Source organism: Notamacropus eugenii, chromosome 3 (assembly GCF_028372415.1).
Source record: "Notamacropus eugenii isolate mMacEug1 chromosome 3, mMacEug1.pri_v2, whole genome shotgun sequence".
Taxonomy (NCBI): domain Eukaryota; kingdom Metazoa; phylum Chordata; class Mammalia; order Diprotodontia; family Macropodidae; genus Notamacropus; species Notamacropus eugenii.
Genome location: NC_092874.1, coordinates 319,273,401 through 319,557,626, shown reverse-complemented (window position 1 = coordinate 319,557,626; position 284,226 = coordinate 319,273,401). Strand labels below are relative to the sequence as shown.

The 284,226-nt window shown below is 41.5% G+C and overlaps 11 protein-coding genes and 4 pseudogenes across 27 annotated transcripts; 5 read left to right on the top strand and 10 right to left on the bottom strand.

Moving 5' to 3' along the window:
* Window positions 1-5,285: 5,285 nt before the first annotated feature.
* LOC140532129 (elongation factor 2-like) lies at window positions 5,286-6,777 on the bottom strand (annotated as a pseudogene).
* A 30,507-nt stretch (window positions 6,778-37,284) lies between these two features.
* On the top strand, window positions 37,285-46,707 carry LOC140496721 (RING finger protein 112-like). Of its 3 annotated transcripts, none has more exons than XM_072596839.1 (14): window positions 37,285-37,388; window positions 38,428-38,469; window positions 39,145-39,451; window positions 39,717-39,923; window positions 40,140-40,274; window positions 40,527-40,631; window positions 41,342-41,392; window positions 41,723-41,779; window positions 41,874-41,960; window positions 42,660-42,777; window positions 42,912-43,042; window positions 43,133-43,189; window positions 43,396-43,470; window positions 44,672-46,707. In XM_072596839.1, exons 2-14 carry the CDS (start codon window positions 38,447-38,449, stop codon window positions 45,131-45,133), a joined length of 1,815 nt encoding a protein of 604 aa, XP_072452940.1. In that variant the 5' UTR covers window positions 37,285-37,388; window positions 38,428-38,446; the 3' UTR covers window positions 45,134-46,707. The 3 variants fall into 3 exon arrangements, with proteins under 3 accessions (XP_072452940.1, XP_072452942.1, XP_072452941.1); XM_072596840.1 differs by lacking the exon at window positions 37,285-37,388 and adding an exon at window positions 37,395-37,559; XM_072596841.1 differs by lacking the exon at window positions 39,145-39,451 and having other exon boundaries at window positions 37,309-37,388.
* Window positions 46,708-52,128: 5,421 nt separating this feature from the next.
* On the bottom strand, window positions 52,129-53,070 carry AHSP (alpha hemoglobin stabilizing protein). The gene is made up of 3 exons (XM_072596837.1): window positions 52,963-53,070; window positions 52,683-52,765; window positions 52,129-52,490 (listed from the first exon to the last, which is right to left on the bottom strand). Exons 2-3 carry the CDS (start codon window positions 52,755-52,757, stop codon window positions 52,287-52,289), a joined length of 279 nt encoding a protein of 92 aa, XP_072452938.1. The 5' UTR covers window positions 52,758-52,765; window positions 52,963-53,070; the 3' UTR covers window positions 52,129-52,286.
* A 6,490-nt stretch (window positions 53,071-59,560) lies between these two features.
* On the top strand, window positions 59,561-81,923 carry RUSF1 (RUS family member 1). Of its 6 annotated transcripts, none has more exons than XR_011964374.1 (14): window positions 59,598-59,870; window positions 60,665-60,779; window positions 61,813-61,858; window positions 62,605-62,637; window positions 62,747-62,852; window positions 63,834-63,935; window positions 64,796-64,866; window positions 64,947-65,131; window positions 65,413-65,470; window positions 65,679-65,749; window positions 67,725-67,868; window positions 67,984-68,061; window positions 80,456-80,614; window positions 81,501-81,923. XR_011964374.1 is itself a non-coding variant. In XM_072596834.1 (14 exons), exons 1-14 carry the CDS (start codon window positions 59,724-59,726, stop codon window positions 68,374-68,376), a joined length of 1,329 nt encoding a protein of 442 aa, XP_072452935.1. In that variant the 5' UTR covers window positions 59,598-59,723; the 3' UTR covers window positions 68,377-68,721. The 6 variants fall into 6 exon arrangements, 3 of the variants coding, with proteins under 3 accessions (XP_072452937.1, XP_072452935.1, XP_072452936.1); XR_011964375.1 differs by lacking the exon at window positions 67,725-67,868 and adding an exon at window positions 60,341-60,418; XM_072596834.1 differs by lacking the exons at window positions 80,456-80,614; window positions 81,501-81,923 and adding exons at window positions 60,341-60,418; window positions 68,282-68,721.
* SLC5A2 (solute carrier family 5 member 2) lies at window positions 68,582-75,724 on the bottom strand. Of its 3 annotated transcripts, XM_072596826.1 has the most exons (14): window positions 75,553-75,724; window positions 74,669-74,740; window positions 74,436-74,540; window positions 73,502-73,666; window positions 72,987-73,092; window positions 71,511-71,591; window positions 71,074-71,303; window positions 70,852-70,987; window positions 70,594-70,701; window positions 70,196-70,346; window positions 69,909-70,077; window positions 69,562-69,777; window positions 69,256-69,388; window positions 68,729-69,122 (listed from the first exon to the last, which is right to left on the bottom strand). In XM_072596826.1, exons 1-14 carry the CDS (start codon window positions 75,652-75,654, stop codon window positions 68,902-68,904), a joined length of 1,995 nt encoding a protein of 664 aa, XP_072452927.1. In that variant the 5' UTR covers window positions 75,655-75,724; the 3' UTR covers window positions 68,729-68,901. The 3 variants fall into 3 exon arrangements, with proteins under 3 accessions (XP_072452929.1, XP_072452927.1, XP_072452928.1); XM_072596828.1 differs by lacking the exon at window positions 69,562-69,777 and having other exon boundaries at window positions 68,582-69,122; XM_072596827.1 differs by lacking the exon at window positions 73,502-73,666.
* A 2,343-nt stretch (window positions 81,924-84,266) lies between the features above and the next one.
* Window positions 84,267-92,487, bottom strand: TGFB1I1 (transforming growth factor beta 1 induced transcript 1). 3 transcript variants are annotated; one of them, XM_072596831.1, is made up of 12 exons: window positions 92,332-92,487; window positions 91,611-91,665; window positions 89,946-90,058; window positions 89,801-89,853; window positions 89,518-89,648; window positions 89,342-89,429; window positions 89,020-89,125; window positions 88,628-88,825; window positions 86,404-86,577; window positions 86,052-86,133; window positions 85,699-85,847; window positions 84,267-85,592 (listed from the first exon to the last, which is right to left on the bottom strand). In XM_072596831.1, exons 1-12 carry the CDS (start codon window positions 92,470-92,472, stop codon window positions 85,326-85,328), a joined length of 1,557 nt encoding a protein of 518 aa, XP_072452932.1. In that variant the 5' UTR covers window positions 92,473-92,487; the 3' UTR covers window positions 84,267-85,325. The 3 variants fall into 3 exon arrangements, with proteins under 3 accessions (XP_072452932.1, XP_072452933.1, XP_072452934.1); XM_072596832.1 differs by having other exon boundaries at window positions 91,615-91,665; window positions 92,332-92,359; XM_072596833.1 differs by lacking the exon at window positions 91,611-91,665 and having other exon boundaries at window positions 92,332-92,478.
* Window positions 92,488-93,365: 878 nt separating this feature from the next.
* On the bottom strand, window positions 93,366-99,146 carry ARMC5 (armadillo repeat containing 5). 2 transcript variants are annotated; one of them, XM_072596824.1, is made up of 6 exons: window positions 98,675-99,146; window positions 97,217-97,324; window positions 96,301-97,087; window positions 95,282-95,904; window positions 94,882-95,014; window positions 93,366-94,559 (listed from the first exon to the last, which is right to left on the bottom strand). In XM_072596824.1, the coding sequence occupies exons 1-6, from the start codon at window positions 99,144-99,146 to the stop codon at window positions 93,770-93,772; spliced, it is 2,913 nt and encodes a 970-aa protein (XP_072452925.1). In that variant the 3' UTR covers window positions 93,366-93,769. The 2 variants fall into 2 exon arrangements, with proteins under 2 accessions (XP_072452925.1, XP_072452926.1); XM_072596825.1 differs by lacking the exon at window positions 98,675-99,146 and adding an exon at window positions 98,114-98,305.
* Window positions 99,147-99,919: 773 nt separating this feature from the next.
* LOC140496717 (uncharacterized) lies at window positions 99,920-102,986 on the top strand. The gene has a single exon (XM_072596829.1). The coding sequence runs from the start codon at window positions 100,061-100,063 to the stop codon at window positions 101,660-101,662; it is 1,602 nt and encodes a 533-aa protein (XP_072452930.1). The 5' UTR covers window positions 99,920-100,060; the 3' UTR covers window positions 101,663-102,986.
* A 19,147-nt stretch (window positions 102,987-122,133) lies between these two features.
* On the bottom strand, window positions 122,134-123,541 carry LOC140496711 (tubulin alpha chain, testis-specific-like; annotated as a pseudogene).
* A 4,096-nt stretch (window positions 123,542-127,637) lies between these two features.
* On the top strand, window positions 127,638-128,587 carry COX6A2 (cytochrome c oxidase subunit 6A2). The gene is made up of 3 exons (XM_072596823.1): window positions 127,638-127,816; window positions 128,051-128,187; window positions 128,444-128,587. The coding sequence occupies exons 1-3, from the start codon at window positions 127,741-127,743 to the stop codon at window positions 128,525-128,527; spliced, it is 297 nt and encodes a 98-aa protein (XP_072452924.1). The 5' UTR covers window positions 127,638-127,740; the 3' UTR covers window positions 128,528-128,587.
* A 2,145-nt stretch (window positions 128,588-130,732) lies between these two features.
* ITGAD (integrin subunit alpha D) lies at window positions 130,733-160,823 on the bottom strand. Of its 3 annotated transcripts, none has more exons than XM_072596819.1 (31): window positions 160,241-160,820; window positions 158,520-158,606; window positions 150,341-150,446; window positions 149,694-149,797; window positions 147,427-147,497; window positions 146,843-146,957; window positions 145,923-146,053; window positions 145,583-145,728; window positions 144,487-144,640; window positions 144,127-144,277; window positions 143,400-143,473; window positions 143,096-143,219; window positions 142,785-142,927; window positions 142,386-142,526; window positions 142,060-142,269; window positions 141,155-141,285; window positions 140,875-141,032; window positions 140,576-140,730; window positions 140,133-140,264; window positions 138,890-138,963; window positions 137,215-137,356; window positions 136,974-137,090; window positions 135,255-135,334; window positions 134,748-134,831; window positions 132,888-132,966; window positions 132,594-132,701; window positions 132,395-132,472; window positions 132,040-132,153; window positions 131,812-131,913; window positions 131,452-131,503; window positions 130,733-131,232 (listed from the first exon to the last, which is right to left on the bottom strand). In XM_072596819.1, exons 1-31 carry the CDS (start codon window positions 160,395-160,397, stop codon window positions 131,162-131,164), a joined length of 3,591 nt encoding a protein of 1,196 aa, XP_072452920.1. In that variant the 5' UTR covers window positions 160,398-160,820; the 3' UTR covers window positions 130,733-131,161. The 3 variants fall into 3 exon arrangements, with proteins under 3 accessions (XP_072452920.1, XP_072452918.1, XP_072452919.1); XM_072596817.1 differs by having other exon boundaries at window positions 131,452-131,562; window positions 160,241-160,818; XM_072596818.1 differs by having other exon boundaries at window positions 131,141-131,503; window positions 160,241-160,823.
* Window positions 160,824-161,644: 821 nt separating this feature from the next.
* LOC140496713 (integrin alpha-X-like) lies at window positions 161,645-204,425 on the bottom strand. Of its 2 annotated transcripts, XM_072596820.1 has the most exons (30): window positions 204,228-204,425; window positions 200,356-200,461; window positions 199,648-199,751; window positions 198,296-198,366; window positions 198,026-198,140; window positions 194,429-194,559; window positions 192,615-192,760; window positions 191,981-192,134; window positions 191,554-191,704; window positions 190,966-191,039; window positions 190,665-190,794; window positions 190,352-190,494; window positions 190,015-190,155; window positions 186,626-186,835; window positions 181,693-181,823; window positions 181,423-181,580; window positions 181,098-181,252; window positions 180,684-180,815; window positions 180,504-180,577; window positions 180,096-180,237; window positions 174,246-174,365; window positions 174,083-174,162; window positions 173,600-173,683; window positions 166,793-166,871; window positions 166,206-166,313; window positions 165,978-166,061; window positions 165,656-165,769; window positions 165,023-165,124; window positions 164,418-164,528; window positions 161,645-164,313 (listed from the first exon to the last, which is right to left on the bottom strand). In XM_072596820.1, exons 1-30 carry the CDS (start codon window positions 204,256-204,258, stop codon window positions 164,218-164,220), a joined length of 3,477 nt encoding a protein of 1,158 aa, XP_072452921.1. In that variant the 5' UTR covers window positions 204,259-204,425; the 3' UTR covers window positions 161,645-164,217. The 2 variants fall into 2 exon arrangements, with proteins under 2 accessions (XP_072452921.1, XP_072452923.1); XM_072596822.1 differs by lacking the exon at window positions 200,356-200,461 and having other exon boundaries at window positions 204,228-204,424.
* Window positions 166,944-173,470, bottom strand: LOC140531123 (retinitis pigmentosa 9 protein homolog pseudogene; annotated as a pseudogene).
* Window positions 204,426-225,598: 21,173 nt separating the features above from the next.
* Window positions 225,599-283,917, bottom strand: LOC140496709 (integrin alpha-M-like). Of its 2 annotated transcripts, XM_072596815.1 has the most exons (31): window positions 283,823-283,917; window positions 278,000-278,087; window positions 276,364-276,469; window positions 275,532-275,635; window positions 275,062-275,132; window positions 274,813-274,927; window positions 269,709-269,839; window positions 269,314-269,459; window positions 261,359-261,512; window positions 260,959-261,109; window positions 260,576-260,649; window positions 260,200-260,329; window positions 259,939-260,081; window positions 258,709-258,849; window positions 258,383-258,592; window positions 244,746-244,876; window positions 244,453-244,610; window positions 241,420-241,574; window positions 239,441-239,572; window positions 239,255-239,328; window positions 235,907-236,048; window positions 235,687-235,803; window positions 235,512-235,591; window positions 235,291-235,374; window positions 234,595-234,673; window positions 233,332-233,439; window positions 233,063-233,140; window positions 232,571-232,684; window positions 232,326-232,424; window positions 231,654-231,764; window positions 225,599-226,195 (listed from the first exon to the last, which is right to left on the bottom strand). In XM_072596815.1, the coding sequence occupies exons 2-31, from the start codon at window positions 278,046-278,048 to the stop codon at window positions 226,115-226,117; spliced, it is 3,468 nt and encodes a 1,155-aa protein (XP_072452916.1). In that variant the 5' UTR covers window positions 278,049-278,087; window positions 283,823-283,917; the 3' UTR covers window positions 225,599-226,114. The 2 variants fall into 2 exon arrangements, with proteins under 2 accessions (XP_072452916.1, XP_072452917.1); XM_072596816.1 differs by lacking the exons at window positions 276,364-276,469; window positions 283,823-283,917 and having other exon boundaries at window positions 278,000-278,070.
* Window positions 263,669-265,853, top strand: LOC140496710 (60 kDa heat shock protein, mitochondrial-like; annotated as a pseudogene).
* Window positions 283,918-284,226: the final 309 nt, after the last annotated feature.

The following is a 284,226-nucleotide window of genomic DNA, read 5'->3' as shown; positions in this document are numbered from 1 at the left end:
ATAAGGAAAGGTGTTAGGTGATAGGTTTAATGTATAGGCTTAGGGATGTTCACGTAATTAACACTATATATGCATGTGAGCTAGCTGGAATAAACGGAGTTCTCACCACCTTGTCTCCTGCCTCATTCATTACTCACTAGATCAAGGCCTCTTGCCAGACAAGAGCCTTGGCTCAGGTTTAGCGATCCCCGTAATGGTCTAGGGGACCCCAAAAGATTGGGGTTTTAAAAAGATGTGATGGAAATTTGATAATTTGAAACTTACATTTGGTTATAAAAAAAGAGCTGAATAGGTTAATGGCTTCTCTTAAGTTTTAAGTAAACTTAAATAAGTTTAAATTCTTAGGTAATTCATCTAAATATTGTATTAGGAATTGCATTGTTAAACTAATTAATGAATTGTTTAAAAAGAGTTATTATGAATTTTTTTTGTAAGAGTTTCCTTGTAGCATGCTTATTGAGAAAATGAGAACGCTTTAAAAATGTACATATATATAGGTGTGATTGTCAGACCTGTTCCATCTGAGGATGTATTATGTTAAAAGTTTATTTCTGCTGTTGAAAAGGAAATTTTAGCAAAAATTGTTTTTGCCATGAATCAAGCATTTACTCTAAAGTTATGTTTGTAAAAGAAAGCTTATGGGCAAATGTGAAAAGGCTTTGAGTTTAGGTCTTTTCTTGTGTCAATTAGTTTCAAGGGGATTGTGATAAATTGTAAACTGTTCGTAAGAGAGGAAATATTTGCTGTATTAAGAAATACTTTGTAAAATCTTTCGTATGGGTTTTTGGAAGGCCTACCTATCCAATTTGTATTTGTAAGTTACAAAAGTGGGAAGAATTTAGTTTCTCTAATAGGGTATGAAAATGCAATTGATGTCATCTGAAATTTATTGTTCGGGTTCACAGCTAAAACAATTTGTTATCACTTATGAAAATTATGTTTGCCATTTGTAATTCTAATGTTAAAACCTAAAGCTGGTACACTGTGTGTATATGTGGGGAAAGAAGCAGTCCTCAGGCTAGTAACAAGTACAGCCCCAGCAGCTGAGGAGATTGTATATAGAACCTGGTGTTGAGAATTTGAAAATGTATAAGAAATGATCTTCAGTGATTGGCTTTTTAGGGCAAATTTAAGATCTAAGATGTAAATAAAATCCCAGGAACATTCTTTCTAAATCTAATGGGAATAAATAGATGTTGTACCATTGTTCCATAGAACAAGATTGGGATTGAAAGTTAACCGTAATTGTATTTTATTTACAGAAGGATTCAGGGAAAGGAATCCCTTACAAAAAAAAAAAGGGCAGGTGGCCCCAGGTGGTCTGGGAGCTCCAGGAATGGTCTTGATGGGAGTGGCCAGTAAACTGGAGATTTGGACTGATAGAATTAAGAGTGGGAAGTAGAATAGACTTGGGCATAGTGATAGAGTGGACCTTAGGAGAGCCAGTCCATGTGGAGAAAAAAAAACAAAAAACAAGGAGTTTTCAAGGTGAGGTTTTCCACGGCCTTTAGACAAATGAGACTAAAACTCTTTTGGGGTAATGGACAAAGGTCCCAACTTGGAATGAGATCTTTATATGTTACAAAATGATGTAAAAGCAATTAGTATTAAAACTATTAACTGAATTAATTACTGAGACTAAATCAGAGACATCTTCAGTTGGAAAAAGAATTTCAGTCTAATTTTCTTAGAGGTAGGTAACCTCTGGTAATATTTGGCATTGAAAGTTAAATGATTGTTTTGATTTGAATTCATTACATGAATACAAAAATTCAAGTTAATGTTTGAACTTATCACTTGTGTAGCTCATTCTTTTAGATTGAGCAGAGTTAGAAAGGGATAAAGTAGTTTGGGAAACAGATATAAATCTATTAAAGCAATGACTTATGATTGTTATTCAATCAGGAACTAGAACATGCATAGAAAGGCATGTAAGCTGCTTAAGACTTGCTTCAAAAGATGTTCCTTGGCCAATGTGAAATTAGTCATGTTTGAAGCTGATTATTGGAGCTTGCTATTTTAAGATTTTTGTGGGACTATTAACTGACTGCTCTTCTGAGTCTAACTCCAGGTGTGGATAGCAAGAGAGGCAGTCAAAGCCACTGATCCATGATGCCAGTAAGCCTGTGAGATGCTGGTATGAACTGCAAAAAGGTGATCTCATGGGAAGGTCGGGAGAGCGGCTGTTCAGCCTGAGCTGAGGTAGGATTCTCCTGACTCAATTTCCCCACTGACACCTGGCAGACTTGAAGCCTGGCTGAATGCCAGTTGACAATCTACTCCTGCCTGGAACTGACATGAAGTAAGGGAGATGTTGTTTCCCTGCAATGTCCCTACTCTTAATGGCAAATTCCTAAAATCAAAAGTTTTGTAAATAATACTACCAGATCTGTTGAATAATAGATTGTTGGTAGGGGAACATCTGAGATTAAGTCTAAAATTGAGCTAACAGGTTTAGGACTTTAGACCAACAACAATAAGTTAGGGTCCTCTAATTCTTAGTAATAGTGTGGAGATGATTAGGTCAAGGGCTTGTGAGACTAGCATGCATAGTTATTATTTTATCTTAGTTGGTTAATGTTAAATGAAAAAAGGTTTGTGGACTATATTGTAAAGGCTTTAAAAGAAGCATCACATGATCAGAAGTTGGAATTGTTTTATGATGTGACATGCACTGTGTTAAAAATGATTATTTATTGTATTTATGTCAGTACTGGAGCCTGGTATTGACTTCTTAGTGAAATCTCATCTTCCTAACGAGGGAATGAATAATGAATTACTGTGAAATGTAGAAGCTGCATTTTAATGTGAATTTTCTTTTCTTTTCTGTCTTTTTTTTAAAAATGACAATTTGTCAAAGTTTCAGTTTTGATTTTTGTAAGGGTGATAGGAATGGTAATCTAAGATGGTATTAAGTTCAGCTCTGTAGGAGAGTGGACATCTGGATTTCTACAAGAAGATAAAGAGAAGAAGATGCTGAGATGCTGTGCTGAAGACTGTTTGAAGGTGCATCCAGATCAGAAAACTGCATAAGATGATACTTCTCCCCAGACTGCTGTATGAGATGGAACCTCTAAATGGACAGTTCATTAATTTACCTTGCCCTTTGAATCTCTGTATGAAGGGAAGGATTTATAAGGGAAAGAATGCAAAGGGGTCATGACTATGACTATTTGTGGAGTTGCATATATATGAATAGTACTAAGAATAACACAGAATATAAAGAATGGGTATGGAAGTGGGAGAATGAGACACATAGGATGATGTTTGATACTTTCTGGAGTGTAATCAATAGAACTGGGGAGAATTATGAACATTGTATATGGAAGAGGAAGCAACAACTATGGAGGTGTAAGTCAGAGATGATGAAAGGAGGAGCATTAGGCTCAGATGATGTGAAGTACTTTCCAGCTGTGGATTGTAGGGTAAGACTGTTTCTAGAGGAAAATCCTGCTTTGAGAGGACATTATTGGATATGTGGACAGACAGCTTATACTCACCTTCCGTTAAACTGGAGGGATGTTTGTTATATTGGATTGGTGAGACCTAAATTCTTTTTCTTGCCTGAATCAGGGAAACGGCATCTGGGGGTTCCTCTATATGATGATCTAGCCAAAAGGAAGAAGAACATTGACACCTCCCTCACTCAAACTGGAAATGCAAATGGGTGGGGTGACACTTGGCCTCCTGAGAGGATAATCAGAGAGTATGGGCCTGCAACTTGGGCTCAAGATGAGAGTTGGGGTTATAGAACCCCTATATACCTATTAAATAGACTAATCAGACTCCATGCGGTAGTTGAAATTATTACCAATCAAACAGCAGAAGATTTGGACTTATTGGCCCATCAAGCCACACAAACTAGTGAAGCAGTACTGCAACATAGGTTGATCTTAGATTATTTACTTGCAGAAGAAGGGGGAGTTTGTGGAAAGCTCAATTTATCCACATGTTGCTTGAAAACTTGATGATAATGGAAGAATAGTGAAAGAGATCACCAAAAATATCAGGAAGGTTGCCCACATTCCGGTATAAATTTGGAACTCCCTTTTCAATACGTCTTGGTGGTCCTGTTTTGAAGGGAGCTGGTGGAAGAGATTACTGTGGTTTGGCATCATAGCAATTAGTGGTATCATGTTACTTCCTATTTGTTTACCTTGTTGGATTTCACTTATTACTAAAATAGTTAGAAATTCTCTACTAAAAGTTGCTAGAGTAGAAGAGAGGACTGAAGGAGCCATTCAGTTGATGATACTAAAGAAGGAAGGATGGGCATCTGTGGAAGCAAAAGACAGGAATGACCCTGATTGGGATGAGGAGATGAATAGACAGTGTGAGATCATGTTACAGAACTGTGGTTGAAATATCTGTGAGAAGTCTTCAGGTTAATAAATAAGAGGAGGGATTGAATGGGATAGGTTGAGTGAAGACTTCTCAGATTGTAATTCTTCTCCCAGGGGTGAGGTAAGACTGAGAGGCTCAAGGTGACTATATTTTTAGAACAGAATAATTCCATATAAGGATATAAAACTGTGTAGTACATTAGGGTCTCAATGATTGGATAAAGTTTACCTAATACTTCATTGTCTTCATTTCAAAAGGGATTGGTTAGATTTCCTGTCTAGAATGTAAGATCATATTCTCAGCTAATGAGGATAATGGTCAGTGGGGGAGGAGGGACTTGCGTTAGGGTCTACATAAATCACTGCCTTTTCTTTGTCTTCGTCTTTCCTACTCCAGGTGAACTGCTGTAGGATTGTCCCGATTCTCGAGAATCTAGTAAATCCACTTTCTGTCATCACTTTGAGAGGCGTCTGAGTAATTGATTTATGTAGGGACCTGAGTCATCCCACACACAAGGAAGTGGCTAAAGAGAAAGTCACTCCCAAAAGTGAAGCTTAGGCCAGACCACAGGAAGGTTGGAGAATAGGAGTGACTGACAGTCATGCTGGTCTGCTCACTACCATCAGAATAATATGGTTGCTATACATATATTTTACAAATAAACAAATATACATACACTGGAAATGCATACTCAAACAATTTCTACTTATAATGATGAAACCGGAGACCACTGGGTTAGACAACAGTTTAGGTAAAAAAATCTGAGGATTTTTTTTTGGAATTATTTGGTTTTCTGATTTTTTTTTTTTAAAGGAGACTGCAGGCTCAGTATGAGCAAACAGGAGGACATAGCATTCAAAAAGGTTAATTCTACCTTGGGCTGCCATGGTAAAAACAAAACATTCAGAAGAGAGGAAAGGACATTCCAATTTAAATTTTCCCTAATCAGACAATATCTGGAGTATTGTGATCAGTTCTTCGTGCCATATTTTAAGAAGGGTAGTGAGCAACTCCACAAAATCCTGCTCTGACCAACAATAAGGCACATTTTCAATGGGTTCAACATATCAGCACATCATTAGAATTGTCCTCTGAATTTGCTTCAGGTAGAGATCTTCCTTCTTCCCAGGCGTATCACTGGGTCCCATGATTTTGACCTTTAAGCCTGTGGAAGCAAGACCAGAAAATAATCGGCCAAAAACTTAGAATCTGTCTTTGTCCCAAGTTGGCACCATTTTGGAGATGTACATCATCAAGGGACCTTTGGGGTCACAGCTTTTAGTACCCATAGCAGCCTCATCATCAGGGGGACCCTCATATAACAGTTCACAGTAGTATTTCTGAGCAGTTACAGGGGAAGGCAGGTGGGTGGTTATCTTTTAGAGAAGTGCATCTCCAGCAGGCAGCCAATGTTTCATCACAACCTTCAGAATTGGTTTTCCCTCTTTGTCTTTATTCTTACTATCCAAGTTTTGATGTCAAGTTTTTCAATCAGTTTTGCAGTCTCCTCCTTCGTAAAGGTCATAATTGCATCAAATACCTTGAAGACTGGATCTAGAATGAGTTGGCAGAAAGTTCTAGGCAATTTCTTTCTATCAGGGCTAAGAGCAGATTTGCTAAATTTCTCATTAGCGGGATCAAAATAGCAGTCACCCCAAAATTTTTTCATCATATCCTCTATTTTCTTGGCCTGTTTGGCTGGTCCCAGCTGACTCTCACCTTTGGCAGAGAATTTAGCTGCATACATCTCTGCAAACTGCTTCAGAGTACAGACCCAACCATGAAGCCCAGAGACAAACCCAACAGTCCCAAGGACTACATCAGTCATGATGTTTCCCATTGGATCACTCTTGCCCTCTAGATAGGTGGAGGTAATAAAATTCATGTTCTCTACAATTTGCTGAAATGTCTGATACAGTTCCTCTGGCTCCAGCTGCAGCTCAGGTAGGGCTTCGTTCATCTTGTTCATCATCAGGACAAGGTTGATTCTCTCAGCAATGGCCTGGCAAAGTACAGTATGAACACACCCACCAGATACACAGTCAACCACAACCAAAGTACCATCAGTAATACGGAGTGCAGTTGTTCCTTCTGATGAGAAGTCAACATGTCCAGGTGAGTCAGTGAGATTGATAAGGAAGTCAGAACCATCTTTACTTGGCTTGATGAAGTTCAAATCATTTTCTGACAGCTCATAGAGTAGGGAGATAGATAGCAGTTGACTTAATAGTGATACAACATTCCTGTTCATTTTCCTGTGTTAGTGAACCACGTCTCACCAGCAGAGGCTGAAGCAATGCTACCAGCTTTGCCAACCAGGGAATCTGTCAAGGTTGACTTGCCATGATCCACATGAACTACTGCAGACATGTTTCTGATGTTGGCCTTTTTGTCCATGATGGCCAGGATCTGGTCTACTGTAAAGTTCAGCATGGTGGTAGATGGTGGATTCTCCCACTTGCAATCAAACTGGGGGGAGTCACTCTGAGAATAGTGGTGGCGAATACGGAAGAGACTCCCAGGCTTTTTAGCTTGATGTTTTCAGCAGTATTATCAGATGCCTTCCAGAAGGACAAAAACAGCATCAAGGTCAGCTACTGCAGTGATGGTAAATTATTTAACTTGAAAAGGCTCCAAACCAAGATGAAAATGGAGGAAAAATTGTTTCATGATTTTTTGTTCCCAGATGATTATGCACTCAATGCAGCCCCTGAGGCTGATTTGCAACAGAGTATGGATTAATTCTTTGTCACTTGTGCTAGTTTTGGCCTGACAATTAATACCAAGAAAATAGAGGTTCTCCACCAGCCACCATCACACCATCCATGTGTGGAACCATTGGTTACAGCAAAGGAAGAAGTTAAGGTCACTTGGTTTGGCAGGATACTTTCCAGGGAAGTACACATAGATGGTGAGGTTGACACATGCATTGCCAAAATTAGCTCAGTGTTTGGGAGGCTCCAGAAGAAAGTGTGGGAAAGAAGTATTAGACTGCCAACCAAAATGTTGGACAGGCCTCATTGTGGTATGCCTTTGAAACCTGGACAGTATACCAACTCTGTGCCAGGAAATTGAATCACTTCCATTTGAATTGTCTTAGGAAGATTTTGAAGATCACCTGGCAGGATAAGGTACCAGACACTGAGGTCCTTTCTCAAGCTGAACTGGCAAGCATTCAAACTCTACTTCAGAGAGCTGGCCATATTATTTGAATGCCAAACCTACATGTGCCTAAAAGACTCCTTTACAGAGAACTCACACAAGGCAAGTATTCATATGGAGGTGAGAAGAAACAATACAAGCACACTCTCAAGGTCTCTCTGAAGAACTTTGCAATCGAATGTGAGAAGTGGGAGACATTGGCCCAGGACTACCCAGCATGGCATGTCCAAATCAAACAAGGCACTGTACTTTAGGAACAAAGCAGAATTGCAGTAGCTCAAAGAAAAATATGTGAGATGCACAAAATTAAAGATAGCTTCACTCCAACTGTCCATATGGACTATTTGTGCCTGACCCATGATGGAGCCTTCCCAGTTCATGTTAGTCCACTCAGTCATAGTCAGACACACCTTACCTTGGCTCTGATACAGTGATGTCATTTTGGTCCTCTTCAAAAAGCAATCACCATGAAAGATTCCACTAGGCTGGAAAGACATTGAGTATGGCTCCTCTACTTAGGATCTGTTATCTACAGATATGAAAATGCTACAAGAAACCCCTACAACACTCCAAAAAAATAAAGCAAAGAAAGTGAGAAAGGAAGGAAGGAAGGAAGAAAAAGAAAAGAAGAAGAAAGAAAGAAAACAAAATAAAACATCTTATTTCTTGTGAGTTGAGCTCAGCACTATCACAATTTTGGAAACAGGAGAGAGATCTTCCCCATACTTTAGAGACATAGGGCCAAATAATGAAATTGGAGTAAACTACACAGCCAATAATTGAATAATCCTAAAGAGTTTTCTTTTTTTTCTAAATACCCTTTTCCTATGCCAAGGGAAATGAGTGTGAAGCATACTCAGTGGCAGAGAACAATGGAGCCTTTGCTTAGAACTTTCCCTTTGAATTCTACATATAAATCCTAATGTAGGTGGAGGGGAAGAGGTGTGGCTTCACCAAGATTTTAATATGAAGGAGAAAAACCCTCAATTTGCCAATATACCTATATAAAGATGTATATGCATATGATATACATTTTCTAACAATTAACACCAATTCATTTAAATTTATTGTTGGTTGACTCACAAAGTCTGACACTTAAAGTTACAAAAGTACTAAATACCAGACGTGCTTATTATATCTTATTAAACAGAGGTACAGAACCATGGAGGCAAGACGTTATGGAAAGCACTGCAGCAATCAAAGTGGCGTTGACCTTAGTAAAAGCTCTTAACCTCCCAGTGCCCTAAACAACTCTCCAAAATGATATATTATAGAACTGCCAATCTGCACCACTGGAGGGAGTTTCCTTACCAGGAGTTCTCCCCATAGTAAAATCATGGATCCAGAAAAAAATGAGAGTAATTTATACATGATAATTTCTTTACTAGGTCAATTTGGTTTGTTCTAAGACTTTAACTGGAAAGAATGAGTTTTCCTTTCTGTAACTTCAGACACTCCTCAATTTTGAGGAGTAAGAAGTTTTTGGTTTTTTTTAAAGGGCTTGTCAAACTGATAAGAGGTTGTAAATCATGGCTTGTATTAACTTCACCCAGTTTCACATTTGTGTATAGTGATTCTGAAATTACCAATGAAGCAGGGAATGTTCCAAACTCCATCTAAATTGTTGACCACCTTTGCAATTTACTAGAGAGCCAGATGTGTGAGCAGAGTGGTAACACTGCTGTGGCTATACACACAAATGATTAAAATGGCCAAACTGAGAAGCATTCATTTCCTCCTGAAGGCATTAGAGAGCCGCTGAAGTGGCACAGTCAGATCTGTGCTTTAAAAAGATTATTTTGTCAGCCCTGTAAAGGGCAGTTTGGAGAGGAAAAAAGGGAGAAAGGAAAGAAGGAAGGAACTGATTAAGTGCCTACTGTGTGCTACACTGAGCTAAGCACTTTGCAGATGTTTTCACATTTTATCCTCACAACAACCCTGAGATAGAGGTGCTACTATTATTATTCCCATTTTAAAAATGAGAAAAGTGAGGCAGAAGGACTTGCCCAGGGTCACACAACTAGAGTCTGAGGCTGGATTTGAGCTCAGGTCTTCCTGGCTCTAGGCCAGTCTCCCTATTGCACTACCTAGCTGCAGAGGACAAACAAAGGAAAAGACAGATACTCTATGAAGTCATTGTAATAGTCCAAGTGAGAAGTACCTGTATTGAGATGGTGGTCAGGCAAGTGGTAAAACGGGGGACTGATGTGAGAGATTCTACTGAGGCAGGATGGATATGATACAGCAAAGGATTAGATGCAAGATGGTGTTGCCCTCAAAGAAATACAGAAGTTTGGAAGAAGGCCAGCTTTAGGGAGAAAGGTAATGTAAAAAAAGAACTGAACTTCTGTTTTCACAAGAAAATATTAAATATACTAGAAGTCCTGTATTTTCTGGGAAGGCTGGGGAACAAATGAATTAGAAATTAGAAATCCACAAGGATGTGGGTGACTGCTTATTAACATATCCAAAGGCCAGCTCTTTAGATAAAATCCACAACTTCAAAGATCAGAGAAGAATTTCCTTACTTTTCTTATGTAAATGGTGAAGGAACCCAAACCAGGTTCGGTTAAGGGAATTCCTTTAAAAGAATTTATAACATGTCATTCTATAAAGAAAATGAGGAATGGGGCCCACATGGGGTGGCGTGAACCCTGGAATGCTGGCCAATGGGAGGGAGATGGGACATTGGAATTGGAAACAGGGCATAAAAAGGCCTGCTTTGGTCTAAAGAAATATATCAGTCCATTAGGAGCATTCATTCAGGAGGCAATGAACATAAAAATTAATAAAAGCTTTCCTGATTTCACAACCAATATTGTCTTTTGTTTAGAGTGAGTATATTTCTCATAGTAATGAATTCTGTTTTGGATATATTTGAAATCTTGTCAGTTGGAGAGGTTCAAAGGGGAGTTGTTAATGTGTGCTTAGAGTTCAGAAAAGCAACTAGAGATTGAGATATACCTCAGGATATTTGCATAGACATGATCATTGAACCTATGAGAACAATGAAATAAGTAGCCAAGACACATCAGTGTGTCCTCCTTACCTTTCACAGCAAGATCCTCAGCTCAGTAACTTGCTCTAGCCTAGCTTTTCAGGCTCATGTCCCATTCCTCTCCCTTATGTGCTCGATGTTTCAGCCCAACTTCCCTGAGTTTGCCTCTGTAGCTCCTACCTCTCCATGCTTTTACATAGGACATATATGTATGTGTTTGTGTGTGTATATGTGTGTACATATATATACATACAAACACACGCATATATGTATATAAAATAACTTATTTTATAGGTGTTCTCCAGAACTGGAATAAATTTCCCCTCACTCTTATTTCTCAGAATCTCTAGTTTTCTTGCAGGCTAAACTGATGTGTCATCTCCTATGGGAAGCCTTTCCTTATCCCTTTACTTGTTAGGGCTCTCTCTCTTTTCAAATTTTCATGTATTTAATTAACTGTTTCTTTGTTGCATCTTCTCCGTAGCATATAAGCTCCTTAAGGACAAGAATTGGCTTTTGTCTTGTTTTGTCCTTATATCCACAGCGTCTAGCATAATGCCTTGCATATAGCAGAACTGGAGTGGAGAAAGAGTGAAAGTGAGAATTCATCCATTAGGAATCTATTCTATAAATGAATAATAAAATTAAAATGTTTCATATGACTTTACATGTATAATGGGAATTATGTTACTTGCCTCCTCAATGGATAAGGAAGGGGCTGGAGGGCCAGAGAGAATTTAAAACTCAAAAAGAAAAGTAAATGTTAAAAAAAAAAAAAAGGAGTCTATTATAATAATGAAGGTGAAAGGTGAAAAGAGACTCTGTACCAGGGCGGTGGTAATGGAAACAGGAGGGATGATTTCAAGAAATGTTGAAGACTTAGACTCAATAAAAACATAGGCAAGTGATTGGATGAGAATATAGTCACTGATATCACAAATATGGGAGACTGAATGAATAATGATGCCACGGGTAGAAAGTGAAGTCAGTCTGGAGAACTTGTTTAGGAGAAAAGATAATATGTTTCCTGTTGTGTTTTGTGAGATATGATTCATTAGCACCCCTACTCTATTCCAATCAGTAGTCAGTTTGATATTTTAAATAAATCATGTAGAGATAATTAGATAATTTTATGCCTTTATAGCAGGCCTCAAACTTCGATTTAATGTTCACTTCTTGTTTATCACTTATGAAGCTCATGTGCATGACCACAAGAATCCTGGCAAAGATATCTCCATCCTGTGTTGCTCAATTTCATGTCCAAACCTAGGGTGGATGCCTTGATTCTTTGGAAAGTCCCCTGACTTATTTTTGTACTTCCAGGTCACTCGCTCTTGGTCAACATGAGCAGCTGACCATCTTATGATCCTTTAGTTAATTTTATTTTACTTTTACTTTTGTGTTTTCTCCTTTCCACTTCCCCTTTCCACACCACTGACAAAAAAAAAAAAAAGAAAAAACTCATTCCAACTGTGTTAAGCAAATCAAATGTCCACATTTTCCATGACTAAAAAGAAAGAAAGAAAAGAAAATATGCTTCAACCTGCACTCTTAGTCCATCAGTTTTCCTTCTGGGGGCAGAAGGAATATTTCATGAGTCTTTTGGAATTGTGACTGGTGATTGTGCTGATCAGAAGTCCTAAGTCTTTCAAAGATGTTTATCTTTACAATAGGGCATCTAGCTGGTCCAGTGGATGGAGTACCGGTGGTCAGGAGGACCTCAGTTACAATCTCACCTCAGACACTTGACACTCACTGGCTGTGTGGCCCCTAGGCAAGTCACTTAGCCCCAATTGCCTCATCCTGGGTCATCTCCAGTCATCCTGATGAATATCTGGTCACAGTATTCAGATGTCTCTGGAGGAGAGGTGAGGCTGGTGACCTGCACAGCCCTCCCTCACTCAAAACAAAATCAAGTGCAAGTCATGTCATCATTTCTCTGCTGGCATGGTCTTCTTCAGCAGTGAAGGACAAACACATCCTTACAATATTACCATTATTGTATAAAATGTTCTCCGAGTTCTGCTCACTTCACTTTGCATCAATTCGTAGAGTCTTTATCTGGCAGTTACCTGTACAAAGGTGTCAGCTGAAACCACAAAAGTTTTTTCTTTTTTTCTTTGTCAGTGGGTGTGGGAAGGGGAAGTGGAAAGGAGAAAATACAAAACTCAAAAAATAAAATAGACTAAGGGTAACTTCCAACCAATATGCTTATATCCAACCACTACCAATCTCTTATTTTCCACTACTTCCTGATGTACTCCACCTGGATACTGGATCCAGTTTTTATCATCAGAGCTGTAGCAAGGGCAGAATGACTGGGGCTTTGCTCCAAGGCACTGAAATGTAGAGTACAGGACTTAATGGTATTCTTTTAAGTAGTACACACAGGGGAGTTAAGTATCTAATTAGCAATAACCATTAGTTAAAAAAGGATGTTAGTTGTAGGGTTCCTCAAAACCTGTACCACAGGGGAGTTCCTTCTCAACCAGTCTCCTCCCACCTTCTCTCTTCTTCCCTCCCCCCCCAACACAAAGTCTGGTGTTTCAAAGTCTCCTCACCAACAGGTCCTTGTTGCAACCTTTGTAGTCTCTCCCCAAGGTTGGTGTCCCTCCTTACCCCAAAGTAATTTGAATTTTACTTCTTTTCTCTTGGTAGTTTTTATGTTACTTGCCTAAGCCCAAGAATTGCTAGGGACAATCATTTATCATGTAAGTTAGTGGGAATCATGTGCACATTTGGGGACTGAGAAGGGACTCAGGCAAGGCTATTCTTTAGGTTATTGCTCTGTGAATTTTCTAATGTGATTCTGTCCTATTTCCCTATCCAATTTCTTGCCTTCATCTCAGAGTTCCTCTCTTCCTCTGAGATTTAGCTTAGGCACCAACTTCTGCATAAAGATATTCCTCATGCCCCAATTACTAGGGATCTTCCTCTCAAACTACTTTGTATGTAACTATATATATTTGCATTTATGAACCTTTTAGTGACACCGTATATCTTTTCACACATACTTATTGTCTCCCTGGTTAAAATGTAAGCTCACAGCAAGTAGGGATGACTTCATTCTTGAACTTGTATCCCCAGAGCAGAGGCATCAAACAAGGGACTGCCAACACTCCCTAATGCAGCCTGAACCAAATTAAACTATATCTGATTTTTATGTGTTGATGTATTAGTAGAGAAAGAAATATCTAAATAAAGGTGGTTCTCTAAATCAATACGTAGCCACAGAGATCTTTATGTGTGATTTAGAGACCTTGTTTCTATTTGATACTATTGCCCCAAAGCTTAGCACAGTGCCCAGAACATAAGAGGGTCTCCAGAACTAATTGTTGATTAATCAATTGTTGATCTCTGAAAGATCTATTTCTATTGTCTGCATTTTCCCACATCATTTCAGTTCTCTACCCTATGGGAATTCAAGAAAAAAAAAATACCAACAGACTATTTGGATACTCTAAGAAGCAACCACCTCCTACCTAGACTCTAGCACCAGAAGAGTGGTGTGGTGGAATGGAGAAAAAGCTGACCTGGGGATTCTCAAGACTTGAGTCCTAGACCCCAGTGTACCACTGATCTCTGAATATGACCTTAATTCCTTTAATTCAAAGACATTTATTGAATTGTGCTAGTGAAGAATTCAGAGATGAATGAGGCATAGTCCCTTCCCTTAAGGAGGTCTGCAGCTTTGTAGTCCTCTATATTTTAATTAATTCACTTAAAAACATAATTCTGAGCAACCCATAGACTTCAAGAGGCATACATGACTCAAAAAAGGTTAAGAATCACTGGATCAAATAATTTCTAAGGTCCCTTTCAGTTCTAAACTTATGGTGCAATGAACTATGTCAGTTCATAAGTTGGATAGATTACTTTTTGTCAGGGATCCTGGGAGGCAGAGTTCCTGGATTGGAGTCAGGAAGACTCTTTGGGTTGAAATCTGACTTTAAACACTTTCTAGCTGTGTGACTGTGGACAAGTCACTTAGCCTTGTTTCCCTCAGTTTCTTCATCTGTAAAATGAACTAGAGAAGAGAATAGCAAACCACTTTAGTATCTTTGCCAAGAAAACTCCAACTTGAGTCACAAAGAGTCAGACATGACCGAAAAGCAACTAAGAGGATCTGGGGAGACTCCATGGCAGAAGTGACATTCATAGAATCATGGAGTGTTAGTAAAGGACATTAGAAATTATTCAGCTCTACTTCTTTATTTTAGAGAAGAGGAAGTGTGTGTGTGTGTGTGTGTGTGTGTGTGTGTGTGTGTCTATCACCTTGGTGATACAATTGGCATCAGGAATAGGATTGTGCCAGGCCTAGAGGCCTGAGGGCTACCCAAGTCTTCTTACCTCACCTCCTGAGGTCTTCGGTTGGCCAAACCGGATGCTCGTATGAGAGAAAGGATGTTCCAGAGTCGAACAAGGGTTGAGCTTTATTTCAGGGTCTAGTTACAAGTGCAGGGGAATTCTTCCTTAGGAGGGAGCGGAGAATCTCCCAAGGAGGCAAAGATCTTACAATAAGAGATTGGAAGTAGAAGTGTAAGTGGGGAGAGAGGGGGAGGAGAGAGAAGAGGAAAAGCGGAGCCTTGTTGTCCTGTCCTCTCCGTGCCCCTCCGCCCAAGAGCACTTTCAGGCTTTCCTGATCCTAGTTAAACTCTTCAGCAGCATAGTTTGCATCTGAATACCGTGCTGTTAGATAACAATAGTGTGCCCAGATCCGGGACAATCTCGAGGGCGGGGAGAGCTCTCTCCCATCACGGTTCTCACGAGAAGAGGCGGAAATACACGAGATAGCTCGGTTCACCTTGATTCCCAGCCGTTTCCTGGGGGGTCTCGTGAGAACTCTAAGATTTAGAAGTTCCCACCTTTACCCACCCAAGACTGTCCACATGGAATTGAGCTTCCAACCCTAGCAGGATTGCAAAGTATAATGCCTCTATTTGGAAATAGAAAGAGTCTAGGGAAAGAAATAAGTATCCCAGGGTGGGAAGATTTGCCTTATTCCTCCCTGGTGAAACAATGGGCTTAAAATACAGGAGTTTGTGAAAATTGGGAACTGGAACTACAGAAGGAAGAACCCATAGACTTAGTACAATGTTTGCAAGAAATATCAGTGGAAAGGGGGAAAGAAATGGCAACAGTATGTAGAAGAGGATGAGTATTGTTGACAGTTTCTGTATTATGTGCAAAAATAGGGACAAATTGCTGGAAGAAAAGGTTCAACTGGAAAAGGAGTTAACTAATTTGCATAGGAAACTTTCTGTGTTAGTGTTGGATAAATCTCACAGTTAAGTGACCTAGGAGAATGGGGAAAAAATAAATTTCCTCAAGAGGAAAAAGAAAATAGCCAGCTGATTCAAAGTCAGATGACCAAGCAGAGAATTGTTTACTGCTTTATTGAGAGCAGGGATAGATAAGGGAAAAATATATAGTGTTCCAACTAATGAATTATACAAAATGTACTGAGAAAAGGGACTTAATACTAGACAGCATAGGGAAGTAAAACTTTTCCCTACAGTTCCTCCTGAAGCATTGCACCCAAATTTGTTATAACTTAAGGGGTAATAGAAAATGGATCACACTTCAGTGCAGATTAAAGAAGTACACAGATGGGATTACAGACTCTATATCAGTTTAACTATATATTGGAAAAATCAATCAACTATTTTAACTAGAGCATTCATACATACTGGGGCAGAGGACTCTCTTACGAATGGAAACCATAATACATTTTAAAATGGGATCCTTGTGACTGTAACAGGACTAGGAAGGGCTGAAATACTAGCAAGGCAAGTTAAATTAACGATGAGAATTGGGAAACTACCTAAAAAGGAATATATTGAGGCAGTAGGTTAATCCCTAAACCACTCCATGGAATAATCCTGTCTGACCAGAATGAAAGTCAGATGCAATGTGGAGAATGACAGTGGACTATAGAGAGTTGAATCAAGTGACTTCCTCCTTGTACACTGCTGTTCCAGATACCATTACATTAATAAGAAGGATGCAGAGATATGGTGGGGCTTGAAATGCAGTTATTGATTTAGCCAATGCTTTCTTTACTATCCCAAGAACTTCTAAACAATGGGACCAGTTTGCTTTTATCTGGCAGGGTGGAAATTACACTTTCACCTGCTTGCCACAAGGATATTTGCATAGCCCTACTATTTGTCATAGAAATGTGGCTGAGCATTTGGGTAAATTAGAACTCTCTGATATATAATTTACTCATGTAGATGATATTATGCTACAAAGAAAAAATGTAGAAAAAGTGGAGAGAAGTTTGATGCTAATTTTAATTCAACATATGAAACATAAAGGGTGGGCTATTAACCCTGCAAAGGTAAAGGACCAGAATAGTAAAATTCTTAGGTATACAATGGAATAAGGGGCTATGAGAGATTTTCCCACAAGCCCAACAAAAGATTTGGGATTTTCCTGTCTCTATTAATAAGAAAGAGGCCCAATAAGTTTATAGGACTATTAGGGTATTGGAGACATCATATACCTCATTTAGGACAGATTCTAAAACCCCTATATAAGGTTATTACAAAGAAATGTGAATTTGATTGGGGATCCTAGCTGAGTAAAGCTTTTGAAGAAGCAAAGGACACTATACAATTGGCCCTAGATTTCTGGCCTATGCAAAGTGGCTGGGTGGAATTAAAAGTGACTGTCCAGGATGAATATGCAAACTGGAGTTTGTGGCAAAAACAGCAAGGCTGAAATGTACCCTTAGGATTCTGGTGTAGGAAACTCCCCTCATCTGGAGTTCAATATACCCCTTTGGAAAAGCAGTTATTAGCTGCCTACTGGGCCTTGGTAGAGACTAAACAGTTAACTCTGAATCATGAAGTAATATTAAGGTCTGGAATCCCAGTTACAACCTAGGGAGTGAGTACTCAGCTTCCCACAAAACTGGACATGCACAAGAGGTTAGTATAATGAAATGGAGAGGATACATTCAAAACTCATCTCAAACAGGTAAAAGTGGAGTTTCTCTTTCACATGAAATTAGAGCATGAATAGATACTGAGGGAAATAACACACCCACCGAACCCAAGCAAGTTGGTGCAATTCTTGGTGAAATGGAATGGGGTGTGACAGATGAACTGAGACCCTCTAAAAGAGACACGTGTGGGTTACTGATGGGACAGCAAAATATCTAGGCCCTAAAAGACATTGGAAAGCTGTAGTCTATGACCTATGTACTAGACAGGCTTTGGAAAGTACTGGGATGGGTGGAAGTAGTCAATATGCTAAACTTATGGCTATTACAACAGCTTTGCTACCATAGGTACCCACCTTCTAGTTTCCTTTTTATGTCTTGCCTTTCCCCACTGGAATTTAAACTCCTTGAGGGCAGAATCGTACTGTTTACTTACATTTATATCTCAGCACTGAGCACAGTGCCTGGCACATAGTAAGTGTTTAATAAAGGCTGTATCTATGTATCTATCTACCTATCCTCTCATCAAACCTCTCTACTCTCCTCACAGGAGAGAGAACCTTTTAGGAGTATAATAATAGTCCTCATTTAGCACATCTAGCACTTCAAGTTTTGCAAAGTACTTGATATACATTACATTATATTCATTTATACACTTTATATACAATTTTACAGAGGAGTAAGTTGAGGCTTAGAGATATTATATCATTTGCCAGGAGAATCACAGCTAATAAGTGTCTAACACAGGTTTTGGAACAAGGTCTGTCTCTCTGTCTGTCTGTCTCTGTCTCTCTCTCCAAGTCCAGTACTGTATCTCAGGTCCTTGAGGAAAGGACTGCTTCATTTTTGCTTCTTTGTTCCCAGAACCTACACCACTGCCTTGCACAGAATGAGTATTTCATTGATGGTTGTTGAATCAAGTTGAATTCTCGCTTTTAACCTGTCTTCTCTAGACCAAGCAACTTTCTCTTAAGAAGAGAGAATCTTTCCCCTCTCTTCCCTCCTATTTATAGTCCTACAAGCAGAAACTCTGCTATTGCCAGGAATGGGCCAAGAAAATAGATGATCCAGGATGGCCAGAAAACGAGACAGAAGAAGGAATGATGTTCTGCTGTACTTCAGGAGCAAGGGTGATGATCCAAGGGGTGAAGGCAGCCACGTTGGCATAGACTCCAGGGTGGTGGGGGGCTCCAGACACCTTCTCCCAGCTTACTATGCCTCCTAGCACCCATCAGTCCTTCAAATGGCAAGACAAAGGGCCTCCAGAATCACTCTGGAAGAGAACACATTGTTGACACGTGGCTGGTTCTGGGGGGAAGGGCAACAACCCCAAGGGGAACCAAGTTGATGGAGGAGGACAAAAAGTGAAGAGATTTTTTACTCACTTGGCAGGAGTCTGCAGTGCCCTCTGCACTGCCAGCACAGATCATGTCATGCTCAATGATAGGGACTTTAAGAGGATGCTGTGTGTCTTGGTGGTAGAGGGTCTCACAGGTTTCCCGGGATAGGAGAGAAACATTGGCCTGCTGAAGGGTTTGAGGAGCTGGGAGAGGAACTTAGAAAAGAATGAACGGTGGGAAGTGATAAGGAGAGAAGTCCTGAGATAGGCCTATGAAGACCATGAAGTTTAGATCATGGGGAGTGTTCAGAGGTAACCTGGAAGGAACTGGAGCATAAATTGCAGATTAGGGCTTGGGGACATCTGAGAGGGAGCTCAGACTGAAGATATGTGTGGAGGCCAGGATAGGGAGGTAGCAAGTATAGTGATCTGAACTTCTCACAGCCTTCCTTACCTCCTTCTTTAATGTTTTCCCAGCTTGTCATCCAACAGGGTGTCCCCAAAGGAACTGGGGAAGAGGCTCTGGGGAGACAAATGGGCAGGATGTTCTCAGAGAAGGGCACAGGCAGGTTAAGCTGACCAGAGCTATGTCACCCCCAGACTCATCCAGGCTGGTGTATGCAGGATGCTGGATGATATGCCTTACTCCTTGCTCCAAGGCATGGGGTCCTGGGGAGTTCAGATGGTGAGAACCCAAGAGGACTGAGAACAGGGAGGCATTCAGGCAGCTGTTGAGAAAGGAGACAGCTAGATAACCAAAGTTAGCCACTTGACTCATGATTCAATCCTAAGAAAGCTGCCTCCAGCCCCAATGTTCTAACTTCCTCATAGGCCCCACTGAACTGCAGGCCCGCTGCACCTACCTAGCCACTCACCTCTGCCCCGCCCCCCATTCAATATCTTCACTTCTCCATATAGGCCTTACTGTTCACTAGAACAATAGGTGTGTCCATGGACTCCTATTTCCCTCAGAACATCAAGCGTGTCCATGTGATGGGATCCCAGCCACTGCTTCTAGCTAGCCACTGCCTCCAGACCCATTCCTTATGTTTCCCACAGAAACAGCAGGTGTGTCCATGCCCTCAACCATGACCAAATCCATCTAGACTCAGAAAGGATCACAATATTCAGCCAATCAGGAAGCAGCATCACCAAGCAGGGCTTGGACCCCAAAACAATAGAAGGGACTTTTCCTAAGTAGGCACCTGCGTAGTAATAGCAAAAACTGTCCTTTAGGTAAACTTGTGACATAGAGAGGCTTATTCTAATATCATTGACCCACATGCAAGCCCCCCCATGGATTTTTCTGTATGCATTATGGGTAATTGCATGCACAGTTCCATTCCCTTATTACCTAATCCCTTAAACCCCTCTTGCCTTTTTAATATCAATTTCTGTTATGTAATTGCATCTTTACTGTATAAAAATCCATCTTGCTTTCTCTGAAGTTGCTGGTTCCTCTTGGAACTTAGCCCGCTTCATGAGAGATGTCAGTCTCAATAAATGCCTATATTTGGATTAGAGGTGGTCTGCCTGAATTCTTTGAAATGGTTCTACCACAACACACCATGAAACCATGATGGTTTTTGTTGTCCTTGGGTGGGCAGAGTTGAAACTTCACAGCCAGGGCTCAGCACATTTTATATTCTGATGAGTGAATTTTTATTCCAAATTGCAATTGCAAATTACAAATAAGACCTCAGCATTTCCTGTTTTTTTTTTTCTTTTAAGAATTTCCCAGAAACTTTAAGTGCAGAAGAGGTTGAAAGTGGCAAAGTTCGAGAAGCCATGCTAAATAATCTGAGACTTCCTGTACCAGCCCTTCCTCTTGCCACATTTTAAAAACCCCTGTCTTCTATTCTTGTTCCTTTGATCCCCAATTTCAATGGATCTCTTTCCCCCTACTTTCCCTATACTATCCCCCATCTCTTTCTATATCATCTTCCCAGAGCAGCTCCTTCTGGGACTTGCCTGGAAATACAATGGGCAACAGTGAGCAGCCAGCTGTGGGAGATTAGGGTGGCACTGCAGTTGTGCTGTTTTAATCATCAGAGACTGGCATTTCAGGGCCATGTGCTCTTCCTGACATCCTCACCCCCAACCACCCAGAGAGAAAGGGGAGGTTAGTCACAGACTAGGGGAGTTGGGAAGAGAGTGGTGGAGAAGAATTGGGACAGGTCTCAAATGTTTCAACATACAGTGACAAATACATATTTGCCCATATTTGAGGGCTCCCCTCCAGCCTCTAAATCATCCCCTTCTTTCCCCTTCTCCTTTAGAGAAATTGTGTCCTATAAAGCTAGGTCCTCCCATCCAAAAACCCAGGCTGTCTGGCTCTCTATTTACCAACTCTTATCTATGGATTCCTAATCCTTTCCCAAATCTAGTCACATTGCTTTACCAGAATTCCAGAGGGACTTCTGTTCTTTGCTGGCTGTGAGGATGAGAGAGCCATTGTGGCGTCTAGTAAGTACCCATATGAGGGGAAGTAGTCACTAAAAGGGCCATGGTCCCTGTAAAGGAGAAAATGTCATGAGAATTATCCCTTTCCCACATTCATTCCATCACCTGCTGCATGGCTCACTCTTTTGGTGGGAGCTGAAACCACTAACTACAATACTGGCTACTGAACCTGAGGAAGACAGCTTCCAAGAAGATAACATTCAAGGTTGGGGAAAATGGTAGGAGAGGGATATGGGAGAAAAGTAAGGGCTCAGGGGCCATGAAAAAGGGAGAGAGGACTTGCTCTGAAGAGACAAGGGCTTCTGGTCCCAAAGAAAAGAGATGGGAGGGAAAACTAGATGGTGCAGTGGATAGCATACCAGCCCTGGAATCAGGAGGACTTGAGTTCAAATCCATCCTCAGACACTTGATATTTACTAGCTGTGTGACCCTGGGCAAATCACCCTGACTACCTCTCATGAAAAGAAAAAGGTGATGGGAGCCATGACACCTACTCAGGACCACTCTCAAAGATGCTCTCCACTGGTGTTCCATTCTTTGCTACTCCCTAAAACCAGCTTGCTAAGATCAGGTCTCTGAAGATGTATCCCAGTTTGGACCCTCCCTAAGAGCACACCTCAGTGAGGCCTCACCTTCTGCCCTTCTTCCTTCCTTCTACTTTGTCTCCTGACCTCCATCATTACCTGGGGCTCAGAGTACTTTTTGTACCTGTAAGATGCTCCACTGATCCCTAGTCTCAACCAGGGACATTTTCCCTGGGGTTGGAAGGAAGAACAAAGATTTTGGAAAGGAAAAGAAATGTCATAGGTGAGGATAAGTGGAGAAATTCAGGACTGGGGAGATCCTATAGCTGGACTTTGGAGAAGGGCTAGGTTTAAAGAGAGTTGGTTAAGGTCTAGGAAGTCTTGGAAAAGTGAGTGCCTGTTGATTTGTCAGTCTATATAATCTGTTCGGCCTAGAGGCCAATAAACTACCTGAGTCTTCTTACCTTTTCACTGGTCTTTGGTGGCCAACCAGATAAGCATATTGAGAGAAGAGACTTTCCAGAGTCAAACAAGGGTTAGGCAAGAGGATGGGAGTGGAAGAGGGGAGGGACCCTCTTCCCTCTAAGGGCCCCGCAGCAAGAAGAGCAGGGAGGGACCCCCAAAGGGGACCCCGCAGCCAGAAGAGGGCCTTCAGGCTTTCCTGTCCCTACTTAAGCTCTCCTGCCACATAGTTTGCATGTGAATACCATGCCTGCTCTCAGCCCCTAGCTAATTAACAACAGGTGTGCTCAGACCAAGGACCAATCTCAAGGGTGGGATGCCCTCCCCAGCAAGTTTCCCACTGAGAAGAGGTGGAAATGCACGAGATAGCCCGTGTTTCACGCCTCAATCCCCAGCTGTTTCCTGGGGGGCCTCGTGAGAACTCTGAAGTTTAGAAGTCCTCACTTTTACCTGCCCGTGACTGTCCACATGAAAACTGAGCTTACACCCCCAACATCTCCCCTTTTTTGTTTTGAGTGGAGCGCACGTGGTCCTAGAGTGAATAGCAGCTACAGGCTAAATGGGTTAGGGAGGCCTTTAACATGTGGATACCCCACAACAAGAACTTCATTTACACAGAAACCTGCAGCTAGCACAACAACTGACAAAGAGAGGCATCCAACAAAACAAAGATGGAATTAAATGGCTGAATTACGCATATTACAACAAGAGGAAGTACAATCACTAATTCCAAAGCTTATTCTAAGAGAGGTAGCGCAGTGCTGGCGCCTAACACTCCACCACCCCCTTTAGTCATGCAGAATGGACTGCACAGCCGAGCCTGTGGAATTCAGGGGAAAAGTGTGTCACCCCCATCTGTCCTGGATTCGTGATGCCAAAGTCCTCCTTCAGCCACTGAAAGGAGTTGCCTTGATGGAGCGGGTGGCAACGTATCCGTCCACTCAACGAGGTCCGACCATGATGGGTTTAGCAGGAGCGCCTGTGCTATGTCAGCGTAGCAGTGGTTGGGATGGGTGCTGCTTCCTCTCTGGTCAGCAAGGTCAAAGCTGTCAGCAGTAGACTCAGGTGGTGCATGGTCCTTTTCCGGGGTCTCTGGGCTCGTTGCTTCCGGCATCTCTGTCATCTCCGATGCTGGTTTCCACCTGTGGGTCCTTTTGATGGGGATCCACGCGTTCCCTTTTCCTGTGGAGACACAAACATACCCTGGACCCCATATTAGTATCTTATACGGACCTTGCCATTTCCCTGAGGCCATATCCTTTACCATGGCCCATGTGTCTTTATTTCCAGCCTGGGTATCACTTTCCTTCCTGGGTTGTCGTGGAATAGTCTCATAGCTGCAGTAGTGTGAGGCACAATATAACCAAAGCTCTAAAGCAACAAGGAAAAATTAAACAATGTTTTAAATCACTTCAATCAGGCTTGAGTTCCAAAGAGGCCTTCACAATTCCTTAAGGCAATTCAAGGCTTTCCTTTGCTCCAGGAAAGCAATTGTTTGACTGGAAAGAGGGTAATACAAAACAGCCACTGTGGTAGAGATCACTTTCTTTCTTTCTTTTTTTTTCTCACTGTCACTCCCTCCTTGCATCTCTCTAGCCCCTGGAATCAAATTTCCTCAGGTGTCCTAATATACAGCTATGTTAAGCTCTGATTGTGTTAGGCAACCTCTTCCCCTTTCTTTTTTAGCGAGGATCACCTTTATGGTGAAGTGATAAGGATGCATACTGGCTGTTTACATTGGTATTGCTGCCTGGGGCTTTCTAATGCTTTAACATACCATTAGCAGATGGTGGGGCTGTAACTCATGCCTTGGGGCAGTACCTTCCATTAATACCTCTTTGTAGGTCCTTATTATTAGGATGAGGTACTGCAAAAGTGAATCGGGGACAATCTACTTTGTTTAAAGGGATGGAAAAAAAGGTCTGCGAGGAACCTGAATTTTCCAGATTTTTTTCTCTGTAACAAACACAGGAGCATTCCAGGGTGACTGTGATGGTTCTATATGCCCCTTTTCTAATTGCTCCTTAATCAGTATTTGTAGTGCCTGGAGTTTTTCTGGAGTCAGGGGCCGTTGCTCTACCCAAATCAGGGTGTCTGACTTCCAATTCAAGGGTGAGGACTCCAGGGCAACTGCAATGGCCCTAACTAAAAATTTGATAGCCTCATCCCCACATGGCTCATGATGTCTCTAAGGTATTTTAGCACCTTCCTACTCCCCACACTGGTCTCTGGCTTTCTCTGAGCTTCCAGTACTGAGTGACCGCTAAGGCAGGTCCTATGCGCTCCAGTATCAAGGAGGCCAGTCATGGGAATTCCATTGAGCCAGTTTGTACACTCAGGTCTATTCCGTCCTATTTCCTTTAGTAATTGGATTTGAACTGAGTGCTTTAAGGGAAGGGCAATAGCTATGGGAAGCTGATTGTCTATATGAGCTGGCTCAGCTACCACATTGGAGCATGGAAGTGCTGTGGTGCTGGTGGGATAAACTCCTGTATACATAACTACAAGTGCATGGGAGGGGTTCTGCAATATCAGGGATTCCTCCTGTACAGGGTCTCTCAGGGGAATCATAGCAAACTGATGAGCTGCAAGCTGGCATTTATCTAAACTGTAAAAGTGTTGTGTTACTTCCTCTGGCCCCATACTGCCCTGTTCCTGTTAATTGCTGATAAGCCTGGGGGGTCTGAGCCCCCAGCCCACTGATGGTATCCTCACCTTCTGAGAAAATTCTGACACCCAAATCACATTCTGCCCAGGGCTAAGGCAGGCTCTGGCTAAGCCCTTCCAATCATTAGGCGTCAAGATGAACTGACCACTTATCTTCCTCGCCAGGATTCTCTCCCCTTTTTGCTTTGCTCTGAACATAATTTAATTGACTGCTTTGTATTTCAGAAACGCAAAATTACCTTATTATCACAATGTAAAAGTTAGTTTGGAGGTTCCATAAAAATGTAAGCTAGCTGAACTGAACTGATCAGCAGCTAGCAGCATAATCCTTATGAAATGTCAAAACCAACTTTCCTTGTGAATAAAATAGGATTCCTCCAACTCCCTGGGGCATTGCTGTTTACAAAACTTTCAGAGGTCAATCAGATGTATAGTGACCCCCGCGTCCCTGCATTCCTTGTAAAGTGTCTTAGCCCAGACCTCCTGATCCTCTGGCTTTATTACTGGCAATTGATTCCTCAACCCTGCCCTTTTCCCATGGGTATGGGAAGCTGCTCACTCTTTCTCTCCTTCCAAATCTAGGATTCAGGACTCGCCGTCTTTCACAGCCCCTTCTGGGTGTCCCACCACCCAGGATTTCCGTGCTTGTCCCTGTTCGGGTGCCAACTGTTCGGCCTAGAGGCCGATGAGCTACCTGAGTCTTCTTACCTTTTCACTGGTCTTCAGTGGCCAACCAGATAAGCATATTGAGAGAAGAGACTTTCCAGAGTCAAACAAGGGTTAGGCAAGAGGATGGGAGTGGAAGAGGGGAGGGACCCTCTTCCCGCTAAGGGCCCCGCAGCAAGAAGAGCAGGGAGGGACCCCCAAAGGGGACCCCACAGCCAGAAGAGGTCCTTCAGGCTTTCCTGTCCCTACTTAAGCTCTCCTGCCACATAGTTTGCACGTGAATACCATGCCTGCTCTCAGCCCCTAGCTAATTAACAACAGGTGTGCTCAGACCAAGGACCAATCTCAAGGGTGGGATGCCCTCCTCAGCAAATTTCCCACTGAGAAGAGGTGGAAATGCACGAGATAGCCCGTGTTTCACGCCTCAATCCCCAGCCGTTTCCTGGGGGGCCTCGTGAGAACTCTGAAGTTTAGAAGTCCTCACTTTTACCTGCCTGTGACTGTCCACATGAAAACTGAGCTTACACCCCCCAACAATAATCTATATAAATGATACGAGGAGGACATCAGTCACCAGAGTCTCAATCTTTTGAGTGAATATTTTTGACGTCTGGGGTCAGTTACTTAAAAAATGAAAATCATCCAAGTAAGGGCCAAAAAAGGGGAGCTATCCAGAAGCCAGATCAGTAAGTGAAGTGAGGTATGGGGAGGAAAGAACTCTTGGCAGCTAGAGCCTGGGAGGGGAAGGTAGTTGACTCAGGGAGACAATAGGCTTGATTGGTGAAGGAAGATCATACAGGGTGGGGTGACTGAGATTTAATCTTTTTAACAGGAACAGGAAATTCTCTCATTAGTATTAAATCCCTAACTACAAATTCTCTGGAGGAATAACATGACTTCCTGGTTTGTGCTGACCATTTGTGGAAGGAAAGAAATGGTGAGTATCACATTATCCTCATCTCCATATCCCTATCAAAATCCAAACATCCTTTTCCTAAATCTCTGCCTTGATGCCCCAAATCTATTCCATCCTCAACCTATGCACATGGGATCTCACAATCATAAATCCAGAGCTGGAAGACTTCAGAAGCCAACTAGCACACTACTTCATTTTTACAGATGAGGAAATTAAGACTCAGAGAGGGTGAGTGGTTTGACTGGATAGTAAGCATCAGAGACTAGATCTCTGTGCCTCAGTTTCTTCATATATGAAGTGAGGATGGACTAGATGACATCTGAAGTCCTTTTTAGCTCTAAATCTGTGAGTCTTCACCACCCCTTTTGGGCTTTTCTTGGAAAAGATACTGGAGTGGTTTGCCATTTTCTTCTCCAATTGATTTTACAGATGAGGAAAATGAGGTAAACAGGGTTAAGTGACTTGCCCAGGGTCACACAGCTACTAAGTGTCTGAGGTCAGATCTGAACTCATCTTTCTGACTCCAGGCCCAGTGCTCTATCCACTGCACCACCTAGCTGCCAATCTATGAGCCTATGGTTCTGTAATTCTATTCTGCACAAGCCAAATTTCCCTCTCCTCCCAGAATCCAGAGGCAATACATTCTCTCTGGCTTCTAGCACTGTACTCCAGATCCTTCCCCACTCAGATTATTGAAAGGTGGGGATTCTCTTCCAGTAATCTCCCATTCTGTCACCCAGCTACCGGGTCTTCAGAACCATGCATCTAGTTATCATTGTTTTACTGTGGACACTGATTTTCTTCCTTGAAGAATAAATTCTGGTGCTGGAACCCCAAAGGTCTCCCTCATCATGAGCCCTGTGAAGTCAGGTCAGCCCTTTGGGGGAATTACTTCCCAGGTATCTACAACCCAGTAAACACACAACTGATCGAGGAGAGCAGACTCTGAGGAAGATTGGACCAGGCCTAGGACCTCTCCTTTTACATCATCTTCCCCATAGTATCTACTCCTCACCTAGCAACCCTACATCCTCTATACTCTAATGCTCTGACTCATTATATTGATCATATAATTTCTCCTAATTTTAGTTGACTTTTCATGTCTATTTTCTGTGACACCATACTTAGGGTACTTGAGGACTGGGGCTATGCCTTGCACATCTTTGTCTCTCCTGACCTGCCTAGGACAGGGTCATGCATATAACAGATTCTTAGTAAAGATTTCCTTTTTCCCCACAGTCAGTATTATTTTTTCAAATATTTTATTTTTTCCAATTACATGTTAAAAATATGTAAAACTTATTTTGACATTCTTTTTTTTAAAATTTTGAATTCCAAATTCTTTCCCTCCCTTTCCTCTTCCTTGAGAAGACAGATAATTTGTTATATGGAGTCAAATAAAACATATTTCCATACGAATCATGTCGTAGAAGAAAACAGAGACTACCTCCCCAAAAAGAAAAAAGGGAAAAAAAAAGAAAGTTTAAAAAAATGTATGCTTCAATCTGCATTCAGACTCTTTCACTTCTTTCTCTGGAGGTGGATCACATTTGTCATATGAGTCCTTTGGAGTTATCTTGGATCATTGTATGGCTGAGAATTAGCTAAGTCATTCATAGAATCACTAAGTATTATTAAGCACTTTCCAGGCCCTGTGCTAGACCCTAGGATAAAGGTACAAAAAAGAAAAAAAAATCTCTCCTAGCAAGGAACTTTTATTTCTTTTTTCAAGTTTTATTCATGTGCTTTCCTCTTACATGATTAGAGTTGAGTGAAAGCCTTGAAATGCAAACACAGTGTCAAAGAGAAACCTAAAAAGACAAATATATTTGAAAAGGGTCTAAATGATGATGAAGTGACTGTATTTTAGTAGCTGGAGAAGAAACAAGGGCCCTTCATCTTGATGAAAGGTCAAAGATGGTACTTAATAAGATGAAGATGGTTTTGTCATGTTTTGTTTGTCTAAGAGAGGAAAGAAAAGTGAATGCAAAAAGGAACTCACTAGGGAAGAAATGAGGAACAAGAGGGAAAATTTTGCAATTATTATCTTCATTTCATGGTTGAGGAAACTGAAGCATAGAGCAGATAAGTGATTTGCCAAGGGTCACATAGCCAAGAGCTAGCTGAGGCTGAATTTGAATTCACGTCCCGTGCTCTATCCTCTATTTCATTTAGTTAGCTGCCTGGTATACAGAGAAATATACAAACTTGGAAGAAGGGGTGGGAGGTGGGAAATGTGGATTTGAATCTCATTTTGTTTCAAGGCTTCTTAACCTGGAGTCCATGAACTTATTGAAAAAATATTTATAGGTATATTTCAATATAAGTGGTTTGCTTGGTAATCCTAGGTATTTTATTTTGTCTATTTAAAATATCATTCTAAGGAGGGTTTCCCCAGACTACCAGACCGGTCTATGATACAAAACTGTTGCTGGGAGGATCAAATGAGATATTCATTGTAAAACACTTAGCACAGTGTCTGGCACTTAGTAAGGTCTATGTAAACGTTAGTTATTATTAATTATTATTATAATCATCTGAACCAGAAAGGGACAGTTGAACATAAGACATAAAGAATCTGAAACAGGGAGAGTGGAGAGAGAAAACGATAGTAATAGTTAAAATTTATACAGTACTTACTATGTGCCGGGCACTCTGCTAAATGCTTTATCACAATGATCTCATTCTATCCTCACAATAATCCTGCATTGTAGGTGCTATTATTAGTCCCCTTTTACCGATGAGAAAACTGAATCAGGCAGCAATTAAAGGATTTGCCCAGGGTCACACAGCTAGGGAGTTTCTGAGGCCAATTTTGAACTCAGATCTTCCTGACTCCAGGCCTAGCACTCTCTCCATTGCACCACCCGCTGCCCCTAGAGAGGTTTATAAGTAAGAATACAGCTGGGGAGACAATAGCCATAGGAAAAACAAATTTCAGCTTTGGAGTGTGCATTGTAAAGTGGTGACTAAAAAGTAAAGAAATCACCATGTGAGAGGCATTGATCAAGGTCTGGGCAAGAGGAAGGTAGGAGGGGCAAAGGAATAGATTCAGAGCACTTCAGTTAAGAATCGTTGTGGAGTCATTTTCATTCATGTCCAACTCTTCATGACCCTTTTTGGGGGCTTTTCTTGGCAAGAGATACTGAAGTGGTTTGCCATTTCCTTCTCCAGCTCATTTTACAGATGAGGAAACTGAGGCAAACAGGGTTAAGTGACTTGTTCAGGGTCATATAGTTACTAAGTATCTGACACCAAATTTGAACTCAGGTCACTTCCTGACTCCAAGGCCAGTGCTCTGTCCACTGCAGCACTTACCTGCCTTCAGTTAAAGATTGCTAGTATTAATTACATCCCTTCTCTTTCACCCTCAGTGCTTTCTTCCATATGTAAAAATGGAGGCCATAGCAAAGAAAGAAAAGAATACAAAATGATGGAAGGAAATACACAATTGTCTATCAAAACCACAAATGTGAACTCATCCAGGAGCAACAGTATAGGGCAGCAAGATGGATTACAAAGCAGAATTCAACAATGTGTTGTTTATAAGTAACATACTTGAAATAGAAAGATTTGCATAGAATTAAAAGTGAGGGGCTGCAGTAGAATCACTTGTGTTTCAGGTAAACTCAAAAGGCAAGAGTCCCAACCATAATCTCAGACAAAGAAACAGTGAAAAAAAAACCACACAATTAAAAGTTATAAACAGGGAAAGCATGTTATACATAAAACAATGAACTAATAGCAATACTTAACATTCAGTATACATTGAATGCACCATAGACAATAAAATATCAATTCTCAAAACATGTACCCAATGGTGCAGCCTTTAAGTATTTAAAAGAAAAGTTAATGAAATTACAGGGAGAAAGATCAAGTAGAACTATAACTAGAAGAGTTTAATGTTTCTTTCTGAGATCTAGACAAATTTAATTAAAAAATAAACAAGAAAGAAGTTAGGGACCTGAATAGAACTATAGAAAAATTAGATATAAAAGATCTCTTTGAATTACCAAATGAGGGGAGAGGCAGAGCCAAGATGGTGGAGTAACAGGAACTCACTGGAACTCTCCCAAATTCCCCTCCCCACAAAATTAAAATAATGCCTCAAATTGAATTTTGGAGTGGTAGAACCAACAAAAGGATGGGGTGAAACACTTTTCCAGCCCAAAACAACTTAGGAGGTTGGCAGAAAAGATCTGTCTCTCCAGAGAGGTGGTGGTTCCCAGCAGCTGTGCAGGCCAGGCCTTGAAAGTGACTGCTTCAATGAGGCAACAGTTTTGGGAACTTTCAGCACACAGACCAAAGTGGGATTGGACCAACTGTCAGAAGGAAATTACTGGGAACCCTTTGCTAGCACTGGGTGCAGGACCCTGTTGCATTGTCCATACACAGTTCAAAGGCATGGTCCCAACTAGCACTGGTACTTGCCTAGGAAAGCAGAAGCCTCTGTCACAGATCCAGGGCAGAGAGGAGTGCTTCTGGTCACTCAAAAGAGATCTAGCACCCTTGTCTCAAGTCTAAGGTGAAGATCGCTTGCCTGAATTGCATTTAGAGGACAGAAGGAGTGAGAGCTCTCATGGTCACAGGGGAGCACCGCCACTGGTTGTGGTTCTGGGTGTGGGAGGATTGCTTGTCGAGGCTCATCAGCCAGAGCACACACCAGGAGAGCGGTGACCACACCCCTCCTTAAATCATACCACCTTGAAAAACTGAAAACTTTTAGATCCCCAGAATTAGCTCTGAAAACATCATTATGAAAATCTTAAAGCTTGGGATAGTTCCCCCTGCACTCCAGGAGCAGAGCTGAAGTTTAACACAAATTACTAAATGGGAAAATAGTAAACACATTTCTCAGCTGTGCATGGAACTATAACAAAAATAGACTATGTGACACAGCGTAAAAACCTCAGAAACAAATGCAGAAAACAGGAAGTAGAAAATATGCAATTTCATGATCACAGTGAAAAAGAAAGTAATAGAGAATTTGAAGAAAGGATTCACATTTAAATGTGGACTTAATAATTTAACCCTAAAGAATGGCTAAGTCAAAGAATACATCGTAGAAACAAAAGATAATTTCTTCAAAGTGATAACAAAGAGGCAAAATGCCCAATTTTTTGGAACTCACAGAAAGGAGTTCTTGAGTGAAAATTTATATCATTGCAATTTAATCAACAAAAGAAAGAACAGAACAATGAACTGGGAACACAACTAAAAAATCCCTAACAAAAGAACTCATTTAAACACAAAAATAGAAATCCTTAAAATCAAAGAGATTAACAAAATTCAAACCAAAAAATAATAATAAAACTAAAATCTGGTTTTTGACCTAATTTGGTTTTGTAAAAAGAGACAGACAAATCAAACTACAAATATCAAAAATGAAAAAGGAGAATTCACAAGTGAAGAGAAATAAAGGAAATCATTAGAAACTGTTTTGCCCAATTATTTGCCAATAATTTTGACATCAAATGACATGTATTTACAAAAATGCAAGATGCCTATATTAAAAAAGAAGAGAGGATTTCCAATATCAGGGAGAAAAACTTGAATAAGTCATAACTGAATTTCCAAATCAGGGGAAGAAAATCCAGTACCAAATGGACTTATAAGTTAATGCTATCAAACATTCAAAAGAATTAATTCAAACTAACTCTTAATTCAGACTAATCGTTCCAAAGCAAGATTGGCCATATCACAATCTCAGAGTGCTAGGGGGTACCCTAAGAATTGGGAATATCTTTTTGTAATGCTATTAACTTGAGCCCCTATGCAAATGTGTTTCCCTCAGATTTTCTGTGGGCTTCCTGGTCATCTAAAGGCTTAAAAAGGCCCAATCACATGATGTCCATCTAAGGGCATCCGAGGGGCCTGATATGAACACATAATCACAGTATGAGAACTTAGACTCAAAATATAAGTTGACAAAAGACATAATATGAGGAGATAGAAGTCCAAGAGAAGAAAGAAGAAGAAAGTAATTTCACAACAATTACGCAAAGAACTCAGAAGAAAAACATCTTGGCCACAAGGCACACAGGATTGACTGGAAGAGATTAAGTGGAAAATTTTAAAAATTAAATTGAAATGAGAAACCAGGAAGAAAAATAATCAAAAGGAAAACAGAAAGCAGAAGACATGACATGATAAATTAAAAGAATGGAACGAACATAATTCAATGGCTAAGTCAAACAAGTGGGAAAAAGACACAAACAACTGTAAGATACTTGCTATCCAAAGCAACTGACCTAGAGAAAAGAATTACCAGGCTAGTTGAAAACCGTGATCATACATTACATTACATAATATTATAAGAAATCACAAAAGAAAATTGCATAAATAAATTCAAACCAGAGGTCAAAAGGAAAATCAAAGGAATCCTCAGGTATTCTCCTTAAAGAATACCTTAACCAAAATTCAGAGTTGATAAAACAAAGAAAGAAATAGTGCAACTAGTATAACTGTGATTAAAGGACAATTAAGTCTAATTTTACATAAATTGTTTGTAATAATAAAACATCTTTCCTCTTTTATGTGAGAAATTTCTTCCTTTTTTATATGAAAATATTTGCCCCATTGTACTTTTCCCTCACCCCTTCTTCCAGTGCATCATTCTTTCTCACTCTTATGTTCTTTTTTGGGAGATCATCCCTGCATAATCGACTTACACCCATGCCCTCTGTCTACGTAGATTCCTTCCAACTGCCCTCATAATGACAAAGTTCTTAGGAGTTACATGTACCATCTTCCCATATAGAATATAAGCAATTTTACTCCACTGAGTCTCTTACGATGACTCACATTTACCTTTTTATGCTTCTCTTGTCTTTTGTTTGAGTGTCAGATTTTCTATTCACCTCTGGTCTTTTCATCAGGAGTGCTTGAAAGTTCTCTGTTTAATTCAATATCCCTTCTTCCCTCAAAGGATTATACTCAATTTTACAGGCAGGTGATTCTTTTTTTTTTTTTTTAACATTTATTTTCACAAAATTTTGGGTTACAAATTTTCTCCCCTTTTGTCCCCTCCCCACCCCAAACCCAAGCATTCTAATTGCCCCTGTGACCAAACTGCTCTCTCTTCTATCCTCCCTCTCTGCCCTTGTCTCCGTCTTCTCTTTTGTCCTGTAGGGCCAGATAGCTTTCTTTACCCCTTAACCTGTATTTCTTATTTCCTAGTGGTAAGAACATTACAGTTGATCCTAACACTTTGAGTTCCAACTTCTTTAGCACCCTCCCTCTCCACCCCTTCCCTTTGGAAGGCAAGCAATTCAATATAGGCCGAATCTGTGTAGTTTTGCAAATGATTTCCATAATAGTTGTGTTGTATAGGACTAACTATATTTCCCTCCATCCTATCCTGTCCCCCATTACTTCTATTCTGTTATGATCCTTTCCTTCCCCATGAGTGTTGACCTCGGATTGCACTCTCCTCCCCATGCCCTCCCCTCTATCCTCCCCCCCACCCTGCTTGTGCAGGCAGGTGATTCTTAATTGTAATTCCAGTTCCTTTGGATTCTGGGATATCATATTCCAACTCTTCCATTCCTTTACTGTGGAAGCTGCTAAATCTTATTGTGATCCTGACTGTGGCTCTGTGACATTTGGATTGCTTCTTTCTAGCTGTTTGCAATATTTACTCCTTAATATGGCAATTTTGGAATTTGACTATAACACTCCTGGGAATTATAATTTTGGGATTTCTCTCAGAAGGTGATCAGTGGATTCTTTCATTTTCTACTTTTCCTTTTGGGCCTAAGATATTGGGGGCAGTTTTCTTTCATAATTTCTTGAAGTTTGATATCTAGGCTCTTTTTTTTAATCATGGCTTTCAGTAGTCCAATAATTCTTAAATTATCACTCCTTGATCCATTGCCGAGGCAAGTTATTTTTTCTGAGATAATTCACATTTTCTTCTGTTTTTTCATTCTTTGGCTTTGTTTTTTGTTTCTTGAAGTCTAATAGAGTCATTAGCTTTCACTCACTCAATTCTAATTTTTAAGGAATTGTCCTCTTAGTGAACTTTCATGTCTCTTTAGCCATTGGGCCAATTCTACTTTTTAATGTGATATTTTTATCAGTATTTTTTTGAGCTTCTACCAAATTGTTAATTCTTCCACCCTCCCCCGCTCCAATTTTCTTGCACTATTTTTTCCCCAATTTTTCCTTTATCACTCTTATCTCTTTCCTTAAGTCTTCCAAGAATTCTTGCTGGCCTGGGGTCCAACGAGCATTTTTCTTTGAGGCTTTGCTTATAGCTGTTCTCACATTGTTGTCTTCTCCTAAGTTAAAGTCTTACTCTTCTCTACCACCACAGTAGTTTTTTATGGTCAAATCATTTTTTTTGTTATTTGTTCATTTTCCCAGTCTATTTCTTGACTTTGAACTTTATGTTAAAGTTGGGTTCTGTTCACTTGGGGATGAGGAGGCACTGTGCCAAGCTTCAGGCTTTTTTTGTGTTGCTAGTTCTGGGGGGGTTCTGCAAGTTGCTTCCAAGATGGTATTATTCTGAGAAAGGCATGGTAACTGCTCTTCTGGTCTTTGCTCTGATCTTTGCACAGAAAGGGCACTGATTCTTTGCACTACTCACACTACTGCTCTTCTTGGGCTTACAACTATAATCTAGAACTGCTTATGTGCAATAGAGTGGCCAATCAGCACAGCTACACCCAGTGCAAGCATAGGGTCCTCTAGAGTTTCTTTCTTACCAGCTATTCAGACCCATCTCTTACCATCTCTTGGTTGAGAGCTATAGAACCCACTGTTACTGCTGTCTTGGCTGTCTCCAAGGCTCACCACTCATTTTGCTGCTGTGCTCTAGGCCTGTGCCCACTGGTGTTGCAGATCTCTCCTGTGGACCTTCTAAGTTGTCTTAGGCTAGAAAAACGTCTCCCCAATCTGTTGTTGGCTCTGCCACTCCACAGTTTGATTGGAGGAATTATTTTAAAGCTGTTTGGAGGTGAATGTTGGGAGACTTCACTTGGGCCTTGACCTGTTCTTCATCATTTCTGTATCTTTTTTTAAAGCAGTTTTAAGACAGCTTCAAATTTCCCTCAGGCTTTTGGGACACCCTGCATAGGTTTCCATGTTAAAATACTAACTTTCTAAAAGTGAAGAATGTGGTTTTTCTAGCCTGTGTAGTGCTTGAAATAGAACCATTAACAAGGAAGAAGTATGCAAATATTTGTCTTCCACAACTTGCATTTGGTCCTGCTATCCCCAGTATTAGGAAGAAATGATAATCATTAACAGAAGGAAGAAGTATTTCTCCAATATACCTTCATCCCCTTACTCAAAGGAAGAACCTGAAAAGGACAGGGTCCCCCACTGCATCCTGGGCCATCTCAAGTCATCCTAATGAATATCTGGTCACTGGTCCCAGATGGTTTTGGAAGAGAAAGTGAGACTGGTGACCTCGAATAGCCCATTCTTACTCAAATCAAAGTCAACTGCAAGTCATGTCATCATCTCCCTGATGGTTTGGTCCTCTCCAAAAATGAAGGACAAAGATAACAACAATTTATTAAATGTCTGCTTTTAAAAAATTAAAGCACAGGCATGCAACAAAAAGAGAGCCCTCTTGCTTATTTCTCTGAGTCTCTTCCAGAGTGGAAAGGGGAGGGGTTCTCTCCCTTGAGCACCTGGGTAATGCAGATCTTTTAGTAGAGCTTCTCATCCAGGAGCACACACCTGGCCCCACAGATAATAGGACCAGAGACTCTATCTATGATTTGGAGTTGAGTTGTTACAAAGAGCAGGCCCAAGGAACTCAGTGGAGAGATCTGCCCATTGGATACAAGGGCTGCATCGGGTGAGGAGAGGATGGGATGTGGGGAAATGTGAGAGAGAAAAGACACAGGGGCTCTGAAGTTCTGGAGCTACAAATTGCCTTGACCATGTTTGTTCTCTTTATTTGTGCCTCTGCTGCTGAACTCTATGTTTGTGCCCAGCCTTTGCTATTGATGATGTGTGCATTTGGGGGAGATAGTGCCCCAGGTTTCTGGAGGGAATATTTTGTTACAACTGTTCATGTTATGTCATTTAATAAATACCTTTGTTTTAAGCTTATTGTGTTCTCTGGCAGATTATTTTGGGTAAACACATTCATGGGGACACATAGGTTATTCTTTTAGGGTGTAGCCCCACAAAGTTCTTTGAACCTGGGGTATCATCCTCTAGGGAACCAAACCACAAACCATGATGGAAATAACTTAGAGAGGAAATTATAAATATTTGTTTTTACTTTCCCAGCTAATTGTGAGCCCTTTTGAGGTTTTATTTATTTCTCTTTCCCCATAGCTCCGAACAAAGAGCCTTGAACATCACAGGTATGAAAGCACAAAGGCATTTGGACATGGAGTCAGGAGAAAGCTGGGTTGGGAACCTACCTTCATATTAACTGTTTAACTATGGTCAAGGCTTTTCTTCTCTCTGATTCTTAGTATCCTCATCTGTAGAGTGGGAACAATATTATTACAAGGATTACATATGTGTGTGAGAATCAAATGAGATAACATGTTAAATGCTTTGCAAATGTTTGCAATTATTTTCTTATGGAAAATTAAATTAATTTCTTCCTGAAAAGGCCTGTCCATTGAATGGATAAGTGAAGTAACTTGCTGTGTTTTCACCTGCTTAACCATGCTTCCCTTTCCATTTTTTCTTTTCTTGTTCAAGGATCGTTTCCTGCATGGCAGAATTCAGTTTCTGCCTGGTCTCCCTGCCTCTTTCCTGGATTTTGAGCCTATAACTTCCTTCTTTCTATTTTCTGGTTAAAGACTCCTCCTCCAATGCAGCCCACAATACTTTCATTTTCCTCCTAGAACCAAAGCTGATTGAAGACTGAAGTGAGAGCCTCCTTCCTTCCCTTTCCCACAGCAGGTATACCCCCGAAGAAGGTAAGTATATTCCCTTAGTGTCTGGTCTTTTCCTTTCTCCCGGCATCCCTGACTCTTTCCTGGCTTTATCCCCACCCTCAGTCTCCTCCCCCAGAAGCTCCCAGGAACAGAACTTGTTTACCCCATTTATTTCACATTTGTTGACCTGACAAACAAGACCTTGTACTTAAAGTAAGAGGAATGGGTCTGGAGGGAGGATAGTGAGAATAGAGTGGGGACAATAGAAAAGGGGGAGAAGGGGGATGAGGGGAGAATTGAAGGATGGGAGGAGAATGGGGCTGAAGGGAGGACAGTGGGATGGGAAGGGAGTGGGAAGGAGGGGATGATTGTGGGATGGGAAGGGAATGGGTAGGGGGGGAGAACAATAGTATAGAAGGAAACTAGTGCTAAGGTGAAGACAGTAGGAAGCATAGGGGCCAAGGGCTGAGCAGGGGGAACACTGGGAGTTGGAAAGAAATAGGACTAAGGAAGATAGTGAGGGAGGAGAGCAAAAGAGTTGAGCAGACCAGAGTGGGAAAGAATGGGACCTAGGGCTGAGGAGAGGACAATGGGATAAGTCTAAGGAGAACAGTGAAGGGGGAAGGAGTAAGCAAACATTTCTTAAGGGCCAGCTACATCCAGACGCTGATCTAAGTACTTCATAACTGGATTCACAACAATCTTGGGAGGTAGATACATTATTCTCTTCATTTTACACTGAGGTAACTGAAGCAGGCAGAAGTTAAATGATTTGCCCAAAGTAACACCCAGTAAGTATCTGAAGCTGGATTTGAACTCAAATCTTCCTGATTCCAGACCCAGCACTCTATCCACTGTATGTATCTACTAGCTGCCTGGTAGAAAGTGGAGGGTAAATAGAGTTGAAGAGAAAAAAGTTAAATGAAATAGCAATAAAAGGAAGATAGAAGAAAGGGGGAAGAACTGAGGCTGAGGGGAGGACAAGCAGATAAGAAGGGAACAGAGATAAGAGGAGTGTGGGGTGCAAAGGTCCAGCACTAACTATTTTCTCTCTGTCGCTTTTTTATTTCATCTTCTCAAGGACATAAAAATCCTTCTTGATGGAAAACAGAAATGACCGTTTGTAAGTAGAAGTGATGGTTAATATCCAAGCATGAGTTCAGGTTAGAAAGATTTAGAGAAGTCTAAGTCTTCTAGAGAAGTCTAGACTTAGAGGGGACATGATAGCTAGCTTCTAATATTTGGAAACTTTCAAAAAAATTAGTGCTATCCACCAAGAGAATATTCTACTTCAGGGGTGGCAAACCAAACTAGGTCTGGATTCAGTCAAAGGGCCACACTTGAGGACCTAGAGGGCCACAGCTTCCCCTCTGCTGGCTCTACTTCAATCTGTAGAAAATTCCTCACCACTGGAAGTATTCATACAGTGATGCTGGAAGACATTCCTGCTCTGGGTGACAAGTTAAACTGGAAAATCTATGATATTCCTTCAAATTCTAAGATTTGATAATAAATAAATCAGTCTGGGATCAAAAGGAATAAAAATCCCCCTCCCCACTTCTTTAGCAATCTCTCCTTCCCACAGTGATCCACAGATAAACTGCTGCACAAAGAGATATTTTTAAAAAGAAATTATATATCAAAATAGCCTACTTACATTTGGTCCCCACTACTGCACCCTTCTCCTCTCTTAAATAAAGCATCCTGGCCACCAGATCCCAATTCCTCCCATTAACTCCTTGCTGCCCTTCTCAGATCTAGACATCTTTCTCTCCAACACCTTGTTCTGCATCTTTAGATCCAGCTCCTTTCCAAGAAGCTCCTCATCGAGTGCTTCAATTCGCAAATTGGATTTGCTGAAGTCTGACCTTACCTGCTCCATCTGCTTGGAGTTGCTTCAGAGTCCTGTCTCCCTTGAGTGTGGCCATAATTTCTGTGCTCAATGCATCACCTGCCATTGGGACTCAGGTGTTCCAAGTTCCCAACCCCCTTGCTGCCCTGAGTGCCGGAGGAGGTGTGATAGGAGGCAGCTAGTTCCAGACACCCGGCTCCAAAGTCTGCTGGAGAATATGAATTCTCTTCGGCAGAACACAAACTCAAACCAGGTCAGGGACTGAGGCTTCACAGTCTCATGGAGAGTAGGAAAAAATGGTTTTCTGGGTCTAACTAGCCTCGTGCCTAGTATATAGGAAGCATTTAGTACATTGTGTTTTGCCTGATTCAGGAGGAGATTGGGAACTTTGGGTTAAATCTAGAAAGATTACACAGAAAGATGGGGAATTCCTTCTTTATACTTCATAGAGGCGGGTACTCCAAAGTCAGATCCAAGATTGGGAAGTTTACAGTATCTTTCCTTCTTCTCCTCAAAAGCCCCACGATGTTTGCAAGGCAATGGCAAAGCAACTGGTTCAAACTGACTCCAGAAGGAATTTGACCCTCTTTCCAGAGGTTCTAACTGAGTGTCTGAATCACCCTCAAGCTCAGAACAATCCAGTCTGTCTCATCTCTGTCCAGGGGGAGCAGAGAACAGGGAAGTCTTTCCTTCTCAACTATCTAATCCGTGGAATGCAGGGTCTGGTAAGGCCTGGGGCTGGGATTCTATGGTGGAGGGGAGGGAAGGACAGGAACCCTGGGAGAAAAGAAATGAGTTGGGGCCAAAAGCTTCTGATGGGATCTCAAAGCTGGAGGCTCAGACTTGGATTTTGAGAAGGGAGTAAATAAATTCTAAAGGAAAGATTTTGTATAGATGATATCTGGATCCTGGGGAGAAATAATTAATTCTACCTCCTTTAGGGGTCCAAGGATTCCCAGTGGATGAGAGGAGGAAGATGTCTTTCAGGGTTCAAGTGTGAACCAGGAGCCACAAGCATCACCAAGGGACTGTGGCTATGGAGTCAGCCATTTATTCTGGAGAAGGATGGGAAGAAGGTAAGAGTCCAGAGCAGGGTAGATAGCTAGGGAGACTAGAAAGTGGGAGGCAAAAGGCAGGGAGGAAAGGGGTGGACAATGGAAAAGAGAAAGAAGGGTTCATATAGGGGATAAGGAAAATAAAAGAGAGAAGGTAGGTGAAAGATTAGGTTAGAAGAATTGAGGAAGTTCTGAGGAAAGAGGGGGCAGAACGATGAGAGGACCAAGGGGAAGCTCTGACCTCATGCTCTGGCTTTTTCCTCTCTCCTCCAGGTGGCTGTGTTTCTTATGGACACAGAAGGGACCTTATGTATAGGACAGGACAAGGAAGTGAATGCCAAGCTTGTGGCCTTCAGCTTGCTACTCAGCTCTCATCAGGTGATAGCCGAGGCCCAGGTGTTTTGTTCTTCAGTCTGTGGGTTCTTTCTCTGAGACAGCTTCCCTTCCAGCTTACTGTAGGATTTCTAAGGCCAGATTTTAATTTTCACTCAGGAGTTGAACCAAAGAGGAATGGTGAAAATCCTTTGCACCTTCTACAAAAGGGCATCTCAATGCAGTGCCTCAATAGCATAGGACTGCTATTGATATTATTGTACTTGGGAAGGAATGATGAGTAGTTGTTGAAAAAAATCTATAAGGTCATAGGATTTAAAGTGGATGTGATTTGTATTTCTGAACCACTGTATTGATGGAATATGTGCTGTGTAAATCTACCCCTCCCCCCCAAAAAGAATGAGATTTCTAGACCAATGAAAATGAATCTGGATCAGCTACTATTGTAGCCCTAAGTAGTCCCTGAGGCAATATTTTAAAAGTAGGTTATAGAAAATTTGCTCCACCTTCACCCCAACTCCTGATTGTACTAGGTTTGATTTCTGCACAGAAGCCTAGAGAGACAAGCCATAAGGTTCTTGAAACTACTTTGCAAATTATGTCCTCTTCCTCTCATGAAATGTACTAATCCTATTCTGAGACTGTGCCTCTACTCAAAAGGAAGGTTCACACTTTCTGAGATGCTCAATGATCAAGTTTCCTAGGCTCTCCTACCCTGTTCCCCTTCCCAGTTCCCTGTCTTTCTTGTTCCCTAGATTCTCAATGTCTCTCGGATACTGAAGGAAACGGATCTGGAGCTTCTGGAGGTGAGCAGATACTTGAATTGGGGGACCTGGGAATTGGGGGGAAGAGAAGTGGTATGAGAAAAAGAAATAAGTTTGAGATGGAAAATGTTTGATTTCAGAGTGTGGCCATGAGAACCAGTAGCTATGGAAGAAAAAGATCTCTGGTTTCTCTAGGGGAGTCTAAGGAACCTGCAGAGTGTGTGTGTGTGTGTGTGTGTGTGTGTGTGTGTGTGTGTGTGTGTGTGTGTGTGTGACAGAGAGAGAGAGAGAGAGAGAGAGAGAGAGAGAGAGAGAATGTATTAAACATATCTTGGTCCTGTGACAAGAGTCTTACTTATATCTTCTTATCAGATGTTCCTGCACATTGCTGAAGAGATAGGAGAATATTTTAAGATGGAACCAATACAGGTGAGGCACTATTTGCCCAATACATTTGCCCTGAGCCTCTGACCCCTTCCAGAATCCAGTTGTTGAGGTTTTTTACCCTTTCCTTCTTGTACAGCATCTGGATCTCTTAGTTCGTGACTGGTCTTCTCCAGCTATCTTTGGAAAGCAAGCAGGCCAAAAATACATGATGGATGTGATTCAGGCAAGTGGGAACAATGATTTGATTCATTCATTCATTCATTCATTCATTCAATAAACATTAATTCAATACGTACTCCTGAGCAGAGATTGTGTTAGGCCCTGGGAATGCTGAGTCTAAAGCAAGACAGTCTGCCCTCAAAGAACTTACACTTTTTTGGTGGTGGAGGTGACAATGTGTATGAGTATAAGCACATATAAAATCATTTGTGAGGAAGACACTAGCAATTGGGGAGAATTAGAAAAGGCTTCATTTAGCAGGAGTCATTTGAGGTGAGCTTTGAGTTGGGGGTAAAAAGGGAAAGACATGGCCGATTCAGGGAGGAGGAAGCAGTAGGTCAGTTTGGCTAGGTCGTAGAGTGCATGAAGAGAGCAGTGTAATGAACTTGGCAAGGTAGGCTGGAGAGTGTGATGAGGGGCTGTAGAAACCAAACAAGTTCATATTTAATTCCAGAGGCAATAAAAAGCCCTTTAAACTTCTTGAGCAGAGGACTGACTTATAGAACTTGTGCTTTAAGAATATCGATTTGCAACTGTTTGGTGGGTGGCAGGAAAGAAGGACATGAGGCCTGGGCTCAGGGAGGAAAGAAAGGTAGTCCTGGAGTGTGGACGTTCAAAGTGGGAGAGGGCCACGGAAACATTGGGTGGGAGAAAGAAACTACCACCAGAAGTAGTCCATCCTGAGGTCTTGCTCTCCCCTCAGAAAATGTCTGATAGATATCCCAGGATTCAGAAGACTGTCAAGAATAAGCAGACCTGTTGCTACCTCTTGCCTTTTCCTGGGAAAAAAGTGACAATGAGCAGCGATGGAAATCCAGAAGGTGACAGTCCCTCTGTCCATAAATCCCTACATTCCCTTCTCAACTTTCCTACCATCCCATTTCCCTTCTATACTACAGCCACCCTATCCCCCACTACTCAGATCTCCCAGGATCATGGATTTTCTCTTTCTCAGACATGGATGAAGATTTCTGTCAATATCTACATGACTACATCACTGATGTTTGCAATTCAGCCACCCAGCGTGTGAAAAGCTACTCAGATGGACATATTCTCACGGGGAAGGAATTAGCTGAGAAGATCACGGTATAGGAAACTTCCCTAACTTCCATGAATCTTATACCTAACTGTCTATTATCCTATGACCTCTAATTATGCCTTTAAATTTATCTGCAGAAACTCTTTGACGTGTTAAAGAAGAAAGAATTTGGATTTTCATTCTCATTTGATTCGGTATAGTCCTGGCTAATAGTTCGGGGAAAGAACTTGGTCCTGGGTAGAGAACTAGGTCCAGAGAATCAAAACATCTATCTTCAAGGGAACTTGTGGTTAGATTAGGATTAAGTATGAAGAGAAGATAGGTGGGTGGCTTAGGACAGAATTCCCAAATGAAGAGGGTGAAGGACAACATGATAAGGGGTCTTTTTCTCCTGGAACAGATGGCTACTGAACTCCACGACCTGAGGTTGATTGACGATGCTAGAAAAGAGTTGCGAGACTTTGTGAAGGAAAAGGTGAGCCCTCAGACTTTTCATTTTCCTTCTCATGGATGAGATACCCAGAAGAACTACCCTAGGTTCAAGATACTCTGTGGGTTCACATCCACTCACAACAACTCATAAATTCCCACTGATTTTCCTACTTTTTCTCTAGTCATCCAGAGGATAGAATTAGTTCAAAGCAAAGGTGCTTAATAAATAGCAGAGTTATAAGATTTGTAGTAGAACTGAATGTTCTGAACATGCATGTAGAGTATTTTATTCTACAAATATATATTCCACCATATGCTCACAGCTATTATTATTATACATGAACTCACCAGGGGATATCAGAGGTCCTAAAGCATCAGAGGCAGTTAATCGCCTTTCCATACTTATTCCAAAGTGATCACTGATGTCCACTGACGAGTTCCACTGGGTTCACTGAGACAGGGTTCTTTCCTATGGGCACTCCTTCACTAGGTTCTAGTCTCCACTGGTAACCTCATTTCTTCAGAGCCAGCTCAGCTACTTCAAGTTAAGTCTACTAGGGTGTAGTGGTCCAATCTTCTGCCTCCTAAAGCCTGACCAGTAGCTCTTTAATCATGATTGTAGACTAGCCACCACAAACGGGTGACAAAAGCCAAGAAGACTGTTAAAGCTAAAATTTTAAAAACTAAGCCTTTATTTTTCGACCTCATGGACTGGGAACCAAAGCTTTCTGTTAATTATAATTAATATGTAGATTAATCATTAGATGGTTCTCTAGCTTCAGGTTCAGACAATTGACCACATCCTCTCTGGCTTAGCTTCAAATGAATTTGAAGCAAAGGCAGGCTAAGGACATAAAGTCAGTGGTTTCCATCCACCCAGGATGAATTCTTGTCCACAGTTGTAATGACCAAACTTGGCTTCCACCTTTCACTGAAGACATTGGGGAGTACAGGGGTAGAATATTACAAATACTGTCAGATGACATTGTGTGTTGGGTGCCAGGGGAGGGGCATATTTGTAAAAAGGAATGATAGGTAGATACAGATGTATATATACATACACATACATACATAAGAAACAATAAAACGTAAAAAAAACATGCTTGAGTTCATCTGGACTGGCAGCAGGTACTAGGGTGAAGGATACCTGAATCAAAGCGACCTGAATAGCAAAGGCTTAGGCTCAGGGAGAGAGTACCTAGGTGCTCAGCCAGCAGTCATAGCTTCCTTTTCCACACTGTCAGGATTCTTCCACAAAGTCCATGAAAGCTACTCTGAAGATTCTTCCTTCAAAGATGCAGAAATTTCTCTCAATGAAGAAAGATGAAATCTTAAATAAACTGAAAGAGACTTTGAAGAGCCCAGGGAAGAATCAGGCCATGAAAACTTTTGAGGAAGAGATGCAGAAGATAATTAAGGACTTCCAGGATTCCTATAAAATACGTTTCTGCAAATATGCTGCTGTCCTGGGTGGAAGTGTTGGGGCTGGAATCCTGGCAGTGGCTGGTAGTGCAGTGGGAGTGGGTTTGATGGCCACTGTTTTGGCTGGGGAGGCCATAGCTGCAGTCACAGGGGCCACTTTGGGTGCCACAGTGGCTGGGGGTGCTGTTGGGGCTGGCATTGGGGCTGCTGTGGGTAATGCCAAAGGTAGGAAAAATGTTCCTAAACAGGAAGAGAAAGAACCCCTTCTCAAGGATGATGAATGAACCCTAGAAATCAAGTAGAAGGAAAGAGGGAGGGAGAAAGAGCAATGAAGTTTTAACCCTTTGGACTACCAGATCTGACTTGTTTAATGAGGCTAGGGGACTGGGGTGGTGTCTAGGATATTTGACCTAGCAAGTAAGAGATGGACTTAGATTCACTGACCTAGTTGGAGGAAAAAGAGCTGAGGCCCCATAGGATATGGTGGCTTTAGGACCTATTTCATGGGCCTGTGTAGTAGGTTACTGATTTTATGTCCTTTCTAAATTAGGTCTCCCCTAGACTCCACAACTACACTCTTCATTCCCAACTCAGGAGGCAACGATTTCACCTGTCCTCAGAGACTGGCCACAGAACAGTGTCCTGTATCAGCCCCACTCCCTTAGGCCAGATAGGTCTTGGCCCTGACTAGGAATGTATGGATTGTCCACCTGGCATCTAGCCAGCACTTGGTCTGATCTAAATGATTCCTGAAAGGACAAGATAGAGCCCCCAAATCCCAGTCTAAAGCAAACAGGATACTATTTTGCACCCCAGGGAAATTTAGTGATCATAGCTAACCTAGACCAGATAAAACCCCAGGCTAAATTTCATTACTGAGAGAGCAGTGAGCGTTTAGCTCACTGTAGTATGAATGAAATCCACAATGGATGAAAGCACAATGGCCATTGAAGAGAGAGAAAAGACAAAGATGATGGACCAAATTACAGGGAGAACAATGCCTAGGTAGAAGTGAGGAGTGTTACTGCCAGAGAACCCTCCCAGTGCCTTCTCTCTGGCACTAAAGGAGAATATAGGGAGGCAAAATGTGCCAGAAGAGACACTGGTTTGCCTTTAAGAAGTCCCCCTCCCTACCCCCCCTCCCCCCACCATGCACGCCACACATCCCCCCTGCTTTGAAAACCCAAATGTTGGTGCTTCTCTCTCTTGTAACTGTAGGTATGTAATGGTCAGATGGATGGATCTCTGTGCTGATCTGTATATTATATCTCTATGTATCGCTTATGATCAGACAGTTAGAGGCCCTGTCAGTCTTTAGTTCTCTGCTTATATTTTCTCTGCTGGGGAATGTAATTAAAGAAGGTTGTTGACCCCTCAAAAACTGCTTCCCTTTTAGAAAAGCACATCTAAGAACCTGTGCTCGCAGCCCGTTCTGGATGTCAGGATGCTTGCTGTTACAACCCTAGTGGGTGGATTTTTCAGGAGAGGGTGAATTCAGCTAGGGGCAACAGCTATTGGACAGTAATAGGGAGCAGGGATAACAGGCTGGGCTTTTGATCTAAAAGGAATTGATAGGTAATTTTTTGTGCTAAATATAATATAAATGGAAGCAATGTGGTACAGTAGGGGTAAATGACTTTGGATTCAAAAGCTCCGAGTTCAAATACCACCTCTGTTACTTATCTGTGTGACTTTGACCATTTGACTATTTCTCCCTGAGCCCAAATTTTCTTATAAATAAAATTAAGAGATTGGATTAAATGGCCTTCTAAGATTTCTTCCAGCTCTAGATCTGTGATTTTATGTTTGACGTTAAGTTGGATGTCCATGATATGAATAAATGAATTTAGAAACTTTATTGAATACTTACTGTATGCAAAATACTGTGCTAAGTGCCAGGGTGACAAGCAGAAAACCAAGAAAGGCTTGCATTTTTTGAAATAGGCTATAGTCTAAATAAGGCCAGTGAATTAGTGCTATTTCTTTAGGTTCTCGCTGTAATGGCACCCACACTCTCTGTGGTTGCTCACTCATCCCAATATACTTTCATACTGGCAGACTTGAGTTTTGTTTTGTTTATTATTTATTTTTTTTTAATTTAATTTAATTTATTTTTTTTAATGTTCTACAATCACTACCAAAAAATTAAGATTTTAACCCCCCCACACCTACCCCTTACTACCCCCCTCCCTCCCCAAGATGGCATACAATTCTGTATAGGTTCTACATACACTTTCCTATTGAATACATTTTCATTACAGTCATGCTATGCAGAAGAACTAAAATAAATGGAAGAAATCATATAACATATCAAAACATAATACACACACATACACACACACACAAACATGATCTGCTACATTCTGCGATTGAGTTCCATAGTTCTTTCTCTGAGTGTGGAAGGCATTTTGCCTTAGAAAACCATTGGGATGTTTTTTTTTAAGTTCTTGCGTTATTATGAAGTTCCAAGTCTACCAGAAAAAACTCTCACACGTTGTGGTCATTGCTGTGCACCAAGTTTTCCTGATTCTGCTCCTTTTGCTCATCATCAGATCATGTAAATCCTTCCAGGCCTCCCTGAAGTCTTCTTGATCATCATTTCTTATGGCACAATAGTACTCCATTACATTCATATACCATAATTTATTCAGCTGTTCCCCAATTGATGGGCATCCCCTTGATTTCCAGTTCTTGGCAACTACAAAGAGTGCTGCTATAAATATTTTTGTACATATGGGACCCTTTCCCATTTTTATGATCTCTTGGGGATACAGTCCAAGTACCGATATTGCTGGATCAAAGGGTATGTACATTTTTGTAGCCCTTTGGGCATAGTTCCAACAGCTCTCCAGAATGGCTGGATGAGCTCACAGCTCCACCGACAATTAACTGAGTTTTGTTTTGTTTTGTTTTCCCAGAGTTAGGAATCTCTATTGTTTTAATGGAATTAAATCAAATTAAAGTTAGCCATGGCCTCCACTGCACTGCTACACTCATTTTCAGCGGCAGGGGACTAAGGTTTGTGGAGAGCTTCTTACTACTCATCATGATAGTTGCTTAGCCCTCACTAGTCTTCTTTCCATTTGCATAAAATAAATCTTAATAACACCATTGGCTCTTAAATAGGAGATGCTTACTAAACGAGAAAATTACAGTAACAATAATCATAACATTTACTTAATAAAACCCAACAGTGAGGATAATTCCAACATAATAGTCTACCCACAAACCTGGATCACATCCTCCCACCAATGCACAGAATGTCCATAGGGGAGAATTTTCACATATGTATATAGGTGAACTCATGTGTCTGGGGCAACTCATGACTTTGGGCAGTACTCCTTGACAACCTGTATCCCTTTAGGGAGCAGTGCATTAACACAACATCTACTAAGCAAAACTGTTTCTCTGCTGGCTGTTGAAACTATTGTCCTGGGCAAAGTCATTTCTTTGCTACTCTTGGGTCACTAAAGCAGTGTCAAATTCTTTTTAGCAAATGATCAGATTTGACAGGATGCTCAGAAAATATGCTTGTTTAGCAAAAATATTTGCACAGTTCCCTGCAAAACAATTGCAAAACTGTTGGTGGGGTTGTGAACTGATCCAACAATTCTGGAATGTAATTTGGCACTGTTCCTAAAGGGCAATCAAACTGTGCATACATACCTTTTGATCTGGCAATTCTGCTACCAGGTCTATTCCAAAGAGGTCATAAAACAGGGAAAAGGTCCTACATCTACAAAAATATTTATAGCAGCTCTTTTTGTAGTGGCAAATTTGAAATTGAGGGGATGTCCATCAATTGGGGAATGACTGAACAAGTTTTGGTATATGAACATAATGGAATACTATTGTGCTATAAGGAATGATGAGCAAGTGGATTTCAGAAAAACTTGGAAAGACTTACACAAACTGAGTCAAAGTGAAATGAGCAGAACCAGCATTACATCGTACACAGTAACAGCAACATTATACAGTGGTCAACTGTGAATAGTTAGCTCTTCTCAGCAATACAATGATCCACAATAATTTCAAAAAATTCATGATAGAAAATGCTATCCATATCCAGAGAAAAAACTGATGGAGTCTGATTGGAGATGGGAGCATACTATTTTCATTCTTTTTATTTTTTTCTTGGATTTGAATTTGGGTCACCTAAATACCCTATAATTATAATTAATATTCAAAACAGATGGACCACAATGCTCAGCTTTATGTCTATCTCAGTAAATGCTCTGCTTTCAAACAAGTTCTAACTTAGTGTATTTGGGCAGCTAGGGAGTAAAGTGGATAGAGCACCAGTGCAGGAGTCAAGAGGACCTGAGTTCAAATCTCACCTCAGACACTTGACACTCACTAACTGTGTGACCTTGGGCAAGTCACTTATCCGCAATTGCCTCATCCTGGGTCATCTCCAGACAACTTGATGAATATCTGGTCACTGGATTCAGATGACTCTGGAGGAGACGTGAGGCTGGTAACCTGCACAGCCCTCCCTCACTCAAAGTCAAGTGCAAGTCATGTCATTATTTCTCTGATGGCATCGTCTTCTTCAGCAATGAAGGACGAACACACACAACTTAGTGCATTTATGGGAGGAATGTCTCTCTCAGGTTCTCAGACCAGTCTGACCTCCACTTATAGATACTTGGGAAAAAGGAGGCATAGAAATAAACTGAAAATGATGCTCCAACCTACCAACCTACCTCTCTGGTCTTATTTTATACCATTTTCCTCCATACACTCTACATGATCTTGTCTCACATTCTGACATGTTCGAATCCTTCTTGTCCTTGAAAGTCCAGCTCAACTACCTCCTCTTCATTGATACCTTCACCATCACCCTAGCTATAGGGCTTTGCTGTGCCAAAGTTGTCTTACAGCACTTTGTATAGATCTCTCCCTTGCTCTTATCATGGTCTATTTTGCATTACTTTATTTGTGCATTCCACAAGACCCTAGGATCTGGAAGGGACTTTCGAAATCACTTAGCACAATGCATCCATTTTACATACGAGGAAATTGAGGCCTGGACAGGGCTATGATTAAAGCTTAGTCTTCTGGCTCCAAACCCAGCGCTCATCATATTATATACTACATTGTCTCTCCTATTTTATCCCCAAGAATTCATTTTACAGAGAACACAATCAAAGTCTCTGTTACTAATTGGGTGTATGATCTTGGGCAAGTTAATGACCTCAGTACTCTCACCTTATAAAATGAGAAAGTTGTATTACATGACCTTTAAATTTCCTGTTAGCACTAATGTCCTAAATTTCTATGAAGTTTCATACCATCCCCCCCCTTTCTAGTGGCTGTCTGAGAGTTCAGCCGTGGTCTTGCTTCACCATCTGGTGGTTGTGTGGAACATGACACCCTCTGATCTTAGGGGACCCTACAATGACTAATAAGATTCCCCACTTCTTCCTGTGTAACACCACCCCTTCTTTTTCATTTCCATTATTAAGTTCCTTCTTGGTCATTTCCCATCTAAACCAATTTTTTCCTCCTCTTTTACGTGCTACTCCAGTCTCTTGGACCTCCTTCCACAATGTCTAAATGCCAAATGATCCTCTTCTGGACTTTGGCCCTAGCCCCTTAATTAGCCAGTAGACTCAATTCTTTGCATTTTCTCAAGAGGCCATATCAAACACAGTAGTTATAAAGCTTTTCCCTTAAAGGACACAACTCTCCCACTAACACACCTAGAGACCAGTGTCTGCTCTCAAGAAATTCACCTTTGATCCAAGAAGGAAGGTCTTCATAGACCTGGATCCCAAGGACAGCAGCATTTTGGACTTAGAGGGATGGTAGACATTCAATACATCAAGGAGTAGAGGGAGGGCAATCCCACTCTATGCAAACAAAGGAAACACTCAGACCAAAGCAGAGAAGTACCTTCAGCCCAAGGGGCAGAGAATACTCCATTGTCATTGGAATATGGAATATCTGAAGAAAAATAGGGTTAAATAAGGATGGAAAGGTAAAAGTGAAGTCAGGATACAAGAGGTCAAGCAAATGAATTTGAATATTCCTTAATCTGTAATATTACTGGAGAATTTTCAGCAGAAGAACAAAAGAACCAGGTCTGTTCATATGCAAAATCATTCTGACAACCAGAATTTGGGGGTGAGTTGAGGAGGTGGGTAGAGGGACACAGTGACTTGCGCAAGGGCACACTGCTGTCTAGTGGCAGATTCTGGACTGGAGCTCAGTTCTCTCAACACCTCAGCTTTCCACTATGGTACATAGTCTTTAAAGTATCTGTAATTTAACATGGTAACTGCTAGATTCCATATGTCTGTTTCAGATTAAAAAAAAAAGACCGAGGCTGAAATAGGGGGTAACACGCATTACCAGGCACCCTAGGCTTCTAAGACCATCCGATAAGAACCCTTTGGGAAGCCCTTTCACTGGCAGCCACAAATGTCTTTTAGGGGAAACAACATTCCTTCCTGTTTGTTAATCATTGCCCCTATGCCCAATTATATTTCTGAGCAAGTCAGTCCCTCTCTCTGGGATTCAATTTCCTTATCCTTAAAAGGGTGGGGTAAATGGGAACAGATAATCTCTAAGCCTCCTTACAGCTCTGACATTCTATGATCTATGAATAGGGGCATCCAGGTAAAAAGTGTTGAGGGAGCAGGACCTCCTGGGCTTAGCATGGGCATTGGCAGAAAAGAGCCTGTCTTTGCTCAGCCTGAGTGGAATGTCACCAGTTACAAAATGAACTCTTAGTTCCATTGTAAAGAAGATAAGCTAACTGAGGCAGTTCAAGGCCAGCTGGAGTGGGACTCTTCCTGGATGTACAAACTACCACCTCTTCTCCTATTCCCACCTACCCACCCTAGACATCTTCCCTCTCCTTTTCTTTCTCTCTCCCTTCTGATCACCCTCATTCCTCCTTGGTCTTCCATTTCCTGTCTGCCTGATGCCTGCTGTTATGATCACAGAATATGGCTGACTCTGACCTAGGTAGATGCCAGAAGAAGAAAAATCCAAGATGTGAACCAGGAAATCCAACAGAAGAAAAGGGGAAAGGATGGAGGCATGGTCCTGGGGAGACCTAGGTGAGGGGAGTAATAAGAAAAGACAGAAGGGCTGAAAGTACTGAAGACATTGTCTCATTCTGGGAAAAATGAACCCATGGAAGTCCATTAGACTTCCCAGAAGACATACGAATGAGACTAATCTTTGTACTGCCCTTCCCTCCTAAATCCCATCCATAGATCTATGCATAGATCTAGGGGACAGACTTGTTGAAAGAAGAATGCTAATGTCAGATGTTCCCATGTGTATATTTATTGAGGTATAAATTTTAGGGTCAGGGGAAATCAAGATACAGAAGGTTGCCAGAGGAAAATATTAGCAGAGGTGCTCAGCTTAGGGGATATACTAGAAATGAAAGCCTAGAACAGGGATGGGAGACATGGGAACTCAAAGGGCTTTTAGGAAGGCTCTGTACTTGTCCAGAAAGGGGATGGAAGAAGTCTGAAGCTCCTCTTGCAGTTTTTGCATGGCTCTCTCCTGTTCCTGTTGATCCCCCATCATCTTTTTAGAGAAATATGAAAGGTAGAACTTTATCCAGTCATCCACGATGGTGATCATGTTTTCTTCAGAGATTACAGGTTCTGTGAAAACCTGGCAAGGAGGGGAAAATGAAGTTACTATTCCAATGTCCTGACCTCCAGGCACTCAACCTTCCCATCAGTCACTGCATACCTCCCAGAAGCTACATTTTCTATCCCTTAATTTTTCCATCAAACCCCCGCTTTTCCTCCAAAAGTCAAGTTGTCTTGTATCCCTTGGTCCTTAAGATAGGATCTCTCTCACCTGTTGATCCAGCAATTTCCTATACTCCTGCAATGCTGAGGAAATGACATCCTGATTTGACTGGAGAAGAGCCATCTCCCTGCCTGAAGAAAGAGGGAAAGCTAAGGTCACTTTTCCCCTTGACCTCTGCTCCCCACCCCTAACATCTCCACTACCTTGTCTTTTCTTCAAATCCCACAAATGTATTGCCCTCCACCTCTCATCAATTCCTGTCTATTTCTCTCTAAGGGTAGCCTCTCCACTAGTACTTCAGGCTTTGGCTGTATTCTGGGTGTCTCACCTTGCTTTCTCCAGTTCAGTCTGTGTGTCTGAGCAAAAATAGGAAGGGCAAAGAAAGAATTTGAAGGGAGGAGGCATCCAAAGTGGGGTGGCAGTCTGAATTCAACCCCTGAACTATAATGATAAGTGAAGAAAGAGGGAGGAGAAAAAGGGTGGGTCTTTCCTGAGCCAGGAGAGATAGAAGATTGTACAGAAACAACCCAATGGGGCAGACAAGGCAACTGGGTGAAATTAAGGCAGCCCCCTACCATCTTCCTCAAATTCAGCTGTAATTTTCCCCATAATCTTTGCTTTCTTCCTTTCAATGATGACTCCCCTCTAAGAGTTGAGCATCTGTACTTTCCAAAGCTCAAGGGTTTATTTCCCAGACCCTTATGTAATCTCTCCAAGGACCTGGTTCCCAACTTTCCTTCTAGCCTCTTGCTAACTTCTGGAGTAGATTCTAGAGGATCTGCCCTGTATTCCAGGAATCCTGTTGTAGTCTGTTTATGTTAAGAAAACAGTAAAAGAATGAGGAAATGCTTTGATGAGGAAATGCTTTGAGCTACAAATAGGATCACAGGATTCTGAATTCGGAGACATAAGAGACCTCTGTGGTCGTGTAGTCCAATAATCCTCTTGTGTTACAGCTGAGGAAACTGAGGCATTATTTGGTCAGACAGGTTGTAAGAATTTGAACTCAAGTCCTTAGACTCTAAATCTAGAACATTTTCTTCTGTACAACATTGACAAAGTGAGGATTTGGGGCAGGGGCAAAGGGAGAGGGAAAGATATAGAGAGAGATCAAGTTGTATCCTCATCTTCTTATGTCTTTGATCACTGCAGAACTGGCAACATTATACCCAGGTATTAATATTTCTCTCCCCAGAGCCAAGAGCATTTTATTTAATATGCATCACCAATACCAAGACTAATAATTCAAGAGAGGAAATACCAGTGGTCAAGCATAATGCTGACACATTCATCATGGAAAGGAAAAATGAGTAATTACATGTGATTAATACTCTGCTCATTTAACTATTGGCTTTCTGTAGTATCCTCCTGCAGAGAGTTCTTGATGGTTACAATAAATGTACTACTATGGTTGGGATCTGTATGTGCTATAAGCACATTCTTGTTGCTCATCAGTAAATTGCCTTATGCTGAGATGGCCATCACACAGATTTTGGTGCCAAAATATTGTTATCCTTGATAACAAATAGACATTGAAGATCTGTTGTGGGGAAGATAGTGGACTAGACCCAGGGAAACAAAGAGCTGTTAAGTCCCTGGCCTCAAAGGTTCTCTGCTCTCTGAGGTTCTTTCTTACTCTAAAATCCTATAGTATTAATCTATTTGGAGATGCAGGGTCACAGGATTCAATTATCATCTCTATGAAGATGATTCTTAGGTCTATATATCCAGCTCTAGTCTCTCTACTGAGCTCCAGTCCTGCATCACTAACTGCCTTTTTGGCATTTCATCCTGGATAATTATCTCAAAATCCACACATACCAAACAATATTCATTACCTTCTTCCCTCAAACCCCTCCTTCTTCCAAACTCCCTTATTATTGTAGGGAATACCACCAACCTTTCTGTTAGTCAGGTTACTGACCTCAGTGTCATCCTCAACTCCATACTCTCTCTTATCCTATGCATCCAATCTATTGTCAAATCTTGTGACTTCTACAGTGACATCTCTCATATATGACAGCTTATTTCCATTCACAAAGCTACCACCCAAGTTCAGGTGTTCACCAATCATCTGGAATACTGCAATACCTTCTAACTGGCCTCCCTGCCTCAAGTCTCTCCATGCTCCAATCTTTCTTCCACTTAGCTACCCAAGTGATTTTTCTAAAGCACAGATGTGATAATGTCACACACATGCCTACCACTAATAAACTCTAGTGCAGGGTTGGGGAAGCCTGTGACCTCAATGTCACATGTCCTCTAGTCCTCAAGGGTGATCCTTTGACTGAATCCAAACTTCACAGAACAAAACAAATTTGTTCTCTGTCACTTGAAGTTCTTTACAACCTGGTTCCTTCCTATTTTCTCAATCTTTTTACACTTTACTCTTTTCTACCATATTCCCAAAATCTTGACTGAGTAGGCTGGAGCTAGGATTTTCTTAGGGTTGATTTCCACCCCATGTCCTTCATATGAGCCACCAACTGATCTAGGGCCTTTGTCAACATGTTGTCATCTGGTCCAGTATAATAAGTAAGGTGAATTTTTGTGTGTATGTAAGGTGGATTTTTGTTATTCCTTTTTAGGGTTTAGTTCCCAGGCTCCATGGCCATAACAGCCTCTAGTTCACAGGTGTTAGATAATATTTCTGAGGCTCATGAATTATAAACATCTCTACCACTTTGACTGTGCAGTGAGAGATGGGAATGACATAATGTGATACTTACTATGCTTGCACTGAATGACAATATTGCTAAAGTTAATCTGTGAGGCTGTTGCTGGCAATATACCTTCTTTGTCCATTGCCCTATAAAGCAAGTGGGCACTGGTCAGTAAGTGGGAATTTGTGATTTGGGTAATGCATAGACGAATGCATGTACCTGCCTCAGCAGGCCCCTACTGAGGCTTGGAGGATTTAGGGGAGTGCACAAGCTGGAATGCTGTGCCTGTCTCGACTGATCCCATCAAAACATATGGCAAGCCATCTCCCCTTCTTGCCAACCCCTGTGAGAAGGGTGATTAGGGAATGCTATAGGAGATGGTGCTCCCATTATCAGCAAACTCCCTTTGAGAAGAGTAAACTGGAACAAAGTAAGCTTATTCAACTCTTTATTATGACTCCATTCCTGTCTTCCTGTCTGCCTGGATCAAGAGTGAACCTGTGCCAGAATACCTGCTATCAGCCCTACTGTGTCATCTGACACCTGGCTTAATTGGTGTTACCTGTGTATTTACCAGTGAAACACCCAGTCAACATTATGTCATCATTGTAGTGGTGTAAACTAATGCCTTCATGAAAGGACAGTCTCTGCCTACCCTAATGTGGCAGCAGGAGGAAGATTTCAGGTAGGCCTGTGTGGGGAAGGATGATGAAGGTATACTGGGTGCCTTCCCAGGTCAAAACAGACTATTCCTGACTAGTCTCAGCCACAGGAACAGAGAAACCAGCACTAATGAAGTCAATAACCCCACCTCACTCACTCTAGGTCTAGGCTGCCTGGGTTTCCTGATCTACAACATTGATGAGGTCAGGATCAGCTGTATTGGTGGTTATGATGACTTGGTTTAGCTCTGTGCAGTCCACCATGAACTGCCAGGTGCTATCAGTCTTCCTCAAGAGACAGGATTGCTGTAGGGGATATTTGTATAATGAAGTACTCCAGCTTCCTTCATCTCCATCATTAGAGAAGAAATACCTTTCACCCCTTCTGAGGATTTGAAATTGGTTGGTGCTAACTAAATGGGAGAGTTTGGGTAACTAACAGTTTCAATTTAGCCATACCTACAATAGAATATATAGAGGATAATGAAAGAGCCTGTACAAATACTTATTCCCAAGAGACTATGATACCTTTCCCTCCATGATTTGTCCTCTGTAGCCTTCCCTGAATGACCCAAATGGACCTTTAGAGGAGAGTTTAGGCTTGGGTGTGGCTGAAAGGCTTTTAGTGTCCTGGTGATGAATTTTTTTGTACAATCTTATAAGCACCATGATGGCCAGGGCCCATATTTTAGGAACCACACCCAAAGATCCCTCTGAGAGAGAAAGACAGAGAGAGAGAGAGAGAGAGAGAGAGAGAAAGAGAGAGAGAGAGAGAGAGAGAGAGAGAGAGAGAGAGAGAGAGTCAGAGAGTCAGAGAGTCCTTGCCCTCTGCCCACCTAGCAGGGCTCTGTGACTCCTTCCTACATTCTCAGAGTGCCTATTCCCATTAACGGCAGCATTTGCAAAATCATAGCTGTCCCAATATCTTGTTCAAATTTCAGTTGATCAGCTCACACCTGTGTAATTCTACGATTAGAGACAAATAGCTAAAGTCTGAATACATTCTGCTGAGCCTTTACCCAGAAGTCAGAATCTAATTTTCCCAGAGGAGGGCTAGTCATAGGGTGTGGCAGGTCAAGCGGAGGGGGGGTCAGGGAAGCAACATGAATAAATCCAATCTATCAAACCCATTTCCTTTAGGAACTTCATCTTTTCCCTGGCAGATTCCCATCTGTGCTAGCTGTGCTGAAGATTAACATTTATGGGACCATGTGCAAATAACTCCCCACTACAGCCACTTAAAAAGGGACAAAGGGCAATCCCCATCTGGATGCTTTAATACATTTATCTAACTCCATACAAGTCCTGTAAACCTATGATACTCAGCTTGACTCTACTAGACCACACAGGAACCATCCCTGCAATGACCCAGCAGGTGTCTGTTTGAACTTCTGAAACAGTTTTGTTGCCTTTTAGGGAAAACCAACTCCTACCATTTTGAAGTGAAGGAATCCTGGTGCTATCACAGGGACTTTCCTTAAAACTGGGCCTAGTTTAGCTAAACAAGGGATAGAGGAAATTACAAAAGGTAAAATAGATAATTTTTATTATGTGAAATTTGAAAAATTCTGCACAAACAAAATCCACGACTTAGAATAAGAACGGAAGCAAACAACTGGGGTAAAATCTTTGTATCAAATTTATCAGATGAGGGTTGGGTATCCAAGATACACACACACACACGCACATACACACACATACATATATGTATATATGCAAAACCATGTCCATATATATATGTAGATATGAACTGTTCTCAAAAGAATAGCAAGATATTAACAACCATATGAAAGAATGCTCCAGAACATTAAGAGAAATAAGAAAAAAGCAAATCAAAACAATCCTGAGTTTTCAAAATCTGAAAAGTTGGCAAAGTTGACAAAAGAAAGGAATGGTCCATGGTGGATAGGTTATGGGAAGATATACATTAGGCCTGCACAACGTCACAGATTGCTTATGGCTAGAGCGCTGCCCTCCAAAGGATGTTGGGCAGTTTGGGATAAATGAAGAGGATGTAAACAGGCCTGCACAACTTGGGCTGCTTACAGCCAGCAGCGGCTTGTGGTTGCCAAAGGATTGCCCAAGAAAAATATAGATTATGTAAAACAGGTCTGCATAACATCCTGCCTTCTGGCTGCTTTGGCAGGCTTCAAGAAGCCTTTGGCCTGTACATTGTGCAGGCCTGATATTCACACTAGTGCATTGTTGATCGAGCTGTGATTTAGTTCAATCATCTTAGAAAACAATTCGGAATTATGCAAATAAAGTGACTAAAATGTCCATACTCTTTCCTTTGACCCAGAGATTTCACTTCTAGTTATGTATAATGAGGTCATTGATAATAAGAAAGTCCCATATATACCAAAATATGGTAGTACTTTGGGGGTAGCAAAGAGCTAGAAACAAAGTAGATGTCCATTCATTGGGGGATGACTTAATAAATGACAAGAATATTTCTATGCTGCAAGAAATGATGAATGTGATGAATACAGAGAAACATGAGAAGATACACATAAACCGATGCAGGGAGAAGCAGAGCCGGCAAAACAATATACTTAGTAACCATAATAAGATAAATGGAAAGAACCACAAAACAATCAAAAGTAAATGTTGCAAAATTACAAAGAACAAGCCTGACTTTAAAGAAGAAACGTGAGAGATCACCTGCTACTATGTTGCATAAGTGGAAGGTGTGGAACATTGTATATATTTTCAGATTTTTTTCAATGTATCCATAAGTTTTGTTGATTGCCTTTGCTTCCTCTTTTTGTCTAAAAATATTCTTTGTTACAGGAGGTGGGGGAAGGAGGGAGAGGAGAAATTTTAGGTGATAACAAAAGCTATCAATTTTTTTAAACTAGGTCTAAAAGAAAGATGAAGAGGTAAGATACTGAGGATGGAGAGCGGTGGAAAACTTAGGTCGATGGGGACAACCCTGAAAAACTTAAGTGATGGGTTTTCTGCATTCAGCCAATCACCCTCCACTATATCCCAAAGCCTCGCTTAAATCGAAGTTGAAAGTCAGAAGACACTAAAGCTCTCGCCCATTCTCTGTAAGTCGGCAGCACCCTTTATTAAGTTATATATTGTGCTTTAAAGTCTACACCAAAAGCTCCCAAACATGACCTCGTCTGAGTGTCCTAAGGATACTGCGAAGCGGGTCTTAGAATCTTTATTTTAGAAACAGGTAAAATGAAACCGGAGGAGGTGAAGGGATTTGCTCATAGAGAATAGTTTGTTAGAAGTAGAATTTGAACACGGGTCCTCGTGACTTAACAATCTAATGTAAACGCACTAAGGTTTGCAAAGAGCTTTCCTCCTCGGAGCCCGGCGAGGAAGGGCTGCCGTTATCCGCATTTTATAGAGGGGAGGAAACTGCGGGCGAACCGGGCTTAGGAAGCGTCTGAGATCGGATCGGAACCCATTTTCCTGAGGAGAGGTCCCGTGCTCTATCACTGCTCCCGCCCTTTACGCCGCTGCGCTGGATCCCTGGGAGCTCTGAAAGCAGACGAGAGGCAGAACACGCTGGGGTTCGGGGAGGGAGCTCTCGGGCTTCGCCTTCCAGTACAATGTGTCCTGCGGGAGTCGCCGTAGTTTCTATCCCCGACCAGCCCCCGGCTCAGAGGGTCCACGCCGGAACCACGCCAGCGGACCGGGCGGATGTACGGGGTTAGAGGTCATCGGTGCCAACAGCTCCTCCGGAATCCCCCCGATTTTACCGCTGCTCCCAGCGGGAGCTCAGACGCAGGCGTCTGCGAGCCAAGATGTCGGGCAACAAGGGGCCCGTGGTCCCGCAGTGCTGGGAGCGCTTCGGCTCCGGGAGGCCCCGCCGCTGCACCGCGGCCCCCGACGGGAGCCTGAGCTGGGAGGCTGGGGGCGGGCCCGGGCGAGGCCTGCGAGCCGCTCTCACGGTGACTGCCGCGGGGGAGACCCCCGGGAGGGGGAGACCCCCGGGAGGAGGCGACCCCCGGGAAGAGGCGACCCCCGGGAGGGGGAGAGCCCCGGAAGGGGGAGACCCCCGGGAAGAGGCGACCCCCGGGAGGGGGAAAGTGGGAAGGGCCCCTGCTCCAGGAGGGAGTGCCCGTGGAGGGGGTGTAGAGAACCCCACCCCCCCAAAGAAGTAGACCCGGAGAGAGGAGAGAGACCTCTCCTCCCACAAGGGGCGCGGTGGGGAGGGGGAGGGGATAGATCTTTACGTCATAGTACCCCCGAATAGAGAGAGACAGTCCCCTCCCAAGAAGAGAGCTGGAGACCCCCACGGAGACTTAGGCACAAAGTCTACCAAATAAAGCTATAACTATCCTCTGAGGGGTCCGTCCATGGGGGGCAGAGAAGTGAGATCTGGGCCCCCTTCAACTCCCTCTCCTTCGCCCCCTCCCAGGCGGTGTTCCTGCCTCACGGCTTCCCTGACAGCGTCAGCCCAGACTACCTGCCCTACCAGCTGTGGGACACCGTGCAGGTCATTACGAAGCCCCTCAAGGGGGAGGGAGGAAGGGGAGCTCTGGAGGTCATCTAGGTCAGGCTTCTCTTTTTACAGAGGAGGAATTTGAACCCCAAACTGGCCCACTTGAATCCAGGTCTCTTTCTTTCCCCAGTGTTCTTTCCATTCTTTACTTTGGGGCGTTATGACAGGACTCGCAGCCTGATGTAGTGGAGCAAGCCCTGGGCTGACATTTCTCTTACCAAATATCCTTTCATCATCCAGGCTTTTGCCTCCAGCCTCACCGGCTCCTTGGCAACTCAAGCAGTCCTTCAAGGGGTTGGGGTGGGGAATGCAGCTGCTTCTGTCTCAGCTGCCACCATCACTTGGCTCTTAAAAGGTGAGCTATGATCTCTATGCCAACCCCAAATGGCCTTTACTTTTCATCCCTTGTGTTCCCAAGTCATTGCTTCCTTTTCTCCTTCCTGCACCAAATGCCTACCATATTTCCCTCTTCATTGAGTCCCTTTCTCCACCTGGCATTCTGAATTCTGGTCACTAAGGAAAGGAACTCATTCTGCTATAAGGTTCCTCCGTCTAATCCATTCTGCACAGGTCTATCAAGCTAGTCTTTCTAATGCACAATTCTGACTCTGTCATGCCCAGTCTTATTCAGAAACCTGTGTCTCCTGACTGCCCTCAAGGCATGGGTTCTTAACATTTTTGTGTGTTAGGGACCCCTTTGGAAGTCTGGTGAAACTATGAACCCCTTTTCAAAGTAATGTTTTTAAATGCATGCATGCGAAGACCCCAGGTTTAGAGCCTCTGATTTAGGATGATATTCTAATCTGTGGCTCAAAACTTCCAAACCCCCACCAGTCCAACTTAGCTGTCCTGACTAATCCTATTCGTTGCACCTACCTTCTAGCAATACTATACATTCATTCCCATTTCTCCCTTATACATTTTACTCCACCTGGAATTCAGTTCAGTATGCGTTAATTATCTACAGTGTCCAAGGCATTGCACTCAGTGTTAAAGGAGGGACAAAGATAAATTAGACAGAGCCCATAAGGAGTTTGCATACCTTCTACCACTGTTTACACCTGTCAAAAATCCTTAGATAACCATCAGCCAAAAGTCATCCCTCCTTTTTCCATATTCCCCTAGCCTTGTATATACTGCTTCTAAGGCATTTTTTACTTTTTACCTTTTGCAATAGTTATTTGTAAGTTGCTTATCTCACCTGTTAGACTGTTTCATGAGAGCAGTGATCAAGTTTTAATTATTTTTGTATCTTCCCCTTCCTACCCACTCCACCCCCCAGCAATTTTCCTATAATAGATGAGAACTGATTACTTGCTGAATGAACGAATGAACAAACATTGAATTCAGAGATTCTTTAACCTCACTTGCCCTCTCTTCTGCTGCAGATGGAACTGGCATGCTGGGGCGAATTGGTTTTGCTTGGTTGATGGGGTGAGTTCATCCTTCTTTTGAGTAAGTCAAGAGCTTTCATGGGGTTAATCACTGTGTCTTTTTAACTCTGGCTAGCGTTCATGACATGGCAGGGCTAGCTCTTACGCAAATTGTGAAGTTTAATTTTGGTAGCTTCCCATTTCCTCCATCCTTTTTTCAGTTAATGAATCAGTATTCCTTGATATCCACTGCAATATCAGTATCCCTTTTTCTTCCCCCCTTTTCTTTCTCCTTTCTCTAAACCACTCTAACCATTCAGTTTCTTAAGAATGTTAGAACCTGGAGATAAGAGAACCTTAGAAGAGGAAACTGAGCTCAGAGGAGCACTACTCAAAAGCCACAGATAGTTAACGATAGAGCTAGGACTAGATGACCAGTTCGTGGTTCTCTCCACCACACTGTGTTGTCATATGTTGTCTCATCTCTCTTGTCAGGGGAGAAAAGATATGATAATATCAAATATGTTAAGGTGTTAGGGACCAAATGTTCTTCTCCCAGTAGTGCCTGAATTTCAAAAACAGAAAGCCTGGAGAAGGCAATGCTTAAATCAGAGGAGTAGATCTCTAATGTTGGGGGTTTAGACATCAATGATGAGTCAGATAAGAGATATTTTGGGGAAGAGAGGGTCTTCGTAGGCCCCTTCAAATCACACCATATGCTTTGCCTATATGCGAAGCTGGTTATCACACGAAACACAGTAAATGCTTTCTTCTTGGTTCCAATGCAAGCTAACCTCTCTCCTACAGGAGCAGACTGGATTGTGAGGCCAAGAAATGGAGGTAATGAGGGTACAGTGGGTAGGCACTGAGCTGGTGGAGGTTGGAAGGCACAGGGTGAATCTTTTATTATGGAAATTCAGGACCCCTAACCTCTAACCTCTGACTCCAGGCTCTTCGCTGATGTTCTAAATGATGCAGCCATGTTCTTAGAGATTGTGGCCCCAGCATTCCCATCCTACTTTACTCTCATTGTTTGTGTCAGCAGCTTGGCCAAGGTACTCACCTTCAGAAGAAATGGGGGGCCACTCAGTTCACAATCATTTGCTTATAGCTTATTGTGGACATATGTTCCTTGGAAGATTAAGAGATGCATAAGACATACACCCTGGTGGAGTCCAGCAGAAACAGTAAAACATATAGACTTGAAAGTTTAAGTAAAAATGACTGTGTAATAGATACCATATGAGTAGTATAACCTGATGCCTCATTGTGGTATTGAGGTGACTCGGAATTTTCTGTGTCAGGGCTAGGGAAGGAGACATTTTTGGCAGGATCTGCCACACTGGCTTCAAATAGGGGCCTGATGATTAGGTGTTACCCAAGAACTAGCATCGGTACCTGCAGAAAGGCTCCCCAGGAAAAGGTTGGCCAACAAGTAGTGACTTTGAACTTAGAGTGTGAAACCACAGACTGAGGTGTGGCCTGCCTCAGTGGAGGGAGTGCCTGTACCTCTGAATCTTAAAGTATTAAAATAAGAGAAATATAGTTCATAAGGATTATTAGAGTTCAGCATGGAGACAATGTGGTGTATTTGAATAGTCGTGGACTGGGAGTCAGAAAACTTGGGTTCTAGTCCCATTTCTGCCACCGACTATGTGATTGAGCAAATCATATCACTTGTTTCTTTAGTTAAAATGAAGTGGTAGTATAGTGGCTAGAGTACCAGGCCTGGCGTCAGGAAGACTCTTTTTCCTGAGTTCAAATCTGGCCTCAGACTCTTATTAGCTTTATGACCTTGGGCAAGTCACTTCACTGTATTTGCCTCAGTTTCTTCCTCTGTAAAATGAACTGGAGAAGGAAATGGCAAACCCCTCCGGTATCTTTACCAAGAAAACTTCAAATGGGGTCATGAAGAATCAGACACAACTGAAAAACAATTGAACAGAATTTGATTTAAATGTACAATAATTAGTCTGAAGAACATGACATTGTTATATTGCGTGCTGAGCTTTTCTTCTGTCATATTTCACTCTTAGTGCATTGTAGGAGTAGCAGGGGGAGCCACCCGGGCAGCACTGACCATGCACCAGGCCAGGAGAGACAACATGGCTGATGTTTCAGCCAAAGATGGAAGCCAGGTGAGAGTCCTGAGAAGAGTTGTGGGGTCAAGGTGAAGGGCAAGACTGGAGTTGATCTGGAATAGCAAGGGCTGAGTTGGGGAATCTGTGGAAAGATAACCTACCCTCCTTTGAGGAGGAGCAGCATGTAAGTGGATAGCACAGTGGCTGTGAGTAGGTCTGATAAGCTAATCTAGACATAGCCAAATATGATGGTTTCTTTCACTGACTTAGGGGCACCACCTAGCAGATTAACAGCTTGTCCTCCCCAACCTTTTCCCCTGTGAAGATAGCTGTAAGGTGGAGGAGAGAGATAGAATTCATGTCAGGACTAAAGCTGGAAACGTAGGGATGAGAGTCCCTTCTCCCTAGTGTTAGTGGAGTTTGAGGATTAACTGAGGACCCATCCAGGTGTGAAACTGCTCCAGACAGTACTCTTGTAGCAGCCTTCATTTGGCACCCAAACAATTAAACTCCTGTACATGCTTCTTTATTGTGCTTTTTGGGGGTTTGAGTTGTCTTAACTTAGGATTTTATGAAAAATTTATCATGTCCCTTCTTATATTGGAATTGACCTAATGGAGGAATCGATTGAGGTGTAGTCTCATAAATTTAGAACTGGAAGGTATCTTCAAGAGGCACATTTAAATGGGCAATAGAGCTGGGAAGGCAACTTCTGGTCAGATTTTTAAAGATCCTTGAATTGCAGGTTAAGAAATTTGAACTATATTCTGTAGGAAATGGAGAACCATGGGAAGTTCTTGAATTGGGGAATGACATGGTGAAAGGTCTGCTTTAGAAAGATTAATCCAGCAGTATCTCTGTGATATCAAAACTGTTGGCCTGACTTTTCCTTTCTGCCAACTTCTGTCTCAATGCAGGAGACTCTAGTCAACTTGGCAGGGCTGCTGGTCAGTCTTTTACTGCTTCCTCTACTATCTGAGCAGCAAAGGTGAGATTTCAGGGGAAGTCATGAAGGAGGGCTTGTGAATTCCTTGCCTTCTACCTCTGATCTCATTTTCTTTTCCCTAGTCTCAGTCTTGCTGCCTTCTTCCTTTTCACTGTCCTCCATCTCTATGCCAACTTCCGAGCGGTTCGGGCTGTCATCATGGAAACATTCAATGAAGCTCGACTTTACCTTGTCCTAAAGCACTTCATTCAGTGGGGAAAGGTCTTAACACCCCCCTTAGCCAATCGTATGGAACCACTGTGGACAGGTGACACTGCCCCTCCTTCTTAGTCTCCCACATACCCTAAACCAGGGGTGGGGGACCTACAGCCTTGAGGCCACATGTAGCCCTGTGGGTCCTCAAGGGCGGTCCTTTGACCAAATCCAAACTTCACAGAACCAGTTTGGATTCAGTCAAAGGGCCACACTTGAAGACCTAGAAACCTAGGACCTGCAGCTTAGAGTCCACGTGTGGCTTTTAGGCTCCAGGTTCCCCACCCTGCCCTAAGCCTAGTTCCTGCTGATCATCTTGACCCTGGCTCCCTGCAGGTTGCCACCCTGCCCTGTCTCTGTCCCTGGGTGTACCCCTGCACAGCCTGGTCTCAAGGTAAATGACACCCTTCTCTCTCTCTCCTTGCCTTCACCCAAGCATTCCCTGGGCACCTATTAACCCCATATGTACTTCCTAAAGGCCCCGGCCCCAGTCCCTCTCCTTTGGGTTTCCTGCTCAGCCATCTCTTTCACCCACAGCAAGTCTACCACTGCCACCTTCTCTATCCCATGCACCCCCACATTTTGTCTCTTTCTTTCCCTAGTGCCTTTGAACTGCAGCAGGTGAGTGAGGGGCACCAACAGCCTTACCTCCTGCGCTGGGACCGTTGCCGAGGTGAGAAGGGTAGAAAGCAGTAGGTTAGGGGAGGAAGAGGAAAGGTGGTGGAAGGAAGCCTTGTGAATAATTCCTTTCACTTCCTTTTCCTTTTAGACTGTTTTTGTATAAGAACATGAAAATCCTTCAGCTCTCTTTAGTAATAGCTTTGTCAGACAAAAGGAATATTGACTGCATGATATAGGTAGGTAGATCCAGTTGAACAGTTGACCCCAGCGAACTGTAAGATCAACGTTTTAACCTGGATGGTCTGGTACCCACAGGGCCTTCTAATCTAAACATTTTTATGTTCAACTTGGATGAAGTATATGTCAGGGCAGACATTACATAGACAGCTGAGTGACTCAGTGGGTAGAGTGTCAGGCCTGGAGTCAGGAAGACTCATCTTCCTGAGTTCAAATCTGCCTCAGACATCTACTAGATGTGTGACCCTGGGCAAGTCACTTAGCCTTGTGCCTCAGTTTCCTCATCTGTAAAATGAACTGGACAAGGAAATGACAGACCACTCCAGTATCTCTGCCAAGAAAAGCCCAAATAGGGACATAGAGTCTGACCCAACTGAAAATGGCTAAATAACTACATCACATTAGGTGATTTTTGTCAAGCCAAGGAAGACAGCTTTTTTGGATGACAAGCAGAATTCAAAAGACTTCAATTTTTATTGAAAAATGGGCTAAAACAACAATACTCAAATGACTTTGTGACATCAATGTGGATGTTTCCTCCACCATGTAGATAGCAGCCTATCTATGCCTGTCTATCCTGAGTTGTTCTTGGCCATGTCCTTCCATATAAGATTGTTACATTGAGCCCCAACCAATGTGCTAAGAACCTTCTTTACTTTCTTCCTACTTCGGGAGTGTGCCAGTAGAGCAAACAGGAGATTCATTAAGTGATTAGTCCCTCTCTTTTTTTCCAATCATAAATTCCCCAGTGACATACTTTGTTCCTGTTCTTCTTCAGAGTCCCTTATTTGCCATATGTTATAGTCTGCTCCTTCTCACTCACTCTCTGTTGCCCTCTGAGTGACATGTCAAAGACTGTTAGTGACCCAGAGCTGTAGGGTAACTGAAACAGAAGAAAGGAAATGAGAATAGATGTAAAGGCCTAAGCTGCACAAGTACAAGTTTAGGGGGACCTTACTTGACAGCAGTTTATGTGAAAAAGATCTGAAGGTTTGAGTTGACCACAAGTTTGACATGAATGTGTCAACAGCCATTATGAAGTCATGATACATGAACTTAATTGGCTCTGAAAGTCACACACTCTCACACACACTCACACACACACAATTCCTGGCTTTCATCATCTCTTACCGTTAAAAATTTTGTGAATTTACTCCCTTCTGTAGATTATATGTTGTCTTTTTATAGACTTCAGAGCTCTCAGTAGGACTCTTCTCTATTGTAGTCAAGGATTTGGGGAAGAAATTTGCCTTTTCCATTATGAATTAATAGGCTTTCATCATATCCCCTCTCAATATTCATCTTTCCAGATGGAAGAAGCCTAATTCTTCTAGTCTCATAGCAGTCACTCACTTCCCTTTTCTCCCCGCAAGATTTCTCTCATTATTCTTCCAAGGATCTTTTTCAATCGTTATCAGACATGCAGTTGAAAAATATTTAAGCACCTATACGAGGAGGTTGTGTGCTAGGAATACTGGTGTAAAGCACATCCCTGTCCTCAAGGAGCTTACAGATGTGTTTGGGGAGGTTGGATATGTACACAGAGAAACAAACCTAACAATAACAGAAAATGTAAGCTAAAGGCCAAGTAGTGGGATAGACAGTAAATGTTCCTGAAGTTCAAAGAAGGGAGAATAGAATGTGAGCTAAGGCAGTCAGGGAGGGCTTCACAAAGGATGTAGGATCTGAGTAAAGCCTTGAGGGATGAGCAGAGAAGAAGAGAAGGTGTTCCAGGAGAGATGAGACCACTCTGCCCAGCTAGTATTAAATTGTTAAATTAATCTCTCTAGGCCAGATACAAGTGACGTTGGGCCAGGAAGTAAGTGCTGGGCTCATTCTGAGGGCAGCAACGCATGGCCTTTTGCTGGCAGCACTGTTGGAGGATGTACCTCTTACAGAAGAGATGGAAACCTTGAGGGCCCAGATCAGGGCAGGTGAGAGCTGAGGGTTTTATGTGGAGGCCATGGGGGTGGGGCAGTGAAGTGGACAGCAGGAAGAGAGAAGGGCTGGTTCTTAATGCTGACCCTGGTTATTATTTTGGTCCCACAGTCCCTGAAGGAGATAATTGGACCATTGTCAAGGAAACTTACCAGATCCTTGATAGACTCTACCCCAAGTTCTTGAAAGGTAATGAGATCCATACTCCTTCCTTTAACCATCCTGCATTGAACTGGGAATTTTGAGAATACTGTTTTGTAATCTGAGCTCTTCCACTTACTCATTATGTGACTATGGCAAATCACTTCTTTTTTCTGAATTTGCTTCCTTGGCTTTAAAGTGGGAAGGGGTGGGGTGTGGATCAGAGTAAGGGCCCTTCAGTGGATTATGAAGGACACTTTCCCACCAGAGCTTCAAGCTGTAGGCTGGGAGACGGAGCGCCATCTACTGGAGGTGGACGAGTGGCGAGCAGCATGGCCCCAGGGGGAGAAGAAGATTTTATGAGGGCCGCTGTCATCACCTGGACCTATACAAGGCTAGATGGGGACCAGGGCAGCTCTGGAATTGGACCAAAGGAATACGGATTCCAGAGAAAATGAGCTGCTCTCAGTGGGAGAAGCTTCTTCCTTGTCAGCACCTTCTCCACTTTCTTTGGGTGGGAGAACCTTCCCTGTGCTGCCATTTTAAAAATGACATTTTACTCTCCAGATCTGTGATAAGTTGTATTTTTTAATTCCCAAGCAGCCACATTTTTAACCGACACAGTAGTATATAAATAATGTATGTGTTCATTAAGTACAGTGATGGTATGTAGTTGATGAGTGATAAAGCTGATGCCGATAAAAATGAGCCAGTCTTCATGTTGGGGTTCCTTTTTACTCCTCTAGATCTGTGGGTCCAGAGATCCTCCCAAAGGGCTAGTCCTAGACTCCAGTTGTGTCAGTGCTGAAGTCACCCAGCTTCCCTGCTCTTTCTCCCCCCATCCCCCACCAATAGAGAGCCGCAGGCTGACACTGGATTACCAGGCTCTCAGGCATAAAAGCCCCAGAAGAAGACTGCCACTATCATCATGAACAGTGCATTAAGGTTGACAAATCGAGCCCAGCGTGGGTCCTCAGTAATGTCTTCCAATTGCTGGGCTGTTATTTCCTCAGCTGTGCGAGGTGAGGGGCTATTTGGGTCACTTCCAGTCATCCCACAGAACCAGAGCAGGCAGCGATGGAGTAGGCCTGGGGCTGCAGTTGGGGGTTCTGAAGGAAAAGAAGACTCAGTGCTCAACAGTTGGAGCCCCTTGAGCCTCCCACCCAAAGAAAGAAAAATCAGCCCTTCTCCTCCATATTTGCAGACAGGGCTGCTGCTGGTCCCTTTTTCCCAGTGGCCTACCATCCATCTCTACTGCATGTTCCAGCTGGCCATTCTGCACAGGGAATTCAGGGGGCCCTGCTTCCCGCTCATCCATGTCCAGGTCCTCCCGTTCTTCTTTACTGTGACGGAGGCTGAACACAAGGCGGTAGAGCTAAGAGAAGAGGGGCCTGTAAATTCATTTGTTCATTGGATTCAGTTGGCACTCACCCAATTCAGGGCATCATGGGGAATACTGATACTATTTAGACTCAGTTCCTCCCTGTAAAGCATTCAGTCCACGAGGGAAGAGGGGATACAGAAACATCCAGACTCTAGTCCACTTACATGTTTTTGGGGTATGGGTGTTGTGCAGAAGGATACGGTGAGAATTATGATACAGGAGCAGACGAAAAGCACAATGGCAAAGTAGAGGTAGTGGATACTACAGAAGAGACTTGGGCAGGAAGAGGGCTGGACGCAGCTGCCAGTGCCAAAGGAGAACTCTGGGATGATGCGGGCTAGCCCTATCAGGAGTCCCCCAATTAGCCCCCAGAAGGCACCCTGATGAAGAGAGGAGTGATCACTCTTAAACGTGACCCTAAATCCGAGGAGCCCTCCCCTCAAGTTCCCTTTCTTAGACCTAGATGTCCTGCCCCCTAAGTTCCTTCTCGGTATGGATTTCAGGGGCTTACTGGTTCGTTCACCCTGGGCACAAAGAGGGCAAGAATGAAGACTGCTGAGACTGGTGGAGCCAGGTAGCTGGATACAGCTTGGATGTAGTCAAAGAGCTGACCACCTTGGGCAGCCTGGACCACGGGGAGCCAGGCAATTGAGACCGCAACAATAAATAGCACCCAGAGCCTAGGGAGGAGAACAGAAAGGTCAGGACTGTGGACCCAGCTCAGACTCAGGTGTTGGTTGCCAGGGAAAGTATACCCCAGAATCCTTGTGTCAGGAGGGGCTAAGGCTGGGTCCTCACCGGCCCACCAGCAGCAGCTCTTTGTCTCCAGCTCGGGGTCGGATCCTGGTGTAGATATCCATAGTGAAGAGTGTGCTGCTGCTGTTGAAGATGGAGGCCAGGGAGCTCATGAGAGCAGCCAGCATGACGGCCAGCATTAGTCCACGGAGACCTAGGCAGGGAGGACATGATAGGGCAGGTAGGGATCTAGAGGAAAGAACCCTCCCCCAACAGGAGGCCACGGTTATGGTTCTGGTCTTACCACTAGCTCCAGTTGCTCTAGGTAAACAACCTTCCCTTTCTGGGCTTCAGTTTCCTCTTCCATAAAAGGGGCCTGGGCCTGATTTCCAAGGACCCCTACAGCCCTCATAGTCCTATGACTAACAGATGTCTCCTCTATTTCCCACTTCCCAGCTCACCATTGGGCATGAGTTTCACCACCAGTAGGGGGTAGGCAATGTTGGAACAGCCAACCTCTGTACCACAGATCTGCTTACACACTTCTGGAACCACACATGCCACCTTATCTAGGAGAAGATCAAACAAAGCTGGAGAAGACCAGATCCTGGCTGACAGGAAAGTTGAGCATCTCTATGCCTGGGTTTGGGATAGGAAGCAAAGTCCAAGGATAAGGACACCTGGATCCTAAGGTCAGAGTGGAGTTGAGGGACTGTTACCTGGGAAGAGAATTCGGCTAATCATTCCTGGCATGACCATAAGGAACATGGGCAGCAGCTTTAGGTACCCACACAGGATACAGCCAGCCTTAATGTGGGTCAAGTTCTTTCCTGCCAGGCATCTCTGTACAATAACCTGAAACATGAGGGAGATCCCTTGGTCAGATCCAGTTCTCAGACTCCAGCATTCCCATCCACCTCACCATAACTTCATCTTCATACCTGGTCACTGCACCAGTACCAGCCAGAGACAATGGTGAGCCCCACTATCAGGGCTGGCCAAGGCAGATCCCCAGTCACTGGGTCCCGGAGAAGGTGAAAGGAGTCAGCACGGGGCTGGTAGCAGGAGGAAGAGATGTTGCCCACCATGGGGTCCTCAGAAAAGATTTGTGTGGTCTTGGCTTCCAAGTACTTGTTAAAGAGGCCTGTATACCCGCCCACCTCATTGAAGGCTGGCATAGGGACAGAGGACAGTCACAAATCCTGACCCACAGATTTACCTCTTCCCAGGGATCTAGATTCTTTCTTTTGAGGGCCTCAGGCTTCCTTTTTCCCTTAAAAGTTCCCTCCCTTTTGGAAAAATTGAGGTATTCTGTCATCTAGCCTCCAGTTTCCCATCGTGCCTACCCCCCAGAACTCAGGGTTCTGCTCTCCCATACCGTAGCCCATGAGAATGAATGCTCCCCCAAGAATGACGAAAGTCTGGACTGTATCTGTGTACATCAGTGCAGCCAGGCCCCCTGGAAGGAGAGTGGGGTCAGAAGACAAGCTTTCCATTTCCCTCCCCCTCACCTCTGCCCCCCTGCAATCACAAAAGTAATGATGGTCTTATAATTTCTAAGTTTCTAATTTAAAATTTCTATAATTTATAATTTCTAAATGATTTCTAGAATTTCATTTTATTCTCATTACCACCCTGTGATTTGGGGGTAGGACAGGGGCTGTTATTTCTCCTTGACAGATGAGAAAATGGGTGTTGCTCCAGTTTGGGGTGTTGCTCCAGTTTGGGGTGTTACATTTTACAAAGGACTTTGACCAGGTAGATGTGAATAAGAACAGAGAGGGAACTAAGAATCTTCCCGTTGCTTCACAGAACTGGGAATGTTTAGCACAAAAAAGCTAAGATGGAGAAGCATGATTAAGTGAATATTTAGATGGCTGGATTAGAGCAGAGCTATTTGATTTGATTCCTAGAGCTCAGTACTAGGAGCAATGGGGAGAAGTTGTAGAGGAGATTTTGACTAAATTAAGGAAGAACCTAGTGATCAAAGCTGTCCAAAAAGGGGAAAGGACTGTCTCATGAGAGTTTACTGCAGCTGAAAGTCTTTGAGATAAGAGTGGATGAATACTTTAGGATATTAGCTGGAGAAATAATTCCCATTCTGGTAGAGGTTGGATTTGGTTGCAGTTCTTAAGCTTTTCTCTGTGTGTTGGATCCCTTTGGCAGTCTGGTCAAACCTCTGGATCCTTTCACACAGTTATAATGTTTTCAAAAGCATAAAATATACACGATTGCAAAGGAGAGCAATTATAAAAAGGAAATGACACCTGATTGAGAACCCCTGGGACAGATGACCTTTGGTGTACTTTCCCATTTAAGATTCTGAGGCTGAGGGAGGTGCTTTGCCCAAGGCCATGCAACAAGGCCAAGGCTGGCACAAAAGACTTTTGCCTTTTTTGCTTGTTTTGTTTTTACCATTAAACCATATGGCCTCCCTTTTGTCCTAGATTGGTGGCATGCCATTTTATACGAGATCATGAGCCCTTTTGCTTCAGTGAGTTGTCATGTTGGATCTGGAGTTTGAATCCTGAATGCTACTTACCAGTTCTTGTATAACTCATTTCCAGGCCTCATTTTCCTCATCTGAGAACCCTTCCAACACTATAATCCATAAACTTTGGTGCCACTCCTCACAGCACCACAAGCCAATGAGTTTGGAACATTTGCCTCGTATGGAATCCACCAAACAGGGATGAATGAGCCTGCCCTGCCACCCAAGACAACCAATGAGGAGAAAACCACTTAGCCTGGCCACATGTGGGTCAAATCCTGAATTAAAAAGATGAGGTGGCTCTCCCTTGGTCCACCTCTCTTTCTGAGGCCCTACTCCTATTAGCAGGCCTGCCTTACCTACCTGTCACTGTGTAGATCATGGTGATGCCCAGGAGGGCAATAACAGAGGCATAGATGTTCCAGCCCAGAGCCTGCTGAATGAACACAGCCCCAGAGAACATGTCTACCTAGAGAGGGGAGGGGCAGGGAACGTAAGTTCACTAGGAGAAACATGAGGATTTAGGCATCTGTCCTCCAGGGTCTATTTGCAGGGGTGGGGACCCTGAGGCCTCAAGGTCACATGTGGCCTTCTAGGTGCTTGGGTGTGACTTTTTGACTGAGTTCAAGTTTTACAGAACAAATCCTTTTATTAAGGGCATTTGTTCTGTGAAGTATGGATTCAGTCAAAGAGACGCATTTGAGGATCTAGAGGGCCATATGCAGCCTCAAGGCTATAGGTTTTCCACCCCTAGAAGGTTTCCTCTCTCCCATTCCATTCCCCACAGGTTACAGATATCATATCCTTCATTCACTTCTCAACATGACAGACACAATGCCTCCCATCTCACTCCCCACTTCTATATGGTAGACTCCTACGGAGATTTTGGTGAAGATGTAGAGGAAGAGGGACAGCACTGAAAGGTAGAGGCGGATTCGATGACCCCCAAAGCGCTTCCTCAGATACTGGGGCATAGTGATGACTCCAGCCGTCAGGTACACAGGTGCAAATAGCCAGCCCAGGAGCAGCACCACAAAGAGGGCCTGGGGATGGCAGGTACAGGGTTGTTAGTAGGGGGGGTTGGAGAAACGGGTCTGAGGAGTGTAGAGTGGTCAAACTTGCTACCTGAACCAGATTAAAATGCAGTTGGGAAATGTTTAAAAGAGTAAATATAAATATAAAACAATATAGATAATGTTAATTTGTGGTTTTCTAAGTCAACTTGTGACCTTCTGGGATATTTCTATTTGAGTTTTGACACTACAACTGTAGCAAGCTGGAGGGCGGTCCAGGGCTCTCTGGAAGGAAAAGATTCAGATCCAGGGTGTGAGAAGAATTGGGTTCCGTCCAGGGATTGTTCTGGTAATAGGCTATTATACCACAGGATTCCAAGAGTCCCCCAAAGCAGAGCCTTATGTGGATAGTGTGATGAGTAGAGTCTCCCCTTTCTAATGGGGGAGGAAAGAGGCTCAGGAGGATGCTGGACATCAATTCTGTACTTTTCCAAGGCCTATATAGGTTATCTTGTCTATCCACCTTCCTCTGTGAAAGAATACTCTTCATAATCAGAAGTTTTCATTTTGGAGATCCTCAAGGAAGGAGAAGCCTTCCCTGTCTTTACTCGTTTCTTCCTATGCCCCTTAACTTCCAGATTAGAAGTTCTATCTCAGAACTAACATTTAGGCTACTTGCTTTTACCTCCATCTCTGGGAAGTCCTCCACAGAGATACAGAAGGTGGTTCCCACAGGGCTGTAGTATTGATAATCCCTAGAAGATAGTGAGACTGGAGAAGAAGAGGGAGTGAAACTCACATTCCACTCAAATCCTGCCACAGCTAGTCCACTTGCTGCACCTGTCCCAGCCAGGCCCACAAAATGTCCACTCCCAATGTTGCTGGCAAAGAGAGAGGCCCCAACCTGCAAGAATTTAGATGGGAGGGAGCCTTAGACAAGGTGAATAACCCTCACCTCCCCCCACTCACCTTCACATTCTTCCCAAACCCTTTCCCATGATGCCCTATTCCTTTTCCAAAGCCCCTCCTTACCGGCCACCATATCATGTTTCTCCCAGCCAAGAAGTATCCTCCAATGGTCCCCCGGTTTGTCTGGCACATGGACTAGGAGAGAAAGTGGGGGGAGGGCTGCAGCTAACTCTGAGGGGTTGGGGATAGTAACTGAGTAGAACATGAAGACCAGTCAAGGGGACTCCATTAAAAAGGAGTAGGGAGTGAGGATAGGGATGGGGGCAGGGGTTGAGCTAATGGGATCATCTTTTTGTAACTCATTAGCGTCCTCATCACATTCCTCAGTCTTGTCTCAGTCTGAATATTAACTCCTATTCTAGCCTTCAGCCCTAGTCACATGATCTTAGAAGCACAAGATGTTAGTTCTGAAACAGACCTTAGAGATCCAGACTCTCATTTTACAGAAGAGGAAAATGAAATCCATGGAGGTCTAATGACTGGCCCAGGGTCACACAGTAAGTGACAAAGTCAGGATTTGAACTTAGGTCCTTTGGTTCCAAATCCAGAGAATTTCCTGACCGTTTTTTCTATATCATATTCCCTGCCCAGCTCCTACCCAGATGCCCCTGATTCTGGAAGACAGACTTCCAGCTCCCATTCTGTGTCTTTCTCCTTCAGAGACACAGGCTTCTTTAAATACATTGGACTGGAAGTCAAAAGATCAGAATCTAAATTCTGGCTCTACTGTTAATTTGTTCTGTAACCTTGGGCAGGTCACATCTTTCTGGCCTTCAGTTTCCTCTACTAAAGGTTGAACTGGATGACCTTTCAGGGCCTTTCCAGCACTGACATTCTAGTTTTCTAAGACACCAGGTGTCCTATCTCTTGCTCCCTCCCATTAGCCCTCTCCTTCCTCTGTCCTCCTCCACCTAGCCTGAGCTCAAGACTTAACCCTTTGGCCTCACCCACAGACCGACCCCGATGACCAAAAGGAAGTAGACAGCGATGACAGTGATGTCTGCTGGGTTGTCAATGAAGTTCCTGGAGTCTGCCGTGCTCTGCTCCATGATGCCTCAGCTCTGCCTCTAGTCCTTTCTGGCCACTGGCCTCCCCCTAACTCCAGGAGAGGTGACTCCACCCTCCAAAGGTTTAATGGTTACCTTGGGGGGCACTGAGCCGAGAAGTCCCCACTTGGCACTCTCAGATACCTAGTACCCCTACCCTTATCTTGAGTAAGAGGGCCTCATGCCCAGTAGTAAATAAGGGCCAGGATATTGTAGGGTGAGATTCATGTTGATGACTGATTCTGGAGAGGAGATAAACATAAATACAAGCTGGATCTACAAAGAAGATTGGGTCATGCAAAAAACTGGGAATTAAGTGGTTGTCCATCAACTGGAGAATAGCTAAACAAATTGTGGTATATGAGTGTACTGGAATACTAATGTACCTTAAGAAACAACAAATATGAGGAATTTAGAGAAACATGGGTAGATATAAACTGCTGTAGAGTAAGCAGAACCAGGAAAACAATATACAAAATGACTATAATGATGTAAATAAAAAGAATAACGTGTAATTATAATGACTAATCTCAGTCCCTGAAAACGATGAGAAAATTTACCTCCCTTCTTTCACTGGGAAGGTGGGGAGTGAATATGGGGAAGTGGGAAGTGAATATGGGTGAACATACTATATATGTTCTCTTATGGGTTGATGTTTAGTTGTTTCAGTCATGTCATTGTGACGGCTTTTGGGGTTTTCTAGGTGAAGGTAATGGAGTGGTTTGTAGTTTCCTTCTCCAGCTCATTTTACACATGAGGAAACTGAGGCAAAGTGACTTGACCAGGATCACACAGTACGTGTCTGCGGCCAGATTTGAGCTCAGGAAGATGAATCTTCCTGACTCCAGGCCTGGCACTCTATCCACTGTGCCACCTAGCTGTGTTGGGTTGATGTATCAGTTGGTTTTGTTTAACTGATTTCACCCCCACCCCTACCCCACCTTGCTTTGTTAGAAGAGAAGTTTCACTAAGGTGGGAAAGAGATAGATTTTCTGAAAATGACTATGATGTAAAAACAAAAGGCATCAAATTTTTGTTTCAAAAGACTGCCTCATAAATTCATGTGTGTATTTGACAGACCTTTACTGAGCTCGCATGCAGGCCACTTGTATGTAGATCACTTGAGAGACACAGAGAGGATTTAAACTGTCAACCTCAGTCTTCTGTCCAGCAGGAGAGACAACATGGACTTCTCTCCCCCAATATTCCAGTCACTCTTAAAATCCATCATAACCGAAGCTCATCTTGTCCTCCTCACTTCCCTATCCCTGTTGGCCATACATCTTTTCAGTTTTCAGTTGAAGTCTGATTCACCATCCCACACATACATTCAGTCCTTCCATTCTCTTGATTCTACATCACTAACATCTCTCACCTTGTTTCTAATGTCTCTCACGTCGTCTCTTCCATTCTCTTTCCATGGATAGGAGCCTGATCCCGATCCTCATCATTACTACTTCAATTATTCTAATAGCTTCCTAATTGGTTTTTCTTCTTCCAATCTCTTCCCCAAAGTTTCCTACAACCACTGCCTCATTAAGTCCTTCTAAAGCACATCTCTTATCATGTCTGCCCTTGCTCAGGAGACTTCAGTGGTTTCTTCTTCAATGGGCAGTTAGGTGATATAAGGGACAGAGCACTGGACTTGGAGTTAGGAAGATTTGAATTCTAATCCTACCTTGACACCAATTGTGTGACCCTAGGCAAGTCATTTAACCTCTCAGAGCTTCAGTTTTCTCTTTTGTAAAATGGAAATGATATTGATATAACACTTATGTCACAAGGTTATTGTGCAGGTCAAATGAAATATCTGTAAAACACCTGGCAAACCTTAAAATGTTAGCTATTACATTTATTATGTTAGCTATTATATTTATTATCTGCTAAAAAAAAAAAAAGTCCAAGCTGCTTAGCTTTCAAAGCCTTCCATAGTTCGCCCTTCAACTAATATTTTTACCTCTCTCTTCCACAAATACCCCTACATTACATAAAAGTCGTTCACCTTACTGTACTCCAAAAACATATTATGCTAGTCAGTTGCCATAACTTTGTTCAGGCTGCCTTTGTTCCTGGGTTTGTACCCTGCCCCCCTTGACTGAAAGAGACTGCAATAAATTTAGAGTCAGACAATTAAAATGCTGGCTTTGCCATGACCTTGACTCCTATTTTGCTGAGCAAATGAGTATTCTCTCAAGAATAACAGCCAAACCCCAAATGCTGTGTAATCCAAGCTTGACTTCAGAGAAGACACACCTCTCATTCCTTTACTGCAGGGTGGGGGACCATGGATGTGGAATATTGTATATGTTGCCAAATGCAGTCTGATTGTAACGAAGTTTTGTTGAGCTGGTTTTATTTTCTTTTTCTCTTAAAAATATCTTTGTTACAAGGAATGGCTCACTCAGTAGGGAGAGGGGAAGAATATATTCAGAAATGTGATATATAAAGCAAAAGATATCAGTGAAAAAGGAACTATTGAAATATTCCATGCTGGTGGTGATGAGAAAAACCTCGAAGTAAATCAGCTGATGTCAGTGGTAATGTAGAGATGGGCATGGGTGTGATAATGGAACAGTGTGATCCTGGGCAAATCACTTAATGTGTCAGAAACTCTGTTTCACCATCTATAAGGAAGCCTCATTTCATCTACTGGCTGTGTGATATTATATAGGTAGAATTCATAAAATTGGTAACTAATTTTATATATTTTTAAAATTTTTTTTTAGAACTTTATCAGTTCACCTTGCATTTTACTCATACTTTGTGCTACTTTGTATACATATCTGGGGTTATGGGTTTTAATGCTGCTTCCATTCTTGGATTTTCTCTCCTATAAATTCTGGATGACTTCATTTCTTACCTGGCTATACCACTCTGGGACCTTTCTGACTTTTCCAGTAAGCCCCAAGGCAGATACCTTCTCCAGTCATCCTTTTCAGCTTACTTTTGTGTTTTGATGTGAAGCTCCTTCAGTACAGGGACTGTCTCCTTTTATTATATTTGTATCCTGAACACTTAGCCCAGTGCCTGGAACACAGTAGGTACTTAATAAATGTTTATTGATTATTATTATTTACTGATGACTCTATTGGTATTCATCTTTCTGTGTCCTGTAGAATTTACATTGTATAGATCACATTATGTGGTTGTGTGAGAGTGCTTTGTAAACTTTAATATGGTGATAAAAGCTGCTGGGAAAACTGAAAAACAGTCTGGCAGAAATCAGTCTTAGACTAACATTTTGTACCACACTCCATGGGTAGGAGATAAATATATACTTAATGAAATGAGAGATAGAAGCAATTACAAAAGATAAAATGGATAACTTAGATTACTTGAAACTGAAAAACTTCTTCAGAGACAACCTTAATGCATTTAGGATAAGAATGGAAGTGCTTAAATGGGGGGAAAATCTGAGTATAAAATTCCTCTGATAAGGGTTTGGTATAGAAGACATATAAACAATTCAAAAATACATATATATATATATATAATATACATATATGAGTAATTATCATTCCCCAATAGATATATGATCAAAAGAGGTTCCTAAAGTGGGTGATACTGCCTCCTGGAGGGCACTGTAACAATCCAGGGGGGCAGTAGTAGCCACAGGTGCAATTGGGGGTCATTGAATAAAAGTAAGGGGGCAGTGGAAGAATAAGGAAGAGAAGAAAATTTTGAAAAACCGTTCATATACATTTCATCTGTTGTGTAACAGAAGTAAAGTCATAGTCATTACATTATTTTTCCAAACACACAAAATGCAAGTTACAACTCTTCAGTGGTCAAAAAAAAAGTGCAAAGTAGTCACAACCCATGAAATAGTGCTCCATATCACTTATAATAAGAGAAATGCAAATCAAAACAGCTTTGATATCATCTTATATCCTGCAAATTGAAAAAAATGACAAAAAATAGTTAACAGTCAATGTTGGAAGAATTGTGGAAAGAGGCAAACTAATACATTATTGATGGAGCTGTGAAATGATACAACCATTTTGGAAAGTAATTTAGAAATATGTAAATAAAGTGACTAAAATGTCTATACCCTTTTGAGTCAGAGATGCCATTACTGAGCTTATACCCCAAGGAATCCACTGATAAGAAAAAAAGTCTCTTTATAATTCAAAATATTTGTAGCAGCATTTTTTGTGATATCTAAGAATTGAAAACAAAGTAGATGCTGGTGAACTGGGGAATGGCTAACCAAATAGTGATATATGAATATAATGGAATATTACTGTGCTGTAAGAAATTATGTGTGTGATTAACACATAGAACTGAGGTTCCCAAACTTATTTGTCCTACCATCCCTGCTTCAAAGAAAAAAATTACTCAGTGCTCCTCTGGAAATCTACTTTCTAATTTAACCCTTTAATGGTTTTTAAAAATTTGCATAATTTCAAAAAATATAAAATATTTTAAAAAATCATTCATCTTAAATTTAATAATTTATTGTAAATTTATGGGGGTTTTTCTGAATAGAAATTTTGATAATGCAACATTGTATTATATAACCAGATAGCATCATATTGTAAACAAGTCATTTCACACGCATATTCCTGCCTATGCTTGCTGGATTTCCTGACAGGGTGGGAACAAGCTCACCTGCTAATACTTGCTTGTTAAGATCTGTTGGTGGACTTGACCATTGAACAGTTATAACTTGCATTTTATGTGTTTATTTGGAAAATAATGTAATCACTATGACTTTAACTGTTATACAACAGATGAAACATGTATGAACGGTTTTCAAAATTTTCTTCTTTATTCTTCCACCACCCCCTTATTTTTAATTCAGTGACCCCCAGTTGCACCTGTGGCTACTACTGTCCCCCTGGATTATTCCTCAGGAGGCAGTATCACCTACTTTGGGAACCTCTGGATGAAAATATCTACAGGAACTGATGCAGAGTGAAGTAAACAGAGTCAAGAAAACAATATACACAGTAACAACAAAGTACGTATAAAGAAGGACAACAAAGATCAAAAGTAAATGTTACAAAATTATAAAGATCAAATAAGATTTGAAGGAAGTCATAGGAGAAGACAGTGCCAACCTACCTCTTCATGGAGGTGGGAGGTCCACAAGTGTTATACATTGCAATTTTTCAGACTTTTTCAATGTTTTGATCAGTTGTATTGACTTTTTTTTCCTTTCCAAAATACCCACTATTTGTTATATGCGATAGCTAGGGGATAGGGATATTATGGTGATGTAAGAAATGGAGAATATCAACAAAACTTTTTAAGAAAAGATGCTATAGAAAGATGGACTATCATAAATATCTAGAAGAACGTTTCTAGGTAATGCTTCAGAATGAACAACTCTAACTCTGTAGGGAGGCTATTGATGAAGATAAAGATTTCTGAGAATGAAGGATCTGACTGGACTTTAGGCTTTGCTTCTCTGTCAGTTTCATAGGTCCTCCTAGAGGCATATTTTAAACTTGGAATCATTGAGCCTCAGACGAAGGCAAGCAGCAAAAAACAAAACAAAACAAAAAAGCCCTACAAGTTAATCTTAGCTCATGTTTTCCTATTGCTAACTACGTGCTGAGCTCTATGGTTTCTGTGATGTTCAGGGACTGAAGGTGTTGGTAACGTCTTATTAACTTTGTGCCCTTTAAATTTAGCACCCTTGACCAAAGCCCTAAACAGCCTAGCTTAGTTATGGCTCTATCTGGAAGAACTTACCAGGTCCAGTGCTTTCTTTTTCCACTACTTTCTAAATCTTAATTATCATGCCCCTAATCTGAGGCACTTTGTTGCTCAGTCATGATTCTTCGTGCCTCCATTTTTTTAAAAGCATAAATACTATAATGTTTTGCCATTTCTTTCTCCAGCTCATTTTACAGATGAGGAAACTGAAGCAAACAGGGTTGTGACCTTGCCAAGGGTAATACAGCTATCAAGTGTCTGAGCAGATTTGAACTCAGGAAGATGAATGACTCCAGGACAGGGTGATCTGTTACTCAGCCACCTAGGCGCCTATAATCTAAAGCATTAAGTTTCCTGAATTCTTTGTTTCCTTTTTAAATCAGAGATCTACTATACTTGATGCCTATTTGCCTCTCTTTCTTTCCTTGCTATTGCTTCTTTTTCCCTTTTTATTCCTGTCTGCCATATACTCCAAGCCAAGTTCACTTTTTACAATTTATTCACCAGAGAAAAGAGAATATACATACTCAGAAATAACATGCTGGGAAAAAGTAATTAGAAGTGTTTACGAAAGAAAATTACCTGGTACCAGACCAGTTGATACTTAAGCTTTCTAGCTATTCTCAAGTCTTCAATCTATCTCTCCCTCCAAAAGATGAAATTCTTTGCTGCCAGCTTCTTCTAACTCTTGACCTTCTTGGTCCATTGGGAAAATGAAGAGTATTGGATTTAGAGCTACCAATGAAGGCTTCTGGGACTTGTTGTCAGCCTCAAGATAATCACACAAAAGTACCACCTTGGTCCCCTCTCCAAAAAAACCCCCTCCCCCAAACAAAATCTTAACCATCAATGCAAAGAGGGTTGAAGACAAAACAGATGGTGCACCAGGAATTCCTTGTACACCTTAAACGAGACATCATAGAGCTGGAGAAACTAAAGAAAGTTGTTCTAGGAATTGAGCTTTGGAAGACATATGCCATATGAAGCCAGCTCCTCAGACTGAAAAGACCTAGGCTGAGAGGGGATGTGGTGGAGGCCTGGGATTTACTTGTTCACAGCAAACTGGAAAGAAATTTTACTGATTTACCTTGGGGGGTGGGGGTGGGTAGTGAGACAGGTAAGAATCTAAACCACAGGATGGCACTATAAGTCTTGGGATAATAGGACTCTGTGGGAAAGAGCGACTCACTGGAAGAAGTGAATTATTCTGGCAGTAACCCCCAAGTTCAGTTCCTTTCCAGGGAGAGCTGATGAGCCATTTGGGTGCTTAGGCTCAGAGACCTTTACAGCTTACACATTTTCTGTGAGGCAAGATAAAGGCTGTCACATACGCAAATTGCACAATGAATGTCTGTGTGTGAGTCAGGGATGACATCCACATTTAGGGAAAGCTAAATTTTATTTTTTAAGACAACCATGGATTAAAGATGATCGTAAATTAACTCCAGGTGGAGCCAAAGAAAGAAACTGACTGTTTTGGGGCCCAGACCCCCAAATTAAACTATGTGTGAGTACCCAGTTTGAGGAGCTAGGCTATGGAATTACACTTATGGGTTACCAAGATCTAGGATCATCAATGGGATCACAGAGACTCTGGAGAACTTCCCAGGAAGGAAAGATCTTTGGGCTAAACAGGAAGTCTGAGGAGAGGTGTTTGTTTTGGGGTTCCAGTGGCACTGAGAGATTCTCTGCAAAGTTTGAGGGGACAATACTCAAGGAAGTGGAAGGGTGAGAGCAAGACACAAATAGATGTGTGTGAACCAGCAACCCTGTATAAAGATATAGCAGAGGAGTGGATGCCAGGCATTGAGATTATACACCAAGTGTGGGGAACCTTTGGCCTCGAGGCCACATGTGGCCCTCTAGGTCCTCAAGTGCAGCCCTTTGACTGAATCCAAACTTCACAGAACAAATCCCCTTCATAAAAGGATTTGTTCTGTAAAACTTGGACTCAGTTAAAAGGCTAACTTGAGGATCTAGAAGACCCCATGTGACCTTGAGGCTACAGGTTCCCTACCCCTGGACTACACCAAACCAGCAATTCTACTCAGCACACCTCATCTTTCTCCTGTATTCCCAGAGCACAGAAATGACTGGCTTTAATCTCTATTGCAGCCTTGTTTTAAGTGTTTATTATTTGATAATGATAATAAATTACATGGCCAGCAACAGTGATTTTTCTAAGCCTATAAATTTGGGGTTTGAGAGAAGGGAAATTAGGTGATGGGAGAAAAGATTTCTATGGGATGGGGTAGATAGAGTTTCTGCAATTTTGGTAATTAAAAAACCCAATAGACTGCTTTGAACCTGAAGAGACTGAGCAGTGTGGGGTGGGAAGGTTGGTATATTTCTTCCTAAGAGCACCTGAGAGATAAGCTAATGACCTGTATCACATGCTCTACATATATAATTAGGGCTTTGGGTTCTTCAGTAACCAATCCTTTTCTTCATTTCAACCACAGCGGATCCTAATTGGACAATGACTAAGAGCCATCGACTTCTAGCATATAGTGAGTGCTCAGAAATGTGTTGAATTAATGAAATGGATAGGCAGAAAGCCAGGAGATAGAGAACTGGGTTCGATTTTCAGCTCTGCCATCAACTCAGTGTGGCCTTGGGCAAATCCTTTCTTTTCTGCACCTGCTTCTTCCCTTGTTAAAAAAAATGTGGCCAGGATAGTCTTTAATGAATGTTTCAGCTCAAATTGTCTAATTCACTAGGGCCCTTTGTGGGCTCAGTGGTTCCACAGAACCACGCAGAACCTAAGATCTAGGGGTGAGAGAGAGAGAGAGCTCACAAGGGTCCTTCCATTTCCACGGCAGAACAAAGCTTTGTGTTTCCGAGTTCAAAATTAAGGGTGTGTGTTCCAGAAGTAAAAGAATCAGAATTGGCAAAGGCTGGAAGGCCAGGCTCCTGACTTCCCTTGCTAAATCACAAACACAGGAAGCCACTTTGTGAAATAATGTGTTTATATAGAGATAGGTGAGGACAGCAGTGAGGGAAACCCAGGACACTCGGAAAGTACCCTGAGGCAGAATCTGGATCCTCAATTTTCTTGGATCTGGTCTCATTCCCATTAAGCTCTTTGTTTTCTCAGTAAAATGCAAGTGCTTTTAAAACCTAGAGAGGGATTCTATTACCCACATTTGGGGAAACCTAGACAAGAGCCCCTACACTAAGCTGAATATCCCCTGAAAGTCTACTCCTGTAGATAAGGTTAAGACTCCACTTCCACCCCACCGTCTCCTTCCCATGAGGGGAAGCACTAATTCACTATACACTCCTTTCCCTCTCCACATTGCCCAGAAGGATGGAGCTTCAGGAATAGTTGTTGGGCTACTTTGGGGAAGGAACTCTCCTCCAGGAAGTCTTGTTGATTTTTTTTTTTTTTTTGGAAGAGGGAGAACATCTCCCTTGAGATCTTGCCACTATGTGATAGGTGTGGACCTCCAGGAACGGGCTCTATTTAATGGGCACCTGGACACGTGCTCCATTCTTGAACCTTTTAACAGGATCTTACTGTGCCAGTCTCTATCTTCACTTCAGCAAGGTGAAATTCTGATCAGAATTCCAGATTTGCAAATCTGTCCCTCATTATGAAACGAATTAATTAACCGGCTACCTGATTGCTAGCATTTTGACTCTAGCTTGCTGTTTCATCACTCTCAGGATAGGGATTGGCTCCGTAAAATCCTGTTAACAGATTCAAGAATGGGCCGAACCTCTCTTTGCACTCTGGAGTCCAGTTAAGGGCGGGAGCCTGCTGGCCCTGTGCTCTCCCTACAAGGCCCACTGTGCTGGGGATGCGTTCCATTCTTGAGTCAGGCTCTAGAGGAGGGAAAGGACCTCCCTTTGGGCCTCCCTGGGGACCCGGGTTTTGCAGAAGGGGAGGGGAGGACTTCCCCCAGCTGTGCGGTCTCTCCTCGTACCGGGCTCTTTCGAAGCGGTGAGGCCTCTCTTGGAATGGGGTTCTAGACCTGCGGCGGGACCTTCTCGTGAGGGGCGGGGGCTCATCCGAAGAGCTTGAGGAAGCAGGGCTGGCAGTACGGCTTGTCGGCGCGCTCCTGGAAGGAGCCCTTGGTGAGCGGGCGCAGGCAGAAGGTGCAGGTGAAATGATCCGGGTGGAAGCGGCGCCCCAGCGCGGACACGCAGCGGCCGGTGACCGGGAGCCCGCAGGTGGCGCACAGGGAGCCGCGCCGGGCGTGGAAGTGGCTCTCGCAGAGCGGCCGGCCCTCGTGCTCGAAGAAGCTGCCTCCCGAAAAGGGCGTGAAGCACTCCTGGAGGGCAGGACGCGAACCCACGCGGCAGCTCAGCGGGCTGCGCTGCCCGGGCTCATCTCTTCCTCCCAGGCTCGCCCCAGCCCTTCTCGATCCCCCCTCTCACCCTGCACACGAAGCAGTCCGGGTGCCAGAGCGCGCTCAGCGCCGAGATGTAGTTCTCCAGGATGGGCCCCTGGCAACCTTGGCAGCGAGGGGCGAACAGCTGCAGGAAATCTCGGCGGCAATACGGGCGGCCCTCCCGCTCGTGGAACCCTGGGGTCCGGGCAGAGAGGGGTGGAATCAGGGAAGGATCAGCGGTGGGTGCCCAAAAGGTGGGACGTGGGGCAGCTTGGGAGGGAGAGGGAATCACGACGAAAGGGGGCGGGGGAGAGGACGAGGGGGAAATGGCTGAGAGGTGGGCCTCGGAGTGTGGGGAGCGGGCTGCTTGCGGCTGGGGACCCCGGGACCCTTTCTCACCTTCTTCCCCGAAGGGCTCCCCGCAGCTGACGCAGCAAAAATGTTCAGGATGCCAATGGGTGTCCAGGGCGGTGACCATCTTCTGTAATAATAATAACAATGCACGTTTCTGGAGCAGCTTTAAGGTTTGCAAACTGCTTTATATATACTGTCTGAAGGGAGGTGGGGTGAATGGAGGGAAGGGAAGGGAAGGGACTCAGGTGTCTGGAAGTGCAGGGCTTCCTAGAGTTATAAGACTTCCGGAGTGAGGCGGGGCGGGGGGGGGAGCGCCGGAGAGGGAGTAGAAGAGCCCAAGAGAGACTGGGCGAGGGTGAGGGATGCTGGAAGGGCCCTTGGACGCTCCACGGCTCACGTGGCGAATGGGCTGATTGCAGAGACCGCAGCGCGGGGAGAAGCGCTCGAAGTAGCATTCGGGGCAGTAAGGGGCACCGTCCTTTTCAAAGAAGCTGCTACCGCCCAGAGCCACGGAGCACCCTCCGCATAAAAAGTGCTCTGGGTGCCAGGTCCGGCCTAGAGCTGTCACTACCTGCAAGGAAGAAGTGGGTCATGGTCATACAGACACATCAGAGCCCAGCGTGTGTCTCTGTCCATTTACCAAGTGGAACCCTGGTCCCCTCCGAGCACCCAAGCATCTCAAACTCCCTATGCCTCCAATTTTATTGTAGCAATACAGAATTACAGCTAAAATGGATCTTTATTTATCCCAGCCTGCTCATTTTATAAATAAGTTACTTAAAGGTTAATCTTTCCTCCTAAACACATTCCTCCTTCTGACTTCACACCTTTTGTGTGTAGCAGCTCATTCACTCCGAATGAACACCGTTTCTTAGTTTAATGGGTTAGAAACCTTGACTCCACTCTCTCACTTTCAGCTCTCATATCCACCAAATACCTCTCAACACTGCCTTTTCTTTGCCAGTTCTCCTCAATATAATACTAACTGTTACCCTGGTACAGGACCCCGTCACCATCCATCTAGTGTTGCATGGGTCCTTCTGGACTTCACAATAACCAGCCCTTTCCTCCCTCACTCCCTCCATTCTTCACACTACTGACAGAATCATCTTTCCTACACAAAGATTTGGTCATGTCATTTCCTTATTTCTTTCCCACTCCCCTAAGATAATACCCTTTTCCTAGCACTTCTAAAAAACTTCATAAGGTATCGTTTTATATTAAGGTTACGTGCCACATCTTCCTTACTAGTCTGTAAGTTCTATGAAGACAAATGTTATATCTTATCTAAACTGACTCTTCTCCCAATGTTTTCTGCATACAGTAATACTCGATGGGTCTGAGATCTCCCTTTCTCCAAGGGTCCTGCAGATTGTGATTTCATGGTCAGTTACAAGGAAAAGGAGAACTGAAGGAAGTCCATTAGATTTGACAACCAAAAAATGTGATCAGTTTGTGGCCTTTGAGAGGAGAGTTTCAGTAGAGTGGTGGGAACACAGTGAAAATGCAAGGGGCTGAAAGCTGAGTGGGGGATGAGGAAGGGAAGGCAAAGAATGCAGACTGTTTACTTTTGTGGCAGTGTAGGAGGGAAGAGAGAGAGGGATGACAGCTTAAGGGGAAAGGGTCAAGGGAATTTTTTTTTTAATTTTTAGGAATGATATGAGAATATACAGGGTTCCAAAAGTTTTGGGTACATATAACTATATCTCATAAAACATATACGAAATATGTATGTATGTACATATATATATATATATGTGACAAAAGGTATTAAGCTATTAAAGCTTAAAACTACATTGAGATGTTTTTAGAACATTGTGTGCCTGTGTGTGTGAAAGAGTGAGACAAGAGATAGAAAGAGAGAAACATATATGTATATTAATGAGGTGGAAGCTGTATATCATAAAACTTTATATATACATATATACATATATACATACATACACATATAGAAAATATATAAAATTCAAGAGAATAGATTATTAATGAAGTTATATCCTAGAAGGAATGGAATCAGGATCCCAGATAGAAGGGGCAGCCTTAGTTAGAAGAACAGCTTGTCCCAGTCTCATAAGGGCAGAAAGTTAATAATAGCTAATATTTATATAGCTCTTTAAGCTCTGAAAAGCACTTTACATCTATTATCTCATTTTTATCCTCACAACAACTCTGTGAGGTAAATGCTATTATGACCTTCTTTTACCTCTGTGAGGTAAATGCTATTATGACTTGACAGATGAGGACACTGAAATATGGGTTATGATTTGCCCTGGCTCACACTGCTAGGAAGTGTCTGAAGTAAGACTGGAACCCAATACTTCCTGATTCCAAAGTATAACACTGGCGTATACATCCTGCCCCTAAAGACAAGTTTTGAGTTGAGAACAACCTGATCTCAGTGAAACAGGAGGTGAGATCATCTGCTGAAAGTATGGAGAAGTTGGGGTGTCAAAGGATGTGTGAGGTCTAGAACAAGAGTTGCGTGGAATGGGAAAGTAGTCGATAACATTTTTATAACTCTACAACAGAAATCCATAGCCTAGTTTGTTGTGTATGTCCTGTTGTCTATGTATCTGTCTTTCCTCCCTCCTTCCCTCTTCTGCTTTGGGGGCCTTACTCACCTGCCCAGCAATGGGTTTATTGCAGGAACCACAAAGGCCCTTTGCCTGGGTGGGGACTCCCTGTCGACTGAGGTCTGACTGCAGCAACCCCAGCATGGTGTCCAGGCTGCCCTCTGCAGCGGATCCCGAGGTGGGCGTTGGGGTGGTGTCACTCACTGAGCTCAGCTCTGGCTTTGGGGTAGGCCCAGAAGCAGGAAGCTATTAGGGTATAAAATAGAGGTACCTGCTTTTGGCTCCCATCTGCCACTGAGCTGAAGGGGGTGGGCCTGGAGACAGGGGAAGAGTTGTGATGACCTCTCACAGTTAAGTGAGGCCAAGGATCACAGTGGCTGGGACTAATCAGAACCAATACCCTCCTCCCTGGAGATGCTTGACCCTTTCATTCAGCTCACATGGTTCTGGACACGGAAATCAGAAAGAGAAGCCATCAACTTGTCCAATTCCAGGGTAGCTGAGGTGGCTGAAGGTTTTGGCAATTGCGGCGTTGGGCTAGGGGGGCTGCAGGGAGATAGTTTGGGTCAACAGCTTCCCCCATTTCTTAGTCCTTCCAGGTCTCAGACCCAAGAACCCTAGCTCTCAGTCCTCCCTCTTACCAGACCCTCAACCCCAAAGAATGCAGGCCTCTGGATCTGCATGCTTCCCACTTCTACCCCCAACCTGGGAATCCATCTACCAGGCTGTAGCCCTTCCAACCCTGTTCTCCAAGAGCCTCACGTGGTGGGCCTTTTCTTTTCCTCAGATTGCTCTTCCTTTCGTTTCCCATCAGCTGCCTTGCTGGATGGGAACTGGGACATGATTTCATCTGGTTGGAAGGAGGGGTTGTTAGTCTCACTACTATTACTTGCCTCTTCCTGCCTCTTCACCTTGTCCTCAATTCTCCCTCTTCTTACCTGTGATATTGAATTGAGTGGCATTGAGCTCCTGCAGCAGGCGGTCTAGCTCACAAAGCCCAGCACCAAGGACACCACTGGAGGAAAATGGGGGTGCCGCTGGCTTGGGGGAACGTGGCTTACACACGGTGCTAGAGCAGAGAGGGAGAATGGGAGGAGAACTCAGAAATAAAAAAGATTCAGACCAGAGCCCAAGTGGCATGGAGGGAGGAAGCCCTTTGGACCTGGAGAGGGGTAAGCTTCAGTCCCACCAGCCTCTAAAGGACATTCCCAGTCACTTCACCTGTATAGATGGTCTTTGTCTCCTGAGGCCCCAGAGGTTTCCCTGGTCACCTTCTACAGAGGAAAGCAAAGGTTGGAGAAGCTCTTTGAGAATATGACCCCTCCCCAACCCAGGAAACCTAGAACCTTAACTCTGCTTTTTTTACCTGCTGCTGCTGACTATGAGGAGGAGCAGTGTTGGCTTCTTGGGGCTGGTCCCTAAGAGCCCCAGTCCGGGGAATGTGGGATGTTGTAGACTCCAGGTCGGACAAAAGAGCATCTGTGAGAAGACTCTGAATGAGTGAACTAGAGGGTTACTTAAGGGGTTGAATTGGTCTGGGTTAGAGGAGGCAAATGTTTGAAAGGGATCTAAAGTAAGAGTTGGGGTCAGAAACCAAAAAGTAGAGAATCACAGTGTCAAAGAGGCTGCAGGGAAACCATACAAGGGTAAAGCTGGGAACACCACAGTATGGCCGAGCTGTTTCATCCTTGGCCAATCCTGGGAGCTGTGCCAGGTTGGGTGTTTTCTTCCAGCCATGAAAGTCTTTATATTTGTATAGCAATTGTGTCATCTAATCCTCAAAACAACTTCTATGAGGTCATAGGATTATAAACTGTTAACAGACATTATAGATCATCTAATCCCCTTGTTATATATCCCAACCTACTCATTTTACAGAGTAGAAAACTGAGGCCCAGAAAGTTAGTGATGATAGTTGACATTCAAAGAACATCTTACAATTTATAAAACATTTTCCAGTCATCTCATTTAGCCTTCATAACAAGACCCTGATACAGTTATTGCCATCTGATAGATGGAGGAAACAAGCTCAGAGAGGTAAAGATTGGTCAAAGGTCAGGCAGGCAGTAGTAACAGCTAAGATTCTGACTGGTTTTCTTGTTCAGTCTTGCCTTGGTGATCCCATCTGTTTTGTTTGTTTTTCTGGCAAAGATTCTGGACTAGTTTGCCATTTCCTTTGCTAGCTCATTTTACAGATGAGGAAACTAAGGCAAGCAGGGTTAAGTGATTTGCCAAGGGTCACCTTGCTAGATACCAGATATCACCACATCTGGTGATACCAGATTTGAACTCAGGACGATGAGTCCTCCTGATTCCAAGCCCCATGCTCCATTTGCTTCACCACCTAGCTGCTCCTTGGAGTCAGAAGATTTAGCTTCAAATCCACCTCTGACACTTACTAGCTAGGCGACCTTGGTCAAGTCAGTTTATATTCCTTAAGCCTGTTTCCTCATCTGTAAAATGAGGGGATAGGATCAGATGGTCTCTGAGAGAGGCCTTCCAACTGTAGATCTATCATTCACAAAGAAACAAGTGGAAATCAGAGGGGCAATTTTGTGTGATGGATAAGTCACAGGGTTGGAGTTAAGAACAGCTGAGTTCAAATCCCAACTCAGAAAATCACTTAACCTCTCTGGGCCTCAGTTTCCTCATATGTAAAAATAAAGAGCCTCCAAGGTCCCTTCTGGCTCTACACCTATGACACTATGAGGTAAATGTATGTCTCGAATTCCAGTGTTGCAGGTGTTATCTGGACACTAAGTCCTGGACTCTTTTCTGGATGCTTTATTGGCTCTTTCACGTTATTGTCAGGTTGTACCTTGTGCAACTCAACTTTACAACTGGCCCTTTCTCACATTTTAAAATTTAGACTCCTGACCTCAGTTTCCAATTGGTTGATCTATGCCCCTTCTTCCAAACCTTTTCAGAGGGACCCCTTATCCTTCTTCTCAGCCCCCTCATTAAGTAATCTGCCAGACGCCCACACTCTTATTAGCTGTTTCCTCCAACTAGGACTCTTGCATTGGCTTACCTACCAAAGACCACAATACGTGGTCCAAGAGGGGATAAGGGGGAGGTGGAGGCACCTGGTAGGGGAAAGAGAAACAGTCATCGGGAGAGAAGTGTACCTCCTGGTGGCCTGACTCCCCCTCCTAATCCCTCTCCCTCCTCCACTTCTGCCTTTCCTCTATGACCCAGGTATCTTGCCGTCCTGCTCGAAGCTTTCTTCTGCAGACCCACACCCAGGAATCCTCCCTGCTACCAACCTAACGCCTCCCCTCTGCTCCCCTCTCAGAACCCAGGTATCTGGTTCCTCCGCTCCAACCCCTGGTCCCTCAGCCTTTCGACCAGTAGATCTCAGTTCCTCGGGAGAGAAAGGGGAAAGGATTGGAGAAAAATGCAGGAAGGGAGAGGCAGGAAGGGAGACGTGGAGCTGGGCAGGAGGAAGAGAGGGAGGGGAAGAGAAAAAGGGAGAAAGAAAAGGGAAAAGAGAAAGACGGAAAGAAGCAGTGAGAGGCGGGGAGTGGCCCAGGAGAGAGAACTGAGAAATGGAGAAATGAAAGGAAGAGAGCAAGGCAGAAGAAGCAAAGACGAATAGAAGTGGGGAGAGACATGGGTGGAGGTGCGGTGCAGGGAAGCAGAAAGCGAGCTCCAGGGAGAAGGGACAGTGTGATGGGGTTGGGGGAGGCAGATGGAGACATCTCGGGCTAGAAGGAGGGGCTCGTGGTCCCGGGGCTTCTAGCCCCACTCACCCAGGTCCTCCATGGCTGGGGTGCCCGGCTGGCTGGCTGAGGGGTAGCAGCAGGGCGGGGGCTGTGTCCGGTTGGGGGGGGCGGGAGACAGCGGGGGGGAGGGGGGGACGTCCGGGAGAGGGAGGCCCCGGCCGTGACCATGTAAGGAAGCGGGGACCAGATGGGATGGGGGGCGGGAGATGGGAATTAGCGGGGAGAGAGGCTGGAGAAGGGGGCCTGAGGGGAGCCGGAGGGGGTGACACACAAGAATAGGGCTGGCGGGACACACCCTCGCAACAGCCACACCCCAGCTAAACACTCCGGAGCGGTGGGAGCTTAGGCTTGGAACTGAGAAGCAGCCACAAAGGAGAAAGCCGGAGGGACAGCAGTCTGCAATCTGAGAGAGAGAAGCCCAAGGAAACCTTCCCTGGACTGCGGAAGCACCTCCAGAGAACAGCCTATTCAGACACACGGAAATGGAAATGAAAACTCAGAGGAAGACAGATCGGGAGGGATGGAGATACTCATTCACAAAGAGCTTCTGAAGGGATGGAGATGCAGAACCCTGACTGTATACTCCTAAACTCCTGCTACCTACAGAAGACCCAACTCCCTCATTCAAGAGAGGGTTTTATGAAGTCAGTGTTTGCTTTTCCTTGGATTGTGCAAAACCATTAAAAAATACATAATAAAGTCACTGTTTGATGAATTCCCCCCCACCCCCACCCTTATCACCATTCAGCATGCCCACACCCTCTATAAGGAGAGAAAATTAGGCCCAGACACTTGGGTGAATCCCCTAGGTCCTTCATAGATATCTCCCTGGGTGTGTGGGAGAGGTATCAGGTTAACCACAACCTTATTATATCTAGCTATATACAGTGATCCCACATGTCACCCTAGATATATGATCTCACTCATCCCTGGGTATGTGACTTAAGTCTTTAAACCTACTCAGCTGAAATAAGGATGGAAATGGGAATTGGACACTGGGTGGAGGTAAGGGAAAATTTGAGGAAAGATCCTTTTGGGACAAAAAAGAACCACACACTACATGAGGTGCTACATCAACTTTGGAGCCTTTAATTTCAGTCTGGCCTCCGCATGTGGCTCCTTTTGGGTGCCAAGGGCCTTCTTCACATCTAGTCCTTGTAGGTCTGTACTTTCCATATCTCATTCGTGAAACTTCTGGCCAAGTCCCATTTTGCTTCCCCAGGTCATCCTCATTATTCATCCTCTATCCTACCTCCCCCTCTAGTTTCTTGTACTTTTTCCAAGGCTCCTCTTCCCTGGAATCTGCCCTCTCCCTCCCTCCTCCCCCCGTGTCCCCCCCAGGCAACAGTTCTCCTTTTCCAGAGAAGCCTCCTTTTCTGGTCCCTGGGGCCAGGCTAAGGTCCTACAGGGCATCTCCTCTGTTCTGGTGCCAGGGCCCCTCAGAGTCCTGGGGCTGTGGCCCTAGTCACAGCCTCCCTCTCTTCCCCATCACAGCCCCCAAAAGGGCTTCTGTCAGGGGCCCGCCCTCCTCCCCTGCTGCCTCTACCAGTCCAGCCAGGGCTGTTGCCCGGGCTTGTGGGCTCCGGCCAGGTCCCAGGGTCCAGTGGGCACATTTTGCAGCTAGACGGGTTCCACCAAGACGGAATACCTCGCCTACTGCCTCAGGGGGACCACAAGGCCTGAGGTGCACACTTCCCACGGCCTCTTCCAGTTCTTCCTCTAGAATGGGCAGCAGAAATCGGCCAGCTGCCTCTAAGGCAGCTTCTGCCTCGGAGCCCAGGAGGGGTTGGCCTGGAGGTGGAATGGGCTGCAAGGCTGCCCCACAGCCCCGGCAGCCATGGACATGGTGTAGAATAGGCCAAGCAGCCCCTGGGGACAAGCCCCTCAGTGGTACCAGGCTCAAGTGAGCCTCAGCAAAGCCTCCTGAGAGCAAGGCTCTGAAGAAGGGGGAAGCATCAGCTGCGGAGGCTCGAATGGCAGGTAGGCGGAGGCCTGAGTCCAGCAGGAAGTGGAGGTCAGGGGCTAGGGATGGAGTAGGGCCCAGCAATTGCCCATAGAGGCAAGGGGAGGTTGGAGAAGAATCCACAGAAGGTTGGGTAGAATCCACTGATGGGGAGATTAGGCATCGAAGGCAGGAGAGGGAATCAGCAGCGAAAAAGAGGAAAAGTGGGTGAGGGGCTGGACGAGAAAGTGCTGTCAGAAGAAGGCGGAGACCGCCTTGGTCCAGAAGTAGCCGCCTCCAGAGGGCTGGTTTCCTGAAAGACAGAGGGGCAGGCACAAGAGTCAGTGAGGGCACCTGAGACAAACACAGGCTTCTTACCTAATAAGAGAAAGTAGTACAAATCCCTGCCGGAAACACTGGGGGCCATACACTCTGGGTACTCCTGAAATAAATAGGCTTACAACCTTGCCTATTCCTGTAAACTTACTACAGATCTCTTTAGCACAGAGAGACAGAAAGCACAGAGCTAAGGGAGGGAAGAATAAAGTGGTAGGGAAGATGGGAGGTAGAGTCAAGGAGAAGAGAAAACTAGAGACTCCTGTCAGAGTCCTCCCCTGGTTCCTAAAATAATATACCTGCAGATGAAGGGCAGAGTCAGTGCACAGGCAACTCGGTCTTCTGGAGTCCCAGAGAGAAGCAAGTGAGTGAGTGCTCCCACCCCGAAGGGAGACTCAGCCTGGACTGTCAGGTTCTGGAGCAGCATTTCACCTAGGAGTAGAAGGGTTGGGTCAGGGTACTGGATCACTTAAGGTAGCAGAACTGATGAGGTGGAGAGGACTGGCAAAGAAGGTTTAAGATGCCTGGGTTCTTGAGGGATAAAATTATAGGGAGAGAGGTCACATGGATTCAAGGAAATTAAGTATGGGCAGCACAGAGATCTGGGTAATAAGAAGAAAGAATTTCTGTGTTCTAAAGAGAGAATAAGGGACAGGAAAACCATGTTTGTGTACCTGAAAGAAGAAATGGGTCACTCACCTAGTTCTCTATGTTTTCGATCGCCTGTTCGAGCTCGGGGTGGCTTTGAGGTCCGCCAATCATCTGGAGCAACACCCAACACTAGCCAGGCCCGGATGAGTGCAGCACCGTAGCTTCGGACAAAGGCTTCTAGGCAAGCAGGGTTGCAGGTGAGGCGGGTCAGAATTCGAAGGGCCCTGGGATTTGGGGGACCAGGGGCCCCAGTCACATAGCCTAGCAAGCCTTGTAGTGCTGGGCCAGTAACTAGTGCCCCACTGGGATCCGGGGCCTGTGAGAAGCGTGACAACAGTAAGAGTGCTGGCCCTTCCCGTCCCCACAATTCTTCAGCCCGACCAGATATCCTCAGTGGGGGTGGTGAAGGGTTTGGGATGTCGCCTGAGTGGCTGGGAGTCTCTAGTTGTGAGGTGCTTGGGGTCTCCAAGGCTAGAGTTGCAGGGTTTGGAGCAGAGGTTGGGGGGGGGGAATGGGACACCGTGGAGAAGGAAAGGCTATCCTGTAAGCATTGCTGCTGGAGGGATCTGACTGGGACTGAGGGAAGCTCTGGCAGGGAGCAGTGTTCAGGGGACCAATCAGGAGAGATATCTCCAGGTGCCACCACATAGCCTTCTGATATCAGCCATGACCTAGAGATCAAACAGAAAGATATTTAGCGCTCCAATCAGACCTAACCAAAATCATGTTTGAAAAGTGTTTATCACAGTGCCTGGGTACATAAAGGTACTTAGTTTAATCAATGACCAATAATAGCCAGTATTTATATACCACATTAAAACAACAACCCTGGTAAATAGGTGCCATTACTTAGCAGGTGTGGAAACTGAGGCAGACAAAGGTTAAGTAGCTTGTCCAAGGTCATACAGCTAGTAAGTGTCTGAGTCTGGAGTTGAACCCAGGACTTCCTGATTTCAAGTCCAGTGCTTTATCTGCTATGGTATTATATTAGGGAATATGAGAACTCGAAAAGAGAGATAGAGTCAGGAACTGAAGATCTAGAGAGACTGCTCAAGATGCTGGTTTACCTGAGGCTCCTGAAGCTCCCAGCCTCTGTTGGTCCTGGGGTCCGCTCCTCAGGGAAGTCACAGGAAGCAGCCTCACGGCCCTCTTCCTCCTCTTCTCCAACTTCACCACTTAGCTGCCCTGCCAGCAATGGCACGAGCCCTAGTGCCTGCAGTCTTCCTAGGGCCCCAGTGTCATACAGGAAGCCAACAAGTGCTGCTACTACACGAGGGTGAAAGGCCTCTGCCCGTGGGTCTCTCAGAAGGGACATGAGCAGTTCCAGACCCCCAGCATCCCTTAGTCGTGCTCGGTTAATGGCCTCACGGCACAGAAGACAAACAGCCCGTACCAGGGCCTGCTGGGACACTGGACCTGCCCCACTGGGCCCCCTTCTCCTCCGGAGCTCACTGAGGAGTACTTCCACACCACCAGCATTGCCCAAAGCAGGACGCACCAAGCCCTGGGCACACAAGTTGGCCAGAGTCAGGATGGCTGCATCACGTACCGTCCGTTTGGGGTGAGTGGCAAGGCTCACTAGGGGTCCCAGTCCACCACCCAGGCTCAGCTGTTCAGCACAGGCCCGTGAACAGCCTCGGCTTAGTTCCAACAGGGCCCGAGCCAGGGCTGAAGTCAGGGCAGGGTCAGAGGTTGTAGCCAGTAGCTCTGCCAGGGGCCGAACTGCCCCCTGCTGGGCTAGGGCCAAGCGGTGCTGAGGTGAATCACCCAAGTTGCGGAGGGCACGGACAACGCTCTGGAGACACTGGGAATCCTGAGAGGCAGTGAGGATTTCAACCAGCAGAGGCACAGCACCTAGACAGAGGGATGGAGAAGATAGGAAAGGGTTCCAATTCTGGACTCCTGTTTCCTCTTTCTACAAAAAGAGAAATCTAGGCACTCCCTCGCTGCCATTCCGATGCCCCTTTTCCCTCAAGCTCTTACCGGCTCTGTGGATGTCTCCACAGCTCTCAGCCTCCATAGCCAGGTTCCCTAAGGCTCGGGCTGTCCGGTTCTGTATGCTGTCAGTCCTCACACACTGTAGGATGCTTACTAAGGGCGAAAACAGAGAAGACACACTTCATTTCTTGGTCCACTATTAAGAGCACAGTCTAAGTCTTACCTAAACTCTGTGTTCTCATTCCTCCAGCTCAGACCTAGTATAGTAATATGCACAAACATGCACTTATGTTTAACTAAATTTCTTCAATTTGAGGATGAAAATCTTTTGTATTTCAGCATCCCAATTTTACCAGTGACTTGCTGCGTGACTTTCGCTAAGTTCCACGGCCCTTTTGAGTACTGATTTTTCTATCTGTCAAGTAGGGATAATACGCACTATTCTTACAACCTCAACCCTACAGAAACACAGATGAGAACAAAAATATTACAAAAGTCCCTGGAGTTGGCAGCAATGCCTATTCAATATGAGTCTCCCATCTTTTCCGCTATGGAATACTGACACTGGCACCTTGGTAAGAAGATGACCAACAGCTTCTCATTGGCTTCCAATGACTGGAGCTGTCCCCCAAGACATCTGGCTGGGACTCAGAAGAGTGAACTCTTATCAAAGGAGCTTTTTCTCTGCCAGCCAAGGAAAGTGAGCAATAGAGCAGTCTCTTTTCACCGGAGCTGTTATGTCTGAACCTGTGTTTCCAGAGTGGTGGGTGAGAATGCCTTGTATGTTTTCTGCATGTTTTTTATGGGTTCTTATGAATCATTTGCATGTTCTGCATTTTTGTCTTAAATAAAGACTATCCCATCCCTGACACCCACACCACTTTAAGGGTTTGCATGGCAGTTGGGCTTTCCTTTTACCTACATCTTAGAAACAAGTTATACCTATTCTGTTTGGAGGCTGTTCAAGAAAACATAGATGGGGACCGGATAAAGAACCAGAGAGCTGACCATCACTTGGACCAACCGCCAGAAACACATCAAGCCTGGGTGACCTGGGCATCACCCCCACGCCCACGGGGGGGTTTTCATCTGAGTTAATTTGGGCCTAAAATCGGAAGGCCAAGTGAGTTCATCGCCCCCTCCCCCAAACTGGGGTCTTCTATTTTATACCACCCATGTGAGCTGAAAACAGGACCATGGGTGGGGGGAGGGAAGGGCTTGGCAGGCAGAGTACGGAAAGAATGACGTCACAGGGGAAGGAGAAACTGCAAAACTACGTGGGCTGTTGCATCACACAAGATGTGGTGACATCACAGAAGACCCTGTGACGTCACGGCCCCGTCCTCTTCCACGAAGGCGTGGTCATCCCTACACAGAGACGTTCCCCACATGTCCGAGGCCTCAGAGGTCCTGTGCCTTTAAATCCGTCGTCAGAGGGGAAACAGCAAAGGGGCAAAACCGAGTCAGGGCGAACGGCAGAGGATGGAACAGCTGGACACTCACCAAGTGGGAGAATACCGCCGAGTCTGCGCACTTCAGTCCGGCACGCCCCCTCGGTGCAGCAGTTGGCAAGGATGCTGAGGGCCAAATCGAGCGTTCTACGTAAGCGCGCAGGCGCTGACGTAGGAGCCGAGGGGGCGGGACCCGAGGAAGGGGCGGGATCGGCAGAGCCCGTCGACGTGGCCGGTAAGGGGGCGGGGCCGGGGCCTGCTGGGGGCGGGGCGGGTCCCGCCGCCACTGCTGCCGTGCGCCGCAGCAGAGCGAGCAGGGGGCGGAGCCCACCGCGCGCCCGGAAACGCTCAATATCCCCCGCCGCCTTGACGTGGCGCGTGCGGAGGGCTAGGAGCGCGCGGCTCAAGGGGGCTTCGTTGGCTGCCGAGTCCTTTCCCCCACCCGGCCCCTCCACGGCCGCTGCTGTGAGCTGCGCGAGGCAGAACGAGAGCGAGTCGGTGGGGGTCGGTTTCGCCGCCGCCATCTTGGCCTGGGCCTGAGGCCCCACCCCCCTTCTTCGTGGCTCCGCAAAGAACAGGACTGGAAGGATGGGGCGTGACTGTGCACGGCTTCTGGAGGACGCCTTTTAAATGGCCCCGTCGCTGTGATGCACACTGGGAATTGTAGTTCACACCTCCCCGGCTCCACTTCCTGCGAGACTCCTGATCACGTGGATGGTGGGCTATGACCAACGGCCGTTCGAAGCACGCGAGGCATGACGGGAGTGGTAGTTCTTTGTCGGATTCTCTGTAGTGGAGACAGGGGCGCGGTGGACGCTGGGATACGTAGTCTGTTATTATCATGTACAGCCTATCGTGGGACGAGCGGAGAACTCCCGCTCCCAGAGGACAGCGCGCGGCCTCTTCCCCTCGAGAACCCAGGCGTCCGACTATGGAGTCTCAGGACTACGCGGTTCCCGGTGCCCCGGGCGTCGCGCTTCCCGGCGCGGCCCCGGCCCTCTGGCATTCTCGGACGCCGCTGCTCTCTCTGGAGCCGGCTGTCCCTCAGACACGCCCTTGTGGGCTCCAGGGTCGCAGCGCCGGCCGCAGGGGTCCCACCCCCCCGGGCTCACGGCGGCGGCGGGCCCGCGAGCCTGTTCAGCTTGGCCTGGGCGGAGAGGACCGGCAAGCCTCTACCTTTTTTTCTCGACGCGGTGAGTTAAAGGGTTAAGGCCACAGAGGATCGCTAGGATCTGGGTCCTAGAGAGGCCAGGCTGGGGGGGCTTCCGGTTCCGGTGCTCGGACACCTGGAAGCTTAGTGGCCCACCCCGGCTGTGGTCGGTGCACGGGGCGAGCTGCAGCCCCATGGTTCCCTGATCTCTCCTGCCCACCGGCCTTCCCATAAGAAAGGACGGTCCCTTTCCTCCCTTCCTCTCCTTTCTCCCCTCTCCCCTCCAGGATGGAGGGAGGGTTGGAGCCCCAGGCACACGAAGAAGAGGGTCTGAGAAGTGACGATCCCCGGGATGGAGGAGAGGAACAAGTAGGGGCCGGAGGGCTGGGACCCCTGAGCCCCAGGAGGGGCCTGGAATGCCCTTTTCTCCCCTTGGGTCAGAGAGATGGGGAAGACGCCACTCTTCAGCCAGGACTTCTGGAGGATGAGAGAGCTCCAGGCCTGGCTTCTGGAGACCTGCCCCCCAGCCCTGTGTTCAAGCTCCCTTCGGGACCCCCCCCTGAAAGGCCCTTCCTCGTCTGGCCAGGCCAGCCAGCTGCCTGTGAAATGATGCTGGGGCTCCAGAGGTTGTGTGGAGCAGGCCAGGGCCCGAGAGAGGAGAAACTGGCTGGAATAGGTCTCAGGACAGCCCTCCCAGGGGCCAGGCCTTTTAGTTGCCTCCAGTGTGGACTGACTGTAGCTTGTCTCCCCGATCTGATTCACCACCAGGGAACCCACCCAGGGGAGAAGCCATATAGGTGTCCTGAGTGTGGGAAGGAGTTCCGCAGGGGCTCAGACCTGGTGAAGCACCACCGTGTGCACACTGGGGAAAAGCCGTACCCCTGCCCAGACTGTGGCCGTTGTTTCAGCCTTAGCTCCAACCTGATCCAGCACCGAAGATCCCACACGGGCCACCGGCCCCACAAATGCCCTGACTGTGGTGAGGGCTTTGGACGAAGCTCAGACTTAGTGAAACACCAAAGGGTCCATACGGGTGAGAAACCATACGCTTGCTCTGAGTGTGGCAAGAACTTCAGTGTCAGCTCCAACCTTATCCAACACCAGCGAACTCACACAGGAGAGAAGCCATATAAGTGTGCAGATTGTGGGAAGAGCTTCAGTCTGAGCTCTAACCTTCTGCAGCATAGGAGATCACATACTGGGGAGAAGCCCTATAAGTGTGCTTGGTGTGGGGACAGCTTTGGCCGAAGCTCTTATCTGCTCAAACACCAGCGTTCTCACACAGGTGAGAAGCCCTATAATTGCTGTGAATGTGGCAAGAGCTTCACTAACAGCTCTGACTGTCTACGCCATCAGCGGACCCACAATGGTGAGAAGCCCTTCAAGTGCCCTGATTGTGGTAGAGGCTTCAGTGAGCGTTCCCAATTCACAGACCACCAGCGAATCCACACAGGGGAGCGGCCTTATTCCTGTGCAGACTGTGGCAAGAGCTTCTACCACAGCTCTAAACTTATCAAGCACCAGCGTTCTCACACAGGAGAAAAGCCCTACAAGTGTCCTGAATGTGGCAAGAGCTTTGTGGATAGTTCAAACCTCCTTCGGCACCAACGGACCCACATTGGGGAGAAGCCATATACTTGTAGTGTCTGTGGAAAGGGATTCAGTCAGAGTTCACACCTGCTTATCCACCAGGCAGCCCATAGTGGTGAAAAGCCTTATGTTTGTCTTGAGTGTGGGAAGGCTTTTGCCCGAAGTTCTAACCTGGTCCAGCACCAGAGGACCCATCAGGGTGGGCGTCCCTATAAATATCCTACCTTTGGTCAGAACTTTGGCCTTGGCCCTGAATTTGTTCAGGACCTTGGAAGCTCTTCAGGAGCTGGCTTCCTCTGACCCCTAGCCACTAAAAGTGACAGAGCCCAGGTCAGATAAACTTTGGGATGTGAACTCTGGGTTTTGGGGGTGTCCTCTGTGTCCTGGAACATACTTCCTCTTTTGGGACAGGGACATAGTTTTTGAGTTTCAAATATAAAGGTTTCCACCATTCTTCCCTCCCTGTTGGACTTTTCATTTGATTCATGGGTAGACTTTAAAGATTAAGGCAGATAGGACTAAAAAAAAAGACTGAGGGAACTTTATAGTTATCTTCAAAAATGTTACAGGGTATAATGTAGAAAAGCATACAGACTCATTTAGTGTAGCTCCTGGTGGCAGAAAGCTGTCAGTTTTTAAAATGGAACTAAGGTAGTTAGAACTTTAACTTGCCTTCTCCAGACACATGGTGATTTATCTATCTGAAGTATCATAGAGTGGATTCAACATTACAAGAGAGGTGGAAATAGATTACCTATAAGATCTTTTCCACCTCTATGATCCTGTGGTTCTAAGGCTGTGTTGGGGTTGATAGGACACATTTAGGGCCAAGCTCAGAGGAGGGTTCACTGATGCTATGGGAAGGTACCTAGGCCCAACGACAGAGGGCAGAGTGTGGGTGAGATAGTTCTCATGGCCTCAGCACCTGAATCCTGAAGCCTTAGGGAGATATTCTTGGAGCTAGGGGAAGATGGGCAACTTGGAATGTTCCCACCTAGTGTCCCTTGGCTAAACTACATGAAATTTGACACTACTAGTGTCCTTCCAGGGTTCTTATGTCGCTCCCCCGTCACGAGAAGATGTTTATGCTTCATCACACTAAGATGTTGGGCATTTTGTGTTTTGTCTTCAAGGAGCAGGTCTAGAGCCTGGGGAAGAATAGTGTTTAATTCAAAGGAATTCATTGCTAATGATGGAATTTAATCTTGGAATGAGAGAGGTTTAGGGGCTTGGTGGAGAATCATTTCCAGAGCTTCCCAAGGAGCAGTGCTCCCAGCTGTAGGTCCAGTCTCTTTGTCTTTCTCGATGCCCCCATCACCACTTCCCATGCAGGCACTCTGTGTCTTTGGGAAAGGGCTGAGTGTACTGGGGCTGATTATTTCTTTCGATAAGCCTACATGGAGGCCTTCTCCTTGGGAGACCTGGAGTGAATAGGATCAGTCTTTTGGTACAGAACATAGCTCTGGGCTGTTGCCCTAGCATAAGAAAAAGAGGCCCTAGGATTCCTGGATGTTGGGAAGGTTGGGTTGGAGGCACCTTTGGAGGTGTTTGAATGTTTTGGTTCTCAGAGAAAGTACAAACATTGGTTCCAGCCCTTAGTCCCCAATAAAGATGGTATCTGTGAGTGATTATTCTTGCTTCAAACTCTCTCATCCTGTTCTTTTTTCCTCCAGAGGATTCTCCCTTCAGCAAAATGTGTTAGTGGGTCAGGATATCAAGACTCAGAATCATTTTTGTCCAATTTTCTTCCCCTGACCTCAGTGGATATATACCCCTGTAAGACAGGAAAAGGGTATTTATGGTTACTGCTACCTCCCTGCTCCCCAATCTCATTAAAAGCCTTTTACCACAGAACTTTTTCACTTACGTTATTTGACTTACCCTTCCAGGAGCTCAGTGGGAAGGAGTCATGTCTCCGTTGTGTAGTTGGGGAAGCTAGAGCTGTTTGCTTAGTGTTTGGATAAATCATAATTCCTTAGTTGAAAGGTGGTATAGTTATGGAAAAAATACAAGATTGGGAGTCTGGTCTGAATTCTAGACTTCCTCTAACTTTAAGGAAGTCATAACCTCTCTGTCCTGTTTCCTTAAATGGGGGACAATCTATACCTCCCCTCCTCAGGTATCATCAAATGGGATCCTCAGAGGATCGACCTTGAATGTTCATGTACATTAATTGAAAAGCATAAAGTGCTATACACTTTAATCTTAGTTGTGTAATACTTACGCTACTCATAGGGATTTCACAATGTATTTTCTCAGGGCAGACATTCTCCTTTATTTTGTAGAACTATGGGTACTGACTAGAATGGTTAGGAAGACCATATTTCTGAGGAAAGGAAAAATCATTTGGCACCAGAATTATTTAACTTGGAAAATAAAAAGTTCCTAACCAGGACTACTTTACTGTCTTTTAAATAGATAATTAAATGTCCTTTTCTTCTTAGAGAAGAGAAGCCATTTAATTTGCATAGTAAGGTTTTAGGTTCAATAGGTAAACTCTTAACAGGATTGGCAAATTATGGAAAGCAAAGGATTAGAGGGAGGTGAAATATCTCCTTCAATATTTTGTGGAATAAGGGTCTTTCTTTCCCTCCATGTCTTCTTGGGAGGACAGGAGTATAACGTGGGTGAGTCTGAAATTCTACGTGATTAGGCCCCTGTAAAGTAAGGCTTGGGATTCATGCAAATGTAATCACCACAGAAGACAATGTTGAGAGTTCCTCGAACCCAGAATTTTTTATAGGGAGGGTGGGTGGGGAGTGGGGTGGGCAACTGGTTATTCTCATTGATACCCACTTCAAAAATAAAGTTGAACCTCAAACCACCTATTAAAGACCTGTTATATAATAATTAAAATGTAAACCTATCTTTAACTTGTATTTTTATTCTTTACTCCCCCATGAAATAAGCTTCCATAAAGCTATGTAAAGCAGGATTTCTTTTTAATTTTCTTATAATGACATCAAGATAGTTTTAAATTTGGTATTCCAGGATTTAGCACACACATCATTTCAGCTTTTATTAATGAAGAGAATTTGCATCCAATAAGCAAACATATGTGCCAGGCAGTGAGATTCCTATTTATTTATCTTTTTAATGTTTAAAAATTTGATCTCATAACAGCTTTCCTGCCACCAGACTTCATCCCTGGACTTCTTCCTCTGGAGATTTTCAAGTTCTAAGATGCTTCCCCGTGAGATATGCAGATGAGAAGGGGATAAAGTACTCCAGATGCAGGTGCCTCATTTCACTGAAGGACGGGAAATCATTCTTTTTTTGTATCCCATTCCCTCTGTTTAGTCATGTGACATGGTGAGGTCTACAGTAACAACAAAGTTCTGATTTTATCTTCAGGAATTGTCTAAACTACACTGATGACACTGACCTACCTGTCACTTTTTCAGCTTTCTGATTTTTCTGTATATTGTTTCTGTTACCTTAGATTTTACTAGCTGAGAGACCTTTGGCATAATACTATCTAGACCTAAAAAGGGGGTCTTAATAGATTATCTTGTCCAAGATCTTCATTTTATAAATGAGGAAACTGAGGGCTAGAGAAGCTGTATTTTGCCACGTGGTCATACAAACAGTAAGTGCCAGAGCCACTTGTGACTCTAAGTCTAGGGTTTTTGCCCTAAGCTAGCAGTTAGTCTACAGACCTGGGGGCCTTAACTGTTCACATCCTCTTCTGGTTTATTAAGATAGAAAAGTTACATAAGGCAAGTCCTAGTGCTGGTACTGGAGAACACCACTACTCTGGAATTCTTCTAGAGAAATAGCCACTTATCTTTATCCTTTATTAAGCGTTATAAAAGGTTATTAAGTCCCATGGGGACTTATTCTGATAATTTTCTTTTGAAAGTTAATAAAAGGCTTTTTGAAAAATAAAATTGATCTAATGGTTAGTGCTTTGCACATTTATTTACATTTTCAAAGAACTGTAGCACATTAACCAACTATGTAAAAAAATAATTATGTATTGATCTCTTTTGCTTCTACTTCACCTCCGTTCCCAGTGTTATCACCCTCCCCCTCCCAGAAGGCTGTCCCTTAGAATGAAAAGAAAAAACTTCAGTAAAACTAACATCAAACAAAGTCTGACATTTATGGCTTCCCATCCCCATGATCCCTCACCTTTGCAAAGGGGGGTGAGGGGTGACTTCTCATCTTTCTGGAGCTGAACTTGGTCCAAAATTTCTGCTGTTTTTTTTTGTATTTACATTGTTGCTTTATATTATTTTCTTGGTTCTGTATTTGCTTTACTTTGTGTCAGTTCATATGAGTTTTCCTGTGCTTTGTCATATTTCGTCATATTGTTTCTTATAGCAGAATTATATTCTGTTATTTACTAAGTACTTTGGAACACGTTTTACTAATCCTCCAGTCTCCTGCCTTGACAGGCAAATAAATATTATTTCCATTAAATTGATACTATGGAAAAAGCCCTTGGCTAGTTTTGATGGAATAGGAATTTGGACCCTGATCCTCCTGACTCGAAATCCAGTGTTGTTTTTTTCATTGAGATATTAAAAGCATACGCTGCAATCATTTAACAGTAAAACAAAAATCTACACTTCAGAATTTAGGTCAGTCTTGAACTACTTTCTATTCTGTAATTTTAAGGAATAAAATGAATAATGTTAGCACATCGGTAAGTGAGTAGTGCATACTTCACTGTCCAGTCAATTCCACATGCAGATTATTCAAACACCTCTATCCCTTGTGAACCTTAATTGTTTCAAGGACCAGTTCATTAGGGAGATGTTATCATGATTGCCCTGTGAACCAACCAGCTTTAATTAAATAACCTCTGTGGCAAGACCTGAGAATTTTCTCTCCAATAGTAAAAACATTTTAAGCACCCTGTATTCCATACTAACTTGTGCTTAAATGTCAAGCTGAGTTAGGTCATTCCATTCCTTTTTTAAAACTGCCAAAATTAAATTTGAAGCCTATTAAAGTAAGTTCATCCATATTCACATATCCATCAAATTACACAGAAATAATGTACATTCAACAGACTCAATATACAGAGTCTCCTGGTAGATTTTTTTTCTTTAATAAAGTTAAAATGCCATGCTCCTCTAATATTTTCAGGTTCTCTGTTTGTAAAACAGATTTGATGTGAATGCAAATAAAGCTGATACACCTTGAGAGAAAAATGTATTTTCAGTGTCAGTGGGGAGAGACTTGGCTATTGTAATAAAGCCATGAGGTGATAAGGGCCTATACCAGGGTGGTGACAGTATCAGAGGAGAGAAGGGAATGTACTGGAGAGATGTTTCAAATCAACAAGCCTTGGTAACTGATGGGATATGGGAGTTGGGAGGGACGGGAGGTAATTTGAGAGAGATACCTAAATTAATGAGCCTGAGCTGGCTGGGAAGTTACTGTTACCCTCTACAGTAATAGGGAAGGTATGAGAGGAGAGGGTGTGAGGTTAGGGCATAATAGGTAAATTTGAGAAGTAACCTTGACAGGAAAGGGAATGTCTTACGCATGCAATAGGGAACATGGTGCAGCCACTGTTTCTGAATCTGATTCTTATTCTGGCTAAAACTGTCCACACAGGCAAGGGTAGTGATGTTCACCATCATGGTGTTTGACCAATTTGGAGCTGACAGCAAAATTTCAACTTTGGTCAGGGCAAGTAAAGGCTGCTTGTCAGAGCGAGTTCATGCATGCTTGCCCAGATCTGTTTTCTGCCCAAAGTTCCAGCCACAAGTCATGGTCAAAGGGCCTCTTATCTGTGTGCAGATGCTGAGCGGCAGCCAAAGGTCTTTGTGGGGCAGTGGTAATCCTAGGCTGGTCCGGTACCCTTATCTGCCCCCAGCTAGCTCTTCACATAAATCCTTCCACCTTTCCATCTCCTTGAAAGTCTAATGAACCAATAGGCCTAGTTCCTGCTGAGTCTTCTATTCCCCATTTCCCTGGTTTTCTCACTCAGCACTGTCCTACGTTATCAAGTTCCCATAGCCTGAGAATCTTGAATGTCTTTTGATTTTGCCGGGAGTCCTAGATACTTTGTTTAGGTCCTACCAAGGGATATCAGGGGATAGGGATGCTCACCACTGTGGGTACATTGGATCAGATGGGAACTGAGGCTGGAAATCTTTGCAATAGATAGGACTGGGGTGGGGCTTCTCACCTTTGTGAATATGAAAGTGCAGGATGAGACTGGAGTTTTGGCTGAAATTGCTCCTAGTCAGGGTCTATAACTGCTCTCTTAAGAGGTTTACAGGGAACTCTGGCTGCCGAGATACCCACACTGTCCATATAACAGCAGCATGACTTTTCACCATTGTGACTATACTGTTACTGTATCAAATGGGAGCTTTGGTGGAAGCCTTTGCCACATTTAGAACAGGGATTAGGGTGTTAGACGTAGCTCCTAGAAAGGGATTTCCCATGTTAGTGGGGTTTTTTGTTTGTTTTATTTTTTACTTTGAGGAACTTGGAGACAAGCCATAGTTCTTTGACTCCTGGAGCTTTGGGTAGGTAAGAAGTTTTCTCAGTGGCATCCCCTGCGGTTCTTTTTCTCATCTTTCTCTAGTTGAGTGTCCCAGGCATAACCCTTATACGACATTCCTAGCAGTTCCTTATTTAGTTTCCAAAGCAGCTTTCTGTGTCACTTTTTCTTCATTTTTCTCTTGATACCTATAGGGAGTAAAAGACTTTTCTGGAAAAAATTGAACCGGAATGGGCATAATCTCCCCTCCTGGCAGCAGCAGAAAGATCTGGGAAGCAAGGATGAGATGTCTGTCTTAGAGCACCAAATGTCCTTGGTTTTTTCAAAGAGAATGGGCCCCCTGGAATGGTAGGTGATGGAGGTGGGGGCTCATTTGAATAGTGGGAAGATTACTGAAGAGCAACGTAGAACAGCACCCAGTCTGGCACCTGGTAGCTGGTCCTTGAGACTCAAGGTAAAGAAGCCTTTCTTGGCTACCCCTCATGGATCAGAGGAAGGAGGCTGGGGATAGGGACAGATGCCTGGTGGTTAAAGAATGGGGTTGGCCACCATAGTTTACACTCAGTCTCTGATTTCACAGTAGCTGCTCCATTCCACTTCAGCCCCGGTATCCAATATAAATTGATAATTTATGAAATGGAGAGGCACACCCAGTTCTTTGGCTGCTCACCAGGAAAGACCATGAAGGGAGCAGAAAATGAGGCTGCAACCACACTATAATAAGGCACAGAGGATATAGGAGCAAACAGGTAGAGGGAGTACAGAAACAAGCAGTGAAAAGGGGTACAGAGGTAGATGGCTTAAGGACAAGGATTGGGCAGTGAAGGAAGGCAGAAAGGAAGAGGATGGGGAGGGGAGAGGTGCAATCAGGTAACCATGGATTAGAGTTGGGGGTACTCGGCAACATGACCCTGATGGAGATGGATGAGTGCTGGGGGGGTGGGAAGGGCAGGAGTTATAGGTCTCATTTTTGTAGGGTTTCGGGGGAGCAGACTCTTATCTGTGCCACCTTGGGGTTAGTTCATTGACATAACCAAATCTCAAAGCTGGTCATCTCAGAGTTAGCAGTACCCTTTGATTTTCTGCTGGTCTTGCTGTGGGTGTCTGGAACTTGTCTGAGATTTACGTATCATAGGACCAAAAATCCCTGCAGGAGCACCTACTTGGCTTCCCCTGATTCAGTGCATCTGACCAGGACATGATTTTTTATTAATATGATACAATTTGTAAATTATGCTCCTTTGATCTTTGGAATAGTTTGTGACTTCTAGGTTCCCCCTTGCAATTTTATTTTGTACTGACCACTTATAAATTTACTACACTGAGTAGAAGAGGAGTGAGTGGTAGGGGGGGCCGGAACAAGAAACAGCTTTGACACACGATTTTATAGAAACCCTTGGGGATTTTTCACCTCTGAACTGAGGAACATGACAATACTAACATCGTCTACCTTACAAGATTATCCTGGGTTATCAAAGTGATCACAGATCACAGTGTTACTACGTTAGGATATTACATTTTAGATTTTATATAAAATAGTTAAAAAGTTCAAAAATGTTTTTATGTTCCACAGAGTATCTGGAATACTCCATTCTTCTGAGAAATTTATTCTGTGAGAATGCTTGAAAACTGACTGTTTCCTGAAAGTTGATAGTTGAAGCACAAGACTTAACTTTTTCTTGATTCTGACCAAAATAGGGCAGTTTAGAGATAAGATGGCCTTAGTTTTTTTTCAAAGAGCAAACCTTTAGGATGTAAGAGTTTGTTCTAAATTAACCAAGAGTCCAAGGTTCGCGTTGCATGTGCAAAAATTGGACTTAAGAAACTTGGCAACCTTATTCTCTCATTTGCGTATTTCCAGAGACACCCCTCAGGGCTTCTGCTGCAGTCAAGATTTAATCTAAAATACTTCACCTGAAGTCGAAGAAACACTTGAAGTTGAATTATTCATATTTAAGTACTGTAATTGGAATATATCCTTGTACCTATGATCAACTCTGCTCCCAGGAAGCTGAATTATTGAGATCTTTTGAATTTAAAACTTATCTGAATGCTTTTTTGAAAGCAAAATTACAAACCCTTCCCAACTTGTGTATGGTAAATCATTAAGTCATTTCTGTTTGGAACAGCTCCTTCCTGCTAATCATATTAACCAAGACTTCAAGAATGCTCACTGCTAACTCTATCTTTTCTTCTGGTATTCTCTGTCCAGGTGTTCGGTGTTCATATGGATCAATCAATAAGTATTAAGTGCCTACCGTATGCCAAGTATTGTGCCAGAAACTGAGCGTAAAAAGACAAAAATAAAACAACCCTTACCCTCAAGGACTTTATATTTTATCTGGAATAATAGCACACACATATGTATATACAGAATGAACTCAAGGTAATTTGTATAACCTCATGATTTGCGTTCATTCAGGATTCAGATGGTAACTTTTAGGACTTTTATGTTCTTATAATCGTAGTTGATTTTTCAGATAAATTAAAAGTCCTAAGATAATATTGATAATAAGTTTACATTAATTTTAAAATAATAGATGGTATCTATATAACCCTTCAAGGGTTTGCAAAGCACTTTGCATGTGTTGTCTCATTTGATCCTCACAATAACCCTATGAGGTAGGTGCTATTTTTATACCCATTTTTTAGATGAGAAAACTGAGGATCAGAGAGGATAAGTGACTCCCCCGGGATCACACAGCTTTAATCTGAGATAGGATTCAGACTCAGGTCTTTCTGACTTTAAGTTAACACTCTTATCCACTGCACCACCAAAAGTGTAAACACATTTTTGGTGAGCAATGGCAGAGTTTTAGTACCATTTTAGAATACCTTCTAAAATTTCTTTTTCCTTTTTAAAGGCAAGGAGGTATGCTGTATGGGAAATTGCAGATCTTTTCTTCCATAGACTCCAAGAGGGAAAATGAGAAAAATTGCTACCTTCATGAAGGGCTCATTAATGGAGAACCTCAGGTGTGGGAGGTTCCCACAGTGGGTGATGCTGTCCCCTGGACAGTGCTGGACCAATTCAGGGGGGTGGTAATAGCCTTAGGTGCAACTGGGGGGGGGGTGTTGAATAAAAATAAGAGGTAGTGGAAACATAAGGAGAGAAGAGAAAAAAATTTTGGAAAAAACCGTACAAGTTTCATCCGTTGTGCAACAGAGTTAAAGTCATAGTGATTACATTATTTTCCAAATAAACACACAAAATGCAAGTCATAACCAATCAGTGGTCAAGTTCGCTGACAACAAGCAATTGTTGACCATTATGGGTTGCACATGCAGGAATATATTTACGTAATGACTTGTTTACAATATATTACACAGTTACAAGATGAAATTTTGCATCATCAAAATTTCAATGCAGGAAAACCCGCACAAATTTTCAATACAATTTAAAATTTAAGATATATCATTTTAAAAATTGGGTTTTTTTTGAAATGATGCAAATTTCAAAAAAACATTAAAGGGAAAGTAGATTTCCAAGGAGGGCACTGAGTAATTTTTTTTTAAAGGAGGTGGTAGGCCAAATGAGTTTGGAAACCTTTGCCTTAGAGCAATACTTTGAGTTCTTATCTTGAGGATTCTCAAGAAACAACACAACAACTAAGTGCTAGGTAACTATAGTGACCAAGCTTGGTCCTGGAGAAGAGCTGAGAAAATGTGCCTTCCTTCTTTCATTGAAGGGGGAAAGAGGGGGGAACTGTGTATGTGAAATGTTCCATATACTGTCACACATGGTCTGACATGGTTAATATTGCTGAACTGCCTTTGGCCCCAACTCTTGCAGGACCAGCTCTGTTAAATCTCCCTCCCCAGCATTTTCAGGTATCCTGAGAGGACTGAGGTGTCTCTTTTCTCTGCTATTGGTTCCAGCCTCATTTTTAGAAAGCCAATATCTAGCACCCCAGTTTCATTTAACCACAACATTGGAAGACTTTTATGAAGGAGATTTGCTTCAAAGATAGAGCAAGAACCAAACATAGAAATGATGAGGTGATGGAACCTGGACCCTTAAAGGAAAAAAAAAAAAACATGTCTTTGGAAACAGCCCAGTGTCTGAATTTTCCCATACATTCCAGCAGGCCAGATCCCTGGTGCCTCCATGAAGGCACCCGGCACACCCCAGACTACTCAAATATACCTATAACTCTTTAATCCTACCTGGATCACTTAATAGTTTACTTGGCATTCCTTTCACTGTAGCACCTAGCCCACCCCAGACTCCTTAATCCCACCCAGATCTTTTCACTGTCCCTTTTGTATATAAGCATCAGCCCCATCCTCATTAATTTGCAAGTTCCCTAAAGTACTTCACCTGCTTCTATTATAATAAACTCTGCCGGAGGACGTTTGAGTGTGTGAATTTCTTCCAGGCAACTCCACCTCATACTCTGACATTTTTGAGGTTCCCAGCAAGCCTAAACCAAGTCAGAAACATTTCCCCCATTACTTTAGGAGCATAATCCTTCCCATACCACCTCAGTATCTGGATGGAAGATTTGGCTCACAATTTGACCCAGTTTCAATAGCATTGGTCATACTAATTTCATGACCCAAAGCAGCACTGTTGGCATCTGTTGGGTTGGAGTACCGCAGATAATTCCAGATGACTGATCACTTGAAATACCCAGACTGTATTCCTTGACTCCCAGATTTTTGTGGCTTGCACTCTCAGATTTTGAAATTTCAGCTTGAGGACTCAACTCCCTGCACTTGCCTAGGAAGAGAATGATTGAAAGAGGGTCAAGGACCTGGGCCTATCTCTTCCAGGGTCTTGAAGAAGGAGGAGGCCCAAAGGCCCTCTTCCCTTGCTTCATCCTCATAGGCCTTGAGAGAAGAAAGTCATTTACCCCTTAGCTATGAATACAGCAAAAGACTTGGACAACTGGGACTCAATCTCTTTTGAAGATGTCTGTAGTTCTGGCTATGCAACCAATAGAAAAAAGGCACCCCTAATTACATGGTAGGCCAAGTTATGAAATATGTACATATGCATACATGTTTCAGTCCTTGTGCTACCTTGAATTGTCCATTTGGATGTGCTGCCTTAGCAAGTTGATAGGTTTTGCACTATGCCAGATCCCCGTTACAACTGTTGTAAGGGACAGCTTACTGTGTAAAGAAGGGGAGAGATGTATTTGAAAACAAATGTGATATTTTTTAAAAGCATAAATGTAAAGACAAGTGATATAAAGGGAAACTTAATAATAATGACTATAATATATTTAGACTCCCTTGTGAGGTAAAATAGGAGGTCTGGGTTCATAGTTCTAGAAATCTTTCTACTGTAAGAAGGGGAAATGAAAACTACACCCAATTTCACACCTGACTTACACAATAGCTCAATCCAGTAGCCTCAGGGCTTTATAACAGTCACTACACTGGGGCCTCAAGTTAAAATGTCAGAAAGTCCTAGAAATTTTAATGTCAGGTCCAGCAACTCTCCTTTAGGCTTTTATCTCCATGCTTTTATTTCCTTTACCTCCCTTAGATGCAATGACTATGATTCTTGCCTTTCTGTCAGGTGTGAAATTCAGAGACCTTTCCCCTCCATCTTAACTTCAACCAAATGAGATCAGTGTTTCCTGTCTTACTAAAAGCAAACCTTCTCTTTCCCATTACTGCTTCAAACTAGTATATGAAACACATTAATCTAGGTGATTTTGATGGGCACATGTTTTATATCAGACAAATAAAAATGCGTAATAATGCAAATGAGTAAGAGGGGGCACAAAGTATAGATATAAATTGGGGCTACTAGAAGAGAGGCATACTGTTTTCCCTGCATTCTCTCTTTACAAAGCAGAAATGAAGTAGGCCGTAATCATCCCACAGTTGAGCTGCAGACAGGAGTTTTATTACTGAGCTTCCTTTAGTAGGAAGGGAGAAGAAGCAGAGTCCAGACTGCCCTGGGCATTCAGTGTCACCTGACGTCCATCAGTTTCTGACTGCCTCTGGCTTCTCTGATCTCTTAGCTTCTCTCATTCCAGCTCCAGTCATTCTCCAGCTTATTCATATAACTCAGCCAATAGATTCTGTCCATATCCTTCCTCCCAGGATCTTCAACACCATTTTAAATGTCACACACGTCCTGCAAACTTTGGAGAGCAGTTTACTTGGTCTGGTTGCTGTGATGGTTACTCCTGGCATCTCATTCCACCATAAAGGCTACAGGAAAAACCACCAGAGAACGTTTCCCAGTGTCTTAGACTTAAGAAACCTGAAGAAACACTTTTGTGGGCTGACGAGAACTAGGTAGAAATAGCCCCTAGACAAGAAATCCACAGGCCATGGGAAACCTATCCCAAGTGAGAGACCCCACAATTAATTTGAGAGAGGCAAAAAGTTTTCAAGCGTTAGTCCTTGACCATCACTATTGCAGTCATGCTATTGTGAAGCCTGCCTACCCTTTCCAAACACAGAAAATATTTCAGTAAGAACTTCAACTTGAACCAGCATCCACCAAGAAGGGATATGCCCTACCATTGGGCAGCAATTCAATTCCATTCAATAAACATTTATTAACAATAGTCATTGTACTAAGTTCTGGGGATATAAAAAGAGGCAAAAGACAATACCTGCTCTCAAAGAGCTTACCATCTAATAGGGGAGATGATCTACAAACCATCTTATGCAAAGTGAGCTATAAATAGGAAACAACAGAGAGAAGGCACTAGAATTAAGAGAGGCTGCAGAAGCCTTCCTATAGGAGATGAGAAAGGTTTTGCTTTCAGGTTATCATTTACAGAGTACTGAGAATCTACATGGAAAAGAACTTGGCTTAGGGTTGAAGCCGTCAAGTGTGGCAAGAGCTTGGCAGTAGTCATCATCCTGCTTTTGCCCCAAGAAGCGCACATGAGGGTGCAGTCAGATCTGTCCTGAGTGTGAGAAGAATTTTTAGGATTAGGTTCAAGTAGGTGTATCACCAGGGTGTTCAGGTGTGTGCCCTTCCTTCAACTTTGGTAATAGTTTGAGTCAGAAAGCAAACCTATTCCGAAACTTCCAGTTATGAGGGAGAAATCTTATTAGTATAGAGGTGGGGAAAAGCACCTGTTTCTTTGCTAATCTTAACTGCCATGCTGTATGGGAAAACTAGGTGTTGCAGTGGATAGAGCTCTGGGTTTGGAGTCAGGAAGACTTGAGTGCAGATTCAGCCTCAGACACTTACTAGCTGTGTGACTGTGCAAGTCACTTAACTGTTGTTTGCCTCAGCTTTCTTCTCTGTAAAATGATCTGGGGAAGGAAATGGCAAACCACTCCAGTATCTTTGTCAAGAAAAACCCCAAATGAGGTCAGGAAGAGTCAGATAAGATTGAAATGACTGAATACATTAATATCAGGTTTTCCCCATCCTGTAAAATGTCCCCCATTAATTCCAGCCAATGTTAGGTTCTTGTTCATTCCTCTTCCCCACCTAAAGTCCAAATAGACTTCTTGTAACCTTCTACCACCCAGATTCAGTTCCCCTCCCATTCCACTCTGAGCCCAACCCCTCAAATACTTCAGCCTTCTCTCACTTCTGCTCTTTTCCTCCTTATGTCTTCCTCATTCTCCTTTTCTCTCTAGTACTCATCTTTAGACTCTTAACACTCTTCCACTTACCCCTTCTCTCTCATCCCTTTGCCCCAGGTTATGTTAGAGGGTCCTAACGCTAAGCAGTAGCATCAGACCAGGAGAAGTGATAGTTACCCTCTTCACCTATCTTGTGTGCAGAAGGAATTCCTATCTACTAGCAATCTGTTTTGGCACCAGCATTCTTGCATGAATGAGAAACCCTACATCTGCTGTGTTATTCAGAGCTTCTTCCTGGTCTAGTACCAGAAGATCCATCTGACAAACCTTACCCTTGTTTGGAGTATGAATGAGTTTTCAGAAAGCATGTACCTCTGGCCAACTGTGGCCTTTTGCCTACCCTGAGCGTGAGGAATATTTCAAGAGTAAAGGTTCTTAACTGGGAGCCTGAACCTAAAACAATTTTTTTGATGCCTGTTTCATTTTAATTAAATGAATTAAGTTAATTCATCTAATTGGTTTCATTTGCAATATTATGTAAAAATACACATTTATGCATTTAAAACATTATTCTGAGGGTAAAGTCCATAGGCTTTGCCAGATTGCCAATGGAGTCCATGGCACCCAAAATGTAAGAACTGTACTGTAAAGAAACCCTGTCATTGTCCACAGTGCAGCAAGTGGTTCAGCTAGGTCTCCAATCTTTTATGGCAAAAACTCCAATAAAGCAAGAACATGGGGACTTTTGGGATGTTCTGCAAGTGAAACTATCTGCAACAAAATGTTACGACTACCTTGTCTCTTCTCAACATCCACTACTTTATGAAGATTGTGCCATTGGTCATTCTTCAGGGCTCCCTTTATTTCCCTAGTCTCCTCTTCTTAAACCTTACCATTTAAAGTGAATTAGAGAGATGGTGTTTGGAGGTTATTTGTAACAATGGTTATGTTCTGAGGAGTCATTCTGATTAATTTCTCCTTCGACTTTTTAAAAAAATCAGCAAAATAAAATATTGTGTTTTTTAATATTGAAGTTTATTTTATTTTCAGTTTCAAATTCTCTTTCTACCTTAACTCTATCCCTTCCCACAATGAGAAGGCAAGAAATGCAATATTAATTATACATATGAAGTCATACAAAGCATTTCTGCAGTAGTCATGTTCCAAAGAAAGAAAGGAAGGAAGGAAGAAAGAAAGAAAGAAAGGAAGGAAGAGAGAAAGAAAAAATATGCTTCATTCTGCACTCTGAGTTCTTCAATTCTCTGTCTAGAGGTGCATAGTATCTTTCATTCATGAGTCTTTTGGAATGGTGGTGAATCATTGTATTGATTAGTTACTAAATTTTTCACAGTTGATTATCTTTACAATATTGTTATTACTGTTTAAATTGTTCTGGTTCTGCTCACTTCACTTTGTATCAGTTCATATAAGTATTCCCAGGTTTTTCTAAAACCATCTCCTTTGTCATTTCTTATTGCACAATAATATTCCATCATAATCATATATCAAAATTTGTTCAGTCATTCCCCAATTAATGGCCCACCCTCAATTTCCAATTCTTTTGCCCTCACAAAAAAAAGCTGCTAGAAATATTTTTGTATGTATGGGTCCATTTCCTTTGATTTCTTTGGGACATAGACCTAGTAGTGCTATTATTGGTGTATGGACAGTTTTATAGCCTTTAGATATAGTTCTAAATTGTTTTCCAGAATGGTTGGACTAATTCGTAGCTCTACCTATTTCCCCACACCCCTTCTAGCATTTGTCATTTTCCTTTTCTGTCATCTTAGCCAATCTGAAGGGTAAGGGACGGTATCTCAAAGTCCCTTTAATTTGCATTTCTCTAATTATTAGTGAGTATTTTTTCATATGATTGATGATAGCCTTGATTCTTCTTCTGAAAATTGCCTGTTCGTATCCTTTGACCATTCATCAGTTGGAGAATGGCTCTTATTCTTATGAATTTGGCTTAGCTCCCTATATACATCTGAGAAATGAGACCTTTATCAGAAAAACCTGCTGCAATTCCCTGCCCTGTCCCCCCAACCCCAGTTTCCCTCTTTTCTTCTATTTTTAGTTGCATTAGTTTTCTTTGTACAAAATATTTATAATTTTATGTAATTACAATTATTAATTTTACCTCCCATGAACCTCTCTGTCTCTTAGTTTGATCATGAACTCTTCCTCTATCCATAGATCTGATGGGTAATTTCATCTGTGCTCCACTAATTTACTGATATTCCCCTTTATGTCTAAATCATGTACCCATTTTGAACTTATCTTGATATATAGTGTAAAATAGACAGTGGCATATGTCTAGTTTCTGCCAGTCTGTCTTCTGGTTTTCTAGCAGTTTTTGTCCAATAGTGAGTTTTTGTGCCAATACCTGAGACCTTTGGGTTTATCAAATACTAGATTACTGTGCTCGTTTTCTTCTATATATTGTGTACCTGATCGGTTCCATTGATCAGCCACTCTATTGCTTGCTGGTGGTTGTTGTTGTCTAGTTGTTTCAGTCATGTTTGGCTCTTTGTGACCCCTTTTGGGGGTTTTCTTGGCAAAGACACTGGAGCGGTTTGCAGTTTCCTTCTCCAGCTCATTTTACAGAGGAGGGAACTGAGGTCCACAGAGTTAAGTGACTTGCCCAGGATCATACAGCTAAGCGTCTGAGGTCAGATTTGAATTCGGGAAGATGAGTCTTCCTGACTCTAGACCTGGCACTCTATCCACTGTTCCATCTAGCTGCTTCACTCTATTTCTTATCTAGTACCAAATTATTTTGATGACTATAGCTTTGTAGTATAGTTTGAGATCTGATACTAGCCTCTTCCCTTCAAATTTTTTCATTGATTCCCTTGATAATCTTGACCTTTTATTCTTCCAGATGAATTTTGTTATTATTTTTTTCTAGCTTTGTAAAGTAATTCCTTGGTAGTTTGATTAGTACAACACTGAATAAGTAAATTTATTTAGATAGTATTGTCATTTTTATTATATTGCTTTGGCCTGCCCATAAGTAATGAAGTATTTCTCCAATCATTTAGATGTGTTTTTATTTGTATTGATTCCTTTGTAATCGTGTAATGTGTTCATATAGATCCTAGATTTGTCTTGACAGTTAGACTTCCAAGTGTTTTATACTTTATAATTTTAAATAGAATTTCTCTTTTTATTTCTTCTTGCTAGGTTTTGTTGGTAACATATAGACAGGATGATGATTGTTTTTTCTAGTTTTTTAGCTAACTCTTTAGGGTTCTCTAAGTATATCATCATGTCATCTGCTAAAAAGCGATAGCTTTGTTTCCTCATCACCTGTGCTTATTCCTTCAATTACTTTTTATGGTCTTATCACTATAACTAGTATTTCTTTCACAATAATGAATAACAATGGTAATAATATACATCCTTGCTTCATCACTGATCTTATTGAAAAGACTTCTAGTTTATCCCCACTGAAAACAATGCTTTCTCTATTCCAAGCCCTTCCCTTCTTTAGAATGGTAGCTTCTAAATCTTGTGTAATCCTGACTGTGGCTACATGGTATTTGAATTCTTTCTGACCACTTTCAGTATTTTTACCTTGACTTAGGAGTTATGGATTTTGGCTGTAAAATTCTTGGGAGTTTTTATTTTGGGATTTCTTTTAGGAGATCAGTGGTGGATTCTATCAATTTCTACTCTGCCCTCTAGTTCTAAGATATCTAGACAGTTTTCCTATAAAGGAAATTATAAAATTTCTTGGAATATGATATCTAGTAGTACAATGATTCTTTTTTTCTTGTTTTTGACTTTATCGAACAGTAATCTATCAAGTCCAATTCTTCTAGATTATTGCTTATGCAGCTTTTAAAAATGATTTTTGTATTCTTTTTAAAAATTTAATTAATTTGTTTTCAGTTTTCAATAATCACTTCCATAAGTTTTAAATTTTCTTCTTCTCCCTTCCCCCTCCTTCCCAGAAATGGCATGCAATCTTATATGGGTTCTACACATACATTTTTGTTAAATATATTTTCATATTAGTCATGTTGCATAGAAGAATTAAAATGAAGGGGAGAAACCATGGGAAAAACCAAACCAAACCAAAATAAACAAAAGAGAAAATAGACTGCTTTATTCTGTGTTCTGATTCCATAGTTCTTTCTCTGGATGTGGATGGCATTTTGCAGCAAGAATCCTTTGGGAATGTTTTAGGTCCTTGCATTGCTGTGAAGGGCTAAGTCTATCAGAAACAGTCCTTGCACACTGAGACTCTTACTATATATAATGTTCTCCTGGTCCTGCTCATTTCACTCAGCATCAGTTGATATAAGTTTTTCCAGGTTTTTCTGAAGTCCACCTATTCATCATTTCTTATAGCACAACAGTATTCCATTACATTCATATATCCACAACTTGTTCAGCCATTCCCCAATTGATGGGCATTCCCTCGATTTCCAGTTCTCGGCCACTGCAAAAAGAGCTGCTATAAATAATTTTGTACACGTGGGTCCTTTTTTTCCATTTTTATGATCTCTTTGGGATACAGCCCTAGAAGGGATATTGTTAGGTCAAAGGGTTTGCACATTTTTATAGCCCTTTGGGTATAGTTTCAAATTGCTCTCCAGAATGGTTGGATCAGCTCACAGTTCCACCAACAATGCATTAGTGTTCCAACTGCCACATCTCCAACATTTATCATCTTCCTGTTTTGTCACCTTAGCCAATCTGATAGGTGTGATGTGGTACCTCAGAGTTGTTTTGATTTGCACCTCTAATCAATAGTGGTTTAGAGCATTTTTTCATATGACTATAGATAGTTTTAATTTCTTCCTCTGAAAACTGCCTATTCATATCCTTTGACCATTTATCAATTGGGGAATGGCTTGTATTCTTGTAAATTTGACTCATTTCTCTATATCTTTTAGAAATGGGGCCTTTATTTCCCAGTTTTCTGCTTCCCTTCTAATCTTGGTTGCATTGGCTTTGTTTGTGCAAAAACTTTTCAATTTAATGTAATCAAAATTATCCATTTTGCATTTCATAATGTTCTGCATCTCTCGTTTGGTCATAAATTTCTCCATTCTCCATAAATCTGACAAATAAACTTTCCCTAGTACAATGATTCTTAAATGACCTCTCCTTGATTTATTTTCTAGGTTATTTTTTTTCCTATGAGATAGTTCATATTTTTTCCCAGTCTTTTAATGTTGTTTTATTGTTTTTTGATGTCTCATGGAGTCATTAGCTCCCATTTGACCAATTCTAATTTTTAAGGAGTTATTTTCTTCAGTGAGGTTTTGAACCTCTTTGCCATTTGGCCAATTCTGATTTTTAAAGAGTTTCTTCAGCATTTTTTGTACTTCTTTTACCAAACTGTTAATCCTCTTTCATAACTTTATTACATAACTCTAATTTCTCATCCCAATTTATCTTCCACTACTCTAATTTGATTTAAAAAAAGTTTTTTGTTTGTTTTTTAAAAATAGTTTTTAGTTAACTCTTCTAGGAATTCTTCTTGGGTGTATGTCCAATCTGCATTTTTCTTTGAGGCTTTGTTTGTAGATGTTTTCAAGTCATTATCTTCTCTATTTGTGTCTTGACCTTCACTGGTCACTATAGTAGCATTTTGTAATCAAGTTCTTTTTTCATTGTTCACTTTTCCAGCCTACTTCTTGACATAGCACATGCATAGGAGTAAAAGAGAATTGTAGGAATACTTTATGGTTGAGGTTTGGCAAGGCATAATCAGCTAGAGATTTAAGAATAGAGGGTAGGTCACCAAGGCACTAGGATTGGCAAGTGTGAGCATGGGTGATGGCCTGGGAGAGTACTGAGAGGTAGTTGTGGTGAAGATGAAGAATAGGATTGCAATAGTAAGGCACAGGGAGAGATGGAATGCTAAAAGATTATGATTGGATTTCTGACCAAGGGGAAAACCTCAACAGAGTTTGTCTATTCTTCTTAAGTAACAGAATTGTGATAAAAAGCAAGGTCCCCCACCCCCTCACACACCCTTCTTCCTCCTTTCTACATTAATATATTCCTCTTACTTTCCCTTCTATTTCCTTTCTTCAGGACCTCAGGACAGAACAAATCCACCCTTAGGACTACTATTTTTTTCTTATTTAACTCCCTCCATATCTTTTGAAGGCATTAAGGTTCTTCTTCTGTATTAGAAAGCTAATATTACATCATCATACAGCCTCTTCCAATTGTGCAAATAGATTTACCTTTCTTGGCTTCTCTGGATTCTTAATGTTTGTATTTCCAAGCTCCCATTCAGCTTAGAACTTTTAATCAGAGATGTTTGACAGTCCTCATTCTATAAGGCCTGTTTTTTCCCTCTAGGACTCAACTCGGTTTTGTAAGGTAAGTTGATCTTGGTTATGAGGCTCTCCCTTTTACTTTGTGGAATATTTTATGCCAAGATCTTCTCCCATTTATTGTATAAGTTTCCAAGTTTGATGCACTCCCGGCTATGGTTCCTGGCTTGAACTGTATCTTTCTGGATGCTTAGAGTATTTTTTGATACTGGAGCTTTACATTTTGTCTGTGACATTCCTTGGACTTTCCTTTTGGGGTTCCTTTCAGAAGGTGATTGGAAGATTCTTTCTATATTTTTCCCTGTGGCTCTATGGGATATGGGTGGTTTTCATTTGAAATTGTTTTATGACTCATTTGTGATTGCTTGAATGATAGTGTTCAGACTTTTTTTTAATCATGGCTTTCAGGGAGTGCAATGATTCTTACATTATCTCTTTGACTTGTTTTCCATGGAATTTTTGTTTTTTGATTGCAAGTAAGAAAGATTTTATTTTGGGGTAGTAGGAAAAGAGAAAGATAAAAAAAAGCTGGATGGGGCAGATAGCTTATTTGCTGGATGCCTTCTAGAATTCCTCACTTTCATCTTTGCCCTCTATAGAGTCTGTGCCTGCTTCTTCATAATCCTTCTCCAGAGCAGCCAAATCTTCCCAAGCCTCCTTCCTCCATGCCTTTGCCCACATACCAGTGCACAAATGCCCACTTGGCATACATAAGGTCAAACTTGTGATCTAGATGGGCCCATGCTTCTGCAATGGCTGTTGTGTTACTCAGCATGCATAAGGCCCTCTGTACTTTAGCCAGGGCTCCACGGGGTACCATAGTTGGGGGCTGGTAATTGATACCAACCTTAAAGTCAGTGGGAAACTAGTCTACAAACTGAATGCCTCTCTTGGTCTTGATTGTGGCAATGGTGGCATTGACATCTTTGGGTGTCACATCACCTTGGTACAGCATGCAACAGGCCATGTACTTGCCATGACATGGGTCACATTTTGCCATCTGGTTGGAGGGGTCAAAGCAGGCATTGGAGATCTCTGCTACAGAGAGCTATTCATGATAGGCCTTTTCAGGAGAGACGATGGGTGAGTAGGTAACGAGAGGGAAGTGGGTTTGAGGATAAGGTACCAGGTTGATCTGGAACTCCATGAGGTCTACATTGAGGGCACCAGCAAAGCACAGAGAGGAAATGATCTGGCCAACGAGCCAGTTGAGGTTGGTGTATGTTGGGTGCTCAATGTCCAGGTTCCGGTGACAGATGTCATAGATTACTTCATTGTCCACCATGAAGGCACAGTCTGAGTGCTCCAGTGTGGTGTGAGTGGCTGGGATGGAGTTATAGGGCTCCACTATAGCTATGGATACCTGTGGGGCTGGGTAGATGGCAAACTCCAGCTTGGACTTCTTGCCATAGTCAACAGAGAGTCTCTCCATCAGCAGAGAGGTGAAACCTGACCTGTACTGCCCCCAAAGCTGTATCAGGAATCCCTGTAGCCCTGTGCATTGATCTGACAATTTTTACATGTGCTCCAATATAAGATCAATTATTTCCTTCCCAATAGTGTAATGGCCCCAGGCATAGATATTCTCAGCATCCTCCTTGCCAGAGATCAGCTGTTCAGGATGGAATAGCTGTTTATAGATGCTAATCTAAACCTCATCTATTACTGCAAGCTCCAAGTCTACAAAGACCGCTCGGGGGTCATACTTGCCAGCTCCAATCTCACTGAAGAAGGTACTGAAGGAGTCATCGCCAGCCCCCAAGGTCCTGTCACTGGACATGGTATATCTGGTTGGATACTGTGCTCTAAGCAATACAATTCCCAGCAGGCATTGCTCATCTGCACTCCAGCCTAGCTGACAAGGATGGAGGAGATACACTCATGCATAGGTGGCTCTGACAGGTGAAGATGGGAGAGTGCTGTTGACTGCTGACAGGTCTTGGTCAACGAAGGAAAATTGAAAATTTTTAAAGAGTTTCAAATATCAAGTTCCTTGGTATTTGAACTGCTTCTTTCTGGATGTTTGCTAAACTGGTTATTTTACATTTTGCTATAATTTGAGAGTCTTCTATTTTTGTAAGTATTCATTCATTTAAATCATCAGTTTTGTTCCCTCAGCTCAGAATAAAACTACCCTCTCAGTTCTTCTGTTTGTTTTAGTTAGTTCCCTCTCTGACCCTTGAAGACATTAGGATTTTGAAGGGTGATTTGTCTCTTCTCCTAAAATTAGAATGCAAACACTTAATTACCATATAATTCCTTCTAAGTGTTCAAATGTATTTACTTTTTACTCTTATGTTTATATTTCAAAGTTTCTACTCAGTTCTGATCTTTTTATCAAGAATATTTGTAAGTCCTCTATACCATTAAAGATGTGTTCTCTCTCCAATTTCTTCCTGATCTCATCCTCACCTGCAACAATTATAGTCATTTTTGTAGGGCAAATTCTTATTGATTGTAAATCTTTATCTTTTGACTTCTAAAATATTGTATTCCAAGAGTTTCTGTACCTTAAAGAATGTATAGTTGGTTGCTGACAAGTCGTATGTGATCTTTCCTGGGATGCTTTAATACTTGACTTTCTGGCTGCTTGCAATATTTTTCCTTTGACCTAAAAGCTTTGGGTTTTGGCTAAGTAATGGGAATCTTCACTCCTGGGTGTCCTGGTTTGTCTTTTTTTTTTTTAAGGGAGCCAGTAAGTTTTTTTTCTTCATTTTTACTTTGCCCTTTGGTTCTTATAAATCTGGGCAGTTTTATGATTTCTCAAAATAGGGTTTCCAGACTTGTACTGGATATGGTTTTCAAGGAATCCAATAATTCTTAACTTTCTCTCTTTGACCTATTTTCCATATCAGTTGTATTAGAGAGTAGAATATAAGGTCATTTTCTTTTCTTTTTTTTTCATTCTTTTGAGTTTGTTTTAATATCTTATTAACTCGTAGAGTTATTGAGTTTTTTTGGTCATTCTTAATTTTTAGGGAGTCCACTATGTGGGTAAGGTTTCCTATCTTCTAATCTATTTGTTCTTCTTTCAGGTTTTTCTCTAGTTTTTTAAAAAATATTTATCTCTTGCTTTATTGGGGACACTCTCGTGGCCAAGCCATCCTCCCCCCCCCCCCCCCCCCCGTTTGCTTAGACTTCTTATAGAGTTACTCTTTTTTGGATTTTTTATTTAGGTGACTCAACTCACACCATTTCTTCATAGTGTTCAGTATCTTCTTATGTTTATTCATATCTCCAGCCTGAATTCTTATTTAGAGCATTGTGCCAATGCCATAGCATCCACTTCTGCATTCTTGGTTGGGGTGGTTTAGTGCTATTTGGTCTTAACTTCAGTTTCTTGAGGTTCTGCTGCTGGTTTTCACTTCCCTGTTTGGTCTGGGCTCAAGAGAGCTCATACTTCTGTATTCTCAGTCAGTTCTGAGGTTGGCTCTCTCAGGCCAGGGTGCTACTGTGGTTTTCTGTTTCTTTCTGGTGCTTCCTGGGGCAAGGCATTGACAGACCATTAGGTTGTTCAACTGAGCTCTTCCTGGTTTTCCTGTTTGGCACCTATCTTTCAGCATTGTGACTTTTCAGTCTTTTTGTTCAGTCTTGGGCTGAATGAAAGAGCTTATTAATGTTTCCTTTGGAATTTCTTGATCACTTTTCTGTCTTGTGTCCTTTAGGTCATTGAGTATTTGGGAGACCTAATATTCTCCATCCTTTTTCATGTCTGCCTCTTAATTGGAACCCTGAATACTGTCAATAATCAGCATCAGTTTCTGTAAATAGAAAATACTCCAAAATGAATAATTCAACACTTTAGTGCCACCTTGTGTACAGTCTAGGTTAGTTACCTCCCTTGGTTACAGGATTGTGAAAACAAGGCCATGATGTTGGGATTAATGCTACAGGATAGCTTCAAACTCAGTTCCAGCTCTATAAACAAAAGCCCTGCCCAGCTGACTTACATTGGTTATAAGTGTAATTGAGCAACAATATATGAAAACAGACTCTGTAGAAACACTTTTAAAATTGCATGTTCTAATAACTATAATCAAATAGTGTCATCTTTTTATACAGAGGACAGTAATAGTCTTTTCATTTATACAGTCCAGAAATGTAGAAAGGAATATGAACAGTGGGTTTGATAAGGGTGGGGAAGAATCTGGAGCAGCTCTATTTCTGTAATATGTGAATAAAATATTAGCTCTTGACATTTTAATAATAATAAATCTGCAGCTTCTGATCAGAAGTGATTCCATATCTTCTGAAAATATCTCAAATTACAGATCACATCTCTTTTAATCTGGAACTCCTTCCTTCCCCAGACCTCAGTAACTGCCCTATACAGTTTTGAAAATACTAAAGTATTTTGTTATAAACAAACTAATAACAAATTCATAGAATGGCAAAAGGGGCAATAACCTCAATGGAAATAATGAAAAAAAGGTAAGAATGAAGGAGACTTAGAAGTACCAGATCTCAAACTATGCTGCAAAGCAGTCATTCTCAAAACAATTTGGTAATGGTTGAAAAATAAAGATTGAACAATGGAACAGATTAAGTATACAACATATAGAAGCAAAGCCTACTTTTATCTGATAAACCCAAAGACCCCAGCTACTGGAAGGACTCACTAGTCTATAAAAATTACTGGTAAAAAATTGGACAGTGGTATCGGAAAAATAGATTTACAACAACACCTCACATCTTAAGCCAAGATAAGCTTCAAGGGGATATGTGAACTATATATAAAAGATCATATCATGGACAAATTAGAGAAACAAGGAAAAAAATTACCAGTCACATCTATGGACAGAGGGAAAGTTTATGACCAATTAAAGGATAGAGAGGATCACAGAAAATAAAATAGGTAATTTTGATTACATAAAATTTAAAAGTTTTTGCATAAGCAAATTCAATAAAACTAAAATTTAAAGTGAAACAACTAACTGGGGAAAAGATCTTTGTAGTAAGTTTCTCTGACAAAGGTCCAATGACCAAGATCCAAATTTATAAGAAAAGTTCATACCCTATAAGAAAAATAATCATTTCTCCAATTGGTAAAAATTTTCTCAAGGTAAGAAAAGTCAGACTATCTCAATTGATATAAAAATAATACTCTAAATCACTACTAATTAGAGAAATGTATATTAGAGCCAATTTGGAGATTCTTCCTCACAACCTTCAGGTTGGCAAATAGAAAGTGAAAATGACAAATGTTGGGGAAGCTGTGGGAAAACAGGTACTGGCTGATGCACTGGTGGTGGAATTATGAATGGGCCCAACCATTGGAAAGCAAATTGGAATTATATACAAAAAAGTTACTAAATAGTGCTTTGACACTAGGTTTATACCCCAAAGAGACTAATGAAAGAGGAAAAGATCCTATATGTAAAAAAAAAAAAGAGTGGATTGACTTGTATGGTAATGAGATTTTCTCCTATAACTGGAGGTATTCAAGCAGAGACTGGATTAGCACTTGTGATGTTTGTATAAGTGATTCTTTCATTAAGTGGATAGTTGGACTGGATGGTCTTTAAAATCCCCTTCCACTCGGATTCTGTGAACTCTTAAGTATTTGTCCTAAACCAACCAGTCTGGTTCACTTATTCGTTTGTCATACTTCCCCTTTGAATTATATGAAATTCCAATTTTTTCTACATCTCCTGCATTCTTTGGTGGTATCAGTTCCTCGTGTTTACTTCGCCCCTTTGTGAAACCTTCACACCCCTTAAATGGAAACAAACAGGATAAGAAACAAATTATCCTTCCCGCAAAAGAGGAACAGGGAATATTTGCTAAACTGTTTTAGCATTGTAAAATTAAGAAGGAAAGTGTTGTATTCAGCTGAAATGTCCTCATGCCAAAGTAAGTGCTACATCATAATTGTGATGGGGGCACAGAAGGAACATTTTGGCTCCCTGTACTTTCCCAGAAGAGCAAGCACAATTCCCTAAATATAGATACTTCTCTAAAAATAGCTACGCCATGTCTGAGACCTAACAGGTGACTGGCCCAGGGAGAGGGGGAATGTGGGACTCCGTGAAGGAGACTCAGAGGGCAGTGCACTGTCTGTTCCTCAGTTTCTCTCACTAGCCAAAATGATGGCTCTACGTTTGGGGCCTTTGAGCAGGGGACTGGCTACGGCGGCCAAGCAAGAGCATGGAGGAGCAGGGGGTGAGTCGTGAGGGGCACACGTTGGCATCGTGCTTTTTACTCTCCCTTTCCCTGTCCGACCTCCCAACCTCCATTCCACTCGCGGTACCCAGGCACCCCAGTCGTCACTCCTCCCAAGTGAACTCTCTGTTGTGTTTCCCGTTTATATTTAAATGAAATGCTCCTTTTCGTAGCCGTCTGTCCCTCACTTCTGCTCTGCTCCCCTTCTTTTCTGCTCTTGCCCTGTCTGATTAGCGAAAACCTGGCGTTTGCTGACCTTCGGGCTCGCTCTCCCAGCCGTGGCTGTTTGCACTCTCAACTCCTGGCTCCACTCAGGTCACCGCGAACGGCCCAAGTTCATTCCCTATCATCACCTCCGCATCCGCACCAAGGTAGCGCAGGAGCCCCTGGGTGGGGGGCGGAGATGAGGGATGGGGGAGGGACACGTGGAGACCCCGAGGCCGGGCGGTCGGTGGGGGGCGAAAGCTGCAGTAGGAGGCAGGACAGGACCCCTGGGACCTGGAAGAGGCTAGCGAGCACCAAGGACAGAGCCACAGGGCTTGAAAAAACCCAGTCATCTGTTAATTTATTTTTAAGATTCTTTTAAATTGAGTTCCAAATTCTGTTTCTTTGACTCTTTCTCCACAGCCTTATTCTTGGGGTGACGGTAACCACACCTTGTTCCACAATCCCCACGTGAACGCTCTTCCCACGGGCTATGAACACCCCTGATCAGTCCGGGGCGCCCTAGAAGGTTAATAAAGACTGGCCCACCATGGCCCCAAGGGAGAACCGACAAGTGCATGGTTTTTAAAAATTTTCAGCGCGCCTGTTCAGTGTGGAGGTGAGGGGCGGGCGGGGGCGGGGGGAAGCTGTGGAGAAGGAGGTGAAGCTGGGGAGGGGCCGAGGGGGGCGAGCTACTACAGTGACCCAAGTTCAAGAAGTGAGGCGGAGCTTTGGAATGCGTACCCTAAAGGGCCCCCACCCCGCTTTCGGAGGCACCCCTCACCCCATTACTCACAGCACTGACTTTCACTCTACTGTACTTAGTATGTCGGGGTACGGACTGGCCTGCCTTAGATCGGGGTCAGGTCGCCCACCCTCTCCAAACGATTTTAAAATGAAGTCGTTCGGCTCTAGAGAAACAGTTTAGAAAACATTTCCTCCATGCTGTGAGTGCAAGTAGACAGTGTTAAAGTTTGTATGGCTTTGGGGGTCCTGGTCCTGTGATTTATGGGATCTGGAAGAGACCCTCATTTTTCAGTTAAGCATAAACAGCCCAGGAAAGGTTAATGAATTGCTCGGGGTTACAACAGGCAGGAGGAGAGGTGAAATCTGATGCCAGATCTCCTTGAGGGTGGGGACAAGTCCTGTGAGGGCAGAGCCAGGACTTTTGCACTCTCACACTGCTCATCTGGTGTAGGAAACTCGGTATGGAAATTCCCTCCACAGATGCAAATACACTGTAATTTATAGTTTCTGAGAGTTGACCAGGGATGCTGAGAGGTTTTTGCTTGTCCAAGGCCACAGATAAGTGGTCTGTTCTCCCAGACCATTGTCTGCGACCACCTCAGACTGTTCTAATGGGTTGCATTGCCCCTAACTAGGGGGTCTGCTATCCCCCCTCTTCTCTTAAAAGCAGAATTATTTGTCTTTACCTCATCTGCTCTCCAACACAAAAATAGGAAAAAACACTAAATGCCTATTTTCTCTAGTAGGAAGAGAAAACCCTCTCATTTCCATGGTTAGTAAGGTGGGAGGGTCCTATGGTTGATAATTACACCAACTTCTCTTCTCTCTGCCTGCTTCTTGGTTCATTTTCTTATTAATTCTCATCCTGAGTTCTAAGGGAACTGAGGGATATGTTTTGCTATTGCCTCATACTTTCATAGAAATGCAATCTTAGTAATTAAATTGCTGTGGGCCCCCAATTTATAAACCAACTAGAGATAGATTTTTGCCTCATAAATTTTTGCTCTTTTTTCTCAGGATCAATCCCTCTCAGGGGTGGGGAACCTGAGGCTCTGAGGCCACATGTGGCCCTCGAGGTCCTCAGGTTCAGCCCTTTGACTGAATCCCCTTAATAAAAAGATTTGTTCTGTAAATCTTGGACTTAGTCAAAATGCCTCACCCAAGGACCTAGAAGGCCACATGTGGTTGCCCACCCCTCTGTCTAGTCTCATAGGCCTAAATAAGCACCAATGTAATTGGTGATACAACTTAACATTGTAACAAACAGTACAAAGACATACTTAAATATTTCAACAATATCTAAGCTGTGAGAAAAATCCCGGAAAGAGTAATCTTAACCTTCAATTGTAACTACTAACTTCTTCACAACACACTTTACTGGAACCATAATTTCATCATCGAGCTCCCTCAGAATGGCAGTCAAAATCTCTCAAGAATTCTCTTCAGGGCATTTTCTCTACAGTCTATCTTCTATACATGATAAGAATTAAACCATCCATCTCAAAATTGTTTCTATGGATGTTTTATCTTTGACAATTAACTTAGTTCCTCAGGAAAGAAGTTTTTTTGGTCCTTTCTCTCTGTCTCACAAAATCTCCCTCTGTCCACGACAGTGAATTCCTTCCAGAATGCATTAAGATTTAACTCCCCAACATTCTATTCTCTCTTAAATGAATGAATAAAGCATTTGTTAAACATTTAATATGTTCTGTTATAAGCATTGGGGATACAAGTAGAAAAGTAAGACATTTCATGCTGTTAAATCACCCCACATTCTAATGGAGGAGGTAAACTACATGGAAGGTTTCAGATGCAGGTCAGATGGAAAGTTCCCATGGTACTTAGGGTGCAGTGGCAAAGCAAGTGATACTAACTCTTCTTCACTGTCATTTCCAGTCTTAATGATATAATAGCAGTATAGTCTGTATGAAAGAGACTTTTTAATAAATTAGAGTTTCTTATGCATTTCCAGTCACACAGAGAAACAGTTTTATTTGCACAAGGAAAGTTGTACACTCCTACTATAAGATACTTGACACATGAAAAGAAAACTCACAGTGGAAAGCATACATTCATACTTTCATTTAATACAGCAGGTAGTAATGTGGCATGAGCAAACATGGAAGTTGGCAGCTATTTGCATGCAAGAAATTTCACACATGTGTTCCTTCCTTTGTAAAAAAAATGGATAGACATATACGGAAATGCAAAATTTCTATTACTCATTGGGGAAAGCAAAAGCACATGACAGGAAAACAAAATTACCCTGCATGTTTGACATCCTTTCTGAGTCTATCCAAATGAGAAAACAGTTATATACATATAGGAAGACTGATTGACCAGAGAAGCAGTTACTCTGGGATAGGCAAATCATCTTTCAAGGAGTTGGAAACCTCATTGCTGAAGTGGGTACTCTGGGTGTTCTTCTCTATCATTTCTTTGTAGTGACGTTTGAAGAAGCCAAGCTGAGGGGACATAAAGAGAAAGTCAGTAATCAGGACATCATGGGAAAAAGAAAGAAAATGGTTTACTGCAGAAATGTTGGGAAGTGGAGAAAAAGTGCTAACAGGTGAAGAGAAGAGGTGAAGGAAAAAGAAGTTGAAAAGAAGGGATAGATGGAAAAGGGGGAACAGGAATCCTTGTCAGAAAAGGTAAATAGCATGGGATGCAGTGGGTAGTCTTACCTTGAAGAGCCCAGCTGTTATGAGCACCAGCAACAGAAGTCCCCCCGCTGTGCTGCCAGCAATAAGAGGGATGGGGTTGTGAATTTCATATTGCTCCAGGATTGTTTCTGTCTAATTTCATGGAAGAACCCATCAAGAGAGATCAGACATCTTGCCAACAAACCTCATTGCCACCTCAGACCTTGAGCACCATACTTCTAACTTTTCCCTTCCCACCATCCCTAACATCTTCCAAGTAGGGAACTTCTCCAGGCCCCACTCCTACTATCAGCTGGCAGGTTGGACAGTTACACCTACCATGATAGCACGATTGAATCTTACACCAAGAGCAGAGTTCACCACTGCCTGACTCACACATACCTGGGATTTCAAAAAGGCCTCCTGTCCTTGAAATTGGGAATATACCAATTTATTAAAAATTATTTCAGCTGAGCTTCTGACTAGCAGCTTCTTCTGCAGAGTCTGCCAAAGAGAGGTTGGAATTACTGGTTCTGGGGGCAGCCACAACACACAGGAAATGTGCCTGGGCTCTGAGGTAGGAAGAACAACTAGCCTTGGATAAAATTTTCATGTCCAATCCCTACTTACTTGACTGACCCAGCCAAAGCTGAGGTTGCCTTTGAGAGTGAAGTCAAGTTCTTCTTGGACACCAAAAGAGGAGATATCACATCTAATTTTGAGACAGACTGCAATGGAACAGTCCTGGAAGGAAGGAAACAAGCAAGGCTTGTTTGAGGTAGATAACAAAATACAGATTTGTCTGATTTGAAGTGTAGTGAGTGTTTGCAGGTCAATATTATATTACTACGCACTGTCACAGTGATATGATTCTGACTCTGAAATTGAGAAATCCAATTTTTTCTTTATCTTTCCTTATTCCTCCCTCCTCAACCTCCACTGTGGGCAGCTAGTTTTGGGGGCAGATCCTAGGATTAATTCTTACCAGCACAGGGCTTGTCTGAATCTGGGTTTGGAAGTCAGAATGACTGGGGGGGGTCCTCTCTGAGATGCATGGAATGTTCTAGAGAGAGAGAGAGAGAACCACTGGTGATAGAGTATAGTGGACACTTGGTTGGTAGGGCAAAGATACCTGGTTACTTTGGGATGGGAGGAAAGAACCGCTGGAATTAATATTAAGGCACCTGGGAGGAACTGACTGTGGTCACATTCCACACAGTCATCCTATTTAGCTCCACAGGGACCCAGAAGTTAATGCTGCTGGGCAGATTCTGCTTACTCAGGTTGTTCACCTGCCAAAAGAAGAAATAAACTCAATATGACCAACAGTAGATTCTCATTCCTTCATCCCAAATCCTTTTTCCATCTCAGTCCTGCCCAGAGTCACTTGGTTACTCTTTCCCAATCCTTCCCCACTGGCCACTGGCTTTTTTCATTCCTCATTCAGAAGCTGGAAGCTATATTCCCCATTCTCTCACTTGGTATCTGTGCTTGACCTCTTGGCTTTTCTTCTCCTCAGAAGTAGTGAAATTTAAGTACTTAGTGGATTCTTCTTTGCTGGAGAGAGAGAGGAACTATTGGTGAAAAGCAGGTCTTGAGGAAGCCCTCAATTGTTCCCCTGACAGTGTTTCTACACATTGGATTAACACACAGTCCTGTGGGTACTAAATTGTTGGTTCTGAAAATGGAAACATGCAAAATGTGTTCATGCCAATGTGAAGCAAGAGTCCCACCACAAATAATAATGGCCATTGACGTGGCCCTCTAAGGTTTCCAAAGCATTTTGCTACATTGCCTCATCTAAGTCTCCCAATGATCCTGTGAAATAGGTACTAAAGGAATCATTATCCTCATTTTACAAAGGAGAAAATTGAGGCTAGCAAAGGTTAAATCATTTGCCCATAGCTAGTTGTGTCCAAGGGAGGTCTCTAACTCAGGATTTCCTGATAGATTTGAAGTTCAGCTTTTATCATCCATTATGCCACGCTGACTCTCATAGGAATGGGTAAATGTAGGCTTTGGATATTTAGGGACAGTGGGTAGGTCTGAGTACTTAATGTGATTTGGGAACAAGTATGCAATATGGACATAGATTATAAGTAGTGCAACGGAAGGGGGAGCTATTGGTGTGAAAAACAATCCTTTTACTGGTGTATTCATAGAAATATGTAGATGTGAATCAGTGTTCAGTATGATGCCTAGAATCCTAGATTATCAGGACTGGAAGAGATTTTGGAGATTATTTAAACCCACCTCTTCAGTGTGTAGCTGAGGAATTGGGATTTGAGAGTGGTGAGGAACTTGCCCAGTGCTCCTTCACAGATACTTAATTAACCTAGACCAGCCTTACAGAAAAGCTCAAAAAGTGCTGGTGTTGTTCGGTCATGACTCCATTTGGGGTTTTCTTGACAAAGGTACTGGAGTGGTTTGCCATTTCCTTCTCCAGTCATTTTATAGATTAGGAAACTGAGGCAAACAGGGTAAAATGACTTGACCAAAGTCATACAGCTAGTAAGTGTCTTGAGGCCAGATTTGAACTCAGGTCTTCCTGATTCCAGGCATGTTGCTTTATCCACTGTACTACCTTGGTGTCCCACTTAGTTACATGGATTACAAAAATTCTGCAATTTTGTTTTTTTCTTTACTCAGCACTATACTCTCTCCAAGTCGTTCCCAATTCTCCTCTTCTCACTCATGAGAACCCCAATATCCCTTACAGCCCAAACCGGATAGATCGTCCCTCAAAAAACAAGCCCCAATGCCCAAATTTCAGAAAGCTAAACAGACTAGAAATCTTTTTAGTTCCCTGCCTTCCTGAAATAGACAGATTGGCAGCACCAGCCTATGTCACTTGACAATATTGACTCATCTCTGGTCTAGTATGTTGGTTTTAAAAATAGTTTTTCTTTCAACTCTTTCTGGGTTCTCAGTTCCTTTCACAGTCTTTTTGGCTCTCTCTCTGTTACTTCCTTTTATCTGGAATATCACTACCGGAATCAGTTAGCTGCAGCTGTTTGGTATAATCTATCCCTATTCTGAGGCTTTGCCTTTTTTTTGGTGACCTCCCTGATAGTACTAACATCTCTTGCTGCCTCTTAGTTTCACAGGAACCCTATTCTTTTCTTTCCTCCGTGTGGCTTCAGGCCACATCCTACTTGGGGGTATGAGCATCCCACATCAGATAGTTCAGAAAATTCCTGACCTTAAATGAGTAAATCCACTTCGAGATTTACACAAGTACAAGGGAGCAGTGGTTTCATGCCAAAAGAAAAGTGTGAGTATAAAGTTCGAGTCGATGCCAAGGCACGTGTCTTGCCAGCAGCCAACAGAGCTGATACCTGCTGATTACTAAGTAGACAGCATACTTCACTGGTACCTCCAGCTGGAAGGTGGTCTTGTTGGACTTTGGTGTGTTATTTTCACTGGAGGAAAAGAGAAGGTAGGTCATTCCAGCCTAACTCATGTTCCCCTTTGCACATATTTCCCTATGCCTGGAATGCTTTTGCTTTTCATCTGCACATTTTGTGGCCTCACACTCTACTGCCACCTCCCATAAGAATCATTTTCTGATTCCTTCAGTTCCAAATCGTTTTATATTTACTTATCTTTATATATGTTGTTTCACTCCCAGTAGAATGTGAATTCCTTGAAGGAAAGGACTATTTCAAAAAAAAAACAACACCATTTGTGTCACTAGCACCTAGCACAGGCCATGGTACCTAGTATGTGCTTAATTAATACTTGTTAAATTGAATGGAAATATCTGGGGAGCGGTTTCAGAGAAGGAGTGGTTTGGAGGTAAGAATGAACTGGGAGGAAGGAAGTTCCATGTGTCTTGGACTCACCTGCTCACTTTCGTTTTCATGAACATCTTGTCTCCAAGGGTGGCAGTGGGAGAGACATGAAATGTTGCTACAAAAGTGACCTAAGGGAGGAAGGAACAGGAAATCACTAGATAAATTCTTCATATCCTCTGCTTCTTTTGAATTCCCCATAGGTGCCTAGCACATTAAGCACATAGCAAGTGCTTATTTCAGACTCACTGAACTGAAATGCAGTAACAATTAAATCTGGTTATATCATTATGTAGTGGGTATGTTCCCAGAGGTAACCATTTTTCTGTCATCTTTCCTCCACAGTTTTCAGAATGAGGTGAATTGTTCTAGACTTGGGTCCTCATTGACTCACTGACTTTTGTCTCATGGAACATTCCAGTGAGTGTTACTGACTTGATGTTACTGTTCATAAAGTTCCACATGCCCTTGGAGTTGGATTTTAAAAGGAGACGAGGACCCATCAGATGGAGAATAAAAAAGGTCAGAGAAAAGAGAGGTCCTACTAAGAGAAAAGACACCAGACTCTTCAGAGGGGTCTTCCAAGGGAGTTGGTGGAAAGGGGAGAAGTGTATACACATATATGCAGGGCTGTACGTGGAACTACAGAGAAGCTCATATTTCCACTTGGCCTCTACAGGGAATTTTGTGCATTTAAAGTCTGGCACTAGATGGTAACTTTGAAGGAGAGAAAATAGAGATGCTCAATCTGAAGAGAGGTCCACAAAACTAAAACATAAGGACTGGCAAAGCAGGGCATTTGTTCTGAAGAACAATTCAGCCTAGCCCATCGTTGATCCTGTGAGTCACGTGGGCTATAGGTCCAAAGGGAAGGTGGCACCCATCGGAAAAAAGTATTGCTAGAAATTATTTTAAAAAATGAGAAAAAGTGTTCATGACTATAAAGAAGGATTCAGGATTCAGGTATAATTTCATTTTGCATTGTGTGTGTGTGTGTGTGTGTATGTTTGGGATTAAATAAAACCTATCCTGCACCTGATGTCTTGAGCCGAATCCTGTTGCTCCTGGATGAGGTCAAAGTAAACTAGAGAGATTATTATTGAGAAAAGCCACCAAAGTGAACTTTGTTTTTGGTTTGAGGGTCCAAACTGGTATTATAATTATAATGTAAAGCTTTGTGTAATGGGGACATTTCCCAATTTCAGCTGATAGCTCATTGACTTCAAGTAACATCCTATAAAACAGAATTCCCTAGTATACACATATGTATAGTCACTGCAGAGGTACACATAGCTTTATGGGATAAGCCCATTATAAAATCATATTTTAATTACTGTAGTCATATTTTGAAGGTAATAGGGGAGTTTTCCATTTAAAAGAAACTGGAGTGGGAAGAATTCCTTTGTGATATGAAGAATTGTCCCTAATTAACCTAATTTTGTAAGTGTGGATTTTCTGTAGATTGAACAAATATTAAATAAACATTATTTATTATTAAATTGGAATCTATAAGAGTAGGGTTCTATGTCACACACACACACATACACACATACACATACAGAGATGAGAAAGAAGCAGCAGGACAGAGGACCATGAAGTAAGGGGAAGAGAAGAAAATGAGGAAGGAGAAAAGAAGGACAGAAAGGAATAGAGAAGGAAAAGGAGAGAGAGGGAAGAAGAAAGTGAGGGAGGGAGGTAGAGAGAGGAGGAAGAGAGAGAGAGAGAGAGAGAGAGAGAGAGAGAGAGAGAGAGAGAGAGAGAGGTATTAACCTTAGCTCCTTCCTGGAAGATGGGGTGATTGAGGCTGCAGGCAGTACCCTTCAGGGCCTCCTTCTCTGGCACTGCTACCTCACATACTAGACGAACAGATTGCTGAGGATGCCAGTCCTGGTGGGTTGTAAGAGACAAAAAAAGAGACATAATGCATAAAGAAGATAATGCAGAGAGACAAGGAAACTTGGGGGAAGAGAGAGGCATTAGGAAGATACTATCATACTAATGTGATGTTTACCTGGATCATTGACACTCGTCGATAGGACAGTCCTGGGGGATGTAAGAAGGTAACCATGGTCCTGTAAGAGTCTTCTCCCTGATTTGTCACTGTCACTGTCACATTCAACTCCAGATCACTCCCAACCATCAGGGTTTGTAGGCTACAGGGAGAAAAGGTTAGAATTAGGGGCCATGATTAAATTTGGAGGCTGATTTCTGAAAAAGAACATGGAAATAAGGGAACAAAGGTTGTGAGAATATACAGCCTCCTTGTTGTTTCTTGTACATGGCACTCTATCTCCCTGTTCCAGGCATTTTCATTGGCTTTCCCTCTTGTCTAGAACTCCTTCTCTCCTCATCTTTGCCTCTTGGCTTCCTTTAAGTCTTAGCCAAAATTTCATCTTCTGTAAGAACCTTGTGATCTCCGTCAATACTAGTGTATTCCCCCTGAGATTATCTCCAATTTATTATGTGTATATATCTGGCTTATACACAGTTGTTTGTATATTGTCTCCCCCCACCAGATTGTGAATTCTCCTTGAGAGAAGAGACTATTTTTGCCTTTCTTTTCCTGGGACACAATAGGTGCTTAATAAATGCTTCTTGCCTCGCCTTGGCCTGACATAGAATTTTCCAATAAGAGTTGAAGTATGGTTGTGGAAAGAACAAGAAGCACTGGCATGTTGGTTCCTTGAGAAGTGATTTCAGAGCTGGAATATCTGATTTCTGCATGTAAGGCAAGGCCCCAGAAAGATGGTCAAGTAACCAGTCATAAGAGAGTCTACCGCCTCATAACCCTTCACAGAAATAACAATAGAAATGCCCCAAAGAAGCAAAACTATCTGAAATCCTGGTAAGAAAATTTAAGACCATTAAAAATAATGATAGTATGGAAAAAGCACTCAGATAAAATGGAAAAACATACTATAAAATAAAAAAATCAGGGGCCAAAATGTTAGAACAATGATGTACTGAAATGATGTCCGTAGATGCATGAGAAACAAAATTAGAAATCCCTTAAAATAAAAATGTCAGGGCACTACAAACTCCAATTGCCAGAATCTTGCAACATTTGGCACAGGCAAATGTAAGAGAATACAGAAGGCATATCCAAGAATGCAGTTCTTTCTGCTGCCTTGGCTCTCCCTCCTGACAAAGTTGCCACAGCAGTGGGAGAGCCAGTTTAGAACCTCTGATCTAGATGTTTGGATAAGAGTGCTTTATATAGACCGGTTTCAGGCCTCCTCTGAGTGATTTAGTTGCACTTTTCAAGGTTCTTGGCAACAATTACTGCCTTCATGACTTATCGACCAATTGTCTTGCCTTCTTCATTGTAGAATACAATAAAATTGATAATAGACAAACTGATGGAATTAAAGGAAAAGTTAAATCAGGAAAAAAATTGACAAAAATAAAGGGGAAACTGGGTACACCCAACGCATATTGGGACAAGGTGATGATCTTACAATAACAACAACAATAAGAACTAGTATTTATCTCATATTTCAAGGTTTATAAAGCAAAGTTTAGAGATTAGAGGCAAAAATAGGAAATTAACAAGAATTGGTAGCAGAATACGTTAAAAAACAATGGTAGCAGTCATGATTGAAATGGAAGAAGAACTGGAAAAGGGTTGGAAAAGTAATGGAGTTTAAAGTGAAGGAACTGGAGGACAAATAAAATAATTTACTTACCCAGAGAAATTGAAGGTAATGCTAAGGTCATCCTCACAAAGGTGGTCTGTCCCACAGTTCTTCTCAAAGGGAAACTACAAGAAAAATGCTTTCTTAATCTCTTCATATTCAGCATATGAATCTTGACCTCCAATTTTTTTCATTAGCCCCTCCAGAACCTAAAAATTCTGGCTATGTCAATGAATAAGGATTTATTGAATACCTACTCTGTGGTCTACACTGGGGGATATTCAAAGGAAAAGTAGAACAAGCAGAACTGGCATTAGGAATTCTAGTATCTGGGACAAATTCAGGAGAAAGTTTTAATCCTAGGAAGAAAGTTTAGGATAGTGGAGGTGGCAGACAATGGAGTTGGAAGAAGAGGGGACCTATCGTATCCATGATGCAATAGCATTGAGAGAGAGAGAGAGAGAGAGAGAGAGAGACAGAGAGAGAGAGAGAGAGACAGAGAGAGACAGAGAGACAGAGAGAGAGAGAGAGACAGAGAGAGAGAGAGAGATACCAGTGTGTGTGTGTGTGTGTGTGTGTGTGTGTGTGTGATTGTAAAAAGTCCCCAAAGTTGGTGTAGTGAGGAGTTCCACCAAGCAATTTCTTGCTGAGCCCCTCACCCAGGATTTGAATTGGGAAGAGGAGAAGGATGGGGAAGGTGTGAAGTATGGCAATGGAATGGCAGAGGGGCAGAACCTTCATGGAACTTCATGGCAGAGGGTCTGTGAAGACTATGAAGTCTGAGCCAGCAAGCCCAAAGGACATGAAGAAACATCCACTTCAGGATATTGGCAGGCTGGTACAAAGCCCCATTGGTCTATCCCTAATTATGACAAAAATTTTGTAACTGGAAGAAAAGACTGACCGATACTGAAACCAATAGAGAACTAGTGTTAAATAGCTTGGTACTTATTTTTTGTGCAACAGGATTTCAGAGGAGGGAGAAATCAATATAGGGTAGAGTTGTTGGGGGGAAATAGCTAGACTTTGAAGAATGGGTAGGATTTAGACAGCCAGAAAAGGTAGGAAGGGCATGCCAGGAGAGAAGCACATGATGGCACATTGAGGACATTGAGACTGGCATACGAATCTACTTTAGAAAATAGCAGGAAATAGTGTGGCTGTGTAGGGTGGAGAAGAGATTATGGAAGATCTTAAATAACAGGCAAAGGAATTTGGGGTTGATTCAGTAGATAGACAAAAATGAACCACTGTAGATGCTTGAGTGGGAGAATAGCATATATTAAAGACTCACATGGTAGGTAAAGAGGTCCTGGGACCCCACATCTAGAATGGGTCTGAGGTTCTCAGATGAGGGGATGTGTTGTCCCATCAGAGAGAAGTTGAGGCGCAGACTGATGGGGGTCACTGAGTCCTCCACACAATACTGAGAAAGAATGAACATCAATGAATTGAGATACATTGGCCCCCCCAGTCTATCGATCTCTCCTTTGCCCTCACTCTCTTTTCAGATGGAGGAATGGTCTCCATTTCATTCTTATGCATATGAGGCCATCATCTCTGCTATTCCAAGCCTTGGGTGCCAGGTATTCTGACCTTTTATCCCTTTGCCTAATCTCCATCTTTTACCACCTTCACCATCCAACCAGAGTGCAAGTGTTTTGGTCCTCTAATGTGCTTTCCTCAATCAACACTTCCGTTTCCTTCCAAAATCCAGACATTCTACTCTAGACTCACTGGTAACAGCAGTTTCACATTCTCACAGTGATTCCCCAGTCCCAGAGTTTTAAATCGATTTAGTGTCCAGTTCTTTGTCTCATCAAATACGGCACGAGGACTCTGGCGTCCAGCATCCAGGGCAAGGTCATAAGCCACAGAGCTTTGGACATCACCTGGAAGTGAAATCAGAAAGTAGAGATAACTGAACCTGCAACTCCCCAGTCTAGAGAAGGACTCCTGTGTTAGTGAGTGATAGTACAAGAGAGTGATAGTACAAGAGAGATTGAGATTGCTAGATCTGTTGAGAGAAGACTCACCCAGCTGGTCTGAAGTACTCTTGTAAATATTAAGGCAGATTATAGCAGCCCCTGCTTCCTGGTTGGTGGCTTCCCATCTCCAACACTCAAATACAGATCTTGCCAACTCTGGAGGTGTGAATGTTACAGACACTTCAACTCTCAGCACTGGGCATGTCCTGTCGGATATAAAACAAGAACTGAGAACAGAATACATGGGTTCTGGAAGAAAAGCAAGGTGTTTAGAAGCAATATATTGATGACTGGGAGGCAGAAGGGAAGGGGTAGAGGCATTTCTCACCTGAGCAGCAGTACCTGTCCCTGGGCTCCCACAGTCACATCCACAAGTCCATCCTGGGTGAGGTCTTGTCCTCCACTCAGTGACTGCCCAAAATATTGAAGTGTGGGGGAAAGGATGGAGCCACTGATTCTCTGAGATTGAAATTGAAATTGAAATAGGATCAGAGATCATGGGAAGTTTGGTGGTTCTCTATAATCTGGCTCCAACTGACCTTTTCAGACTCATTTCATATTCATCCTCCTTTTCCTATTCTCCATTACAACTAAACTGGATTATTAGCAATTCCCTTAACTTGATACGTTGCTTCTGTTTCTGCACGTATGCATAGGTGCTCTCCCATGCCTTCACTTCTGCCTCTTGGAATTCTTTTTTTTCCTTCTATGCTTAGCTTAGATGCCACCTCTTCCAGGTAGTCTTTCCTAATTCCTGCAACTGAAAATGGCTTCTTCTTTACCAAATCTGTTTGGATCATGTAATACACTTATCCATGCAATATTCCTAGTCATAGAACATAAACTCCCTAAGGGAAGGAACTATGTAATTTTTAATGTACTCCCAGCACCTAGCACAGTTCCTTCAACATAATAGGGAATTAATAATTTTTTAATCAACTGAATTATCTTTGTTCAGATCAGAAGAGTGTTGATTTTTCTCTAGTAGAAGGTAAGCTCCTTGAAGATAGGACCTGCTTAGTTCTTTTTTTCTCCTGAATTCTTTTTGCCCAACACCTAATACAGTTCATAATATATAATGCATAATGTTTGTTGAATCAAACTGAATTAATGATGTCTCTAATCAAATGCCCAGAGTTTTGGTCTGTTTTGCTGGACAATTTTGTCAATGACTTGGATGAAGGCTTAGATGAAGGTGACTCATTGGCCTTAAAAGTCCCTCCTGATTCTTACCTGGCTATAAGAAGGATTGACACCAGATCCAGACACACCATGAAACAAATAGATGGCTCCCTGGTTTTCTTCCTCCCCAGGTGCCCCCACCACTACATCTGTCAATTTGTCCCCATTCGTGTCTCCTGCTACAGCCAGTGCTGCCCCAAAACGACTGAAGGGATACCCCTGCTGCCCACGGAGAACAACTTCACAGTTCCATTTGGCCCTCTGGAAAATGAAAATTGTGACAAGCTCTGAAACTCAAGTAACCTTCAAACCATGTACTTTAGACACTCATTCCCATCCAGGAACCAGACTCCTTATCCCTCCATCAACTGCCTTACCTGCTGAGGTATAGGACAAATGGACACCTGGCCTCCTCGATTTTGTTCATAGTAATAGGGGGCTCCAATGAGGATCAGGTCAGTGTTGTTATCTCTGTTCACATCGATGGGACATATGGTTGCCCCAAAATAGGATCCTACCTGAGATGACAGATTCTGAAGTCACATTGCCCTCTCTCTTCCAAAGAAAAGAGCCACTATGATCCTTCTATTTCCCCAACATTCAAGAACCTTTTTCCTTGGAGCTCCAAAGACCATTTAATCCCGAGAAAACACACACATACACATATTCATACCCACACTCCACCTCTGGCTCTCCCTCTCTCTCATGCTTCCTCTCTATCTCTCAGTCTCCTCCCTCTACTCCTTCCCCCTAACTCCAGACTCTTAGTTCTTTACCTGTGTCCCTTTGACTTCAGCCTCCTGCTCCCAGATGTCACCAACATTGGTGAAGACTATAATCTTTCCTGTGTGCTGGTATCTAGGGGCCCCCAGGACAAGTTTCTGAACTCCATTCCAAATGGCTACCATAGCAGAGTAACCTGAAGAGACAAAGCCCCTGTGGATCCCTACGGTTCCCTCATGGCTTTTGTGTTCTGCTCTCCTGATGGGATGGGGAGGGGACATCCAGGGAAGCAGTTCTCTTCCCAGGCACAAGAGCTTTTTCTTCCCTCCTTACATTCCCCATTCTCTCTCTCTTTTTTCCTTACCCAGATAAGCATCATTCATGTCCTCTTTGGATGTCTTGATAAAAATAGGGTCTTGATTTGAGGGATAGAAAAAGATACCTCCAGACCAGTCGAAACTCCCTATAGCTCCTAGGACTGGTCCCATCTGAGACCAGAAAACATGTTAGATCTAGAGATGTAGAGATAATGGAAAGACCCCATTCCCAAAAGAAGTAGCTATTATAGCCATGAGGTTTTTTTTTTAAATCTCCCCCTTATCTGCTTGTAATCCTCCCCATCCCCTTTCCCATCTCCACATAAGTGTGTGTGTGGGAGGGGGACTCACAGATGTAAGGGCTGAACTGAAGCCTGCCTGAGACATCTCATGCTGGAAGGAGATACTGCTTCCGGACTGTGTACCTGTGGGGATATGACACACGTGATTCTGGGGGAACCTGATTGGGGAGGACAAGCTGCAGAGCTGACAGCTGGTACTTCATTCTTAGGAGCAAATGTTGTGAATACTGTTTCCAATTTTTCACCAGAGGAGACTAGGTAATGACAAGAAATCTAGCAATGCTAGGGGATTGGTACTGGGCCAATAAATCAATTAATAAACACTTACTAGTTAACGATTAAGTGCCAGGCACAGTACTAGGTTTTGAGGATACAATGGCAGAAATCAGACAATTTCTGCTATCATATAACTTATACAAAATTAATGCAAGACAATTTTTTGGAGGGGGGAGTCACTGGTATGTGGAGGGCTCAGAAAAGGTCTTTTGTAGGTTATGGAACTTGAGCTGAGATTTGAAGGAAACTAGGGATTCTAAGAGGCAGAAATGAGGAGGGAATGCATTCCAGGTGTGGGCAATACAGGAGCTGTATTGTCATACATGAGGAACATCAAGAAGGCCATTTTGGCTGGACCATAGGATTCAGGAAGGGGATACACTAGGTTGAAAGGAGGTAGAAAAGTTTTAGGTGTCAAAAAGGGAAATGGAATTTGGAGTCAGAAGTGGGATCAGGACAATGTTAGTCCATTGTATCAGTGAGCCAGGGTTACAACCTACCTTCGATGGCAAAGATCTTCTCTTGCAGTTGCTCCTGGATGTTCTTTAGAGCACCGAAGTTATTCACCCGGAACACATGTTCACTGGCAGGTTTTGATCCAATTATGTTCAGTTCCTCCCGGGCAGTGACATGCTCAAAAGCATCTCCCACCTGCTATCAGCAGACAGTGGCAGAGTCTGATGGGGATAGACTTTCATAGCTGAAAAATGGATTCTTAGGAAGGATTGCTGTCTGCCAGGAAGGGGCAGGGATAGCAATCCCAGGAACCAAAGGGAGGGGGAAGATGTACCTCTCTCTAAAACGGAAGTGAGTATCCTGTTTTGGGGAAAAGCAATGGGTGGGAAAAATGGGGCCCATACCCCAATTGCATATCGGATGACTCCTGCCTGGTCTGCCTGGGGGATGACATCTTCATATTGTAGCTTATCCTTGTATTTCTCTCCATCTGTGATTACAATGAGGATCTTAGTGGAATTATTCCGAGCTCCGTTCCAGTTTTGAAATAACTCAGTCCTACCCAAAGTAAAAAAAAGGAACAAACCCTCTTGGAGATTTTTTTTTCCTGTTGAACAAAGATATGACTTTTGTTGGGAAGAAAAAGTAGCAAAGTAAGAGATGATTCTGGAGAGGGGTACTAGAATATCTGACTATAAAAGTGAACCAGGGCTGGTTCAGGGGCACAGGAGAGGTTGTGAGGACAGGCTGTCCCAAGAAATGTCCAGCTTTGACATTTTGTGTTCTGTAGCATTTTAAGGGTAACTTCTTTAGGACAGAAACTGTATTTTCTTCTTATTTTTTTATCCCCATGGACCCTAGGCAAGTCATAGGTGGTACAGTGGAGAGAGTTCTGGTCCTGGTATCAGGAAGACCTGAGTTCAAATCTAGCATCAGACAATTACTAACTGTGTGATCTCAAACAAGCCACTTAACTTCTGTTTGTAAAATGGAGATAATAGCAACTACCTCCCAGAGCTGTTATGAGGATCGATGAAATAATAACTGTAAAGCCCTTAGTATAGTGCCGGGCACATAGTCAATATAGACATGTTATTTTATTATTATTATTAAATGGCTATTGGATTATATTCTTGAGAGAATAACTGTCACTACTCTCTTATTGCCTGAGGTCCATGTTCAAAGCTGAGTCCTAGTTTGGGGATTAGTCATGATTTAGCTCCTCCTGCATCACGGGAAGGTAAAATACTTCGAGGTGGTGGTTAATTCCTACTTCAGAAAGACTTGGGAGAACATGGTAGTTAAAGTTGCCTCAGTTGGTACCTTCACTGTTTCGTAGTCCCACTCTTTCTTAGCAGGCCCCAGGTATCTTCTACTGGGAGACTGACAAGGCAGATAGGACAATACTGACTGAGTTTAGGGAGAGAGTAAAGCAGTCAGTGAGTCACTGAGATGCAAGTAGTCCCAGTGAAAGGAATATGTAAGAAGGAGGGAACTCACACTACTTTTCTGATGGCGGTGGCAGTGTAGGTCAAACCCTTCAGTTGCAAAATTGGGTCCACCAGCTTTCCCCAGTCGGTGCTCTTTTGGAAGTCCGCAAAAGTAAAATGAGTTTTAAATAGATTTGAATACTGCATCAATGAGAACTGGAAAAACCAAGAGGAGACTGTTGGAAAGGTGGTGGCCTCCACTGCTCTCCAATCCCAATCCAGAAAGTCATTCATCCACCCTCCATCCAACCAACTAAAATCTCCATTCCCCTAGTAAAATGAAACTTAGCTGCCATGTCCCCTGTGACCTGCAGATAGTGGAAACCAGATTTTCCCCTCCAGGTTCTCACCTGTGTGTTGGTTTCTTTGAACTGGTCAATCACAGCTCTGACAAAACTCTTCATTTGCTGAAAGTCATGGGAATCGATGCTGGCAGAGCCATCAATCAAAAAGACAATATCATTTTCTTGCCTTGGGCACTCTGTGAGTATGAAAAGAGAGAGAGACATAAGGGTCACAAACTGATCAGTGACGTCTCCTGGTAGAAATTTTTCTTTCCAAATAGAAGCTCGAATTGGAAGGAACCTTAGATGTAATGTAGACCAACCTCCCACCCCGTGCAGGAATGTTCTCCTTGCCTTTGTATACACCTACTGCTTCAACTCTTCAAATCATCAATAGCTGCTTTAGAGTAGGGACTGTTCAACACTGGCCAAAGCAGAACCTTCGCTCTTGAGGATAAGTACTTATAGTTCAGTGGAAAGAGTTCCTATTCATTTCACTAGTCCTTGCTTCCTCATACTATACCAGTTCCCCCATCATGACATCAGTATATTAGACTCCCTTCCACTCATGTTAGTGAAGAGTTTGGGTCTGGTCTTTGACCCAGGACTCTATGAGTCTCTGTCAGGATCCCTAGAGTTAAGTTTGATGAGTCCTAGGTTAGCCACACATATAGACAGGTTTATCCTATAATTCATATAATAGTATAATATAATAGTAATATAATAGTCCTTGTGACCTGGGACTCTTTGCCAAAAACCTAAGTGTCTCATATTTTAATAAAGAACACATAAATAGTTTCTGTCTCTCATATATACAGTGACCATAGATCTCCAATTTTCCACAATGGTCCCAGTTTCAAGAAAAGGCATTTGTAATGACATACTACAAAAAGAAAATCTTTGGTTAGAAAACACATCACAATTTTTGCTTTTGGAAAAATGTGGTCATCGTGCATGGGAATGTGGTCACCCTTACTATGACTTACCCTGTAGGGCTGTTGGAATTGTCTTACATTGTTGTACCTCTGAATTCAGCATAAAACAGAAACCCTTCATGTATGTATCCTTCCCGCAGGTTTGGTGTACTGTAGGTCCACAGGCCTGGGAGGAGATGGATTTGAGGGGAAAGGACTGAGCCCTGGTGTCAAGGTATTTCACCCAAGCTCTAGCAAGAAGTCTTTCCCAGGCCTCCTTAATTTTAGTGCTTTCCCTCTGAGATTATCTATACATGGTTGTACATAATTCTCAGCATATTGTCTCCTATGTGACTGTGAGTTCTTTCAGAGGAGGGTTTTTTTTTTTTTTTTGTCTGGTTCCCAGTGCTTAGTTCAGCACTTGACACATAGTAGGTACTTCATAAATGATTGTTGAATTGACTTGACTCTTTTCCCATTTACCAACTTCTTCCTCATTCAGATATTGTATCTTTTGGTTCCCCACCCCTCCCACTCTACAGAACCCTGGTTGTTTGGTTTCCCACCCCTCCCACTCTACAGAACCCTAGTTGTTTGGTTTCCCACCCCTCCCACTCTATAGAACTCTAGCTGTCCCATGGCCCAGGTGAACTTACCAGTAGTTGTGAGGAGTCTATATCAGCAGTCAGAGAGAGCCCCAGGGACATATTCACTGCCTCTGGGGGGACTGGGGAGACACAGACATGCATAATGGTCGAATATGCACAGTCATCCATATAAAGAGGGCATAGGGAGCTAAGTGGATGAGGAACTTCATTTTAAGGAGGGAGTTGGGGAACTTAACAAGAGGGTTAACCTCTCATCCACAAGGAAGGGCAGCATAAGAAGTATCTAGCCCTGAGCCTTAGGATTCACTAAACTGGCTTACTTTGTGGAGAGTTTAGTTTCTTCTCAGAACCAGTCTAAGTCCTTGTTTCTGGCTCCAGGATTTTAATTTTCATTATTTTCTTGTTCTTTCTTGAGCTCTAAACCTCAATCCAAACCAGATCTCCTGATGTCCAAGTCCCTAACCCAACTTAGCCTGGTGAGTGCAGAGATCTGCTGCATGTAATCAATCAACTAACAAGAAGTTCTTAAGTATCCACTACATGCCAGACATTGGTTGAGGTGCTGGGTATACAAAGAAAAAAATGAACTGTCCTTGCTTTTATGGAACTTCAGTACACATTTTGTTGCTGTTCAGTTGTTTCAGTGTGTCCGACTCTTTGTCAGCCCATTTGGGGTTTTCTTGGCAAAGATAGTGGAATGGTTTGTCATTTCCTTCTCCAGATCATTTTGCACATGAGGAAACCAAGACAAATGGGGTTGAATGACTTGCCCAGTGTCACAGACCTAGTAAGAGTCTGAGACTAGATTTGAACTTAGGGAGATGAGTTTTCCTGACTCCAGGCCAAGGTCTTTATCCACTATGACCACCTACCTGCCCAAATGAGAGTGCATGTATAAATACAAATGCAAATATAGATATATGTAAAGATACATTTTAGGGGAAAGTAGATCAGGAAAGGGTTCTGAACTGAGAAGGTGGTTCTTAAATTGAATTTTGAAGGAAATTAGGGATTCTAACAGGCAGAAGTAAGGAAATGTATTTCAGACGTAGAGGGATAGCCAGTGTGCAAAAGCACAGACCATGGAGATAGAGTACCATGTTATACTTTCAAAACACTAGTTTGACTGGACTGAAGAATGTCTAAAGGGGAGTAATGTGTAACAAGCCTGAAAAATGTAGGGTGGAGTCAGATTGTGAGGGCTTTGAATGACAGAGGAGTCTGAATTTGATTTTAGAGCTGGTAGGGAACTACTCTAGTTTATTGAGCAAGAAAATGGCATGGTCAGATCTGTGAGTGTCACTGACTTAGGCAGCTGAGTGGAGGATTAGAATAGGGGGAGACTTGTGGTAGGGAGACCAATGAGGAGGCTACTGCACTGGAATAATCCAAATTGAGAGGTGATGAGGGACTGCCAAAGAGGGGCGGTCATGTGGGGAGAGTTTAGGGACAAGATGCAATAGATGTTGTGGAGACATAATTGTTGAGACTTGGCCACTAACTGGGTAAGTGGGGTGACAGAAAGTGAAAATATGAGGATGACTCTGATGTTTTGCCTCTGGAGGATAGGAGGGACAGTGGTACCCTCCCAAGAAAGGGTGGATGTGTCTCTCCCCTCTCCTGCTACCATCATCATAAGTTAGAGATGCCTAACTTTGGAATTCTCTTCCCTTCTATCACCTACGGCCACACTCTCCAGACCACATGAACATGTTTTCTAGGATCTTTTTTTACAAGGGCAAAGAAAATGTACAGATTTGGAAATAACAAACTAGGCAGAGGTAATTAGAAGCATATATAAAAGAAAACAAAATACTCCTAGCCTCAGTGGATTTCAAAACTCTTCTTTCTAGCCAGTCTTTAGAGCTGATGTTGGTCCATGATCCATTCTAAGTCTTGAATACTGAGCTCCCATGTCAATTTGGGATTTGCCCAAGTAAACACTTTGGATTGAACTCATTGGACTGTTTTATTATCTTGGGCTCACTCTCAGCCAATCAGAAAGCTTCCTGTTACACTGTAGTTTTTTGATTGGTTATACCCACAATTCTACCTAATAAATATTTTATTTCCCTTCTAACAACCAAGGATAAGACAAGAAAATACAAAGAAATAGAGGACAATATTCTCATAGCTTCAAAAATAAGAGAAATTCACCTAGACATATAGGTAACCCCCAAAAGTCAGGAAAAAGCCATCACTTAGTAGTCTGGAGGAAGAAACCAAGAATGGGATATTGATGGGGCAGGGAGCCATCAGACATCAGCTAGCAATGGAAAAGGTGAGAACTGAAAACAAGGGTGACAGGTACTCACTCTGTAAAGGGATGGGCAGACATCTTCTAGTACTATATTTGCACTCATAGAGTCTCCCTGTTTGGTTGGCAGAAACCCTTACCAAGGGAGCTCCCACCACGAGCCTGGGGACATAGAGGGAATACTGGCATGTAATCAGAAGTTGCAAGGAAAAAGACAAGATATCCATAGAGGACAAAATGATTAAAATATTCGCACTCATGCAAGAAGATAAAAAAAGCATTATTACAGTTCATGGTTTTTTTCTTAGGAAGGGTCAGTGTAAGAATTGAGCCAAAAAAAAAAAAAAAAGGGGAAGTAGATTCCGTTTCCCCTGTGCATTATTTTTTAGTTGGTGGGAGAGCTGCCAATGGGGGTAAAGCTTGACCTTCAGGTCCAACATGTGACCCATCCCCTGCCCTTTCCCATTTACTCTCATAACCAGTCCCACAGAATACCACAAAGAGTTGTCCTGGAATGATGGTGCTGAGCTTTTGAGGATAGTTTCACATCCTCAACAAAGGATAGTCTTGAGGTACCCCTGGCGAAAGGAGCAAAATGGTGCTCCTCTGTTCTTACACAACTCCCAGCTCTGCTCATGGGGACTTGAGCCCAGAAAGCCAGGAAGGGAAAAGGCTTCCACAAGTGCAGTATTCAGCAGTACTTACCGAGATTCTTTAAACTGGACCACACTCTGCCCAAAACCAGCTACATCGTTCTGGAAGATAATGGGATGTTTGATGTCCAGGTTGAATCCATGACAAGAGGCCAGTGCTGGGAATATACATACGTACATACATACATGCATGTATGTGTACATATATTTTGATTAATTGTAGGGTCATATGTCTAGAATTGGAAGGGATCTCAAAGGCCATCTTGTCCAACTCTCTCACTTGACAGATAAGGAAACTGAAGCCCAGAGAGGTAAATGACTTGCCTAAGGCTACACTGGGAGTCATTATCCGAGGTGGGATTTGAACACAGGTCCTATGATTTCAATGGGCAGCTAGGTGGCACAGTGGATAGAGTGCTGGGCCTAGAGTTAGGAAGACTCATCTTCCTGGACACTTACTAGCTCTGTGACCCTGGACAAGCTATTTAACCCTGTTTGCTTCAATTTTCTCATTAAAAAAATGAACTGGAGAAGGAAATAGCAAATCAGTTCTGTATCTTTGTCAAGCAAACTCCCAATAAGGTCATGAAGAATTAGACATGACTGAAAACGCCTAAACAACACCCAACGACACCAGAGCTATTCTTCTTTCTATTATAGGCACCATCACCTCTTGATCCCCTAATTTTCCCTTAAAGCCTTTTATTTCTTCCTAGAATGCAAATTTCCTGTTTCTATCCCAAGATCTCATTTTTCTACCAACTTTGCAATCAGTACCCTGGGCCCATCTATCTGTTTACTTAATTTTTCTAAGGGCAACAACTCAGTCTTGCTTCTTCCCTTCAGTCTTCCCTTTACGAAAACACACTTTGGGTCCAAAGGGGAGACAAAGGGAAGTTATTGGTAGTGGTCAAAATCATGTAATTTCAGAATTTTGGAGTTGGGTGGGTCTGCCACCAACTAGTCCACTGCACACCTAAAATAAGATCTCCTCCAAGCTGGTCATCTGCTCTCCGCTTGAAGACTTCTAATGAGGAGGAACCCATTATCCACATCATTTTTTTTACAGTTCTGTTGGAGAAATTTTTCTTTAAAATTTCATTTTTTCCTAATTACAAGTGAAAGCGATTTTTGAGATTCATTACAAAAATTTTGATTTCCAAATTCTCTTCCTGTCTTTTCCCTCCTCTTTCCTATCTCATTGATAAGGTAAGCAATTTGGTATTATTTGGCATACATATGTTTTCAATGAAAAACATATTCACATATCAGTCAAGTTATAAAAGAAAATACAGAACAACAGCAATACAAAAATCCAGGAAAAATAAAGTGCAAAAAGGTGTAATTCAATCTATATTCAGACTCCATCAGTTCTCTCTCTGGAGGTGGATAGCATTTTTCATCAAAAATCCTACAAAATTATTTAGGATCATTGTGTGGCTGAGAATAGCTAAGTCATTCACAGTTGATCATCATACAATATTGTTGTTACTGTGCATGATGTTCCACTGGTTCTGCTCATTTCACTTTGCATCGGTTTATGTAAGTTTTGTCAGGTTTAGTTCAGAGCATCCTGCTCTTCATTTCTTATAGCACAATAATATTCCATCACAATCATATACCACAACTTGTTCAGCCATTTTTCAAGTGATGGGCATCCCTTTCAGTTTCCAATTTTATGTCACCACAAAAATAGCTGCTAGAAATATTTTTGGAATATAAGTCCTTTTCCTTTTTTCTTTTTAAAATCTCTTTGAGATACCCTGTATCTCAAAGTAGTGATATTGCTGGGTCAAAGGGCATGCACAGTTTTATAACTCCTTAGGCATAGTTCCAGATTGCTCCCCAGAAGGGTTGAATCAGTTCACAGCTTCATCAACAATGTGTTAGGGTCTCAGTTTTTCCACATCCCCTCAACATTTGTCATTTTCTTTTCCTATCATATTAGTCAGTCTGATAGGTGTGAAGTGGTACCCCAGAGTAATTTTTAATTTGCATTTCTCTATTCAATAGTGATTTAGATCACTTTTTCATATGACTAGAGATACCTTTGATTACTTCATCTGAAAGCTACTTGCTCATATACTTTGAACATTTATCTGTTGGGGAATGGCCCTTATCTTTATAACTTGACTCAGTTCTCTATATATTTGGAAAATGAGGTCTTTATCAGAGAAATTTGCTGTAAAATTTTTTTTGCAGTTATGATTACTGCATATTTTCCTCCATCCTATTTCTTTTGGTTTTTGTCTTACTTTCTCTTTCTCCTTTTGCCGTTTCCATCCTCAAAAGTATTTTGCTTCTGTCTACTGCTTACCTCAATTGGTACTCCTTTCTACCATCTACCCCTCCCCCTTTTCTTATCCCCTTCTGCATCTGTTTTTCTATAGGGCAAGATGGATTTCTGTGCCCAGTTCAGTGTGTATGTTATTCCCTCTTTAAGCCAATTCCAAAGAGAGTAAGGTTCAAGTGCTTTCCATCACCTCCCCTATTTCCCTCTCCACCGCAAAAACCCCTTTGTGTTTCTTTTATGTGAGATAATTTACCCCAGTCTACCTTCTCCTTTCCCCTTCTCTCAGTGCATTCCTCTTTCTCATCTGTTTTATTTTTTTGGATATCATCCCATCATATTCAACTCATACTCATGCCCTCTGTCTATGTAGACTCCTTCTAACTGCACTAATAAGGAGAAAGTTCTTAAGAGTTACAAATATCATCTTTCCAAGAGGAAATGTAAACCTTATTGAATCCCTTAGGATTTCTCTTTCCTGTTTACTTTTTTATGCTTCTCTTGAGTCCTCTATTTCAAAGTCAAATTTTCTATTCCACTCTAGTCTTTCCATCAGGAATGTTTGAAAGTCCTTTATTTCATTAAATGTCTATTTTTTCCCCATGAAGTGTTATACTCAGTTTTGCTGGGTAGGTGATTCATGGTTGTAATCCTAGTTCCTTTCTCCACTGGAATATCACATTCTAAATCCACCAAACCTTTCATGTAGAAACTGCTTAATCTTGTGTTATCCTGACTGTTGAACACACGATATTGGAATTGTTTCTTTCTAGTTGATTATAATATTTTCTCCTTGACTTGGAAGCTCTGGAATTTGGTTATAATACTCTTGGGAGTTTTCATTTTAGGATCTCTTTCAGGAGCCAATTGGTGGATTCTTTCAATTTCTATTTCATCCTCTGGTTCTAGAATATCAGGGTAGTTTTCCTTAATAATTTTTTGAAAGATGATATCTAGGTTCTATTTTTTTGATCATTGATTTCAGATAGTCCAATAATTCTTAAATTATTTCTCCTTGATCTGTTTTCTAGGCCAATTGTTTTTCCAGTGGCGTATTTCAGATTTTTTTTTATTCTTTTGATTTTGTTTTATTGTTTCTTGATGTCTCATGAAATCATTAGGTTCTACTTATCTAATTCTAATTTTTAAGGAATTGTTTTCTCCAGTGAGCTTTTGTACTCCTTTTTCATTTGACCATTTCCACTTTTTAAGGAGATCTTCTCTTCAGTGCATTTTTGTATATCTTTTTTATTTGACCAGTTTTGCTTTCCAAGGCTTTCTTTTCTATATTGGATGGTGACTTTTATCATTTGGCTTATTCTGTTTTTCAAGGTGTTATTTTTCTTCCATTTTTTTTGCATCCTTTTCCCCAGCTATTAACTCTGTTTTTCATGATTTTCTTGCACCACTGTAATTTCTTTTCCCACTTTTTCATTTGCTTCTTTTATTGATTTTTGTTTGAACTTTTCCAGCTATTTGGACCTGAGACCAATTCACATTTTCTTTGAGACTTTGGATGTAGCAGTTTTGACTTTGTTTTCTTTTTCTGAGTTTGTGTTTTGCTCTTCCCTGTCACCGTAGTAACTTTTTATGGGTAGGGTCTTTTTGTTGTTGTTTTTGTTTGTGCATTTTTCCATCCCATTTCTTGACTTTTAACTTTATATTAAAGTTGGGCACTGCTTCAAGGATGGAGAGAGCACTATTCCAAGCTTCAGGTTTTTTGTGTAGTTGTTTTCAGAACTAGTTCTGGGAGTCTATAAGTTTTCAGTTCTTCCAAGTTGTTATAATTTAAGAGGAGGTGTGTTTGCTACTCTCCTTTTCCTGTGCTCTGATCTGTGAGCAACCACAAGTACTCCTTTTCACCCTGGGACTTTGACCAGGGTCACCTACTTCCTTGTACCCACAAGCTCTGGTATGCTAGCACTCCTCTTTGCCCTGGGATTGCAACCCAGATCTACATAAAGGCAATGCAACAGAGCCCTGCACACAGTGCCAGCAAAGGGACCCTTGTAATCTCCTTCTGACTAGTTGTCCAACCCCCTTACCATCTGTGGGCTGAGAGCTCTGGAAACTAATGCTTCCAGTTTAGTTGTCCCCAAGGTCTGCTGCTGTCTTGCTGGGGCTTTGCCTGAACTCTACTCTCACCCCAGTGCAACAGACATTTTCTGCCAAGCCTCTAAGTTGTCTTGGGCTGGAAAAATTGTTTCATCCCATCTGCTTGTAGGTTCTGCTGCTTCAAAATTCATTTTGAAGTATTATTTAAAGTTGATTGGAGGGGAATTTAAGAGAGCCTAGGAGAATTCCTGCTTTTTCTCCACCATCTTGATTCCTGGGAAATTTTTCCTGACATTGAGACTCAATTTGCCTTTTGTATCTTCCTAGTAAGAATTTAATAAATATTTTTTTCATTCATTCATCCATTCGTTCACCCAGTGCTCCTATTTTGGCCCCTGCTCTGGTGCCAAACTTTACAAGGTTAATAATTGTCTTCTACATTCCAGTCTTTAAACTGCTTAGAGACAACTATCATTCCCTCTGTGTCTTCTCCAGGGTAAGCCCTCTAGTTCCCTCAACCAATATCTATATGACATGGAATCAATGCTCTTCACCTCTGGCTACTCATTTTTGTCCTTCTTAAAGGGCAGTATCAAAATCTGAACATGATGCTCCAGATGTGGTTTGATCAGGGCAGAGAATGGAAGGACAATCACTTCCTTGTTCCTGGAAGCTCCACCTCTCTTAAATGCATCCCATGATCAAATTAGTTCTTTTGGTCAGCATTTTATGTGCTGTCATTCAATCCCACTTACTAAGTGCCCCGCAGGAACCCTGAATGATTAAGCTATGTTGGGAATTTCAAACAAAATAGAAGATATGATCCTTGACCTTTGTCAAACTGGAAAAAAAATCCAAACAGACCAACTTGGTGATCAGTAAATAAAGTGAGGCATTTATTCAGGGTTGAGGATTTGCAAATTGGGACAACAGGCTGTCTTATTCAGCAAGGGATGCCTAAGGAGGAAAGGGAGAAGGAGATTCTTACTGTGCACAGTTGTGGGAAATAGCAGAAGGATGTATAGTCTGGATACACAGAACAGCTGAACTTCAGGGAGTGTTGAAGGTATTGAGAGATTATAAGAAATGTCCTTGGAACTATCTCTGTTCAGGAATATGGGCAATTAGAAACTGCTGAGGTATGCAGGCTGGGCATGGGGGGTGGAGAATGTCTTCCTGAGGGCAGTTAGAACTTCCTGAGGGCAGTTAGTTCGGAGGAGGGCAGGGGCCCAGATATTCGCAGGGGTTGACACTTTGATTATGTTACAATATGCACACACACATACATATATGTGTGTATATACATACAAATACATACACATATATGTGGCTGAATCATTTGTTAGTCATGCAGACTCTTCATGATTCCATTGGGGTTTTCTTGGCAAAAATCTTGGAGTGATTTGCCATTTCCTTCCCAGCTTGTTTTACAGATGAGGAAACTGATGCAAACAGGGTTAACTGACTTGCCCAGGGTCACACAGCTAGGAAGTGTCTGAGGACAGATTTGAACTCAGAAAGAGAAGTCTCCCTGACTCCAGACCCAGCATCCTATCCACTGCTCTACTTAGAGGATATATGTATGTATGTATATTTGCAAATATATACATATATACATACACACATATATTCACGCACACATATACAACTATGACTAACCAAAACTTTCTTAGAAATTAATCTTCCTTAGGATTTGTTAAAAAACAAAACAAAACAAAATTCTACTGCATTAGATATGTCCCAAAATAACACCTATTCCCTAGATGTTAATGTTAATTCCCTAGATGGTCATTTGTATATTCAAATTCAAAGTTTATAGAAGACTCCACTGTACTTCTTTTCCCACACTTCTGAGGTCATTGACTTAGGAACATCTGAGAAGACATCTCCTTCCACCAATACAACTTTTAACCTTGGAGTTTTCACGGAGGATTCTGAGACACTAAGTGACTTGCTTCAGAGATTAAATCAGAAGAATCATTGACTCTTGAGGCTTGGCAAACTTTAGAGATCGTCTAGCCCTGGCTCATACATTAGTATATATATTCACATGCATACATGTTGTCCTCCTCTGGACCTCCTCAGAACGTAAGCCCCTTCAGGATGGTTTTGGTTTTTCTCTCTGTATCTCCCACACATACTTGGCACATAGAAAATGCTAATACTAATTCATACAGATCAGAAAATATGGCCCACAGAGGTTAAGTGGTCTGAGGTTCCTTCATTTGAAGACAACTGTGATGTCTTCTTTTTCCCAGCCTAAGCATTCCCGGTTTCCTCATCCAATCTTCATATCACAGGGACACAGTGCTCTTCACTGTCCCATGTTCCTTAGCTTTAAATAGATTACTCAAACTCCATGGACCACAGTTTCCTGGTCTAAATCAATCCATCAGTAACAGAGTCAGGACAAGGGCCAAGAATGCGCACTTTTCTTTATTTCTCCCGGTAGTTAAGAGGGAGAAGAGCCATGAGGCATTTCATATGCTTCCCTACTCACCCTAACTCTCTCAGATAACCTGACTTCTCTTTCCTATAGAACTCTAAGATACCCCTTTTCCTTTAGTGAGAGAAAGCTCAGTCTAATAGCAAGAATCACAGGGAATCTGGGGAGGGAGGAAAGGGATGGGGCTTAAGCAGAAGGACAGAAAATGATGGGGTAAAAATCATTCTGGGAATGGGACACCTGAAACCTAGAAAGAACTGAAACATTAATTTAATATCCAAGAGCTGGACCCTGGGGGCCCCTCCATTATTGTGCCTAAGAGTCAGTGCTTCTCTGTCTTCTAACTCTACACACCAAAGCAGTGTTTATACCCTTCTCTTTGTTCTAGTCTTACCCTCCACCCTCATACTGTCAGGGTGTTTCAGGTCTTAAGACCAAGGTCCCCCACCAAATCCTGGACCATCTCCAGTTATTCTGATTTATATCTGGCCACTGGACCCAGATGACTCTGGAGGAGAAAGTGAGGCTGGTGACTTTGTACAGCCCTTCCTCACTTAAATCCAATTCACTTGCATGTCATGGCATCACCTCCCTGATGTCATGGCTCTCTTTGAAAACGAATGGCAAGCAGCAACCTCAGGTCTGTAGTACCTTTTGGTGGGTAGAGGACAGTAAACACTTTCTTTTCCTCTCTCAGACATTTATCAAGCATCTCCTGGGAGTAGTGCACTGTCCTTAGTGCTGTGGTAGATACCATTATCAAAGAAATATGGTTTGTGCTGTAATAGAGTTTATCATCCAATAGGGAGAGATCCACATGAATATGATGTGAATTGGAACACAAGTCCATAACATTACAAATTCACATTTATTATTTACAAAACTGCTTTCCTCACAACAGCGCTAGTAGGGAGGTAGGGCAAACATTATTCCCATTTTACAGATAAGGAAATTAGGATTCAGAGAGCTTAAATATCTTGCTTAGAATCACATAGTTATAAAGGATTATGAGAATCAATAGTTTCCTGAGCCCAGGTCCGTTTCCTCTTTAACACACTACTATCCCTTAAAAGGAGTAGAAAATATGCCATGAGAGCTGATGAGGAAGAGGTTACTTGTAACTAGCGGGATCAGGGAAAACTTCATAGAGAAGGTGCCTTTTGAGCTGGGTCTATGGAACTCACTACATTTGTTTGGCTACAGTTTGCACCCTTTCGTCTTCATCTCGTCAGTTTTCTTATTCACTCTACCACCCCTATGCTGCTACTCCACCTTACCTCCAACCCTGGGGCTCTACTCTGGTCTTCTCCACTTCTTTCTTTCCATCGGTCCTTTTCTCCTTCTCAGACTGCATAGACTTTTAGATGGGGCCTTGCTTGCTCTTTCTACCCAATCACCTCACCTCCCTTCCCAGTTCCAAGGGAAGAGGCCTCCACTCACCTGTGATCAGGAACACAGCACCAGATGCCATAGCTGGAGTGCTTTTGGAGCTTCGTCCTAGGAACTGGTAGCGCAGGGTGAAGTGGCCTAGGAGAAAGGGAGGGACGGAAGTAGATTGCTGACAAGGATTTGATGGGGGTTAACTCAGTAAATTACACAGCTGCAAATGGGGGTGAAGAACTCGGGTTAATCATAGAGCAGAGGCTGGCTAAAGGAGCACACTTTGCAACCAATGAACTGCTGTCTCCTACAATAGTCATGGCTCCTTGCCAGAACCTTAGCATCTTGTTTCATTCTCCTACCAGCCCCCACAATTTGATCAGGACTCATGTGTAGCTCTGAGCAGGGCTTGTTTAAAGAGAGGAGAAAAAGGGAAGAAGGAGTGGAGGATGAAATTTGACACAATCCCAATTCCATTATTAAAAAACAAATAGACATATGGCTAATTGATGTCTTTTGATTTTGTATTGAAAACATTTCTGGAAATGCCCTTCTTGTCTCCTCCCAATTGAATTGTCCCTTGTAATAAGGAAAAGCAATATAAAGAAAAATAATCGATAGAGCAAAAGCAACCGATGCAGAGAGACCATTTGGCAATGTATGCCACATTCTATCCTGATGGCCCCCTGTCTTCTGAGAAGAGAGAAGTAGGTTTCATTACCTGTCTTTGAGCACCCTTGCTAGTTTTTTAATTGCTCAGAGTTTGGCTTCCTCTTAGAAATTTTTTCAATTACCTTGTTGTAGTCACTTTCTCTTAGGACAACTTATTTCACTCTTCACCTTCATACACATCTTTGAGTTTATCTTAATTCTTCATTTTTCATTTCTTGTTGAATAACAATATTCCATTACCTATATATACCATTTTTTCCAGCCATTCCCTACTACATAAAGTAATATTTTGCCATAAATTGTATGATAGTATATGGCTAGTAATATTTTGTTATATATTAGACCTTGGGAATATGTGCCCAGTGGTGGGAGCAGTGTTTCAAGAGCTGCAGAATGCACATTATAGTTTTATTGAATAGCTTAATCACTTTTCTTTTGTAATTCCAACTTGTTATACAGAGTGGTTGGACTAATTTGCAGCTCCACCAGCAGTATATTAGTGTGTCTGTCTCTCAACGGTTGCTCCAACAATAGCACTCCCCATTTTTGTCACCTTTACCTAAATAATATGAGATGAAAGCTCAGAGTTGTTTTAATTTGCATTTCTCTTTTAGTGATTTGGATTATGTTTTTATGTACACCTTTTGAAAGCTGTTCATATTTTTTAAGGATTTATTTATTAGAGAATTGTTCTTGATCATATCTGTGTCACTTTCCTATATCTACTGGATAGCACACTTTTAACCAGTGACACTTGCTATAGATTTCCACCCCCCCATTTATATATAATTTCTTTTTGTCTTATTTTTATTTTGTTAAAAGACCCACACATTACTCAAGAAACTATTAACCTTTTTTTAAAAACTCATATTTCCCTTAAAACTATTTTTATTGTGGTATGGTTTCAATATCATTTTTTTCAAAGAAAGTATTTGTTTGATAAGTGCCACCAAAACAAACAAATAAAATAACCTTTAAATACTTCCTCCCACCCAGATTTACATATGCCAAAATAGTCTCTACAAAAGTTCACTGGTTATATTTCTTGATAAAGTACTTCAAAGAGTTTTGAACTTTTACTAAAAAAAAAGTCTCCCAAATTTGCTTACCTTTTTTGTGAAAACAAGTGGCTGTTAGTAGTATGCTACTTGACATATTTTCTTCAGTATTTTTTTGTGTCTCCTTTACCAAGTTGTTGACTCTTTTGTCATGATTTTCTTGCATAACTGTCATTTCTTTTTCCAATTTTTCATCTACCTCTTTCATTTAATTTTTTTGGGATCTCTTCCAGGAATTCTTATTGGTCCTAATACCAATTCATATTTTCTTCAAGGGTTTGGATGTAGCAGTTTTTGACATTCTTGTCTTCTGAGTTTGTGTTTTGATTCTCCTTGTTACCATAACTTTCTATGGCCAGGGTCTTTTTGCTGTTTGTTCATTTTTCCATCCTATTTCTTGACTTTTAACTTCATATACTAAAGTTGGGCTCTGCTCCCAAGGTGGAAGAGGCACTGTCCCAAGCTTCAGGTTTTTTGTATAGCTGTTTTCAGACCTAGTTCTGGGGGTTTGTAATTTTTCAGTTCTTCCAAGGTGGTGTGATCTAAGGAGAAATGTGTTTGCTACTCTCCTGGCCTGTGCTCTGGTCTCTGAGTGACCACAAGCATTCTTTTCTGCCCTGAAACTGTGACCAGGGCCTTCACTCTCCTTCAGCTGCAAGCTCCGGTGTACTAATGCTCCTCCTTGCTCTGGGACTGCAACCCAGGATTGTGACGCAGTATGAGTATGGGCAATGCAACAGAGTCTTGCACTCAGTGCCAGCAAAAGGTTGTAATCCCCTTATGACCAGTTGTTCAACCCCTAGGAGCTCTGAAAAGCATTGCTGCTGCTGATTCAGTCACCCCCTGCCCCAGTCCTGTCACTAATTTGCTGGGACCTGACTTCCATTGGTGTGGCTGCCCTGTGCTGGGCTGCATGCTACTCCCACCCTGGTGCAATAACTGGAAAATTATTTCACATCATCTTTCTGTGGGTCGTGTCACTCCAGAATTTGTTTTGAGTCATTATTGAAAGTTGTTTGGAGCAGAATCTGAGAGAGCTCAGGTGAATCCCTGCTTTTTCTCTACCATCTTGGCTCTGATCCTCCCCAATACCATTTTAGAGTTCAGTTTGTACCTATGACCAGCAAACCTCCTCTCACTGCCCCCTCCAGAACTGAAAATGGCTTAATATTTATATTTTAACAGGGGATGACTAGGACCCAATGGCCTTCAAAACTTAAAGGATTAAATGACTAAGTGGAATTCCAAGCACCTTGATAGGCAGGGTAGGAGAGATGTGGATCACTCCTGGCATCCTTCAAGTCATGGAACCTACTTGCAAGAGTGCTCCTGACTATAATGAACCTCTTCTTTTCTTATTCATACAGTTGAATAGAGGTATAAACCTATCTTCCCTCTGAATCTTGGTTTGCTCAGTTGTAAAAGTGTTGTTTGGGGATTAAATTAGAAGCATCATACAATTATGACTATTTTTATTATTCAATGCAACAACAAGCATTCATTAAAGGCATACCATGTGCCATGCACTGTAATAAAGTTCTAGGACAGAGATTCTTAACATTTTGGCTGTCTATTGAAGCCTATGAATCTCTTCTCAGAATAATGTTTTTAAAAGCATAAAATAAAATACATAGGATTGCAAAGGAATCCAATTATATTGAAATTGTCATCCCAACATTAAGGAAAAAAAAGTTCATACAATCTAGGTTAAAAAAAACATGCCTAGTGATGCAAAGACAAAAGTGCAATAATCCCTGTCCTCAGGGAGCTTTTATTCTAACAGAGAAATATGTATAGATTAAAACCCATACAGAATGTGGACACTTCAAGCAAGAATTATTTGTTTCCTTTGACCCCATGATTTTGGGTAGACAGGCAAGATTATGGGGGCCCAAGAAGCGATAAATTCATCCCTTTCACATGGGGGTGAAGTGTTTCACTGGGAATTTAAATTTAGAAAGTCTAGAACAGGCTCATTCGCAAAGGGCAGGGAAAAATATTAAGGCATTATGGCATCATGGATCTGAATTCAGAGGCAGGAAGATCTCCATTCAAATCCCACCTCAGACTCTTATGGTTGTGAAACCCTGGACAAATCATTTAGCTTCTCTCTGCCTCAGTTTCCTCTGCATATGTAAAATGAGAGAATTAGATATGATGGCCTCCAAGATTCCTTTCAGCTCTGAATTTATGATCCTATCATCTGATAACCTTTAAGAATTGGACTTGCCCCTTTTGACCCAACAATGCTGTTTCTAGGACTATATCCCAAAGAAATCATACAAATGGTAAAAGGTCCCACATGTACAAAAATATTTATAGCAGCTCTTTTTGTGGTGGCCAAGAACTAGAAATCGAGGTGATGTCCATCAATTGGGGAATGGCTGAACAAGTTGTGGTATATGAATGTAATGGAATACTATTGTGATGAGCAGGCAGACTTCAGAAAAACCTGGAAAGACTTATGAGGGGAGCAGAACCAGGAGAACATTGTACACCGTTACCGCCACACTGTACAATAACTAACTTTGATCAACTTGGCTCTTCTCAGCAATGCAAGGTTCTAAGGCAACTCCAAAAGACTCATGATAGAAAACACTACCCAAATGCAGAGAAAGAATTATGGCCCCTGAATGCAGATTGAAGTATACTATTTGCACTTTCCCTTTTTTGCTTTGTTTTTTCTTTCTTGTAATTCATTCCATTGGTTTTAATTCTTCTTTGCAACATGACTAATGTGAAAATAAGTTTAATGTGAATGTGTATAGATAGAACCTATGTCAGATTGCATGCCATCTTGGGGAAGGGGTTAGGGGAAAGAGAGGGAGGGGAAGAAAATTTGGAACTCAAAAGCTTGTGGAACTGAATATTGTGAACTAAAAATAAATAAATAAAATTTAAGAAAAGAATTGGACTTGTCTAACGATCTCTACCTAGCCTAAAGTGGAATATGGTGGAAGGACCTTTAGGAAGAAGAAAACAAGTGAAGGACTGATCTCTTCTTACTCTCTTCTCCCTAGTCCACTGACCTGAACTTTGGGGACCAGATGAAAGGTTATTCTCAGTGTTCTCCTTCCCTGGGGGCTGGGATAGAGGACCATGTATGGGAAATCACCATTGATGCTGACAGCCTGACACAGTGCCCTGAACTTTTTTCCCTTCCCTCCCCCCTTCTCACTTTGGGTAGCTAGTGTGAAAAAACAGCTTGTTCCCACTTCGAGGCTGATTTAAAAAAAAACCCTTCTAATCCCAGAATAGACAATCCCCGGTGGGTGTTTGTCAGTGTTTTTCAACCTTTGCTGGGAACTACATTCACTGTTTCTACTTCTTAGATACATGTACCCATTGTTGTTACTGTTTTTTTGTTATAAATTTCCAGTGGAAAACTGTGAGTTAGGAGTAATGACAATTTTGTGGCAATGAAGGGAACAGGGAGATAACTAACACCTTTATCCTTGTATGAAACAAAGATTTCTGGTACCTAGTGCTGGGAACCTTGTGCCTGGTGACTCTACCCTTTCCTATGCTTGATCCTCAACACTAACAGGACCAACCTACATTCAGGCACTATGTCACTCTAATTTATTTCCCATTAGAAAGGGAAGGGAGAAGACTGATTTTATTTATACAAAATCAAAATAATAGTTCCCCAGCCCTCCAGCCTGCCAGCCCCAAAAGGGAAGTGCCAAGGCTAACAGACAGATGGGTTGACTCAAGGGCAAGAGATTATATTCAAACATGCCAAAATGACAACGTTTCCCAGGAAGTGTGATAGGTTTTGCACATTCTGTTGTTGTGTCATATGAAGGACTCGGTTCCAGTCCTGGTCTGATGAAGTAGAGTTTACAGAAACAACCTGACAAATGGTTCTCATCTCAGACCTAACTTCGTCCAGGGAAAGGGAAGGCAGATTCCACTGCTAGGAGAACAGGCCCTAGGAAAATGAGATGGCTGTATTCTAGAAAAGTGGGATGACTGCACTCTAGGAAAGTAGGATGGCTGCATTCTAGGAAAGTAGGATGGCTGCATCAGGAGTTGGGAACCTGAGAGTCTTCATTTATCACATCATTCTCTTGGGCTGTATTTTCCATCATGTCCTTATACCGACGTTTGAAGAAACCAAGCTGTGGGTGGCACAAAAGGAAGTAAAATCAGGAAGGACAAGTCAGGAGGGAACTTAGAAGCATGGGAGAAGGGGGATGGTTGGGCTGGGGAGGAGGAGTCTTACCTTGTACAGTCCAATGGTGATGAGCGCCAGCAGCAGGAGCCCCCCCACAGTGCTGCCCAAGATGAGGGGGATGGGGTTGTGGATTTCCTTCTGTTCCACCACTGTCTCTATCTGATTTGGAAGAGACCCCATCAATCAATCAACATTTCTTCAATGCCTATTACATGCCAGACACTACGCTAAGCAAGTCCTTTCCATTTGAAAGGATCAGATTTTGTTGATAAATGTCACTATTATCTTAGTTAATAATTATACCTAGCATTTATATAATGCTTTACAAAATTATCTCATGTGAGCCTTACAACAAGCCAGAGAGGTAAGGGCGATCATTATCCCCATTTTACAGAGGAGGACACATACAACAACTAAGGTTAAATGTCTTGTCTGAACTCAGGTCTCCCTGACTCTAGGTCCAGCACACCACCTGAGCCCCCAACCATTTTTCTTCTGGGACTCCAGGGACCTGCCCCTATATAAAAGCATCTGAAGACCTATGGAGTGATTCACTTTTAATTGTGTGCTTTTAGCCTTAAGCCAGAAAGTCCACTAAATACCAACTTATATTAGACCAAGAAAATGGCCTTACCGACTCCATGGTCAGTTACCTGGGTTCTCAAAAAGGACTCTTGTCCTGGAAGCTGGGAATACTTTAATTCATCAAAACTTATTTTAGCTGAGCTCACAAACAACAGCTTCTTCTGCAGAGTCTGCCAAAGAAAGAAAGGAAGGCTGAAATAACTGGTTCTGGGGAAGTGACAGCGCATTGAAAATGTGTCTACTTTAGGGGTGGGGAAGAGCAGCATCTGAAAATGAGGACCACACAGCTGATTTGGACATAGGACCCTTGGGAGAAAGCCAAGGGCTATGAGAAGAGCACAGACACCAGGTTAGGGGTACTTAACCTCTTTTTGTGTGTCATGGACTCCTTTGTCAGTCTGGTGAAACCTATGAACCACTTCTTAGAATGATGTTTTTAAATGCATAAAATACATAAGATTACAAAGGAAACTAATTATATTGGAATGTAGTTACCAAAATATTTTTAAAAATCCATTAAAGAACAAGTTTATGGACCCCAGGTTAAGAACCTCTTTTATAGAAGATGTAGGTGTGAACCTCTCCTCTAATGATTGCTACCTGTGTGACCTCCCAGGGTCTCAGTTATCTCAGACATCCTTTGTCGTCTCTCCCAGTTCTAAAGCCATACTTCTACATCCTCCCCATCTGCCCCCACATACCTGGCTGATCCAGCCAAAGCTGAAATTGCCTTTAAGGATAAAGTGGATTTCCTCCTGGATTTTGAAGGTGGGGATATCACAGCCAATTCTCCAGCAGACAGCAATGGAGCAATTCTGAGGAGGAGAGAAGACTAGTTTCTGAAGGAGTCAGGTTTATGGTTCAGGGCTCAAAATAACATTGACCTCCATTTAGTTTGAGGCGAGAGAGTAGGGACAGTATGAGACAGAGGTATCTCTGATGTAAAATAACGGCCACTGAACGTAACATTGAACTTTTATGTTCTCTTAATAAACTAGAGATAATTCTGGAGTCCATCCTCACCAGCACTGGGCTCTTCTGGATGTGGGTCAGGAAGTCAGAGTGACTGGGTTCTTTTCTCTCTATGGCACATTGGATTGATGAGTCCTAGGGAGAGGAAAATCAGACAAAGAGACAAGGTCTGTAGTGTGAAATAGGAGGCAGAAGATTTGTTGGAAAAACAGGGAAGCTATGGTGCAGTTCAAAGAAGGGACATGGGAGAGTTAACTCTTGCACTTGATCCAAGATTACCTGGGGGTAAGTGATCTCAGTCAGATTCCACACAGACTCCTTGTTCAATTCCACAGGGACCCAAAAGTCTATGTGGACAGGTAGAGCCCTCTGTCCCAGGTTATTTATCTGAAGAGAGGATGCAAAACAACGTTTCAAATCCTGCCCTCTCTTTGGCTCTCCCTCAACTTACACTAGATTCTACTTCCATTCCCAAGCCATACATTTCACACCCAAGTACAAACAAACCCATTGAAATTGACTCTGGGGCAGTGGGGGGGTGGAGGGGGGGCAGTGTGGACCATGGTGGCCTATAAGACAGAGCTACCACTGATAAGTTTAGGTTGAAAGATGGCAAGTAGCCCATGCTCCAGAGGGACTTGACCCCCTCATGGAAGGCTGGGACACAAGGGTGTGGGATGCTACCCTGGGAGTGGGAGCAGGGGGTAATTTTTCTCTGTGCCTCTGGAGAACTGTGAGGCAAGGAAGAACCCCCACCCCATGTCTGTGCCATAGCGTAAAGCCCCATTTTTTCCATTCTAGTTTTGACTTCTTATTCACTATGTCTTTCCCCAGAACCCCAGGGGTTTTGGCCCCTCCTCCCTCACTCGGTATTTGTGTTCAGTCATGTTAATTTGCTTCTCTTCTGAAACTGAGAAGTTGAGATATTTGGTGGAGTCTTCAATGCTGGTGGAAAAAGAAAAAGTGTTAATGTAATAAAGCAACACCACAGAGAACCCCTGAATAAGCTTCATGCTGAACAAACTGGGTCAGTTTTGAGATTAGTTAGGCAGCATATACACAGAATTTGCAGTTAACAAGGTCCTTAGAGATCAGCTAGTCTAGAGGAAGTGACTTGGCCAAAGATACACAGCTGTGGTGCTGGGATGAATGGGGCCCTGTTGTGAACTGGGACAAAGAGACAATTGCTCAAGTAAAGACAATGGAAAGAGTAGTTGTTTGGGGAAAAGAATTCTATTGTGGCTTTGAAGTTTGGAGTGTTTTAGATGCTCTAATCACCTGCACATCTGGGAAACCACTGCCTGAGGAAATGAACGAAGGTATACTAGGGTATAGCAGGTACAAAAGGGCATGTGTAGGGCAGCTAGCTGGTGCAGGGGATAACCCTAACTTGAAATGCTTGCTGCTGCACTGGGACTTCAGTCAGGAAGATCCAAGTTCAAATTCAGCCTTAGACACTGACTGTGTGACCCTGGGCAAATCACTTAATCCCTATTTGCCTCAGTTCCTCATCTGTAAAATGGGAACATACTGGAGAAAGAAGTGGCAAACTACTCCAGTGTCTTTGCCAAGAAAAGCCCATGGACAATGTCCACGGGGTCATGTAGAGTCAGGCATCACTGAACAACTAGACAGCAATATATCGTGTGTGTGTTCATCCTTCGTTGCTGAAGAAGACCATGCCATCAGAGAAAAAAATGACATGACTTGCACTTGACTTTGCTTTGAGTGAGGGAGGGCTGTGCGGGTCACCAGCTCACTTCTCCTCCAGAGCCTTCTGAATCCAGTGACCAGATATTTATCAGGATGAGTGGAGATGACTCAGGTTGAGGCAATTGGGGTTAAGTGACTTGCCCAAAGTCACATAGCTAGTGAGTGTCAAGTGTCTGAGGTAAGATTTGAACTCAGGTCCTCCTGACTCCTGCACTGGTGCTCTAACCACTGCACCACCTAGCTGCCCCAGACAACAATATATTAGGTTTAGCAGAAAGTACCCCATTGGGAATCAGGTGACTTGCACTCTAATCCAGATGACCACTAACTTGCCATGTGGTCTTGGCCAAGTTTGTTTCTCTTCTTAGGTTCTCACTCTGTAAGAGGAAGGAGTTGAACTATACCTTTTCTAATGTAACTTCCAGTCATCAGTTCTAGGATCCCAGAGGCCATGACAAAAACTCACACACACACACATACATGTATGTGTATATATATAATCTATATATCTATACACATATATAACTTAATATGTATACACATATATTAATATATATGCACATATATAATATATATTTAGTTAACAGCGATTGACTTTTTAAACTTCAATGATAATTAACACTTTATGTAGTGTTTACTCTGTGACAGATACTATGCTAAGTGCTTTACAAATACTGTCCCATTTGATTATCACAACAAGCCTAGGAAGTAGGTGCTATTATGACCCCCTATTTTACAACTTAGGAAACTGAAGCAGGCTGATGAAGTGACTTGCCCAGGGTCACACAACTAGGAAGTGTCCGTAAGTAAGGTTGGATTTGAACTCAGGTCTTCCTGATTCCAGATTAGTCATTTTTACTTCCTGTGCACTGTCTCATTTGAAACTCTCAAGCAGCCTGCAAGATGGATATTATCCTCAGAAAGATTAGGGGCATGCTCAGAATTTCTTAGCTGCTGAGGGTCAGAGTTGGGATATGAACTTTGATTTTCCTGACTCTGAATCCAACCATCTGTGTCCTGTGCCACACAAGACCACTTAGCTTGGAAGAACCCTAGTTTAGATTAACAACTCAAACCATAAGATACTCCCTCTTCTGATGTCAAAATCTCTTCCTCTGGAAAATTCCAAATATCTTGGCCTTCATGGTCTGGGTTTGGGCCTTGCCCCATTGCTCTGGTGCTGGGGGTGATGCTGGTAAGGACAGAGGTGAGCAGAAAGGAAGCATGCCTTCCCTTCTGCCCAGTAAGAAATAAAATAGCAGATTAAATTTGAAAGTATTTCTAGCATTCCCTCTCTCCGCTAAGAACACTGGATGTGGAATCAGGTGTCCTAGGTTCTAACTCTTATTCTACTGTTTACTACCCATGTAACCTTGGGTTACATCACTTAACCTTGGTGGGTCTCGGTTTACTCATCTGTAAAATGAGCAAATTTTGATTTCTCTTATGATTTCTCTTTTTATACATTTTCTTTTTCTTTTATTTTTCTCAATTACATGTAAACATGTAATTCTTAAACATTTGTTCAAAAAGTTTAACATTTGTTTTTTTAAAAAAATTGAATTCCATACTCTCTCCCTCCCTTCTTCCTCTGTTCCTTCCTTGAAAAGTAAGCAATTTGATATAAATTATATATAGGTAGTTGTGCAAAAACATTTCCATACTAACCATGTGGCAAAAGAAAATGGAGACCCCCTCAAAAACACCCAAGAATAATAACAAAAAATTTTAAAAAGTATGCTTCAAACTGCATTCAGACTCGATCACTTCTTTCTCTGGAGATGGAGAGCATTTTTCAGTTTTTCAGAAGAGTAGATGCTTTTTAAAGCCTCTGACCCCATGCTGTTGCTCACTCCCTGCAGTTAATCACCCTTCCTGCAGCTGCTCACACCTCTGCTTACTAGCCCTTAGATCTAGCACTACTTTCCTTCTGCAAACTCAAACCACTGGCCACATCCTCCTCTGGTTCACCTCTCACCTCAAACAAAAAGAGCCTTTAGAAAAGGTCAGTGGTTATTAACTGGTACATTTTCATTTCAGAGACCCCTTGGGAGCATAGCAAGCTTGTCCAAAGTGCCTGATAGGATGATGAATTGAGTTTGACTTCAGGATTGTGCAAAGTCTGTATGCTCACTGCCAATGTCCTATGGCCAAAGGAAACGACCTGTTACAGTGCCCATCACTTTCTTCTTTTTTTTTTTTTTTTTTGCTTAAGTACATGTTTTTAATAGTTTTTTTTTCTTTTTGTTCTGTACTGGGGAGTAGGTTGGAGTGTGAAGGAGAGGGGAAGGATTTTTGCTGATTGAAAATAATTTTTCTAAATATTTTGTGAAACAGTTACTTTAGTGCAGTGTCAAATTCTAAAACAAAATGATTACAATGAAGATATTTCATATAGTTGCCTTTTTCCATATGCCACCATTATAATTCAAACATTCTCTTGTCAACAGCAAGGACGTTCACTTTTAAGTCTGGGATAGTTAGCTAAGTTTTATTATCCAACACCTGACAGCATTTACTTGCAACTGCTAAAGATCTAGAATTTTGAAGTAAGTCAACCTACAGCCCCATTAACCCTCTGCTTTTGTGGGGGAATCTCTTTTGGAAATACCTAGAATATCTTCACATTTATCATAAACTACAGTCATCAGGGAAGATGACAATGAGAATCTCGCAGTATGGCATATATAAGCAGCAACTTAACATCATGTTGAGTTCATCACTGTTGGCAGCAAGAGCAAGATGCCATCAAAGTGATGCTAATGACACACATTTCTTGGTTCCTTTTTCTGTCAAGTGAGGCCCTTTTATGGCTACTTCTACTTTGTACCTATGACATTCAACTATGATTCTTGAGTCACAAGGTCTGAAGATTACTTTTTAGTCAGAGTCTGAACTCTCATTTGACTTCGATTTGTGCTTTTTTTTCTTTTTCTTTTTCTTCTCCTTTTTCCTCTTCTTATGTTTCTCCTTCTTCTTTCTCTTATGCTTCTCCTTACATTCTGAGGAGCTGGAAGTACTGCTGTCTTGATCTGAGGTAGAATCCTCCAGTAGCTTCTTTAGCCATTGTATCCTCACATCTTTTTCATGATGCTTATTCTCCCTTATAATGTCATACATGGGATCTTCATGTGCTACTCTGAATTGTTCTAATTTCTGATTGCCTTTGATAAAGAACGGGCACTCTTTGTCACCTGTTCTGTGTCCATACCGTTTACAGCGCCAGCATTGCATAAACTTGACTTCTTTCCCCAGGGGCATCCAGAGTCCTTTAGTTGGAGCATGAGCCAGAAATTCTCTGGCATGTTCATTGCCCGGTACATCTGGTATACAGTCTTCTGGCTTGGTCTCATCTTCCTTGATAAGTCCAGGAGGAGGTTTTTCATAAAAGGACTCGAGGTGCTGCAGCTGCTCCCGCTGCTGCGCGTCCCGCCGGCGCCGCTGCTGCTCCAGCTCGGCCGGCCCCCGGCCCGCTTGGGGGGCGGAGTGCCCATCACTTTCGACAATGTGAATGGAAGTGGTGGACTGCTGGCCTTGTAGTCAGCAAGACCTGAATTCACCCTTGATGAAAATCACTCAATCTCAGTGCCTCAGGAGATTTTCTATTAGATTATCAGTTCCAGAATAGATGCTGGTCTGCATTAGTAGAAGGAATTTCTTATGCTGAAAAGATAACAAGCATAGTCCAAAAAAACCCCCAAACCAACTAAAAAAGCCAAAAGGCTTCTTATTTTATTAGGGACTATAAGTCTCAGCACATCTAGGTGATAAGTAGATGCTTACTAAATGTTTCCTGAGCCAGTTTTCAAGTACTTTGGTCTCATCTGCTCACAGTGGCTAGGGATCCAAAGACAAACATGAAACACATGTAAAAGACATTGGAGTGGTTTTCCCTTTCCTTCCCAGCTCATTTTTACAGAGGAGGAAACTGAGGCAAACAGGGTTAACTGACTTGCCCAGCGTCACACAGCTTGTAAGTGTCTGAGGCCAGATTTGAATTCAGGAAGATAAATCTTTTTGACTCCAGGCCAGCATACTATTTACTGGGCAACCTAGGGGCCTCGATATTCTAATATGAAGGACAATAACAAATCATACTAACGTAAAACTGCAGCTCACAGGAATCTAAAGAGAAACATGAAATACTCCCTGGCCTCAAGGACACAATGCAGGCGTTCAACAAAGTTTTGTTGACTTTATTTGATTTGTTGTTGTCATTCCTTTGCTCAACAACTTTCCATGGCTCCCTATTAACTAACATCTTTTTAAAAAGTCTTCTAATGCAGTCGTGGGGAGGGAGGGGAGTAGTGGGGGGCAGGTGGGGGGGGATAAAATCGCAATTGTATGGCAGTGATTGTTAAACATTAAAAAATGAAAATAAAAATAAAAAAAAGAAAGTTCCCTGGTAGCAGAGACATTTAAGTGAGCTGTCCAGGGTCATAGAGCCAGGATGTGATAGAGGAGCAAGAATCAAACCCAGGTCTTTGTGACTCTGATGTCAACTTTCTTTGTACTGCATTATTAGCCTGTCTCTCAATGATAACTTTTCTGATTACAAAGCAAAAATAAATAAATAAATAAATAAAATAAAAAAATAAAAAAATAAAAAGTCTTCTATCTGACTTCCAAAGTCCCTAGCAGGCCCTAGCAGCTATGTGGTGCAATATAGTGAGTGCTAGGCAAGCAGTCAGGAAGCACGTGGTGCAGTATAGCAAGTGCTAGGCAAGCAGTCAGGAAGACCTGAGTTTAAATACAGTCCTGATCCTTAACAGCTGCGTGACCTTGGACAAAATAGTTAATCTCAATTTCCTCATCTGTAAAACGGAGGTGATAAGAGCACCCACTTCCCACGGTTGTGGTAAGGATCAGATAATACTTCAAATGTGCCTAGCACTATATAAATGTTCACCTGCCTCACCCCTTAACTTTTACTCCTCTTAAAACTCTTCCTTCAGAGCCCCTCAGCTCCAACCCAACTGGTCTCTTCACTGCCCTCTGAAAAAACCATGTTTTCTTTTTCTTCGATGTGTCCATTGTTCAAGACCAGCTGAAGTCTCATCTTTTCTGTAAAATCACTCTGTGAGGTCACCCAAAATATAGACTGACTTGTTCCTTCCTAGAACTTTTAGAGAATGGGAAGTAAGGAATTAACACTTGATTATCTTGTCTTTGTCTGTTTCTTGGTCATAAGTTTTATTTCCACCACAAGTTTGTAAAAGTAATGAAAGTAGGGGCAGGGATTATATCTTTTCCTTGGGCTGTTAGTCTGAATAGAAATGAGTCAAACCAGTTCTGGAAAGAGGCCTGGATTTGGAACCACCAGCACCTGGGTTTGGGTCCTGGTTTTACCACTTATGTGTGTGACTCTTTCTCTGAGGCTCAATGTCCTTACTTATTAAATGGGAATAATGACACATGCTACTGCCCTCCCACAACCATTGGGAAAATGCAGTGAGATGATGTGTTTTGTGTAACTTTAGTTCTAAATAAATATCATCTTTATATGAAAGTGCTTCACATAGAAGGAAATCTATAAATGTGAGAGGCAGTGCTCTTTCTGGCACTCAGGCTGTCATGATTAACATGACATCTTAAATTTTTTTAAAGTCATGTCTGACTCTTCATGACTCCATTTTGGACTTTTCTTGGCAAAGACATTATGGTGGCTTGAAATTTCCTTCCCAGCTCATTTTGCAGAGGAGGAAACTGAGGCAAACAATGTTAACTTTCTTTCCCAGGGTGACACAGCTAGTAAGTTGTCCAAGGCAAGATGTGAATTTAGGAAGATGAATCTTTTTGACTCCAGGCCCAACATACTATCTACTGGGCATCCTCGGAGCCTCAATATTCTAATATGAAGGACAGTACCAAAATCACATTAACGTAAAAGGTCTGCTCCTAGAGGCGTTATGAAGGAGGCCCTTGGGGATGACTGAGTATTACAGAACAGAGCATGGTACCTGTTGATCACTGTGTAGATGGCGTATTTCACTGGTAGTTTCAGCTGGAAGATGTTTTTACTGGTCATAGGTGTGTTATTCTCACTGGCAAAAAAAGAGAAAGGAAATCATCTGGGAAGGGACCCCAGAGGAGAAGGCTTCCATGCTTTGGGTAGGAGAAGCTGACCTCAAGTCAAGTTAAGAAATATTTATCAAGTTCCTCTGCATGCCAGGCACTGTACTGAGCTCAGGGGATACAAAGAATGGCAAAAGCAATCCTTGCCCTCATGGAGCTGATAATCTAAAGGGGGAGAAGACACAAAACAGCTATGGACAAACAAGACATGCACAGCACCATTTGGAGATGAGGCCCTAGAATTAAGGGGTGCCAGGAAAGGCTTCTTACTATGCTAAATACTATATGTCTCAGCACACAGCATACAGTAGGAGTTTAGTAAAGGTTTCCTGAATGAATGAGCAACTGTTCATGTACTTTGGTCCCACCTGCTCACAGTGGCTTTGATGAGCATCTGATCTCCAAAGCTGGCTGTAGGGGACACATGAAATGCCATTATGAAAGTAGCCTGAAACAGAAGGTAGAATGTCATGGGATGAATGAAATACGAAAGAGTAGCGAGAGGACAAGCTGGCACGTGAAGATGCTGACCTTGGCTCCCATACGGAAGATTGGGTGGTTGATGCTACAGCTGCTGTTTCTCAAACTCAGGTCTGAGGCTGCTGCTGAATCACAAGCCAGACGTGGGACATGCATCTGATGCCTGGAAGTCTAGATGGGGGAAAGAGGTATAAGAAATCTAACCCATCAGTTGAGAATAAAGTAAAGATATAAGGAGGGTCTGCGAGGACTCCAGCTATTAAAGACACATACAGCCTTAAAGTTGGAAGGGACATTTAGAGGTTATTGAGTTTAGCCTACTACTCCATGAAAGGAACCCCTTCCAGGGGCTGCTAGGTAGTGCAGTGGAGAGAGTGCAGGACCTGGAGTCAGGAAGACCTAGTTCAAATCCAACCTCAGACGCTGATTGTGTGACCCTGGGCAAGTCATTTAGCCTCTGTTTTTTCACCTATAAAATGGGAATAACAGAATCTAGTTTGCAGGGTTAGGGAGATTAAATGAGAAATATATGTGAAAGGGTTTAGCACACTTAATACTATATAAATGCTCATTCCCCCCTTCACTCCTTCTTTTCCCTAAGGCACCTCTGACTAGTAATCATCTTACTTTTTGAATGTTCCCAAGTGAGGGGAGACCTTACTGTCTCACAAGTATGGTTTGTGTTTTTGCCAGGAAGTTCTTTTTTTTATTGTGCCAAGAGCTGTCTTCTGTTTCTACTCACTGGTTCCCAGTTCTGCTTTTTGGAGCATCATAGAGCCACTGTAATCTCCCTTCCCCATCTCACCCCCGCCCTCCACATACACACTTGAAGATAACTAGCATGTTTCTCCATAATCTCTTTTTCACATTGTCTTGAGTTTCTTCTACTTTCTTATATGGCACTAAATTAATGTACTGTGGGGAGTAGAAAGAAGTAAGAAAGTCTTAGATTTTGGGGTCACTTACCTATTGTTTCTAAATTCTTCATTCTCCTGGTTGTCATTCTCTGGAGACAATGATTTTTCATTGTCACTCTTAAATTGTGACATCCAGAATTGAATTCAGTATTCTGAGCAGGGTCTAATAGGCCCAGAGGAACATAGTACTATTATTTTTCTCTTTTTTTGGACTCTGTGTTTGCATCAGGAGCAGCTAGGTGGCACAAGGGATGGAGCTCTGGCCCTGGAGTCCAGGGGAACTGAGTTCAAATCAGGATTCAGACACTTACTAGCTATGTGACTCTGGGCAAGTTTAACCTTAACCCTGTTTGCCTCAGTTTCTTCATCTGAAAAATGAACTAGAGAAGGAAATGTCAAACCACTCTAGTATCTTTGCCAAGAAAACTACAAATGAAGTCATGGAAAGTCAGATGCAATTGAAATGATTCAACCACCACCACTACCACATTTGCATCAAATAGCTGAGCCTAAGATTGTATGGAGAGAAACCACAGCTTAGTGGACAGAGCCTTAGAGCTAGAGTAGGAAAATCTGCCTCTGACACTCACCAGCTAACTTTGTGACCGTGGGCAAGTCACTTAACTTCTTAGAGGCTCAGCTCTGTGAGGATAATAAAAACCGAATATACAGGGTTGCTAAAAGGCTCAAATGAGATTATGCAAACTTAAAGCACCATGTAAATGCCAATTATTGTTATTAATTATCTCTTTTAGTAGAAGTTTCACACAGAGTCTGTATAGCAGGGCCAATAGCATGAATGACTGCAATGCTTTCCATAATGGGATCTCTGTAGTTCCATATCCCTGTTAACAATGTATACGAGGAAGTGCTTGCTATTTTTTCTAGATTACTTATTTATTTTTCAAATTTATTAATTTGTTTGTTTTCAGTTTTCAACATTAACTTCCATAAATTTTTAATCTTCTCCCTCTCCTTCCTCACTCTCTCCCCAAGATGACAGGCAATCTTATATAGGCTCTATACATACATTCCTACTGAAACATTTACACATCAGTTATGGTTGCATAGAAGAATTAGAATGAATGGGAGAAACCATGAGAAAAACAAAATAAAAAACAATAAAACACAACAAAAAAGAAAATAGTCTGCTTCATTCTGTGTTCCAATTCTCTAGCTCTTTCTCTGGATATAGATGGCATTTTGCATTATGTCCTTTGGAAATATTTTAGGTGCTTCCATTGCTGATAAAGACTAAGTTTATCAAAATGAATCCTCACACACTGTGGTTGTTACTGTGTATAATGTTCTCCTGGTTCTGCTCACTTCACTCAGCATCGGTTCATATAAATTTTTCCAGGTTTTCCCGCTGCTCATCATTTCATATAGCACAGTAGCACTCCATCACATTTATATACTACAACTTGTTCAGCCATTCCCCAATTAATGGACATCCCCTCAATTTCCAATTCTTGGCCACCACAAAAAGAGCTGCTATAAATATTTTTGTACATGTGAGTGCTTTTCCCATCTTTAGGATCTCTTAGGGATAGAGCTTTAGAAGTGATATTACTGGATCAAAGGGTATGTACTGTGTTTGCTATTTTACTGCTGTTCAATTGTTTTCAGTTGTGCCTAACTCTTTATGACTTCATTTGGGGTTTTCTTGGCAAAGATACTGGAATGGCTTGCCATTTTCTTTTCCAGTTCATTTTTTACAGATGAGGAAATTGAGTCAAACAGTGTCTAATAAGTGTCTGAGGTCACATTTGAACTCAGGAAGATGAGTCTCCCTGACTCCAGACCTAGCATTTTATTCACTTCGTCACCAAACTGCTATGTAGGATTCATGTAATTGTAATCACCAATTTTCTTTCATTAATGTAAATGAATTGTTATTGTTTACCAGAAAGCGTGTGTGTGTGTGTGTGTGTGTGTGTGTGTGTGTGTGTGTAAATAAATTGAGACCTTTTCCTCCTTAAGGTCAGAATCCTTGTGAAGTCTCTCTACCCTTCCCCTCTATCTAGATAAGCAATCATATATAGAGTTTGAAGGGCAACTTCTAACTATAAAGCAAGAATTCTTAACCAGGGCTATATAGATGCCCCAAAGGAACATGGTACTAGGGGATAGATTTCAGGGGATCCATGCACTTACATAGGAAAAAAAATTACATCTTTCCTGTCACTAATTGAGATTTAGCATTTTTTTCCCAATTATTTTAAAACATAATTCTAAACAAGGATCCATATAATTCACTGGACTGTCAAAAGGGTCTATGACACACAAGAAAAGGCTAAGAAATCTCATTTTAGAGCAGTGACTCTGGTGTAATCTCCAAGGCCATTTCTCTTGATTTTGGTCAAGTGTGTTAGCGACAACAAAATTTTAAAAAGCCTCTTTTGGATGCTTTGACAATCTTCCCCTTCCTTGAGCAATTTCATGATTTTGCCTTAAATCCTTAAACTTGGGAAAATCTGTCTCCAAAATTGTGATAATGTTCATTCACTTTATCTGAAAATGTGTGCTTCATTCTGGTTTGTCAGCTCTCTGCCCCGAGATAGTAAGAATGATTCCTTGTCAGTTTTGGGGGACATGATTTGTCATTGGGTTGATCATGGTTCTTAGAGCTTTCATAGTTGTTTTTCCTTTGGGGTGTTGTCACTTTATACCTTTTTCCCTAGGTTAATTCATTTCACGTTGCCATAGTTTTTTATAAGTCCTCCCTTGTTTCTCTTAATCTGTCTCAGTGAATAATATTTCATTAGAAATTCATGGCTCAGAGAGAGTGTAAGTAGCAACTGTTTCTGTTTTGGGCAGAAACTGAGGATCTTCACTTCCCAGACTGATCTTTTTGTGAAGGTCGTCTTTTGCCTCAGTTCTTACCTAGCCCTTTAACGCCTAATGAGTGTTGCCTCAGACAAACTAAGAACTGGAACGGACTTGAGCTTAAGAAGGCCAAGGTCTCCCACTGCTTCCAGGGTCATCCCAGTTGTCCTGACCAGTTATGACTGCCTCACTTAAATTCAACTCACTTGCAAGTCAAGAAGTCTCCCTCCTGATGTCATTGGTCCTCTTTGAGAAGGAACAACGAGCAAATGAGTACCCTTTTTTAGTGCTCTAGATTTTATAGTTAAAAGGCTAAAAATTCTAAGAAGAGATAGGAAGTATGATTCCTCCAGTTCCATCTTCACCATTCAATTCAGCCAATCACTGTCCTAGAATCCCTTGAAAATTCAAAAAAATCTAAGCATCTTTATTGAGTGTCAGAAATGAGGGTGGGGAATAGGGGGTGGAAGAGGGCATTGAGTCACAACTCCCTCTCCCTCCAGTTATCTTTGGAGCTGCCCCTGCCCCTCTTTTTCCTCTCCTCTAGTCTCCAGCTGATTTGAGAAAGCCTCTGAGCTGTCCACAGACTCATCTCTGGTGTTGCAACCTTTCTGGAACTCCTAGTGTTTACCATCTACCCTTTCTCAAGAAGGAAAAAAAAAATTATTGAATCATGGTCTTTTGACTCAGAAGGAAATGTAAGTTCAGAGTTAGCAAGTCATACTATAAGAAGGTGAATTGACAAAGGAAGCCCATTAGTTGGGGAATAGCCAAACAAGCTGTGGTATAGGATTGTAATGGAATATTATTGCGATGTAAGAGATGGTAAGTAAGATGATTTCAGAAAAACCTGGAAAGACTTACATGAACTGATGCAAAATGAAGTGAATAGAACCAGGAGAATGCTGTACACTGTAACAGCAATATTGTTCAATGAAGAATTGTGAATGACTTAGCTATTCTCAGCACTACGGTGATCCGAGATAATATCAAAGGTCTAATGATGAAGCATACTATCCACCTCCAGAGAAAGAACTGATATTGACTGAATACAGACTGAAGCAAGCTGTTTTTCACTTTCTCTTTTTCTTTTATTTGAGTCTTCTTGTACAAAATGACTAACATGGAAATGTTTTACATAAAAAAAAAAAAGGAGTCAGTTTCCAAAGGGAAAAAAAGAAGTTAGACTGAAATTTCTTCACATTCTTTTACTTCCCCCACTGGCCAAGCTGAGACCACAAGCCTTGTCAGTCTCAGGTATCTAGTAAAGACCCAATTCAAAACATAGGCCTGAGAATCATCTCAATTTGTCTTTTCCTATCCTGAAACCTCTACTGCCTACAGGGAATGCCCTTTGAGACTCCTCTTAGATTTGTTAATTTTGTGGATGTGTCCATTTTCTGCCTCCCATGGGTGTGGTAGTTGATTACAAATCATTCATTTGGGGGGCAATTGTCACTCAAAATAGGAAGTAATGAAGAGGGAGATCTAATTCATTCTCCTCTTCAATTATTCTCTATGAAGCCCAAGAAGAGTATGTGAGAAATAGCATGGTGCAGTGCAATAGTACACTAGACTTGGAGTTAGGAAGACTCAGGTTGAATCCTACCAAAGATGCTTACTAGCTGTGTGATCCTGGGCAAGTCTCTTAACCCCTTGTGCCCCAGTTTTGTATGGGTAAAATAAGGGAGTTGGGCTCGATGGTTTCAAAGATCTCTTCTGGTTCTAAATGTATAATTCTAGGAAACTTGACATTTCTTTTTGAGGAGAGAAGGGGGGGAAAACAACACATTAAAATGATATTTGATCAACAAAGAAGCACTGGCCCACAATCAGATATTTTCTCCACAAACCTGACAAGTTAGGTCTTCCCCATTCTGTATCTGCGCAGCTGAACCTTGGAGTTTACATTTGTCTTTGTTTATTTCTATTCTGAATGTGATCCTTCATTCTACTCCCTATGTGTCTTATATATAACTGTTGCTTATGTGTTGTTTTTGCCATTAGAAAGTAGGTTCTATGGAAGCATTGAACATATGCCTTTCTCTGTATCCTCAGTGCTTAACTTGGTACCTGGAATATAGCAAGTACCCCACAAACGTTGTTCTGTTGCTTTTCAGCTTTTCACACCTCATTCGTTAAGGAGCTAGTTTACCTGGGCCACTGACACTCGACGGTAGGCCAGTCCTGTGGGATATGTAAAGGTGACCATGGTACCGTAAGAATCCTCACCCTCGTTCTTCACTGTCACTTCAATTTCCAGATCGAGGAAGTACCCCACCAGCAAGGTGTGAATTCTGAAGAGGGAAGGGAATTAAGATGGAAAATTTCCATTTGAAATTGTAGCTGGGTTTGGCCATGGAAGGGTGGGAGACTGTTGGGACACATAACTGGTTACATGGGTTCTAGGCAAAGAGTCCATATAACTGGTTACATGGGTTCTAGGCAGAGTCAGGTTGTCAGAGAAAACTGAAGGTCAAAGTGCAGAGGTGGAAGACAAACGTCCTGGATTTTGTGAGAGAAGCGTAGGGATTGGAGAGAGGATAAAAGCGAAGTATCTCACCTGGAGAAACTGAAAGTGACACTAAGATCATCTTTACAGATGTGATCATCACCACAATTCTTTTCAAAAGGGAGCTGTGAAAGAGAAGAAAGTAGGATTTCATTCTGGAGCTTCTTTCTTTCTACTTTCTGAAGTCCCATCAACCTCTCATCATCAAAGTATCAAAAGACTGGGACGTACAGCTCCCGTGAAGTGGTTCTGAGAGCCCATCGCTAGAACAGGTCGGAGGTTTCCAGAAGAAGGGATGGGCTGTCCCTCCAGAGTGAAGTTGAGGCGCAGAATGATGGGAGTCACAGAGTCCTCCACACATTCCTGTAGGAATCAATCAATGAATGAACTGATTGAAAAGCTTTTTCTAGGCACCTACTATGTGCAAGGCACTGTGCTAGTTACTGGGAATGCAAAGATAAAAGAGAACCAGGTAGTTTGGCCCTGAGTTCTCCAACTGTCCAATCCACCCACACTGTCTTCTCAGAATACAAGTTTACTATCAGCTCATTCTCTTCTTGCTCAAACCCTCTACTGGTTCTTCGTGATTGCCTTTACAAGCATTATCCCCTTCTCAGAAATCCATACAATCATCCCCATGCTCACTGGTAACAGTAGTTTCACAGTCTCACAGCGTTTCCCTAATCCCAGGATTTCAACTCGCTTTATTATTCGACTTTTTGTCTCATCAAAGACAGCACGAGGATTCAGGCGTCCAGGATCCAGGGCCAGGTCGTAAGTCACAGAACTTTGCACATTATCTAGAAGTGAAACAGAGGAAGAAAGAGGACAGAGAGAAATTGGAACTGCTCAATTCGTTTTAGAGGAGATGAAAATTCTTGGGTCAGATGTGGACCCTCAGTAATGGGATGATGGATTCTATGGCACAGAATAAAAGGGGGATGTTTAGGTCTGATGGTAAGGTACTCACTTAGCCTGTCTGGAATACTTTTGGAGATAATAAGGCAGATGGTAGCACTCCCTGCTTCCTTGTTGGTGGCTTCCTGTTCCTGGCACTCAAACACAGACCTTGCCAATTCCATTGGCCTAAACTGGATGGATGCTGTAACTTTCAGCACTGGCTGCGTCCTGTACAGCATAAATCAGAGTCTAAGAACAACATACTTATACCTTAGGATGGGTTGTAAAGTGGCAGTTATGTGGACTTAAAGAAAACAATAGGAAGAAAGGCTATCCTCACCTGAGCAGTAGTACCTGTCCTCGGGCTCCCACTGCTACATCCACAAGTCCATCTTGGGTGATATCTTGTCCTCCACTCAGTGACTGCCCAAAATACTGGAGTGTTGGGGAAAGGAGGGAGCCACTGATTCTCTGGGGAGAAATTGAAAGTAGAATCAGAGATCCTAGGGTTAACTACATAGAGATGTTGGGAGGCAGGTCATAAAAGAGGGGAAGGGAAAGGCTACTCAAGGATGACTGTAGGAAATCCTCAATCCAATGAAGGAAGGGGGCTGCCACAAAGAAAAAGATGGATATGCTAAGAATAACTGCTGGGGATAAGGGAAAAACAATCAGTAAGAGACAAGAGAAGGAGGGAAGGAACATTTTCATGTGTTCATTTATCAAGCATTTATTAAATGACTTCTGTATACTTAAGACAGTTCTAGGTGCTGTGCAAAGTATAAATAAAGTATATCCCTGCTTACAGTACCTTTGGTTTAATAGTAGAGGAAGAAAAGGCATGATTGGAAAGTAAAGAAATTGTTGTTCAACTGTTTCAGTCATGTCTGACTCTGTGACCTCATTTGGGGTTTTCTTGGCAAAGATATTATAGTGGTTTGCTATTTCTTTCTCCAGCTCATTTTACAGATAAGGAAACTGTGGTAAAGAACGTTAAGTGACTTGCCCAGGTCACACAGTTGGTAAGTATCAGAGGTAGAATTTGAATTCAAGTCTTCCTGACACTGCACCATACTGCACCAACCAGCTGCCCAGCAAAAGGAATAAAATGAATCCTAAAAAATGCACAGGGAAATCTGTCCACTAGCTTTCTACAAGAACAAATGGGGAACCCCTCTCCAACCTTCATCAATAAATAATAATATGTTATTAAAAAGTCTGATCATGATGGGAAAGATCCATGTGAGTTAGAATGAGACAGAATAAACTATGAATGGAGGAAGCTCAGCTTTGGGTTGGGCCTTGTTGAGTAGAGTGCAGGATTGATACAGGCAGGGAGCACAAGACAGGTCATGTTAGATTGGGAGGTAAGAGATATATATATATATATATATATATATATATATATATATAAAATGAGCAAAGGCAGCAGGGTAGAGGAGAACTTTGTGTTGTGGGATTGGGACAAAAGGATTAAATCTGACCTGAGAAGAGAATGCATTGGAGTTTTCTGGGTATTATAATGAATAGGGCTGGATTTAGAGCCTGGCTCAAGTCTGAATCCTTGCCTCAGACACTTACTAGCTGTGTGACCCTGGACAATTCACTTAACCTCTCTCAGTCTCAGGTTCCCCATCTGAAAAATGGAGAGTAATAATAGCATTGACTTTACAGGGTTGTTGTGAGGATCAAATGAGATAACATCCTTAAAATGATTTGCAGCTTTCAAGAACTATATATAAATACTATGATGAGGACGGTGATGGTGTTGGGGAATAGGGACTTTCTGAGAGGCAATATGCTAATATTCTCTTCTGCCAGCCACCAATGAACCATTGATATGTTTTTGATTTATCATTTATTTTTAATATTCATTTACATTTTTTGAGTTTTAAATTCTCTCTCCTACCCACCCTCCACCACTCATTTAGAAAGCAAGAAATGTAATATCAATTATATCTGTACAATCCTGAAAAACATATTTCCATGTTAGCCACGTTGCAAAAAACAAAGAAAAGCAAGTGAAAAAAAGTAATTTTTGTTGAATTATGACCTGAAAAGGATGTATTTAATATTTCTACATTTGGTTGTGAAGGTATTATGCCCTAATACAAGGCCAATTTTTGTGAACATGTCATGAACAACTGAGAATAAAAGGTATATTCTTTTATATTGCTGTTCAGTTTTCCCTGGACATCTATCATTATCTAATTTTTCTAAAATTCTACTTATCTCCTTAACTTCTTTCTTATTTATTTTACAGTTAGACTTATCTAGTTCTGACAGGGGAAACTTGAGGTCCATCACTAGTATAGCTTTATTGTCTATTTCCTTCTGTAACTCATTTAATTTTTTCTTTAAGGATTTGGATGCTATGCCATTTAGTGAATGTATATTTAGTATTGATATTACTTCATTGTCTATCGTACCTTTCAGCAAAATGTAGTTTTACTGCTTGTCTCATTTAATTAGATCTATTTTTGCTTTTGTTTTGTCTGATTTCATGATTGCTACCCCTGACTGTTTTTTTCACTTCAGCTGAAGCATATTCTGCTCCAGCCCCTTATTTTTACTCTACATTATCTCTCTGTTTTAAGTGTATTTCTTGTAAACACTATATTGTGGGTTCTGGTTTCTAATCCATTTGGTTATCCATATTCGTTTCATGGGTGAGTTAATCTCATTCACATTTACAGTTATGATTACTGTATGTTTTCTTGCATCCTATTTTTTCCCTGTTTATCCTTCTCTCTTTTTACCCTGTACCTCCTCAAAAGTCTGTTTTGCCTTCTTAATCCATCTTCCCTTTTATTAACCCTGTCCCCTGTCTCCTCCTTTTCCCTGTTGGGAAAGATAGTTTTCTATATCCAACTGAGTGTGTAAGTTGTTTCCTCTTTGAGCCAGTTCCAGTGAGAATGAGGTTCAAGTGTTGCCCTCCATTTTCCCCTTGACTATAAAAGCTCTTCTTTTTCACATGAGACAATTTTTTCATTCTTCCTCTTCCTTCTCCCTTTTTTCTCAGTGCAACCCTCTTTCTCAGCCCTTAGTTGTTTTTTTTAAGATCATCCCATCAAAGTCAACTCACATCCATGCCCTCTGTCTATGGAGACTCCTTCTAATTGTCATATTCCAAATTCTCCACTCCTTTAATGTGGAAGCTGCTAAATCTTGTGTGATCTTGACCGTGGTTCTACAACATTTGAATTGTTTCTTTCTCACTGCTTGCCATATTTTCTCCTTGACCTAGGAGCTCTTGAATTTGACTATAATATTTCTGGGAGTTTTCATTTTTGGATCTCTTTTAAGAGGTGATCAGTGGATTCTTTCAATTTCTATTTTACCCTCTGACTGTAGGATATCAGGGCACTTTCCCTTGATAATTTCTTGAAAGTTATTTTCTAGGTTCTTTTTTAAAATTATGGTTTTCAGGTAGTCCAATAATCTTAAAATTATCTCTCCTTGACCTATTTTCCAGGTCAGTCTTTTTTTTTCCCAGTGATGCATCTCACATTTTCTTCTATTTTTTTATTCTTTTGACTTTGTTTTATTGTTTCTTGACGCCTCACAGTAATTAGCTTCCATTTGCCCAAACATAATTTTTAAAGAATCATTTTCTTCAGTAAGCATTTGCATCTCTTTTTCCACTTGACCAATTCTGCTTTTTAAGGAGTTCTCTTCAGTTGAATTTTGCATCTATTTTATTATTTGGCCAGTTCTGATTTTTAAGTGAATATTTTCTTCTGATTTTTTTTGTGCCTCTTTTATCAAACTATTGACTCTTTTCATAATCTTCCTGTATCACTTTCATTTATTTTCCCGTTTTTTCCTCTGCCTCTCTTATTTCATTTTTAACATCATTTTAAATTCTTCCTGAAATTCTTGTTGGGCTTGTATCCAAGTCACATTTTTCTTGGAGGCTTTGCTCATAGCTATTTTGAAATCATTGTCTTCTGAGTTTGTGTCTTGATCTTCCTCATTGTAGATTTTTATAATTAGATTCTTTTTTGTTTGCTTATTTTTTCCAGTCTATTTCTTGACTTTGAACTTTATGTTAAAGTTGGGCTCTGCTCTCATGGTGGGGAGGCCACTATACCAAAATTCAGGGTTTTTTACTGCTCTTTTCAGAGCTAGTTCTGGGGGTCTGTAAGTTTTCAGTGCTTCTAAGGTAGTATCATCCAAGTAGAGGTGTGGTCCAAGAACAGGTTCTGGCCTATGCTTTGGTCTTTACTCAGGAAGAGATCTTGTTCCCCTGCAGCCATAAGTGATATCATTCTTTTGGGTCCTGAAACTGAGACTGGGGCTCCTTCTCTCCTATAACTGCAAATGCTAGTGTTCCTTTATGCTTTGGAAATGAGGCCATGGCCCCTACTCCCCTGTGAAGACTACAAGTGCTCTTATGACCAGGGCGCTTGTTCTCCTGTGACTGCAACATTAGTTGCTCCTCTTCCCCCGGGAACTGTGATTTGGAACCATGTATAGGCAATGTAATAAGATCCTACAATCCCAGTTCCAGCAAAGGGTCCGCAGTAATCTCTTTCTGACCAGATGCCCAACTCCCAGCTCCTGAAACTGCAGCTTCTGCTGGTGCAGCTGCCTCCAAGGTCTGCCCCTGGTGACATGTGCTCAAGTCTGGGCCAGCCTCCTGTGTCATGGACCTCTCCTGCTGACCCATTTGTTTTGGGCTGGAAAAATGTCTCACACTAACCTTTTGTTGACTCTCCTGCTTCAGAATTTGATTTGAGGTGTTATTTTAAAGTGGTTTGGAGGAGAATGTTGGGAGAGTTTGGTTGAATGGCTGCCTGTACTCTGTCATCTTGGCTCTGCCCCCTGAACCATTTCTTTATTTTAGGATCATAGATATGGACCTCAAGGGCCTTGTAGTTCAATCCCCTCTTTTTGCCAATGAGAAAACTAAGACCCAGAGAGGTTAAGTGATTTGCCCAGGGTCCCAAAGGCACTAAGTGCCACAGCTGGTATTCAAATGCCAATTTCCTGACTCCAAATGCAGGGTCCTTTCCATTTAACTATTTCACTAGACAACTCTGCTCACCTCATACAGTGGTAAAGCTTCAAGACGATAATGTATGTAAAATATAAAATAGCCATGAAACACAAGGTAGATATTATTACTCTTGGAGATTTTTTTAAGTAGGGGAAAGGCATGATTAGAATTAGGAAATACAGTGAAGGATGGATTAAGCTCAGGAGACATTAGAAGCAAAGTAAATCAGCTTGGAGGCTTTGTGTTAATCCAGACTGTGACAGAACCTTACCTGGGTATAAGAAGGATTGATGCCTGATCCAGTCACTCCATGAAACAAATAGATGGCTCCATGGTTTTCTTCCTCCCCTGGTGCCCCCACGGCCACATCTAGTAGTTTATCCCCATTTATGTCCCCTAGTAAAGCCAAGGCTGCCCCAAAACGGCCAAAGGGGTGTCCTTGCTCTCCCTTAAGAATGCTGTTACACTTCCAGTTGGCATTCTGAAAAAAAGAAGGTTGTGATAGGTTTGAAAATCTAAGCAACTCTTCCAAATTTGTACCAGATTTTCACCTTACAACCCAGAATGAAGACCAGAGGCTGCTTCTAAGAAGCCCCCTTTAACAAATCAAGTGTTCATACAGATTTTCCTCAGAGAGCAATAGTTAGCGAGTACCCACCACCTCCAGAGGCAACCCATTCAACACAGACAGTTCTTTTCTTTTTTAATAATTTTTTTTGGAGGTGGAAGGCAAGGCAATTGGGGTTAAGTGACTTGCCCAAGGTCACACAACTAGTAAGTGTAAAGTGTCTGAGGTCACATTTGAACTCCTCCTACCTCGGGGGCTGGTGCTGTATTCACTTCACCACCTAACTTCCCCCGGCACACAGATAATTCTAATTGTTAGATAACCTACAGGAATCTCCTATCCTTTTTCTCTAATTTTGCCCTCTGGCACTAAATTGAACAAAACTCAGTCCCTTTTCCACTGGATGGACCTTAAATACTTGAAAATAGCCACCCCATTTTCCCTCCCTCCCCTTCCCTTCCCTCTCCTCTTCCCCAGTCTAAACATTCGTTCAACTCCTAGGGTATAATTATGAACCTTTGCACCATTCTAGTTACTAGATATCTCCAGTTTATCAGTGTCCTTTCTAAGATACTGAACAAAATACTCTAGATATGGCCTGGCTGGAGCATAATATAATGGGAATATAATTTCTTTTATTTTAGATACTATCCTTTTCTTAATACAGTCTAAGGTCATGTTAGTTTTGTTTATTTATTTTGGCTTTTGGCTCCTTATTATACACATATCAAATGTGCAATCCACTAAAACTCTTAGACTTTCTCCATTTTGTACTTTTGAAATTGATATGTGTGTGCATACCACTGTATTTATGCCTATTAACTTCCGTCGTGTTAGTTTTGTCCCAATATTTTAGTCTATGGAGGTCTTTTGGGATCTCATTTCTGCCATCCAACATGAGTCAGTTCATTATTCAGTCCAATGTTCCAATCTGTCCAGAAATTTTTGTATATCAACTTTGTTCTCCAGGGTTATTAACTATCACTCCCATCTTTGTGTCATCTGTCACTCTGATAAGCATGATATCTATGATATTCTATGCTAATAAATTAGGGTATTAGCATGACCTCTATACCTTTATATAGCTAGAGAACAACGCCTGAGATCAGAAGAACCCGAGTTCAAATCCAGCCTCAGACACTTACTAGGTATGTAACTTTGGGCAAGTCACCTAACCTCTGACTACCTCAGTTTCTTCATCTATAAAATGGAGATAATAATAGCATCTGCCTCTCAGAGTTGTTGTGAAGATAAAATGAGATATTTGTAAAGTAATTAGCGCAGTGTCTGGCACATACTAGGCACTATAGAAATGCTGACTTATTATTAAGTCATAGATAAAAATGGTAAGCAGTACAGAACTGTATACACATTCCTGAGGCACTTTAAGAGCTATTTTCAGGTTGTCATTGACTCATTAATGATTACACTGGTTCCAGCAATTCAGCCAATTTCAAATTTAGTGAATTGAGCCATCCCACTGTCATCTAACCCACATCTTTCCATTATTTTCCATGAGAATGGCAGGAGACACTTTGGCGGATGCTTTGCTGAAGTCAAAGTAAATAGGATCCCCTTGATCCAACAGTCTAGTAGCACTGTTCGTAGACGGAAATGGGATGAATCTGTGATGAAACCGTGTGAGTTCTTTATGATCACCACTTCTTTTTCTAGAAAGTTCCTATTCATCCCTTTATTAATTCATTCTAGAATTTTGGCAGGAATTGAAGTCAGATTCACTGGTCTATAATTTGCAGACTTCCCTCTCCCCTTTCAAAAATAGGGATATTTATCCTCTTCCAGTCTACGGAGCCTCTCTTATTTTCTATTAATAGAATTAATAGTAAGGTCACCCAGTAGGAGGGAGAGGAAAGAAAAATAGAAAGTTAACAAATATACATTAACAAAATAGAAAAGAAAGAATTTATGAACTGAATATGCGTTTTAAAAATTAGAAAGCCAACAAATAAGCAAAAGCAAAATGAGCATGAAATTATTAATTATTATTAATAATTAATATTAAAAATTAGAGGAGAAATAGATTCGTTGGAAACAAAAACCGTTGAAATGATAAATAAAACAAAACCTGGTTCTTTGAAACTGATAAACATTTAGCTGATCTGATTAAAAAGAAAGCAGAAAATAAAATCAATAAAATAGAAAATGAGCAAGGTAAAATCACAACAAAAGCAGAAGAAATTATAAAAGAATAGTCAGAACCTATCATGCATAGTTATATGCTACAAAAACTGTTAACAAAAACTGAGCACACAAAAGAAACAGAGGAATGCCTTCAAAAATACAAAATACCTAACTAGCAGAAAACTAGATATACATCTTAAATAACCCACTCTCAGAAAAGGAACTAGATCTAACCACAAGCGAACGACCAAAGCTAACTTTGCTTCCTATCAACATGTAGCTTTTTACACTGGAATGTAACTTGCCTGAGCCTGGTGGCTCAAACTCATTCAGAACAGCTAAGTACTCTTTTTTTACCTCTTTACTTGCCTTAGGTTTTTAACTCTCTATTAGCCATTTTTGTTATATCTTCTCCAGGACAAAGATTATTTTCCTTGGGCAAGAAAGCTGAAGTCATATGTGATTCAAGTAGTTTTCCCCTTCTCTCCACAGTCTAATATTACCATCCCATCTATCACAAACTGGACTTTCTTTGGTTCTCCTCTTTTCTCTGATGCATGTGTGTGTATGTATGCATACATACATACACGTGTGTATCCATGTATATATGTGTATGTATATATGACAACACAAGTTAAGGATGACATATATATAAACACACACATATACAAATGTGAGTATGTATATACACACACACATACATATGTTATATACATATATGTATGTAGAGACAGACAGAGCACTATATCCTAGCTACTTCAGGTTCATTCTCAGATTTAACTCTCCTGACAATAATCTTGGAGGCCCCTGCCTTATTTTAAAATCTAAGTTTTTCTGATGAATTTTCTCTATGAATTCAGTTTATTTAGTCTGTGAATTTAGTCTCTTTAGAGACCTCTTCAGACCACTCTCCTAACTATACTCCCATCCCCATCCCTAAACCTCCTTACCTGCCAAGGTAGTGAGCAGACAGACACCTGGCCTCCATGATTCTGTTCATAGTAATGGGGAGCTCCAATGAGGATCAGGTCAGTGTTGCCATCCCTGTTAAGATTCACAGGGCAGAGTGTTGCCCCAAAATAGGAGCCAATCTAAGAAGACAGAATCTGAAATCACATTTCCCTCCTACCCTCAAGGAAAGAAGCAAGTATAATTCCTTTGTCTCCCAGGTACAAGAGTCTTCTTTAGGGCCCCTCTCAATACCCAGAGTGCTCTCTCTCAGACACCGTTTCTTTTTTCACAGAACTGCCCTTTCTTCTTTATAATCCCACGTTCTTAGTTTTTTACCTGTGTCCCTTTGACCTCAGCCTTGTGCACCCAGGTGCTATGCCTATTCACTAAGATCACGACCTTCCCAATGTGTTGGTATCGAGGAGCTCCCAGAACAAGGCTTTGAACACCATTCCAAGTGAATGCCTCAGTAGAATAGCCTGAAAAGACAAAGCCCCAGTGGATCTCAGTCTTTACCTTATGTCTCTCACCTTCTGCTTTCCTGACATTCTTTCCCAAACCAATCTTTTCCCAGATACAAGAGATTTCCCATCCCCACTACCTCACCCTTTGCTCCCTTCTCCTTCCCAGCCCCTCTTTACGTACGTACCCAGGTAAGCATCATTCATGTCCTTATCTATATTGGATGTCTTGATAAAGATGGCACTTCCAGTTGTGGAGTACAAGAAGACACCACCTGACCAGTCAAAGGTCCCCACGGCTCCAAGGGCTGGCCCTTCCTGGGAGAAAACTTTTCAGAGCTAGGGATATTTGGAGAATGTGGCATCCCAAACAGAAGTACCTGTCACTGATTGGACAGCTTTCTTCTGGGCTTTGATCTTCTGTTCCTCTGTTCCCTTCTCCCTCCCCTCTCCCCTATGTCACCCTGCCCTAGTGAGGGATCCACTTACAGATGTAAATGCAGCACTGAAGCCCTCCTGAGACATTTCTTGCTCGAAGGAGATGGTGTCCCTAGATTGGGTACCTGTGAAGAATAGATACTTCAGTTTTTGGTTGAAAGAAAGAGTTTGGATAGTCAAGAGAGAAGGGCACGAACTTTGTGAGTATTCAGAGTATAATAGCTAGAACAGGGAATGCAGTTATGTTTATGTTTTGCAGGGACAGAATGAAAGGAGCATTTATTAAGCTCTATTAAACTCTATTAACTCTGTTCTAGAAACTGTACTAGGCACTTTACAAATATCGCATTTGATCCTTACAACAATCCTGGGACACAGGTGCTATTATGTTCTCCATTTTATAGCTGAGGAAATCGAATCAAACAGAAGTTAAATGACTTGCCTAGGGTCACACAGCGAGTAAATGCCTGAGGCTAGATTTGAATTCGGGTCTTCCTGATTCCAGAATTATTACACTATTGCTGTGTCACCTACTTGCCTATGGAGGAAACTTGAACTGGAGACAGGTTTCCTACATCGTGGGAGATAGGTTTGGGGAGTGAAACATTTTAAGGGCTCAGGACTGGGGTTCTGACTTACCCTCAATGGCAAAGATCTTCTCTTTCAGCTGATTTTGAATACCACTGAGTGCTCCAAAGTTGTCAACCCAGAATACATGATCCTTGGAAGGCTTTGATGCTATTTCATTGAGTTCTTCTTTGGACTCCCAACTGTCAAAAGCTGTTCCCACCTTCAATAAGAAAAAGGAGGGTTAGAGCTGCATGGAAAATGTCCTTACCCCAGGAAGTTCCAAGGAGAAAGAGGCTTATTATCTTCCAAGTCAGGACAAGATTGAGAACAAGAAGGACTGGAGAGAGATGAAGGGGAAGTTGTGCTTGAGGGAGGACATTACCGTATGCAGAGAGGAAGATACTGCCCCCTTTTTGGGGGAAAAAAACTGTGAAAGAGAAGCTACTTATGACTGGATAGAAAAGAAATTGGGGAGAAGATTGAGGCCCCTCTGTACCCCAATAGCATATCGGATTATTCCTGCTCTCTCTGCCTTGGGGATGACATCTCTGTATTCCAGGGGGTCTTGATATTTCTTCCCATCTGTGATGACGATGAGGATCTTGGTTGCATCTTCTCGTGCTCCACTTGATTTTTGAAAGAGTTCGTTTCTGCTCGGGGAAGAAAGAGGGCTAAAGTTTCATAGAATTCATCCCCACTGAGACTGACTGGGAAAGGACCCTCATTAGGTCCAAAAACATAGCTGGCCCCATGGGAAGAATGAGCAGAAAGGGAAGAGACAGAGTCCAAGTATATATAATTCAGCTCTGAAACCTAACCAAGACTGAGAGGAAAGCCAATAATAAACTATTTGTATACCTGAGGCTCAATCATTCAGCTCCTCTTAAACGAAATGAAAGAGATCTGGTCCTGAATAAGGGTTCATTAGTAAGCTATGGTTCAGGAAGGGAGCCAGAAATACTCTTAGCGGAGTGGTCTTTTTTGTCTCTCCCCCCTTCTCTCCCAGCACTGATCCTTCCTATCAAGACATAGACATCTCTCCCCGCAATGTGTCCCCCTTTGCCTCAGCAGAGAACGAGGCACCCATGCTAGAACAGTTAGGCTTGATGTGTCAGAAGAAAGGGACTTACACCACTTTTTGGATGCCTGTGGCAGTTTTTGTCACTCCTGTCATTTGAAGAATGTTATCCACCAGTTTTTCAGGATCATAACTCTTCTTGAACATGTCAAAGGTGAAATGTGTCCAGAAAGCGGATGCGAACTGCATCAGGGAAAACTGTGGGGAAAAAGCCCCTGAGATCACTCTGTATTTGAAATTCCCTTAGGGAAGCAGGATGATGAGGCTGGCAGTGTGTGTGTGTGTGTGTGTGTGTGTGTGTGTCTTAAGTCAACAATGATCATCCTCTGTTCACTATTCTCACAAGAAAATTGGATGGTGAAGGAAATAGAGCTGGATCAGTTAGTTGATTAACATTGATTAAGTATCTACTATGTGCCAGACACTGTGCTAAATACCGGAGATACAAAAAAGAGGCAAAAGACAGTCCCTGATCTTACAATGTAATGGACAGGAAGCAAATACACACCAACATGCTATATGTGAGAAATAGGAAATAATTTTTAAAAAGGTTTTGGGAAAGGCTTCCAGTAGAAGATGGGATTTTAGTTGGATCTTAAAGGAACACAGGAAGGCAATAGGCAGAGATGAGGAGATGTCTCTAGGCATTCTAGAGACAGCCAGAGAAAATTCCTGGAGCTGAGAAATGGGGTATCTTGTTCATGGAACAGCAAGTAGAGCTATGTCATTGAACATGTTCTAGATGAACACATGATGGGAAGTTAGGTGCAAGAGGGTTGGAAAGGTAGGAGAGGGCTAGGCTACATAGGGTTTCTAACCCCTCCAAAAAGGATTTTGAATTTGGTCCTGGAGGTACTAGAATGAGTCACTGCTGACTCAATACATCTACACATATATACTCCCCAAACCTTGTCTTAGGGATCCCTCCTTCCAATCAGACCACTCCTCAATCTTCATAGCTGGATCCAAGTTTATTGAGGCAATGACATAGTGGGATCTATGATTTAGGAAAATCACTTTGGTGACTGAGTAGATTGAAGTGGGGAGAGACTTACGGCAGGCCGACTCACCAGCATGCTATTGCAGCATTCCAGGTACAAAGTACAACGTACCTTGGGTACAAGGTACAAGGCCCTGTACCAGAGTGTTAGTAACAGTGTCAGAAGAGAGAAAGGGGTGTGTTTGAGAAATGTTACAAAAGTGAAATCAATAGTCCTTGGCAACAGATTGGATGGGGTGGGGAGCAGTGAAAGATGACACTTAGGTTGCCAGCCTAAAGGACTAGAAAGACTGTGTGGCCTTCAACAGTAATAGGAAAGGTATGGGGAGATGGAAACATTTAGGGAGAATGATAATTAGTTTGGTTTTTGATGTGTTGAGTTGAAGATGTCTACTGGACATCTAGCTTGAGATGCCTGAAAGGCCAACTGGAGATATGAAATTGAATTGGGCAAGATAGGTTGATTTGAGAATTATCAGCATGGGGATAATAGTAATTAAATCCACGGGAGCTGACAACATCCCAAAAAGAGCAGTGTAGAAGGAGAAGAAAAGAGAAGAGAATCCAGGACAGAATCCCGTGGTCCACCTATAGTTAGAGGGCAGGATCCGAATGAGGGTCCAGCAAAGACTGAGGAGTGGTCTGATTGGCAGGAGGAGAGCCCCAAGACCAGGTTTGAGGGGTACATGTGTGGATGTATTGAGTCAGCAGTGATCACCCTCATGATGCTAACAGCTGAATGGAAAGCTGAGAAGAAAGGTCTCCCAACATATCTCAACACCTGTCTACCTAACATGCTTCCTAACTTGCGTTCCTGACTTTCTCGGCACATAGCCAAATCCAGGTAATCTGTTCCACCTGCTCACCTGGGTGTCTGGCTTTTCAAACTGGCTCATCACAGCTTTCACAAAGTTTTTCATTTTCTTGAAGTCACGCTCAGAAATGCTGCCAGAGCCATCAATGAGGAAAGCAATATCAACGGCTTGTTTGGGGCACTCTGGAAGAGAGAAGAAGGGTAAGAAAGTATCAAATGAGATAACACTTTGTATCCCTTAAAGAACCAAATAAATGTACACTACTATTGGATCGTCATCATTATCATCATGCCCATTTCTTTGGAGCTACCCAAACTACGTCTTAGCTAGGTGGCGCAGTGGATCCGGAATCAGGAAGACCTGAGTTCAAATCCAGCCTCAGACACTTCCTAGTTGTGTGACCCCAGGCAAGTCACTTAACCTCTGCTTCAATTTCCTCAAGTGTAAAATGGGAGCCCTAGAGAAGGAAATGGCAAACCACTCCAGTATCTTTGCTAAGAAAAATCCATAAAAAAATGGGGTCATGAAGAGTAGGATGCACTGAGCAGCAACACTCACTTGCCTTCTTTCACACTAGCCCTAGAATACATTCTCCAGGTCCTTCTAATTCCCTGTCAGAAAATATATATATATATAGAATTGTAGAAAATAGGATCGTAGATTGAAGAGGCCTTCAACCCCTACATTTTTCAGATAAAGTAAAAGTTCCAAAGAAAATCACTTATTCCATGATCTCATAGGTAGGTGTCAGAGCTACAACTTCAGCCTAGGTCCTCTAATGCCAAATCTAGTCCAGTTTTCCACTTTAGCTCCCTCATTTCTCTTTCAGGATTTCTTCTTCTCCCTACCAACAAGTAGGTATTCTCTAAACACCCACAATATGGCCCTGTAGCTTCTTTCAATTTTAGAGGCCTTCTCACCCATCCAAATCCAGGGACCTGCTCCATTCTCTGCTCCTTGCCTCTCCTCAAAGCAGAGGCCCTTCGGCCCTTTCCAAAGCACAAGGGAAGCCCTTCTCATCACAGTGGGAGGGGTTCCTTTTCTTTCTTCAAGGCTCCACCATATGTAAAACACTGTGCTAGGCAGATTCTGAGTAGGAAAGCAACCTCAAATAATCCATATTCCCTAGCAGTACCAAAGGCTTCCTTGACATTAGATGGGATGAACTCTTAAGTGGAAAACATTCCAAATCATGAAAAGTACATTCTCTGTAATTTGACTGGGGCTCCAGACAGTGAGAATGAGACCACAGCTTGTCAGGAACTCTATTTTGATTGATTCTCCCAAATCTGATTGGATACCTGTATATTCCCATAGTTGAATGTCGAACCCAGAAATAGCTTGTTCTTATCAGTCTGTGACATGTATATTAAGTACAAGTGTCATATCCCATAAAATGACAGATCAGCCTCTAAGGTCCCTTTAAGCTTTAAATCTATGATTTGTGTTTCATGAAGGGTGAATGGAGGTCCACTTCCTAGCTATCCATCTGGATCGGCACGTTGCTACTGCAACAGCTTGCCTTGCTCCCTCCCCATCCCTATAGATACACATATTCTCCAGTCTTACTTCACACCCAACCAAGAGATCAATTTGTCAATATTTAAAGAAATTAGTTTAGGCTCTTCATTGGAAAGCCAAATACTGACGCTGAAGTTTAAATATTTTGGTCACATAATTAGATGATGATGGAAAAGATTGAAGGAAAAAGAAAAGATGATGAAATGGATAGATAGGGTCAGGGAAACAATGAACATAAACTTGAACAGACTTGGAGAGGTAGTGGAGGATAGAAGGGCCTGCCATCCTATGCTCCATGGAGTCTTGAAGAGTCAGACTCGGACCGAACACCATCCCTACCAGATGCTGCCCAGTCTGTCTGAATTACACAGCAATCTGGTGAAATTTAATCGAGCCTCAAGCAAGTAACTCCTACTCTCCCTCTCTATTGTCACACGGTCCCATTCATCCAGAGAGATGATCTTCATATAATTTATGTTCCAATCAAATCAGACTTTTTGTTCCAGCCTCAGGTTAAATCCCACCTTTCAGTTCTGTCCCCTCCCTCTCCTCCAGGCAGGTAGGGTGGCACAGTGGAGAGAGTGCTGTGCCTGGAGACAGGAAGACCTGAATTCAAATCCAGCCTCAGAAAATTACTAGCTAGGTGATCCTGGGGAAGTCACTTAACTTGTCTGCCTCAGTTTCCTCAACTGTAAAATGGGAGTCATGATAACACATACCTCACAAGGTTGGTGTGAGGATCAAATGAGATAATATCTGCAAAGCTCTTGACACACAGTAGGTGTTTAATAAATGTTTGTTCCCTCCCTCTCTCTTCTCTCTGAAATTGCCTTTCATTTGCACGGTACCTATCTTGTATGTATATTGTTGTTTGTTCACTCTCTCCCCTGTTCTAATGTGAGCTCATTTTTGCCTTTGCTTCCCCAGCCTTTAGCACAGGATCTGACACATAGTAAGGGCTTAATGAATGTCTGCTGACTGAGTCCTTATGACTCCCCAAACAAGACATTCCACCCCTCTTCCCTATGCCTTTGTAGAGTCTCTCCCCTATGCCTGGAATGCACTCCTTTCTACTCTCTGCCTTGATGACCTCCCAGCTTTCTTTCAAGGCTTAGATCAGGTATCCCCCAACCTGAGGCCCACCCTGATCACCTGGTTGTTAGTGTCCTATCCCCTCCCCGGAAATTACACAGTATTCACTTTGTCCATATGGACTATTTACTTAACTGTGCATGTTTCTCCTCAATAGAATCTAAGCTCCTTGAGGATAAGAACTGCCTTGTTTTTTGTCATTAGTCCTGAGAACTTAATGTAGAGCATAGGGCTGTGAGTAAAGTGGATTTTTGTCATTATCTCTTAGAGTTTAGTTTCCCTGGATCCATGGCCACAACAATCTTTTGTTCCCAGGTATTAGATATGAGTTCTCAGGATTGTGGTTTGAAACATTTCCACTTAAACTGTAAGCATCCACTGGGACTGCGCAGTGAGACCCCGGGAGAAGGTGATGTAAACTTATGAGGCTTGGGGGAACCTTAGGGTTAAATGCACAGAATAGAATGCTGTGCATGCCTTGATCAACCCCCGTCAAGACTTAGCGGGGATCTGTGTTTTCCCCCACCAGCCCCCATTGAGGCCTGAGGGATTTAGGGGAATACACAAATTGTACCTGTCTTGATGTGCCTCATTGAGACACACCCCTCCCCCCCATTGGCCCCTGAGAGAAGGGTGATTAGGGAATGTTGTAGGAGTTTGTGCTCCCGTTATCAAAAATCCTTGTGAGAAAATGAGATACACCTTTGCAGACACACTCTGGTTAAACTCTAGGGATTAAAAGGAAGGCAAAATAGGAACTGCAGAGAGAGGTGACCTCTCATAGGGGAAGGAGGGAATTTCTCTTTTGAAGAAAAATTCCTGAATCAGGAGACATTAAATCTATCAATATCAAGAGTGAGCCTTGTGCTAACAGCCTTCAAGTCTGCTGTATTTATTTGTGTTACAAGGGCACATAGTAGGAGCTTAATCAAAGCTTGTTCTATCAACGAATGGTCTGAGGATTCTTCCCATTCCCCTCCCCATCAGAAGTATCCTGGCTCATATCTTCAACACAGTCTCCACCTAGTGACTTACCTTGTAGGGCTGGTGGGAACTTCTGTTGTTGTTGCAGATTTGAATTCAACACAAAGCAGAAACCTTTCATGTAAATGTTCACCTTGCAGGCTTGATGTACTGTGGGTCCACAGGCCTAAGGAGCCAAAAGATTTCAAGGGTCTTCTGGGTCCATCTGAGCTCTAACCCAAGCCAGCTATTTTCTTGCTCATGCAGACATAGTGTCCCCTGCCTCAACCTCTCCCTTCCCTCCAGGTCCCCATCACCCTCCTGTGACAAAGGCCAACTCACCAGAATCTGTGAAGGGTTTGTACCAGCTGTCAAAGAGAGCCCCAGGGACATATTCACTGCCTCTAGAGGGACTGGAGAGATACAGACATGCATAGTCACACACATATGGGTGAGCAGGGCTGAGAGGGGGCACTCCCTTGGGTTTCACATAGCTCTGTGGGAAGCTATAGTGGAGCATGCTTCAGCTTTAGGTCAAAATAGTGTATAGTGCCGGAGAAAGCATAATCGATTTGGAGTACAAAGATTCAAATCCCCGTTCTGCCACTTAGGTGACCTTGAACAAGTTACTTAATCCCTTTATCCAGTTTTCTCATCTGTAAAATGAGGGGACAGGACTAGACATTTTTCCCATCTCTAAATCTATGACACTGTCTTCCTGAGAGATGTGCAGAGTCTGGGAAATCAAAGAAAAGACAGTAAGCAGAACCAAGTGAACATCGTACACAGCCACAGTAATATTGTTTTAAGAACAACTTTGAGTGAATAAGTTATTTTGACTACTCTAAATACTTAAATTAACTCCAAAGGACACATGAAGGAATACACTGTCTGCATCCAGAGGAAGAATTTATAAATGGAACTCTGTGTAGAATGATTTGACATATGCAGTTATTTCTTCCACAGCATGACTTCCCCCATCATGGTTTTTACATATTGGGGGTTGGCATAAGAAATTAAATGGAAATTTTGGGGAAGTTTTGTAGAAGCTACAGATGACACATGAAGGCCAGAAGAGGTTACGGAGCCTAGGAACAAATACTTAAGCCAAATTTTACAATAAGGTACTGTAAACACCTCCTAAAAGAAAGAGAAAAGAATGCAGACTTCTCTGTACAAAGGGAGGGTCAAAAATTTTTACATGGATTTTAGGGGGAGGCACGCCCCTAACCTCAGCGATGTGGAGGGGATGTACATATTTGCATGTACATATTTGAGTCTAATGGTAGTCATCTGTAGGGCGGGTGTGGGGGGAAAGGAAAAAAAATTTACATAACTATATTATATATTTAAAGGAAAAACAAGTTGTACATAATAAATTTGCACTTTCATGTGCAATCATCTTTTTTATTATACTATGTTATGGAAATGCCTATTTTATTCCATAAATTAAAAATGAAATAAAGAAAAATAAAAAAGAGACCATGAGTGTGGGGGAGGGGCGGTGTTGGAGCAGAGGCAGCAGGGCTTGAAGGCTGATGAATTAAGTAATGGAAAGCAGAAAACCTGAATTCCAGGGGGGTCATCAAGTCTCTGAAACAGAGCAAAGGTTGGAGAAGAGGACAGTTGTGTAAAGAGTTAGAAGCAGAAAGCAGGATCCAGGTTGTGCTCCCAGGTCAGGAGCCTTTACTCACTTTGCATGGGGATGGCCTCACAATTCCCAATGCCATATTCACAGCTGTAGAGTTGCCCTGTCTGTTTAGGGGATGTCCTCTCCAGGGGAGCTCCTACCACCAGGCTGCAGGGAGAAGTGGAAACTGGGTACTTATCATGGGAACAGGAGAGAGTCACAGAATTCTTATTATTAGGATGAGATAGAGTAGACCCCTTGGAGGAGAAAGCTGCATCACCCTGAGAGATGTGAGTACATCAAGGCACGAAGTTTGCATACTTAAGAGGGGAGAATTACTAGCAATTCCTGCTATCATTTTGAGAATGTTGCCAAGTCCAATACAGAGACACAACTGCTTGTGACTTTTTCTTACCTCCCAGTATAAGAGAAAACTTTAGAAAGAAGAGAATAGTGGGGAGGATGAAGGCATATGGAAGGGGAAAGGGAGGAATAAGTATATAGTATCTACTATGTTCCAGGGGCTTTACAACGATTATTTCATTTGATCCTCAGAACAACCCTACAAAGTAGGTGCTATTATTTTCCTCATTTTACAGTTGAGGAAACTGAAGCAAATAGAGGCTAAGTGACTTGCCCAAGGTCATGCATTTAGTAAATAAATATCTGAAGCTGCATTTGAACTGGAGACTTCCTGATTCCAAGCCCAGCCCTCTACCACATAGTGGTTAGCCTAAGCCACCACTGGATAACATTGTATCTATATCTTTACCGAGAACCTTCATACAGGGCCACTGTGTGCCCAAACTCAGCTGCATCTGACTGGAAAGTTGTAGGATGGTCTGTGTCCAGGTTGAAGCCATGAGAAGCGGCCAAAGCTGAAGGGGGAGGGTAAAACAGTGAGTCAATAAACAGGTGGCAGGCACTGTTCTAGGTGTGATACAAAGAAAGCCAGAAGACAGTCTTTGCTCTCAAAGAGCTTAGAGTCTAATGGGAGGGACAACATGAAAACAACTAGTTATGAACAGGAAAGATCAGAAATGATCAACTGAAGAAAGGTACTGGAGTTCAGGGGGGTTGGGAGAGACTCCCTATAGAAGGTAGGATTTCAGCTGGGACTTGAAGGAAGCCAGGAGGTAAAGATAGAGGAGAGCAGGCATGGGGGATGATGGGGGAGAGCCAATGAAAATGCCCAGAGTGGGGAGATGAAGTCTCTTGTTGAAGGAACAGCCAGAGAGTGAGAGGAAGTTCTTTTCCTGACTCCCTACTCAATTCAACTCAACCCAACAAACACTAAATGTCCATCATATGTGTAAGACACTTTGCTAGGTTTTGAAGGTGAGACTCTCCTCCTGAATTTGTGTAGTTTATACAATTTACTCAGGAAGATGACTTATTCAAAAATAACTATTGGATGGTACATTATGTTGCTTGTCCTGTAATGCGCATTGGTGGGGGTAAATCCATATTCACGAACTCAGAAATTCTCTTATCTGAGCACAATCTAGTATTATTCCACCTCTCACTCTGCATTGAAACCCCAAACCTTGTTCTTCGTCCACACCATGACCTCGAATCCTTGGGTTCCTCAGTTCCTTCCCAGTCCATCACCCCAGCACAAGTTACACTCTTCCCCCTTCCCTAACCTGACCTCTTGGTGAGCCAGCTCAACCCTATTCTGTCCTATTCTTGAGTCCCTTGCCCCCTTTATCATATCAGATATTGCTCTGCCAAGCCTCACCCTTGGGTGGCTCCCATCATCTGCCACTTTTGCTCACATACTGCTAAAAGAAGCCAGAGAAACACCACAAAATCATTCTGACTGTCAAATGTGTTACAAGACCTCAACTAGGCCCTCCCCATGTCAGGGCAATCCTTCTTGCCTCCCTAATTGAATTACTATCCCAATCACCATGGTGGCTTTGCCAAACCTTTTCATCCTTCCTCAAATCTTCCATGGCTTCCCCTTCCCCAACCCTTTCAGCTGAAAACCTTGCTGCATGTTTCACAGGAAAAATCAAGAACATTCGTGAGAGCTCCCTCTTCTCTCCTCCCCATCTCATGTTATCCATATGCTTTCTGCCACTATCTCCTCCTTCCACCTTGTCTGACTAATGAAGTAGTCATTCTTGCCAAGGTGCATCCTTCTTTGTGCACAAATGATCCCATTCCACCTCACCTCCTTCAGAAAACTGTCCCCTTTTTCTATCCCCACTCTCATTTTCACCCTCTTCTTCTACTGGCTGCTTCCCCACTGCCTAGAAATATACCCAAGTCTTCCTCATCCTCAACCTTCATTAGATTCATCACCTACCTATTATTCCACCTCTCTCCTCCCTTTCATGGCTGAACTTCCTGAGAGGACTGTCTCCAATAGGTGTCTCCACTTCCTTTCATTTCGTTGTCTGGATTCTAACATCCATTCATCATCCAACCAAAACTATTCTCTTCACAGTGACTAACAGTCTTTTAATTGCCAAAGCTAATGGTCTTTTCTCGATCCTCAGTCTTCTTTATTTCTCTGCAAGTTTTGACACTACTGATCACCCTCTAGATGTTTTCTTCTTTCTCAGTTTTTATGACACCACTTCATCTTCCTATCTATCTGTAGAGTTCTCAGTTTCCTTTTCCTGATATTCCTCTAGGTCAGGCGTGGGGAACCTGGGGCCTCCAGGCTCCAGAACAAATATTCACAGGACAAAGCCCCTTAATAACAGCATTTGTTCTGTAAAACTCGGGGCTCAGACAAGGCTGCACCCAAGGACTTAGAAGGGAGGCCACAGGTTCCTCATCCCTGCTCTAATTCTTGCCTGCTAACTGTGGGTGTTCCACAGTGCTCTGGTAGCGGGTTCTCTTCTCCCTCTACATAGATTTCACTTGGTCATCTTAGCTCTTACGGATTCAATTATCACCTCTATGTTGATGAATCATCTGCTTATCCAGCCCTAGTCTTGCAAAGGTCCTCCAATCTTGAATCTCCAACTGTCTACTAGACATCTAGAACTAGATATCCCATAAACATTTTAATCTCAATATTTACAAAACTGAATGCATTACCTTTTCCCCTCCAAACGCTTCTTCCTTCCTAACCTCCCTATTACTGTTGAAAGTACCATCAACCTCCCAGTCACTCAGACTTGCAACCTAGGTTCCGTTTCTAATTTTCTGTCAGTCTGTCTCTCTTTCTCATACATACACATACACATACACATACACATGCATACATATGCATGCACACACATATACACCTGTACACACATGTTAACCTCAGTTGTTTTCACTTGTAAAAGGAGGATAATAGTGGTAACTCCCTCCTAGGATTGTTCAGGATCAAAATAGAATAGAAAATATTTGCAAAGAGCTTTGTAAACCTCAAAGCTACATAAATTCTACTTTATATTAAGTCACAAAATATCACATTTATTTCCTCTTCTTTGGTCTCTAAGAAAAATAAATTGATTAGAAGTATACGTGGAAACTGTCTCAGTGAATTGAACCCACTTTTCTATAGTCTTTGCAGCTATAAAGTGTATCTACGCTATCATGAATGCTTTAAGATTTTTCCAACTAGGTCCATTGTTAGAAAAGAGCTGAGGAGGATTCAGTGTCTCTGAAACCAAAGAAAGAGACAAGATCTAGGAGGAGGGGCTGATCAACTAATTACATCAAATGCTGCCCAGGGGTCAAGAAATGAGAACTGGTGTAGGTACCATTAATGATTAAGTTACTGAAGACCAAGAAGAATGATTCAATCCAGTAAATGGGAGGAAAGCAGATGAAACAAAGGAGTGGGAAGGAGGAGGAAGTGAGAATTCCAGAAAAGCTGTTTGTTGCAATTCCGTAGTGAGAAGGAAGTAAAATTAAAAGAAGTTAGAGAGGAGTGGGCGAAGTACAATCAGTGAATATAGATGAGGAGTTTGGTTATAAAGGGTGAAAGGTCTATGTGACGTGACAACACAAAGGGGCAACAGATTGGAGTGAAGGTGGCTCTTTTTCTTGTTTTTTGGGGAATGTAGGGAAATGTGCATAATTTAAGGTGGAGGGGAAGGGACTGAAGAAGCAAGGAAGAGAAGCCTTGGTCTTGTCCCTTTCTTTCAGGCCCAAATTCCAGAGGTGCCCTCATCTCCCATTCTCAAATGTCCCTTCATATGCCTTCTCATTCTTTTCTACATATCCCAGTTTTCATATAGCCCATTTATTGACGCAGAAAAAAAATTACTATATTGGTGTCTGATTGATTTGACAAACTAATTCTTCTTTTCGTTGATCTTCCTCTTTCCCCTCACTTGCTTTTAATTCTTTCCTACAAAGTATAAGACAAAAGGGTGACACCACAGGATCATAGTGGGACATTTCAAAAAAAAGTTCTATTATGGAAATGGGAACTTTAAATCAAGGCAGCTCAATTCTGTCTACTTTATGTTTCTTTTGAACAGGTAACATTTCTCTCTGTCCTTTCTTGAACAACCCCAGATCTGAGCATCAAAAACCACCATTCATACTTTATGTACAGTAGGGACCAGATCCCCAGAATCTCACATGCTAGCTCTCGCTCTCAAAGTTGGTAATTGACTCATTCTTCTCAACCCTCCCTCCCTTCAAGCTGAACCTGTATTTTTACCCACAAAGTTGAGGGTTCCTTACCCATTAGCAGGACAAGCGCAGCAGAATCCATGGCTGGAAAGGTGAAAGGAGTTGTATATCTCCAGCGTTCATCCAAGTGCTAGGCTGGCAGATGATACAAAGACTAGTGGACACCGCAATAGAGGAAGAGAACTGTTCTGGTAGAACAAATAGCCAAGAAGGGAAGTCTCTTAATGACTCAGAGGTAGAGGCGGAGAAGGAATACCAAAAATAGATTAGTAAGGGGCTAGATGACCTTCCAAATCAATTATCTGTCTTCAAAGAGGATGTTTCAGACTTAGATCTTCCCTTTGTGGGTGTGACTGACGATTTAAATAAAGCCCTCCTCACAGCAGAAATAAAGGTGGTTTTTAGACTTTGGGTATTCAACTATAGGTGATATTTTGAGGCTACTAGGTGACACAGTGGATAGAGTACTGGGCTTGAACGAGTTCAAATCCAACCTCAGACACTAACTGTGTGGCCCTAAATAAGTCACCTAACTGTATTTGCCTCAATCATCTGACTCAATCAGTCTCAATCAATCATCTGACTCTTCATGATCCCATTTTGGGATTTTCTTGGTAAAGATACAAGAGTTGTTTGCCATTTTCTTCTCCAACTCATTTTTACAGATGAGAAACTGAGGCAAATAAGGTAAAATGACTTGTCCAAGGTCATACAGCTAGTAAATATCTGAGGCTGGATTTGAACTCATAATCCCAGTGCTCTATCCACTACTCCACCTAACTGTGTTAGTTGATATTATCAATCATAATAAACAGGGAAAAGTTGATAGGGAAATCCAAAAAAACAAAACAAATACCATTTTATGGTTTTCTGTCCAGGAAATGGAATGTAAATAGGTGAGGTATGCTCAGTTGAATTGAACTTTGGGAAGTATTTGAAGGTCCTATGTTGTCTCCTTTCTCCTACTTCAATTCAGTAATATGGGTCATTTTAAAAGTATATCTTCTTTTCTACCCTAGGAAGTAAGTGACAAGCCTACTTTTCTTTCCCCCTTCCTCTGTTTTCTCCCTGTTTCCATCCAGAACTTTGATTTTCTGACCTCCACACCTCTTATTCTCTTCTATCAGATACCCTTCAATTCCCAGAACTCTGAAGTGCTATCTTTTGGGGTTCTTATCTGAGTCCTGATCTCTCAGCTTCAAGTGTTATTTTCTTTCTGGTCAAATAAAGTCTACAAGCATTTATTAAACACATCTGGGCATACAAAGAAGTGCAAAAAATAGTCATTTCCTGCCCTCAAGAATCTTACTGACTAATGGGGGAGACAAGAGTTACATATAATCATATATACACTTACAGGGCAAATTGGAAAGGCACTACAATTAAAGAGAACTGGAAAGGCATTGCACAGAAAGCAGAGTTTTAGTTCAGATTTGAAAGAAGCCAGGAGATGTAGATGAAGGCAAGGAGGGAGAGAATTCCAGGCATGGGGAGATGGGGGAAGGGGGAGGTACAGTCAGCAAAAATGAATAGGGTGAGATGGAATGTCTTGCTCTAAGAACAAGAACAATAAGAAAGCAAGTGTTACTTGGAGTAAGTGGAGGGAGAGGGAGGTAAGATGTGAGAAGACTGGAAAGGTGAGGATGGGGAGGGTCATTAAGGAGGACTCAGAACTGAAATACAATATACTGCTCCTCAACGTCTGAATTCCACCTCTATTTTTTCCTAGACTTCTTCCTGACCCCAAACGTTTAAAAACAGCTCTTCCCATTCATTCATTCATCACATATTTCTATCAAAACACCTGCTCCCCATTTAGGACCTGGAGAACTAGTTCCTACATTCTGATGTTTTTTGGAGAAATATTAAGATAACAGAAGAATGCATGGCTGCCTGTTTTCCCTCCAAACTTTGGAGGGCTCAGAACTCTCCTTGGAAATCCAGGAGAAATATTAGGGCAGAGGTTCTCAAATGTATTTGGCCTAACACTCCCTTTAAAAAAATTACTCTGCACCCCCCTGGAAATCTACTCTTTTTTCTTAACTCTTTAGCTTTTTTTTTGAAATTTGCATCATTTCAAAAAATATATAAATTTTAAAAAAACAGATGCAGCTTACATATGATAATTTATTGTAAATTTTTGGTTTTTTCCTACATGGACATTTTGATGATGCAATATTGCGTCCTGTAACCATATAATCGTCCAATTGCTGTCGGCCTCAGTTTTCTTAATAAATGGGGATAATAATAGCACCTGCCTCCCAAGGTTGTTTTGAGGAGAAAATAAGATATTTGTAAAGTGTTTTGCCAACCTTCAAGCATTATATAAATGCAAGTTATTATTATTCTTGTTAATTGTTATTATCATTGCCAGTGCTAATTCCCTTCATGAAACCAAATGTATTGTCTTCAGAGTACATACCCATCAAAATCTATGGTCCATAGGCTGTCAAAGTGAGTGATACCGCCCCTAGTGGACACTGGGGGCAGCAGTAGCCTCCGGTGCAACTGGGGAGTTGTGCTAGATAAAAATAACAGGGCAGTGGAAGCGCAAGAAAAGAAGAGAAAGCGGAATCAGAATGCTTAGGTTAGGACTGGGAAAAGGCTTTGGGTTTTTTGGTTGTTTTTGGTTTTTTTGTTTTTTTGGCATGGGTTAACTTAAGAAATTGAAAATCTTGTAGTTGGACTAAGTAGATTTCTTTTATATGCACATTTGCTTGTCCTACCTTATTGTCACAGAATTTGTATATTCTCTTTCGTTTTTCAAAGTAAGTAAGAGAAAAGATATTGGGTATTCTAAGGTATATGGAGAAATGGGGGGGAAAGGAAAGAAGGAAAAAGTGCTAGGAAATGGAACCCAGAGATACTGGTAGTAGCAAAGGAAAATGGGGAGGGGCTGAGTTAAAGTTCAGGTGTGGCAGTTCTCAACTCAGGAAGTCAAGCTGGCTCTGGGGCTTGTAATATCTGTAATTATAATAATAGAAATCAAGTAAATGAAGAGGGGAAATGTTACCTCTAGAAGCTTACTACCTTACTTACTACCCCTAGAAGCTTACTACCTTACTTACTAACCCTAGAAGCTTACCACCTTACTTACTACCCCTAGAAGCTTACTACCTTACTTGTTACCCCTAGAAGCTTACTACCTTACTACCCCTAGAAGCTTACTACCTTACTACCCGTAGAAGCTTACCACCTTACTTACTACCCCTAGAAGCTTACTACCTTACTTACTACCCCTAGAAGCTTACTACCTTACTTACTAACCCTAGAAGCTTACCACCTTACTTACTACCCCTAGAAGCTTACTACCTTACTTACTAACCCTAGAAGCTTACTACCTTACTACCCCTAGAAGCTTACTACCTTACTTACTACCTTACTACCCCTACTTCTTATGAAGGAAAGAGAGAAAATATAGAATAAAAAGAATAAAGAACAAATATAAACTAGCTCATGAATGGGAGAATATATTTCAGAATAAGCCAAAATAGAAATAATAACAAAATAAAACTTCTTAGAAAAGGGTGCCATAAAAGGATGTTATTTAAATTATGAGGTTGGGGAGGGGAGGGAAGGGACAACTTACTTATCTGGAGAAAGGAATAAGATAAGGGTGGAGGGGCGGGGGGGAGGGGGACAGAGACAGAGAAAAGAAAAGGAGCAAACAATTTTAGTGCATACAATGTTAAAATAATTAGCTCAAGTCCTTGAGTAGGGGGAGGAATAAGACATGTTAACTCCTAGGACTAGAGGCAAATTATACTCTAGTGGCTTCTTAGAATTTCCCAAAAAACTGAATACATGCTAATGAGACCTAAACCCCAGGGCTGTAGCCATTGTATGCAATATAGTTGTTACTATTTATTTATTATTCCCCCTAGAGGTGTGTGACATCAGGAAGGTGATGCCATGACTTGCAAGTGAATTGGACTTAAGTGAGTGATGGCTATATCTGAGTTAAGTGGCAAGATATAGATCCAGGCAACTAGAGATGACCTGGGATGCTGTGGGAGACCTGAGTCTTTTTCAAGTTAAGGTCTTTCCCACATCTCAGATTGACTGAGGCAATGCCCTCAGTGATTGAGGCTGAATAAGAAACAAGGCAAAGAATGGCCTCTTTTACCTAGTCAAAAAACCAACCAACCAACAAAACAATCTATCTGGGAGGGGAAGACTCTCAGGGTTTCTGGTCAAAACAGAAACAATCTCAATTTACGCTCACTCTGAACCATCAGATTCCAAACAATGAATGACCAAGTGAGGCTTGGGCTAGGACCTATTGTTGGCCAATCAATGACAGCCAGAGTGATTTGAGTTTAAGGCACGGTCCTTAAGAAAGAAATCTTGCCTGTAAACCCCAAGATATCTTGTGAAGTTGAGGAATCAAAATTTATATTCCTTTGAGCAGAGCACCTGCAGGTAAGGTTATGATACCCTATGTGGATAGAGGGAGAGGAGGGAGGGAGGGAGGGAAGAAAGGAAGGAAGGAAGGAAGGAAGGAAGGAAGGAAGGAAGGAAGGAAGGAAGGAAGGAAGGAAGGAAGGAAGGAAGGAAGGAAGGAAGGAAGGAAGGAAGGAGCTGCGTTGCCGAAATGGAGCTGGCCAGTTGGATCTCCAGTGGGGCAGCTGCTGCTACTACTCACAGGTTGCTGTTTGTTCTTGAAGAAGACCATGACATCAGGCAGGTGATGCCATGACTTGCATAAGAATTGGATTTAAATGAGACAGGGCTCTGCAAAGTCACCATCCTTACTCTCTTCTCTGGAACTATCTGGGTCCAGTGGTAAGATATAGACCAGGAGGACTGGAGATGGCCCCACATCCATTATATTAAGTTTTGCAAATGTATTATCTCATTTTTTTAAACAGATGAGGACATGCATATTCAGAGAAGTTGGGTTGTGCAGCTAGTAAATGTTAATCTGGGACAAAATTCCATATCTAACTCCAAAGTTCAGTGTACTATTACCACTCTGTCCCACACAACTCTAATGCTTCATTCTCCATTAATAAAAAAATAGACAAACCAACCAAAAACAGCACTCCCCCCCCCCCAAGAAAACCCTACAACTAAGCAAACCAGCAAATACTTATGTATTTTCATTGCAGGGAGCAATTCCTTCATGAATCCAGGACCAAAGGTTACATAAATTATGGAGAATTCGTGTATCAAAATGGACCTTCTATGAGGTCATGGAAATAGTATCTTCATATAGATCTCTTTGCTGTAATGGATGTTTTCTGTCTTAATCAACAATAGTGAACGTGACTTGAGAGAAAGGCCTGTCCAAAGTCCTGTGTTCAATGGCTACTGGGAATGATGGGGTACAAGCCCAAGCCAAGACCTTTTTCCCTTGGATCGGTAAGACTTTCATCCCATTTGTCTGAAGGACCTTGGAAAGTCTGGCCTTGGGTGGGGGCGCTCCTTGGACTCCCCTTCCATTTCTCTCAGATCTGATCCCTATCTGATCACCATTTAGCGTTCCCTTCCTTTGATTCTAGCATCCTTTTGATATTCCCAACTACTTAGCATTCTCTTGAAGTCCAAGTTGCCCAGCCTAGATTGTGGATTGTCTGGACTACCAGCCACTCCCATCATAATCCTTCCTGGGTTTTAGCTAACAAGACCATCCCTGGGACACTGGTGACACCTAGATGCTTCCCTCAGTCTTTTCTGTATTTAAGTTCCATCTTGCCTCCATCAAGGGGCTCACATTCAATCCAATCTCTGTCTCGCTGAGATTCTATCTGGCCCGCTTGTGAATACAAGCATTACAAATGCTTAGGCTCCTTAAGTCAATCCAAGGTGGTGAATCTTTAATAAACTTTCTTTTTCTTTGGTTTAAAGAAGTCTTGAGTCGAATTCATTAGAGCAGGATCTGGCGTGTCGGTATTTTGGGGTTTCCAGCATCCCTAAACCTCAACAGGAAAACACAAAGTTTTGAATGTAGGTTGGTGTCAGCTGGGGTGTATGTGTTAGAAAGAGTAGTTTCCACTGCACTCCATTTCAGCTGGAACAAGGGTTGGGCTTTTTCTAAGTGAGGTGTCAGCACAGTCTCAGTCTCTAGAGACTATTTTTTTGAGTAGAATGACAAGCAGATATTCACTGAACCCTGGAGTACCTCTTTGAACTCTGCATGTGGAAGAGCTACACATTTGCCCCAGGGCAGGTATGTGTGCATCTCTTGGATTTTGTCTGTGTCCTTGAGTGTAGCTGTGTCAGGTGGGCTTTATGTCCCTGGGTTCTGTATCTGTGTATTCTCAGCCTTTGTGTCGCTGAGTTGTGTGGGAATTCCTGTGAGGGACCCAGGCATTCATAAAGCAGACCACAAACAGTATTATTCTGGATACTTACCAAAGACCAAAGGCCTAATAAATTAATACCAACCCATCAGCAAACATTTACTTTGCATTAGATTATAAACTACTTGAGGGTAAGGACTGTCTTTGTTTTTATTTGTTCGCCTGTCAGGATAAGGTACCAGACACTTGGCCTAAACTGCCAAGCATTCAAACTACGCTTCAGAGACTGCAACTCCAATGGGCTGGCCACATTGTCTGAATGCAAAATGTATGTTTGCCAAAAAGACTATTTTATGAAGAACTCACATGGGGGAAGCAATCAGATGGTGGTCAGAAGAGACGATATAAGGACACTCTCAAGGTCTCTCTCAAGAACTTTGGAATTAATTGTGTGAAATAGGAGACACTGGCACAGGACCACACAGCATACATCAGAAAAGGTGCCGTGTGTGCTCTATAAGCAAAACAGAATTGAAACAGCTCAAAGGAAACACAGGATGCACAAATTTAGTGTATCTACTCCAAATGTTCACACTGACTATCTGTGCCCAATCTGTGGTAGAGCATTCTGAGCTCGTATTGGTCTGATCAGCCACAGTCCGACACATTGGAGCTTGACCTTATCACGGTGATATCATTTTGGTCGTCTTTGAGAACAAAGAACAACCACACCATTTGCATTTTTATCCCCAGTGCTAATGCATGGCATGTAATAGCTACTTCATAAATGTTTAATGATTGACTACTTGATACATCAGGTACTGTACTAGGTCCTGGGAGACACAGAAATAAAGTATGAAACCATCTTTACCCTAGGGGAAATATATTCTAAGAGGAAAACAACCACCGCTTCTACTACCTCCCTCCAGTGCTGCCCTTGGACCAAGTTCCTAGTTTCATTTGGTCTTCCAAATAAACTACTCATGCTTTAGGTCCTTTACTGTGATTAAATTGTACAAAAAGGGCTTTCACTCTTACATCCTCTAATTCAAGAATGTGTAATATGAATCTGGATGTGAGGAAGGGTGGCAGGAAGGAGACCACTTGACCCTGGAGGGAGGTGGCCAGAATCCTGTTCAAGGACACATTGGAGGCCAGAGACAGAGAAGAGAGAACAGGAGAAGGAGCTCAAGGGGGCAGGGCTGCCACTTGGGAGTCTGGAGAGAACCTAAAGCAGACCTCCACAACTTGGAAGTAGTGATATGGATACAAAGGTGCCCTAAAGGGTTAATATGAAGGGTTGCTTTTCCAGTACTTTGTGAGACTCCTCCTAAGCTTGAGGGGGTCCTAAAGTCTCTTCCCCTTATCTTGGAATACCATAAAACTTCCCCGTTATCCTGGACCACAAAATTCCTTGTCTGTCTCATCCTGGGTCATACATTTTCCCCTGTCTCTCTTACCCTGTCCTTATAAAAACAAGCTCCCATCCCTCTGTAAATTGCTAGTTCTTCTTCCAGGGCTAGTTCGCTGCTTTTGCAGGGACAGATGTGCTACTCCAGCAAGGATGGAGGGAAGACAGACAAGCAAGGCCTTGTGGGCTGGTGGAGGGGGCAAGGGTCTTCTCTCTGAGCTGTAATTCTCAAGCCAAGCCCTCTGATCCTGGAGCTCCTCATTTTATGTCATTTGGGGGATTTTTTAGCTTATTTTGGGGGGTGGGGAGCGGTAAGAGTGGAAAGCCAGAGAGTGCAGAGAGGAAGGGCAGGAGCAGAGAAAAACAAAGTACTGAAGGTAAAGTTAACATAAGTGGTTTTTTTTTAAATGTAGATTTCTTTCAGAATCCTTTTTCAAAATGTGAAATTACCAAAAGCAGGAACAGCCTTTATGTGTTACACCATCTCAGTAAAATGTAAACTCTTTGAGGATAGGGAATGGTTCCTTTCTGTCTTTGTATTCTAACTTCCAAGAAGAGTACCTCATATTTTTTGATAAATTTTTATTGATATCTTTTGGTTTTTTAATCAGAATTTATCCTAGTATCCTTCCCTATTCCCAGAGAGCCATTCCATATAATTAATCATATTTTTAAGAAAAAAAAGAGGAAGAAGGGACAAAGCAATTAGCAAAACTGACTGATACATCTAAAAAGTCTGAAAGTATAGGTAATGTGGCACAATTGTGGACTTCCCACCTCTACAAATGGTGGGTGCAGGGTATCTTCTCATAATTCTTTTCTGTTTGTTTTGGAATCGTACTTGCTCTTTGTAACTTGGCAATATTCACTTTTGATTTCTTTTTGTGGTTGTTCTCTCTATTTACATTGCTTCAGTCATGGTGTATATTGTAGATATAAGATGTATATTATTTATTGTAAATCTAAGATGTTGTATGTTGTTGTACATCGTCCCCTTGCCTCTGATTACCTTACTCTGTATCAGATGGTGTAAATTTTTCCATGCTTCTGTACAGTTTCAGCACAGTAGCACTTCATTACATGCTTGTACTACAACCAGGTTTAGCTGTACCTATCTATGCAGTGCCTCATATATTTTGTTAATATTTTGTTTTTTTTAATTAAATGTAAAAACAATTTTAACATTTCTTTTTAAAAAATATTTGAACTCCAAAATCTCTCTCTCTTGCGTTCTCCTCTCTCCATTACTGAGAAGGTCAGCAATTTGATATAGGTTATACATTTCAGTCATGCAAAACATTTCTCTGTTAGTCATGTGAAAAAAATACAGACCAAAAACCCCCACAAAAATAAAGTTTTTTTAAAAAGCATGCTTTGATCTCCATTCAGACTCCGTCAGTTCTTTCTCTAGAGGAGGACAACATTTTTCATCAGAAGTCCTTCAGAACTGTCTTGGATCATTGTATTGCTGAGGAATGCTAAGTCATTCCTGGTTGATTATTGTACAATATTGCCCTTACTGTGTACACTGTTCTGGTTCTGCTCACTTCACTTTGCATCAGTTCATGTAAGTCTTTCTTTTTTTTTCTTAAAGTGTCCTGCTCTTAATTTTTTATAGCACAATAGTATTCCATGACAGTCATATAACGCAACTTGTTCAGCTATTTTCCAATTCTTTGCCACGACAAAAAAGAGCTGCTATAAATATTTTTGTACATATAGGTTCTTTTGGGGGGCGGAGCCAAGATGGCAAAGTAGAAAGATGCACATACACATAGCTCCGAACCCACAAACCACAGAACGGCTAGAGGGGACCAAGCCAGGGCGAATTCTGCACCCAGAGACCACGGAGTATTGGAGTGAGGGAGATTTCTGCTCCGGAGAGACCTGCGGACCTCTCGCGGGGGGTCCTTCGCGCCGCGGACTGGGCGCCGGGACGGGGAGCAGAGTGCGGCCCTGCCGCGGCCGCGACACTGAGGGGAGGAGATCCGAGAGGGCTACGGGGACGGGATCTCCAGCAGCCACGCGGGTACCCCCACCCACAGAGGGACCTGCAAACCTCTCGGAAAAGGTCCATCGCCCTGCAGACGTGGAGCTCAGCCCGGACCTGTGGCGGTTGCGGGGGCGGCGGCGGCGGCGGCCACGGCTCCGAGAGGCACAGATCTGAGAGGGCTCCGGAGGCGGGATCTTCAGCAGCGGCACGGCCCCCCCACCAACAGGTGACTGACGGGGGTGGGTGAGAGAGTCTCTTTGGTGGGTTGAGAGGGGAGTGGGGTGCCCCCAAGGCTCGGGCCCCCCCGGGAGGTGGGGGCTGAGAGGCGGCTGCGGACAGGGGGCTCCCCAAACGGGCAGGAGCCTGGATCCATTGCGGAAGGTCTGTGCATAAACCCCCAGAGGGAACTATGCCTGAGAGGCGGCCCTGCCCCTGATCACCTGAACTTAATTCTCACACTGAATAGCAGCCCTGCCCCCGCCAAAAATCCTAAGGCGGAAGCAGCATTTGAATCTCAGTCCCCAAACACTGGCTGGGAGGACCAGGAGGCGAGGTGGGTGTGAGGAGAACATTCAGAAGTCAGGCCACTGGTTGGAGAAAATGCCAAGAAAAGGGAAAAGAAATAAAACTATTGAAGGGTACTTTCTTGGAGAAAAGACACTTCCTCCCTTCCTTTCTGATGGGGAGGAACAATGCTTGCCATCAGGCAAAGACACAGAAATCGAGGATTGTGTCCCAGCCCACCCAATGGGCTCGGGCCATGAAAGAGCTCAAGAGGAATTTTGAAACTCAAGTTAGAGAGGTGGAGGAAAGACTGGAAGGGAAATGAGAGGGATGAGGGAGAAGCATGAAAAGCAGATCAGCTCCCTGCTAAAGGAGAACCAAAAAAATCTTGAAGAAATTGGCACCTTGAGAACTAGCCTAACTCAGCTGGCAAGGGAGGTGCAAGGGGCCAATGAGGAGAAGAATGCTTTCAAAAGCAGAATTAACCGAATGGAAAAGGAGATTCAAAAGCTCACTGAAGAAAATAGATCTTTCAAAACTGGAATGGTACGGATGGACGCTAAGGACTTTTCAAGAAAGACAGATATCTCAGAACATACCGCGCAGATTCGAAAAATGGAAGATAATGTGAAATATCTTATTGGAAAAACAACTGACCTGGAAAATAGAATCAGGAGAGACAATGTAAAAATTCTGGGACTACCTGAAAACCATGATCAAAAGAAGAGCCTAGACATCATCTTCCATGAAATTATCAAGGAAAACTGCCCTGAGATTCTAGAACCAGAAGGCAAAATAAATATTCAAGGAATCCGAAGAACACCGCATGAAAGAGATCCAAAAAGAGAAACTCCTAGGAGCATTGTGGCCAAATTCCAGAATTCCCAGGTGAAAGAGAAACTATTGCAAGCAGCTAGAAAGAAACAATTCAAGTATTGTGGAAATACAATCAGGATAGCACAAGATCTGGCACCCTCTACATTGAGGGATAGAAGGGAATGGAATAGGATATTCCAGAAGTCAAAGGAACTAGGACTGAAGCCAAGAATCACCTACCCAGCAAAACTGAGTATAATACTTCAGGAGAAAAAATGGTCTTTCAATGAAATAGAAGACTTTCAAATTTTCCTGATGAAAAGACCAGAGCTGGAAAGAAAATTTGACTTTCTAACACAAGAATGAAGAGAACCATGAAAAGGCGAACAGCAAAGAGAAATCATAAGGGACTTACTAAAGTTGAACTGTTTACATTCCTACATGGAAAGACAATATTTATAACTCTTGAAACATTTCAGTATCTGGGCACTGGGTGGGAGTACACACACACACACACACATGCACACACGCACACATACATAGAGACAGAGTGCACAGAGTGAATTGAAGAGGATGGGATCATATATTAAAAAAAAAATGAAATCAAGCAGTGAGAGAGAAATATTGGGAGGAGAAAGGGAGAAGTTATATGGGGCAAATTATCTCTCATAAAAGAGGCAAGCAAAAGACTTATTAGTGGTGGGATAAAGAGGGGAGGCAAGAGAAAAACATGAGGTCTACTCTCATCACATTCCACTAAAGGAAAGAATATAATGCACACTCATTTTGATAGGAAAACCTATCTCATAATACAGGAGAGTGGGGGACAGGGGCACAAGCAGGGTGGGGGGGAGGATGGAGGGGAGGGCATGGGGAGGAGAATGCAATACGAGGTCGACACTCATGGGGAGGGAAAGGACCATAAGAAAATAGAAGTAAAGGGGGACAGGATAGGATGGAGGGAAATATAGTTAGTCCTATACAACACAACTAGTATGGAAATCATTTGCAAAACTAAACAGATATGGCCTATATTGAATTGCCTGTCTTTCAAGGGGAAGGGGTGGAGAGGGAGGGAGCTAAGGAGGTTAGAATTCAAAGTGTTAGGACCAAATGTAATGTTCTTACCACTGGGTAACAAGAAATACAGGTTAAGGGGTCAAGAAAGCTATCTGGTCCTACAGGACAAAAGAGAAGACGGAGACAAGGGTAGGGAGGGAGGATAGAGGAGAGAGCAGATAGGTCACAGGGGCAATTAGAAAGCTCGGGTTTGGGGGGGGAAGGGGATAAAAGGGGAGAAAATTTGTAACCCAAAATTGTGTGAAAATAAATGTTAAAAATTAATAAAAAAAAAACATATAGGTTCTTTTCCTTTTTTTTTTTTTTTTTTTTAAATCTTTTTGAGATACAGACCTAGTAGTGGCATTGCTGGATTGAAGGTTTTATAGTCATTTTGGCATAGTTCCAAATTGATCTTCAGAATGGCTGAATCAGTTCACAACTCCAACAACATTGCTTTAGTGTCCCAATTTTCTCACATCCCTGCCAACATATGTCATTTTCCTTTTCTGTCATATTAGCTAATAAGTGTGGGGTGGTACCCCAGAGTTGTTTTAATTTGCATTTCTCTAATTAATAGTAATTCAAAGTGTTTTTTCATATTATAGATAGCTTTGATGACTTCATCTGGAAACTGTTCATATCCTTTGACCATTTCTCAGTTGGAGAATGATGTGTATTCTTATGAAATTGACTTAGTTCTCTATGTATTTGAGAAATGAAGTCTTTATCAGAGAAACTTGTAGTTTTTTCACAGTTATGATTGCTGTCTATTTTTCTCCATCCTACTTCTCTCTCTCTCTCTCTCTCTCTGTCTCTCTCTGTCTCTCTCTCTTCCCTATCCCTCCTCAAAAGTGTTTTGCTTCTGATCACTATCTCCTCCAATCTGTCCTCCCTTCTATCAGCTTCCCTTTCCCACATTTTCCCCCTCCTACTTTGATGAAGGGTATGCAACTGAGTTGTAAGTTATTCCCTCTTTAAACCAATTCTGAATAAGATTCAACTATTGTCTATTATCCCATCTTCACCTCCCCTGTAAAAGCTCTTATATATCTCTTTCATGTGATATAATTTACCCCATTCAACCTCTCCCTTTGCCTAGTGCCTCCCTCTTTCTTACCCCTTAATTTTTTTAAGCTGTCATCCCATTATAGTCAACTGACACCCATGTCCTCTGTTTATGTATACTCCTTCTAACTGCCCTAATGATGATAAAGGTTTTTAGGACTTACATGTACCATCTTTCAATGTAGGAATGTGAACAGTTTGACCTTTAGGATTTCTCTTTACTGTTCACTTTTTTTTGTTGCTTTGGATTCTTCTATTTGAAAGTCAAAATTTCTATTCAGTTCTGGTCTTTCCATCAGGAATACTTGGAAGTGTTCTATTTCAAGTGTCTATTTTTCTCCATGAAATATACTCAGTTTTCCTGGGTAGGTGATTCTTGGTTGTAATTCTAGCTCCTTTCTCTTCTGGAATATCACATTCTAAGCCCTCCAAACCTTTCATGTAGAAGGTGCTAAAGAAGGTGTTATCTAGACTATGGTTCTACAATATATGAATTGTTTCTTTCTGGCTGCTTGCAATATTTCCTCCTTGACCTGGGAGCTCTGGGATTTGGCTATAATTTCCAGGGAGTTTTCATTTTGGGATCTCTTTTAGGAGATGATTGGTGGACTTTTTTAATTTTTATTTTACCCTCTGATTATAGGATATCAGGGCAGTTTTCCTTGATGATTTTTTGGGAAATGAGGGTCAGGGTCTTTTTTTTTATCATGGCTTTCAGGTAGTCCAATTGGTGGAGTCTAGCCACTGCCCTCAAAATCCTAATTTTCTCATATGATTTACTGCTTTGCTAGAACCGCAGGCATGTCCACCACATCCATCTAGTTTTGGATAGGATCACAATAGCCAGCCCATCCATCCAGCCCCAGGCAGGACCACAATAGCCGGCCAATCAGAAAGCAGAACCAATAGGACATTGAGCAGGATGTTTGACCATTAAATCACAACCTAAGTGAATGCCTGCCTAGTACGAGTAAAGAACTATCCTAAGGTAAACTTATAATGTAGAGAAGCTTCTTATAATATCATTATCATATGTAAACATTCCCAGTGGGCTTTTCTATATTTATTCTATATGCACAGCTATACCAAGGCTAGGACCCCTCCATATCAATAACCACCTCTTATATTTTAATTGCATGTTTTGCTCTACAAAAATCCCTGTCTTGCTTTGCTGTCTAGTTGCTGGTTTCATCTTGGAGCCAAGCCCACTTTCTGAGTAGCGTAATTCTCAATAAAAGACTTTGCTTGGGTTGGAGATGGTCTAAATTTGTGGATTCTTTCAAGAACATACCTTGAACCTCAACACAATAATTCTTAAATTATCTCTCCTGGATCTATTTTGTAGGTCTCTTTTTTCCAAAGAGATTTCACATTTTTCCTATTTTTTTTCATTCTTTTGATTTTGTTTGATTGATTCTTGATGTCTCATGGAGTCATTAGTTTCCACTTTCCCAATTCTAATTTTAAGGCATTATTTTCTTCAGTGAGCTTTTGTGCCTCCTCCATTTGGCCAATTCTACTCTTTTTTATTTCTTTTTTTAAAAAAATTATTTATTTTAAGTTTTCAACATTCATTTCCACAAGATTTTGAGTTCCAAATTTTTTCCCCATGTCTCCCCTCCCCCTACTCGAAGAAACTGTGCATTCTGATTACCCCTTCCCCCAATCTGCCCTCCCTTCCATCACACTCCTCCCTTCCCTTATCCCCATCTTCTCTCTTTTCTTGAAGGCAAGATAGATTTCTATACTCCATTATCTCTGTATTCCTTATTTCCCAGTTGCATGCAAAAACAATTCTCAACATTTGTTCCTAAAACTTTGTGTTCCAACTTCTCTCCCTTCCTCCCTCCCCATCCATCCCCACTGAGAAGGCAAGCAATTCAATATAGGCTATATATTTGTAGTTAATGCAAAAGACTTCCATAATAGTAATGTTGTGAAAGACTATATTTCTCTCCATCCTATCCTGCCCCCCATTTATTCTGCTCTCCCTTTTGACCTTGTCCCTCCCCAAATGTGTTTACTCCTAGTTACTCCCTTCTCCCATTAGCTCTCCCTTCTATCATTCCCCCCCATATCCACTTATCCCCTTCTTCCCTACTTTTCTGTAATGTAAGACAGATCTTCATACCAAATTGAGTGTGCATGTTATTCTCTCCTTAAGCCAAATGTGATGAGAGTAAGCTTCACTTTTTCTTTCTCACTTCCCCCTTTTCCTTTCTGTTAAAAAAGCTTTTTCTTGCCTCTTTTATGAGATAATTTGCCCCATTTCATATTTCTCTTTCTCCTCCAAATATATTTCTTTATCACCTCTTAATTTTATTTTTTAGATATCATCCCTTCCTATTCAACTTACCCTGTGCCCTCTGTCTATGTATGCGTGTGTGTGTTTGTGTGTGTGTGTGTGTGTGTGTGTGTGTGTGTGTGTAATCCCTCCAACTACCCAAATACTTAGAAAAGTTTCAAGAGTTACAAATATTGTCTTTCCATGTAGGAATGTAAACAGTTCAACTTTATTAAGTCCCTTATGATTTTTTTTTCCTGTTTACCTTTTCATGCTTCTGAATTCATATGTTTGAAAGTCAAATTTTCTATTCAGCGTTGGTATTTTCATCAAGAATGCTTGAAAGTCCTCTATTTCATTGAATGACCATTATTCCCCTGAGGTATTATATTCAGTTTTGCTGGGTAGGTGATTCTTATTCTTGGTTTTAATCCTGGTTCCTTTGACTCCTGGAATATCATATTCCAAGTCCTTCTATCCCTTAATGTAGAAGCTGCTAGATCTTGTGTTATCCTGATTGTATTTCCACAATACATGAATTGTTTCTTTCTGGCTGCTTGCAATATTTTTTCCTTGACTTGGGAACTCTGGAATCTGGCTATAATATTGCTAGGAGTTTTTATTTTTGTATTTCTTTCAGGAGGTGATCAGTGGATTTTTTTCAATACTTATTTTGCCCTCTGGTTCTAGAATCTCAGGGCAGTTTTCCTTGATAATTTCATGAAAGATGATGTCTAAGCTCTTTTTTTGATGATGGCTTTCAGGTAGTCCCATAATTTTTAAATTATCTCTCCTGGATCAATTTTCCAGGTCAGTTGTTTTTCCAATGAGATATTTCACATTATCTTCTACTTTTTCATTCTTTTGGTTTTGTTTTGTAATTTCTTGGTTTTTCATAAAGTCATTAGCTTCCAACTGCTCCATTCTAATTTTTAAAGAACTATTTTCTTCAGTGAGCTTTTGAACCTTCTTTTCCATTTGACTAATTCTGCATTCTTCTCCTCATTGACCTTTTTGGACCTCTTTGGCCATTTGGGTTAGTCTGTTTTTAAAGGTGTTATTTTCTTCAACATTTCTTGAGTCTCCTTTGGTAAGCTGTTGACTTGCTTTTCACGATTTACTTTCATTGCTCTCATTTCTCTTCCCAATTTTTCCTCCACCTCTCTTACTTGATTTTCAAAATCATTTTGAGCTCTTCCATGGCCTGAGACCATTACATAATTTTTTGGAGGTTTTGGATGCAGAACCTTGACTTTTGGGTCTTTCTCTGATGGTATGCATTGTTCTTCCTCATCTGAAAGGATGGAAGAACACACCTGTTCACCAAGAAAGTGACCTTCTATAGTCTTATTTTTTCCCCTTTTGGGCATTTTCCTAGCCTGTTACTTGGCTTTTGAGTCCTTTGTCAAGAGGAGGGTATACTCTACGGTATACTCTAGTAAGTTCTCAGTTCCTCCAAGGTGGCACAATCAAGTGAGAAGAGTTTACTCCTCTTCTGGCCTGAGCTCTCATCTGTGAGCAACCACAAGCTCCAGAGCCTCCACCAACTGCACCAGGCCAGAGCTCCTCTTCACCCCAGGACTGCCACTCAGGGCTGAGACCCATATCAGCAGCTTGATTCCCCCAAGGTCTTTAGGCCAAGGGTTCCAAAAATGGACACTGTGCCACTGTGGCTGCCATCGCCCTGGGCCCAGTGCTAGGGCCCGACCCTGCTCCCTTCTCACCCAGGTGAAAGAGCTTTCTTACTGACCTTTGAAGCTGTCTTTGGCAATTGTGAGTTGAGAAACATGGGAACCATAGCTGCTGCCCATGATTCTGTGCCTTGAAACCTGCTTCAGACCTGTCCCTACCATGCCATGGGCCAGGGCTGGTCTACACTCTGCTCTGAGCTACATGCAATAGATCTTTCCTGTCAGCCTTCCTGGCTGCCTTGGACTGGAAATCTCTTTCATTCTGTCATTTTGTGGCTTCTGTCGCTCTAGAATTTGCTTAGAGTAATTTTTTACAGGTATTTTATGAGTTATTGGGGGAGAGCTACACCAGGTCCATCCTTCTACTCCACCATCTTCACAAGTCTACTTTCTAAGGAGTTCTTTTCTCCAGTGAATTTTTATACTTCCTTTTCCATTCAGCCCATTCTGCTTTTTAAGGAGTTCTTCTCTTCAATGAACTTTTATGCCTCTTTTACCATTTGGCCTATTATATTTTTAAGGTGTTGTTTTTCTTCTATATTTTTTGTGCCTCCTTTTCTAAGCTGTTAACTCTCTTTCCCAAGATTTTCTTGCATCACTGTCATTTCTTTTCCCAATTTTTCTTCTATATCTTTTATTTGATTTTTATAATCCTTTTTGAGCTCTTCTAGGAATTCTTTTTGGGCCAGAGACTAGTTCACATTTATCTTTGAGGTTTCGGATGTAGCTGTTTTGACTTTGTTTTCTTCTTCTAAGTTTTGTGTTTTGATCTTCCCTATTACCATAATAACTTTCTGTAGTCAAGTTCTTTTTTTGTTGTTTGCTCATTTCCCCATTCTATTTTTTGGCTTTTGACTATGTTAAAGTTGAGTTCTTCTTCTGGAGTGGAGGGAGCTCTGTCCTAAGTTTTAAGTTTTTTGTGCAGCCATTTTCAGAACTCATTCTGCTGGGGGGTGGGGAGGTGTCTGTAAATTTTCAGTTTTTCCAAGTGGCATAATCTAAGGAGAAATGTATTGCTCTCCTGGCCTGTGCTCTGGTCTGTGAGTGACCCTGAGAGCTCTTTTCTGCCCTACAACTGTGACCAGAGTCCGTGATCCCCAGTAGTTGGAAGCTCTATAGTGCCGGTGCTCCTCCTCACCCTAGGATTGTGGCCCAGAGCCTCATATGGGCAGCACAATATAGTCATGCACCTGGTACCAGCAAAACAACCCCTGTAATCTCCTTTTGACCTGTTGTCAAACCACTTTACTGTCTGTGGGCTGAGAGCTTCAGAAACAACTGATTCAATTACCTCCAAGGTCTGTAATGGAGAGCATTTTGCCCTCATTCCAGTGAGATGGACTTTTCCTGATTCCCTCCTAAGTTGTCTTGGGTTGGAAAATTGTTTTACTCCATCCTTTTCTTGGTTCTGCCATTTCAGAATTTGTTTGAGGTGTTATTTTAAAATCGTTTGGAGGGGAATTTAGGAGAGTTAAGGCAAATCCCTACCTTTACTCCACCATCTTGGCTTCACTTCCCCAGTGCTTCACGTGTTAATGAATGTTTGTTGAACTAAAATGATAAACAGCTGTTGATCTATCTACTTTTTCATCTCTGTAAAATTTTTGAGAATGACCTATGTATACAATGATATGCTTGATGAAAACCTAAGAAAGGCAAAGGCAAATAATTTTCTATATGAGACCAAATCTTCTCAGTCATACAGTTGATTAGACAGTGTAAAGAAAATGGCATCACACAGTGTTTACTCTTTTTTGGTCCAAATAAAAAAATCATTTATCTCAATATAGCAAATGATATGGTTTGCTCTCTACCCTAGTCTCTCTCCTAGCCATTTATCTCTCCCATATGTATGTAAAGATTATGCTAGATTCTACATTGCCTCTTTTGAGCAATTCTGTGAGGCAAATTCTACACTCATAAGAAGGTAGTGGTGATCAGGGCCTTGTCCCAGGCCATACAATTTAGAAAATATCCCTCCTTCCAGGTTTACCCCCAAGGCAGTATTCCATATGAACTCCTCTTCTGCCCCACCCCCACCCCAGGGACCTTGGTTCAGTTTTTTCTCTACTTCTCTCCACTCCCTGTAACCTTCAGTCATTTTGTGGTGTAGAAACCTTGAGGTGTCCCAGACATTTTTCCTCCTATGTTAGTAGCACCCCAGAGAAGCTCTTCTTTTGCCCAGTTCTTCCTGATACACATGGCTTTTTTCTGGCAGCCATAGTCCTTAAGCTTTTTCAGGTAATCTAATAATTCTTAAATTTTCTGTCCTGTATCTATTTTCCAGGTCAGTTGCTTTTCCAATGAAGGATTTTTCTTCCATTTTATTCCATTGTTTCTTGATGTCTCATAAAGTCATTAGCTTCCAGTTGCCCAGTTTTAACTTTTAAGGAATTATTTTCCTCAGTGAGCTTTTTATACCTCCTTTTCAATTTGGCCAATTCTGCTTTTTAATAAGTTCTTCTCTTCAGTGGACTTTTGTAAAAGCCTCTTTTACCATTTTGGCCTAATATGTTTTTTAAGTTGTTATTTTTCTTCCATATTTTTTGTGCCTCCTTTTCCAAACTGTTAACTCTCTTTTCCTTGACTTTCTTTCATTGCTGTCAGCAATCCTCATCCTAGAAAGGGAGATTGATGATCATTGCCAAGGGGGAGAGATATATATGAGTAATGGGTAACAGATATTTATTGTATTATTTCTTGTAATATTTCTTGTCTGAGTGGGAGAGAGAGACATAATAACAGATGCTCTTCCCTGAACAAGTGTTATGGTACTTGCTAGAAGGGATATATAGTTCCATGGCAGGGACTAAAAACCAAATTGGTATGGGATATCATAGAACCAGTGATGGCCTTAGAAGCAGTGAGAGATCATGGTGAGGGCAACGGTAGGACTGGGATCGTGATTCAGTATTTAGAGGAAATATCACATGCTTGCCTAAGGGAAGAATTTAGTAGAAAAAGGTTTTGTCAAAACCAAAAATATTATTAGCATAGAAAGGGAAAGTAAAAATGGGGTAACATATAAATATAATAACAGAAATCAAAGTAACCAAATCAAAGTAAAAGAAAACATAGAAAATGTCACAAAAGAATGTTATTTAACATGTGAAGTTTAAGGGGAAAGGATTGATTTTTGACAACTTATCTGGGGAAAGAAATAGGATGAAAAAAAGGGCAATAGAGAGAGGGGGAAAAGGAAGGAAGGAATTAGTAACTTAAGTATAACATGTCAAAATAAGTAATTTATTTAAAGACTTGGGGGCAGTATGATAGGCTCTGAGGTGCGTTTGGTTCCTTCCTCTGTTGCTTTAGGAAGTTTACAAAAAGTGAGAAATACCATCACCATCACAGTGAGCCCCCAGCTTGGAAAATTCAGTGTTTAGGCAGAGAAGTGCTTCCCTGTCTTACTTTATACTTATATTTCTTTCTTTCTAATTTCCGGTCTCTTTGTGAAAATTTCAGGTAAAATTTTAGGAAACATTTGGATGAAGAAGCAGCAGAGTATATTATAATGCATATGAATAGAAAGGTTCCCAGAAGTGGAGAAAGAGCAGATGTTTTTTGGAACTTCCATCAGTCCTTGAGGAATCATGTACAACTGGAGGCCTGAGCAAGAAGAGTGTTTTGTTCTGGCATATCTTGAGGGCCAGTGGTCATCCTCTGTCTCTTCCTTTTCTGCTTAGTCTTAATTTCTCTTTCTTCTCATTGATTGCCTGTGCTTCTTATTTCTAGCTCAGCTCTTGCTGCCCATAGTCTTTGCTTTCTATTGCCATACCTTTGAAATTTCTCTTGTTGTGAACCAACTCTTCCTTTTTTGGATAGGATCTTGAGAGTTTGACCCACTTCTTCAACATAGCAGACTAACTCCTCTGTACCTAATTGAAATGCTTTGATTGATTCAAGGGGTGGTCTGGAACTTGTTCATGTCTTGTGAGATATGTTCTCATTTGGTAAATTTTATCATCTTGACACTTACTTTGTTTTGGTTAATCTACTCAACTGGACATTTTCTTCCCTGACCCCCCCCCATTCCCCTATTATACATCAGAATCTTGAGCATGATAACACACACTTTATAACAGTGAACCACTTTTCCCAGGCAACCTTCTCATCCTTATTAAGGAATTTGGCTTCCAGGTGTATTCCTACCTTCCTGAGAAAACACTTATTCATCCATTACCTGCACATGGTGATGTGTAAAGGGAACCAAACAACTCTCCCTTTAAAGGTGTTCACAGGTCTCACTCTGCCTCTGACATTCATCCCATCTCACCAGCTTTGCTACTACCATCTCAACCTTTCTATCAAACACTTACCTTGGCTTCCCCTGAAAACACACTCACATAGAGAAAGGAAAAAAAAACTCACTTCTGTTGATTTCCAGTTAGAACAAAGAGTAGATGACCCCTTCTTACCCCACCTTGCCATTCTCTGTCCTATATCCAAGGATAGACATACACTTAAGGGAAAGAACAGGTAGTAATCTGCTATTTTAAGTTTTATCTACACATATGTGAACCACAAACAGTTCTTAACCTACTAGAGGGGCTTTGCTACTTGCAGCCACCTCTACTTAAGACAGTTACATCCTACATAAGTGTACCCACTCTGTTGAAAAGCCAAGTTGTTCATTTCCAAGAGGTATTTTCACATATTCATTCATCCAGTGACCTGCTTGCATGAACTGAGATATTTTGCTCCTTGAGAGGACAAGCATGTGGGGGAAAAAAACCTGAAAACTTCATTCCCTTCTTCTGAAGGAAACAAGTGGATTGGCCCCTGGGCAAGAAGAGAACTGATGTACTTGTTTAACAAAAGTCTATTGGTCTCCATCCGAAGAGGCTGGTGGTGAAAGAAGGAGCACTTATTCAGGAGGAGCTGTGTCAGGTGCATTTTCCCCAGGATTATTCATCATATCTTTGTATTGGCGTTTGAAGAATCCAAGCTGTGAGGGTAGAGAGACACAGAGTTGGTGAGAAAGGGATGGAAATCATAGAGATTTCCCCGTTTCTAATTTTCATACCAGTAACAAATCAAGGAGGTGGATACTATGATGGGAAACTCATCAGGAAAGAGAAAATTATGAAGATGCAGAGAGGTGGAAATGAGAGATGAAGAAGAAACAAAGAAATATAGGGCAAAGATGTGGGAAAATAGGAAGGGAAACACCATATAAAGAGTAAGAAAAGCAGAATGAGAAGAAAGGAGAGATGAGAGGTGAAAACAATGAAGAGAAGAAAAAAGTTATGTAAGATAGTGCTGTGAGTACTTGCAACTAAGTCAACTAAGTCTGTGTACTAATCCAAATCTATGGAAAATGCTCCAAATAAAATGTAAGAACAGCAATGAGGAAACAAAGGAAAAGAAAGAAATAAAAAAATGACAGGAAAACTAATAGAAGAACCAAAGAAATTAGTCAACACAAAAGAGATTCTATAACAATGAATATATATGACAAAAAAAATTAAAAAGGACAGATCTTCAGAATGAAAAAAAGTGATGACAAAAGTAACAAGTATAATTCTAGAAGAGAGAATTAACATTCTTTAAGAGCATGGTTTATAATCAAAATATGAAAAATAAAGAATGTATATGATTGAAAATAAAATCATTGAAGGTATAATTTAAGAAGTTAAGTGAGAATTGAGAAAGTAGAAAAATTAGTGGAAAATCTCAGTGAAGTGACATGCTATGATAGAATGACTCAGGCAGAATTAAAAAGGAAGAGATACAAGAACAAATAATTGCCAATTTTTTAATGTCAAAAGTAGAAAATCTCAGATCTCCATAAACCAGAAGAAATAAAAAGCCCAAATACCATAACCTAACACAGTTACCAAAAATTATTGTAAATATATGGCAGAGGGAAAATATATAGGATTCTCAGAATGCTACTCAAGAATAATTCTAAATTTAACTCACTCAGAACTGTAGTTGTTAAGTTCCAGTGGTTCATAGTCAAGAAAATAAGTGTTATAAGCTACCAAGAGGAAACAAGCTATATATCTACAAACATCAATTCAAATGACACAAAACAAATCAAAGAGGACCAAAAAAAATTAAATAATAGATTGAAATACAACACATTGAAAAGCAAAGGAAGTCTGTGCCCCCAAATGGGATCTCCTACAAAACTGAATGGAATTCATCATGGAAAGAAGATGGTTCTTCACTGAGGCAAGAAATTTTAAATCTTTCCTTATGAATTGTTCCAGAACTAGGAAGGGTCTTTGACATACAAATTAACCAAGCAGATGAAATTGAATGCAAGGAAGGAGTAAAGAATAATTTTGTGTTAACTGAATGTAACAGGCATTGTTTTTGGTTAGTCGTTTTCATTTTCTGTGAGATAGGAGAATAAAAAAGGAAATTTCTTTTATTTCTTCTTCCTTTTTCTTTTCCCCAACTCATATGGTTCTCATATGTTCTCAAGCTAAGGAACTGGTATTACTGCTTTATTTTACATATTTCACATATGTGTCATTTGTATTTTACAAATGTTGTGGGGGGTTGTTTTTATAGCAATAGTTATGAAAGAAAAGAAGCTCAACTAACATAGAAACTGATCATTCAGTGCTCACAGAATAACTTCTTGTAGTTGTTAGTTGTATAGAAATCAATCCTTCTTGAAATTAGGTCTCTTTAACCAGTGAATCAAGTTAGAGCATCCTATTGGACAGAGGTCTAATGGTTAACTGGAGTTACTATGGACTAAAATTGTTCTTTCTGTTCTTAAAGACAATCCATCCTTGAATTTAGTTTTAAATTAAAATATTTAGCATTCAATTATTCACACATTCTTTACTTTTCAAGTGTGAGTTGAAATATATTGAGTAACGTTTACAAACAAAAGCAATCTTTGAAATGACTCACATGGTATAAATAGTATTTCTGAATTTCCTCTTCTAAAAAAAGACTTTGGCTGTTTTAAAATCACACATAACATGATATTATAATCTCATGATCCTATAAAGGTCATTTTAAAAGGTTGCAAATTTGAGGGAAAAGATCCCTTTACAAAGGTCATCTGGAGGATTGAAAGATTTGGAGAGAAGTGAAAAAAATATTTCTTGAAATCAAGGACCTTAAACAAGATGGGGAAGGAGGAAGAGGAAAAATGCTAATCCCTTTCCCACATTTTCAGCTGGGCTATATGAAGAAGGGTAAACAAAAATAAATAAAATTGAATTAATAAAAATAGAAACTAAGTTTGTCTTTGGTGTATTTAGGAGAAGTGGCTTGTGATTAATAACAGATTCTAGGAAAATAGGAGAGACTTTATCTGTGTTTACATGGGTAGGATATTGAGTAAGATTAGAATGTTAAAAACAAAATAAGTAGTATGATGTCTTGTACTAATAAAAAAGAAAGAAGACAATAATGTAATAAAATCAAATGGAGGGAAAGCCAAATTTAACAATTATTACTTTGAGTGTCAACAGGCTAAATTCACCAATATGAAGGAAGCAAATTTCAGAATGGTTTAAAAACAGAACTCAGTAATTTGCTATATACAAAAAAGATATCTAGAGCACTGCGATCCATATAGACAAAGTAAAAAGCTGAGACAAAATCCTCTGAATACAAAAAATACTAGGAATGCCAAAAAAAGACAAATAGCTGCAGTTTTGATTTTGGATAATCCAATAGCAGATAGAGACAAGTAAGGAAACTATATTATTATTATAGGAATCATAAATAATGAAACAATACAAATATTAAATAGATATGCATCAAATAGTTCAATAACCAAGCTCTTAAAGGTTAAGTTAAATTTAAAAGATCTGAATAGTAAGACATTGATGTGTGGTGACCCTAATACTCCTCAGACCTTGACAAATCCAAAAGAAAGAATATAATATTTTAGCTTTAGAGCTGGAAGTATCTTTAGAAGACATTAGGATCAAACCACTCATTTTACAAAAGTGAAAAATGAGGCCTAGAAAAAGTAAGTCTCTTGTCTAAGGCCTCATAGGTAATAAGTGGTAGATCTGGGATTTGAATGCTCAGGTTCTATGTATTCAATTCATTGTTCTTTCACCCTACCACATTGCCCCCAAAGTTTGACTAAAATGTTAGAAAGCTGCATTTGACCAGCTAATAAACTTCTAAATGAAAATCTTAAGGAAAATACACATTTGCATATGGGTACAAAAATAAAAATCAGCTAAGAATACACCCCCCCCCCAACGTAAAAAGCAGAAATCTTAAGCAACATGGATCATAAAGCAAAAGAATTATAATTAGTAAAAGAAATGTTATCAAAAGATGGAGACAAATTAATACTAAAAAGTCTTTAAAAATGAAATCAAAGACTAAATCATAGAAATAATAGTTAAAGGCAGTTCTTAGAGGAAGATTTATATCCATGTATATTTATATTAACAAAAATTAATTAATTAAACGTGATTTAAAAATGTTAGAAAACCAACAAGCACAAAAGACTGAAAATTAAAGGTAAGATAAATTGAATTAAAAACAAAATTTGAACAAAAGATAGAAAAGAACCTTTTTGAAAAGAGTAACAAAATTGAAAAACCATTAACTGATTTGACCTCTCCAATCAAATGATTGATTATATCAAGATGCATAAAATCCCTCAATAAAGCACAGCATTCATTTATATTAAAAATACTGAACAGCATAGACATGAAAATAACTTTCCTCAATATGACTTTTTATTACCTAAAACCAATTGATACTTTTTTCTTTGTAACAGAAGAAGACTGGAAGCTTTTTCAGTAATATCAAGACTAAAGTGTGGATGCCTTCTGTCACCATTATTATGTTACATGGTACTAGAAATGCTAACTATGGCAATTAAAAGAAAAAGAAATTAAGAAGATAAACATTGGCAAAAAGGAAGCAAAATTCTCTCTACTTGACAATAATATAATAGCTTACTTGGAAAAGTCTAGAACCAGGGGTGGGGAACCAGTGGTCTCGAGGCCATACCACATGTGTGGTCCTCAAGTGTGACTCTTTGACTGAATCCAAACTTCACAAAACAAATCTCCTTAATAAAAGATCTGGACTCTAGATCCACCATTCAAGAATGGTTGTCATCAAAAGGTGGACAATAACTTCAGCAAAGCAGTAAGATATAAAATAAACCCACAGAAATTAATTAGCCCTTCTGCATGTTAATAACAACAAAGAGGAAGAGATAGAAAGAAGAATCATTAAAAATAATAACAAAATACATCAAATACCTGGTTGTTAAGCTACCAAAACACACATTAGATTATTCTTGGTTTCCTTTCAATTTCTACTCGAATTCCACATTTTCAAGAAGTTTTTCCTGGTCACCCTCAAAGCTAGTACCTTTCCTTTGAAATTACCTCCAATTTACCCAGGGTATATCCTTGTATCTACATAATTGTTCTCATGTTATCTTCCCTATTGGAATGTGAACTCCTTGAGAATATGTACTATTTTCGCATTTCTTTGTATCCTCAGTGAGCGCATAGTAGGCATGTACTAAATGCTTACTGACTTGACTAACAGCTACAAACATAAAACAAAATTTTACAAAAATAAGTCCTAAATGATTGCAATTAACCTGTAACAATACGGTAAAAATGACAATATTACTTAAATTCTAGTCTGCATAGACCAGGGGTGGGGAACCTGAGGCTTCAAGGCCACACTTGGTCTGCTAGGTCCTCGAGTGTGTCCCTTTGACTGAATCCAAATTTCACAGAACAAATCCCCTTAATGAAAGAATTGGTTCTGTAACAGAAACCCTTTGAATCTTGGAGATAACAACATTAGGCAGAAATTGCACATTACTCAAGACCAGTAGAGAGCATGCCCAAATGGACATAGCAAAATAGCATCACAAGAAACAATGGTAGGTCTTGTTGCATGAGAAATATGAGTTGCCCCTCTATGAAGTCTATCTATGCTATAGATGATACCTCAATGCAAGCCTCTCTACACATGTGTGCTGTGCACACCTCATCCATTTCCCCCCCACTCATCCATTTGTGAGATTATGCTTCAAGTTTATGAGGAAAATGTTTTATTGCTACTTTCTTACTATACTTTTTCATTAATTGCCTATGATTTGAATGAATGATGTCCTCTGGTTGACTAGTAAAAGTCACTCCTCTGCTTTAGTAGGGCTTACAAGCTATGGTCTTTAGCTAACCTATACTCATAGAATAGCTTGATTCTAGGGTACCCATGTGAGAGTTGGAGACTTCCTCTAAGTGCTACAACTGTTTTGGGGGAGTCATTTATTATATCATATTCAATGAGCATGCTGAGGGTTTGTGTGATATGTTGAAAACAAAATCTAAACAATAAAATTGTTTAAAGAAAGAAAGAAGTTCAAAAAGAAGAAAACCTTTCAATCTGAGAGGTATGTTGGGGATAAAGGGTAGGGTAACGGATGTCACCTTGTACAGTCCAGCTGTGATCAGTGCTAAGAGCACCAGTCCCCCAGCGATGCTGCCCACAATGAGGGGAACAGGAGAATAAATTTCATATCGTTCAACTTTGGTCTCTGCCTGCAGGTTGGTTGGTAAGAGGTAACATCGAGGGAAAAGAAATTCCAATGAACAAAGGTAACCATATTGACTTTTTAAACCCACTTTTCTTAAATCTGTTTCAAACCAGAGCTCAGGACTTCCTTATCTAAATTCTGATTTTCTTACTGAAACCTTATTCCCTTTGAATCCAAGCTACTTAACCAACCCAACACAAAACCTCTTTTTTTTGGTGGACTCCTAGAACAATAAGCCCCGAATTTGTGCATAATGCATCTGGAAGCATTGCCCCATAGATGGGACTCTTCCCACACCCAGGTTCTACTCCTGTCTTGGAATATTTATACTCTGCTACAAAGGGTAGAGCTGAAGTGCTAGAATGGGGGCTAGAGACCTGAGTTCAAATTCTAATTCTGCTACTTGTATGATATTACAAAAGTCACTTAACTTCCAAGGACCTCAGTTTTCTTATCTCTTAAAATAGGAGGCTGGACTAGATGATTTATAAGGTCCTTTCCAGCTCTAAGTCTAAGATCCTCTGATCCCATGTGACAATAGATAGTTCCCACAAACATAGGTTACCTGGGCTTTCAAAAACAACTGTCCTGGAAGTAGGGAATATATGGACTCATTAAAAGTTATTTCAGCCAAGCTTCTGACCAGCAGGTCGTTTCGCTCTGTCTGTGAGGGGATAAAGCGGTGGTATGGGAAAAGGATTAAAACAATGAATTCTTTGAGTTTAGACAAAGGTTAGGGAATATATCTAATTCTTGTGCAGGCAGAACAGCTGGTTTGAGATAGGAGTCTCTCATCTTATGTCTCCATACCTGCTTGACCCAGCCAAAGCTCAGGTTGCCTTCAATGGTGAAGTTAAATTTTTCCTGAATGTGAAATATGGGGATGTCACAGCTAGTTCTCTCACAGACAGCAATGGAGCAATTCTAGGAGGAAGAAGATGAGAGAGAAAGAAGCTCATAGATCAGGAAATAAAATAAGATACTGTTAAGTTACAACCACGACAATAAAAATAACCCTAACAGCTAACATTTAGGTAGCACTTTAATATTTGCAAAGTATCTTATTATCATCTCATTTGATCCTCAAATGTAAGGTAGGCCTGATTACCCCCAATTTATAGATGAGGAAACTGAGGCTGGAGGAAGCTAAGTGATTTTCCCAAGGTCACAAAAGTGGCAGTTGAATCCAGCTAACTAAATCAGGTAACTGGCTCTGATATGGTGTAAGAGCATCTGAATTTAACAATGGATCTTCTCTAGCTCTGACATGCAGGTATCCCCAGGGTTTAGGTGCCTTCTTACCACTATTGATGTTTTACGAAGCTGTGCCAGAAAATCAGACTGACTGGGAACTTTTGTTTCTGAGGTACATGAGATATTCTAAGGAAAGAAAGAGACTGTCAAAGATGAGGTCAAAATGAGAAATACTGAATTAGCTCGGAAGGGGAGTCTGGAATTTTATTCAAGAGAAGTCTAAGAGACACTACACATTTCCAAGATGAGGGAACAAAGAGTGAGAGTTTTACATTTGAGCCAGGATTATATAGGTAAAAATGTGGGAATAGGAATACCTGGGGGTGGATGACCTTAGCATTCTCCCAAATGTTTTTCTCGTTCAACTTAACTGGGACCCAGAAGTCAATTTTGATGGGGACATTCCGTTGACCTAGGTTGTTCACCTGCACAGAGAAGGTGTGAATTTCAAGGTTCAGTTCCTATGTTCTCCTACATGCTCTTTTCTAAAAACCAATTACTATGGTTTCTAGGAAGACAACTCTTCTCTCATTTCCAAGATTTTAGGACCCAGGTGCAGAATTGTAACTAATGTAAAGCAATCTGGGCTTTGTCCCGGAGGCCATCTGGTTGGAGTGCAGGAAAGTGCTGTCTCCTCTCTTCTATTGTCTGGAGAACTCCTTGCTTGAACCTTGATTGTCTGCCAGTTTGTTCTGCTATGGAGATTAGGGTGGGAGGAGTAGATGGCCCCAGGAGAGGGCAAGGGAGTAAGGTTAATGACAGGAAAAGTCAGGAGAGGAGAGGGGAAAAGGACATGCAATCTCTTCTCCAGAGGTTGTACCAAAAGTTGAACCTCCTCCCACTTTTAAAACCCCTTTCTCCTGTTACCCTTTATTCTAATTCCTATCCAGTTCAATCCTAATCCTCTAAACTACTTCTCTCTCACTCCCTCCCCATTCTATCCTTTCTTCCTCTGCCCTCTTTTTCATTGTGTACTCTGGAATGATTAAAATTCCTTTCATCTTAGATCTTTTCCTCACAGTTCTTCCCTTTGCTGGTGTTCACTGAAACCTGGTTTTCCCCTGAATACATCATACCTCTTGGTACCATTTCTAAGGGTGGTGGCTCGTTCTCTCATATCATTTAGCTCACAGGGCCAAGATAAAGAGTTGGCATACTCCTTGTTCTCCACTGCCATCTTTAGACTCTCCCTCTACCTTCATCACCCAGCAACCACCTCCTTTAAAAATTTCTCTTTCTTGTCCAGATTCCTGCTGCCTTTTCTGGGCACCTCTAGGTCATTCTCCCAGGAAATTCACTATCTGTCTTCTGTGGCACTCCAACATCTATCTCCTTCAAAAACCATGCTCCTGTCAGTTCTTTATCCTCCAGTTGATCAGAATGACCTTTCTCTAGTTTACCTCAACCATGAACAGTAGTGGTCAAACCTTTGAAGTTATGCCTCATCTCTACACCCCTCCCCTCAATGTCTGTACCCCTCCACCGTAACCTCTGCACACTCAATTGCATTTGCCCCAGGTGTTAGAATTCCTAATTACAACTCTTCCCAGATGTCATGGTCTTCTACGCCATTCCCCTACTTGGTATTTGTGCTTCAAACCAGGGCTGTTCTTCTCTTCTGAGTCTGAAAAGTTGAGATATTTTGTAGATTCTTCATGGCTGATGGAAGAAAAGGTGGTAAATGGTACAATATTAGAAGCAATTCCACTCAGTTTTAAGCTCCTGAAAGGCACGGGCTGTTTCTTAACCACTGTGTTTGTCTATAGTACCTTACCCTCTATATAGATATTTGTTGATCGGATGAATGAAATGACAGTGTAGAACTCCACATTAGGGAGACTTGTGGAGCTACCTCAGCTGGAATGCCAGACATAGGGGATGGGCAAGAAAGAGAATATAGGATCAGAGACTTAGAACAGGAAGGGAACTCATAGGTCATCTAACTCAGTGCCATCATTTTAGAAACAAGGAAATGTAGCTTCAGAAAAGTTGAGTGACTTGACCAAGCTAACACAAGTGGTTAAATCGCAGAGCTATTATTTAAATTCAAGTCTTTTGGTTGGAAAGTCAGTCAGTGCCTCATACTGCCTCTTCTAGGATGAAGAATTCAGAGACATGGGGTAAAGAAGTAGTAAAAGTAAAAGACAGGGAGATAATACATACATACGCTTACAGCACATACTGTCACACAACAGTACAACTATGGACCAGTCTGAGCATGGTAGGAAGGCTAACTGCATCAGCAGCCTTCTGGGGGAGTGGAATGGAGTTGGTACCTGTTGATCACTGGGTAGATAGCATATTTCACTGGTAACCCCAACTGGAAGGAAGTCTTGTTGGTGGTGGGTGCATTATTCTCACTAGAGAGAAAAGAGGGAGGTCCATCCAGATGAGGCCACAGGGAAGATTTGTTTGCCCAAGGACATCCAGTGGGCACAGGGTGGAATCCCACCATCAACAAGAAGTAGGATTTTCCATCAAAGGGCATCGATCTCACCTGACCACATTTGCCTTAAAGACCACTTTGTTTCCAAGGGAAGCCATAGCAGAGACATCAAATGTTGCATTAAAAATTATCTGAGTAGGGAGAGAAGAGGAAAGTAAGAAGAGACTGAAAGGGAAGGAGTGAAGGAAAAAAGGGGAAAGGAGGAGATAAAAGTGGTATTGCTGACCTCACTTCCTGCCCGAAAGATGGGGTGACTAATGCCACACTGGGTGCTTCTTTCAGTCTTACTGTCAACTGTTCCTAAGTTACAGTTCACTGACATGGAACGATACCGTGGTTGATTCTGTGGGAGGGAAGAAAAGCAGAGGCAGCCAAGTTTACCACAGAAACAGAGATCTCTGAGGAGGGCACAAACTGGAAAATACCAACTCTTAGAGTTGAGTTACCTGAATCCCTGATACTCGTCGTAAGGACAGTCCTGGGGGAAATAAGAAAGTCACCAAGGTTCCATAGGAATCTTCACCCTGGTTCCCCACAGTCACTGTCATATTTAGTTCTTGGGAACTGCCCACCACCAAGGTCTGCAACCTTTAAGGGAAATGAGGGAGGCAGTCAGGAATTAAGAACTTAGGGGAGGACAACATGAAAAACAACTATGTGCAAACAATGTATATATAGGATAAACTGGAATTTTTTAAAGGAGGGAGGTGACATGGTCAGACTTGTACTTTTGGAAAATCACTTTGGTGACTGAATGGAGGACAGACTGGAGAGGGAAGACACTTGAGGCAGGCACACCCTGAAAGTTTTAATTCTCTCGTCTCCAGAACTTATATCCTAGGTCCTTGCTGTCCAGGTTAGGGACTGAACCCTTGCCTAGTCCACTATTTTATATGGGTCGAAGTCACACTTCACCTCATTTTCTAGTCCCTGCCTATCATCTTGAGGGTTATGCCAAATGCCCTGCCAGCAAGCCTTCCTCCCCTCTAGTTCTAGAGCCTTGGTCAAATCCATTCTGGCAGTGGAAGGATGTTGTAATCTATTTGTGGCACTGCTTACCATCCCAAATACTTTCCAGACTAAAGTGACCTTCCTTAGCTACCACTTTTCTATGTGTATTGTCTCCCTCATTAAGAATGTAAACTTGAGGGCAGGGGCTGTCATTTAGTCATCGGATCAAAAGTATTTTTGTACTGTGCTGGAGAAAAGTGTCATTTTGCCAGTCACCCAGGCTTGCAATCTAAGTGCTGTCCTCAACTCTATTCCCTCACCCTGCCCCCAATATCCAATCTGTTGCCAAGGCCTGTCGATTTTACCTTCCTAACATCATTTAAGCTCCGATCTGAGAGGACTAAATCAATTTCTGGAAAAGCCTTCAGAAAAGCAAAATTATAAAATTTTTCCAAGTTTTCCAAGAAATATGTCACAAGAGGTTATTGATGAAACATATAGATGAAATATAGAACTAACCAGAAAGTTGGAAAGTGAATATTTTACTTTGCATAATGTTAAAAGAAGATCATCATTGGTGAGAGAAGATGAATGGCAAGACTCTAGAAAAAGAGTTAGAAAACAAAGTCTAACAAGAGTAAAACCTTTGAGAAAAAGTAGCTAGGAGCTCCTATTTAAGAATTCAGCAGAAAGAATAATGAAACTAGTGTTAAGAAGGGAATGAAAAGACCATAATTTTTTTTGGGGGGGGGGGGGTGAGGCAATCAGGGTTAAGTGACTTAACCAGGGTCACACAGGTAATAAGTGTCTCAGTCTAGATTTGAACTTAGATGCTCCACACTCCAAGGTCAGTGCTCTATCCACTATGTCACCCAGCTGCCCTAAAAAACCATAATTCAGTGCAACTGCCACAAGTAGAAAAAACTGGTTATAAAAAGGAGACTGACATGGCTACTCTAATGAAACAAAAATAGATCATTCAAAAGTTACTTTGAAAAATCAAACCTCTGGAAACAAAAAAGAACATATTAACATAGATAGATAAAGTGACTGTGAAGGAAAAACCTGAGCCAATAGTCATAGCATGTGCCAGAATTTTGAAGTCCAACCAGAAATTAAAGAATATTTGTACAAATCCAAGTTACCCTCATCAAGTAATACATATGTTTATTTAACTTCAGACAATGAGGAAAAAACAAATTTGAAAGACCAATGTTATGGGAAGTCCAAAGAGAACAACATGAAGAACAGTTCTTCAGTTCCAGAAAGAGCTATGAGCCATTTATGTTGGGCCAAGAGAACCTATTACTGAAAGATGATCAGCTACAACATAATCTTTTGACTATTTAGAATTGTAGAAAGTAACAATTCAAAACATCTATATATTCCCAAAAGTCTTAAAAAGAAAAAGGTTAAAGCCTAAACTTCAACAAGAAAGAGGTTGCATTGAGAAACAAAGATGGCCCCTTTTCAAGACAGTTAAGATATTAGCAGCCTCACAGCCTGCCACAGACTACTACTTTTTTGTTTGTTCATTTGTTTTCTTTTAATAGTGTTTTCACAAGACCACTTCTAAGGAAATCTCCACAAAGGATTCAGCTGTTTCCTTGATCTGGAAAAAGAAATATACATCATCCCCTAGAGTATGCCAAATATCACGTTGGGCATGGAGGAACACCCAGTAGACACCAGTCAGGACTCTTCTGATGATGAAAAGGAAGGTTTACATTTGACCTCATGTAAGCATCTTGAAAAAGCAAAAGTAAGGATAAGGTTGGATTTGGAAAGAAGCTCAGATGGTAACCAATACACATTTAAAAATCTTGCAAAGGTTCTAAGACAACTCCAAAAGGCTCAGGATGGAAAGAATTGCAGAGTCTAATGCAGATCAAAACATCTATTTGCTTTATCTATTTTTTGTTTTGCTTCTTCTTTCTCATGGTCATTCGATTGGTTATAATTCTTCTTTGCAATATGACTAATGTGAAAATATGTTTAATGTGAACAGCAGCTATAATAGAGCCTATAGGAGGGGAAGGAGGGAGAGAAAATTTGTAACTCAAAAGCTTGTGGAACTGAATGTTTTAAAATTTAAAATAATATAAAATATATTATAGTTATAATATATAAAATATATTATATATAAATAAATTATATTTATAATATGTAAAATATATATTATATGTATAAATAAATGAATTCAAATAAATTTAGCAAATAAATTATATAAATAAATAACCCCAACAAACTAAATAAATAAATAATGGTTGACAAATAAATAAATAAATCTATCTAATAAATAAATAAAATAAATAATAATAAATCAAATAAATAAATAAATTTATATATAAATATATTATAATAATATATAAATAATATAAAATTTAAAAAATTAAAATCTTGCAAAACCAAATACTGCTCTGGGGTTTAAGAAGCAATTGAAAGAAAGCTGTGCGTGGTTTCAGCAGGCTTATTTCATGTAAACCTCACAAACCCAGGTCTAGAGGAATATGATGAGAAAAAAAGACCAAAAAGATGTTGAACAACGTTTGGTCATTTGTGATGCTCTACCGCTGTTAAACAGCTTATGTGTGACATGCAAGTATGAGGATGATTATTAAGCACCTCCTGCTAATGAAATGCATAGAGGCAATTCTCTTGTTTAGCAGTCCACTACAAAATTCATCTCATCAGAATCATTGTTTTCACTGAAATACAAAATAAATATTTACGATGCAAAAAGAAAACAATAATGCTGAAGCCCTCGATCTGCTGAAGCCTGGATATTTGAAGCAGAGCAGATTTTGAGGAGAACAAAGAATGAAACTAGCAACCCCTCTTACCTCAGGAAGCTAAAAGTGATACTGAGATCGTCTTGGCAGATACTATCATTGCCACAGTTCTTCTCAAAGGGAAGCTGTAACAGAAAGGAATTCTGCATCCTGGTGTATCCCAGGCTGAGATCAAAAGTTCTGCTCCCCAGATCTCTGCTCTTCCCCAGACCCCTGCAGCACTTCCCCAGGACTCACAGCTTCTGAGAAGAGCCTTGGAACATTCTCTGATAGAACAGGTCGGAGGTTTCCAGCGGAGGCAATGGGCTGTCCCACCAGAGAGAAGTTGAGGCTTAGGATGAGGGGACTCACTGAGTCCTCTACACAGTTCTGAAGGAGAATTAGCATTAGGAAATCTGGTTATGTTATCCCGCTGCCCTAATTTCAATGTCCCACAGACATCTACTAGATGCAAGTTCCTTTGATTGGCACTTGAGATCCAAAGACTGGGAAACCAAAGATAGAAAGATTCACCATGAGGTAAAGGCCAGTGTTGTATATACTTTTGTAAAAATGTATAATGCTAATTTTTGTTTCTACAAATGAGGCCAGAGTAGAGTGAAAAACCTGGGAGAAAAGGTAGTGCTGAAAGAACTGAAATTTACTCCAAGGACAAAGAGCAGGTACAGAAATAAGAAAGGTGGAAAGAGAAGACATCATCAGGGAGAATTTCAGAATTACAGTTGCAAAGAACTGGAAACAAAATAGACGTCCATAGGATGGGAAATAACCACACAAATGGTGACATGGTAATGTCATAGAATGTTGCTGTGCCGTAAGAAATGACGAATAGGAGGAATACAGAGAAACCTAGAAAAATTTACATCATCTGATGCAAAGTGAAGTAAGCAGAGCCAAGAAAACAGAATATGCAATCACAGTATAAATGGAAACCACAAAACAACTAAAAGTGAAGATTGCAAAATGACAAAAGAATACAAATCTTGACAAAAAATTTACAAAGCATGGCTCCAAAGAAGAGACATGAGAAGACACTACCACTCCTCCCCTTTGTAGAAGCAGACTCCTGGCTGTGGTATACATTGTATATATTTTCAGACTTTTTCAAAATATTGATTTTGCTGATTTTTCTCTCTATTTTTTCTCTTTATAAAATATTATCTGATTTTTCTCTCTATTTTTTCTCTTTATAAAATATTATTTGTTACATGAGATTGCTCTCTGGAAGAAATTCCAGCAATGTAAAAAAAACAAAAGGTATCAATTAAAATTCATTTTAAAAAAATTTAGCTTGCTGTAATAGAAAGAGCAGTAGATTTGGAGCCAGGTTCAAATCCCACTATTGTGTAGCTTCAGACAAGCCACTAAGTCTCTGTGGGATTCAATTTACTTATATGTAAAATGAAAGGGTTAGATTAGAGGACTTTTGGTCAATTCCAGTGCTAAATATATTATCCTATGTAAATGGAAGCCAGAACTTAAGCTTGGAAAGACTACAAGAGATGGGGGAAGATAGAAGGGCCTAGTGTGCTAGTGTCCATTGGGTCTTGAAGAGTCAGACATAATTAAACAACTGGACAACATATAAGGGTGGGGAACCTGTGGCCTCAAAGCCACATGTGGCCTTCTAGGTCCTTGGGTGTGGCCTTTTGACTGAGTCCAAATTTTATAGAACAAATCTTTTTATGAAGGAGATTTGTTCTGTGAAGTTTGGATTCAGTCAAAGGGCTGCACTTGAGGCCATATGTGGCCTTAAGGTCCCAGGTTCCCCACTCCTGATGCAACAACAATGATGGGAGAAAGACAAGAACACGAATAATTACAATTGAAAGGAGGAGAGAAAGTACAAAGGAAAAGTACAGCAAAACTAATGTGAGCATTTTCAGAAGTATTATTACTTTTGGGGTGACACAAGGGAGGGGCATGGAGAGAGAAAGGGATGACTGTTACATAGTTTGGTCTTTATGATTTTTTTCATAGATGAATACTAAGTGTACGTGTGTGTGTTCGCCCTTCGTTGCTGAAGAAGACCACACCATCAGAGTAATAATGACACGACTTGCACTTGACTTTGTTTTGAGTGAGGGAGGGCTGTGCAGGTCACCAGCCTCACTTCTCCTTCAGAGCCATCTGAATCCAGTGACCAGATATTCATCAGGATGACTAGAGATGACCCAGGATGAGGCAGTTGGGGAATACCCTCATCCCAGGCTCACCGGTAACAGCAATTTCACATCCTCACAGATACGCTTCATGCCAACGGTCAGGACTTTTCTCCTCCTATGGTTCTTTGTCTCATTAAAGATGGCTCGAGGTTTAGAGCGTCCAGGATCCAAAACCAGGTCATATGTCACAGAGCTCTGGACTTCACCTGGTAGGAATGGAAGAATTAAGGAAGAGAGATTCTTCACTCCTCCACTAACGTAAGGGGGAATGAAGATTCCCTGGGTTGCAGTATAGGTCTGTGATTTTTCCTTTTTATTTTTTTAAATTTATTTATTTACGTTTAGTTTTCAATATTCACTTTTATAAGATTTTTAGTTCTAAAATTTCTACCCTTCCTCCTTGCCCTCTCCAAGATGGCGTGCAATCTGATACAGGCCTTACATGTACGATCCTATTATTTAGGCCAGTGATTTAATTTTTGTTATTCAGTTTGTTCATACTTGGACCACATACATGCATGCACGCATGCACACAACATACACACACACAAACACACACACACACACACTGCGTGATTAGGGAGAGCAGTAAGCAGTAGTGAAGTGAGTGTCTGAGCAGCTTGTGAGTAGATGTTTACCTTAGTAACTCCTATTCCAGGAAATCACACCTTTTGATCATCTGTCCCCACTCTCCTGAAACCAGGCTTTATTTTATACTGTGTGAATGGAGCCCTGGATTCTTATGGAGGAGAATAGAAAATGGAGAGAAGGACAGATGAGAGTGTCTGAGGTGAACTCCTTCAGAAAGGCCTTCTGAGTAAAGTCATTTGGGTTGTTGGTGGGAAGGTCACCAACTTCACCAGCTTCACTTAGCCCTTTGCACTTTTTCCTGAGGTGACTTCTACGGCAAGCAGGAAAAAATATGAGGGTTGATACTAATATCTTCACCATAGCTCCACCCAGCACCTTTGCAGTTTTTCTGAGTGGAGTACTTGCAACAGTTTGAAATGATGAAGGTTCTTGACCCAAGTTCTCAACCCAGGATTGAGTATATATATATATACATACACACAAACATACACATATATATATGTAAAATATAATAAGAGTAAAAATGAATTTTTGGATCACCACAGAGATTGAGAGCAGCCTGAGCAGCCACTGAAGAAAAGCAGTTTAAAAGACAGACTTTAAAATGCCAAAAAGTTTCTCTAACTAGCTGGCTGAGGACTACATCACCTACACTTAAAGATGGTCTTGGGACCATAAACATGAAAGTGTGTGTTGCTGAAGAAGACCAGGCCATCAGAGAAATGATGACATGACTTGCACTTGACTTTGTTTTGAATGGGGGAGGGCTGTGCAGGTCACCAGCCTCATTTCTCCTCCAGAGCCATCTGAATCCAGTGACCAGATATTCATCAGGATGACTGGAGACGACCCAGGATGAGGTAATTGGGGTTAAGTGACTTGTCCAAGGTCACACAGCTAGTGAGTAGCAAGTGTCTGAGGTGAGATTTGAACTCAGGTCTTCCTAACTCCTGCACTGGTGCTCTATCCACTGCACCACCTAGCTGCCCCTCAACATGAAAGTATAAATATGAGAGGGAAACACTCTTCCTGCTATGGAGAAGTCTCATCACAGCTGAAGACCTGTAATTAGCAGTAGAGAACAGCACCCATGAAGCTAAGGTGCCCCTGAAAATCTGCAACAGCAGCAGCTCAATGAAGAAGGAACGCAGCAAGCAAACCCAGCACCGAGATCAGTATCGATGACACTATGGTGCAGCAGAAAGCAGCAGCAGGTCAGTGGAGATGCCCAAGCCAAGTTCAGCTGGAACTCTCATCAGAGAAATGGCTCCACTAACAGTATTGGAGGGAGGCAGGAACTCCCCAGCTATGTGCATTCCTTAAGAATATGTCTGGCCATATGTTTTCCTTGGCTCTATGTATTCCCCAGGTGTATGCGCTTCCATGAATTCTGTATTTCCTGAATGGGTTTCCTCTCCAACTTTTGGTGTGGTAATTGTGAAAGAGTGTAGGAGCCCTGTGCATAGGGGAGAAAATTTTGTTTGCACTTATTTTGTCATGTTATGTGATTAAAAGTCTTGCTTTAAACTAATGTATTCTCTGGCTGGTCAAGTAAAAGTAGACACATGGATGGGGATTCATGAGCTGTGATTTTTGAGTGGACTTTTACCCACACACTTCCTTGACCTTGGGTAGCTTCCAGGGTGCTCATGTACATAGGAGCCCCAGATGATTCTTTATCTCTTCCCTGCCTTGGTAACCATGCCTGAAGTTATGTCTCTGATTTCCTCCTGAGCTAAGAGAATATGGTTTTGGTTACGGATCTTCATCAGGGTAGGGCAGCTAAGTGGCACAGTAGATAGAGTGCCAGGCTCAGAGTCAGGAACACTCATCTTCCTGAGTTCAAATCTGACCTCAGACGTTTATTAGCTGCATGACCCTGAGCAAGTCACTTAACCCTGTTTGCTTCAGTTTCCCCATTAGCAGAAATAGAGAAGGAAATGGTACATCATTCTAGTATCTTTATCAAAAAAAATACCCAAATGGGGTCACAGAGAGCTGAACATAACTGAAAATGACCAATTTCATCAGGATGACTTTGCAAGCAAGCAAAGGCTGAATGCCTTACTGGATAGTTATCCTTAGCTACTCCACAGTTTTGTTCAGCCCTCTTTCCACTCTGACTTCATGGAAGCCTTCCTTTATGCAAAATACACACCAACATTTCCACCTGTTGAATTTGAACAGTTCCTTCTAGGCTTATCTCAAGAGGTACCTTCTTTATGAAACTCTCCCAGATCCCTCCAGATGAAAATGATCTTTCATTTTTTATTTTTCTTACAGCAATTTGGGTAGACTTCCTCTTCTACCAGCCGGTGTTGTATCTGCCCTCTCTGACCCCAATTATATTGTGAGATCCTTGAGAATAAGGAATGGGTTCTTTTTCATCTGTGAATCCTCAGTCCAAACTCAGTACCTTATACACTCCAGACGTTTAATAAGTATTTGGTATATTGAATTTTAATACCAGAATATATCATCACTAATTCTCACCTAGGCGGTCTGCTCTATTCTTTTGGGTAAGGAGACAGACTTTGGCGACTCCAGCCTCTTCATTGGTTTTTTCTTGCTCCCGACACTCAAACACAGACCTTTTCAACTCTTTCGGAATAATTTCCATGGACACTTCCAATCTCAGGACTGGCTGGGTCCTATGGAGAAATAATAGAGGTTTAGGACGACAAAATTTGGTAGGGAATAGGTTTCCTGGGTTCCAGACAATAGAAAGAAGGGAACTAAGGGGTAGGATATCTTGGTTGCTTAGCAAAAACATACATAATTCTCACCTGAGCAGCAGCACCTGTCCATTGGCCCCCACAGCCACATCCACGAGTCCGTCCTGAGTGATGTCTTGCCCTCCACTCAATGACTGTCCAAAATATTGGAGTGTGGGGGAGAAGTGAGAACCTGCAATCCTCTGAGAAGATAAAAAAATAGTCAGAGAGGCAGTTGAGAATGGAGTAGGTTATAAAGTGATTAAACCACCCAGAGTATGCTCAGATGTTCCGGTGGATATTACTGCCAACTTCCTCAAAGAATTGTGGGAAATTTTCCTCTCTGGACAAGAACTTTAAGACAGAATCTGGCCTCATGTTTTCACTTTAGCCCTTTGTAGTGTGTTATCTACACATGATTTAGGGCAAAAGAGAGTTTTAATTAATCTGTGGGGATCTTGTAATAGTTAAGTAATTTAGAGTTAAGTAAATTTAAAAAGTGCCCAGTGTGGTTACTTTGTCTTGCCTTGGCTTTGAACACACAAACCTAGTTTTTACAGTTCTCATCTACTTTATTGTAAGTGTATTTCGCTGCCTCTTAGTCCAAGTTTGAATGAAACCAGACCCACTGGTTACATTCACCTACTTCAGCTTCCCTAATTACAGATTTAAAATGTATTCTTTGAAGCCACTTGAATTCCATGGTAGTTGCTTTTCTCTTCTTATGTTCTTGGACCAGAATTTGCTTCAATCAGACTGCTTTTGTAAGAATTAATCCATGCTAATTACATTCCCAAGAAACTACTTTCTAAGCAAGATTGCCAATTTGTTAATTTACAATGGGGGATATACCTGGCAGAACTCCTTTTCTGGTCCCTGGGAGACCTGGTTACTCAGGCCAACAAATTAGAGGTGGGAAGGTTGTTCTGTGAGTACAAAATTAGAACCATGGAAACTGGCAGTTCTTGAGGGATAGATCTCTTCTCAACTGAGTTCTATTCATCTAAAACATGAGCTTTGTCCATTTATCTTGGAGTACACTTAATTTTTTGCCCTTAAAACATATTATCCTGTTTTTGTATTCTATAGCCGTTGTCCTAGCTTATCTACATTACTCTTACTCAGTTAATTGCTTCAGGCCCATTTTGAAGTTACCATCTTTAAAACCCACATTTATATAACAGATAAAGAGAATGTTCTAGAATAACAGAATTGTTGAGTTGGAGTGGACCCTGGAGATCAGGTAGACCAAGCTCTACCCACATAAAGAATCCCTGCAAATAATCTACTTGAAAACTTTTAGTATGGGAATTCACTCCTTGCCTTGCAATGTTCATTCCATTTTTTTTCAACAGCTATAACTGTTTGGAAGGTTTTTTTTTTTTCCACAATGAATCTAAATCTGCTTCTCTGAAACTTCCACTGATTGTGATAGCAGATGGTCTTTTACCAAGACTATACCTGAAGCCTTTCCATTTTGGTAGAATAGGCACTATGCTAGAAGAGTCTTTAAAATGATAGGATATAAACTTATAGAAAGGTAATTTCAAGGACCTCAAAGGACTGTCCAGGAGAGTATTCTTTTTTTTTAATGTTTATTTATTTAAGTTTTCAACATTCATTTCCACAAAATTTTGAGTTCCAAATTTTCTCCCCATTTCTCCCCTCCCCCACCCCAAAACGCCAAGCATTCTAATTACCCCTATCACCAATCTTCCCCATCTATTCTTTTGTCCTGTAGGGCAAGATAAATTTCTATACCCCATTATCTGTATTTCTTATTTCCTAGTTGTATGCAAGAACAGTACTCAACAGTTATTCCTAAAACTTTGAGTTTCAACTTTTCTTCCTCCTTCCCTCCCCACCCATCCCCATTGGGAAGGCAAGCAATTCAATATAGGCCATATCTGTGTAGTTTTGCAAATGACTTCTGTAATAGTCGTGTTCTGTAAGACTAACAATATTTTCCTCCATCCTATCCTGCCCCCCCATTTCTTCTGTTCTCTCTTTTGACCCTGTACTTCCCCAAGAGTGTTGACTTCAAATTGCTCCCTCCTCCCATTGCCCTCCCTTCCATCATTGCCCCCACCCTGCTTATCCCCTTTTCCCCCACTTTTCTGTATTGTAAGATAGGTTTTCATACCAACATGAGTGTGCATTTTATTCCTTCCTTTGGTCAAATGTGATGAGAGTAAGCTTCATGTTTTTTTTCTCACCTCCCCCTTTTTTCCCTCCACTGAAAAGTCTTTAAACTTGCCTCTTTTTGAGAGATAATTAGCCCTATTCCATTTCTCCCTTTCTCCTCCCAATATATTTCTCTCTCACCCCTTAATTTCATTTTTTTAAGATATGATCCTATCCTATTCAACTCACCCTGTGCTCTCTGTGCTCTGTGTGTGTGTGTGTGTGTGTGTGTGTGTGTGTGTGTAATCCCACCAACTACCCAGATACTGAAAAAAGTGTCAAGAGTTAAAAATATTGTCTTTCCATGTAGGAATGTAAACAGTTCAACTTTAGTAAGTCCCTTATGATTTCCCTTTGCTATTTACCTTTTCATACTTTTCTTGATTCTTGTGTTTGAAAGTCAAATTTTCTTTCCAGCTCTGGTCTTTTCATCAAGAATGCTTGAAAGTCCTCTGTTTCATTGAAAGACCATTTTTTCCCCTGAAGTATTATACTCAGTTTTGCTGGCTAGGTGATTCTTGATTTTAGTTCTAGTTTCTTTGACTTCTGGAATATCATATTCCATGCCCTTTGATCCCTTAATGTAGAAGTTGCTAGATCTTGTGTTATCCTGATTGTATGTCCACAATACTTGAATTGTTTCTTTCTAGCTGCTTGCAATATTTTCTCCTTGACTTGGAACTCTGGAATTTGGCCACAATGTTCCTAGGAGTTTCTTTTTTTGGATCTCTTTCAGGAGGTGATTGGTGGATTCTTTCAATATTTATTTTGCCCTCTGGTTCTAGAATATCAGGACAGTTTTCCTTGATAATTTCATGAAAGATGATGTCTAGGCTCTTTTTTTGATCATGGCTTTCAGGTAGTCCCATAATTTTTAAATTATCTCTCCTGGATCTATTTTCCAGGTCAGTTGTTTTTCCAATGAGATATTTCACATTATCTTCCATTTTTTCATTCTTTTGGTTTTGTTTTGTGATTTCTTGGTTTTTCATGAAGTCATTAGCCTCCATCTGTTCCATTCTAATTTTGAAAGAACTATTTCTTCAGTGAGCTTTTGAACCTCTTTTTCCTTTTGGCTAATTCTGCTTTTGAAAGCATTCTTCTCCTCATTGACTTTTTGAACCTCTTTTGCAGTTGAGTTAGCCTATTTTTAAAGGTGTTATTTTCCTCAGCAGTTTTTTGGGTCTCCTTTAGCAAGGTGTTGACCCTTTTTTCATGCTTTTCTTGGATCTCTCTCATTTCTCTTCCCAATTTTTCCTCCACCTCTCTTACTTGATTTTAAAAATCCTTTTTGAGCTCTTCCATGGCCTGAGCCCGTTGAATATTTATTTTGGATGTTTAGGACACAGAAGCCTTGACTTCTGTGTCTTTCCCTGATGGTAAGAATTGTTCTTCCTCATCAGAAAAGATGGGAGAAGATAACTGTTTACCAAGAAAGTAACCTTCTGTAGTCTTATTTTTTACCTCTTTTTTGGGCATTTTCCCAACCAGTTACTTGCCTTTTGGGTCCTTTGTCAAGAGTAGGGTATACTCTGGAAATCTGTAAGATCTCAGTTCCTCCAAAGTGGCATAATCAAGTGTGTACACTGGTCTGGGATTTTTGTGCCCAGAATCTTAGCAGTTTCCTTTCCACAGCCATCTGGCCTCCAGTTCCACCAAGCCAGCACTAGGGGCTGAGATTCAGATAAGCTGCATGGGCAGGGCTGCCATCCAGTGTGAGATAAAGATCAGCTGCCTCAGGGCTTCTACACAGGGCTGAGGTAAGAATGGGCTGCTCAGCCCTCCCAGGGGTTTTACGATTCAACAATGGATGCGGGCTGCTGTAGGGGCTGCTGTGGCCTCTGTGGCCACTGCCTGAGGCTGGAGCTATGGGAAGGCCCTTCTCCCAGCCAGCTGAAAAAACCCTATCACTGACCTTTGGTACCTGTGGGTTGAGGGATCTGTGAAACGCTGCTACTGTGATTGGAGATTCTGACCCCAAGGTGTCCTCCTCCCAGAGCCACACCGCATGGCCAAGGCTGGGCTGGGCTCTGTTCTGCATCCAGTGCAACAGATGTTTGCCATGGGCCTTTCAGGTCACCCTGGGCTGGAAATCTCCTCCACTCTGTTTTTCTCCCCTTCTATTGCTCCAGAATTTGTTGAGAGTCCCTCTCTACAGGTATTTTATGGGCTGTGTGGGGAAAGCTCGCATATGTGTGTCTTTCTACTCCACCATCTTGGCTCCACCCCCAGGAAAGTATTCTTAAGAAGAATTCTTAAGAAGGTTCTTAACAAGAATCTCTTCTAATCTCTTCTAAAATACACCTCATGAGTCATCATCTGCTCCAGGGTTGGGGAACCTGCAAGCTTGAGGCTACATGTGACCTTCTAGGTCCTTGGTTTCAGTCTTTACACTGATTCCAAGTTTTACAGAACAAATCCTTTTATTAAGAGGATTTGTTCTATGAAGTTTGGATTGAGTCAAAGGGCTCCACTTCAGGACCTGGAGGCCACATGTGGGCTTGAGGCTGAAGGTTCCCCACTCCTGAATTCTGGCCTTCATTTGAAGACCTCCAGTGGAAATCTCTATCTCCTGTTTATTCCATTCCACTTTTGGTAGTTCTAATTGTTAGAATTTTCTTCTTCCATTGAGAATAGATTTGCCCAGTTGGAACTTCTACTCATTGCTGTTAGTACAGCCCTCTGAGTCCAAGCAAGACAGATTTAACCTTTCTTCCACATAGAACCTCAAATGCTTGGAGAAAACTATAGTGTCCCCTCTGTATTTTCTCTCCCATAGGCAAAATTTGTCTAGTTTCTTTGACCATTCTTCATGTGGAAATAACTAATGGAGTTTCACCATCTTGGTTGCCCTTCTATGGACCCTTTATCAGTTTAACAATGCCCTCCAGAAAATGTGGCAACAGAAATTGAACACAGTGTCCCAGATATGATCTGAGTCTACAGTGGGGTCAGCACCTCCCTTGTCCCAAACATGATGTCTGTCTTAGGGCAACCTAAGATTTCATTAGCTTTCTTGGTTGTTGACTCATTGAACTTTTAGTCTAATAAAACTCTTAACTCCTCCAAAGCCTGCAACTTTTTCTTTAGCCATCCTCTTCTTCCTTCTCCCACCAGAACTCAGGCTCTGCGCTTTGGACCCTGGATTCCAATAGGTGAGTTTTTGCCTAATCTTGCCCATAACCAGGTCAGCACACACTTCTTGACTTCCAGACTTCGCTGCTGACTGCATACATACATACATACATACCCCTTCTACCCCACCTACTTCCCAGTTTCCTTTTATATGCTGTTTTCCTTGTTATAAGACCTTTGACTTTGAGGGTGTTTAATAAATGCTAGTCAATTCACTTCTCTTTTTTATATGACCTGCTGTCAACTATACCTCCTCTATCTTGTACTTGTGAAGTGTATTTTTGAAGCAACGTCTTTATATACATATGTACGTTTACACACATATGTAATATACATATCTATCCCTATTAAATTCCATCTTATCAGGTTCAGTCCAGTTGTCTAACTTGTAAAGATACTAAATCATAACTATTAATCAGTATCAAAATTCTTTTTCACATCTTTGTGTCAGCTGATAATATATGACTTTTTCCAAGGCATGGATAAAAATATTAAATGACACAAAACCATAATGGCTACCTGAGGCATTCTACTGGAGACCTTCAAAGTTGACATGGAAAAATTAATGTCTGCTTTTGGATCTAGCCAATCAATAAGTTGTAAATCCACTTCATTATTCACTCTCACATTTCTCCAACTTTTACACAAGAATTAACAGGGGAGATTTTGTCAAAAGCTTCCAGAAGATTTATCTGAACTTCTATCTTAGTAATAATAATAGCTGACATCTAAATAGCTCTTTAAGGTTTGCACTTTACCAATATCATCTCATTTTCATTCTCACAACGGCCTCGGGAGATATGTACTATTATTATCCTCATTTTATAGATGAGGAAACAGACCATCAAAAAAGACAAATGACTCATTTGGCATAACTTGTTCCTAATGAAGCCTGCTGGCCATTTGGGATCATAGACTCCTTTTCTTTGTCGTTCAGTCATTTTCAATCATGTTGCACTCTACATGACCCCATTGGGGTTTTCTTGGCAAAGATACTGGAGTTGCCTCCTTTTCTAGACATCCACTAATATTCCTCTAATAATATCTTTTAGAATTTTGTCAGCAATAGAAAATCAAGCTACAGTTTTTAGTCTCTGTTCTTTTCTCCAATTTGAATATTATAGTAATGTTAGCTCTTCTCCAATCCTGCAAAACTTTTTCTATTTTCCATAGTTTTTTGGAGATAACTGCTGGAGACTCAGGAATCCCACCTTCTAGTTCTTTCAGTAGTCCAGGATGTAGGTAATTTGGGCTTGGTGCCTTGAACTTAAAGGTAGCAAATATTCCCTCATTCTCTTCTTATTCATCTTGGGTTTTGAGTCCCTATTTTTAATTTTAATTTTTGTTATGTCTTTTCCAATCTAAAAATCATTGTCTTTGGAGAGAGAAACAAGATAGCTTTTGAGCAGCTCCTTGTCATCTTTTACCATTGATCAATCAACAAGCATTTATGAAGCATCTACTATGTGCAAGATACTACTGTAGGTACCAGAGATACAGATACAAAAACGTAACAGTCTCCATCCTCAAGGAGCTAAAATTCTAGGTTGCTACTGCCATGCTTCCTGATTGGGGGAAAAGGAAATCAATGCATCTCTTACTAGAAATGGTTTCTGGTTTCAGACTCTTTTTCTTAAGTAATAACTCAAACACAGGTTAATATGGTAAATTCTTTTGTCTAGTACTGGATATCCAATATCATAAAAAGAATAAACAGAAAATGCAAAGGAAAAGGCAGAGTTCTGGCTAGCAGTGCCCAGTGGAAATACTGTAGCCAGTGCCAGACTTACAACTGGAAAGTCAGGAATTGGCCTTCCTGCTTAGATACAGGAAGGGGCGGGGAGGGAGCAGTTAACACAGTAGTTTTCTCTATGGCTCAGAGCTTGGGGAAAGCAAAAATGTTTCTGAGGTGACATTCTCATCAAACTAAATTTGTTCAACACTGCAACCTCACTGTCTTCACCACCAGGCACTGATCACACCACTTAATTATCATAGTCTTCCTGAGCGAAACTAGAGAGAAAAGGCCTGGCTATCAGCACCTCTCTATATGTTTCTAAGATTGAGGATAAATCCCAAACAGTCAAACTGTTTCCACTTTCTTCTCCTTCAGAATTCTTTATGAATAATCACAGGACCCTAGCACAGTTCATCACCTCAGCACCTAGCTATCTAGATTGTAATTATAATTATAGATATATAATTATATATTGATTATAGATTATATATATAAATATAGATTGTAGTTATAATAATTATCATATTATTATCACCTAATTAAAGCAAAGGTCAAATAGATATTAGAGGACAGGACAAAGATGAAAAGATATTATGTACAATTGTAGTGGCTCCATTGCCAACCAATACATGAGGTGTCGACCCTGAGAAATGGTCAAAAGTAATGATACTTACTATTCAACCAATGAAAAATAGTCACTGAAATGAAGTGACAAAAGAGTTCAGCAAAAATTTCAAGCACAACCTTTAAAAGTTTTTTCTAGGTAAAGATATTTGTCATCCAAGGCCTATTTTGGTTTAGAATACCAATTCATTTGCAGAACGTTATGTAGAAGGATGACAGAAGATTACAAGCAGTTTGACCTCAAAAATACCAAAGCATAGTTGAGGGAGAAAATGAACCTGGTGCTGAGAAGATTAAGCCAGATCGTCCTAAAAGCCTTTTAAGATGCCGTGTGTGCATCTTTGGGTTTACTTTCTCACCTCCCACTTATGTTGACACATTGGTTCCCTAGAGGGCTGATGTCTGTTTCTTCCCTCAGGTTTCTGTAGGTGGGCCTGGAGGATACAGGATGGTTTCCTACTGCATTCATGAGCCCTTATGGGTATATTCAACAGTGATCATCCAATTAATAACAATTTGCCAGTTAGATTTAACTAGTTTTCAGGTTGGGGTGTTTACTAAGAAGGTATAATAAGAATTCTACCCTCCCCTCCAAAGTTTGGGATTTACTCTCTACAAATGAAGATAAGAGGAAAGAGAGCAGACATGTCAAAGGGGTAGCTCACTGCTTCTGGTGAGCTGGATCTCCCTTTGAGGGATCCTTATGAAGTTCCCCATAGATTCCTGCTGAGGTCCTTATAGAATTCTGAAGATGCCTTTTCTCTGTATGTCTAATTTGTCCTCAGCTTCTGATGCAAAAATTACTCTCAGTCACTGATGTTTCAGGGACACTGCTATTGAAGGGAAATCTAGATTTTCTAGCCTTTCGAAATTCACAGGTCTTCTATTGGTTGAGGGGAGGGAAGAGATGGAATTTGTTCTTCCTTCTTCTAGGCAATTCCTTCTCAAGAGGTTGGTAGAAAATTGCTCCGTCCCTTGACCAACATACTATTGGAATATCTGATTAGAAACTGGCTGGTTGCTTTTATTCAAGCCCTGTTGGGCATGATTGATACACTTTCTATGTAGGATCATCTAATTTCATCCAGTGGCTCGGAACACTTCATACCTTTATAACTCGATTAAATGGGTTGTTTACATCTACTTTATACTTTGATTGATTGGTTGTGTGACTGAAAGGGGAGTTCTCTTTAAAGGTATTAAAGTACAGACTACCTTATTACTTTAATTGGGGGTGGGGGTAATTGATTGATGGTATCAATGGAGAACTCTAGACCTTCTGAGGGGTAGGATAAACTCCCACTCTTATGCTCTCCCCAGTTTATTTGCTATCCTCAGCAAAACTACTGGAGTGTGTTTGGCAAAGTCCACAGTGCCAAATTCTGGAGAGTTCTCTGATGACTTAGTGAGACTCAGTATTTTCCTTTTGGAATGCCTTCCCTATTGCCTTTTACTAAAGTGTTTAGGAAAATTCAAGGCAGGGCAGGTAGGTGGCGCTGTGAATAGATCACTAGCCCTGCAGTCAGGAGGACCTGAGTTCAAATCTAACCCCAGACACTTGACACTTAACTATCTGTGTGATCTTGGGCAAGTCACTTAACCTCAAGTGCCTTGACCAAAAAAAAAAAAAAAAAGTCAAAGTAGTGTAATTTAAAAACAAATATTCTTCCATACTTCCAAGTGCATGGAGATACAATTTGACGTATAAGCATCATTTTTACTAAATTCTCATGCTTACACTCCTTGCAAAAAGTCTTCCCTCAAACAAAAACAACAAAGAAAACAAAAAAAGAAATAGAAAAAATAGGAGAAACAAAATAGGAGATAAAAATCAAGCTTCCCTTCTCAGAGGGAAACCCTGGGTCTTAATAGAACTCCCAGAGCATATAGGGCTTTGTCAATATTAGAGATTAGGGACTTGAAGTCAACTAGAAGTTATATCCTCTCTATTTAGGTGAGAAATTTGTTTTGGTTGTTGTGTAGCAACACTAATCCATTTACTTCCAAGGACATCGAGGCCTTTGTCTTCTCCCTCTCACTGAGAGGCATTTCTGCTCTAGGTTCAGTTAGGTACTCAGTCAGCAGCAGGGCTCCAGAGGATACTGTAATTCACACTTTCCCTTTCCCACAAAGGGTTTTCTCTCCTCTGGATCCATACTACAGGTCAGATTTAATTCTGAGCTAACTTAAAAAGTAAAAGAAAATCAAGCCTCCCTTTTTAAAGGGAAAGCCTACTCTTTCTGACCTCCCAGAACACATAGAACTCTACACACAGAGATTAAGGACCTGAGCAAGGTTGCCTAAAAGTCATTTCTTATCCTCAGGTGTCCTGGGGAATCTCAAACTGTCCTTGGTGAAAAACTGTCAATAATTCCATTAGCATATGGGATATCCAAAGACAGTCTGAATAAAGTCTCTAGGTGTCCCTTTTCACATAGGACACACCACAGTTTCACCAAGGTCTGTAGCATAAGTGAACCTCTGACTTCCTCTGAGTCTCTTCTAAAGGGCATCTGAAATTTCCTTCAGCGGATCCTTGCCACTTTAAGGACTATTCAAATGGAATTTCTAATTCACCCTTCACTAGGACAAGTAAGTTAACTTAAAAGGAAAACAAATTCATAAAAGCCTTTAAATAAAGATGTGTGGTTCCCAAAGAAGGGATTAAGTGTTTGGGATGGATCATTTGGTGTTTCTAGGTCTGCATATAGACGTTACCCAATAGATCTGCAATTGGCAAGGAAGGTCTGGACTCATGTCACAATGAGATGAGCATTCTGGGTCTGCTTAAAAGTATACCCACAGGCTAAGAACTACAAATCAAAAGGATACCCATCAATTGGTGAAAGGCTAAATAAGCTGTGATACGTGATTGTGATGGAATATTATTATGCTGTAAGAAATGATAAATAAGCAGGACAGTTTCAGAAAAACCTGGAAAAGATTTACATGAACTGATGCAAAGTTGAGTGAGCAGAACTAGAACATTTGTACACAGTAACAGCCGTATTGCACAGTGAAGAATTGTGAATGACAACTATTCTCAGCACTACAAAGATCCAAGACAATCCTAAAGGACTAGTGATAAAGTATACTATCCACCTCCAGGGAAAGAATTGATATTATTTGAATACAGATGAGAGCATGCTATTTTTCACTTTCTTTCTTTCATTATTTTTCTTTCATTGGAGTCTTGTGCAAAATGACTAATATGGAAATGTTTTACATGATTTCACATATATAATCTGTATTTGATTGTTTACCATCTCAGGGAGGGAAGAAAGGAAGGAGTGACAGAATTTGGAACTCAAAACTTTTAAAAACATTACCAAAAAACAAAAAAAATTGTTTTTAACATGTAATTGGGGAAATATATATTTAAAAAGTATACATATACATACATATGAATATGTATATATACATACATGTATGTGTATGCATATACATTCATATGTACATATATACACACTTATGAACCTTTATAGTGTGTTCTAGGTAAACTGCTAGGTACTAATGTTTTAGGGGTGCAAAAATCCATACTGGTTCTAGTCTCAATACTCATAATGGGAACACATACAACGGATAATTGGTTTCATTCATTGATTTAAGTATTCAGACATGAAAAAGTTATCCAAAGGAAGTGGTCTGACTCATAAGGAAAACACTTTGGAAAACTGACTATACAGTTACAGGCTAGAACAGAAGGGAGAGAAAATAGTTAATTTTTCTCTAATGGCACCTGAAAAGTAGGGAATCTATTAAAGTTCTAGGTGGAGAATCCCTCCAGCAAGTCCCTGTAAATGTAAGGAGTTTGATATTTATCCCAGAGAAAGCCCTCACATGTAGCTGAGACTTTAAACTCACTTCCCCAACCCCTATTTGCATTGGCAGGTTGGGACCCTGAATGTGGCTCTGACTTCTCTCTTCAGTCTTAAAGGTAACTCTGAGAGGTTGGGGGTGGTTTTCTAAGACTGTTCTTCAGATTCAATTAGATCAGCTTTGGAAAACTGTAGAGTCCTTTACTATAAAGTTCATATTTTTTTAACAGCATATAAAGTTATGGAGCTTTGAATTGTGGGACCTTGCCATCCATTTTGAAGAATTGAAATTGTAAATGGCCCAAAAGGCAATAGAAAGACTGTGTATAAGTAGGGAGCAAGGTGCTACTACTGATGATCTGAAGGTGACATTAAGGACATGGATGACTGGAAAGGAATGCCAGCTATAGTTCAGTGCGCAGCACAAAATAGGTGCTTAAGAAATGTTTATTGATTGTATAGCAAGAATGAGGGACAGTGTAGCTAGTGCTACACTGGTTTGCAAAAAATACTCAGAGAAGTTGAAAGTCTCTAGTTCATGGAGATAGATCCTCTATGAAGCACATGAACAAAAAATACCTAGGATGAGAAGGCATGAATGTATTGCAGTCTCTATTGATGGAGATAGTTTACACTACAAGACACACATCCCTAGAATTATCAAAATCAGATTGCAATTGTTCATTTGGTTGCCACTGAATATTCCTGACTTATGTGGCATGTGTGTGCTTCATTAACCTCCTATGTCTTTTTTTTTTTTTTTAACATAGGCTTCTTTCAGCATCTCCTATCCATTCCATTCTCTCCACTCACATGGCCGTCGCTCTAGGTACTCCTCTCCTCTGGCCTCTCCTCTGCTGTCAAACACACAGTCTGCTGGCTGCATTTTGTCAGGCAACACTCCCATATGGCATGCAATGGATTAAAATGCCATTGGGAAATGTTTAGCAAAAGAAATAAAAAAATAAAATGGAACATACATAATGTTAATATATGGCTTTCCAAGCCAATATGCAGTCTGTAGGGATTGTTAGGTATAGTTTAGTGACCTCCATTTCTATGTGAGTAGGACACCACTGCTCCACATATCTGCCAAAGTGGTCTAACCAGTTCACTCCCTTGCTCAAGAAGGTCCAGTGGCTTTTAACGTCAAATAGAAACTTCTCTGTTTGGCATAAAAAGTTCTTCACAATCTGATTTTTACCTCCCTTTCCAAGATCATTATACATCACCTCTCTTTATATACTCTAGGTCTCAGTCCTCTGTCTCCAGACCTTTGCAAATTCTATCCTCCCTCAGGCCTCGGAATGCTCTCTCTCCTCATCTTCCCCTCTCATAATCTCCAGTTTCATATAAGGTTCAGCTCAAAGACCACTTCCTATACAGTTTTCCTGACCCCCTGTCTGTTAGTGTCTGTCCCCTGAAATTACCTTGTATCTATTTTTCACATACACTTACTCATGTACACATTGTTCCCTCTGTCAGCACACACACCTTTTGAAGGTAGGGACTGTTTGGTTTTTGTATTTGTATCTCTAGTTCCCAGCATAGTTAGGCATTAATAAATTTTTGTTGATTGATCTGATTCTACATATTTTTCCATCCTTCACTCTTAGAGTTGATTTTTAAAATTCAAGTATAAGAATTCACTTTTATCACTACGAAATTTCAACTTCTGAGCCATTCTAGTCTGTCAACATTTTTTTTAAATCCTGATTCTGTCACTGAATGTATCCCTTCTCAGCTTAGGGTGATCTGCAAATTTGATAAGTATGGCATTTCCATCTCCAACTATACAAGGAAAAACTTCCAATACTGTGGGATCTGTTGCAGAATGGATTCTCGGTCAATTACGGATTTTAGAAGATAGTCTCAGAGATCCATTTCCACTCTAAGAATGTGTAAAGTCACTGCTGCCCAAATGTGGAAGCGTAAGATTATTCATACTTACAATAACTTTTATTGCAAAGACTGTCTTCTAAAATCTCTAATCCCTATTCCAAGCAAAGGGTTTGCACATAGTAGGTGTGGGACAAATGTTTACTTATTAAATTGAATGGGTATGTTTATATTTATGTATGAATTGATACAATTATAATATTCATTATAGACACTTTGAATCACAAAGAGAATAATGCAAACAGACCTTGAGGGAAGCCAAGAAAAAAATACTCAGAGGATGACAAGTTAAGAGAAATAACCAGGCTCACCTGGCTATAGGAAGAGTTGATGCTGGATCCAGCCATTCCATGAAACACGTAGATGGCTCCTTGGTTCTCTTCTTCCCCTGGTGCCCCCACAGCCACATCTATTATCTTATCTCCATTCAGATCCCCCAGCACAGCCAGGGCTGCCCCAAAACGACTGGATGGATGCCCTGGCTGCCCTCGAAGAACAGCTTCACAGCTCCACTTAGTCTTCTGAAAAAGCAAACATTGTAACAGACTCCAAATCCTGGGCCACACTTTCAGCCTCTTGCTTCAGGTGCTGTCTCTACCCAGGACCCAGATTCCCTGCCTCCTGTCAATCTACTTACCCGCTTAGGTAAGGGGCAGATAGACACTTGGCCTCCCTGGTTCCGTTCATAGTAATGAGGAGCCCCAATAAGGATCAGGTCGGTGTTCCTATCTCCATTCACATCCACTGCACACAGGGTTGCCCCAAAATAGGAACCAATCTGAGGAAGATACAGATTAAGTCACTTAAGTCCACAGGGACTTTAGTGTGCCCTTTTACTGGGCTCCTCACACTGTCTTTTGGATCATGCTGGGGGACTACATGAGTTCCAAAGTCCCTTTCTTCTCTCACTTCCTATGTTTTGTTTCTAAGGACAAGGGCTGGGAATGGAGTGCACTCAGGTGATATCAGGCTCCTGTGCCATCTGACTCAAGGCAGAGTGAAGAGTTTAGAAGGTTCTATTGAGGAGGCAGCTGGGGCTGACCTTGCAGTAGAGACCTCACCATCAGCCAGCCCTCTGGGATTATCTCTGCCTGTGAATTCAAGTAGTTTGCAGCATAGCCTGACACACAAGATTTTCCCAGGGAAATATCCCGGCACGAGACAGACAAAGAGAGAAAGCTCCACCCCACACCCCCAACCCACCTACCCCTACCCCAGCTGTCCTGCTCTGCCATGACTGGGTCTTACCTTGTTCTCTTGCTCTTTCTTTTCCCAATTAAGACACAGGGCTAGGCCAGAGCAATATAGTGGGCCAGCCTAAAAACCAGGCCAGAAAGGCTCACATGCTTTCAGCTGTCTACAGTTGGCCTCAGAGTGGGAGAGACGCTGGAGCTCTTATCAGGACTAGTGACAACACTTGCCACTCTCTTGCCTCCACAGATCAACTCGCTTGCCTTCCTGATTGTGCTAACCAGTGGTTGAATAGGAATTCCGTTCCTTCAGGTTTGAATATCATGAAGAAAGTTTCATCTGTTAAGTTGCGCAAAGTACTACCTTTTATCCACTCTGTGAACCTTTAATTGTTTACCCATGGATAGTATAGGCCCTTATCAGCCTTGACGCTTATGTTCATTTTTGTTGTTCTTGAGCGAACTTGGATGAAACTCTGTAAATGGAAATTACTGACCACAAGAAGTTGTCATGAAGGTGAGGAGATGGCTATATTCCTGAGGCTATATCTGTGGGAAAGAGCTCTCTAGCTTCAGATAGAGGGAGTGAAAGCAGGGAACGATATCATCTTGTCATCCTCTCTCTCTGCCCTACCTCTCTTTGCACTTATACTAAACCCACTATCCACATCACCCACCTGTTTGCCCATGACCTCAGCTGTCTTCTCCCAAGTGTTAAAGCTCTTTTTGAACATCGCCACCATCCCTATGTGTTGATATCGAGGAGCTCCCATGACCAGACTCTGGCTCGTTTTTTGAACAATGACATCAACAGAATAACCTGAAGAAATGAACCCACAAAATAAGGAGTGTATTTTCTCTTGTGGATCCCATTTGAAATGAGGGAAGACTCTTCTTCATAGCTCTCATGTTCCCCAACGTAGAAGTATCTCCCTTACCCAGGTAAGCATCGTTCATATTCAAGTTCACCAGGGATATGTTGATGAATGTGGGTTTATCAATTTGATCATATATAAAGGCTCCACCAGACCAGCCAAAGCTTCCCACTGTACCCAGTAGAGGCCCATCCTAGGAGAAAAAGGTATTAGAACTAGAAGGGAGGAGATAATTTGTGAAATCCTTATCACTCAGCAGAACTATGCCCACATCCCACTTCCCTCTGGTGTAAAGAATTGATGAAGTACTCCACCTGCCCATCCAGACAAGAGGAATGATTCCTACTGACTCTTCTACCTTCTCTCTGGATGTTATCCCAGTTTATACCACTTCTACCCCATTTCCTTACCACCCTGGACTTGTGTAAAATCCACTCACAGAGGTGAACACACTACTGAAACCTTCTTGAGACATCTCATACTCAAAAGAACTGTTACTCCCTGATGGGGTACCTATGGGAGACAAAATGACCAGATTTAGAGAGGGTAGAGAAGGCAACATAAGGAAAAATAGAGGATGAAGATCCAATCACCTCTATTTCAGAAGAATGGACTCTAAAGAAGAATTAGAGGCTAGGAATCAAAAGATTTGTGTTTTGTTGAACAGGAAGGAGACTAAGGTCCGGAGAGCAAGATACAGAAATGGTTGTTTAGAATTAGACTGCCCTAGGAAGCCAAAAATCTAGTGAGTGGGAGGGAATGTGACTGTGTGAGGATGAAAGATACTAGCCTTGGACTTGGGCACTGGGAATCCCATCTTACCTTCAATGGCATAAATCTTCTCCTGCAGTTGATTTTGGATGTTCTTCAGAGCATCAAAGTTTTCCACCTGAAAGACATGCTCCTGTGGTGGAGCGGATGCAATGGTCCTGAGTTCTTGCAGAGCAGATGAAGTTTGAAAAGCACGCCCCACCTGTCAACAGGGTATAGCAGCAGAATCAGGGTCAGTGTGGGAACAGATATTTACCTTCTGGAAATTTCTGAGGAAACAGAATCTCAACTCTGTTCCCTTTGTTAGGAGATAACAGGGTTCATGGGTGGGCAGAAGGAGCTGTAGGGGGTGTGTTTATGTCTTAAAAGAGAAACTACAAGAGAGGGAAAGCAAGAACTACAGCTATCCTGCTTGAGAAAGAGCCAGGGAGAAGTTCTTGTTGTTCCATACCCCAACTGCATATCGGATGACCCCTTCTTTCTCTGCCTCTGGGATGACGTTTCTGTAATTCAAATTATCTCCCTGTATCTGACCATCTGTGATGACAATGAGAATCTTGGTGGCATCTTTCCGGGCTCCATTCCATTCTTTAAATAGTTCTCGTCTGTCCAAGAAAAAAAGGGTATGGTTTTCAATTTCCACTAAATCAAGTTGTCACAGACTTTGGGAGGGATATCCGAGCAGCTTAGCTAACACAGAGAGTTAGGGATGGGACAGATCATGAGCTGAACCCTGAAGTGTGTCTAGTTTGGAGGGAGAGCAGAAGATGAATAGAGCACAGGACTGAGTTACAATCAGTTCTGAGAGGGGGCATGCATGGAAGAAGGGCTTGATACATGCCCAAGATAACATAAGAGAGTTCTTGGTAATCATGCCCATTTACCAGTGTTCTAGTCCAACCATTACCTATGAAGTGCCTCCTTTATTTTAAAAGACACTGTGCCAGGCACTTAGAGGTACTTGGAGAAAACACCAAACAAACAAAAAATTAGTCCTCTTGACCTGAGTGAAGGGGAAATGTTTGAAAAGAACACTGGGAAGTTCTCAAAGAAGATGGTTGTAAAAGAGTATACCTTCTCATGATCTCCTTTAGAAATAAAAATAGGAATGTTGAAAAGAAATTAAATTCTCAGTGATCCTCACATGAAGATTTAAAATAAACAAGCAAAATGAAAGAGAGCTCTCACACAATGACAATGTGTTTTGGAATAAGAGGTAGAGACAAAAATGTCAGGAAAAATGTATATTGAAGTAGCATCCACTGCTGTATAAGAAACAATATAGAGCTTTCTGAAATACACAATTATATCTTAGGAGGAAGTAATGGTGAAACTCTGCAATTTTAAAATCAACATGGAGAAAATATCAAGAAAATAGAAGCAGATGAAACCAGAATTAAGAGAGTGGAGAGCAGAATGCTAGGAGATACTAGTGAGATAAGGCAAGATCAGAAAATAATGGAACTGGAAAAAGATTGTAAAATAATATGGTTGGAAGGGGTGAATTTGGAGAAGAGATAAAGAAATAAAATGTTACAGTTGTTGAACAAAATGTTAAGAATCACAAGAATCTGACCATTATACTTCAGCAAATTATAAAAGAAAACTCCCCAGAAGTATAAAAAACAATAACATACTTGAAATACAAAGGATTCAGAGAACTCTCAAAAGGAGGGACTCAAAATTGAGCTCTCTTAAGTATACAACTGTTATACTTCAAAACTATATTAAAGCAAAATATATATATATATATACTTCAAGATGCCAGAAGGATAATTTATAAAAATATCAATTTAGATCTCATAGAATGTTTTATAAGGATGCTACCCTACATTCTCCAAATCCCATCCCAACCCAGACCTGAAACATGCAGGTATCAGTTTATTGGGGTCCCAACCAGGAGCAATCCTGCCGTTATGTCACCCAAACCTAAACCTGCATTAGAAATTTATAAGTTCAGACCATAAAGGTGGTAATCAGATTTTACCCTAGATTACTTGGGACACAATGAACAGTTCCCTAGCCTTAGCCAACCCAGAGATCCTAAGAACCCAGCACTCAAGACCTCAAGAAAGCAGCAGGGTCCCAGAATAAAGATCAGGAGTAAAGAAGACCTCAAGATTCCCTTCAGAAGTGTGCGGGCTGGAAAAAAGACTAAACTACAACAACAAGGACACCCATGATGAATATCTCTTATGGAGTCAGGGACTCCCAAGGCAAAAACTCAGATGATGAGAATAAGCCCACAATATTTAGAAACAAAGCTTCAAAGAGAAACACAATTTGGTACAAAGTCAACTAGAATTCTTGGAAGCAATGAGGAAAGAGATTTTTAAAAATCATATTATTAATGAAAAAATTTTGTGACAAAAGAATTACAAAAGAAATAAGAACTCTAGAGGAAAGATTAACATCTTGCTACAAGAAGTACAAAACAATACCCAAGTAACAGGTTCCCTGAATATTAGAATGGACCAAACAGAAATTAAGGACTCTATGAGGCAGTGAAAAATAGTAAAAAGCAAAGTTAAATGGCTGAAAAAAGTAGAAAAAATATAAAATGCCTCATATGCAAAACAGATCTGGAAAACAGTTCAAGGAGAAAAAAATAGTCAAAGAACCATTAGGTTTCCTGGATGCCATGACCACAAAAGAGCTTGGATATGATATTTCAAAGAATCATGAAAGAAAATTTCCTGGATCAATTAGAAACAGAAGAAAAAAAATAGAAAGAATCCACCAGACTCGTTACTGACAATCTGCCCTGTGTGCTTGTCCACCTGCCCCCGCAGAAATGCTCTGGTTGTTTACAGTCCTTTGCCAGGTAATGCCAGTGTTTAGGGCACTGGCCCCCCACCTGACAGGTGCTTATGCTAAAGACGTCAGATTTGGAGCAGATGTCTGAGCCTTAATGCTTCAAGGTGTAGATCTTTTAGCTGATGCAGTTGCTGTTACTATGGGGCCAAAGGGAACAACTATGATCACTGAACAAAGCTGGGGAAGTCCCAAGGTAAGAAAAGATGATGTGACTGTTGCAAAAGCAATTGATTTGAAGGACAAATATAAAAACATTGGTGCCAGGATAGTTTAGGATGTTGCCAATAACATAAATGAAGAGGTTGGGCATGGCTCTACCACAGCTACTGTCCTTGCACAATCCTTTGCTAAGGAAGGCTTTGAGAAGATTAGAGAAGGAGCAAATCCAATGGAATTTAGGAAAGGTGTGATGTTGGCTGTTGATGCTGGCATTACTGAGTTTAAGAAGAAGTCTAAACCTGTCACAACCCCTGAAGAAATTGTTCAGGTTGCTACAATTTCTGTAAATGGAGACCATGAAATTGGCAACATAATATCTGATACAATGAAAAAGTTTGAACAAAAGAGTGTCATCACAGTAAAGGATGGAAAAACATTGGATGATGAGTTGGGAATTATTGAAGGCATGATATTCGACAGAGGCTATATTTCTCCATATTTTATCAATGCAGTTAAAGGTCAGAAATGTGAATTCCAGGATGCCTACGTTCTCTTAAGTGGAAAAAAGATCTCTAGTATCTGTTGTACTTGCACTCGAAATTGTAAATGCCCACTGTAAGCCTTTACTCATAATTGCTGAAGATGTAGATGGAGAAGCACTAGGTATACTGGTTTTGAACAGGCTAAAAGTTGGGTTGTAGGATGTTACAGTAAAAGCTCCAGGATTTGGTAACAATCAGGATATTAAAGATATTAAGGATATGGGTATAGCTACTGGTGGTACAGTATTTGGAGAAGAGGGATTGGCTCTGAATCTTGAGGATATTTAAGGTCATGACTTTGGGAAAAGTTGGAGAGGTCATTGTGACAAAAGATGATGCATGCTTTTGAAAGGAAAGGGTGAAAAATCCCAGGTTGAAAAACGTGTTCAAGAAATCATTGAACAATTAGAGATTAGTACCAGTGATTCTGAAAAAGAAAAATTAAATGAATGTTTGGCCAAACTTTCTGATAGGGTAGCTGTAGTAAAGGTTGGTGGAACAAGTGATGTAGAAGTGAATGAAAAGAAATGTGTGGTTACTGATGCACTTAATGCTGCTGTTGAAGAAGGCATAGTTCTGGGAGGTGGTTGTGCCTTGCTTCGATGCAATCTTGCCTTAGGAACATTAACTCCAGCTAATGAAGATCAAAAACTTGGAACAGAAATAATTAAGAAGTCATTGAAAATCCCTGCAATGACCATTGCTAAGAGTGCAGGTGTTAAAGGCTCATTGATAATTGAGAAAATTGTTCAAAGCTCCTCAGATATAAGTTATGATGCCATGACTGGAGATCTTGTGTTCATCCTTTGTTTTTGAAGAAGACCATGGCATCAGAGAAATGATGACACGACTTGCATTTGACTTTGTTTTGAGGGAGGGAGGGCTGTGCAGGGTCACCAGCCTCACTTCTCCTTCTGAGTCATCTGGATCCAGTGACCAGATACTCATCAGGATGACTGGAGATGGCCCAGGATGCAATGGGAGACTTTTCATCTACCCACTTAGAGGGAGGTAATGCCCATTGAGTGAATAGACCTCTTTAAGAAGTAGTCAGGGAATGGCCCTTTTAATGAGCCAAAGGAAAAAAAAATAACTAAATCAAACTGGAGGGAAAGAGAAATTTGTTACTATTGATAATCAATCACTCTAAGCCAGTCATTAAATGGAGAAAGTAATTTACCTCCTCTAAGGGAGACTTGTCAATATGGTTGAAAAAGGAATAATTGACCCAACTAAGGCTGTAAAAACTGCTTTGTTGGATGCTACTGGTGTAGCTTCTCTGTTAACTACAGCAGAAGTTGTGTTACTGAAATTCCTAAAGAAGAGGAAGAACTTGTCATGGGAAGGATGGGTGGTATGGGAGGAGGCATGGGAGGTGGCATGTTCTAATTTCCTGGAACAATGCTCTATCATTATGATCTGTGATGCAAGCAAGTCTCAAGGCAGGGTTCTGCACAAACTTTGGAGAAGTCAGTTGGAGAGAGGACTGAAGTAAAGGCTGATGTTCAAGAAAATTGTTATTACCATCAGTTACTGGTTTCAGTTGACAGAATATATAATGGTTTACTGCTGTCATTATCCACGATAAAGATAATTTATTTTGGGTTTTTTTGAATAAAGTCATTTGTACATTCCTAATACTGGGTGCAAGATCCATGTACCAATATTTTGCCTTCAACTTAGACCAGCTGGAGCATTTTTACTATTATTCTATTAAATCAGAATTTTAGTATTTGCCATTACTAGAAGGAAAGTTCAGAAGCAGCCTTTCTGTGCAGATGAAAGTTAATTAAAATTGTGTACAAAGTACAGAAATATCCAATTATATGATGAGCTTTGTGTAATAAAATTGTTTTTAAAAAACTACACCAGCCACCTCCTGAAACACAAAATGAAAATGCCCAGGAACATGACAGGCAATATCTGGAGCTTAGACAAAATACTATAAACATCTAGAGAAAATATTCAACCATTTTCAACCATGTTCTACCAAAAAAATCCCAAAGTCTTCCTTTAAAGAGAGTTCAAGAACCCAAGCAACTCTTCATTTCCCATCAGCTGCACTACTTGGTTTTGACTTCACCATCATCATCTCACAGAGATGATGATCATCTCATCACAGCATCACACAAGTTTTGGCAACTACCACTATCAAGTACAAACACACAAATCCTGGAAAATTAAATGATACAGGTATACTATCAAGAGCAGCTTGCCCAGAAAAATTAAGTATAATTATGTGGAGGGAGAATTAGACTTTAATGAAATAGAAGAAACTTCAGGTGTTTCTGATAAAAAAAAAAGACCCTAGTTGATTTGAAACTTTGAAAAGTAAACACAGGAATCAAGAGAAACAAATAACTAAATACGTCTGAGCAATTGGAAAGGACAATATAACGATAAAGTTCACATTATCAGAACCAGTCAAAGGAAATTAGAACATGAACACACATATACACAGAGTTTGGGATAAAATACATTCATTGAGTTGAATGTAGTCAGCTGAATACATTGAACAGGGAATAAAATGAAATTGCTATAATGAACAGGGAAATAGGAGAAAACTGAAAGAAGAGAGAAAGGAATAATGTATAGTAATATAAAATATTATATATGTAAGATATGTATAATATAAAAATACTAATAAGAGAGCAGATCCAGGGAGGAATTCTTCATAATGAAAATAAACTAAAGCCTTGAAGGGTGAGTTGCAAAGGGGGTTAAGAAGTAAGAAAGGAAGGAAGGAAGGAAGAGAAAGAAAAAGAAAGAAAAAGAAAAGGAGTAAAGAAGCAGAAGCAGATTGTGTCAAGCGTAGTTCAGTGTACACATTCCTTACTCAACCCATTCTTCTTTGTAAAGAAAGAGGCAAAAGGAAAAGAGAGGGAAAAAATATAAAGGAATAGAATGGAAGGAAATATACAATTAATAACCATAACAGTGAATGTGGATGGTATAAACACCCACAAAATACTTAGCAAATTTTAAAAAATGAATTAATATTCGAAAAGTGCTTAGCACAATGCCTATCATGTAGTAGGTACTTAAATGCTTATTCTACTACATTCTAGTACAAATCTGGTGATGGTAAAAAGTTAGGTGGGGTAGCTATCCAACATGGTGTTAACAAGCTAGAATATAGGGCTGAATCTAATAAAAGAAAATTTGATAGAACTAAATGGAGGCTCACACAGCTTAAAAATAAGTTTCACAAATATGAAATGTGCAAGACATGGACAAATAGCTTGTCTGAAGAACATTTAAGGTTTGTACAAGTGCAGCATGACTCAACAGTGTGATCTGGTAGCAAGGAAAAAAACATTAATGCTATTTTAGTCTTGACTTCTTAACACTTAGAGAAATCCAAAATTAGAATTGGGTGCCAGTGGAGACACTGGGCTTTCCCTCAATGGAAGTCTTCAAGTCAAAGCTGCATGACTTTGGAAACATTGTAGAGATGATTATTGTTCAGAAATGTCTTGGGTCTGACCTTTAAGATCCCTTTCAATACTGAGATTTTGTGATTTGGTATTCATCTGATTAGTTTTGGCCCACTGTTCCAGTCTGTCACGTTCATTTTGGATCTCAGTGTCCTCATCCATCATGTTGGCTATCCTTCCAATTTTGTGTTGTGCAAATCTATATAGATATACTATTGATGCTTTCATCCAAATAACTGATAAAAATGCTGAACAAAACCAGATTTGGGGCAGAATCCCATGGCCCTCTACTCAGTGCTACTTAAACTGTGCGTTGAGACTCCATATGAAGTCACAAAAAGTTGGCAACAGTAAAAGCTTTCTGAATGTTCACCCAAAATTAATTCAAAACCAAACACTGAGTGAATCTAAGGTGTTTCTGGCATCTACTTGCCCATGCTGCTTCTTGAAGCTTCACTGCAGCCTTGGTTCTAAGCACAAATCATGCACACTTTGCATTGTACATGACCTTAGAGGCCACTGGTCCTGAAATGGGAAGAGGGGTCAGAAGTGGAAAAAGTTTAATATGCCCTGCACTAGAAGATGAGGATGAGGATGATGATGATAAATCAACACAGCAAATAATAATAATATAAAATACTTATAATTAAATGCTATTATTATTGCTTAAAGGTTCTCCAAGTGAACATATATTATCTCTTATTTGATCCCCACTGGATCTCACTAATCACCTCCTAGACTCAGGAGGTGTTCATTAACAGTCTTTGGGTAGGGTTGTTCTGTTAGGTCTGAACCTACCTAACTATACAAAGAACAGATAAGATAACTCAGAAGAGAAGAGTAAGAGTTAAATCAATCTTAAAGTATCTATAAGCCTGTTATACTCCACAGAGATGTTATACTCTGAAGAGAAGGAACTCCCTTTCCTGTTATAGAAGAGAGCTACTCTACTAATTTTTTCATTATTCTGGGAGACTGGATTAGGGTCATTAAGTGAAACCACATAAGATTACAGAATTATAGATTTAGAGTTAGAGACCGTCTAGTCCAATCATCTAATTTTGCAGAGGAGGAAATTGAGGCAAGGGAGATTAAGTGACTTGCCAAAGGTCCCTCAGTTAATAACGGTCAAAGGCAAGATTTGAACCCAAGTCCTCTGAATTCAAAATCAGTATTCTTTGCATTGTATAAGCTGCCTCCCGAGGTGACAAGGAAGCAGATTTTGCTTCACCTTAAGAAAGGACTAGTAACTAGAACTGGCTATCCAACAATGAAACAGCCCTCTTTGGGAATGTTTCTGTCAGAGGTCTATAAATGAAGACTGGAAGATCACGTTTCAGGGATCCTATAAGAAAGATTTCTACCTGAGAGAAGAGTTAGGACTATATGATCTCCAAGGTCATTGAAAACTCTAAAATATTATTATTCCAACTTGCACGTCAGGAGCTTACACTACTTTTCTAATGCCTGAGGCCGTGTGTGTGGTTCCGCGTAGCTGTATAATCGGATTCACCAACTTTTGTGGAGCAGGATCATTCTTGAAATCATTGAAGGTGAAATGTATTTTGAAGTCGTCAGAATACTGCATCAGAGAAAACTGGCAAGAGGTGAGGGAGAATATCTTGGATTACTCTGGAGAAGGTGCCCCTATTCAGAGCCCCTATCCAGAAAGGCTAGATACTGACTCCAATCCTATCATACTTTTGGAAACTATTTGCCTCTCCAGCCCTCCTCCCCCACAATTCTTTCTTTTCACCCAATCATTTAGCACTCTTCCCCTACTCCCACTCCTACTTGTTTTTAGTAACAGAATTTGAGTGTGTGCAGTTCACCTCACAGTCCTCACCTGCGTATTGGTTCCCTTGAATTGGTCCATCACTGTTATGACAAAATTCTTCATCTGGTAAAATTGCCAATCACGAATGCTACCAGAGCCATCAATAAGGAAGACAATATCATTTGCTTGCTTTGGACACTCTGGAGAAAATCAAGAAGAAGAAACATTACTTCTAAATAATCATAAAAAATAGAGTTGGAAGGAAAAATCATGATTACATATTTTGGACATTAGAACATCATTCATTAAAATCTCCATAACCTTAATCCCTAAATTAGTTCATTGTCACTCAAGAACCCAAATACCTGGTTTCTTTCCCAGAAACTTAGTTCATTGTCTCTGAGGATACCTGTATCCCTGAACTTCCTTCCCTTCTGAGTATAGGTTACTAAACTTTATTTCAAAAGTTCAACGAATCTAAGATTTCACTGATGTGGCTACTTCCTCTATCAGTGCAGAATGTAACCCATCCATGTGTTCTCATCTTGTGTTATTGTTTTTAAGAGATGAAAAAAATTTTTATTGATTTATTTTGTTTTTAATATCACCTATATTTCTCAATGGAGCTGCTAGCTGTTGCAATGGAGAGTGTGCTGGGCCTGAAGTTAAAAAGACTCATCTTCCTGAGTTGAAATCTGATCTCAGACATTTCCTAGCTGGGTGACCTCAGGCTAATCATTTAACTCTGCCTCAGTTTCCTCATCTGTAAGCTGGAGAAGTAAATGGCAAATCCCTCTAGTATCTTTGCCAACAAAACCCAAGTGGAGTCACAGAGTCGAACACAACTGAAAAGAGATTCAATGACAACAAAACTATTTCCCAATGTATCTCTTCTTGCCCCTCCCAGAGAGCCATGCCTTACAAAAAGAATTTTTAAAAAGTAGGGGAAAAATCTCTAGTTTAAAAAACCTAATATATTGACAGTTTTTTGCTTTACATTCAGTTAGATGCCCATTGTTTCCCATCACTGCAAAGAAAATAGGATTCTATCTCATATTTTCACTGGGGGCCAATTTTGGTCTTTAAAATCTCAACAGCATTCGTTTTCAATTATTTTGCTGTTCTTTTCATGTACATTGCAGTAGTCAGTTTATATTTTGTTTTGTTTTTTGGTTCTATTTACTTCATGTAAGACTTCCCAAGCTTCTTTGTATTGGTTCATCATATTCAAATTCTCTTACAATACAATAATATTTCATGACATGAATGTGTCACAACTTATTTAGTCATTCTACAATTGATAGACATCTACTATGCTTTGAGTTCTTTGCTACTACAAAAAGTGGTGATGTTTATGGGCCCATCTTTCTGTCATTGACTTATTTGGTCTAAATGCCATCAGTAGGAGGGTCAAAGGATATGGACATTTTAGTCACTTTTTTAGGATAATTGCAAAATTTCCTCCAACATGTTCCCACCAATTCCCAGTTCCACCCACAATGCATTATTGCTCTGATTTTTCACATCCTTCCAATATTCACATACCAACTTTTGTCATCTTAGCTAACTTTCTAAGGATGAGATGAAGTCTTAGAGTTATTTAATTTACATTTCTCTTGATATTAGTAACTAGGAGCTCTTTCATGTGGTTGTTGATAGCTTACAATTCTTCTTTGGAGAATTGCTTGTTGCTGTCCCCTGACCACCTATCTATTGGGCAATGACTTTAGTTCTGTGTCCCCCCAGTCCATGTTCTCCTTTAGATGTTCCTTAGAAGCACTACTCAATGCTCTAGAGGCCTTCCTGTAGGTGTTTTTACATTTCATAGGTACTAGAGCAGCATCCATGCTGTTATTTTTTACTCTTAACACGTTTACCCCAGCCCCTTCTCCAGTCCTACAGTTCCTCTGTAGAAGGGGTTCTTAACCTTTTTTGAGTCATGGATACCTTTGGCATTTTGGTGAAGTCTATGGACTCCTCAGAATAAAGGTTTTCAAGGCACAAAATAAAATATATAGCATTGCATGGAAACCAATCATATTAAAATACAGTCTTCAAAATATTAGAAAAACAAGCTCAATGGAGCAAGGTTAAGAAGCTCTAGTTTTTCTCACTCTATCTCATGTCCTTAGATTTATTCCATTTCTTTCTCTCCATTTTTGTCCTTCTCTTCTTTATGCTCTGTTCCTTGGCAAGGTCTCTAGTTTCCCTCCAATCTGTTATTTAAACTGTTAGCAAATTAATCTTCCATGAGTATAAGTCTAGGGGCAGCTAGGTGATGCAGTGGTTAAATACCAGGCCTCAAGTCAGGAAGACTCATCTTCCTGAGTTCAAATCTGACTTCAGACCCTTACTAGTTGTGTGACCTGGGCAAGTTACTTAACTCTGTTTGTCTCAGTTTCCTCATCTGTAAAATGAACTGGAGAAGGGAATGGCAAATCATTCCAGTATCTTTGCGAAGAACACCCCAAATGGGGTCATGGAGAGTCAGACATGACTGAAATGACTGAACAAACATGATAAATTTAATCAGAGCATTCTTCTGTTCTGCCAATACTTAGCATAATGCTTGGCATACTTGAAGATGTCGCTGTTCAAAACCCTGCAGTGGCTTCCTATACCTTACCACATACCTTAGACTGACTGACACAAGTTGGCACAATCTTCTTAAAGTCTTTTCATCTTCATGACTTCAATTATTATTTTATAACTCTCAAATCTATGTTCTTGTTCTTCAGCGCCTGACTCTTCAGGACCCCCTTTGCAATTTTCTTGGCAAGGGTGCTGGAGTGATTTGCCATTTTCCTTCTCCAGACCATTTTACAGATAAGAGAACTGAGGCAAACAGAGTTAAGTGACTTGCCCAGAGTCACACATCTAGTAAATGCCTGAGGCCAGATTTGAATTCAGGAAGATGAGTCTTCTTGACTCCAGGTCCAGTACTCTACCTACAATGTTACTTACCCCCTAAGTTCTTACCATAGAGCTTTTTCACACTTGCATTTCTAGCACCCTACAGAACATTTCTGCTTGAAATCTCTGGCATCATGGACCCAACATGCCCAACACTGAGTTTATCTCTCCCCCAAAATCTAATCTCTTCCCAACTTCCCAGTTTCTGCCAATGCCAAAGCCATTCACCCTGTCTTCTATATTTGAAATCTCTCTTTGATTCTTTCTTCTCTTTCACCTCCCACATTTTATCAGCAATCAAATTTTATTGCTTCTGTCTCAAAAATCTATCTGAACTCTGCTCTCTTCCTATTTATTTCCATGGCCAACAATCTATTCACATTCAATTTAACTTAGAGTACAATCCTATTTCATTATATTCATGTGCCACAATCTACTTACTCATTTGACAATTAATGGGTATTTATTATTTTTCCAGTTCTTTGTTACTACAAAAAGTCCTTCCTATATGTGGGACCCTGCTTGGTGTACATGCCCAGCAGAGAGCTCTCAAGACTCAGGTCTTCCTGATTCTAAACCTAATGATCTATCCACAGGACCTCCTAGCTGTATATGTGTCTGCGTGCATGTGTGCATGCATGTGTGTGTGTATGTGTCTGCATTATCTTTATAAACTTCAGCTAAAATAACGTATCGCATCAGATGAACTAGAGAAGCAGTAATGAGAATCTAGCTGTCTTTTTTTTAGCCAGATGTTGAAGATTTGCAAAAAAAAAAAGTTAATGCTACTTTTATCATTTTTTGTTTTTGTGGAAAATGCAGTTACTTTTTTCATAAAACTATGTTATCTTAACAAGTAATGGATTTGTTATTGTCATTTTAAAATGAATGAATACAAATTTTTAAACTGATCAATTTTAATTTCTAATATGGTAAATATTGATAGAAATAACCCACAAAAATAAAAGCTCTTCAGTATGCCCAGTAATTCTTAAGAGTTTAAAGGGATCCTGAGACCCCAAAAGTTTGAGAACTATTATCCTATAGCATGCCAGTAGCCTCCTAACTGGTCATCCTATCAATAGCCTCCCTCCAATTCATCCTTCACACCTCTATAAACTCATCTTTTGTAAGGCACAGATCTTATTGTGCCATTCCTCTGCTCAGAACTTTTCAGTGACTCCCAGTTGCTTGCCAGCTAAAGTCCATATGTCTTGGACTGGTACTATACTTAGTCATAATCTCCTTTTATTGAAATCTTGGCTACCTTTCATGACTTCCATGAAGTCTTACTGTTCCTCCATAGTTACCACCTCCCTCCTCCCATGCCCAGTTAGAAATAATTTTTTTCTGGGAAGAAAGCTTTTGTACCCTTCTTGGGCTTTTATCTTATTCCATTCTTTATTATTTATAAAGTTACAATGGAAAGAAGTAATGTGACATAAAGATTTAAGTTCAAGACTTATCTCTGATGCTTACTAGCTGTGCAATCTGGGAGAGTCATTTAATCTTCAGGTTACTGCCTAGGATACATCTCTTAGTCATAGATGCATACACTGGTGGAAGGAATTTCCAAGATGGGAATTCTCTGTGCTGATAAAATCACAGACTCTTTGTGTATCCAGGCATATGGTAGATTTATATATAATGGTAGATTTGCATTAACTCCAAGAGAACAAGGACTTTGACTTAATGGTCTTTGTATCTTCCCAGTGCCTGTATATAATACATAGTTTGCACTTAATAGTGAAAAAATGTATGAATGAGTGAATGAATATATGATATATAGAAGGCACTTAATGGTATTGAAATAATGAATGAATGAATGAATGAATCTTTGTTCTGGTTGGGACTCAAGACACTGTGGACCTCAGGAAGGATCACCTGGGATGGTGCTGCCCTGGCCCTGAGTTATCTAATATCCTCTAGGACTGCTTTCAGTTTTCTAACAACCCCTATTGGCATAATCATGTGTCCCATATTGGAAAGTGGCATATATATATATGTGTGTATATATATATGTATATATATATATATACATATATATATACACACATACATATATATCACTGATGTTATGGATACTAAATATGATGCCACATCAGGCAAATAATCCTTACTTTCCCAGGACCCCTCAACACACACACACACACACACACACACACACACACACACACACTTATCAGTTCAACTCACAGCCTTGTGGTTACTCTTTTCATATCCTCCACACAAGAATCTGGGCACTCTAACGGTGACTTACCTTGTAGGGATGTTGGGAAATTGCTCTCTTGTTTCAGGTTTGAATCTAGCATGAAGCACAAGCCGTTTATGTATGCATTCTCCTTGCATGTTCGTTGCACTGTAGGACCACAGGCCTGGGAGCGGAAGGAATTGGAGGGGAATTCTACAAAACATCAACTTTTTCCACATTTAGACATTTTGTTGTCCAGCCTCCACCCTTCCCTGCCTTCTAGACTCCATGGTACTCCCATTATTCAGGCTGACTTACCAAAAGCTGTGAGGGGTTTACTCCAGTAGTCAGACTGAGTCCTAGGGACATATTTACTGCCTCTGGGGGGACTGGGGAGACACAGACATGCATTGAGTGTGTTGTCAAATATTTGGGCTTCTGCATAGCTAAGCTGAGAGCTACAGTGGAGGTTGCCTCAGTTCTAAGAAATAGATAGGGTCTGGAAAGTCCAAGGGAAAATATTTACATGTATAGGTTTGGGGAATTTTTTTGGGAGGGGGTATGGAGTGGGATGATGATTAGGGATGGAAGAGTATAGTAAGGGTGGGAAAGCAATGATTTAAATGGTGGGGAATAGGAAACCTGAATTCTAGAAGGGGAGCTCAATCTGTGAGGGAGAGCACAGGCTGAGGAGCAGGGTAACTGGCTTCTCTGGTATATAAAGTCCTGCAGTAGAAAGAAAGCAAAGATACAGGGTGGGCTCCCAGGTCAGGGATTTTTTTACTCACCAGTAATGGGAATGGGTGTACAGGTCCTAGTACCAAATTCACATCTGTAGATTCTTCCTGTTTGGTTGGGTGATATTCTCTCTAGGGGTGCCCCAATCACCACTCTGTGGGGAAAAGGTTGAATCTACTACCACAGGGAACAAAGGGTGCAAAAGACCTCCCACTTGGGGGACGTGGAGAATGGAGGAGAAAGCTGTATTTTCTAGCAAGAATGGGGAAGGGAAAGGATAGGGCACATAATCAAGGATAGAGAAGGGAAAGGCTTTCACAGAGAAAGAATTATTATAATCCATAGTTTTGATTTAGTTCTTGCATAATTTTTGATTCTGAGTGAGAGAAGATTGTGGCTTTTCTCCTGAACTATTAGAAATGGAGGAAGCATTTGAGATCTGGGAGAAGAGTGGGAGTGGAGAGAGGAGTAAAGGTGTATATACAAAGGTTTCTCTAGACCTCTTAACTCCCAAGTTATAGGCTTATAGATTTAGGATTGAAAGGAACCTTAGAGATCCTAGAAGTCATCTAGTTCAATCTCTTCATTTTATTGTGGTTGGTTAATTGTTTTTTCAGTCGTGACCAACTTTTTGTGATCCCATTTGGGGTTTTCTTGGCAGAGATGCTGGAATGGTTTGCCATTTCCTTCTCCAGCTCATTGTACAGATGAGGGAACTGAGGCAAACAGGGTTAAGTGATCTGCCTAGGGTCACTCTGCTAGTAAGCATCCGAGGCCAGATTTCAACTCAAGAAGAGTCTTTCTGACTTCAGACTCAGCACCCTATTCATTATTGCACCACCTAGGTCCCCATTTTACAGATGAGGAAACTGAAGTCCTTACCCAGCTTGCTCAAACTGAACCACACTCTGCCCAAACCCAGGTCCATTTTCCTTGAAGACTGTTGGATTCTCAGTGTCCAGATTGAAACCATGACAAAAGACGAGTCCTGGAGAGAGGAGTGGTGGGAGACGATTTGGAGAGCAATTTGTTCCCCCTCTCCCTATACTTCTCCAGTAGAACCTGCTACTTTCCAGACCTACTCTGTTGTTCCACAGACAGATCTGTTTGCCATCATCGCTTGTCTCTATCCTCAGTCCCACTGCACTTGTAGGTTATGTTAGGACCATTTCTCCTGGCTCTTGGGTTTCTAGTAGTAGGAAGACTTTCCTTCCTCTGTCTGTTGCTTTGCCCAATATAGTTTTCTTCTTTCTACTCTATTGTGTAATTTCCCCATTAAACAATTAGAATTCTCTTCCTTTCTTTTACCCTTCACTATTTTCCTCCTCCCCTAAAAAAATTATACATGAAAATAAAATAGGTAGTTTACTCCTGTCCTTCCTCTTCCAGAAATCAGATAACAAAATTCAGCTCTACTCCAAGCCCTTCTCCTCCTCCTCCTGAAAAAAATAAATCAACCACAATAGAAAAACACTTTGGTGTACTCTCAGTCCTATCCAAGAGTTTTTAACCTAGAGTCCAAGGATTCCCAAGTTGTCAGGGGATAGATTTTCTGGGGGTCTGTGAATTTGGGTGGGGGAAAAAAATTACATCTTTATTTTTACTTAACCTTTAACTGAAAATTAGCATTTTCTTTCCTTCAACTTTTAAAAAAAATTCTGAGGAGTCCTTAGGTTTCAGTTGATAGAGCTCTGGTCCTAGAGTCTGAAAGACTTGAATTCATATCTCGCCTCAGATACTTACAAGCTGTGTGACTTTGGGCAAGTCATTTAACTTCTATTTGCCTTAATTTTCTCAACTACAAAATGAGCACAAATCACTATTCTAGCTTAATAAACTATTGCGTTATATTATAAATTACATAAGTTTTATAGAATAGTATAGTATAAATTATTATACATCTACCTTACAGGGTTTTTGTGAGGATCAAATAAGGAGATATTTTTAAAGCGATTAGAATAGCGCCTGGCATATGATAGATGCTAAATAAATGTTTGTTCTCTTTCCTCCCTAGACTGCCAAAGAGATCCATGGCACACAAAAAAGTTAAAAAAAAAACCCTTTTGGATTCCTTTTCCATACAGGTTCTTAAAGCCCTAATCCCTGCCCTTACACCAGCTCTCAGTGTCTAGAGTCCCATCCTTTACCTCACTCTCTGTTCTTATTGTATGCTGGTAAATGTCTAACAACTGATGCTCTAAAGATGTATGGACAGTGCACATTTCAATTTAATCTGCATTATTAACATTTTCTTCATCATTTTCTTAAATCTAGATAAACCACAAAAGAATAAATCAAGCTCTTATTTCCAAAATGTAAACACTCACACTGAAAGTTTAACAACGGCTAGAGTAAGGTCTGACTCCAGCATGCCCCTGCCTCTGTTTCTTGTCTTACTCTCTATTTCTATTTATGCATATTCAGCTTCCCCTCTCAGTTCAACAAGCCCCTAAGATTTCTAACCTCTCCCTCCATCTGAAACCTTCTACTGTTCCAATTCTGAGGGACCCTTACTCACCTGTTAGCAGGAAAAAGGCATGTGAAGCTATGACGGGAGTCTGCCCCATTGTGATGCTCCACCTTTCAGAGCTGTTTCTAAACAGCAGCTAAAAAAACAGAATAAGGAGATGGAGGAACAACAATGAGAAAAAAAAGTGGGCAGGAGCAGCTAGGGCGGAAGAGGGTGGAGAAAGAAAAGAAAGAAATTGATTCATTTCCACTCTTGGCACACAGCCTTGGCTTTGGCTTCCTCCTGGACCTGTTATCTTCTTGGTTTATATTCTCTACATAGACCTTACTCCCCAAACCAACACCAACCTCATGTGAAGTAATGTGGATGAAAGTGGAGCTACCAACATTACCATCACACACACACACAAAGCAAAAAGAAATAAAAAACAAATTTCAATGAAAAACCAGCTTGCTCATTGCGTGGTCATAGGAAACAAACCAAGATAAATAGATTTAGTGTGATTTTTATCTTGGAAATTTCAGTGTGAACAGGACAGAAAGTAGGCAAGGAAGTGAATAGATCCAGAATGGAATGGGACTCAAGAGTTTTCCCCTCTCCACTGGTTTAAAAAAAATATTTGTTTCATTAAATGTTTCCCACGCAATGAGAGTTTTAAAAAAGTATGCTTCAGTCTTCACTCAGAGTTCATCACCTCTCTCTCTGGAGATGGGTAGCATTTTCATCATCGGTCTTTTGGAATTGTCATGGATCATTTATTACCTTGATCAGAGCAGGTAAGTCTTTCACAGTTGAACATCATTACTATATTACTGTTACACTCATGAGACCTTTCGCAGTGTTAGGGAATACATACATAAATATATTCATACACAGATATATATGGAAAGAGAGAGAGAGAGAGAGAGAGAGAGAGAGAGAGAGAGAGAGGTTGAGCTAAATATGAAGGGATAACATCTGAAAAATAAAATTAAGTGTTGAAAGCAATGTACTGTAAGAAAGAGAAAAGGAGAGGTAGAATGTAGTAAATCATCTCACATAAAAGAGGCAAGAAAGACCTTTTACAATGAGGGGAAGAGGGGGAAGGTGAGAATGAATAAGTGAGCCTTACTCTCATCAGATTTCGCTTAAGGAAGGAATAACATACACACTCAAATGGGTATGGAAATCTATCTTACCCTGCAGGAAAGCAGGGAGGAACGGGGAAAGAGAGCAGGGATAATAGAAAGGAAGGCAGGTAATCAGAAGCAAACACTTTTGTGGAGGGACAGGTCAAAGGAGAGAATAGAATAAATGGAGGGCAGGACAGGATAGAGGGTGCCTATATTTTCTAAATCAACAATAGAGATACATGATCTGCTAAAGGAGACTTTTTACATTCATTAAAAATATACTTTTTTTTTGTTAATTGAGACTCTCCCAATTAGTAAAAGATGTATAAATTATTCATATCCATTGAACCAGCAAGTTTGCTATTGAGCACATACTTCAAGAGGATAGAAAAATCCCACACAAAGAAAGTTATAGCTTTTTTAATTTGCAATTCTCTAATCACGAGTGAGTTAGAGCATTTTTCCATCTGGCTATTATTGATAGCTTTGATTTCTTCTGAAAACCTGTTCGTTTCTTTGACCACTTGTCAATTTGAGAATGACCCAGTCTCTCTTTAATAGGAAAGAACCTTGCTGCATGCCTTAAGGTCTAATCCAGGGGTGGGGAACCTGCAATGGGAAAAGAACATGGATCAAAGTAGGGCCTATCAGTGGGAGAATAGCTAAAGAAATTGCACTGTATTAATGCAATGCAATATCGCTGTGCCATAAGGATTAGCGAATATGAAGAATTCAGAGAAAAATCACCAGAAATGATGCATGATGATGAAAGCTGAATAATGATAACAAGCTACAAAAGGACTACAGTAATATAAGTCAATCAAAATGAAACTATTTCTTAAGACGAAGCTTGTTCCTGGAAAATATATAATGAAATACATTTCCCTCTGCTCAGTAGTGCATATCCTTTCAGATATGTTTATTATTTGACTTTGTTGGAGTTTTATGTTACTGCTGCTTAGTTGTTGTTCTTACAAAGTGTGGTTCAGTGTTGGGCTGGGGTGAATACTGAAAAACGACTATGTCATTAAGAAAAGACATTATTGACAAAACGCTAAAAAAGGAAATGCTATATGCGTATTCTTCATCTCCATAGTGGTGTTCCATTGCTTCAGGTGACAGAGTAGAGAGGTTGGAACCATAGTCCCTCACCCAATGAAAATTCCTGAATACTGGCTTCCACTTCACAGATCCTCTCCCTTCCTACTATCTGCGCCTCCCAAGAAGAATACCTCTGCAACTGGTCGATAATAGCCAATGTGAGCACAGAGAATAGTGTACCTTACTTGGGAGTCTGGTCACTGTCACCAAGTGTTTGCAGTAGAGGGTCATAGGATTACCCAAAGGGGGATTAAAGTCATTCTCCATGCTTAGAACAGCTGGGCACCAAGGTAAGCTGCTACTGACACATCTATCATAGAACACAGGAGAGAAGTGGATCAAGCTCTCACTTCCCTTCCCCTGACCCAGAGCTCTGGTTCTTTTGGTAATTCAGTCCCATTCAAAATAAGTCAACTCAGCTCAACAAGCACATATAAAGTTCTTGTTGCTGTTGCTAACAACAAGATTCTTAAAGAGGAAAATCTAGGAAGTCCTAGGTTCAAGTTCTTCCCAGTACACAGTAGCTACTTAAACAACTATTAACAACTTCCTAAAACTATAAATTGCTGATCCCTTGTTGAATGTCAAATGAAGAAGTTTCCATACTGATAAAAGAGTTTCCATATAGTCAGACTAATAAAATCTCAGGTTGGATCCTCCCCACTTCTGCCCCACCCCCCAAAAAAGACGAATAAGAACGTACAAAGAACAGCACAATGTGCTGGGGATACAGAGATCAACAAGCAAAAATGTCCAGTTCCTATTTCAAGGAACTTCTTTACATTCTAGCAGAGATCACAGTCACTGGAATGGTCCCTAACGACCCCCACGAGGGGGCTCAGCCCCTTACAGACTAGGAGACATGACCAATATACATGAAAGTTAGCTAACAATAGGAGGCAAGATGTGCCACAGGTCAAATGAATGATACTTACTTTCACTAATTCTGTGTGTGTTTGTCCTTTGTTGCCAAAGACCACGCCATCAGAGAAATAATGACATGACTTGCACTTGACTTTGTTTTGAGTGAGGGAGGGCCGTACAGGTCACCAGCCTCACTTCTCCTCCAGAGCCATCTGAATCCAGTGACCAGATATTCATCAGGATGACTGGAGATGACCCAGGATGAGGCAATTGGGGTTAAGTGACTTGCCCAGGGTCACACAGCTAGTGAGTGTCAAGTGTCTGAGGTGACATTTGAATTCAGGTCCTCCTGACTCTTGCACCACCCTCCCCCCTCCAGTCTCCTTGGAGCTTTGGTGGTGGGAACCCGCCCACTGAGGAGAGCTGGTAGTGGTGTCCAGCAGTGGGTGAGAGAGAGACACCTGAGAGCAAGAAGAGAGGAACTCTTCCCCGCCCCCTAGGGGGGCTTCCTCCTTCCTTTCCCGATTTTGGATTACTAATTCTGTAGGAATTAGAGCAAGGAAGAGGTTGAACTGGGTTGGAGAGGTCAAGGAAGACCTCTCAGAGGATAAGAGGCCTCAAGGGAGGGTTAGAGATGCTGATGCAATTCATTCCAATTCAACAATCATTTTTAAGCACCTGCTCTGTGTCAGACACTTGCTAGGTGCTGGGGCAAAAACAAAAATGAAAATAGTCTGCCCTCACAAAGTTTTTGTTTTACTTGGAGAATCAGAAAGAAGAGAATGGGGTGATCCAGGTAGAGGGAACTGCAGGAGCAAAAGCACAGAGGTGAGAGGATATTCTCAGTGACAGTAAGACTAGATTGACTGGTGTACAGGGAATGTCTGAACAGAGTGGTGGAATTTGAGGTTGGGGATAGATTGTGAAGATGCTTAAAAGCCAGGCTAAAGCTTTTGAAAGTTATTTTATGGAAAAATGGGGGAGCCATTAGAAGATCTTGAACCCGGGAGTGGTATGATCAGAGTTGTGAATTGGGAAGGTCAGTCTGGTGGCCACAATGGGTGGAGAAGCAGGATGGATGGATGGAGGTAGAGGCTCCTTTCCTTCTGGTGAAGTCAGTAAGTTTTCTAGGGACTGGGTAATGTGCTAAGGGCTTGGAAGCATTGACTTTGATTCAGCTGCCTCTTCCCTCAAATCCCGTCCTTCTGAGAATGGTGGCTGGTGGTTGAAAAACAGGAGTAAGTGTATTCACATCTCAATGCCTAAAAGCCTGCTGCTCCACCTGGCTTGCAATTTATTTTTAGACATATTTGAATGATAATTTCTATGCCAGGACTGTACAATTTAATACTACCCTTCTACTTTGTCCTCATGGCTACTGCTGATTGTTTCTTCCTGTGTCTGTCTGCCTGTCTACTTGTCCTTCTGTCTTTCTCTCTGCCTTTGTTTCTGTCTCTCTAGTCTATCCCATCTGTTAAGGCTGAACATAAGCCTCTTATCCTCCATGAGGGCTTCCTTGACTACTCCAGCCCATAATGATTTCTCTCTTGCTCTAATTCCCACAGTATTAGTGAAAGGAAGTATCCTTCATTTGACTCAGTGCACATATTACCTCCTGTCTCCTATCTCCCCTGTCTCTCTGTCTCGGTCTTTCTGTGTGTGTGTGTGTGTCTGTCTGTCTGTCTGTGTGTGTGTGTGTGTGTGCACACGTAAATTTCAAAAATAAAGCATATACCACATAGCGGTACTGCTAGCTGACAGAATTTCAGAATAGGTAAATAAAACCTAAATAGAAAGTCGTATATAAGGAACTGATGAGCTTGTACCCACTGTTAACTGGGGTAGGGGAGAAAGTGACCTCAACGATGTAGAAAGTGTCCCCAGAACTACCCTCTCATTTGGCCTGCTATCCCCTTCCTGGAGTTGCCACTCCCACTGTATGGCATCAAAGGATTGATTCAGATCTTCTGATAGGTCCTCATGACTTAATTCTCAGCAACTGTTGCCTTCCATGTTAGACTTCTAGCCCCTCTTCCCACCTTCCTGGTATATTCTATCCATAACTCTTTTTGTTTTTTTTTTTCCCGAAGGAGATGGGCTCTGAGTTTTGGAGGCCTCTCAGTGCATCTAGTGGTCAAATCTAATGGGGTACTTGGGTGCCAATTCTAAAATCACATTTCTCTTTAAAAGTCACATCCCTCCCTAGCTTCAAAACACTATCCCAGGCAGTGTCTCCGCAGCCCAAGGACACAACCTGCCCCAGCAACAACTGTTATCTCCCCTCCTGCCATAGCAGCCAGCTACACCTATAGAACTTATTAATCTGAACTAGCTGTGGACTGGCTGGACTGACTCTGCACTAGGTCATAATGACATTTACTACTCACTGACTAATATTCGTACGTATCCTAGACTTAGACGTACGTATACTCCCTTACATTTATCTTGTCTAAGAAGACATTGATGAGAGTAGCCTGGTATTCCTGAGTCAGCTCTGACCGTTGGTTGACTTAGTGATGTTTCGGGCCTAAAACCACACCTTTAGGAAGTCCCATCTTGGGCTATTTCCTGATGAACTCTGTGTAAAATGCCTCCACAGTAGATACCAAAAGTGCATGTTCCTTTAAGAACCAACCACTCCTTAACTACTCCCTAATCCCACCCCCAAATACCTAGTTAGCATATTTGGCCCATGTTTCCTATAGAATATCCTGTAAAAACTTTCCTTGTATCCCTCTAAGGTTGCAGGTTCCCTAGGAACTCTTGCCCACTGAAAAGCGTAATAAATCTTTACCTTGACCTCGACAATACTTGAGTCTGCAGATTCATTCCAGGTGACCTGCCCCTGGTCTTTGTGGGGGGGTCTCACTCCTCCTTTCCAGCCCTCATCAGATTCACTCCCAAGGCTCTCTCCCCCAAAGATGGGTATCTGGAAACCACTCAAAAGATAAGAAGCTGTGAGGCAAAACGCATGATTTCCTTTGGCTTTCAAGAAAGAAGGAAATGAAAAAGAGGATGCAGAAGTGACCTTGTGGTCAAGACCTTGGAGGTTAGGAGTAAACTGGTGGATTTAGTTCAGTTTTAGGGGTGTAGAGTTACATAAGTGAGACCATTATACGAAGTGATATGCATGGTGGTGAGGGAACCCAGGTCTTTAAATGCAGGCCAAGGACTGAATCTCATTTTTCAACTTAACAG

Bases quoted from the DNA above. Each gene is read 5' to 3' on its own strand.
- LOC140496721 (XM_072596839.1), top strand. From the start codon at position 38,447: ATGGAAAACAGAAATGACCGTTT. The intron at 39,452-39,716 runs GTCAGGGACTGA...TCTCCTCAAAAG, and splicing joins AGAACACAAACTCAAACCAG to CCCCACGATGTTTGCAAGGC. The intron at 39,924-40,139 runs GTAAGGCCTGGG...TACCTCCTTTAG, and splicing joins TCCGTGGAATGCAGGGTCTG to GGGTCCAAGGATTCCCAGTG.
- AHSP (XM_072596837.1), bottom strand. From the start codon at position 52,757: ATGGCTCTTCTCCAGTCAAATCAGGATGTCATTTCCTCAGCATTGCAG. The intron at 52,491-52,682 runs GTGAGAGAGATC...CCTCCTTGCCAG, and splicing joins GGAAATTGCTGGATCAACAG to GTTTTCACAGAACCTGTAAT.
- ITGAD (XM_072596817.1), bottom strand. From the start codon at position 160,397: ATGAAAGAGGTAGATGAAAAATTGGAAAAAGAAATGACAGTTATGCAA. The intron at 150,447-158,519 runs GTGAGTGGAGGC...GTATATTCCCAG, and splicing joins TGCTGTGTTCCTGATCACAG to CACTGGCCTCTTGTCATGGA. The intron at 132,702-132,887 runs GTGAGAGAATGG...TTCTTTTGGCAG, and splicing joins AGGTCAAGCACAGATACCAA to GTGAACAACCTGAGTAAGCA.
- LOC140496717 (XM_072596829.1), top strand. From the start codon at position 100,061: ATGGAGGGAGGGTTGGAGCCCCAGGCACACGAAGAAGAGGGTCTGAGA.
- LOC140496709 (XM_072596815.1), bottom strand. From the start codon at position 278,048: ATGGGGCAGACTCCCGTCATAGCTTCACATGCCTTTTTCCTGCTAACA. The intron at 239,329-239,440 runs GTGAGTCCTGGG...TTTCTGTTACAG, and splicing joins CAAGGCTCTTCTCAGAAGCT to CTTCCCTTTGAGAAGAACTG. The intron at 233,141-233,331 runs GTATTCCTATTC...TTCTTTCCTTAG, and splicing joins CTAAGGTCATCCACCCCCAG to AATATCTCATGTACCTCAGA.
- LOC140496713 (XM_072596820.1), bottom strand. From the start codon at position 204,258: ATGGATTCTGCTGCGCTTGTCCTGCTAATGG. The intron at 166,314-166,792 runs GTGAGGGAGGAG...TCCTCTCTTCAG, and splicing joins TGACTGAACACAAATACCGA to ATAAATAACCTGGGACAGAG. The intron at 166,062-166,205 runs GTAATCTTGGAT...TCCTCTCCCTAG, and splicing joins CTGAGATCACTTACCCCCAG to GACTCATCAATCCAATGTGC.
- TGFB1I1 (XM_072596831.1), bottom strand. From the start codon at position 92,472: ATGGTCACGGCCGGGGCCTCCCTCTCCCGGACGTCCCCCCCTCCCCCC. The intron at 91,666-92,331 runs GTGAGTGGGGCT...TTCCCCTACCAG, and splicing joins CCCAGCCATGGAGGACCTGG to GTGCCTCCACCTCCCCCTTA. The intron at 90,059-91,610 runs GTAAGCCAATGC...GTCTTCTCACAG, and splicing joins CGTATTGTGGTCTTTGGTAG to ATGCTCTTTTGTCCGACCTG.
- RUSF1 (XM_072596834.1), top strand. From the start codon at position 59,724: ATGTCGGGCAACAAGGGGCCCGTGGTCCCGCAGTGCTGGGAGCGCTTC. The intron at 60,780-61,812 runs GTGAGCTATGAT...CTTCTGCTGCAG, and splicing joins CATCACTTGGCTCTTAAAAG to ATGGAACTGGCATGCTGGGG. The intron at 62,853-63,833 runs GTACTCACCTTC...TTTCACTCTTAG, and splicing joins GTGTCAGCAGCTTGGCCAAG to TGCATTGTAGGAGTAGCAGG.
- SLC5A2 (XM_072596826.1), bottom strand. From the start codon at position 75,654: ATGGAGCAGAGCACGGCAGACTCCAGGAACTTCATTGACAACCCAGCA. The intron at 70,347-70,593 runs GTGAGCTGGGAA...CTCCCTGCCTAG, and splicing joins GGTGAAACTCATGCCCAATG to GTCTCCGTGGACTAATGCTG. The intron at 69,389-69,561 runs GTAAGTGGACTA...CTCTTCTCTTAG, and splicing joins CACCCATACCCCAAAAACAT to CTCTACCGCCTTGTGTTCAG.
- ARMC5 (XM_072596824.1), bottom strand. From the start codon at position 99,146: ATGGCGGCGGCGAAACCGACCCCCACCGACTCGCTCTCGTTCTGCCTC. The intron at 97,325-98,674 runs GTGAGTGTCCAG...TTTCGCCCTTAG, and splicing joins CGGCGGTATTCTCCCACTTG to TAAGCATCCTACAGTGTGTG. The intron at 97,088-97,216 runs GTAAGAGCTTGA...CCCTCTGTCTAG, and splicing joins TGGAGACATCCACAGAGCCG to GTGCTGTGCCTCTGCTGGTT.
- COX6A2 (XM_072596823.1), top strand. From the start codon at position 127,741: ATGATGGCTCTACGTTTGGGGCCTTTGAGCAGGGGACTGGCTACGGCG. The intron at 127,817-128,050 runs GTGAGTCGTGAG...CTGTCTGATTAG, and splicing joins AGAGCATGGAGGAGCAGGGG to CGAAAACCTGGCGTTTGCTG. The intron at 128,188-128,443 runs GTAGCGCAGGAG...CTTTCTCCACAG, and splicing joins ACCTCCGCATCCGCACCAAG to CCTTATTCTTGGGGTGACGG.